Genomic DNA, 288358 nt, shown 5'->3' on the forward strand with positions numbered 1-288358 from the left:
GTGCAGAATGAGGCCATTCGGGCCATCGAGTCTGCACCAGCCCTTAGAAAGAACCCCCCAGTTAAGCCCACACCTCTACCCTATCCCCGTAACCCAGTAACCCCACCTAACCTTTATGGACACTAAGGGAAATTTATCATGGCCAATCCACCTAATCTGCACATCTTTGGACTGTGGGAGGAAACCGGAGCACCCGGAGGAAACCCACGCAGACACGGGGAGGGCGTGCAGACGCCGCACAGACAGTGACCCAGCGGGGAATAGAACCTGGGACCGTGGAGCTGTGAAACAACTGTGCTAACCACTGTGCTACCATTGCTCTACGATTCTCCCTCCTGGTTGCTACCTCTCTGAGTTTCAAATCAGCTGCCTGTTTTGACATTGTGTCCTCTATATCCCAGTGCAGGTCGTTAATATATATTGAAAAGAACAGTGGACTCGAGGGCGACGCAAACTTTTATTTTCCTCCTGTCGGCAATAAAGTGGGGATGTACAGATAAGGCTCAGGTTTGCGACTCCAAATCCTGCACATCATGCACCTTGTTCAGAGAGCACAGGTTTGGGATTTTAAAAATAAGATTTGAAGATTGAAACTGCACAGGGAGAGGATCAGAACCTAATTCCAGCAAGATTAGCAAAAGGTTTACCTCATTTGCTGGAGTGATAGCCTGTTGAGGTATTTCTTTACCACAGAGACTGGTTGAATGGTTGAGGAAAGGAGTAGCATATGGAAGTAAGCACCACTTGGAATATTACCAGCAATGGACCCTATTTGCTTCTTGTCTGCCTGCCTGGGTGTCAGTGCCTACACCTACAAGAAATTTGTTGTGTTAAATTGGTGCGCGCAGTCTTGTTTTCTGGAATCCCGAGGGAACAGGTGGTCACCATGGGAACGCAGAGCCTCGACTAAGTGAACCAGATGATGGAGAAGTGGTGAAAAATTAATTTAAGACGTATTCTCACCAAAATATATGAATAACCAAGAGGATTAACAGACAAGCAATCTGAAAAATATTACATTATTATCTTTTCTTCAGTTGTCTGTTTAGTTTACTTTAGCACAGCGTTAGGTTCCCAGCTTCGATTCCTGGCTTGGGTCACTGTCTGTGCGGAGTCTGCACGTTCTCCCCGTGTCTGTGTGGATTTCCTCCGGGTGCTCCGGCTTCCTTCCACAAGTCCCGAAATACATGCTGTTAGGTGAATTGGACATTCTAAATTCTCCCTCTGTGTACCCAACAGGCGTTGGTAGTATGGTGACTGGGGGCTTTTCACAGTAACTTTCATTGCAGTGTTAATGTAAGCCTTCTTGTGACACTAATAAAGATTATTATTACCTATATTGACTTCTGGTCTGGCAATGCCTCGATTTTAAAATCGGAAGGTTGTTGTACCAGCATCAGACCAAGAAAAACCTTGGTGACATTTTACCTCAGCGTTGACCTTCAAATCGCATCACCAGTTATTTATGCCTACAAAGTATAGGCAAATGTCTTTATGTTGTTAAAAGGTGGAGTGGGGGGGGGGGGGGGGGGGGGGGGGGGCGTCAGTACTGTATGAAAGTGAAACAGCAGAATGGGTTAACTGGATTGGATTTGATTTGTTTATTGTCACGTGTACCGAGGTACAGTGGAAGTATTTTTCTGCGAACAACTCAACAGATCATTAAGTACGCGGGAAGAAACATAATAGGGCAACACAAGGTATACGATGGAACTACATAAGCACCGGCATCGGACAAAGCATACAGGGTGTAGTGTTAATGAGGTCAGTCCATAAGAGGGTCATTTAGGAGTCTGGTGACAGTGGGGAAGAAGCTGTTTTTGAGTCTGTTCGTGCGTGTTCTCAGACTTCTGTATCTCCTGCCCGATGGAAGAAGTTGGAAGAGTGAGTAAGCCGGGTGGGAGGGGTCTTTGATTAAACTGCCCGCTTTCCCCAGGCAGCGGGAGGTGTAGATGGAGTCAATGGATGGAGGCAGGTTTGTGTGGTGGACTGGGCGGTGTTCACGACTCTCTGAAGTTTCTTGCGGTCCTGGGCCGAGCAGTTGCCATACCAGGCTGTGATGCAGCCCGATAGGATGCTTTCTATGGTGCATCTGTAAAAGTTGGTAAGGGTTAATGTGACATGCTGAATTTGCTTAGTTTCCTGAGGAAGTATAGGCGCTGTTGTGCTTTCTTGGTGGTAGCGTCAACATGGGTGGACCAGAACAGATTTTTGGTGATGTGCACCCCTAGGAATTTGAAACTGCTAACCATCTCCACCTTGGCCCCGTTGATGCTAACAGGGGTGTGTACAGTACTTTGCTTCCTGAAGTCAATGACCAGCTCTTTAGTTTTGCTGGCATTGAGGGAGCGATTGTTGCCGCTGCACCACTCCACTAGGTTCTCTATCTCCCTCCTGTAATCTGACTCGTCGTTATTCCAGATCCGGCCCACTATGATCGTATCGTCAGCAAACTTGTAGATGGAGTTGGAACCAAATTTTGCCACACAGTTGTGTGTAGACAGGGAGTAGAGTCGGGGGCTAAGTACGCAGCCTTGCTGGGCCCCGGTATTGAGGACTATTGTGGAGGAGGTGTTGTTTATTTTTACTGATTGTGGTCGGTGGGTCAGAAAGTCGAAGATCCAGTTACGGAGTGAGGAGCCAAGTCCTAGGTTTTGGAGCTTTGATATGTGCTTGGCTGGGATTATGGTGTTGAAGGCGGAGCTGTAGTCAATGAATTGGAGTCTGATGTAGGAGTCCTTGTAGTCGAGATGCTCTGGGGATGAGTGTAGGGCCAGGGAAATGGCATCTGCTGTGGACCATTGCGGCGGTATGCGAATTGCAGTGGATCAAGGCATTCTGGGAGTATGGAGGTGATGCGCTTCATGATCAACCTCTCGAAGCACTTCATTACGACTGAAGTCAGGGCCATTGGACAGTAGTCATTGAGGCACGTTGCCTGGTTCTTCTTTGGTACCGGTATGATGGTGGTCTTCTTGAAGCAGGTGGGGACCTCGGAGTGGAGTAGGGACAAGTTAAAGATGTCCGCGAATACCTCTGCCAGCTGGTCCGCGCAGGCTCTGAGTGCACGACCAGGGATCCCGTCCGGGCCCGTCGCCTTCTGAGGGTTCACTTTCAGGAAGGCCAATCTGACTTCGGAAGCTGTGATGGTGGGTATGGGTGAGTTTCTTTAAAAATATATATTTATTAAAGATTTTTAACACAATTTTTCTCCCTAACAATAACCCCCCCCCCTCGTAACAAAAAAAAACGAGAAATCGCGCAGAGCAAGATATTTTCATGGCAAAATGATATATTTACACAGCTTTTTACACTGGCCCTCTCCCGTACGTGCAAGTTTCCCCAACCCTTCACGTTATCTCTTGCTCATCCACCCTCCCAGGCAGTCCCCCCCCCCCCCCCCCCCCCCCCCCCCCCAGGACGTCCCCTCCACCCGCCCCCCCCCCCCAAGGTTGCTGCTGCTGCTGACCGACCTTCCTCTAACGCTCCGCGAGATAGTCTAGGATCGGTTGCCACCGCCTGTAGAACCCCTGCGCAGACCCTCTCAAGGCGAACTTAATCCTCTCCAACTTTATGAACCCAGCCATATCATTTATCCAGGCCTCCAGGCTGGGGGGCTTCGCCTCCTTCCACATTAGCAAGATCCTTCGCCGGACGCAAAGGCCAGAATGCCGGCCTCTTTCGCCTCCTGCACTCCCGGTTCGTCCACTACTCCAAATATTGCTAGCCCCCAGCTTGGCTTGACCCGGACTTTCACCACCTGAGATATTGCTCCCGCCACTCCTCTCCAGAACCCCTCCAGTGCCGGGCATGACCAAAACATATGGACATGGTTCGCCGGGCTCCCTGAGCACCTTCCACATCTGTCCTCTACCCCAAAGAACCTACTCAACCTCGCCCCCGTCAAGTGCGCTCTGTGGACCACCTTAAATTGTATCAGGCTGAGCCTGGCACACGAGGAGGAGGAATTAACCCTACCTAGGGCATCAGCCCACAGACCTTCCTCGATCTCCTCCTCCAGCTCCTCCTCCCATTTACCCTTCAACTCTTCTACCAGCGCTTCCCCCTCTTCTTTCAACTCCTGGTGTATTTCCAACACCTTGCCCTCCCCGATCCATACACCCGAGATCACCCTATGGCACCCAGCCCCCCACTCTCCACCCCACCACCCCACCCCCACTCTCCATCCCACTCTCCACCCCACCCCCCACTCTCCACCCCCGCACCCCCACTCCCCACTCTCCACCTCACCACCCCCGCACCCCCACCCCCACTCTCCACCTCACCCTCACCCCTCACTTTCCACCCCACCCCCCCACTCTCCACCCCCGCACCCCCACCCCCCCACTCTCCACCTCACCACCCCCGCACCCCCACCCCCCACTCTCCACCTCACCACCCCCGCACCCCCACCCCACACTCTCCACCCACCACCCCTACCCCCCACTCTCCACCTCACCACCCCCCACACCCCACTCTCCACCTCACCCCCCCCACCCCCCACTCTCCACCCCACCACCCCTGCACCCCAGCCCCTGCTGTCCACCCCACCAGCCCCCACGTCAGCCCCCTCCCCACTCTACATCCCACCCCACTCCAGCCTCCAACCCGCCGCAATCCATCTGCGGGGCATCACCCGGCCCACTCAAGGGCAACGCCCACAGTAGTCTCTACATGCCGGATGGGGGCTGTGGAGCATGCCGCAGGCGTGGGCCAGGCCGGTCAAGTATATCCCTGGCAGCAGGCCCCCACGGTGCCGGGCACCGGGTGCAAACTGCCCGGGTATCGACGCAGACATGGGAGAGAAAGCGGGGGGTGGACATGCGGGGGCAGAGTCCACCATGTAGCCTAGTGGACCTGGTTGGACACGGGGGTACGCACCATGCTAAAATGTCTGCCTTTCACCTCCTGCAGACAATGGATATTGGAATTCAACCAGAAATGGTGGCCTTCCTGCTCGTCGCCGATGCCCAGGGGGTGCCCTGCGGTTGCACGAGTTGGAGCTGCTCGAGGAGGAGAAGTAAGCTGCAGCAGTGGAGCCTGCCCCAGAGAAACAGGAGGCAGCCGGTGAGCTTGGCTGGTGAACAGGCTAAGAAGGTGCCAAGGAGGTGCCGCATGAGGTCTCGTGTGTACTGGCAGCGCCTGTCATTTGAGGACCTGCTGGACCGGGCATGTTGTCGAAGACTTCGGCTGAGCAGTGGGACAGTGCAAAATATCTACCGGATCATGGCACACCTGGTCCCGTGAGAGAATGGGGAGGACACCTGGTCCCGTGAGAGAATGGGGGAGGACACCTGGTCCCAGTGGCTGTCAAGGTTACAGTCATCCTGGACCTTTAGCCATGGTGTCCTTCAAGGCGCAGGTTGGGGACCTGTCTGGAACCTCACAGAGCTTGGTGCACAAGTGTATCTGCGCTGTCACGGATCGATACATCCACTTCAATGTGGACTGAGCCTACCAGGATGCCCGGGTAGCGGGGTTTTCTGCCATCGCCTTGGTGCCACGGGTCCGGAGATGATTGACAGGACTGGGACTGTACTCATTGGAGTTTAGAAGGATGCGGGGGGATCTTATTGAAACATATAAAATTCTGAAGGGAATAGATAGGATAGATGCGGGCAGGTTGTTTCCACTGGTCGGGGAAAGCAGAACTAGGGGGCATAGCCTCAAAATAAGGTGAGGTAGATTTAGGACTGAGTTTAGGAGGAACTTCTTCACCCAAAGGGTTGTGAATCTCTGGAATTCCTTGCCCAGTGAAGCAGTTGAGGCTCCTTCTTTACACGTTTTTAAGAAAAAGATAGATACCTTTCTAAAGAATAGAGGGATTCGGGGATATGGTGTACGGGCTGGAAAGTGGAGCTGAGTCCACAAAAGATCAGCCATGATCTCATTGAATGGCGGAGCAGGCTCGAGGGGCCAGATGGCCTACTCCTGTTCCTAGTTCTTGTGTTCTTGTGATTCATGTCGACCTAGGAGCACCAGCAGATGACAGGTCGCTCTACACAAACTGAAAGAGGTTCCACTCGATGAACGTACAGCTGGTGTGTGACCATTAAATGGGCATTGTGCATGTCTGCACTGATACCCGGGACATTTGCACGGCGCCTTCATCATGGCTTCCACCCCTCATCCACCCCCCTCCCCCCCCGGCTGCAGGGGATGACTCCTGGGCGACAGGGGTTATCCGCTGCGGTTGTGTCTGATGACGCCTATCAGGAGGCCACAGACCGAAACGGAGAACCGTTACAATGACGCGCCCATGCAGTGATCAGGAGCCTGAGTGAGTGAAGTTTCAGCATCCTGAAGATGTGGTTCAGGTGTCTGGATCCTCTGGAAGGGCCCACCAATATGGTGCTGGGACCCTCCGAAAGACCTCACATCAGTGGAGGTCTGCTGCGTCCTCCACAACATCGCAAAGCAAAGAGGTGAAGTGCTGGAGGATGAGGATGAATGCCAGTCCTCGTCTGACAAGGGGGATGTGGGAGAGGGTGAAGATGGACAGGACATGGGGCCGGGAAGGCAAGGTAGGCCACACAACGTGTACGCCAGGGCCAATGTCCGGGGGACACGGACATCTCATCCCACCTCCACATTCCCCCCCCCCACCAACTTTCAATACCCTCTGTGATTCCTACCTGCCTCACTGCAGGGTGTGGGTCCAGGGTTGGCTGTAAGAGTGGGTCGGGTCCATGGGATGGAGGATGATCACAACCCACTTTGGGATGAGCTCTAATTGTTCGCATCATTCAACAATGTCTAACTCCTGCCCACGGTAGCACTTCGCACAGTCCACCTGGGTGATCCCTGCATGCTCATTCCTTTCTGCTCATCCAGGCTGAATACACAGAGGAGCATCTCAATCCAACTGGGTGCAGCTAATACCACTCATCAGGGATCACATTTGAGGCAGCGTACTTTAGCATGGATATACTTGCCTCGGTGATAGCACAGCACAGATTCTCTGGAAAGACAGCGGGTCTTAACTGTTTTATTATGAGGCTATGTTTCAAAAGGTTGCTTTGCATTGATCAAATTGAGTTGTTTCCACAGAGCAGCTATTTCCTCTGGTGGAGGGATTCCAGAACAAAGTTGCACAATCTTGAAGTTAAAGCACAGCCAGTTAGGAGTTAAAATCACGCTTCTTTATTGGGTAAGGGGTTTCGAAGGATTTGGATGAAGGGGTGGGTAAATCACTACTACAGTACAGTGCAGAAGGAGGTCATTCGGCCCATCAAGTCTGTACCGACCCTCCGAAAGAGCACCCAACCTAGGCCCACTCCCCCACCATATCCTTGTAACCCCAGTAACCCCATCTAACCTTTTTGGACACCGAGGGGCAATTTATCACGGCCAATCCAGCTGACCTGCACATCTTTGGACTGTGGGAGGAAACCGGAGCACCCGGAGGAAACCCACGCACACACGGGGAGAAAATGCAAACACCACACAGGCACTCACCCAAGGTTGGCACTAAACTCGGGGACCTGGCACTAACCATTGTGCCACCGTGCCATCCCAAATGGAGTTAAGATACAGGTCAGCTCTCATCTAAGTGCATGGGGAACAGGCTCGAATGGTGGAATTGACTACTCCTGTTGGTTTTGAACCCTGCCAGGTACATATCAATCCTGCATCGAGCTAGTCCATTTACCCACTTGCTAAGGGTGGAATGATGGGAGGGCCGACAGACTCTGTTGGTTACTGATAGGCAGCTTAGAACATGCCTTCGATTTTCAGTTGGGGGGAATGGAAAGCTGTCTTGCAAATGCTGTCTTGCTAATTGCTGTTGAGGTTGAATAACATTTATTATTTATGCTAATACTTCAATTGTAATAATAATCTTTATTGTCACAAGTACACTGCAATGAAGTTACTGTGAAAAGCCCCTAGTCGCCACACTCCGGCGCCTGTTCGGGTACCCAGAGGGAGAATTCAGAATGTCCAAATTACCCAACAGCACGTCTTTCGGGACTTGTGGGAGGAAACCGGAGCACCCGGAGGAAACCCACGCAGACACGGGGAGAACATGCAGACTCCGCACAGACAGTGACCCAAGCCGGGAATCGAACCTGGGACCCTGTGCTGTGAAGCAACAGTGCTAACCACTTAATAGTAAACAATAAACACAATTAATCCACGGGTGATTTACAAGATGTCTCCCCTTGTCAGAGCAAGGGCAGAGCAGGGTCGCTGCCCTGTCACGGGAGGGGGTGCTGCCATGTCGCAGGAGGGGTACTGCCTTGTCACGGGAGGGGGTGCTGCCCTGTCGCAGGAGGGGGTGCTGGCCTGTCATGGGAGGGGGTGCTGCCCTGTCATGGGAGGGGGTGCTGTCCTGTCACAGGAGGGGATGCTGTCCTGTCATGGGAGGGGGTGCTGTCCTGTCACGGGAGGGGATGCTGCCCTGTCATGGGAGGGGGTGCTGCCCTGTTACGGGAGGGGGTGCTGCCCTGTCATGGGAGGGGATGCTGCCCTGTCACGGGAGGGGATGCTGCCCTGTCATGGGAGGGGGTGCTGCCCTGTCACGGGAGGGGGTGCTGCCCTGTCACGGGAGGGGGTGCTGCCCTGTCACGGGAGGGGGTGCTGCCCTGTCACAGGAGGGGGTGCTGCCCTGTCATGGGAGGGGGTGCTACCCTGTCATGTGAGGGGGTGCTGCCCTGTCACGGGAGGGGATGCTGTCCTGTCACAGGAGGGGGTGCTGCCCTGTCATGGGAGGGGTTGCTGCCTTGTCATGGGAGGGGGTGCTGCCCTGTCACGGGAGGGGGTGCTGCCCTGTCACGGGAGGGGGTGCTGCCCTGTCACAGGAGGGGTTGCTGCCTTGTCATGGGAGGGGGTGCTGTCCTGTCATGGGAGGGGATGCTGTCCTGTCACGGGAGGGGGTGCTGCCCTGTCATGGGAGGGGTTGCTGCCTTGTCATGGGAGGGGGTGCTGCCCTGTCACGGGAGGGGGTGCTGCCCTGTCACAGGAGGGGGTGCTGCCCTGTCATGGGAGGGGGTGCTACCCTGTCATGGGAGGGGATGCTACCCTGTCATGGGAGGGGGTGCTGCCCTGTCACAGGAGGGGATGCTGCCCTGTCACGGGAGGGGGTGCTGCCCTGTCATGGGAGGGGGTGCTGTCCTGTCACGGGAGGGGTTGCTACCCTGTCACAGGAGGGGGTGCTGCCCTGTCACAGGAGGGGGTGCTGCCCTGTCACAGGAGGGGGTGCTGCCCTGTCACGGGAGGGGGTGCTGCCCTGTCACGGGAGGGGGTGCTGTCCTGTCACGGGAGGGGGTGCTGTCCTGTCACAGGAGGGGGTGCTACCCTGTCATGGGAGGGGATGCTGCCCTGTCATGGGAGGGGATGCTGCCCTGTCACGGGAGGGGGTGCTACCCTGTCATGGGAGGGTCTGCTGCCCTGTCATGGGAGGGGGTGCTGTGCTGTCATGGGAGGGTCTGCTGCCCTGTCATGGGAGGGGGTGCTGCGCTGTCATGGGAGGGGATGCTACCCTGTCATGGGAGGGTCTGCTGCCCTGTCATGGGAGGGGGTGCTGCGCTGTCATGGGAGGGGGTGCTGCCCTGTCATGGGAGGGGGTGCTGCCCTGTCACAGGAGGGGGTGCTGCCCTGTCATGGGAGGGGGTGCAGCCCTGTCATGGGAGGGGATGCTGTCCTGTCACGGGAGGGGGTGCTGTCCTGTAACGGGAGGGGGTGCTGCCCTGTCACGGGAGGGGGTGCTGCCCTGTCACGGGAGGGGGTGCTGCCCTGTCATGGGAGGGGGTGCAGCCCTGTCATGGGAGGGGGTGCTGCCCTGTCATGGGAGGGGATGCTGCCCTGTCACAGGAGGGGGTGCTGCCCTGTCACAGGAGGGGGTGCTACCCTGTCATGGGAGGGGATGCTGCCCTGTCATGGGAGGGGATGCTGCCCTGTCATGGGAGGGGATGCTGCCCTGTCACGGGAGGGGGTGCTGCCCTGTCATGGGAGGGGATGCTGCCCTGTCACAGGAGGGGGTGCTGCCCTGTCACAGGAGGGGGTGCTACCCTGTCATGGGAGGGGATGCTGCCCTGTCATGGGAGGGGATGCTGCCCTGTCACGGGAGGGGGTGCTACCCTGTCATGGGAGGGTCTGCTGCCCTGTCATGGGAGGGGGTGCTGCCCTGTCATGGGAGGGGGTGCTGCGCTGTCATGGGAGGGGGTGCTGCCCTGTCATGGGAGGGGGTGCTGCCCTGTCATGGGAGGGGTTGCTGTCCTGTCATGGGAGGGGATGCTGCCCTGTCACGGGAGGGGGTGCAGCCCTGTCATGGGAGGGGATGCTGTCCTGTCATGGGAGGGGGTGCTGTCCTGTCACGGGAGGGGGTGCTGTCCTGTCATGGGAGGGGGTGCTGCCCTGTCACAGGAGGGGATGCTGTCCTGTCACAGGAGGGGATGCTGCCCTGTCACGGAGGGGGTGCTGTCCTGTCATGGGAGGGGGTGCTGTCCTGTCATGTGAGGGGATGCTGCCCTGTCATGGGAGGGGGTGCTGTCCTGTCATGGGAGGGGGTGCTGTCCTGTCACGGAGGGGGTGCTGCCCTGTCACAGGAGGGGATGCTGCCCTGTCATGAGAGGGGGTGCTGCCCTGTCATGGGAGGGGGTGCTACCCTGTCATGGGAGGGGATGCTGCCCTGTCATGGGAGGGGGTGCTGTCCTGTCATGTGAGGGGATGCTGCCCTGTCATGGGAGGGGGTGCTGTCCTGTCATGGGAGGGGGTGCTGTCCTGTCATGTGAGGGGATGCTGCCCTGTCATGTGAGGGGGTGCTGCCCTGTCATGGGAGGGGGTGATGTCCTGTCACGGGAGGGGGTGCTGTCCTGTCACGGGAGGGGATGCTGCCCTGTCATGTGAGGGGGTGCTGTCCTGTCACAGGAGGGGGTGCTGCCCTGTCACAGGAGGGGGTGCTGCCCTGTCACAGGAGGGGGTGCTGCCCTGTCACGGGAGGGGGTGCTGCCCTGTCACAGGAGGGGGTGCTGCCCTGTCACGGGAGGGGGTGCTACCCTGTCACGGGAGGGGGTGCTGCCCTGTCATGGGAGGGGGTGCTACCCTGTCATGGGAGGGGGTGCTACCCTGTCATGGGAGGGGGTGCTGCCCTGTCATGGGAGGGGATGCTGCCCTGTCACGGGAGGGGGTGCTACCCTGTCATGGGAGGGGATGCTGCCCTGTCATGGGAGGGGATGCTGCCCTGTCACGGGAGGGGGTGCTGTCCTGTCACGGGAGGGGGTGCTGCCCTGTCACAGGAGGGGATGCTGTCCTGTCACAGGAGGGGATGCTGCCCTGTCATGGGAGGGGATGCTGCCCTGTCATGGGAGGGGGTGCTGCCCTGTCATGGGAGGGGGTGCTGTCCTGTCATGGGAGGGGGTGCTGTCCTGTCACGGAGGGGGTGCTGCCCTGTCATGGGAGGGGGTGCTGCCCTGTCACAGGAGGGGGTGCTGCCCTGTCATGGGAGGGGGTGCTGCCCTGTCATGGGAGGGGGTGCTGCCCTGTCACAGGAGGGGTTGCTGCCCTGTCATGGGAGGGGGTGCTGCCCTGTCACAGGAGGGGATGCTGTCCTGTCATGGGAGGGGATGCTGCCCTGTCATGGGAGGGGGTGCTGCCCTGTCATGGGAGGGGGTGCTGCCCTGTCACAGGAGGGGTTGCTGCCCTGTCATGGGAGGGGGTGCTGCCCTGTCACAGGAGGGGATGCTGTCCTGTCATGGGAGGGGATGCTGCCCTGTCATGGGAGGGGGTGCTGCCCTGTCATGTGAGGGGTTGCTGCCCTGTCATGGGAGGGGGTGCTGCCCTGTCACAGGAGGGGTTGCTGCCCTGTCACGGGAGGGGGTGCTGTCCTGTCATGGGAGGGGGTGCTGCCCTGTCACAGGAGGGGGTGCTGCCCTGTCACGGGAGGGGGTGCTGTCCTGTCACGGAGGGGGTGCTGTCCTGTCATGGGAGGGGGTGCTGTCCTGTCATGGGAGGGGGTGCTGCCCTGTCACGGGAGGGGGTGCTGTCCTGTCACAGGAGGGGATGCTGCCCTGTCACAGGAGGGGGTGCTGTCCTGTCACAGGAGGGGATGCTGCCCTGTCACAGGAGGGGATGCTGTCCTGTCATGGGAGGGGGTGCTACCCTGTCATGGGAGGGGGTGCTGTCCTGTCACAGGAGGGGATGCTGCCCTGTCACAGGAGGGGGTGCTGTCCTGTCACAGGAGGGGGTGCTGTCCTGTCATGGGAGGGGGTGCTGTCCTGTCATGGGAGGGGGTGCTGTCCTGTCATGGGAGGGGGTGCTACCCTGTCATGGGAGGGGGTGCTGTCCTGTCACAGGAGGGGATGCTGCCCTGTCACAGGAGGGGGTGCTGTCCTGTCACAGGAGGGGATGCTGCCCTGTCACAGGAGGGGATGCTGCCCTGTCACGGGAGGGGGTGCTGTCCTGTCACAGGAGGGGATGCTGTCCTGTCATGAGAGGGGGTGCTGTCCTGTCATGGGAGGGGGTGCTGTCCTGTCACAGGAGGGGATGCTGCCCTGTCACAGGAGGGGGTGCTGTCCTGTCACAGGAGGGGGTGCTGTCCTGTCACAGGAGGGGATGCTGCCCTGTCACAGGAGGGGATGCTGCCCTGTCATGGGAGGGGGTGCTGCCCTGTCACGGGAGGGGGTGCTGCCCTGTCATGGGAGGGGATGCTGCCCTGTCATGGGAGGGGGTGCTGTCCTGTCATGGGAGGGGGTGCTGCCCTGTCACGGGAGGGGGTGCTGCCCTGTCATGGGAGGGGATGCTGCCCTGTCATGGGAGGGGATGCTGTCCTGTCATGGGAGGGGATGCTGCCCTGTCACAGGAGGGGGTGCTGCCCCGTCATGGGAGGGGGTGCTGCCCTGTCATGGGAGGGGGTGCTGCCCTGTCACGGGAGGGGGTGCTGCCCTGTCATGGGAGGGGGTGCTGTCCTGTCATGGGAGGGGGTGCTGCCCTGTCATGGGAGGGGGTGCTGCCCTGTCATGGGAGGGGGTGCTGTCCTGTCATGGGAGGGGATGCTGCCCTGTCATGGGACGGGGTGCTGCCCTGTCATGGGAGGGGGTGCTGTCCTGTCATGGGAGGGGGTGCTGCCCTGTCATGGGAGGGGGTGCTGTCCTGTCATGGGAGGGGATGCTGCCCTGTCATGGGAGGGGGTGCTGCCCTGTCACGGAGGGGGTGCTGTCCTGTCATGGGAGGGGGTGCTGCCCTGTCACGGAGGGGGTGCTGTCCTGTCATGGGAGGGGGTGCTGCCCTGTCATGGGAGGGGATGCTGCCCTGTCACGGGAGGGGGTGCTGTCCCTGTCACGGGAGGGGATGCTGCCCTGTCACGGGAGGGGGTGCTGTCCCTGTCACGGGAGGGGGTGCTGCCCTGTCACAGGAGGGGGTGCTGTCCTGTCACGGGAGGGGGTGCTGCCCTGTCATGTGAGGGGATGCTGCCCTGTCATGGGAGGGGATGCTGCCCTGTCACAGGAGGGGATGCTGTCCTGTCACGGGAGGGGGTGCTGCCCTGTCATGGGAGGGGATGCTACCCTGTCACGGGAGGGGGTGCTGCCCTGTCATGTGAGGGGATGCTGCCCTGTCATGGGAGGGGATGCTGCCCTGTCATGGGAGGGGATGCTGCCCTGTCACAGGAGGGGATGCTGCCCTGTCACGGGAGGGGGTGCAACCCTGTCATGGGAGGGGATGCTACCCTGTCATGGGAGGGGATGCTGCCCTGTCATGTGAGGGGGTGCAACCCTGTCATGGGAGGGGATGCTACCCTGTCATGGGAGGGGATGCTGCCCTGTCATGGGAGGGGGTGCTGTCCTGTCATGGGAGGGGGTGCTGCCCTGTCATGGGAGGGGATGCTGCCCTGTCACAGGAGGGGGTGCTGTCCTGTCATGGGAGGGGGTGCTGTCCTGTCATGGGAGGGGGTGCTACCCTGTCATGGGAGGGGGTGCTGCCCTGTCACAGGAGGGGATGCTGCCCTGTCATGGGAGGGGGTGCTGTCCTGTCATGGGAGGGGGTGCTGCCCTGTCATGTGAGGGGATGCTGCCCTGTCACGGGAGGGGGTGCTGCCCTGTCATGGGAGGGGGTGCAACCCTGTCATGGGAGGGGGTGCTGTCCTGTCATGGGAGGGGGTGCTGCCCTGTCATGTGAGGGGGTGCTGTCCTGTCATGGGAGGGGTTGCTGTCCTGTCATGGGAGGGGGTGCTGTCCTGTCATGGGAGGGGATGCTGCCCTGTCATGGGAGGGGGTGCTGTCCTGTCATGGGAGGGGATGCTGTCCTGTCACAGGAGGGGGTGCTGTCCTGTCATGGGAGGGGGTGCTGCCCTGTCACAGGAGGGGGTGCTGCCCTGTCATGGGAGGGGATGCTGCCCTGTCATGGGAGGGGGTGCTGTCCTGTCATGGGAGGGGGTGCTGCCCTGTCATGTGAGGGGGTGCTGCCCTGTCATGTGAGGGGATGCTGCCCTGTCACGGGAGGGGGTGCTGCCCTGTCATGGGAGGGGGTGCAACCCTGTCATGGGAGGGGGTGCTGTCCTGTCATGGGAGGGGGTGCTGCCCTGTCATGTGAGGGGGTGCTGCCCTGTCATGGGAGGGGATGCTGCCCTGTCATGGGAGGGGGTGCTGTCCTGTCATGGGAGGGGGTGCTGCCCTGTCATGTGAGGGGGTGCTGCCCTGTCATGTGAGGGGATGCTGCCCTGTCACGGGAGGGGATGCTGCCCTGTCATGGGAGGGGATGCTGTCCTGTCACGGGAGGGGGTGCTGCCCTGTCACGGGAGGGGGTGCTGCCCTGTCATGGGAGGGGATGCTACCCTGTCACGGGAGGGGGTGCTGCCCTGTCACAGGAGGGGATGCTGTCCTGTCATGGGAGGGGGTGCTGCCCTGTCATGTGAGGGGGTGCTGTCCTGTCATGGGAGGGGGTGCTGCCCTGTCACAGGAGGGGGTGCTGCCCTGTCATGGGAGGGGGTGCTGCCCTGTCATGGGAGGGGGTGCAACCCTGTCATGGGAGGGGATGCTGCCCTGTCATGGGAGGGGATGCTGCCCTGTCATGGGAGGGGATGCTGCCCTGTCACGGGAGGGGGTGCTGCCCTGTCATGGGAGGGGGTGCTGTCCTGTCATGGGAGGGGATGCTGCCCTGTCATGTGAGGGGGTGCTGCCCTGTCACGGGAGGGGGTGCTGCCCTGTCACGGGAGGGGGTGCTGCCTTCATGGGAGGGGGTGCTGTCCTGTCATGGGAGAGGGTGCTGCCCTGTCATGGGAGGGGGTGCTGCCCTGTCATGGGAGAGGGTGCTGCCCTGTCACGGGAGGGGATGCTGTCCTGTCATGTGAGGGGGTGCTGCCCTGTCATGGGAGGGGGTGCTGCCCTGTCATGGGAGGGGGTGCTGTCCTGTCACGGGAGGGGATGCTGTCCTGTCATGGGAGGGGGTGCTGCCCTGTCATGGGAGGGGGTGCTGCCCTGTCATGGGAGGGGGTGCTGCCCTGTCACGGGAGGGGATGCTGTCCTGTCATGGGAGGGGATGCTACCCTGTCATGGGAGGGGATGCTACCCTGTCATGGGAGGGGGTGCTGCCCTGTCACGGGAGGGGGTGCTGCCCTGTCACGGGAGGGGATGCTACCCTGTCATGGGAGGGGATGCTGCCCTGTCACGGGAGGGGATGCTGCCCTGTCACGGGAGGGGGTGCTGCCCTGTCACGGGAGGGGGTGCTGCCCTGTCATGGGAGGGGGTGCTGCCCTGTCATGGGAGGGGGTGCTGCCCTGTCATGGGAGGGGTTGCTGCCCTGTCACGGGAGGGGGTGCTGCCCTGTCATGGGAGGGGGTGCTGTCCTGTCATGGGAGGGGGTGCTGTCCTGTCATGGGAGGGGGTGCTGCCCTGTCATGGGAGGGGGTGCTGCCCTGTCATGGGAGGGGTTGCTGCCCTGTCACGGGAGGGGGTGCTGCCCTGTCATGGGAGGGGGTGCTACCCTGTCATGGGAGGGGTTGCTGCCCTGTCATGGGAGGGGGTGCTGTCCTGTCACGGGAGGGGATGCTGCCCTGTCACAGGAGGGGGTGCTGCCCTGTCATGGGAGGGGGTGCTGCCCTGTCACTGGAGGGGATGCTACCCTGTCATGGGAGGGGTTGCTGCCCTGTCATGGGAGGGGTTGCTGCCCTGTCATGGGAGGGGGTGCTGTCCTGTCACGGGAGGGGATGCTGCCCTGTCACAGGAGGGGGTGCTGTCCTGTCATGGGAGGGGTTGCTGCCCTGTCACGGGAGGGGGTGCTGCCCTGTCATGGGAGGGGGTGCTACCCTGTCATGGGAGGGGGTGCTGCCCTGTCATGGGAGGGGGTGCTGCCCTGTCACGGGAGGGGGTGCTGCCCTGTCATGGGAGGGGGTGCTGCCCTGTCATGGGAGGGGATGCTGCCCTGTCACGGGAGGGGGTGCTGCCCTGTCACGGGAGGGGGTGCTGCCCTGTCATGGGAGGGGGTGCTGCCCTGTCACGGGAGGGGGTGCTGTCCTGTCATGGGAGGGGATGCTGCCCTGTCATGGGAGGGGATGCTGCCCTGTCATGGGAGGGGTTGCTGCCCTGTCATGGGAGGGGGTGCTGCCCTGTCATGGGAGGGGGTGCTGTCCTGTCATGGGAGGGGTTGCTGCCCTGTCATGGGAGGGGGTGCTGCCCTGTCATGGGAGGGGTTGCTGCCCTGTCATGGGAGGGGGTGCTGTCCCTGTCATGGGAGGGGGTGCGGCCCTGTCATGGGAGGGGGTGCTGCCCCCATTGGAAGAGACATTTAAACACCTACTCTTGCGGATGGGTGTAAACAATGTGACCACTATCCGCACTCTCCTGGGCTATATTTATCCTTCAGCCAACATCCTGTAAAAATAAGATTATCTGGTGGCTGTAGTATGCAGGAGCGAGCTCTGTGCAATTCCTAAATCACCACAGCGACTACACTTCAAACTTCCTTCCCCGACTGTGTGAAGCTGTGACAGACTGGGACTCAGTGAGCTGCATAAAGTTCCCTTTCCCACTGAAGCCCCGCCACGGCTGGAGGATCCACTTCGGCTACTTGACCTCACTTTGCGCAATCGCCCGGGCTTAGGAGGGCACTGACCCTCTACATAATGACACCGAGATCCTCTTAAGGAGCACCTGACTGCTTCCGATATCGACAGAGTGTTGGCGCCCTCCAGGCCGGCGTGGGCCCCCTGACCCTGCACGGTGTGTCTCTCTCCTCGCAGCTCCCTCCCTCCGGCAGTCACACTGCACCCTCGCCTGCCACCTACAGCCCGGGCAGGCAGCCGGCTGCAGTGCTGTTTCCCTGCCTGCCCGTGGCTCCCATACCCTCGCCACTTCCTGCACTGCCTGCTTCCAAGAGGTGGAATTTAAAGAACGGGAGAGATCGAGAGGGGTGAAGGAGGGAGGACGGGAAGGGGAAAAAGAGAGGGTCTCCCTTGCCCAGCATTCATTTTCCTGCACTGCGTCCCTTCGGAGCTGCAGTTGGAGAGAGAGAGAAGGTGAGAGAAAGAGAGAACGAGGAGGCGGGGGCTGAACTGTGGAAGAGGCTGGAAGGCAGAGGGTGTGAGGGAAAGGTTGAGATAGAGAGGGAGAGGGGCTGAAAGAGAGAGGGAAAGTAGGACTGAGAGGGAAGCGAGAAGGCGAGGAAGAGAGAGGGGGAAGAGAGGTAAAGTAAGAGAGAGGAAGGAGGGAGTGAGAGAGAGGGTGAAGGAAAGAGGTACAGTGACAGGAGAGGGAGTGAATGAGGGTGACGGAGAGAGGTAAAATGAGAGAGAGGGAGTGAGGGAGGGTGAAGGAGAGAGAGTGGGTGCGTGAGAGTGAAGGAGAGCGGTAGAGAGAGTGAGAGGAGAAGGGGTGGGAAAGGGTGGAGAGAGGAGAGTGAGGGATGGAAGAGGGTGCAGGAGGGAGGTGGAGAGTGAGAGGAGCGAGGGAGTGAGAGAGGGTGAAGGAAAAAGGGAGAGTGAAAGAGGGAAGAGAGGGAGCGAGAGAGGGTGAAGGAAAGAGGTAGAGTGAAAGGAGAGAGGGAGTGAATGAGGGTGAAGGAGAAAGGGAGCGTGAAAGAGGGAAGAGAGGGAGTGAGAGAGGGTGAAGGAAAGAGGTAGAGTGAACGGAGAGAGTGGGTGCGTGAGAGTGAAGGGGAGCGGTAGCGAGAGTGAGAGAAGGGGTGGGAAAGGGTGGAGAGAGAGTGAGGGATGGAAGAGGGTGCAGGAGGGAGGTGGAGAGTAAGAGGAGAGAGGGAGTGAGAGAGGGGTGGAGGAGGAGGGTGTGTGTTTGTTTCTCCGGGATTTGGGAGGAGAGAGGGGAGGGTGGGTTAGCCAGTCTGCTCAACATGTCAGAATGAGGAAAAGAATTCTTCACAATCTTCCAGGTGCTGATTTGAGTTCCTCCCAGCTTTTTTGACAATAAAAAAAGAGGAGGAAGAGAGAGGGAGGGAGAGGAGTGGGAAGCAAGCCCCATTCACAGACAAACTAACCCAGGATATAAATGGGAGCTCAGTGGTGGGATCGAGCCCGAATCTTCCTGTGAAGCTCAGTGTTGGGGGAAATGACCCAGTCAGCTCTCCCAGCGACACTTCCCAAGGACTGCACATGATGGGGCGCCGTCAACAGCAACTTGCGTCCTGCCTTCGCTCCTAGCTGCCAACCAAGGCTAAATGCTCCTCTCTAAAGGTAAGGCTCAGCTCCAAGCGAAAAATGCAGTTTGCAAGCGAGTGTATTGTGTGGTGTGTTTATTTTAAATAATAATATGAACCCTCTCTGCATCGACCAGCTCGGGATGTCCCTTGCACGAGGCAGTTTGATACTTTCCAGGGTTTTGTGTCACACGCCAAGTGCCCCAGTTCTGTGAGTGAAGGATTGCCTCAGTCTTCCCGGGATCCAGTTTTCAGCCTGTTCCCTCCAGGAATACTGCAATCCCAACTGCAAGGAAACAGCTCCCGGCTGCCTTTCTGAAGTTTGCCAGCTGTAAACTTCAAGCAGCCGGCGTGCCCGAGCAACAGTGTGTCTTGTGTGAACCTAGGGTTGTGCATTTCCTCTCTGTCTCTGTCGTTGTACTGAAATACTACTGAAGCACCAGCAATATGAGGGCAGCGTGAACAGCGGCTCAAGCTAGCTGCTCCAGGAGCTGCCCTGTGTGTGTGTGTGTGGGTGCACGGTGCAAATTTTCAACATGCCCCTCCTCACCTGTGAGGCAGCACTCGTCGTTTTCTTTTGCAAATTATTCACAGCAGGCCATTCGGCCCAACTGGACCCTGCTGGCGCCTTGTGCCCCCACCCCTTCCCTCCCTCCCAGCCTGGTCCTGCTGTCTGAAGCCATTTATCTCTCCGCCTCAGCCAGCCTCCCGCTCAGATGCATCTGACCCCAATCGCCTCATTGTGCCTCGTGGTCCTGAGATGCGCATCCTCACCATTCCCCGGGCAGGGGGGGACATGCCTCCTGCTGAATTTATGAAGTGGAATCGACCCTCTCTCAAACCCCTCCATCATCTCGAAAATCCGGATGGGGATCTGTCACCCACTCAACGCTACTTTCTCTTTTCCAAGGACAAGAGCCCCAACCTATTCAATTATTATTATTTTCCCCCCTGAGAGGATCGACCCCTCTGTTCTGGTATTGTTCCAGTGCATCTATTAGTTTTTCTATTCTTGCACTTTTAGCCTTAAGGAAAGATTTCCAACGACGATTGTCTTTAATCAGCTGAGAATCAGGAAGAGGGCACAGTCAGGGATCCTTCCTGATAAAAACATTTTGCCTTGTGTCTGCATGGACTTTTAATGGTTTCAGTGCTTCTGTGAAATGAGCCTTTTTGCTTGTCTCTCTCTCTCTCTCACACTCACTCTCACACACACACAGATGTTGTTTTGGACTTGAAATTAATCTCCTGTGGCCTTTGGAAGAATTGACCGGAACTGCTAGTATTTTTTAAACTCTGTCGTGGGGTGTGGGCATCGTTGGCAAGGCTGGCATTTATTGCCATTCCCTAAGAAGCCGGTGGTGGTGGTAACTGATAACGTTTTTATGGGGGAATCGTCTCCCTGGTCGCAGTGTGCTGCAGCATGTTCGGCCCATCCTGTCTGTGCAAGCCACTTTGATCAACCTGCCTTCCTCAGTCTTGCTGTGGTGGCTCTGCCACTTGTTATATTCAGTTTAATTCCACGCCCCGGGTTTCTTTTTTTAATGAACAGTTTGAGCGAGTTGTTTTCACATCAGACCGGGTGGGAAATAATGCCCGCCTAACCATGATGCCCATCTTGGCAGCACTATACACCTTCGTACCTGAGCAGGGACATAAAACACTGCACAGTTTTGGGCTCTTACAGAAACAATGCAGTTGTATGCACGTGTGCAAATGCTATTCTGGTCCCATGCCCTGGTTGACTGGGAATTAAACATTTGCCATTATCAGTTCACTTCTGCTGAGCACAAATCCGCCTCATTTAGCTGCACGAGAATTCAAAATGACAGCTGAGGAACATTTGTTGCATAAGAACTGTCTATCGAGTATTTTTACATAACGGAGACATAGAGGCTTACAGCACAGAATGAGGCCATTCAGTCCATTCTTCCAGATGCTGGTTCTTTGAATGGGCCGCCCAATTGGTCCCACTTTACATGCAGCCCTGAAAATCCGAGTTTATGACTGTGCTTGCTTCCACCAGCAGTTTAGGCTGTGCTGTCCAGATTGGGATGATTCATGGGTTAAATGGAAGCTCCTCCACCCCTCCTCATTCTTGCCTCTGGTTCTTATTTGCCAATCACCTCTGTTCTCCAGGTGCTGACCTCTCTGCCACTGAAGGCAGATTCTCCTTAATTTACCTCATGAAAATCCCGATGATTTTCAATCAGGAGACGTAACCATGTTGCAGGTGTCTCAATCGTCCACTGCAGAAACTCTCTGGAAATGGCAGCATTGTAGTCACAGAAACATCGGTGGAGAAGGGAGGAGGGGGGGGGTATAGGTGCATTCAAATACCACCACGGGATATAAACATCATTTGTTTCAATAACCGTTGTTGGGGTGTGAGCGTCACTGGCCAGGCTGGCATTTATTGCCCATCCCGAATTGCCCTTGAGCAGGTGGTGGTGAGCCACCTCCGACTACCTGGCTTGCGAGGCTGTTTCTAAGGATGGTTTTGAGTCAATGACATTGCTGTGGATTTGGAGTGACATGTCGGCCAGACTGGGTAAGGACAGTAGATTTCCCTCCCCAAAGGGCATTTGTAAACTAGATGTGTTTTTACGACAATTTGTCGAATTACATATGTGGGGTTGGTGTGTGTGTGTGTGTGGGGGGGGGGGGGGGGGGGGCGGGGCAGGAGGAGGGGGGCACATTGCCTGTGGAACCCCAGGACTACAGAGCTGGGACGGAGAACCAAATACAGACATCGATTCTCAGTCTTCATTAAGAGTCTGCCTCCTCACTAGCAAGTGGGCCATGCATGAAGGCATGCCATGTGCTCAAGCGGGACTTTTCCCACAGGTCCTGAGGGTCCAGGTTTACATGTAAGTGCTTGGGTGAGGTGACAAATGGTGTCCCAGTACGTAGAATTATAGAATTGCTACAGTGCAGGAGGAAGCCATTTGGCCCATCGGTCTGCACCGACCCTCCGAAAGAGCCCTTTCTAGGCCCACAGGCCCACACCGCCACCCTATCCCCGTAACCCCACCTAATCTTATGGACACTACGGGGCAATTTAGCCTGGCCAATCCATCTAACCTGCACATTTTTGGACTGTAGGAATGGCACGGTAGCACAGTGGTTAGCACTGTTGCTACACAGCGCCAGGGTCCCAGGTTCGATTCCCAGCTTGGGTCACTGTCTGTGCGGAGTCTGCACGTTCTCCCCGTGTCTGCATTGGTTTCCTCCCACGAGTCCCGAAAGACGTGCATGTTAGGTGAGTTGGACATTCTGAATTCTCCCTCAGTGTACCCGAACAGGTGCCGGAGAGTGGCGACCAGGGACTTTTCACAGTAACCTCATTGCAGAGTTAATGTAAGCCTACTTGTGACAAAGATTATTATTGTTATTAAAGAAAACACGCAGGCAGGGGGAGAACATTAAAACTCCAAACACCTGTGGAATTGTAATGCCTTCCTGACCCCTCACCTATCCACCATCACCACCTTCTGCTCCTCGATCACCCCCAGTGCCCCCTCTCCCTCATCAACTCCCTTTGGTCCTCTATCACCCCCAGTCTCCCCTCATCTCTCTTCACCTTCACTGCCCCTCACCCAACACCACCTCTTCTCCTCTGCTATTTCCCTGACCCCTCTCATCTCTCCACCACCTCCCACTGCCTCTCCAACTCCTCATCTCTTGTTCTTCCACCACCCCTGCCCTTCTGCTAGCCCCAGTTCCCCACCTGCCCTAAAACATGATTGCCCCTCCCCTATCACCAGTTCCTGCTCCTCTGTCACTTCCCCGACCACTCGCCTTTCCCCCACCACCTCCCGCTGCCACTTCGACCCCGCACTCTTACACTTCCATCTCCCCAGTCCCTCTGCCCTCTCAATGCCGTGCATATTCCCCACTGCCTGCATCCCTGCCAGCCCTTAATGCTGCCGAGTCCCCGCCTATCACCCAACCCCCACCATCACCTCTGCCCCTTGCCATAATGAGATGGGGCTTGGGCAGCATGGTGGCCCAGTGATTAGCACTGCAGCCACACGGCGCCTAGGTCCCAGGTTCGATCTCGGCTCCGGGTCACTGTCCGTGTGGAGTTTGCACATTCGCCCCGTGTCTGCGTGGGTTTCGACCCACAACCCAAAGATGTGCAGGGTAGGTGGATTGGCCACGCTAAATTACCCCTTAATTGGAAAAAATGAATTGGGCACTCTAAATTTATTTTTAAAAAACCAAATAATAAGATGGGGGCTAAAAGCATTAAATTATGAGTCCAGTTTGCATGGGATTAGGCTCCTATTCCATTGACCATGGAAAATTGAAGTGCGATCCAAAATGCGCTCATGGGATGTGGGCATTGCTGGCTGCGCCACCATTTATTGCCCATCCCTAATTGCCCTTGAGGGGGCAAGTAAGAGTTAACCACATGGCTGTGGGCCAGGAGTCACCTGTGAACCAGACCAGGTTAGGGACAGCAGATTTCCTTCCCTGAAAGGACATTAGTGAACCAGATGGGTTTTTACAACAATCGGCAATGGTTTCTTGGTCATCTGTAGACTTTCTAGATTTTTAGTCAATTCAAATTTCACCATCTGCAGTGGCGAGGATTTGAACCCAGCATTACTCTGGGTCTACTGGTTTACTAATACCACGGCGCCACCACCTCCCCACGTGTGTCCAAGGATTAACAAAGCTGGTGGTATCGGTAGAGGAACAATTTATTCCGATGGGAGGGTTGAGAACAAGGCAGACTGGGTACAGAGGTACAGAACCAAGGCAAGCAGATGGTGCGAAGATACAGAACAGCCATGGCCTGAATGGTGGAGTAGCCACAAAGTACTGAATAGTCTACTCCTGCTCCTTGGAAAGAATGTCTTACATTAACCGCATCCACCATTAATTCAGCGCAACTCCTTTTTTTGTTTGAGTTCTCACTTTCCTTGACAGTTGTTGCCTTCGGGAACTGCACGAGATACTTAACTAATTTTGTTTCCTGCCAGCAACCCAATAGGATTAATTTTGTATATTTAAATATTCATTAAGATTTCCAGGAGGAACCTTGAGAGAGAAAGAGAGAGGGAGAGAGAGCGAGAGAGGGGCAAAGAAAGCATTGTCAAACAGCATTAGATCACCTTCATTGTTCTGTGACATTTATATAGAATCTTAATGCATTTAATATTGAAAGGGGACAAGGGATCGCTGCAGAATAACTTGCTGTCTTAATCCTTTGAGGAGCATGTCCTTATTTATGCAGGAAAGATTCACATCAAATCCAAAATCATGGCATGAGTTCATTTCTTTAAAGTTATTACTTTTTCACTTGCGTATTGCTCTGGGATTGTTCTCGTGCTGTTCCATGCTTGTGATATATATCTTGTCAATGCCATCTTCTAGCTCTCTTGCCCTCCATCTTGCAGCCTGTGATTCTCTCACTCTGTTTAACTCTGAGCTGGTATCGGGCCTACCCCAAACCCGTGCCCATTTGAAGCCTGGGCTATTTTAACTCCCAGGTCTCATTCACATCCCACTGCCCTGACGTCTTCCCAAAATGGGCGATCAGGGTCAAAATCTGTCCACTGACACCCTCCCCTTCGGAGAGCCAGCATAGAAACGATGGGCCACTCAACCTCCTCATGTGCTGCGGCCATTCTAGGATCCCGTGGTATGATTTGAGGGTGGGGTGGGCATTTGGCAGCAATTGTGGCGAGGGAAACAGAGTTAACGTTTTGAGTCCATTAGGACTCTTCTTCGTAACTATTACGAGTAAATCGCTGCTTCATCCGGAATGTACCATTTGAGCCTTGGCCAGTGAGGAGGGAGGAAGTAAAAGGACAGGGTTTACACCTCCTGTGATTGCATGGGAAGGTGCATGGGAAGGCGATGAGATGTTGGGGGTGTTAGCGGAGTGGACCAGGGCTTCGTGGAGGGAACGGTTCCATCAGAATGTTGACAGGGGAGGGTATGTTGTATTTGGTGACGGCAACGTGTTGTAGTTGGCGGAAATGGCGGGAGATGGTTTTTTGGAATGGCGGAGGATGGTGGAGTGGATAGTGAGGACAAGGGGAAGCCTTGGTCTTGGGAAGGTTGGGAAGGAGTGTGAGCGGAAGTGCAGGACACGATTGAGTGTTCTATCAACACTTTGGCTAGCGCAGGGGTACTAGAATCCTCACTTGAGGAAAAAGGAAGACATTTCGGAAGTATTGACCTGGAAGATATCATCAGAACAGATGTGATGGTGACAGAGAAGCTGGGAGAATGGGTGGAATCCTGACAAGAAGCAGGGTGTGACAAGGTTTTGTTGAGGTAGCAGTGGGAGTCCGTGGGTTTCTAATGAATATTAGTCGACACTCTATTCGCAGAAATAAGAGACAGAGAAGTCAGGGAAGGGAAGTGTTGGAGGTGGACCATGTGAAGTTGAGAGAAGGGTGGAAATTGGAAGTAAAACTGATTAATTTTTCCAGTTCTGGACAGGAGCGGGAAGCAGCACCGACACAGACATCGATGTAATCGAAAAGAGTTGTGGGAGGGAGCCTGAGTAGAAATAAAATAAGAAATGTTTCCCATACCCCACCAAAAAAACAGGCATAACTGGGGCCCATACGGGGTCCCCATAGCCACACCTTTTATATGGAGCAAGTGAGACAAGTTAAAGTAGAAATTGTTCAACGTGGGAACAAGTTCAGCCGGATGGAGGAGGATGAGGGTGGACAAGGTTTATTCGGACTACTGTACAAGGGAGGAGTGGAGAGCCCTGAGACCCTCCTGGTGGGGCAATGGAGTTGCAGAGGGATTGGACTGCCATAGCGAAGAGGAAGCCGTTAGGGTCAGAAAATTGATCATTGTTGAGATGATGCAGGGCGTTCGAAGAACCATGAATATAGGTGGGAAGAGACTGGACACGGGGAGAAAAAATAGGACATTTTCAGAGGCAATTCCACCATGTGGGTCACATTACTTGCTCTGAGTTTGGAGGAGATTTAGCACATCATTAAGAGGCTGGTTTAGCACATTGGGCTAAATAGCTGGCTTGCAATGCAGAACAATGCCAGCAGCGCGGGTTCAATTCCCGGCCTTCCCGAACAGGGGCCGGAATGTGGCGACTAGGGATTTTTCACAGTAACTTCATTGAAGCCTACTTGTGACAATAAGCGATTATCATTATTATAATTATAGATAAAACTGGAGCCTTTAAACCCAGTCTCTTATCTGTCACTCATGTTTCTTGGTGCTTTGTGTCTGAATTTTCTGCCTGCCTCTCTCCATCTGTCTCTCTCTCTCGCTCTCCATTTATTGGTGTCTCTCTCTCTCTTTCCGTCATCTCCATCTGTCTCCATCTGTCTGTCTTTGCCCCTCTATGTATCTAGGCATATGTATATATATTATATATCTCGCTCTCTCTGTCTCAATCCAAATAATTTTTCGCCCACCAGTTTTGTCAGAGGTGTTAACACAATCCTTACTGTATTGGTTCAGTACCAAGGAAACACATGAAGATTTCAGCTACGCCTTTGGCAGTGTGAAGACTTGCTGACTGCTCTGTACAGCAACAGTTAAACATTCCTAATCAAGGAAATGAAAAATGGATTAATTAAGTCTCCTGCGAGTGTAAAGATCTCACTCTGTTTTAGTGGTCCTCACATATTTGTGGGTTATGTTTTTATTTTCCTTGTTTGCAGGCAGTTAACCTGGTGCACATCATATTGTTTTGTATGAAGCACTGGTATGTTTACTATGTTAAGGCACTCCATAACTGTAGAATTCTGGCGTCGATAAAGTCTGTGAATTCTTTTGCTCCCCTAACTTTTCTCTCCGCCACTTCTCAAGAGAAATTGGCTGTGAAATTTGTTGAAGCCATACCAATTTTTCAGGCATTAAACGTAGTCACCTAAACTTTTGATATGCTCGGTGGCATCTAGGCCCTGAGCCTGAAACAGGCATGAATCTTTTCGTACTTAAACAGAGCAGGCGAATGTCTGCCCCCGGACCGCGCCCTGAAATGGTGCAGTAGTTTCTCAGCCTGCACAATTCACGAAGGCCATGTCTGCAGGTGACTTTAAAAAAAAAAATTTAGAGTACCCAATTCATTTTTACCAATTAAGGGGCAATTTAGCATGGCCAATATACCTACCCTGCACATCTTTGTGTTGTTTGACGGGGAGAATGAGCAAACTCCCGTCTGCAGGTGACTTAACCCTTTGTCCTCAAAGAGAGCGCTGGAGATCATCACAAACTACACCTGACTGTGGAGAAGAAAGAAGCAGGTTCAGATAACACCCTCAATCAATGACCTTCTGATTGTCGTGTTATTCACCCTGGGGTAACACGGACTGCAACTGGATGCAGTTGTACTGTAAAGTAGGCACCAAACTTAGACGTTAGTTCAATACGTTTTATTGAACTTCTGGAGCAGTGCACACAGCTTGCTGTGGGTTGACATTCTACTAATCTAAATATGCTAACTATAACTAACTAGACCAGACTAGCTCTGAGCCACGTGTAGAAGGTGCTAACTGATATATACACCCTGACTGTCACTACAGTTGTCATCAGTGGAAAGAGGCAGAGTGCTGATGCCTCGTGTGTTTTATAGTGGGAAACCCCCCCTCTAGTGTTCTGCCTGGTGATTGGTTGTGTTCTGTCCTGTGTGTTAATTGGCTGTACTTGGAGTCCATCACTGCTTGTCTGTATCTCATTATGTGCAAGAGTGCATATCATGACATTCTCCTTTTTAAAAAAAAAATTTGTCGGTTGCTTAGAGCATATGCGAATGTATGTACATGTATAACTATTTACATTAAATGGCGAGTGAATGAATATGTACATGAGAGGTGTCTAGCGTACAGATGCAAACAATATTTACAAGATAAATGTCTATAAGTCCAATCGTCAGGGCTGGCGTCGGATCCTTGTCAACCGCCTGAGAGGTGGAGGTGGGGCCGACGGCGTCTTGACAGGTGGGATTGCTGCCAGATTGGTGGTGCAGACCTGCACAAGGCTGCATAATGTCCAGGCTTCCCACAATTTAAACATCGCCTGCCTTTTACAGGGCATTGCCACTTTAAGTGGGCGGTGCCGCAGTTCGGGCACGTCATGACGTTGACATCGTTACGCTCCGTGTGTCATCGCACATGCGCAGTGCGGTCAGCCGACGTTCGCACCTGCGCAGTTTGGTCTTCGGCCGCTTTGTTCTCCCGTTCGTGGTGCGCATGCGTGAGACCCCGGGAAAAGCGCGCAAAATGGCCACCTTCATCGATACTGAGGCGCCGCATCTGGGCGATGGCCTGTACACTCTCTGACTCGTAGGAGGCAAGTTGTTCCTGTTCTGCCAATTTGAAATGGGAGTACCGATTCCTCGCCTGTTCATGCACTTTACATGTCTTGATTGCGACTGGCAGGGTCATGTTTTTAATTTTGAGGAGCTGCTCCCGCAAAGAGTCGGAGTGGACCCCAAACACAATCTGATCCCTGATGATGGAATCAGCGGTGTCACCATAGTTGCAGGATTGGGGTAATATACGGAGATGAGTTATAAAGGATTGGAAAGGTTCATCCTTACCATGAAGGCGTTGCTGGAAGACATTGTGCTCAAAGCTCTCGTTCGTTTCGACTTCACAGTGACTGTCGAATTTAGCTAAAACAGTATTGAATTTGGTCTTGTCCTCGTTGTCGGTAAAATTAAGCGAGTTGAAAATTTGGATGGCTCGGTCCCCCGCAGTTGATAGGAACAGCGCGATTTTTCTGTCATCGGACGCATTCTCGAGGCTCGAGGCCTCAATGTACAGAAGGAACCTCTGCTTGAAGACCCGCCAGTTGGCACCGAGATTGCCGAAGATCCGTAGCTGTGGAGGGGCCTGGATCCTCTCCATGCCGCTGGAAGGCACTTGCTGGTCGTCACTGAATCACTCGAGGTAAACCACTTCGATAAAATAGACTACAGCACCAGGTCGTGTTATTCACCCTGGGGTAACACGGACTGCAACTGGATGCAGTTGTACTGTAAAGTAGACTCCAAACTTAGACGTTAGTTCAATACGTTATATTGAACTTCTGGAGCAGTGCACACACCTTGCTGTGGGTTTGACACTCTACTAATCTAAGCATGCTTACTATAACTAACTAGACCAGACTAGCTCTGAGCCACGTGTAGAAGGTGCTAACTGATATATACACCCTGCCTGTCACTCCAGTTGTCACCAGTGGAAAGAGGCAGAGTGCTGATGCATCGTGTGTTTTGTAATGGGAAACCCCCCTCTAGTTTTCTGCCTGGTGATTGGTTGTGTTCTGTCCTGTGTATTGATTGGCTGTACTGGGTGTCTGTCACTACCTGTCACTGTCATTATGTGCATGAGTGCATATCATGACACTGATCACCTAACTCGCATCTCCCCCACCCCGATCACCTCTCCCCCCGATCACCTCTTCCCCACCCTGATCACCCCATCCCAGATCACCTCGCCCCCTCCTGATAACCTCCCCCCCCCCTCCTGATCACCCCCCTCCTGATCACCTCCCCCCCACCTGATCACCTCCCCCTCCTGATCACCTCCCCCCATCCTAATCACCTCCCCCCCCTCCTGATCACCTCCCCCCCCTCCTGATCACCTCCCCCCCTCCTGATCACCTCCCCCCCCTCCTGATCTCCCCTCCTCCTGATCACCCTCTCCCCCTGATCACCTCCCCCCCCTGATCACCTCACCCTGTCTGTGTTCTGTGCCCAGTCTGCACATGGACCCACATAAGTACAGGTAGGTTCCCCACGAGAACAGGAGTAGGCTGTCTAGCGTATTGAAGAGGAATCACATTGGAACTGAAATGTTGGGCTGGGACCTTCCAGTCCCATCCACCCTGGGAATTGTCACTGGCGAGACTGGAAAATTTGACAGACCAGCAAATGGTCCGTTGGTTTTGGGTGGGAATTTCCTGCCCCACGTTGAGCCACCACAGAAAATCCTGCCTGTGAACTCTTTTTATCTCCCCAAAAATCCTGGGGGACCTGATGGGTTTTCCAGGATTTTCAGATTATTTCGCTCCTTTAGCCTGTTGCACCATTCAGCGAGATCATGGAACATTTGCAGCCGAGCTCGAGCTGCCTGCCTTTGTCCCGTATTCCTGAACACCTTGAGCTAACAAGAATCAGTCAACCTCAGATTTCAAAGTAACAATTGTTTGGGCATTAATTGCCTCTTGTGGAAGGCAGTTCCACACTTTGCCCACCCTTTGAGTGTAGAAGCCTTTCCCAGCTTCACTCCTGAAAGGTCTGGTTCCAATTTTTTGACTGTGCCTCCCCAGCCCTAGACTCCCAAGACCAGCAGGAATCGTTTAGCACAGGGCTAAATCGTTGGCTTTTAAAGCAGACCAAGGCAGGCCAGCAGCACGGTTCAATTCCCGTACCAGCCTCCCCGGACAGGTTCCGGAATGTGGCGACTAGGGGCTTTTCACAGTAACTTCATTTGAAGCCTACTTGTGACAAGAAGTGATTTTCATTTCATTCTCAAATTGTTTCCATCTACTCTTTCGCCTTGCTTTAGTATCTGAGAACCCTCAATCAAATCACTATTTAACCATTTACATTCCGGTGAATCATCCATAGTTTGTGTTATCTCTGCTCGTTATTTAACCGAGAAAACCTTCTGCTAAATGTGTGCTGGCAAGGCCAATAGATCCTTCCTAAGATGTAGTGCCCATAACTGTTCACAGTACTCCAGGGTAGGGCTTTCTAAAACTGAAACATGACTTCTACCCCTTCATATTCCACTTCTCTTGATAAAAAGGCCAGCATTCTAGTAAACTTTAATTGTTTATTTTGAACCTGTTCATGACATTTCAATAACCAAAAATCTGGATACCCAAGTCTCTTTGAACCTCCATTGTTTCAAGCATTTTGACAGTTAGCAAGCATTCGCAAAGCATTTTGGCTTCTCGTTTGATTTTAGCTGTCCATTTTGGATGTGCCTCATGTTTGTGTGTGGGCCCGATTTTACCTCATACCGCTGAGACTCCTGTTGGCCCTCCCTCGTCTCATTTACAATTGTTAAACTTTTACCTCCCTCCTCCTGACCTCACGGGCCTCCACCCTGCTTCTGCTGAATTTTACTCCCAGGCAATAGATGCTCCCACACGGTCATGATCTGGAAAATTGAGTCTCAGGTTTCTTAATTGCACAGGCCTTTGGTGTTAAGGCTCACAGTTCTGAAAGTGAATTAAGTAGCTGCTACTTTGCGACTGCTGTTCGTGTATATATAGCTACTGTTATAATCGCCCTGCATAATGAATGTTTAAACACTTAGATGAAGTAGCTTTGTAACCAAACATTAGACCTGCTTTTATTTTAATCAGTCGATTAGCTCTGTAAAATAGCAATTATTGTTAATATCGTACAAAGCAAACTTTACTGTGTCTGGGCCTAGCGTCGAAATCTATCCTTGGGCACAGCCCAGAGATCACGCAGACAAAGAACAGCCCGAAACGAGGGCTGATACCCATAATCTCATGAAATATCTGGTGCTGTTTTCCACTTCTCTCTTTTAATAATAGACTCTTTTAGTAATGAGAGAACTAATTTGGTATGAGGCCAAGCTGATAGTTGGAGAATATCATAACATAGCAAAGTCTGTCCCAAAGGAACTGGAAAGCAACAAAATATAGGAAGAAGAGCCATCTATATTTAAGACATTGACTGGAATTCTCTGGTGGTTGTGACTCAATATTCCTGCTGTCTGGGTGCGGTGGTTACGATGGGAAATCCCATTCACAACCGGCGGGAAGATAGAATTCCGCCACCAGCAAATGGCGCGCGGCCGAGAAACATGGCGGACCGGAAAACCCCGCCCATCATTGTATTCAGAACCATGCGGCTTTCATCACCGAGGTTCTGTCCCTTTAAAGTACGGCGTATTTGGATATAAGTGTCCCTTTTATCTATGCTTCCTTCATATCCGAGTGTCACTTCCTTTTAAACATGGTGGCTGGAATTCTCCGGGCGTTGCGGTTCGATTTTCCCGCCGGCAGTGCAGCTCGGCAGCAGTTTTTGCGACGGGTGGCTACAATGGGAAATCCCATTGACAAGCGGCGGGATTTGAATGGCGCACAGCGGAGAACCGCACGGCTGGGGAACGAGAATCCCGCCCTCTGCCTTCAGAGTTCAAACTCTGTCACATTTCACCATCGGATATTCTCAGAATCAGTCCGATCTAACCATGCAGTATTCATAGCTGAAGGACTGTCACTTCAATCACAGTGTTCCGATTTCAGTAACGGTACATTCAACTGTGTTATATTCTCAGTGTCCCATTTAACACTCATACAGAAACATTTTTAAAATGCATTCGTCTATGGGATGTGGTGTCGCAGGCTGGGCAGCATTTATTACTCATTCCTGCAGGCATTTAAGAGTCTACCACATTGCTGTGGATCTGGAGTCACATGTACGGACCAGGTAAGGACGGCAGATTTCCTTCCCTAAAGAGCATTAAGTGAACCAGATGAATTTTCACAACAATTGATAATGATTTTTAATTCCAGTTTAAAAAATTTTAAATTCAAATTCCACCATCTGCCCTGGTGGGATTCGAACCCAGGTCTCCAGAGCATTACCCTGGGTTTCTGGATTACTAGTTCAGCAACAATACCACTTCATCGCTTCGCCACTACCATTCCTAGACGTATTCTCAGTGTCCTATTTAACTGTGGTTATATTCTTAGTGTTTGTCCCATTTAACCGTGATATACTCTCACTGTCTATATCATTTTACTGTGTTATATACTTTGTATCCTATTTAACCGCATTATATATTGAATGTCTCATTTAACCATGTTATATTCTCAGTGTCCATCCCATTTAACTGTGGTATAATCTCAGTGTCCCACTTAAACGTGTTATATACTGATTGTTCCATTTAACTGTGGTATAATCGCAGTGTCCCATTTAACCATGTTAAATTCTCAGATTCTGTCCCATTTAACCCTGTTATATTTTCAGTGTCTGTCCCATTTAACCATGTTAGATTCCCAGTGTCCCATTTAACCCTGTTATATTTTCAGTGTCTGTCCCATTTAACCATGTTAAATTCTCAGTGTCCTATTTAACCATGATAGATTCTCAGTGTCTCATTTAACCAAGCTATATTCTCAGTGTCCCCTTGAACTGTGTTAGACTAGGAGCGTTTGTCCCACAAGTGAGGTGAGAATGACTTCCCTTGACATCAAGGCCCCATTTGAATGGGTGTGATATTAAAGTGCCTTGGCAAAATGTAGCCAATGGGAATCAGGGAAAAATCTCACCACTGATGGAAGTCATACCTGGCACAAAGGACGATGGCTTTGGTGAATGGAGGTCAATCATTTCAGGTCCATGACATTACTGCCGGAATGCTTCAGGGTAGTGTCCTAGGCCGAACCATTTTCAGCTGCTTCATCAATGACCTACCTTCCATCATAAGGTCAGAATTGGGATGTTCGCAGATGACTGGACAACATTTGTGACTACAGGTACTGAAGCTGTCCATGTCCAAATGCAGCAAGACCTGGACAATATCCAGGCTTGGGCTGACAAGTGGCAAGTTACATTCATGCCACACAGGTGCGAGGTAATGCTCACCCAGATAGAATCTAGAATCTCATCATTGTCCTTGACATTCAATGGCATAACCGACACTGAATCCCCCACTATCAACATCCTGGGGGGTTACCATTGACAAGAAACTGAACTGGACTATCCATATAAATACTGTGGCTACCAGAACAGGTCAAAGGCCAAGAATCCTGCGTCAAGTAACTCACCTGCTGACCCCCCAAAGTCTGTCCACCATTTACAAGAAACAAGTCAGGAGTGTAATGGAATACTCTCCACTTGCTTGGATGAGTGCAGCTCCAACAGCACTCATGAATCTCAACAGCATCCAGGACAACAAAGTCTGCTTAATTTCTACCCCTTCTGCAAACATTCACTTCCTCTACCACCGAAGAACAGTGTCAGCCGTGTGCACCATCTACAAGATGCACTGCAGGAACTCACCAAGGTTCCTTAGACAGCACCTTCTCAAACCCTGACCGCTACCATCTAGAAGGACAAGGGCAGCAGGTACCTAGGAACACCACTGCCTGCAGGTTCCCCTCTAAGCCACACACCATTCAGACTTGCAAATATATCGCTCCCACTGTTGCTGGGTCAAAATCGTGCATTTCTCTCCCTAACGGTACTGTGGGTGGGCCTACACCTCAGGGAATGCAACGGTTCAAGAAGGCAGCTCACTGTCACCTCCTCAAGGTCAACTAGGGATGAGCAATAAAGGTTGATCTCTGCAGCAAAACCTACATTTTGTAAAAGGAATTAAAGCATTTAACTGTGTTAAATTTTCAGTGTCTGTCTCATTTAACAATGTCATATTCTCAAAACAAATCCTCAACGGTGGATCAGGCCAAAGATACTCCTATGGTATCAACAGCTGCAATGGCGGATGAAGGCTGCAGCAGGAGGGAGATCACAGTCATTGAGGTTTTCCTTGCCACTGGAACTGGACCTGTTCTCAGTCAAGGACCGTGTGTCTTCCGATGTGCAACGGTGTACCCATGTTAAAAGATGTACCACACCCAGGCGCCTACCTAGAGGAAAGTAGCATGCTTTACCAACCCGCCTCAGGACAAGATCTGGTCTCTCCTTCCATCAAGATCAATGGAGTAACCCCACCAAACGTGGAACGTTTCCCACAGCTGCGGAGTCACATCTCTTCGAAGGCTGACATCGATGCGGAGATCCGACATCGTATCCAATCCGCGAGTGCCTCCTTTGGATTCCTAAAGATGAGAGTCTTTGACAGCCACGACTTCTGTGCTGCCACCAAGGTGCTCGTGCACAAGGCGGTCGTCCTCCCAACACTTCTGTATGGCTCAGAAGCTTGGACTGTATGCAGGCGCCACCTCAATGTCCTGGTGAGGTACCATCAACGCTGTCTGAGAGGGATCCTCCTCATAAGCTGGGAGGACAGGCGTACTCACATCAGCGTCCTTGAAGGAGTCAAGGGCACGAGCATCGAGACCATGATCATCAAAAACAAACTCTACTGGCTGACCATGTGCTTGGCATGTCAGCATGCCAACTACCAAAGCAAATTGGCTTTGAACTGTTCAAGGAAGGCTTCTGAACAAGAGGAGGACAAAGGAATCTCTTTAAAGACACCCTGAAGTCTTACCTCAAGAAATGCAACATAGACATCAAGGCCTGGGAGGTCCTTGCTCAGAAGACACCTACTTGGAGGAACCTCCCGATTGAAGGGATACAATTCTTCGAGGACACCCGACAGCAAGAGGAGGCCCCAAAAGGAAGCCTGAGAAAGGAATACCAGTGATCTAGAGTCCAAGGAGCAATCCTACCTCCCGGAAAAACCTGGCAAGTGTGCGGTTGCAGATGTGGCTCCAGGATCGGGCACATCAGCTGCGCAAGGACCCACAGAACCCATAACCAGTAACATGGGGTTTCTTGGCTAGACAACCATACTCGTTAGCGAGTGATCGCTGAAGAAGGAGATTCGCAGCACCTGTACCATTTAACTGTGTTATATTCTGAGGGTGTGATCTACCCTATTGGGAGCAGAATTCCATAGCATGCGGGATTAGCCAGATGTTTAGGGGCTGTTTAGCACAGGGCTAAATCGCTGGCTTTGAAAGCAGACCAAGGCAGGCCAGCAGCGCGGGTTCAATTCCCGTACCAGCCTCCCCGAACAGGCGCCGGAATGTGGCGACTAGGGGATTTTCACAGTAACTTCATTTGAAGCCGACTTGTGACAATAAGCGATTTTCATTTCATTTCATTTCATTTCATGTTTTCCGTAGTTCGGAGCGCCGAGAAACACTACGCTACCGAACGGCCATTCGGGTCGATCGGGAGCCTCAGCGGAGAATGTGCGGCCGAGGCCGCACTTCGTCCCATTTCCTGCACCGAATGGGTCCCAGCGAGCGGAACCATTGGCGTCCCGATCCCTCAACATCCAGACATGACCCCCGAACCTCCCTCCCACTGATGAGTGGGTCCTCCCCCCTCCCGACCAACGCAGGACACCCCAGACCCAATCCCTGACGCACAAAAATGGCAGCTGGCAGTGCCAGGCTGGCATCCAAGGGCATTGCCAGGGTGCCAGGCAGTCAGTGCCAGGGCGCCACCTTGCCACCAAGCACCTTGGGGCCTATAATCCCCTGAGAGAACCCCCACAAGTGCCTTTCCGTCAGGTCTCCGATTGAGGGAGCAGCACTGAACAGCACTCATCCGAGGTCTCCAAGGCGAGAGGGTTAGATACTATGCTTTGGTGAGATCTCAGGAATGCATGTTCGAGTGAGACTAGCTGTCTCACCTTAATATGTAGATTTACCAGAAAGGGATCCAGCCCACAGTGAGCAGGATTCACTTTGCGACGTCTCGCGAGATGGCCTTAGGTCTTGCTAGACGTGACAAGCCAGGTTGATCCCAGAAGAAGGATCTCCCGGCATCTACCCGCCGTGCCGAGCTGCTTTTCGGGCGCAATGCAGCTGGTAGATCTCGCCCACAGTGTCTGTTACATTTAACTGTGGTATAATATCAGTGTCCGTCCCATTTAACCATATTATATTCTCAGTGTCCCATTTAACCGTGTTATACCCTCAGTGCCACATTTATCTGTGTTATCATCCCAGTATCTGCCCCATTTAACTTGTGAAATATTCTCAGTTGGCATAAATGAGTCTTTTTCTGGTTGGCAGGAAGTGACGAGTGCCACAGGGATCAATGCTGGGGCATCAATCTTTCCCAATTCATCTAAATGTTTTATACGAAGGGACCATTGGTTGCTAAAATTGTTGATGGCACAAAGATGGGTAGGAACATAAATTGTGAAGGGAACGTATGGGGGCTACAAAAGGACATAGATTAGTTCAGTGAGTGGATAAATATCTGGCAAATGGAGTATAATGTGGGCAAATGTGAAATTGTCCATTTTGGCAGGAAGAATAAAAAGGAAGCATATTACCGAAGTGGCGCGAGATTGCAGAGCTCTGAGATACAGAGGGACGTGGGGGTCCTAGTGCCTGAATCTCAAAAGGCTAATACTAATTTGGAAAATTAATAGAATGTTCTTCTTTATTGTGAGGGAAATTCGTCACAAAAGTCGGGTGGTTACTTTCGAGTTGTTCAGGGCACTGGTGACACCACAGATGGAATTATTTCAAAGTGTTGTTTCGGGCGGGAAACGCAGAGGGCAGCCTGCCAGCTGCCTAGCCAGCTTTCCCCACCAAATTTTGAAGCATTTGAAAAATAAAATGGGAGGGTCGAGACCCGCAAGCAACTTCGGCCCCTGACAAATCAGGACATTCTTTTTGAAGGGTGCCCTGATCTGAAAGAAATAAAAATTTTAAAAAGGATCCCCCACTGAAACGGAAAAGGAAATGGCAGTGCGTGGCAGTACACTGCCAGTGAGTAGTCCCCGGGCACTCTCAGGTAGCAGTGCGTCTTGCCCAGACAAGACCCCCCCCTCCCCTACTGGGGGCTGTACTTAACTCTGCCTCCTTGTTTGGGACCGTTCGTCAGTGGCTGTAGGTCCCGATGGCGTGGGGGTGCCCACAATGGGAAACCCCATTGGCTGGCTGGCGGGATGGAGGATCCCGCTGCCGGGGGAGGGGGGGTTGACGTTGCGCCAGATGTGAGGGTGATGCACGATCAATGACCACTAAAATGAGGTTGTAGTCCAACTGAAGGCTTTAAAAGCTATATGTTTCCCCCAGCAGCTCAGGTACAGAATGAGGGCTGCTGGGACGGCACAGGTTCTTATATCCCGCCTATCAGGGCGGAGCTATTATACACTCTAGCCAATAGCAAGCATATAGGTTCCACCAATTGCACTTCAGCCTCTCGGGTACCGTAATACCTATAATACCACATTCTCCCCCTGTTAAAAAAAAGTTCGGCGGGGGTGGTGGGCAGCAACTACAAAACATAACAACATGGTATAATTAGTTATGGAGGGACCGTAATACCTCCGTACAGTGTTGAGTAACTATTTACAAGTCTGGTAGCTATGTACATTTGATGGTTTATATTTACAGATTACAGTTAAAATGAAGCAATCAGTCGATCGGGGGCTCTGGTCGTCTTCTGTGATTGTCGGAGCCTCGGTGGTGACTCCGGTGGAGGCTCGGGCGTCTGTGACTCTGGCTTCGATTTCCATGGCAGCTTCGTCACCCCCAGACGGCGCTGATGGGGAAAATGGCTGACCTGGGGAGGGAGCACCTGCGGGGGGCGTCGGTGGGTGGGGGGGCCTAGGCAGGGGCGGCGGAAGGACCGATCCTCCTGTAAGGTGCTGCGGTGGAGGGGAGGGTGGGACTGGTGGCTGAAATGTGCTTGGAGTTCTGGCGGGCGCCAGGTCCCGTAGGGTGACCGTATCTTGTCGGCCGTCGGGGTACGCCATGTGGCATACTGGGGGTTAGCATGGAGCAGATGGACCCTCTCGACCAACGGGTCCGACTTGTGCCCCCGCACGTGTTTTCGGAGCAGGAGGTGTCCGGGTGCTGCCAGCCAGGTCGGGAGCGAGGTCCCAGAGGAGGACTTCCTAGGGAAGACAAGGAGACGTTCGTGAGGTGTCTGATTGGTGGTTGTACAAAGTAGTGACCGGATGGAGTGGAGGGCATCCGGGAGGACTTCCTGCCAGCGGGAGACTGGGAGGTTCCTGGACCGTAGGGCCAGTAGGACGGTTTTCCAGACCGTTCCGTTCTCCCTCTCTACCTGTCCGTTACCCCGGTGGTTGTAACTGGTCGTCCTGCTCGAGGCGATGCCCTTGCTGAGCAGGAATTGACGCATTTCGTTGCTCATAAAGGAGGACCCCCTATCGCTGTGCATGTAAGTGGGGAACCCGAACAGTGCAAAGATGCTATGGAGGACCTTGATGACGGTGGAGGAAGTCATGTCGGGGCAGGGGATGGCGAATGGGAACCGGGAGTACTCATCAATCACGTTCAGGAAGTACGTGTTGCGGTTGGTGGAGGGTAGGGGGCCTTTGAAGTCCAGGCTGAGGCATTCAAAAGGACGGGAAGCTTTTATCAGATGTGCTCTCTCTGGCCGGTAGAAGTGCGGTTTGCACTCCGCGCAGATTTGGCAGTCCCTGGTGGCTGTCCTCACCTCCTCGAAGGAGTAGGGCAGGTTGCGAGTCTTGACGAAATGGAAAAAGCGAGTGACCCCCGGGTGGCAGAGGTCCTCGTGGAGGGCTCGGAGGCGGTCCACTTGTGCGGTGGCACATGTGACGCGGGACAGGGCATCAGGAGGCTCGTTCAGCTTCCCGGGACGATACAAGATCTCGTAGTTGTAGGTGGAGAGTTCTATCCTCCACCGCAAGATCTTGTCGTTTTTTATCTTGCCCCGCTGTGCATTATCGAACATGAACGCCACCGACTGTTGGTCCGTGAGGAGAGTGAATCTCCTGCCGTCCAGGTAATGCCTCCAATGTCACACAGCTTCTACTATGGCCTGGGCCTCCTTTTCGACTGAGGAGTGGCGGATTTCGGAAGCATGGCGGGTATGTGAGAAGAAGGCCACGGGCCTGCCCGCTTGGTTGAGGATGGCCGCCAGAGCTACGTCAGACGCGTCGCTCTCGACCTGGAAGGGGAGGGACTCGTCGATGGCGCGCATCGTGGCTTTTGCAATGTCTGTTTTGATGCGGCTGAAGGCCTGCCGGGTCTCTATCGCCAGGGGAAAAACTGTGGATTGGATCAGGGGACGGGCCTTGTCCGCGTAGTTGGGGACCCACTGGGCGTCGTAGCTAGAAAACTATAGGCAGCGTTTTAGGGCCTTAGAGCAGTGAGGGAGGGGGAACTCCATAAGGGGGAACATGCGTTCAAGGTCGGGGCCTATAACTCCATTTGAAATGAAAATGAAAATCGCTCATTGTCACAAGTCGGCTTCAAATAAAGTTACTGTGAAAAGCCCCTAGTTGCCACATTCCAGCGCCTGTTCGGGGAGGCTGGTACGGGAATTGAACCGTGCTCCTGGCTTGCCTTGGTCTGCTTTCAAAGCCAGCGATTTTAAGGTCGGTGCGAAACATGCATTTATCCTTATTGTATGTTAGGTCAAGGACTTTAGCGGCCTGGACAAATTTTCGGAGGTTGGTGTCGTGGTCCTGCTGGTCATGGCCGCAGATGGTGACATTATCGAGATACGGGAATGTTGCCCGTAAACCGTACCGGTCAACCATTCGGTCCATCTCGCGCTGGAAGACCGAGACCCCGTTAGTGACACCGAAGGGAACCCTTAAGAAGTGATAGAGCCGCCCGTTTGCCTCGAAGGCAGTGTATTTGCAGTCACTAGTGTGGATGGGGAGCTGGTGGTAGGTGGACTTGAGATCCACCGTGGAGATGACCTTATAATGCGCGATCCTGTTTACCAGGTCGGATATGCGGGAGAGAGGGTACGCGTCCAGCTGCGTAAACCTGTTGATGGTCTGACTGTAGTCGATGACCATCCTATGCTTCTGCCCGGTCTTTACCACCACTACTTGAGCTCTCCAGGGACTGTTACTGGTTTCAATGACCCCCTTCCTTCAGTAGCCTTTGGACCTCTGACCTAATAAAGATCCGGTCCTGGGCACTGTAGCGTCTGCTCTTGGTGGCGATGGGTTTGCAATCCGGGGTGAGGTTCGCAAACAGGGAAGGTGGGTCAACCTTAAGGGTCGCAAGGCCGCAGACAGTAAGGGGTATAGGACGCCGAATTGGAAGGTCAGACTTTGAAGGTTACACTGGAAGTCTAAACCCAGGAGTGCAGCCGCGCAGAGGTGGGGAAGGACGTAGAGACGGAAATTTTTGAACTCCCTTCCCTGGACTGTGAGGTTTGCTAATCAAAACCCCTTTATCTCCACTGAGTGGGAACCGGAGGCCAGTGAGATTTTTTGATTAACAGGGTGGATGAGGAGGGAACAGCGCCTTACCGTGTTGGGGTGTATGAAGCTCTCGGTGCTCCCAGAGTCAATTAAGCAGGACGTCTCGTGCCCGTTGATGAAAACGGTCGTCGTAGCGGTTGAGAGTGTTCGAGGTCGAGATTGATCCAGCGTCACCAAGGCCAATCGCAGTAGTTGGGAATTCTGTTCAGGCAGTGTGTGGTCGGCCGAGCTGGGGTCCTGGGGGTTCATCCAAGATGGCGCCTCCCATTGGTCGCACATGGCCGGGAGTGGACAAGATGGCGGCGCCCATCCCTCAAGCGTGGCGTCCGTGGAACACGATGGCGGCACCCGGGGTCCGCACGTGGCCCTGGGATATGGGGGTGGCGGCAACCGCTGGCCACACTGGGCCCGTGGAGAAGTTTGTGGTGGCGGTCCGGATTCGCCGCTGGAGACCGCGGCCACCGCTCGGGCCTGGCATAACCCCACGAAATACCCCTTTTTGCCACATCCCCTGCAGGTGGATGCGCGGGCCGGGCATCGCTGGCGGGGGTGCTTGGCCTGCCCACAAAAGTAGCAGCGGGGCCCCTCGGGGTCGGCAGGCTGCCTTGCAGCGCAGGCCTGTGGGGGAATGGGGAAAGTCTCGGGGTCGGCCGCTGCAGGGTTCCACGCTGCCCAAGGGGCTGCCGCGCGGTCGGGAACGTAGGTGCGGGCATTCCTGGAGGCCACGTCCAGAGAGCCTGCAAGGGCCCGTGCCTCCCTAAGACCCAGGGTGTCCTTCTCTAACAGGCGCTGGCGGATTTGTGATGAAAACATAACTGCCACGAAAGCGTCCCGGTCTAAGAGTTCCGTGTGTTCGCTCGCCGAAACTTCAGCCATTTTCCCCAACAGCCGCAGCTTCTGCCCAGCACCAGGAGTGCGCGGTAGAATTCCTCCAACGATTCCCCAGGGGTTTGTCGCCTTGTTGCAAGCAGGTGCCGGGCATAGACCTGGTTTACCGGGCAAATATAGTGTCCTTTTAGCAGCTCGATTGCTGCATCAAAATCTTCCGCTTCCTCGATGAGGGTGTAGATCTCCGGGCTCACCGTTGAGTGCAGGACGTGCAGTTTCTGCTCTCCCGTGGGTGCGTTTTTGGCCATCTCGAGATACCCTTTAAAACACGCCAGCCAGTGCTTAAAGAACGCCACTGAGTTCGCCGCGTGGGGGCTGAGTTGCAGACAGTCCGGCTTGATTCGGAGCTCCATCCTTTCTTCTTACACTCTAGCTTATTAAATTGATGCACGGTCAATGACCACTAAAGCGAGAGTGTAGTCCAACTGAAGGCTTTAATAAGCTTGGTGTTTCCCCCAGCAGCTCAGGTACAGAATGAGGGCTGCTGAGACGGCACAGGTTCTTATACCCCACCTATCAGGGCGGAGCTATTATACACGCTAGCCAATAGCAAGTATACAGGTTCTACCAATGGTACTTCAGCCTCTCAGATACCGTAATACCTATAATACCACAGAGGGGAAGGAGAATCCCGCCCCTAATGTGTGGGGTTAGTACAGTTGGGAAACTCGCTAATGATATTTAAATGTATGGTGATGGAGTTTCCCATTATGAGAATCCCATTATGTAATTGACAGGGCGCGGGGACATCCCACCAGTATTAAAACTACTTGGGGAATTCCCATTGGCTTTCCTGCCTGCTATAAACGTGGGTGGAACGTCCCCCTTAACATGTGGGATATTGTGCACACTATTGGTCCCATTATTTAAAGAAAGATGAAAATGATGCAGTTCAGAGAATGTTCACTCGATGAATACAAGGTGGACGGGTTGTCTTATGAGGGAAGGTTTGAGAGGTTAGGTTTGTATCAAATAGAGTTTAGAAGATTAAGAGGTGATTTGATCAAAAACTTTAAGATCCTGAGGGGTATTGACAGAGTGGATGTAGAGAGGATGCTTCCCCTTGTTGGAGAATCTAGGGGTCACTGTTTAAAAATAAGATGTCGCTCGTTTACGACAGGGATGAGGAGAATTTCTTTCCCTCAGAGGATCGCGAGTCTCTGGAACTCTCTCCCAAAAAGAGCAGTGGAAGCAGAACCTCTGAATATTTTTAAGGCAGAGCCAGGTAGATTCTTGATTAACAAAGGGGTGAAAGGTTATCAGGGGTGGGCAGGAATGTGGGGTTGAGGTTCCAATCAGAGCAGCCAGGATAGTATTGAATGGCAGGACAGGTTCGGGGGGCCTGTTCTTGCTCCTAATTCATATGCGTGTATGTTTATACTCTCAGTGCCTGTCCCATTTAACCGTGCTATATTCTCAGTGTCCCATTTAACCGTGTTATATTCCCAGTGTCTGTCCCATTTAACCATGCTATATTCTCAGTGTCCCATTTAACTGTATTATATTCCCAGTGTCTGTCCCAGTTAATCGTGCTATATTCTCAGTGTCCCATTTAACTGTATTATATTCCCAGTGTCTGTCCCATTTACCCATGTTATATTCTCAGTGTCCCATTTAACCGTGTTATATTCCCAGTGTCTGTCCCATTTAACCGTGCTATATTCTCAGTGCCCCATTTAACTGTGTTATATTCCCAGTGTCTGTCCCATTTAACCATGCTATATTCTCAGTGTCCCATTTAACTGTGTTTTATTCCCAGTGTCTGTCCCATTTAACTGTGTTATATTCCCAGTGTCTGTCCCATTTAACTGTGTTATATTCCCAGTGTCTCTCCCATTTAACCGTGTTATGTTCTCAGTGTCTCTCCCATTTAACCATGTTATATTCTCAGTGTCCCATTTAACTGTTATATTCCCAGTGTCTGTCCCATTTAACTGTATTATATTCCCAGTGTCTGTCCCATTTAACTGTGTTATATTCCCAGTGTCTGTCCCATTTAACTGTGTTATATTCTCAGTGTCTCTCCCATTTAACCGTGTTATGTTCTCAGTGTCTCTCCCATTTAACCATGTTATATTCTCAGTGTCCCATTTAACTGTTATATTCCCAGTGTCTGTCCCATTTAACTGTATTATATTCCCAATGGCTGTCCCATGTAACCGTGCTATATTCTCAGTGTCCCATTTAACCATGTTATAGTCTCAGTATCTGTCCCATTTAACCGTGCTATATTCTCCGTGTCCCATTTAACCGTGTTATATTCACAGTGTCTGTCCCATTTAACCGTGCTATATTCTCAGAGTCCCATTTAACCGTGTTATATTCCCAGTGTCTGTCCCATTTAACCATGTTATATACTCAGTGTCCCATTTAACTGTGTTATATTCCCAGTGTATGTCCCATTTATCCCTGTTATATGCTCAGTGTCCCATTTAACCGTGTTATATTCTCAGTGTCCCACTTAACCATGTTATATTCTCAGTGTCTGTCCCATTTAACCGTGTTATATTCTCAGTGTCTGTCCCATTTAACCATGTTATATTCCCAGTGTCTGTCCCATTTAACCGTGCTATATTCTCAGTGTCCCATTTAACCGTGTGATATTCCCAGTGTCTGTCCCATTTAACCGTGTTATATTCTCAGTGTCCCACTTAACCGTGTTATATTCTCAGTGCCTGTCCCATTTAACTGTATTATATTCCCAGTGTCTGCCCCATTTAACTGTGTTATATTCACAGTGTCTCTCCCATTTAACCATGTTATATTCCCAGTGTCTGTCCCATTTAACCGTGCTATATTCTCAGTGTCCCATTTAACCGTGTTATATTCCCAATGTCTGTCCCATTTAACCGTGCTATATTCTCAGTGTCCCATTTAACCGTGTTATATTCTCAGTGTCCCATTTAACTGTATTATATTCCCAATGTCTGTCCCATTTAATCGTGCTATATTCTCAGTGTCCCATTTAACGGTGTTATATTCCCAGTGTCTGTCCCATTTAGCCATGTTATATTCTCAGTGTCCCATTTAACTGTATTATATTCCCAGTGACTTTCCCATTTAACCATGTTATATTCTCAGTGTCCCATTTAACTGTATTATATTCCCAGTGTCTGTCCCATTTACCCATGTTATATTCTCAGTGTCCCATTTAACCATGTTATAATCCCAGTGTCTGTCCCATTTAACCGTGCTGTATTCTCAGTGTCCCATTTAACGGTGTTATATTCCCAGTGTCTGCCCCATTTAACCATGTTATATTCTCAGTGTCCCATTTAACTGTATTATATCCCCAGTGTCTGTCCCATTTAACCGTGCTATATTCTCAGTGTCCCATTTAACCGTGTTATATTCTCAGTATCTGTCCCATTTAACCCTGTTATATGCTCAGTGTCCCACTTAACCGTGTTATATTCTCAGTGTCCCACTTAACCATGTTATATTCCCAGAGTCTGTCCCATTTAACCGTGTTATATTCCCAGTGTCTGTCCCATTTAACCATGTGATTTTCCCAGTGTCTGTCCCATTTAAATGTGTTATATTCTCAGTGTCTCGTTTAACCATGTTATATTCCCAGTGTCTGTCCCATTTAACCGTGCTATATTCTCAGTGTCCCATTTAACTGTTATATTCCCAGTGTCTGTCCCATTTAACTGTGCTATATTCTCAGTGTCCCATTTAACCGTGTTATAGTCTCAGTGTCTGACTCATTTAACTGTGTATATTCTCAGTGTCTGTCCCATTTAACCGTGTTATAGTCTCAGTGTCTGACCCATTTAACCGTGTTATATTCTCAGTGTCTGTCCCATTTAACCGTGTTATAGTCTCAGTGTCTGACCCATTTAACTGTGTATATCCTCAGTGTCTGACCCATTTAACTGTGTATATTCTCAATGTCTATGCCTTTTAACCAAACCCAACATTAATGTATCAATTTGCATTGTGACAAGACCATCCCAAAGTGCCTGATAGCTACTGCTGACACTGAGCATGTTTTTAAGCTTTTGTTCTCGAGCAGTTTGACTTCTTGTGTGCACATGGATGGAGGGAATTAGGTTGAACATTTTGTGTAATGATCTGCTTGAACGATGCACCAGAAACAGGTCATTTCCACAAACTATATATTACAGCTATGGTGAGGCATATCAGTGAATTTCCAGTGTGGGGGCTGATACACCACCTCTATATTATTGTTGCTGTACCACCCATTATTAAATCATCATTTGTAGGCAAACTAAAGAGCTGGTAATTGCCTTCAGGAAGCCAAGTATTGTACACATCCCTGTCTGCTGAGGTGGAGATGGTTGACTGCTTCAGATTCCGAGGTGTGCACATCACCAACAATCTGTCCTGGTCCACCCACAACAACGCTGAGACCAAGAAAGCACAACAGCGCCTATACTTCCTCAGGACACAAAGGAAATTCGGCATGTCCACATTGACTCTGACCAACTTTTACAGATCCACCGTAGAAAGCATCCTATCTGGCTGCATCACAGCCTGGTATGGCAACTGCTCAGCCCAAGATGGTAAGAAACTTCAGAGAGTCGTGAACGCAGCCCAGTCCATCACGTGGACCTGCCTCCCATCCATTGACTCCATCTACACCTCCCGCTGCCTGGGGAAAGCGGGCAGCATAATCAAAGAACCCTCCCACCCGGCTTACTCACTCTTCCAACTTCTTCGCGGTCTATGTTCGACCATGCGTTCAGTTCCTCTTCTACTTTTGGTTTCTGGCCATCGCTGACGAGGTCAGCATTTTGCCCATCCATAGTTGCCCTTGAGAAGGTTGTGGTTCCATAATTGCCCTTGAGAAGGAGGTGGTTAGCCGCCTTCTTGAACTGCTACAGTCCACGAGGTGTAGGTACACCCACAGGAGGAAGTTGTGTCCCACCTCCGATTCATTGGCTGACGCAGTGGAGTCAGTCCACAGGCTCAGTTGTTCCTTAAACTTAATGATTTTGATGGTGAGAATGCTTTGTTAAATGGGTGGCATGGCAGCACGGTGGTTAGCACTGTTGCTTCACAGCTCCAGGATCCCAGGTTCGATTCCCGCTTGGGTCATTGTCTGTGCGGAGTCAGCACGTTCTCCCCGTGTCTGCGTGGGTTTCCTCCGGGTGCTCCGGTTTCCTCCCAAAAGCCCCGAAAGACGTGCTGTTAGGCAATTTGGACATTCTGAATCTCCCTCCGTGTACCCGAACAGGCGCCGGAATGTGGCGACTAGGGGCTTTTCACAGTAACTTCACTGCAATATAAGCCTACTTGGGCCAATAAAGATTACTTTTTAAAAAATTAAATGGTGGGATTGTAACCTAACTCCAAAGTTAGGGAATCCCGCAATTCTCTTCTACAAGCTGGAACGAAGGAAGAGTTCCAGGATTTTCACCCGGTGACGGTGAAGGAACAGCGATATAATTCCGAGTCAGCATGATGTGTGACTTGGAGGGGAACCTGCAGATGGTGGTGTTCCCAAGTGCCCGCTGCCCTCACCCTTGAAGGTGGCAGAGGTTGTGAGTTTGGGAGATGTGTTGAAGGATCTTCTTCTGATCGCCTTCAAGAAGCAAGCTGAGGTCTTCCTCATCATGGTGGCTGCTGTAAAATGCAAATTGCTTCATTCGACTATTACCCCTCAACTTACTCTTCCTTGGTTCTAGTTTACAGAAGAGAATTGCAAGATTCACTAACTTTGAAGTTTAGGTACGATCCCACCATTTTACAAAGCATTTTCACCATCAAAATCATTTTGTTTAAGGGAAAGCCGAGCGTTTGGCTGTGTCCACTGTGTCTGCCATTGAATTGGAGATGGGGTGGAACTCACTGCAAGCAGTGGGCTGGATTCTCTGCCCCGCGGCACCAGCAACACGGATCGTGATCGGGCGGAGAATTGGGCGTCTGTCAGAAATCGAGCCGGTTGTGGAGCCGACTGCTATGCTCCGCCACCCCTCACCCACTGGCAGCAGGAGCAGGGTTCGACCCGCACACCAGCAGGAAGATGCTGATGGATGCAAATGGTTCCTAATGACTTAGCGGGCCCGTCACCAGAGCCTCCGGGGCCTCGTAACTCTCCGGTTCTTCTGGCTGGGAATCACTAAAGGGACCGCCCACCGAAACCCTCTAACTAACCCCCCCCAGAGACCCCCTAACTAAAGGAACCCCTCCCCTACTGAGACCCTCTAACTTAATGAATCCCCCCACAGAGACCCCCTAATGAAACAAAAGCGCCCCACCCCCCCCCTCCACACACACTCCCCAGAAAAGAGAACCTGTCTGGAAGACAGAGAGCAGTCCAAAATGGGGCAGTGCAGTAACACTCACCTGGGCATACACCTGCTGGCTCAGATACCGGAGACACCACGTGTCCTTTCCTGGAAAGATAAAGTCATCTTCCTTCATGGATGTGTAACTCTAAGTGCTGCAACCACAATGTTTACAACATCAACCGCATCTCTTTCCAGGAATGGACATGTGGAGGGGAGGAGGGGGGGGTTGGTGGGTGCTGTTTTGTAATGCGGTGGAGGGGGTGGGGGGGAATGGGGGCTGATTTGCAATGCGGGGCTTTGGGGGGCTGCTTTGCGATCCTGGCGGGAGATGGCCAGCCGCGGGACATCGCTACTGGGTCACCCGCTCAAAATGGCAGCACAATAATGTGATTCTCTCAGGAATCACGCGGATTCCCCGCCATGCATAAATTTGCATGGCGAGGAATATTGAATCGCTTGCTGGGAGCGCAAATCAAATCCAATTCACCTCCGGCGGGAGAACATTGGGCTGGAATCTCTGTAGCCCGTGTTCGGCGACGGGGGGGGGAGAATGGATTACCACGCCGCAATTGGGGCCGGATATGGTTTGACACAGGTCCGCCATGCTCCGCCCCGTCCAAACTGGCGCCATCATGACGCGCCGGCCAGCCCACCCACGATGCTCCACTCCCAATGGGCCGAGTTTCCGGTGGCGCAGGTCACGTGCGGTCCAAACTGCTCCGGAACCTGACTTGACGGCTACGGACTGTGCCCAGCACCGCCACACTCTGCCGGGATCCGTGCCGCTGGCCGGGAGGGGCTTCTGCTAGGGCTGGGGGGGGGGGGGGGGGCGCTGGTGAGGGGGTGGCCAGGGGGTGGGGCTGTGGTCTCACGGTTAGCGGGTTGGGGCCGCACATGGCTGGTGCCATGTTGTCGTGAGGTTGTCAGGTCGTAAGGCGAGCGCATGCGCGACCCGGGACTCAGCCGTTCGCCGGCCATTTTCGGCAAGATCCGTAGGCGTTTCACGCATGCCGGAATCGGTGAGGGGTTTGCATCGATTTGCAAGTCGTGAAACACCACGGGTCCCACACCGGCATTGGCACTTAGTCGCAGAAATGGAGAATTCCGCCCATCGTCTCCCAAACGGAAAATCCCGGCTAGTGTGTTTTAATCTATTTACTCAGTAAAGGTCTGTTTGATGAGCAAAACACAACACAGTGAACCCATGACTGAAACTGTGGCACAGGCCCCCGATGTTATTAATCCAAACAATGCGGAGGTGAGGCTAGTGATTTAATGCAAATTTATTTTAAAATTGCAGCGCTGATTAACAGGGGAGTTAGCCAAGTCCACTCCATTTTGACTGGGACACAAGGGAATGCTAGATGCAGCCTTTAAAAATGCGACAAATAAGCTATAAATGCTTATTGTTAACAAACCTTTGCAGGCTTGCCTTGGCCGAATCTTTCAACACTTTTAAGTGAAGATGTTGTCAGGAGTGGTGGTGGGGAATTAATAGCCTGAAGGAATTATGGAGGCCGGCAGTGAGATGGAGGTGGATTAACCTGCACACACAGTCAGTAATGACGTGAATGGCAGAACAACCTGGGTTAATGACTGCCTTTCTGATGTTGCTCTGGCTCACTTTCTGCTGTCAGGCTCAATAGCCTCCTGCAATGACTTCCTCCAGCACTTTCTGTTCGAACAAAATGAAAACAATGTTGACAAAATAATCGGGCTGGGAAGGTTAATCAGATTTATTTTGTGATTTTCTTTTGTGTGCGGGTGTGAGGGATCCTGGGTTTGGGGATTGGAACGTTTCACTTATTCAAGCAGTTGTTGTCGACATCAGATGAAGTAGCCCAGATGCGGAAGAAAGCTCTGTCTCATTCAATAATAATGCCAAGGTCTACGATGAACGCTCCCTACTGCAATAGTCAAGGTTCGAGGTAGAATGGGCACAGGTGGGCGGCACGGTAGCACAGTGGTTAGCACCGTTGCCTCATAGTGCTAGGGACCCGGGTTCGATTCCTGCCTTGGGTGACTGTCTGTGTGGAGTTTGCGCGTTCTCCCCGTGGCTGCGTAGGTTTCCTCCGGGTGCTCTGGTTTCCTCCCGCAGTCCAAAGATGCGAAAATTAGGTGGATTGGCCATGCTAAATTGCCCATTAGTGTCCAAAGATGTGTGTAGATTAGGTAGGGGGTAGGGTGGGGCTGTGGGCCCCAGTAGGGCATTCTTTCAGAGGGGCGGTGCAGACTCGATAGGCTGAACGGCCTCTCTCTGTAGGTATTTTATGGTTCTATGTGGGTTTCAACAGGTAGAGTGATGGATGAACATGAAATGGAATGTAAATCGCTTATTGTCACAAGTAGGCTTCAAATGAAGTTACTGTGAAAAGCCCCTAGTCGCCACATTCCGGCGCCTGTTCGGGGAGGCTGTTACGGGAATCGAACCGTGCTGCTGGCCTGCCTTGGTCTGCTTTCAAAGCCAGCGATTTAGCCCTGTGCTAAACAGCCCCATTTATAATAATTTTTTATTGTCACAAGTATGAAGTTACAGTGAAAATCCCCTAGTCGCCACATCCCGGCGCCTCGTCGGCTAAGCTGGTACAGGAATTGAACCCGCGCTACTGGCCTTGTTCTGCATTACAAACCAGCTGTCCAGCCCACTGAGCTAAACCAGCCCTATAAAATTGCTTATTGTCACAAGTGAGCTTCAAATGAAGTTACTGTGAAAAGCCCCTAGTCGCCACATTCCGGCGCCTGTTCACGGAGGCTGGTATGGGAATTGAACCGTGCTGCTGGCCTGCCTTCGTCTGCTTTCAAAGCCAGCGATTTAGCCCAGTGTGCTAAACCAGCCCCATAGGTGGTGTTCTTAATGACAGACAGGGTCAAATACAACACAAGGTTTGTTGAGATTCTGGATCAGCCTCACCAAGAGTTGCCAAGGTGTGGGGGTGGAGTCAGGGGTGAGGAAAGAGAGGTGGAGGCCGAAGGCAATGGCTTTGATTTTCCCACTACACAGTCAGAAGAAATTTTTGCTCATCAAGGACTAGATGTCGGGCAAACAGTCTAATAATTTAGAGACAGCGGCAGACTGTGGTGGTGTTGAGAGAGGTGCCTTCAACGGACATGTGCCAACTAATGTTGTGTGAGACAGAAGGTCCATTATGCTGTGCTGACTCCTTGAACGAGCGATCTAAAGAGCTCCAGCGCAAAGCCTTGGCAGGCGGGAATCACGATCATACAATAGTGATCAGGGGCCGTACGTTCCTCCGTCAATGAATGGAGCACATGTCCGCAGCAATGAGAAATTTCCTTCAGTGGGGACACTTACCTGGCAAAGAGATCAGACAAAATGGGACTGCCCTTCCGTTTCTGAAGCTAGCTTTGAATCTCCGCCCACCTTCCCGGAATGTCAGCACATAATCTGGATCAGACGAGAATAGTCTATAATACTGATGCTCAACTTGCTGTTGTTACTGCTCTGCTAATGCCAGAGAATTGGAGCAATTACTCAACACCTTACTGGCAATTAGCACACACTGCCCACAGCTGTGGGATATGGATGGAATCCCATTGGACATGACGACTGAATCTGCTTCCGCCATCTTTACAGGCAATTAAGTCCAATTCAGAACAGCAACCTTTGAAGGCTGCAGGCCGAGCTAAAATAAGGCTGCTAAAAAGGCAAATGAGGCCCTTTGCTAAATAAACATGGGCACACACTACAAATGCTAGGAAATTGCTCTAAACCTTTATTAAACACTGGTATTTTATCCAGTTCTGAACACCTTTGAAAAGGTGTCAAGGCTCTGGAGAGGGTGCAGTGCAGAGGAGATTTATTAGAATAGTACCATGGATGTGAGACTTCAGTTATGGGGCCCCACCATCTCTACACGTGATATTAAGAAATGGCTGAAGGCATTGGATACGCAAAGGCCATGGGGCCTGACAACATGATGGCTCTAGGACCTGTGCTTCAGAACTAGGCGCTCCACTAGCCAGCTATTCCAGGACAGTGACAACAGTGGCATCTCCCCGACAATTGGCAAATTTGACCAGGCATGTCCTGTCCACAAATGTAGGACGAATCTAATCCGTCCAAATACCGCCCCATCAGTTTACTCTCAATCATCAGCAAAATGATACAATGTTTCAGCAACACTGCTATCGAGTGGCACTTACTTGTTAATAACCTGCTTCTCAATGCTCAGTTTAGGCCCCTCCAGGCCCATACAGCTCCTGATCTCATTAGAGCCTTGGTCCAAACATGTCCAAAAGAGCTGAATTTCAGTGATGAGGTGAGAGTGGCCTATGACATTATCAAAAATGTAAAGAACTGTAAGGGTTAGTGTAATGTAATGTACAACTATATAAGGCATTGATGTCAAGCCTTGTGGAGGTGGGGTTGAGGAGAAAGCTAGAGTACAGACTGAAGGAAAGATAGTGTGAGTGAGAGTAGATCATGGTTAATGTAATAGTGTAGAGATTAGTAGTAGTTCGGGGCTGTTTTAGCACAGTGGACTAAACAGCTGGCTTGTAATGCAGAACAATGCCAGGAGCGCTGGTTCAATTCTTGTACCGGCCTCCCCAAACAGGCGCCGGAACGTGGCGACGAGGGGCTTTTCACAGTAACTTCATTGAAGCCTACTTGTGACAATAAGCTATTATTATTATTAGATGAGTGTAGATTATACGTGAATTATCAACTGTATTATATAGGAGTAAGTGTCGAATCCAATTAAGTAGTGTTAATAAATTTATAGCTTTGTTCAAGTTAAAAGCTATTTGTGAACACTACGCCAACCATCTTGTATTTAGAAATACAAAGAACACCACATGGCCCACTGTCCTTGACAAGATGGCAGCCTTTGACTGAGTGTGGCTTCGAGGAGCCCTGGCACAGCTGAAGAGAATAGGAATCAGGGAAAAACTCTACGCTGTTTGTAGCACAAGGCACGATGATTTTGACTGTTGGAGGTCAGTCATCTCAGGTTCAGGCATCGCTGCAGGAGTTCCTCTGAATAGTTTTTTCGGTCTAACCATCTTCAGCTGCTTCATCAATGACCTTACTTTCAGAAGTGGGGATGTTCGCTGATGATTGCACAATGTTCAGTATTTTTTGCAACCGTTCAGATACTGAAGCAGCCCATGCCCACATGCAGAAGGATCTGGACAACATTCAGGCTTGGGCTGATAGGTAGCACACAGCATTCACACCACACAAGTACGAGGCAAAAACCATCTCTGACAACAGTGAATCTATTTCCCCTGGACATTCAATGGCAATACCAGCACTGAATCACCCTGAATCAAAATCCTGGGAGTTACCATTGACTAGAAACTGAACTGGATTAACCATATAAATACTGTGGCAACAAGAAGAGATCAGAGGCTGAGAGAATCGCAGCAAGTAACTCACCTGCCGACTCCCAAAACCTGTCCACCATCTACAATGAAATGAAATGAAAAAATGAAAATCGCTTATTGTCACAAGTAGGCTTCAAATGAAGTTACTGTGAAAAGCCCCTAGTCGCCACATTCCGGCGCCTGTTCGGGGAGGCTGTTACGGGAAGGCACAAGGCAGGAGTGTGATGGAATACTCCCCACTTGCCTGGATGAGTGCAACTCAAGAACACTCCAGAAGCTCGACACCATCCAGGACAAAGCAGCCCGCTTGATTGGCACCCATCTACTACTGACAACATTCACTCCCTCCACCACCAACACGCTGGAGCAGCAGTGTGTACCATGTACAAGATGCACAGCAGCAACTCACCAAGGCTCCTTAGGCACCTTCCAAATCTGCGACCATTATCCACCTCTAGGAATAAGGGCAGCAGATACAAGGGAACATCATTAATTGTAAGTCCTCCCCTAAGCCGCTTGCCATTCTGACTTGGAAAACTATATCACCATTCCTTCACTGTCGTTGGGTCAAAATCGTGGAACTCACTCCCTAACTGCACTGTGGGTGTACCTACACCTCAGGGACTGCAGCTGTTCAAGAAGACGGCTCACCACCACCGTCTCAAGGGCAATTAGAAATGGGAAATTCCTAAAGGACACTCAGATCCTAAGAATCAATTTTAAAAATAGTTGGGAATGTTTCCCTGGGAGCAGAGAAAATTCAGGGGTTAATGGAGGCGTTCAAAATCAAGAGGGCTTTTGATAAGTCGGAGGAAACCTGTTTCCACTGCCAGGAGGGCTGGGAGCAGAGGACACATGTTTAAAGTAATCGGAAAAAGAACGAAAGAAACCATGAGAACATTTTGATTGACACAGCAAGTTGTTCTGATCTGGAATGCACTGGCTGAGAATGTGGAGGAATCAGATTCAATAATAACTTTTGAAAGGGAATTGAGTAAATATTGAAAACACTGTAACTCCTGCCACCCAAACTACCCCCAGTTGGCATCCACCACTTGGGCGATGGCACTCCATTACTTGACATGTAGACATCTCCTTGTCCAATGAGAATTGGAGGGTGGGCCCTTGAAGTTGGAGGGCCAATCGGAGGGCTTCCAGCTTAAGAAGAGCACCTGGTTGTAGTACAAGATAAATAACTGAGGAGGCAGTTCAATGGGAAACTCCCCTCTGAGCCACTTGTAAAAAAAAAGGTGTAGAGAATGGAGAGAGAAGCCTGTGCACCACTGGGGAGGCGTGGGGAATCTCTCCACAAGGCAGCCATTTGATGCACCTTCACAGAGTCATAGATGTCTAGAGCACAGAAAAGGCCCTTCAGCCTTTTGTGGCAGGCAGTTAAACTGCACCCCCCCCCGCCCCCACCTGCGGCACCAGTCACGCCTCCTTTAGCCAGGTTGTTGATGAGGGCATGTTGCAGCCCTCGGGACTCAATGCTGAGGTTTGGCAACTTTCGAGTTTGACTTTTCTCCTCTATCTTAAACCCTCCCTTCTCGTCCTTTTTAATATTCCCCGCACTGCCTCAATGCAACACACCCCTCACTCCCCCTCACACCAGGCCATCTGTAGTTAGCTCTAACAGTTGCGACTTCTTGTTGCAGTTTTGTGTGGTCCAACACACTCTCCCCCCCTTTCAGTTCTGACCAAAGGGGTCTATGGACTCGAAACGTGAACCCCGATTCTCTGCTGCTGGATACTGCCGGACCTGCTGGGTTTTTCCAGCGTCCTCTGTGCTCGCTCACATTGAGCTGAACTCGCTGTTTGTTTTCCGAGGGCAGGGAAGCCTACTGGGCTCCGAAGCTGCCTCAGCAAAAGGTTGCCGACAGGGTCGAGAAACTGGCACACCGGCTGGTTCTGGTATTTTCGGGGCCCATCTCTCAGCTGTCTTGCCCTGGGCATCGCAAGAAAATACCCTTTTCATAGAATTTACAGTGCAGAATGTCCCTCCGATTTTTCTCCTGGTATTACCCCCAGCAGTGTGTCGGTGATTAGGGTTGTTAACCTTAACTCACAGCTTGAAGGATTGAGGGAATAATCTGAAATGCTGGCACCAAGGCTCCTGTCTAGAGCTCAATGAGGACCTCTATTGGCAGACATCTCATACTACAACATGAGAGGGTGATCCTGATGGAAGCTTTGGCCGGTATTTTCCGAAAAATGACAGAGGCCGCGATTCACCGGCCTTGCCGCGCTCTCGCATGAGCGAAACGAGGCCGGTGAATAGCGGGCGAGGCCGAAAAGCGGGACAGGCCACCGGAATAACTTCATTTGTGACAATAAGCGATGTTCATTTCATTTCAAAATGAGAACTGTGCCAGGTGCCAAACAGTCTGCAATGCAGCCAGCCTTCTCCTGGAGGCGAATTCAGGATCTTGCTGTAGCGTGGCGAGAAACAAATTATCACCAGTTAAGCCGTATTTCCATACAATTCGCGGGCCGTGCGGCTGAAGGCTATTGCTAATAGGGAATTGGCAATCGTGGTTAAGTGAGCACTTTGCACTTCCCAAGTGGATTCCCGTGGGCAGGTGGGCCATGTACCATGTGGGAGTCATTGTCAAGCATCCCAATCAGACCATGATAGACATAGACATAGAACATACAGTGCAGAATGAGGCCATGAGGCCCAACGAGACTGCACCGACCCACTTAAGCCCTCACTTCCACCCTATCCCCCTAACCCAGTAACCCCTCTTAACCTTCTTGGTCACTAAGGCCAATTTAGCATGGCCAATCCATCTAACCTGCACGTCTTTGGATCGTGGGAGGAAACCGGAGCACCCGGAGGAAACCCACGCAGACACGGGGAGAACGTGCAGATTCCGCACAGACAGTGACCCAGCAGGGAATCGAACTTGGGACCCTGGCGCTGTGAACAGTGCTAACCATTATGCTACCGTGCCGTATCGTATTCAGGAACCCAACCTCTGCAAACAGAAGGGACATGTTCAAGCCTTGCACCCTCTTTTTAAAAAAAAACCGAAGGAACTTGTGAAACCTACAGCTCCCTGTTGCTTTCTCCATAGCAATGCCTCAGCCAATCAACATGACCTGCCAACCAATCAGCGTCCTGTAGCGTGAACGGTAATCGTTTGAACTTTGGCCTTCCTGCGCCTGCCGTGATGAGTGCAAGGTGAAAAACTTCAATGGCATGTCTCTTTTTGCAGCACAGAGCTTTGCAATATCTCCAGCATCCCACAATGCAGAGGGAGAAAATTGTTCGCTGGTATCCCACAATGCAGTGGGGGGGAGGTGCAGAAGGGCAGCCGGTTACATCTGGTTGGACGAGCACGATCCGGCTGTTCAGAAAAACTTGGCACCGATCCGCAAATGAGGCTTGCTGACGTCGTCCTGGTGGAGGAAGTCCGAGATGGACTTGCCCTGGATCTCCGCCACCAGCTGCTGGAGCTTGCGGGCCAGGCTGTTGTCCTGCCGGCCGGCGCTGGCCAGCACCCGGTCGGACTGAGAGGAGGCCAGGCCTCGCGGCCTGCCTGGACACTGCGCCTGAACACTGCGGCAGGCAACACCACACACGCAGCAGCCAATCCCCGAACACTCAGGCTCTGTGCTACATCACTCCAGGTTGCTGGGACTGTGTCGTCACTGTCCGCGGGGGGGTTGGGGAGGGGTGGTGATGATAACCCGCAGAGAGCTGAGCACTGCTGCACCCCAATCTATGCCATAATCTGACGCCTGCCTGTCTGCTGAGTCCTCGCTCACACCCACCACCTGCACGCGGTGTGCCCGGGGGGAGGAGGTGGAGATGCCTGGAGAGATGAGCCGAGGGCTCGGACGTCAGCCGGCATTGTGGAAGAAAGTGACAGAGGCACCATACTGGTTGTGCTCAAGGGTGTTTAATGTATTTTATAATTCCTCACTCTCCAAATGGTGCCTCCCCTCACCTCCCAACAGCTCCCAACAGCTCCATCACCCCCCCAATGTCCCCTTTCACCCTCACCCCCTACCTATACCCTGCCCTCTCCCCCTCCTCTCCCTGTGCCCTCAGTGATCCTCAATGTGCTTGGCCCACCTCGCACTACTCCTTTGTCTCGGTGTCCCCCCCAGAATGTACATCCGAGGTGGAGGCAGCCAGCTGCTTACCTCATCCGTGGCCCTCGATGCTCCTTGTGGGCGTCCTCTGGGGCCGGGTGGTCCCGATGCAGTTGTTGGCATCACATTCACAGCTGTGCCACCCTGTCCCGTGTGCTGACTGTGATACGCTGCCTCATCAGAGGGGTGGAACGTGGGGTGGGGGGAGTGGGGGGGGTTGGTGCCTACTCCACGGGACGGGTCCGAGTTGGCACCGAGTGTCTCTCCTCCCGATCTGTGCCCATTGAGCCCTGAGGTTCACCTTGGGGCAGAGGAGCAGCTGGTTCGAACCCCGGCCGCCCCTGCATCATCTGGCTCTGCCAGCCCTGGCAGCTCCCCGATGCCCACACCACCGTGACAGCGCCCTCGGCGATGCTCGTCAGTGTTTGGGCCATGCTCTGCAGTGCCTTGGCAATGCCCACCTGCGACTGGGGCAAGCTCCGCAGAGCCTCGGCCATGCCCATCTGAGGGCTGGACATGTCCCGCAGAACCTCATCAAGGTCAGCCTGGTACTGGGTCACATCCCCCAGCGAGTCGGACATTCTGCCGAGACCCTCAGCCATGGCCGCCACCGACTGAGTGGCGCCTTGGGCACCTTCACTAATGGCGCCGACGTCATGCACCAGGCTTTCCACTGCAGTCGCCACCAACCAGTGTTGGCCTCGGTGCCAAGAATTGCTGGCGACCTCTCCTGTGCCCATAGCCTGTGGGCTTCCTCCAATCGGCTATAGATCTGCTGGAGTGTTGCTGACATCTCCCTCTGAATGTCCTGACCGCTCCCTGTTCATAGTATATATAAATGATTTGGCGGAAAAATGTAACTGGTCTGATTAGTAAGTTTGCAGACGACACAAAGGTTGGTGGAATTGCGGATAGCGATGAGGACTGTCAGAGGATACAGCAGGATTTAGATTGTTTGGAGACTTGGGCGGAGAGATGGCAGATGGAGTTTAATCCAGACAAATGTGCGGTAATGCATTTTGGAAGGTCTAATGCAGTTAGGAAATATACAGTGAATGCGAGAACCCTCAAGAGTATTGAAAGTCAGAGAGATCTAGGAGTACAGGTCCACAGGTCACTGAAAGGGGCAACACAGGTGGAGAAGGTAGTCAAGAAGGCATACGGCATGCTTGCCTTCATTGGCTGGGGCACTGAGTATAAGAATTGGCAAGTCATGTTGCAGCTGTATAGAACCTTAGTTAGGCCACACTTGGGGTATAGTGTTCAATTCTGGTCGCCACACTACCAGAAGGATGTGGAGGCTTTAGAGAGGGTGCAGAAGAGATTTACCAGGATGTTGCCTGGTATGGAGGGCATTAGCTATGAGGAGCGGTTGAATAAACTCGGTTTGTTCTCACTGGAACAACGGAGGTTGAGGGGCGACCTGATAGAGGTCTACAAAATTATGAGGGGCATAGACAGAGTGGATAGTCAGGCTTTTTCCCAGGGTAGAGGGGTCAATTACTAGGGGGTATAGGTTTAAGGTGCGAGGGGCAAGGTTTAGAGGAGATGTACAAGGCAGGTTTTGTACACAGAGGGTAGTGGGTGCCTGGAACTCGCTACCGGAGGAGGTGGTGGAAGCAGGGACGATAGTGACATTTAAGGGGCATCTTGACAAATATATGAATAGGATGGGAATAGAGGGATACGGACCCAGGAAGTGTAGAAGATTGTAGTTTAGTCGGGCAGCATGGTCGGCGCAGGCTTGGAGGGCCGAAAGGCCTGTTCCTGTGCTGTACATTTCTTTGTTCTTTGTTCTAACATCCATCAGCTCCAGGTAACCCTGTACCAGAGGATCAGCACCAGGCTGGGATCCAGCTGGTTCTGGATCTAGCAGACCTCCGACTGCTGTCTCATTCCTGCCTCCACCTGATGTGCATCAGCAGCTGTGTGGTGCTCACCAGATTGTGCCCCAGAGGCCTGACCAGTAATGCTTCCCACCGAGGTGCGTGGAGGGTGGGATGACAGCTGTGATGCCACGGTTGTACCTCCCTCGGCGCTCCACTCTGAGGCGTCCTCCTGGGAGGCTGGAGAGGGGGCGCCCGGGATGGGCCGTCGCCATTGGCTGGAGCACCTGCGGGAGAATGGACATGTGGTCAGTGGGAGGGATGGGTCAGCCAGTAAGGCAATAATAACTCACGTGCAACACGGGTGGAGCCCGGTGGTTCCTAACCTCTGCGGCCTCTGCCAACTTCCGTGTGGGTGACTGCCCTGTCCTCTGCCACCTCATCCACCTCCAGGGCCCGCTCCTTGAAGGAGGGGGGGATTCTTATTTCCAGCACACCTCCGCCAGTCTTGGCCATCTCCCAACGATTGAAGGGGACCTTTTCCTGAGAAGACACAGAGAGGGCATCATTAGCCACAGGCATGGTTCATAGTGTGTGAGGGTGGGGTTGTGAAGGAAAGGTTGAAGGGATAGGGGGCTGAAGGCAGGGTTGGGGGTCCACATGGGGAGTTAGGGGGTGGATGGTCACGTGGGGGCGGAAAGATCTCGGTTGGGGGGGGGTATTGGTATTGACTCACTCGTGCCGCCCGCTGTAAGTCTTTGATCTTTCTCCGGCACAGGAGGTCAGTCTTCCTGGTCACGCTCCCGGAGTTTACAGTCGCCACCACCTTGTCCCAGGCAGCACTGGCTGTCTTATGGTTAACCGTCCGCGACCCCCGGGGGGACAGAACATCTCTTCTGGCATCTACAGCATCCAGGAGCCTTGCCCAGGTCTGCATCCTGAATCTTGGGGCCTGTCCCCTTGGCATGCGAACTCATGTTCACTGTGTATCTGTATATCTGTGTATAATTAATGAGATCGAGGCCAGAAAATTGTGCATCTTTTCCTGCTGGTCTCCTCAATGGGAAACACTCTTGCTCCCCCCCGCCCCAACAGGATTTAATTCCTAGATTAATTTTTTTTTTTTAAGTGAAAATAACAATTTTGAAACTAAATGTGATTACACATGCATAATTAGTTTCCGACATTACAACAGTAAATATATTTGAAAGTACTCAATTGGCTTTGAAACACTTTAGGAGGTCCAGTGGTAGTGAGAGGTTTTATAGAAATGTACATTTGTACTAATTGTCTTCAAACTAGGATATATTACACTTGGTGTCCTCACCAAAATCATTGATAAAGGTTGAGTCTTAATTTTGTGTAATAACCACGTCATTGACACCATTTTGAATACTCTGTGAAACTCCAGACACACAATACGTACAATTATTTGTTGTAAAACACAGCGAGTTGTGACACATTTGTCCCTCAGCTGCAGGAGAAGCAAAGGCAGAGCCAGGAATACCAGGAGGAGGTGCCAGTGACACTCCTGTGATGACAAGACTGAATGGAGGAGTCCCAAAGTCTTCTGTCACAGGAATGCGTGGCACCCAGGCGGACACTGCGAGGGTGGCGACCTCAGTGGAAAGCCTGGTGCATGACGTCGGCAAGAGGCCGGATCCACGATGGGGGATCTCTGAACCACGGCTCAGTCCCTGAGGACAATGGCCGAGGGCTTCAACTGCATGGTGCAGACAATGACGGGCCTCCAGGTCTGGTAGCACCAGATGGAGCTCACTCCATCTGACACTCTGTCCCCCATGGAGTAACCCAGGGGCCCATGAGCACCCGGAGGGAGGAGGACATCTTGGCCCTTTACCCAGGAGACCCAGGATGTGACCAGACAATCTGAATTCCCCCTTCCCGTGACCAGTACAATTCAGGCATAGCAGGCAGGTCAAGATGACGTGGCAACACCGGGGCCACCCGAAGGTAGGTTGGGACTCTCCGATCCTGGGCCTCCAGAAGGCGCCCGCAAAGACATATCAGGCAGCAGAGCGTAGAAGGCAGCAGGGCACCTCCGCCCCTGATGTACGTCCTGGAAACGCACACAGACTTAGTGGACAGGCTTGCAAGTGTAATGAATTGTAGGGGCACAGAGTGGGCACGGGTGAAGTTAGGCACTGGTAGTTGGGGGGCAGTGTGACTTGTAACATCTGCACGTGTCACTGAATTAAATATTATTGTTGTTCACCATCCTAAACGCCTCACATTCTTTAACCCTCCTCCCATCGGACACAGTTATCTCACTGGCCTTCAATGTCAGGCAGACGGTTAGGCCCATTCATTGTGAATGTTTCATGCACAGTGCCAGGACTCAGGCATGATTCAGTGAACCTTAGACCCTCGCCCCTAATCCCCCCGAGAGCTGAGGGACATAGGAATGTCGGGCTGAACCTCACTCACAGGTGAGCTGGGGTGCCAGAGTGCTGACAGCAGACAGACAGGAGTCAGACAGAAACATCACAGGGGCATCACCTTCCTGATGAGTCCTGATGAGTAGGATCTCTGCAACCTTCAATCACAATGTCACGGGGGGATGTTCGGCGGGGGGGGGGGGGGGGGGGGGGGGGGGGAGCCACCGGACAACGTGCCGGTCCCACTCCATGAAGCGACAGGCGTCCTTAGCCCTCTTGCCTCGCCGAGCCTTCGTGCTGCGGATTTTCATTAGCCTCTTCCTCAACCCCCCTGCTGAACGTACTCCACTTCCAAGGACACATGCCGCTCCTCCAGGGCTTCCTCAGGCATGTCGTTGCTCCGTTACAGAGCCAGGTTATGTCAGGCACAGCAGACCACCACAGTGTGAGAGGCCCTCTGAACTGGAAGGCCCCCACCACTGGACCTGTCGAGGCAGCGGAAGCGCTTCTTCAGGAGGCCAATGCAGCAGTGAATCAGAAATCGGGTGGCACTCTGAGCCCTGTCGTACCGGAGCTCTGCTGCAGCCTCCAGCCTCCGCATCACCAGCCAAGAGCTCAGGGCATATCACTTGTCCTCTACAAGCTACCCCTGCAGCCTGGGGTGACCCTCAAAAATGCCAAGGACCTGTGATTGCCCGAGGATGTAACTCAGGCATGTTTGCTGGAAAATATGCACACACGTGCATGAATCGCATCTGGTGGTCACACACCAGCTGCACATTGAGGGAGTGCAACGCCTTTCTGTTTCTCTAGGGGACTCCCTGATGCCATGGGACACGACGAGTGACATAAGTGCAGTTGTTTGCCCCCTGAACCTGTGGCAAACCAGCAATTGTGCCAAATCCCCTGGACATCTCATCTTGCAGGGCCTGCTCCAGGTCGAAATGAACAAAGTTCAAAGTCCTTGGATAGCGTGCGTCCATAACTTCACAGATTCTCTTATGGACAGGTGCCTATGATTTGCCACAAAGATGTGGCACAGGTACCGCATAGCCTCCCTGGTGAAGCAGAGTCTCGTATGGCACATGTTATCAAACAGCTCCATGAAGGACACTCAGACCCTGTACACCCTCCGTCTCCATCTGCACCTTTGTGACCCCTCTACGGCTTGTGTGGCTTCAGGCTCCTGAACCCGCCCTGCAGCCACCGTGTCTCCTGTCGCTAGGCCTTCCCTGCGTCCCACCGCATGCAGCTGCTAAAATCTGTGCTCCTCCACACTGGAATAAGTAGAACAGCTAGCTCCACTGGCTCGAGACCAATATCGCTCGGTGATCTGCTGAATGTCAGAGGTGAGGTGAGAGAGACTGCCCTTGACATCAAGGCAGCATTTGACCGAGTGTGGCATCAAGGAGCCCGAGCAAAACTGGAGTCAATGGGAATCAGGGGGAAGCTCTCCACTGGTTGGAGTCAAACCTGGCACAAAGGAAGATGGTTGTGGTGGTTGGAGGTCAGTCATCTCAGCGACAGCACATCACTGCAGGTGTTCCTCAGGGTAGTGTCCGAGGCCCAGCCACCTTCAACTGCTTCATCAATGACCTGCCTTCCATCTTAAGGTCAAGCACGGTAGCACAGTGGTTAGCACTGTTGCTTCACAGCGCCAGGGATCGCAGGTTCGATATCCCGGCTTGGATCACTCTCTGTGCGGAGCCTGCACGTTCTCCCCGTGTCTGCGTGGGTTTCCTCCGGGTGCTCCGATTTCCTCCCACAAGTCCCAAAAGACGTGCTGTTAGGTAATTAGGACATTCTGAATTCTCCCTCTGTGTACCCGAACAGGCGCCGGAATATGGCGACGAGGGGATTTTCACAGTAACTTCATTGCAGTGTTAATGTAAGCCTACTTGTGACAATAAAGATTATATTAAAAAGAAGAAATGCGGATGTTTGTGGATGACTGGACAATGTTCAGCACCATTCGCGACTCCTCAGATACTGAAGCAGTCCATGTCCAAACACAGCAAGACCTGGACAATATCCAGGCTTGGGCTGACAAGTGGCAAGAAACATTTACGCCACACAAATGCCAGGCAATGACCATCTCCTACAAGAAAGGATCTAACTACTGTGCCTTGACATTCAATGGCACTACCATCGCTGAATCCCCACAAACAACATCTTGGGGGTCACCATTGATCAGAAATTGAGCTGGCCTAGTCATATTAATACAGTGGCTACCAGGGCAGGTCAAAGGCTAGGAATCCTACGGCGACTAACTCACCTCATGACCCCCCAAAGCCTGTCCACCATCTACAAGGCACAAGTCAGGAGTGTAATGGAATACTCTCCACTTAACTGGATGAGTGCATCTCCAACAACACTCAAGAAGCTCGACACCATCCAGTACAAAGCAGCCCGCTTGATTGCTCCCCCTTCCGCAAACATTCACTCCCTCCACCACCGACGACCAATGGCAGCCGTGTGTACCATCTACAAGATGCACTGCAGTAACTTGCCAAGGTTCCTTCGACAGCACCTTCCAAACCCACGGCCACTACCATCTAGAAGGACAAGAGCAGCAGATGCCTGGGAACCCCACCACTTGGAGGTTCCTCCCCAAGTCATTCACCACCCTGACTTAGAAATATATCGCCGTTCCTTCACTGGGGCAACATCCTGGAACTCCTTCCCTAACAGCACAGCGGGTATACCTACACCTCAGGGACTGCAGCGGTTCAAGAAAGCAACTCACCATCACCTTCTGAAGATAAAGTAGGGATGGGCAATAAATGCTGGCCTAACCAGCGACACCCTCATCCCGTAAATGACAAAAAAGTATGAAAGAGAGAGAGAGCGCGAGAGAGAGAGAGAGAGAGAGAGAGACAGCAGTCAGGTTGGTATTGCAGCCTGATAACATCAATGCCTCAGGCCTCACCCAGTCAGAGTCACCTTTGGCTTCCCATCTGGTTCTCTCCTCCCTTGTTCTCTATATCATTGTGTTCTGACAGGAGGTTTATATACTCACACATCCCTAATGCGCAGTGTCAACTGGATGGTGATGTCCGCTTGGTGGCTGATGTGTCCTCACTGGCTGGCTTATCCAGCACATAAGCAAGCGCAGTGCTTCTTGATCTCCAGTACACAAGCGTTTAACTTCAAATTTATTCCATTCCTTTGAATTGCATTCATCCCATTCCTTGACTTTCAACTCTTTTGAGGTTCCTTGACTTTGGGACTGTGGGCAGCTGACAGTGTTAAGGTTAACTTTTGTTGGCCAATTAGTTTGATGAACATAAATCTCAGGAATGTTAGAGGGCACAATTGCTTTTTACTTCAGGGACAGGGAAAGATAATAGGCAACGAGGACTGAAGGTGCAACGTTAACCATGCCAAGTACATGAGAATGGACCTGAATTCATGCAAATCAGCTTCGCGCCCTTCCTGGGTATGAAGCTGATTGCATCATCGGGGAGGGCCTGGGAAGATGGCGTTCTGAAGTCTATTCAGTGCAAATCCCGTTTCTGACCTCTTGCGAGTTTTAATGCCCATTTAGGATTTGTGCCTGTGGCTAACACAGCCGCTAAATCCCACCAAGTGCCTTGCAATTAATCATCAGCATCGGTCTAAGGTTAATATAAATTTCCTATGTCGGCTCTTTTCACAGCAGGCTGAACTTCTGCTCAAAAAGCAGATACAAAAACTTGAAACAATAATGCAAGGTAAATCTGCTCCAGTTTTGCGTGCATTTCCTGTGGGGAAGGGGAGATTACATCGAATTATTATTCTGAGTCTTTTTTTTATTCATTCCTGGGATGTGGACATCATTGGCTCGGCCAACATTTATTGTCCATCCCTAATTGCCCTTGAGAAGGTGGTGTGAGCTGTCATCTTGAACCATTGCAGTCCGTGTGGTGTAGATACACTCACTGTGCGGTTAGGGAGGTTCCAGGATTTTGACCCAACCACAGTGAAAGAACGGAGAAATATTTCCAAGGCAGGATGGTGGGTAACTTGGAGGGGAACATCAAGGTGGTGATGTTCCCATGTATCTGCCGCCCTTGTCCTTCTAGATAGTAGTGGTCGTGGTTTGGAAGAAGCCTTGGTAAGTTGCTGCAGTGCATCTTGTAGATGGTACACACGGCTGCTACTGTGCATCGATTGTGGAGGGAGTGAATATTTAAGAATCTTACTAATTCAAACCAAAGTGTCATTTCCAGAGATGATGATGCACCCTAACCCCTGCGGGCACGGAGGGTTTGAAGAGTGCTGGCGGATCCTGCCTGCCCCATCTCCAAGACTACCATAAATACACCGAGTAGAGGGGAAGACAATCGTGTCAGACAACCCTCTCAAATGTCCGCTGCCTGGACCTGTTAATTGCCAAATTGGCCAGGCCCAGGGGCAGGCTTATGAGGAGGTCCTCCTCCCTCCTCACCCCCCTTCTGCACCGGGCAACTGAAGATTAGGAGCATGGGGCTGATGTGTAACCAAAAGTTGAGGAGCAGCCCTTTCACATTGGTCTTTCTGTGTATTGTCACAGACTGCTTGAGTGTCTGATGAGCCATGATCTTTTGCAATCATCAGCAAACATTCCCACTTCTAACATTACGATCAAGGGAAGGTCATTGATGAAGGAGCTGCAGGACTGCAGAGCTTAGATCTGATCCATTGGTTTTGGAATCACTTAGCGCTGTCTACTACTTACTGCTTATGTTGCTTGGCACGCAGGTAGTCTTGTGTTGTAGATTCACAGGTTGACACCTCATTTTTAGGTGTGCCTCATGCTGCTCCTGGAAGGCCTTCTACACTCTTCATTGAACCAGAGTTGATCCACCAGTTAGGCAATAGTGATAGGATGGGGGCCAGCCCATGAGGTTACAGATTGTGGTTGGATATAGTTATGCTGCTGCTATTGGCCGGCAGAGCTTCATGGATACCCAGTCCTGAGTTCTTGGATCAGTCCAGAATCTTATCCCATTTAGCAGTGTCGTCGAGCCACACAACACGATGCAGGGTACCCTCAATGTGAAGATGGGACTCCGACTCCACAAGGAATCTGGTTGCCGCTCCTACCAATACTGTCATGGACAGATACAGCACTGCAAGTACAGCAAAGAATTAGGACGTTCCATTTATATCGATGTTTATACTCCAGTGTGCCTCCTCCCAACCCCTGTTGTTATCACCATTGTGGGTCTTGGCTTTGGTTGTTATTGGCCAGGATCAATAGAGACTGCTGGAAGCAAGGCTGTTAACTTTTATTGAACATTCTTCGAACAATATACTTGTTATGGCTCAGCACGAGGCTTCACATAGAACGACCTCTCAGCAGGCCTTGTTATCATATGACCTTGCACCACAGATGCTGTAGACTGTCTATTTATATACTTACCATTAACCCTTTTACACAACATCACCCCCATCCCCCATGTCTCTGACTATATTGAATACAAAATTCTCCATTTATCCCTGAAGTTTCTGCCTTCATCCCTCGTCCACAGAAATAACCATTGTGGTGCTTTCACCAGACTCCACGACCTTGTTTACAGCTCCCTCAGAGGATTTTAGTTCTCCACATTCTCCTTGAAGTAGGTCATGTTTTTGTGAATCCTCAGAGAATATCAGCCCGCTATTCAGATCATCTTCCGAGTCTTCTGGGAAACTGGTCGAGTGCGACAGCATCTTCACCATTAGAGGTTCAGACAGGGCCAGACCATTGAGGGGAGGGGGTGGTGTGGAAGAGCAGCTCAGCAGTCCAGAGAAGGTTCATGAGATTGATCCTGGGGATGGAGGGATTTTCTTTTGAGGAGAGGTGGAGTAGCTTGGGCCTGTACTCGTTGGAGTTTAGAAGAATGAGAGTCAGCCTTATTGAGACATACAGGATTCTCAGGGGGCTGGACACGTAGATACTCCCTCGTGGGAGAGTCTAGGACCGGGTGGCAGTATCTCCGAGTAAGGTGTCACCCATTTAAGAGAGATGAGGAGGAATTTCTTCTCTCAGAGGGTAGAGAATCTGTGGAGTTCTTTACCACAGAGAGCTGTAGAGGCTGGGCCATTAAGAATGTTCCAGGATGGGAATAGAGGGATAAGGACCCCGGAAGTGTAGAAGATTTTAGTTTAGACAGGCAGCATGGTCGGCGCAGGCTTGGAGGGCCGAAGGGCCTGTTCCTGTGCTGTACCTTTCTTTGTTCTTTGTTCTTAAAGTCTTATTGATGTTGTATTTTTTAATCAACAAAGGCTTTACCAACCTTACTCCTATTTCATCCTCCCCATTAGCTTGTAGTATCTGGGTGAGCGAGTTATGTGGAGAAATCCATAGGCTTCTGCAAACTACTCAGAATATTGGTTGCCAAGCTGTGGGCCATTGTCAGAAATTACTCCGTTTGGAATCCCATGTAAGGGAAAAGTTTCTTTCCATAACTTAATGATAGCTTCTGACGTGGGACCATGAAGCAACTTAACCTCCATCCATCCACAGTAATAGTCCAAAGCTATCAGGCATATCTTCCTTTCGAGCTCAAGGAAATCCGTTAACACATACATGGAACACATAGAACATACAGTGCAGAAGGAGGCCATTCGGCCCATCGAGTCTGCACCGACCCACTTAAGCCCTCACTTCCACCCTATACCCCAACCCAATAACCCCTCCGAACCTTTTTGGCCACTAAGGGCAATTTAACATGGCCAATCCACCTAACCTGCACATCTTTGGACTGTGGGAGGAAACCGGAGCACCCGGAGGAAACCCACGCAGACACGGGGAGAACGTGCAGACGCCGCACACACAGTGACCCACAGGGAATCGAACCTGGGACACTGGCGCTGTGAAGCCACAGTGCTAACTGTGGTGGTATGTATTAGGGGTATTAAGGTACCCTGGGATGCCGAGAGGCTATTGGTAGATAGACACTGGATCCCGATTGGATCAGCCGCCTGCTGGCTCCACCCAGCAAGGCGGAGTATAAGAGCCCGGGTTCTCCCAGCAGCCGCATTCTGTAACTGTGCTGCTGGGGAACAAGTCTGCGCAATAAAGCCATCGTTCGACTCCTTCTCATCTCGTCTCGTGAGTGATTGATTGTGGTACACTAACCACTTGTGCTACCGTGCATTCCGAGATATTCCCACAGTATGGACGGAAATTAGGATACCACTGGTGGTTCTCGTTGCTCCTGGAGATGAATTGCTCAGGTGATGCGGGTCAAGCTCATTCCCTCCACTGGTTTGGAGATCCCTCGTCATCAAACTGAATTTCACGGCATGACACTCTGTAATCCTTAGGTACCCCTGGTAGACTCTCGGAAGGATCTCAAATCTGAGGTCTCCGGGTATAACCAACCTCAGCATTGGGATCACAACTGTTTCAACTTTATATTAATGACTTGGAGGAAGGAAGCGGATGTACTGCAGCCACATATACAGACGGCACAAAAATAGGGGGAAAGGCAAGCTGCGAGAGGGATACAAACAGTTTGCAAAGAGATATTGATGGGTTACGTAGGTGAGCAAAAAGTTGCCAAATGAAGTATAATGTGTGGGAAAATGTGAAGTTGTTCATTTTGGAAGAGAGAACAAAAGAACAGAGTATTACTTAAATGGAGAAAAACTGCAGAAAGCTGCAACGCAAAGGGATTTGGGGGTTCTTGTGCATCAAACACAGAAAGCTCGCACACAGATTCTATAGATTCTGGAAAGGTTCCAGCAGGCTAGAAAATTGCAAATGTTACTGTTTTAGTAGGGAGGGAGAAAGAAAACAGAGAACTACAGACATGATAGCCTGACGTCAGTTGCAGAGAAAATGTCAGCATCAGCAAAAAGGATCTGATGACTAGACGCTTGGAAAATAATATAATTGTGCAGAGTCAACATGGGTTCGTGAAGGGAAAATAATGTTTGACAAACCTTTTGGACTTTTCTGAGGATGTTACTTGCAGCAGAGATAATGGAGATGTGTGGATGTGGTATACGTGGGTTTTTTGATATGGTCCCATATAGGAGATTAGAAAACTATATTAGAGCACATAGGAGAGGGGGTAATGTACTAGTAGGGATGGAGAATTGGTTAACAGACAGAAAACAGAGTAGGAATACACAGTCATTCTCAGGAAGGCAGGCTGTGATGAGTGATGTACCAGAAGGATCAGTGTTGAGGGCCATAATCTATATTAATGGTTTGGATGCAGGTGCCAAATGTTATGTTTCCAAATTTGTTCCTCACTCAAAACTAGGTGAGACTGTACGTTGTGAGGATAATGCAAGGAGGCACCAAGGGGACTTGGACAGGCTAAGTGAATGGACAAGAACATGGCAGATAGAATGTAATGTGAATGAGTGTGAAGTTATCCACTTTGATGGAAAAACAGAAAGACAGAGGGCGCGATCCAAAAACAAAAGAGCCTGCTCTGGGCAGGATTAGAGGGGTCTTTCCTGGCACTTGTAGCGCCGGCAGCGACCCTGCTATCTAATGGCACTCTGTTATGTTTTCGGGGCCTGGCTGGAATGAACGCCCCCAAGGCTGCACTTAGCATCATTTCCTGTACTGAGAGTAGCTCTTCAGTGCAGGAAAAGGTTGGATCATTCAAAAATGGCCGTCGATGTCTTGACCCCCCCCGAAGCAACCCCCGGGCCCCCACAATGTCCCAACTCACATAAACAGTGATCCTTGAACTCCTCTGCATCCCACCTCATAAGGGTAGGGGCCCCCAGAGTCCGACCCCCGGCATGGGTGGAATGTGACCTGGGCACCTTGGCACTGCCAACTTGGCACACTGGCAGTGCCACCTGGGCACCCTAATAGTGCCGGAGTGGCAGCCATGTGGCACTGCAGAGGTACCAATCTGGCAGTGCCAAGATGCCCAGCTGGCATCAACAGTGCCAGGGTGCCACCCTGCCCATGTATCGGCCACCCAGGGGCCTCCAATTGCCTGGTAGACTCCTCCAAGTGCCATTCCCCCTGTCCCCGTTTGAGTGGACCAGTGCTAAATGGCGCCCGGCTGGGGTCTCCTCGGCGAGGCCGGTAGACTCCAGGAGTCGGTTCTATCTGGCATTGGCAGAGTTAATTGAGCTTTTAAACTCAGTTAACTCTACATGTCTGGGTCCAACCCATTGTGGCAGGATCCAGATTGTGACGTCTCGCGACATCTCGTTAGATCTCGCGAGTCGTAACGACCATTGGGGATCCTGGAAGACGCCTCTCCTGGGATCTACTGGCCCATCCCAATTCAAGTGGTATGCAGCTGATAGATTGCACCCAGAGTATTTCTTAAAAGGTGAGTGGTTGGGAAGTGTACAAAGGGACCTGGGTGTCCTTGTTCATGAGTTACTAAAAGCTAGCATACAGATGCAGCAAGCGATTAGGAAGACAAATGGAGTGTTGGCCTTCATTGCAAAGGGGATTGGAATACAGGAGTAAAGATGTCTTGCTGCAGTTGTATAGAGCCTCGGTGAAACATCACCTGGAGTATTATGTACAGTTTGGATTTCCTTGTGAAACAAAGGATATACTTGTTTTGGAGCGAGTCCAATAGTGGTGTTCTTTATGATTCTTGTTCTCAGGATGGATGTTGTAGTGTTCACAAAGACCACAGAGTTCACAAAGCTAAGTTCATCAACAAAGCTAACATTTATTTACACTGCTTAATTAAAGCTTCACCATTTACTCCTATAGTAAATAATAAGGGGGGACAGTAGCACAGTGGTTAGCACAGTTGCTGGTCTAGTTAGTTACAGTTAGCACACTTAGATTAGGAGAGTGTGGGTTGACACTCTCCTAATCTAAGTGTGCTAACTATAACTAACTAGACCAGACTAGCTCTGAGCCATGTACAGAAGGTGCTAACTGATAAATACACCGTGACTGTCACTACAATTATCACCAGTGGAAAGAGGCAGAGTGCCGATGCCTCATGTGTTTTATAGTGGGAAACCCCTCTCTAGTGTTCTGTCTGGAGATTGGTTCTGTTCTGTCCTGTGTGTTGATTGGCTGTACTGAGTGTCTGTCACTGCCTGCCTGTATCTCATTGTGTGCATGAGTGCATATCATGGCATTTCGTGTTATTCACCCTGGGGTAACACGGACTGCAACTGGATGTAGTTGTACTTGAAAACAGACACCAAACTTTGATGTTAGTTCAATACGTTTTCTTGAACTTGCTGAGCAGTTTGCTATGGGTTGACACTCTACTAATCTAAGCGTGCTAACTATAACTAACTAGACCAGACTGGCTCTGAGCCACGTGTAGAAGGTGCTGACTGATATATACACCCTGACTGTCACTACAGTTGTCACCAGTGGAAAGAGGCAGAGTGCTGATGCCTCGTGTGTTTTAAAGTGGGAGACCACCCTCTGGTGTTCTGCCTGGTGATTGGTTGTGTTCTGTCCTGTGTGTTGATTGGCTGTACTGGGTGTCTTGTCACTGCCTGTCTGTATCTCATTATGTGCATGAGTGCATATCATGACAGGGGGCACGGTAGCACAGTGGTTAGCACAGTTGCTCTCCAGGATCCCAGGTTCGATTCCCGGCTTGGGTTACTGTCTGTACGGAGTCTGTACGTTCTCCCCGTGACTGCGTGGGTTTCCTCCGGTTTCCTCCCACAGTCCAAAGATGTGCGGGATAGGTGGATTGGCCATGCTAAAGTTGCCCTTAGTGTCCAAAAAGTTGGATTGGGTTATGGGAATAGGGTGGGGGTGTGGGCTTAGGCAGGGTGCACTTTGCAAGGGCCGAAGGGCCGATGCAGACTCGATGGGCCGAATGGCCTCCTTCTGCACTGTAAATTCTATGATTATGTGAATCGTCCAGTAATCTACAATCTACACTCAACTGACACTAGTCTTTACACTCTATCTATAACTGCACTGTCCTCTCTATCACTGCTCTCTCCAGCTCTCCTCCAGCCCTCTCTCAGAAGTTTTTGAATCAGTGCTTTATATAGTTCTGCATCCAACTCCATCTAGTGATTAATTATGATAGGACATTAACCCTTTGTATTCTGAACACTCCTATAATGTCACAGAACAGAGGTTCACCCCTAATCAGACTAATCCCTGGGCTGGCGGGATTGTCTTATGAAGAGAGTATGAGAAAACTGGGCTCGTATTCTCCAGAATTTCCCAGAATGAGAGACGACCTAATTGAAACTTACAAAATGCTTGCAGTGTGACAGGGTGGATGTGGATCGGACGTTTCCCCTGGCTGGTGCGTCTGGAGCCAGGGGACACCGTCTCTGAATAAGGGCATGCCATTTAGGACTGAGTTGAGGAAGAATTTATTCACTCAAAGGGTGGCGAATCTTTGGAATTCTCTACCCCAGAGGGTGGTGGAAGCTGTCTTTGAGTATGTTCAAGATAGAAATCACTAGATTCTGGATTACAATTACATCAAAAGGCACGGGGATAGCGTTTTGAGGTAGATGAGCTGCTATAATCCATTTGAATGGCGGAGCAGATTCATTGGGCCGAATGGCTGACTCCTATGTTCCTATGAAAGTAGAATTGAGCTCAAAGATCGGCCATTGTTTTGAATGGCAGATGCGGCTCGAGGCGCCAGATGACCTATTCCTGCTCCTATTCCTTAAGGCGTTATCATTTTCAGCTTGGTAAACGCTACAACTACTAATGTCATTCCTGTGCCCGGTACTCTGATAGATGGAAAATTACTGTCATGTTTGTCAAGACAACAACAATCCTCACGCTTCAAAGTAACTTGTCATTTGAAGCACGACTGAGAGTTAAGGCGCTTCTTTGTAAATAGTGTTGGGCATGACATGGCTATGGGCAGCACGGTAGCATTGTGGATAGCCCAATTGCTTCACAGCTCCAGGGTCCCAGGTTCGATTCTGGCTGGGGTCACTGTCTGTGCGGAGTTTGCACATCCTCCCCGTGTCTGCGTGGGTTTCCCTCCGGGTGCTCCGGTTTCCTCCCACAGTCCAAAGATGTGCAGGTGAGGTGGATTGGCCATGATAAATTGCCCTTAGTGTCCAAAATTGCCCTTAGTGTTGGGTGGAGTTACTGGGTTATGGGGATAGGGTGTGGAGGTGTTGACCTTGGGTAGGGTGCTCTTTCCAAGAGCTGGTGCAGACTCGATGGGCCGAATGGCCTCCTTCTGCACTGTAAATTCTATTCTATGTCTCAGTTTAAGGAAACAGTGATCAAATTCTATTTGGCTTGGTGAATGGGGGCTTGAGTGGTTTGTGCTTGTGATCTGTAACTGATTATTGGCTGTACTGAATTAACTGATTATTGAGTGTGTTACAAAACTATACTTAATTGGTTGCAAAGCATTTTGCGATATCCTGAAGTTCTGAAAGTGCAAGTCCTTCTTTTAATTTTAATTTTATTATTGGTGATTATTTATTACATCCTCCAACAAGAGAGTTAGATTTTCCCTCACCAGATATATCTTTTGCAGGTGAATTCTGCAAAGCTGGTCACAATGATAGGTCACATGGTTTTAAAAGCCTGAAGGGACTGGAAGTTTTTCTATTTTGGACACATTTTCACTTGGTTATATAACTCAGCAACATTTTGCCAGCGGGCATTGAAAAGCAGTTTTCATATCTGTAAGGGAGCGTTACCGTGTTAAACTCAGAGCCCCGTCTCCCTCAAATGTTGGTCCATGAATAATTCAACTTTGAAATTAATAATTCAACTTTAAACTAGTTCAAGCCATGTTCTCTATATCTGGTCTCACTGACTAGTCTCTTGGTGGGTCCATAAGACCATAGAACATAGGAGCAAAATTGGGCCACTCGGCCCATCAGGTCTGTTCCGCCATTCAATCATGGCTGATATTTTTCTCATCCCCATTCTCCTGCCTTCTCCCTGTGACCCCTGATCCCCTTATTAATCAAGAACCTATCGATCTCTGTCTTAAAGACACTCAGTGATTTGGTCTCCACAGCCTTCTGCGGCAAACAGTTCCACAGATTCACCACCCTCAGGCTGAAGAAATTCCTCCTTATCTCTGCTTTAAAGGATCGTCAGCTTCGAATCACCAGGAAGCACTCTTACCTCAGAGTCAGAAGGCTTATCTCACTCCACCATTGTTTATTTCTCAACTAATAGTGCCAAGAAGCAGATTATCCGGTCGTTATATCATCACTACTTGTGAGGATTTTCTGCGGGGCAAATTGGTTGCCGCATTTCTTACATTACAATGGTCGCTAAACTTCAAGTTTTTAAATTGGCACCTTGGGATGTGTCGAGGTAAAATTTTACCATAATAGATTCTTGTTTTTGCCTTTATAACTGAAACTATCGATGTAAACTTGCCACGCTGTAATTTACTCCTCCCTCCCTGTGGTGGTGCTGTGGTGCCTCAGCTTTGCCGTTCCCGGAACTTCGTGCCTGTCCTGTAGAAAAACCCCTTGGCTGCAACAAACCTGACGTCGCCGCTCTCCAAATTGCCACGTGGGTGCCGATTTTGGTCTGGGCCTATTTAGACTTGGCCGCTCACGCAGCGACAGAACTCTGGATGCAACAGGTGCTCCAACTAAGAGTTGGAGGAATGACAGGAGTGGGTCCTTCGGCCTCATTAGTATTCTTTGCGCAGGGTTTTTGGAAAAATCTTTTTGTCACCACAGTCGTTGGAGACAACTGCCCTTTTCATCTTTGAGATATGTTGATGGAATCCTTCAGCAGGCATTCGTCGCCTCATTTTTCATATTTATGGAGTCTTCCACACGGGATGCCTAAAAAAAGGACCCCACATTTTTGAAGTGGTATCATCAATGCCTTAATAATAATAATCTTTATTGTCACAAGTAGGCTTACATTAACACTGCAATGAAGTTACTGTGAAAATCCCCTCGTCGCCACACTCCGACGCCTGTTCGGGTCACAGAGGGAGAATTCAGAATGTCCAATTCACCTAACAAGCACGTCTTTCAGGACTTGTGGGAGAAACCGGAGCACCCGGAGGAAACCCCCGCAGACACGGGGAGAACGTACAGACTCCACACAGGCAGTGACCCAAGCCGGGAATCGAACCTGGAACCCTAGCGCTGTGAAGCAACAGTGCTAACCACTGCACTACTGTGCCACACATATTGGACATGGTTTGACTCACTGTGTGCTTTGTGCCTGTTTTATGCTTGAGAAGAGAATTCAACTGTACAAATTTCTATCTGAATACAATTTATCCAAGTAATTTTGTCCTGTTTTGAGTACTATGTGACTTTCGAAGGAATCACTCATTAAACACATATTCTGGCACTTACTCTGCAGATTGGGCTGACTGGAAAAGGGATGGCAGGTTCCTTTTCCTGGAGAGCTTTATGAACCCGCTGGGCTTTCTTAACAATTCAGCAGCTTCTGTGGTCAGTTTTTCTGACTATGGCCCAGAAATGGCCAGTTCCGTTGACTTTAATTTCACAATCAGAGGACAGGGATTTAAAATGATTGATAAAAGGACCAAATGGAAGACGGGATGGTGGGGTGGGATGGGCAACGAGGGGGAGGGGAGGGGGGAGGTTAGTATTACTGTTCAGTTCGTTGTTCTGATCTGGTGGAAAAAGATTTACTAGTAATATGGAAAATATAATCGCACTGCCTTGAAGGGTGAGGGGGATAAATGGAATTGTTCCTTCAAAGAGTCAGCACAATGGAGAGAGTGGCCTAGTTGTATGCTAGATGATCCTGCGGATCTGCCATGGAGGGAATTTAATCCACTGGACGGGGTTTACCGGCTGTTCACGCCGGTGGGAAATTCTGGTCCCACGCTGGGGCACGGGTTCCCCGGCGACGCGCTGTCAATGGGAAATTCCATTGTCAATGGGAACAAAGTAGAAAGGGTCGAGAGCTTCAAGTTTTTAGATATACAGATCACCAACAACTTGTCCTGGTCCCCCCATGCCGACACTATAGTTAAGAAAGCCCACCAACGACTCTACTTTCTCAGAAGACTAAGGAAATTTGGCATGTCACCTACGACTCTCACCAACTTCTACACATGCACCATAGAAAGCATTCTTTCTGGTTGGATCACAGCTTGGTATGGAGCCTGCTCTGCCCAGGACCGCAGGAAACTACAAAAGGTTGTGAATGTAGCCCAGTCCATCCCGCAAACCAGCCTCCCATCCATTGATTCTGTCTACAATTCCTGCTGTATAATTAAGGACCACACGCACCCCGGACATACTCTCTTCCACCTTCTTCCGTCAGGAAAAAGATACAAACGTTTGAGGTCACGTACCAGCTGACTTAAGAACAGCTTCTTCCCTACTGCCGTCAGACTTTCGAATAGACCTAACTCGTATTAAGTTGATCTTTTCTTTACACCCTAGCTATGACTGTAAGATTATATTCTGCAGTCTCTCCTATCTTCCCCATGTACGGCACACGTTGTCTGCAAAGCATGCAAGAAACAATACTTTTCACTGTATTCTGATATATGTGACAATAATAAATCAAATCAAATCAAATCAATGGTGGGACCAGTCCTGTTCCACCGCTGAAAAACACATCTTGGGTTGGTGGGAAAATACCGCCCTCATTTTCTTTAGGTTGCTAGTCTGTTACTATAATCACTCAGCTGCCAAGCTTATCCGATGACATCTATCTTCCTTTCTCCTCAAAGCAGCACACTTCAGCTTCCTATCGGTAATGCCTTAGGCAATCGGCTAGTATTACTAACAATTGGAATAGGAAGAGAGATGGACTGATCTATTCTCTGTCAGAATGGCGTAAGATTGATGGAAACCATACCGCCTGCCAAATTTACATCGGGCGAACAGGGAAACTCAAACAGAATTTCTACACCGTCGGGGAAAATATCCGTCCTGAAACTGAGCTGACCTTCTGCATAAAAAATCCAGAGCAAGTGATCAGGAAGGCAAATGGAATGTTGGAGTTTATTGCAAGGGGAATGGAACATAGAAGTCACAAGGTTTTTCTACAGTTGTATAGGGTATTGGTGAGACCACATCTAAAGTACTGTGTACAGTTTTGGTCTCCTTATTTAAGAAAGGATATCGTTGCATTAAAAGTTGTTCAGAGAAGATTCACTGGGCTGATTCCTGGAATGAGGAGGTTATCCTATGAGGACAGGTTGGATAGGTTGGGACTTTAAACATGACAGGGTGGATGCTGGAAAGGTGCCTTATGGGAGAGAACAGGGGCGGGATTCTCCGAACCCCCGCTGGGTCGGAGAATCTCCGGGGATGGCGGCGTGAATCCCGCCCCAACGCCGGCTGCCGAATTCTCCAGCGCAGGGGTTTTGGCGGGGTCGGGAATCGTGCCGCACCGGTCGGTGGCCGCTGGCAGCGCCCCCCCCCCCCGCAACTATTCTCCGGCCCACGATGGGCTGAGCGGCCACCCCTTTTCGGCCGGTCCCGCCGGCGTAAATCAAACCAGGTCCGTACCAGAGGGACCTGGCTCTACAGGCGGCCTGCAGAGTCCTCGGAGGGGGGGGGGGGGGCGTGCGGGGAGCTGGCACCGGGGGGTGCGCCCACGGTGGCCTGGCCCGCGATCGGGGCCCACCGATCCGCGGGCGGGCCTGTGCCATGGGGGCACTCTTTCCCTCCGCGCCGGCTGCTGTCAACCCTTGCCATGGCCGTTGCGGAGGAGAACACCCCTGCACATGCGTTGGGATGGCGCCAGCACACGGTAGCGCTCCCGCACATGTGCCAACTCGCGTCGGCCGGCGGAGGCCCTTCGACGCCGGTTGGCGCGCCGCCAAGCCCTTCCGCGACGGCTGGCACGGCGCAAACCCCGCTAGCCTAGCCCCTGAAGGTGCGGAGGATTCCGCACCTTCCGGGCGGCCCGACGCCGGAGTGTTTCACGCCACTCCTCGGCGCCGGTACGGACTGCCTCGCCGGGTAGGGGAGAATCCCACCCCAGATCTGGGAGACGCAGTTTAAAATAAAGGAGGTTTAAAACGGAGGTAAGAAGATATATTTTCTCACAGAGGATCATTCGCCTGAGGAATTATCTTCCTCAGAGAGCGGTGGGGGCCCGGTCTTTGAATGTTTTTAAGGTTGAGTTAGATAGATACATTTTGGAGATAGTGACCACAATTCTGTGACTTTCACTTTAGTAATGGAGAGGGATAGGTGCGTGCAACAGGGCAAGGTTTACAATTGGGGGAAGGGTAAATACGATGTTGTCAGACAAGAATTGAAGTGCATTAGTTGGGAACATAGGCTGTCAGGGAAGGGCACAAGTGAAATGTGGAACTTGTTCAAGGAACCGGTACTACGTGTCCTTGATATGTATGTCCCTGTCAGGCAGGGAAGAGATGGTCGAGTGAGGGAACCATGGTTGACAAGAGAGGTTGAATGTCTTGTTAAGAGGATAAAGGAGACTTATGTAAGGCTGAGGAAACAAGGTTCAGACAGGGCATTGGAGGGATACAAGATAGCCAGGGGGGAACTGAAGAAAGGGATTAGGAGAGCTAAGAGAGGGCATGAACAATCTTTGGCGGGTAGGATCAAGGAAAACCCCAAGGCCTTTTACACATATGTGAGAAATATGAGAATGACTAGAGCGAGGGTAGGTCCGATCAAGGACAGTAGCGGGAGATTGTGTATTGAGTCTGAAGAGATTGGAGAGGTCTTGAACGAGTACTTTTCTTCTGTATTTACAAATGAGAGGGGCCATATTGTTGGAGAGGACAGTGTGAAACAGATTGGTAAGCTCGAGGAAATACTTGTTAGGAAGGAAGATGTGTTGGGCATTTTGAAAAACTTGAGGATAGACAAGTCCCCCGGGCCTGACGGGATATATCCAAGGATTCTATGGGAAGCAAGAGATGAAATTGCAGAGCCGTTGGCAATGATCTTTTCGTCCTCACTGTCAACAGGGGTGGTACCAGGGGATTGGAGAGTGGGTAATGTCGTGCCCCTGTTCAAAAAAGGGACTAGGGTTAACCCTGGGAATTACAGGCCAGTTAGTCTTACTTCGGTGGTAGGCAAAGTAATGGAAAGGGTACTGAAGGATAGGATTTCTGAGCATCTGGAAAGACACTGCTTGATTAGGGATAGTCAGCACGGATTTGTGAGGGGTAGGTCTTGCCTGACAAATCTTATTGAATTCTTTGAGGAGGTGACCAAGCATGTGGATGAAGGTAAAGCAGTGGATGTAGTGTACATGGATTTTAGTAAGGCATTTGATAAGGTTCCCCATGGTAGGCTTATGCAGAAAGTAAGGAGGCATGGGATAGTGGGAAATTTGGCCAGTTGGATAACGAACTGGCTAACCGAAAGAAGTCAGAGAGTGGTGGTGGATGGCAAATATTCAGCCTGGATCCCAGTTACCAGTGGTGTACCGCAGGGATCAGTTCTGGGTCCTCTGATGTTTGTGATTTTCATTAATGACTTGGATGAGGGAGTTGAAGGGTGGGTCAGTAAATTTGCAGACGATACGAAGATTGGTGGAGTTGTGGATAGTGAGGAGGGCTGTTGTTGGCTGCAAAGAGACATAGATAGGATGCAGAGCTGGGCTGAGAAGTGGCAGGTGGAGTTTAACCCTGAAAAGTGTGAGGTTGTCCATTTTGGAAGGACAAATATGAATGCGGAATACAGGGTTAACGGTAGAGTTCTTGGCAATGTGGAGGAGCAGAGAGATCTTGGGGTCTATGTTCATACATCTTTGAAAGTTGCCACTCAAGTGGATAGAGCTGTGAAGAAGGCCTATGGTGTGCTCGCGTTCATTAACAGAGGGATTGAATTTAAGAGCCGTGAGGTGATGATGCAGCTGTACAAAACTTTGGTAAGGCCACATTTGGAGTACTGTGTACAGTTCTGGTCACCTCATTTTAGGAAGGATGTGGAAGCTTTGGAAAAGGTGCAAAGAAGATTTACCAGGATGTTACCTGGAATGGAGAGTAGGTCTTACGAGGAAAGGTTGAGGGTGCTAGGCCTTTTCTCATGAGAACGGAGAAGGACGAGGTGCGACTTGATAGAGGTTTATAAGATGATCAGGGGAATAGATAGAGTAGACAGTCAGAGACTTTTTTCCCGGGTGGAACAAACCATTACAAGGGGACATAAATTTAAGGTGAAAGGTGGAAGATATAGGAGGGATATCAGAGGTAGGTTCTTTACCCAGAGAGTAGTGGGGGCATGGAATGCACTGCCTGTGGAAGTAGTTGAATCGGAAACATTAGGGATCTTCAAGCAGCTATTGGATAGGTACATGGATTACGGTAAAATGATATAGTGTAGATTTATTTGTTTTTAAGGGCAGCACGGTAGCATTGTGGATAGCACAATTGCTTCACAGCTCCAGGGTCCCAGGTTCGATTCCGGCTTGGGTCACTGTCTGTGCGGAGTCTGCACGTCCTCCCCGTGTCTGCGTGGGTTTCCTCCGGGTGCTCCGGTTTCCTCCCACAGTCCAAAGATGTGCAGGGTAGGCAGATTGGCCATGATAAATTGTCCTTAGTGTCCAAAATTGCCCTTGGTGTTGGGTGGAGGTGTTGAGTTTGGGTGGGGTGCTCTTTCCAAGAGCCGGTGCAGACTCAAAGGGCCGAATGGCCTCCTTCTGCACTGTAGATTCAATGATAATCTATGATTAATCTAGGACAAAGGTTCGGCACAACATCGTGGGCCGAATGGCCTGTTCTGTGCTGTATTTTCTATGTTCTATGTTCTATGTTTGACTGACAAGGGAGTCAAAGGTATTGGGGACAGATGGAAAAGTAGAGGCCACAATCAGATCAATCAAAATCTTATAAATATCGAGGGGTCAAACGACCTTCTGATCTTCATTCATTTAAAAAAAAATTTTTTTTTTTAAATTTAGAGTACCCAATTCATTTTTTCCAATTAAGGGGCAATTTAGCGTGGCCAATCCACCTACCCTGCACATCTTTGGGTTGTGGGGGTGAAAGCCACGCAAACACGGGGAGAATGTGCAAACTCCACAGGGACAGTGACCCAGAGCCGGGATGGAACCTGGGACCTCTGCGCCATGAGGCAGCTGTGCTATCCACTGTGCTACCATGCTGCCCCTGACCCTGATTCATAAGTACAAATGTAAATATAAATCCACAAAGTATATTTTAAAGCGAAATAGAGAAGTAGAGGTTGGAGAAAGTTAGGAAAGTTCTCCTTGTGATGCATAATTCAATAAAACACTAAAATCTGACATAGATTTTAAAGAACATTGCATTTTGATTTTTTTTAAAAACATCCAACAAAATTACATTCTGAAGAAATGAAGCTCCACACTTTTAAAGTTTAGTTTTCCATCCCACAGAGGTTGTTTGGCAGCAATTAAGATTTATCATGTCATTAACAATTAAATTATACTCAAAAGCACTGACTCTAACTTCTAATCTGTTCAGTACGAAGTCTTACAACACCAGGTTAAAGTCCAACAGGTTTGTTTTGATGTCACTAGCTTTCGGAGCGCTGCTCCTTCCTCAGGATTCACCTGAGGAAGGAGCAGCGCTCCGAAAGCTAGTGACATCGAAACAAACCTGTTGGACTTTAACCTGGTGTTGTAAGACTTCGTACTGTGCTCACCCCAGTCCAACGCCGGCTTCTAATCTGTTAACAGATAAGTGGGTAAGTACAGCAACTTCAAACCGCTATATGGATTTTAACATTCTATCGGTGTAGCATTGTAGCAAAGCTTGGGGAGGAACAGATCGACCCAGACAGCAACCTTCAGATTTCTGCACCCATTTGGATTTTGGACGTTGTTGTCCAATTTATTTGAGAATAATGGTGAGTGCACTTAGCCTCACCATTTTTCTTTATGTACAATCTGGGCCAATGTTAGATACTGGTTATTAAGAGAACATCTCGAATTGACATGACCATTCTGGGGTGTAACATTGGCACCCACTGAAGAATGTCATGCGATGCTGCAGGAAACGTAGAAACACTGACACAGCGACTCTGACCTACTGCCCACATCTGCCAAAAAGAAAGACTTGCCGTAATAGAGTGCCTCAGCAAATTTGTGCACAGCAAGCTCCCACAATCTGCAATGTGATAATGACCAGATAATCTATTTTGAGGGATAACTATTAATCAAGAAACCGGGGAGGACTTTCCGGCTTCCTCGTGAGTGAACCATTCGCACCAACCTTTTCAATCCCCACCATCAGTAATTTCTATCCCTGTAACATCCTGCAGCTCTGCAATTCTGCTCTCTTGCGCATGCCAAATTTGCATTGTTCCACCACTGCAATTACCCACCTAAGCCTCTCTAATTCATTCTCCTCCGCTAAGATGCTTCATAAAGCCTATCTCTTTGACTAACATTTTGACCACCTACATGACCACCTCTTTATGCGACTCAATGTAATACTTTGTTCCATAGCATTGCTGTGAAGCATCCCGGGATGTTTACCAAACGGCCCTATGGAAATGCAAGCTGTTGTTGTATTTTGTCGCCCAATTTTACTCACCATTAAAGTCAAAATGCAGTGTTCAAAACTGCTGTTCCACAAGAACCAACTCAAGAAGGCAGCTCACCACCACCACCTTCTCAAGGGCAATGAGGGATGGAGAATAAATGCTGGCCTAGCCAGCGAAGCCCACATCCCATGAATAAATTTTAAAAATGGGTTTCCCAACCAACAATTTAGGTTAAAATTCTACTCCGCATCACCCCCAACCCCATCTCTCCCTGCACCCCCACCTCCTCCAACTGTCCTACGCCACCTTCCGTGACAATGATTTGGGACTGCGGAGTAACCCCTGATAGGATCCTCCCACCACCAGTGGCCTTTGCACAGAGTTTTTTTTTAAATTTAGAGTACCCAATTATTTTCTTCCAATTAAGGGTCAATTTAGCATGGCCAATCCAACTACCCTGCACATTTGTGGGGGTGAGACCCACGCAGACAAGGGGAGAATGTGCAAACTTCACATGGGCAGTGACCCGGGGCCGGGATCGAACCCGGGTCCTCGGCCACAAGGTAGCAGTGCTAACCACTGTGCCACCGTGCCGCCCACAGGCTTTGCACAGAGTTAAATCTTTCATCGATGGTAACATCTTGCTGTTGGAACCCCCTATTTGGTGTTATTTTAGATTAGTCTGCTCCTGGAACCAGGCTTTCAGGGAGACCCTTAAGTAGCTCTGTTTTTGAATGGGCTGAGTTGTCCAAACTCAATCTTGGTCACCAGGTGGGTAAAGTGCGCCAATTCTGATGGTTCTGCCTCTGGGCCCAGCCATTCACTACTCCAGATACCTGCCACCACTGGCCAGCATATCTCAGATGGATTGGGTTACGTTTGGAGATTCGGCGCCTGCCTCTGATTGGGAGTTTCTGGGTGATACTGCTCCTGTGAAGCACCTTGGAACGGTTTGCGACATTAAAGATGCAACATCAAAACAAGTTGCTGTTGTTGCCTGGGCAACGTTGGCGAACAGACACGCAATAGCAAGTCGCTGATGACAACCAGTCAGTGATTGATGGGCACTGGGTGTGAATAACAGCTTCCTTCAGCTGATCAAACTATAGTACTTCACGTCAACATTTCTCTATTTTCGGAGGTGAGTTTGGATGCACTAGCTGTTGCTATTAGTGGCACCATCCTTATTGAATCAAAGGTGGAAGATTGGCAGAACCTGGGATGGTGTTTGGCTTTGTTGTTCAATGAGGTGGTATTTCCGGATCACCCAGCACTCCACGTCTTTCTAACCTCGCAAAAACATTTACTTTTAAACACGTCACCAGTCCCCTTGTGATAAGAATTAGCCTGAGCTGTTCCTTGCTGTTCTTTCTTTCCTCTTCTCACTTTGTTTAGCCCTATCAAATGTCGGTTCACTGTGTCCCCCCCGTCCCCCCCCCGACCGCCACTGCTGACTAAAGATATGACACAGTGACCCCTCCTGCTTGCGAGTCACAATGGCACAGGTGGAGACTGTTCACCCATTGCCTCCATGCTGGCTCTCTGTAAAGCAACCCAGTCAGTCCAATTCTCCGCCTCTATGTAGTTTGCTGACAGTTGCGCCGCTGGCCAGAGGGCTTCAGCCAGGGCTGGGGGGAGTAGCGGGGGGTGGGGGGGGGGGGGTAGCCAGAAGGTGGGCTGTGGGGTCGGGGTGGACTGATGGGCTCTGATAAACAGCTAGCTCTCGGCTGCTATGGGCCTGAGAATGTTCACATTCTCATCATATTTCTTTTTGAAATCATGAATCACGAATTCATTTCTACACCGTGTCCTCTCCAGTCCAGAAAATGTATTGTTCAGGAACATCAGCTGTCCAGAAAATACTTGAGCAGACTCAAGCGTCTCACGGATTAACCGGACCCGACTATTTGGCATCATTTCAGTACAGAATTTTAGGACCGGAAACATGGAAAATATTCGGATAGATTGAAAAAATTATTGCTTTATAATGTTTTATGCTTCAGGCAAATATTTGTATCTGTGGTGTTTTCCGGTTCACGCATCTGTGGTTCGACATTCCAACGTCGTCCTACAATGCAGAAGTTCCAAAATTCAGAAGTGGGCCCAACAGTTCCTACCTTGTGCCACCATCATAGGCAGCGAGTTGCAGGCCATTATCACAGGCTGCATAAAAGAATGTTCTTTCTCACATCTCTCACATTTCTTGCGCAAAAGACCTTTAATCATTGTCGCCTCATCCTTGAACTATAAACTAATGGGATTAGTGCTTCTTTATCCACCTTATCTGATCTTATGTACTTCTGTCCAGTGTTATTTTTTGAGCATATCTTCACACACACTTTTTCCCTTTGGCGATTGGCCTCCTGAACTGATTATCAGCCCGTTGAACCTCGTTGCAAATGCTCCTTCCATGGCCAACAAGCCCTGCCATTGGACTTGAACCCAGCGCGTCTGGTTCAGAGGTAAGGATGTTTTCACTGTGCAGCAAGTCCTCCCTCCACCGAGTTGATGATGGAACCAATGTGGTTCTATTCTTATCGTAGGGTTTCAACATTTGTGGATTTTGTGTTTCTCTTTCCCTTTTACCTCAACCATTTCTCTTCACTCTCCTGGTTTCCCAGCCCAAAAGGATTATCTGTGGCGAAGAAGGAAGACAGGCTGCTCCTGCTGGGCTGATCTCAAATGTGCCAACAGGATTCTCTTCACAGTTTCTCCTCCCTTCCTGGCTTGACGCCCCCTGGCCTCTGAGCATGGCTTTGTCATAGTGCCATGACTGGGATTATACTCACAGCTCAGCAAGTGGGGAGGATTGCAGCTGAGAGCTAGCTTATCAGAGCCCATCAGTTGACTAATGTATTGCACCAACACATGTGGCCCATTAAGATGCCAGTATCTGATCCTCTCATTTCCCTTCAGCATTGTTCCTGCACGTTGTCAGCCTCATCTTTCATCCCTGTAATATCTCGCTGGAACCTGTCCAATAACACTTTAAGAAATACCGTAAGCATATAAGCACAGTGGCACCATGTGAATGACACTGATTTTCTTTGCCATGTTTTATTTTGATTTGGCCCACACACCTACCTCCAAGTCCCTGTGAGTTGTAGATTGACATTCCTCGCTAGGGAATTCCAGAATTTTTCCAAGCAAATGACGATTATTTGTCCAAGTTGGGATAACGTGCACTTGTGCGACACGGTATCACAGTGGTTAGCACTGTTTCCTCACAGCGCCAGGGTCTCGTGTTCGATTCCTGCTTGGGTCACTGCCTGTACGGAGTCTGCACGTTCTCCCCGTGTCTGCGTGGGTTTCCCCCGGGTGCTCCGGTTTCCTCCGACAAGTCCCGAAAGACGTGCTATTAGGTGAATTGGACATTCTGAATTCTCCCTCTGTGCACCCGAACAGGCGCCGGAATGTGGCGACTAGTGGCTTTTCACAGTAACTTAATTGCAGTATTAATGTAAGCCTACTGGTGACAATAAAGATTACTAAAAAAAACAAAATTTGGAGAGGAACTGGGAGGGGATCTTATTCCTATGCAGTTGCTGCTCCTGTCCTTCTTGAGGATAGAGGAAGGCAGTAGTTGCTAATGTAACCTCGGTGAGTTACTGCAATACATCCTATAAATAGTAGGTACTGCAACCACAGTTCATGGCAGGAATGAGCATTAAGTCCAGTGGCAAGGACACACGTCAAGATAAATGCTCTGTTGTGGATGACGTTGATCTTCTTGAATGTTGCTGCAGCTACACCCATCTTTTTGCTGGTGAATATTCCATCTCGCCTCTGCCATGGGGAGATGGCGGAGAGGCTCTGAGGGGTCAACAGGGGGGGCAATCATTGGAGAATACCCAGACTTTGCTGTGGGCCTGTTGCCATGGTATTGATGTGGTTAAGCTGACAGTGATCCTCAGATGTGGACGGCACTGGACTTGACATCAAAGTAAAATGATTGTGCCATGGCTTGTTTAAGTAGTCGTTGCCTGGTGCCTGTCAGCCTGAGCAAGGGTGTTATTTTATATGCTGTAAGTGGGCATGGCTCCCTTCATTATCAGAGAAATGTTGAGTGGATTTGAACCCTATGTGATTATCCTGAAAGCAGTGAACAAGTAGTGCAAGGATTGAGCTTGCTTCCCGTGGAAGTTTGGCCGAGATGCCGTCAGGCGATGATGATTTGCCTCAAACATGAAAAGAAATGAAAATCGCTTATTGTCACAAGTAGGCTTCAAATGAAGTTACTGTGAAAAGCCCCTAGTCACCACATTCTGCCGCCTGTTCGGGGAGGCTGTTACGGGAATCGAACCGTGCTGCTGGCCTGCCTTGGTCTGCTTTTAAAGCCAGCGATTTAGCCCTGTGCTAAACAGCCCCTATTATCATATCTGTAAGAACTGCAAAGGTTAATGAAGTGTCCAGAGTAGCCACTAGAGGGAGCTACAGTTACAACTATATAAGGTAGTGATGCTAAGCCTTGTGGGAGAGTGTGTGCAGGAGTTAGCTCAAGAGAGAGAGTCAGAAGTACAATTAGTGTGAGCGAGAGCAGATCATAGTTTATATCAGTATTGGTTTCACTGGAAATTCTGATTGGGCACACTCGCTATTGGATATGATAGCATCGTGGTTACGTTACTCAACTGGTTATTCCAATGACCTGTACACATGAGTTCAGATAAATTCAGTTAGCTAGCTCAATCTGGAATAAAAAGCTAGTCTCAGTATTGGTGACCATGAAACTACTGGTTTGCCCTAAAAAAAAACATCTGGTTCACTAACACCCTTTAGGGAGAGAAATCTGTCGTCCTTATCTGGTCTGGCTGATATGCAACCCTGTACCCACATGGTTGACCTTTGACTGTCCAGTGAAATGGCTCAGATAGCCACTCAGTTCTATTAAACCACTATATAGCATTCTAACAAGACAAAAGTCAGGCACTGATGTGTACCATGGACATGACCAGCACAGCCGACGCTGAAAACATCCCCTCATTACTATCTGGCGGGCGTGTGCCCAAATCGGGAGAGCTGTGCCACAGCAACAGCCTAACATCGTCATATTCTATTGGGTCCTCAGCCCCCTTTTCTCAAGAGAGCAGAGACCCAGCCCGTCAATCCTCTCCTGATATGTACACGCACGCATTTCTGCTGTCATACTTGCACATCTTCTCTGCACTCTCTCCAGTGCTTCTATATTATATTTATAATACAGTGACCAGAACTGCATGTGGCATTCTTCACAGAATCACTGAATCTTTGCAGTGCAGAAAGAGGCCAGTCGGTCCATCGGGTCCATACTGACTCTCTGAAAAAGCATTCGACCAAGTCCCAACCCGTGCCTTATCCCCGTAACGTTGCACCTTATTTCTTTTCAGGTGGGAACCCAATTCCATTTTGACTACCTCGATCGAACATGCCTCCACCACCCTCACAGGAAGTTGGCTCCAGACTCCAGCCACCCTCCTGGGTGAAAACACTATTCCTCACATCACCTTTACATGTAGCCTAACCAAGGTTTGATATAGGTTCAGCTTGCCGAATTTTCAATTCCAGCCCTCTTAGCTATCAAGCCTAGTGCTCGGTTTGCTAACTTATGGCCTTGCTGACCTGTGAAGCAACTTTTAGTGTTTAATGTATTTTTGGTCTGAGATCCCTTTGTCCCTCTATCCCACATGGACTTGCACATTCCATGTAGTAAGTAACCTCCCTATTATCCCCACCAAAATGTACAAGCTCACTGTGTTCATTTGCCCATTATTTGTCCATTCTGCAAGTTTATAAATACCCTCCTGTAATTTGCCTCAGCCCTCCTTGACCTTTGACCAAATTTAGATTCGGAATCTAAATTTGGAAGTCCAAATCATTGATGTAAAATTTGAACATCAGTGAGCTCAGCACTGATTCCTGTGGAACAGCACTTTCCACCTACCCTTTCGACCTCCCGTCTCGAAGCCAGCTAACAATTCATTCTGCCACTTGACCCCTGACTCCGTGCTGACTGACCTTCTTTGTGAGTCTTTTAAGTTAGAAATCTCGCTCCAGTATTAGAGAGCTTACACACTGGACAGAATGTTGTGATGGTGGGTAAGTCTGTATTTACAATGAGAATTTAAACACTTACCTACGGCTGCTTGTTTAGGGGGGCCTATTTCTCCCTCAACTAATGCCACCAAAAACAGATTAAGTAGTGATCTTCTGTCTGTGGGACCTACCGAGCTGCAGGTTTGTTGTTCCATTTGCCCTCAGAGGAACAGTGACTGCACGTTAAAAGTTATTCATTGCCCAGCAAGGAGCGCTTTGGGGGATTCTGGGGGGAATGATAAGGCATTTGACTCTTTCCTCGGCCACTGACCACACATTGGCCGGGATCTTATGGAGGTGTCGGGGGTCCTTGCCGCCGACCAGTGAGAGCCCCGTGTTACCTCTTTCCAGGAAGGCTCACCGTGCCTTGTTCGGCAAAGGCACTTAATTGGCAGGCCAGCAGTGGAAGGACCTCAGGGACTGGAGTCCCGCCCGTGAAGGGCTGCCTACCAATCAGAGACTGGCAGCTCTGTGGAACGGCAGCGCCACCGGGGAGTCGATGGCTGCTGCCGGTATGACACCTGCCCGAAGCCCAGGGTTGTTACTGGAATCCAGGCTAGAGATGAGGGATGGGGGTCATGGGGGAAGGGCTCGGCAGCAAGGGTGTCTCTCAACGGCCCCATTTTCTGATGTCGGTCTTGTGGCGCAGTGGGTGACGTCCCTCCCTCTGAGCCAAAAGTTCCGGGTGGTTCGAGTCCCACTCGATGGCCACGGAAGGTGTGTTCATTATGCAGCCAAACAGGTTGAGTATCAACCTATAAATCCTCCCAAAATGGCAGGCAGTAAGCATGGGAGAGACTCCTGGTCAGCCATGCTTGATGGGGCATGGCTGCACCTCAAGCTGTAAGCCCCCGGAGACAGGCTAGAGACGTTTCCCAGGAAAAACTAGAGATGGAAACAAACATAAGTCTGCCTTATGTACCATTTGGTACAGGAAGAGAAAGGAAAGCAACACTCCTGTGGTGTGATTCAGGACCATTTTTATCATGTGGAAGACGCTACAAAATGAAAGGAGATGTTTTATGAAGTTCCCTTTTGGCAATGTAACCCATAAATGCACCTGCACTGCTTATCTGAAACTGGAAGAAAAGGAGAGCAGAAAATGTGACGAAATGAGACCGGAGCAGATCATAGAATTTACAGTGCAGAAGGAGGCCATTCAGCCCATCGAGTCTGCACCGGCCCCTTGGAAAGAGCACCATACTTAAGCCCACGCTTTCATCCTATCCCCATAACCCCACCTAACATTTTGTACACTAAGGGGCAATTTAGCATGGCCATTCCACCTAACCCGCACATCTCTGGACTGTGGGAGGAAACTGGAGCACCCGGAGGAAACCCACGCAGACACGGGGAGAAGGTGCAAACTCCACACAGTCACCCGCTGCCAGAACTCAATTTGGGATCCTGGAGATGTGAGGCAGCAGTGCTAACCACTGTGCCACCATGCCACCCCAAATCTACAATCAAAAGCTTTGATAACAATGGAGACTTTGACCTAATTAAAACTTATTCGACGAGTTGAATTAATGGCGTGTCTGCCCTTTGTATTTTCCCTCAACAACTTGATAAATGACGGTGAGAGTCTACCAGAAGAATAATGTAATTTACCACAACTCCAGCCCAAGTGTTGTACTGCGAGAGATTAACTGTTTAAAATCCGAGGGATCAGGTAGATGAGGTTTTGTGAGATGCGGGGGAGAGTAATCTCCTACCCTTCCTTAGTAACGATGCTCATGAATTCATCTAGAACCACCTCACTAATAATATTTAATAGGCTAGCGAATTCCCAGAGCAGTTTCATTGCTCTGTAATCGCTGCAGAAGAACATACATTAACCTTATATACTGTTCATTTCTCAACCACTTAGCAAATTCTCATCGGTTCTTATATATAATTAGATTCTCATATCCTGGTCAGTGCTTGGAGGCTGATTATTGCCAAAATATATTGCTGGTGCTTATGTGTTATAACGCAGCCATCACAGCACAGAAGAAGGCCATCCGGCCCATCGAGTCAATGCCAGCTCCCCGTAGACCTATCCAGTCCCATTGCCTCCCACTCTATTCTCATATCCTCGCAGTATATTTCTCTCAAGTGCCCATTTAATTTCCATTTAAAATCACTGGTGCTGGAATAGGTATTGATAAACTAGTATGTGCGCATTTTCCCGTGTGTGCTAATGTATTGTTTGAATATCGCTGCACTGGCAGGACTTCATGTAATGGGAGATGTCAATAATAATAACAATACTCTTTATTAGTGTCACAAGAAGGCTTACATCAACACTGTAATGAAGATACTGTGGAAATCACCTCTTTGCCACACTCCGGCGCCTGTTCGGGTACACTGAGGGAGAATTCAGAATGTTCAATTCACCTAACAAGCACGCCTTTCGGGACTTGTGGGAGGAAACCGGAGCACCCGGAGGAAACCCACGGAGACACAGGGAGAATGTACAGACTCCGCACAGACAGCGACCCAAGCCGGGAATCGAACCTGGGACCCTGGCGCTGTGAGGCAATGTGCTGTAATTATTCATCTGTGCAGCCCTTGGGGCTGGACTTTCATGGCCCTTCTGACGAATCTGCACCCTAACCCTAGTGAGAGGTTGGAAGGTTAGATGGAAACTCGGCTGGGACCCAGTTACTACACAACCCAACTTTGTACCAATGTTTCTGGGATAGTGTCGTCAAGAGGAGAGCAGAGCCTCTATCCATCCTTTACCAGGCAACTGAAATAAAGATCAAATGAGCCCCGGGCCTTTTGTTGGGGCACAGGGACATTGCAGTATTGGGACACTGTTGATCACGGGAGCAACCTGAGGGGCCAGTGCAGGACTGTGGCCCATCGATCCAGGCTGCTATGCTGTCACTTGACCATGACAGTCCGTTTGATAAGAGAGATGTAGTGGCAACCACATGTCCTGGCTGGGGTCCTGCACACCAGCCAGCCGAACAAGGCCATGATAACAGACCAGCATTGAGATCTCCTCCTGACCGCATGAAGTTTCATGGAGGTCAGGACCAGGTGAGCTGCAGCACCCTGCGGATCCTTGGGACAGTATTCATTCCAAAAATACTTTATTCACTGAATTCCAGGGACACCTTAAGTGTAAAATTTACCACACATTGAGCGAAAGCATTTTATAGCAATGAAATCGGGTCTGCTCCAACTCCAATAATTGGCTCAGTTGTATTTTGTTTTTAATTTTTGGTTTACGGGCAGTAAGCTTTTACCACTGACAGAAAAGTCCATTTGAAAACTGGCATTTACATTTCCGAAGGTAAGGAATCCCCAAGTGACTCGGTGGAAGCAGGGGGTGCGCTGGTGAGAATTGTGTAGAATCACAGAATGGTTACAACAGAGGAGGAGGCCATTCGGACCATCGTGTTTGTACTAGCTCTCTGCAAGAGCCACGTCTATGCCAATGTTAGATACTCAACCTGATTTGGATTAATGTATCTCATCTGGAAGAAATAATGCTGCAGTGGCTCTCAGTCGTGGTTGGTCTCGTCTCTGAGTCAGAAGGCTGGGAGCACTGCACACACTTTTGGTCTCCTTACTTGAGGAAGGACGTAAATGCATCAGAGGTGGTTCAGAGAAGGTTCACCAGATTGATTCCAGGGACACGTTTGCTTCCTCAGTCTAACGAAGAGAGATTGAGCAGTGTAGGCCCATACCCGCTGGAGTTTAGAAGAATCACAGGAGATCTAATTGACGTATATAAGATGCTAAAGGGGAACGGCCAGGGCGGCAGGATTCTCTGCTCTCGCCACTGTCAATGGGAATTCCCATTGAATCCTCCCCACGCCGCCGGGAAACCCGTGGGACCAGAGGATCCCGCCGCCGTGAACGGCCGGAAAAGTCTGGCTGCTACGCTGCTATTTTAATGAAGAGGAGAGGCATTTCTCCGTTCTCCCTGATATCCAACATTCAAACAACATCAGAAAAGAAACCCAAAATGATCTATTATATCTTCTCAGTATGTGTGGAGGGCGATATGCTCATATTGGTTGCCGCATTTCCTAATTTGTAGCATTGACTATTCTGTAAAGTGTGCTTTATTGGGTGAAGAGCTCTTTGAGCACACCGAGACCATGAAAGATGTGAGGTGAGTGTAAGTCTTCTCTGGGTAAAATCTGAAATCGTCAAAGTTCCAGGTGACCACCGGCTGCTTTTCTCCTTCGAGGGTGAGATAGGGTAATTTAACCTGAGGATCGCCATGCCTCAGGCGAGAGGCAGGGTTGGGATGGTGGGGCCTTCATGAATAATCTCAGCCGGTACGGGAATTGAACCCACGCTGCTGACCTCGCTCTGCATCACAAACCAGCTGTTCAGCCAACTGAGCTAAACCGGCCACTGCTCTGGGTAAAAGATGGAGGGCAAAAGATTTTCGAGGGCTGGCAGTGATTACTGCTGAGAAGCTCCATTGTCAGACTGTTGGCATTCAATTGTCACCTCCCCAACAATGTTGCATCAAACACATTTGGGTGAGTCAAGCCAAGTATGGGGCTTTCACCTTCAGGACAGGAATTTAAACAAAATAAACAAATAAAAAAATCACCTAAGTTGTTGCCAGTGGCAAGGTACTCACTTCCCAACACCCAAGATGGCGGTAGGCCATCACGACACGTTTGTTTTGGGTCATCGAAGCTGTTGCTTGTAGATTAAGACATTCTAGTGCCTGCAAAGCAGCTCTGGGGGAGAAGCCTTGGGTTACCTTGGCAACAGTTCTTGAGCTCTTGCAGGGCCCTGCCAGGCACACACCACCAATGAGACCTTCCGCCTCAAACAATTTAGCAGTGATCACAGCCAAGCTCCACCGAGGTAGTCAGGTTCTACCTTGCTTCCTGTGGGTTTTTTAAAGTAAAATTAACATTAACAAAAATAGTCACCGCTGAATAATTAATCACAGCAGCTGGTAACCCCCTCTGTTAACACTTGGTGTCTCACTGCAGTGCTAGGCCCGGCAAACAAAACTAAGCCGCAATTCTCACTGCGGTTAATTTCCAGCTGCCTTAGAATTACAGCACAGAGGGAGGCTATTCAACCCATTGCGTCTGTGCCAGCATTTCGGTAGAGCTACTCAATTAATCCCACTTCCCATTCCCCATTGCCCTGCAACCTCTTCCACTGCAAGTATTCATCGAATTCCCATATTGAAGTTGGGTTTTGCTCAAAGAAAGAGACACGCTGTCGAAGAACCATAGAATCCCGACAGTGTAGAAGGAGGCCATTCAGCCCATCGAGTCTGCACCGACCCACTGAAAGAGCGCCCTACCTAGGCCCACTCCCTAGCAATCCTGTATCCCCACCTAACTTTTTGGACTCTAAGGGGCAATTTGGCGTGGCCAATCCACCTAACCCGCACATCTTTGGACTGTGGGAGGAAAGCGAAGCACCCGGAGGAAACCCACGCAGACACGGGGAGAAAGTGCAAACTCCACATAGACAGTCACCCAAGGTCAGAATCAGACCCGGGTCCCTGGCGCTGTGAGGCAGCAGTGCTAAACACTGTGCCGCCGTGCCACCATTGCACTCATCAGGGCAGAATTGCAAATACAAATCTCAGAGGGAACACCAATTTTTCTGCACGGGAAGAACGTACTAGCAGGTGAACTCTGATTGGTAGAGGCGTGCCACGGACAATGCATCAGCGTACTGCTAGCTGCCAAGATTTTATTTCATTTCAAGCCAGGCAAGTTGATTTGAAATGGTAGCATTGCCATGAGGAACAGACAAGAAATGGCTGTGCCAGCTTTTATTTGGATTTCTTTATATCATGTGATTCTGTCCTGATGAGTGCAAGATGAGAAGCTTCGACAGCATGTCCCTTTTTTTAAGCAATATTCAGATTCTGTACTACAAGGCGACATTTGAAAGTTATTGGACTGAATCTTCCATGGAGTGGCAATCCCCGTCAGACTGCTCTTGCACTCCTTCATTTCTCGCCCGGAATTCCGACCTGTACCTGATGAGAACTGTGGAGCATTGCCACTCCTGGAATCCTTCAGTGCAGAGGGTCGAGGAGATCGAACCCACACCCGCTTTTTAGGATACCAGTTGCGGTATTCCAGTAAGTTTAACTATTCAGCCAGTTTGACAAACTAGGTGAGAAAGTAAGTAATGTAAGTGTAAGATTATGGTGTGATGGGGTAGGATGTGTCTGCGGGGCTGGTGGTTGGTCATGTGGTTGGGGTCGGGTCAGGTGGTGGGAGTGGGTGGGTGGGTAGTCGGAGGGGTAGGGGGAAGTAGGGGAGTTGGGGGCAGGGGATGGTCAGGGGGTGGGGTGTCCTTGGGTTTTCCAGGGGGTTGGAGGCAATCGGATGGTCAGCAGGAAATTAGATGCTGGGGGCTAGTGGGAGAATGTAGTCACATGGGAAACTCGGGTTGGGGTGGTAGTCAGGGTTGGAAGCGTAGTCAGGGGAATAGACATAGATGCTCGAGAGGTGAGTCAGGAGAATGGCAGGAGAATAGGGATGAGAAAATATCAGCCATGATTGAATGGCGAAGCAGACTAAATCTGCTCCTATGTCTTATGGTCTTATGGTCGTATAGACAGAGAGTGGGGGATAGTCAAATGGTTAGGTGGTGTAGTCGGGGGTTGGGGTGGTAGTCAGGGGGTGGGGGTATTAGTTGGGGGAATGGGGGGAATTGAATGGTTGGGCGGTAAGTCGGGGGAGAGCACAGTAGTCAAGGAAATGTGGGTAGTTGGGTGGTAATGGGGCTAATCACAGGATGGGGGTTAGTTGAGTGGTTAGATGGGATAATCGGGGGTCCAGTGAGGAGTCGGGCATGCCAGTATGATAGTTATACAGGAGTCAGAACTAGTTTTAGTCCTTCCAACTTTTTCTTGGTCACTATTTTGCTGAATGAGTTAGAACCAACTCTAGTCTCCGACTTTAAATTGGACAGGGGAGTTGCCCACTGGAATGTGAAACTTCCCAGGCAATTCCCATGCAGTCCTTCCCTGGGATCTTCGGAAGGGTCTCCTAGTGCATCCTCTGGTGTACAACCATCCTGACACTGGAAGAACTGGGCCATTAGGGGCTGTTTAGAACAGGGATAAATCGCTGGCTTTGAAAGCAGACCAAGGCAGGCCAGCAGCACGGTTCAATTCCCATACCAGCCTCCCTGAACAGGTGCCGGAATGTGGCAACCAGGGGATTTTCCAGTAACTTTATTTGAAGCCTACTTGTGACAATAAGTGATTTTCATTTAATTTCATTTCATTATCGAATCTGTTTCCACCATTCTTTCAAACAGTGCATTCCAGATCATGATATTTTTTTCTCTCATGTTGGCTCCGACTCTTTTGCCAATTACTGTAAATCTGTGACCCCTGATTACAAACCCTTTGCCACTGCAACAGTTTCCCCTTATTTATTCTATCAAAACCATGTCAGATTAGGCTGTGAATTCTGTGGTCCAGTAGGTTTATATTTTAAATGGTTGGGGATCTACGCATGGATGGATGGATTGGATTGGATTTGTTTATCGTCACATGTACCGAGGTACAGTGAAAAGTATTTTTCCACGAGAAGCTCAAACAGATCATTAAGTACATGAAAATAAAATAAAAATAAAATACATAATAGGGCAACACAAGGTACACAATGTAACTACATAGACACCGGCATCGGGTGAAGCATACAGGAGTGTAGTATTAATCAGGACAGTCCGTAAGAGGGTCGGTTAGGAGTCTAGTAACAGCGGGGATGGAGCTGTTTTTGAGTCTGTTCATGCGTGTTCTCAGACGTTTGTATCTCCTGCCCGATAGAAGTAGTTGGAAGAATGAGTAAGCCGGGTGGAAGGGGTCTTTGATTATGCTGCCCGCTTTCCCCAGGCAGCGGGAGGTGTAGACAGAGTTAATGGATGGGAGGCTGGTTTGTGTGATGGACTGGGCTGTGCTCACGATTCTCTGAAGTTTCTTGCGGTCCTGGGGCGAGCAGTTGCCATACCAGGCTGTGATGCAGCCAGATAGGATGCTTTCTATGGTGCATCTGTAAAAAGTTGGTAAGAGTTCATGTGGATATGCCGAATTTCCTTCGAAAGGAAGGAAGTGTAGATGCTGTTGTGCTTTCTTGGTGGTAGTGTCAACGTGGGTGGACCAGGACAGGTTTTTGGAGATGTGCAGCCCTAGGAATTTGAAGCTGTCAACCATCTCCACCTCGGCCCAGTTGATGCTGACAGGGGTGTGTACAGTACTGTCATGGGAGTGTCCCTTTAAGAAATGTTTTGTCTTATCAAATGGCTTCAGTGATGTCATAGTGTGGGTGGAGCTGGGCTGTGGCTCTGAGTTTTACTTTGGCTTTGGTTTGGGGCTGTTGTGTGACTCAGAGTTTTTTGCTTTCGTTTTCACATGTGGCTGCTGGATTCAGACAGAGAAGTCTTGTCTTGTCTCTCTGCATTTTAAAAGTTGTATCCAGATTGTTTGATAACTTGAAAATAATTAATTGTTTTCTGGAAGAAACTCAAACCTGCTGTTTTGGAGAGGACATAAGAGCATCTAAATCAGGCCTTGGGTGCTGCGTGCTGAGCCACACCTTTGAAAAGGGTTTTCTGGTTTATGGGATCTTGTTATTAAATTGGAACAGTTAAGGGGGAAATCTATTAAGGGTTATACATAGAGTACTGTAGCTGTGTGGGGTATTTATGTTGGTAGTTGATAAAAATGCTTACTGTATATGTTTATAAAAATGTTAACTAAATTCGTAGAATAAACGTTTTTGATTAAAAGTGCTAAAGGCCTCTGTTGAATAACACCTGAAAAGTAGGCCCTTGTGCTCATCATAACCAAAATTAATAAACAGTTGTAGGTCAGGTGAACTCCATGATATACTTTGGAGTTTTCTAAACTCTGGCCCACAACAGTACTTTACTTCCTGAAGTCAATGACCAGCTCTATCGTTTTGCTGGATTGAGGGATAGATTGTTGTCGCTGCACCACTCCACTAGGTTCTCTATCTTCCCTCCTGTATTCATGGCTCCAGGATTGGCTTTGCGTCTCTCAAGCCAAAAGGTTAATCAACAACACTGAAGAAAAATCATTGGGCATTAAATGAAGATGATGCATTCCTGTTCATGGTCTTTGAACGCTTTAGATGCAAAAAGGATATTGGAAGGTGGGAAAATTGCTGTTTGACTGTCCGGAATCACTTAATTGGGTATTGGAGAATCTGTCTGATTCTAATTGGTGTGGAAAGACGGTGTGCGGTTGACGATAATTGTCAAGTGACCAATGATGAAGCTTTGGGTGATGGGATGTTTGGAAGTGGGAGAGTTGTGTGGTGACTCCTCCAAGAACATATCAGACCATCATCCCTCGTTCAGCTGTTGGTAACCCCTGGGGGAGGTTCAGTCCCCATCCATTCCACGTCATGAATTCCATTACTTTAGGAGGAGCGAGTGGTTTTTGTTTTGCGGACATTTTCTCCAGGTTCAGTTGGGTTAGGGATGTGAGCATCAGGGATCCAAGACCACCATCAAATACTCGCAGGTAAGGCACTGGTGTCTGCATGTATTTCATGCAGGGTTGCTATCTCCGGCTGGAGATATTCCTGGGAGTTTGATCACATGATATGTTGACCACATAACGTCTGACCATGTGACATTTGATCACATGATGCCTGGTTCCATCCATGCCCACTACTGATCATAGAGTCACAAGGGTGAATTCTCCACCTCCCCGGCTGCATGTTCCTCAGCGGCGTGCCGTCGCTGGGAGTGGGATTCTCCATTCCCGCGGCCGGCCAGTGGAATTTCCCATCGTAGCCACTCCATGCCGCCAGGAAACCCGTGGGCTTGCGGTGCGCTGCTGACCGAACGGGGAATCCTGCCAGTGGAGAATTCACCTCCCAGGGTTTTATGCACGGAAAGAGGCCCTCCGGCCCAATACTGTCCACGCTGAGCATCACGTACCTAACTATTCTAATCCCATTCTCCAGCATTTGGTCCGTAGCCTTGTGTGCAATTGAATTTAAAGTGCTCAAATAATTACGTCTTAACAGTTGTGAGGGTTCTCGCCTTTACCACCCTTTTAGGCAGCGAGTTCCAGATTCCAACCACCCTCTGGGTGAAAAGGTTTTTCCTCACATCCCCTCGAAACCTCCTGCCCATTGCCTTCATATTGTCCCTCATAATTTTAAACACTTCAATCAGGTTTCCCCTCAGCCTTTTCTGCTCCAGGGAACACAACCCCAGCCTATGCAGTCTCTCGATAGCTGATACACTCCAGCCCAAGCAGCATCCTGGTGACTCTCCTGTGCAGCCTTGTCAGTGCAATCACTTCCTTCCTATGGTGGGATGACCAGAACGGCAGCTGTGACTGACAGCTCCAGCATAACCCCCCTGCTCTTATATTCAATACCTCGGTTAATAAAGGCAAGAATCCCACAGGTCTTCCTAATCACCTTATCTACTGTTCTGCTGTCTTCAGTGATCTTCACACCAAGGTCCCTTTGATCCATTCACTGAAAGGGCTGAGTTAACTTACTTTCTTTCAGTGAAAACCAATTTTACTTTCAAAGGTTATTTGGATCGACTGACCTGATGAAATGGCAGCCGGATGCTTAGAGGGAGAAAGACATTTGAACGAGATATGAAGGCAACCATCGTACAGCAACACATGACCAGAAGGCTACACTCTGCAGAGGTAAAACGGATAAACAAATTCGGAAAATGGAAATAGAACAGACGATGTCATCCTTCCCAGAGTGCATTGCAGCAACGAGACGCAACAGCATCCTCCCACTGCAAGAAAGTGACAAAATGAAACGGTATAACACATCCAGCACGTTGTGGCATGTGGCTGTAAACATTTGTCGGAGGATTATAGCACTTGGCAGAAGATTTCATCAGTGAGCAAGCGATTGAGATTTACAGCTTTCCTTTTGTTGCAATGTCTTTGGCTCCAGTTCCTTCGAAACTGAATTGATTTTTGTCACCGCAGAAAATGTGAAGGATTAATGTTAGGCCAGACATTTTCAAGAGTTCCTTTCTCTTTCAACTTAATGCCATGGAGCGGTGAGGCAACATCTCAGCAACATTTCAATTCCCCCTCTGTGTGGTTTTCGTTTCCGGATAGCATCCCTTCATGGCACGTGAGAGCCGCTGACCAAGCCACCCTTCATTGCCCATCGCTAATTGCCCTTGAGAAAGTAGTGGTGAGTCGCTTTCTTTAACCGCTGCAGTCCACGTGGTGTATGCCACTGTGCTGTTAGAGAGGGAGTTCCAGGACTTAGACCCAGCGACAGTGAAGGAACGGCAAATAGTTCCAAGTCAGGTTTATTATGTGCTGGGAGGCCTTGTCCAACTTGAGGAATTGGCCTCATTAACATCAGACTGACATTCCTTGGGGAGTCCCAGACAGTACAGGTCATTCAGATCAGATAATTGTAACTTTACTGTTGCCCGAGCAACTTCCACTTTACTGCCCTTTAATTGCTCCTGGCTGCGGTTTAGCTCAGTTGTACAGCTGGTTTGTGATGCAGGGTAAGGCCAGCAGTATGGGTTCAATTCCAGTGCCGGCTGAAGTTATTCATGAAGGCCCCGCCTTCCCAACCTTGGGCATGCAAGGGAGCACAGTGGTTAGCACTGTTGCTTCACAGCGCCAGAGTCCCAGGTTCGATTCCTGGCTTAGGTCACTGTCTGTGTGGAGTCTGCACGTTCTCCCTGTGCCTGTGTGGGTTTCCTCCGGGTGCTCCGGTTTCCTCCCACAAGCCCCTAAAGACGTGCTGTTAGGTAATTTGGACAATTTGAATTCTCCCTCTGACCCGAACAGGCGCCGGAATGTGGCGACTCGGGGCTTTGCACAGAAATTTCATTGCAATGTTAATGTCAGCCTACCTGTGAAAATAAAGATTATTATTACTATTATTGCCTGAGGTGTGGTGATCCTCAGGTTAAATTGCCACCAATCAGCTCCCCCTCATAGGGAAAAAGCAGCTTATGTTCATCTGGGGCCATGGCCACTTGTCTCATAGGATTTGAACAATTTCTCAAGGGCAATTAAGGATGGGCAATAAATGCTGGCTTAGCCAACGATGCCCACATCCTGTGGCGGAATAAGCAAATAAAAAGCTCCATCGAATTATGCTGCAGGCTAAGCTCTTCCTTGTTCAAGTATCGGATGATTCTTTTCAGAGAGATAAACTGGGAAATTATAGGAGCAGATGAAATTGTCGGAATTACAGCTCAGCATGGATACGATTCCACTGTTCTTTGTGGGATTGTTTTGTTTCCATTCTCCGCTTGGTTCAATCAAGAAGGATGGTAGCACAAGTGGATAGCACTGTGGCTTCACAGCGCCAGGGTCCCAGGTTCGATTCCCAGCTTGGGTCACTGTCTGTGTGGAGTCTGCACGTTCTCCCTGTGTCTGCATGGGTTTCCTCCGGGTGCTCCGGTTTCCTCCCACAGTCCAAAGACATGTCGGTTAGGTGGATTGGCAATGCTAAATTGCCCTTAGTGTCCAAAAAGGTTAGGAGGGCGGTTAGGAGGTATTGGGTACGGGGGTAGTTAGGGCTTAAGTGGTTCGGTGCAGACTCGATGGGCCGAATGGCCTCCTTCTGCACTGTATATTCTATGTTCAAAGAATGTCCGTCCAGATCCTTAGTTGGAGAAGCCTTATTCTGAGGCTGACGTGGCTTCATTTTCAGAGAGGTGGCTTAATACTTCCTTGCTTAAAAAAAATGACACGTCTGCAATCTGTCTGACTGTCTACCCTTTCCCTTTTCAGCTGAGGGTTACTGAGCCTGGGGAGAAAGAAACTTATACGGCCCAAAATCTAAGCTGGAGTGCTGTACCGTCTTTCAGATGAGGCATTTAGCTAAGGTCCTGTCTGCTCTCGGTCAGCTGCATGTGAAATGTGCATGTGAAAGATCTCTTGACACCAATTGAAGAAGTATCGGACTGTTCTCCCAGTGCTCTGGTTGATATGTACCCTGAGCTAACATCAGGCAAGAAAGAAGGTTTTCTGGTCATTCTTACTTGTGTAATCTTGCCGTACTTACACAAATCGCTGCTGATTTCCTCTCATTACAGAGGGACTGCATTGGGGGGGGGGCGCATTGGGTGTGGCACAGTGGTTAGCACAGTTGCCTCACAGCACCAGGGACCCGGGTTCAATTCCGGCCTCGGGTCACTGTGCGGAGTCTGCACTTTCTCCCCTTATCGGCGTGGGTTTCCTCCGGATGCTCCGGTTTCCTCCAGCAGTCCAAAGATTTGCGGGTTAGGTGGAATGCCCATGCTAAATTGCTCCTTTCAGAGGGCCGGTGCAGGCTCGATGGGCCGAATGGCCTCCTTCTGTTTTGTTGGTATTCCACGAAAAGAATGAAACCTTCTCCGAAAGGAGTTACCCTTAAAAAGCACTTCATTGGCTGTGAAGCATTTTGGTTCCAAGGCCATGGAAAGCACTTTCAAAATGAAAGTCTTTATTTTACTATTGACTATCAATTGCATGTCCAATTCATCTCTCTCACACTATTGGGTGAGATGCTCGGCGTCTGACCTGCTGTCAGACCTCGGCCAGTCCTGTTGACCTGTCTCTTGGTGGGCACATGGGGGCAGCCACAGATGCCGTTGTTTCTCAATTTCCTCTCGTCCTCTGCCAAACTGGACTTCTAATCCAGAGACCCAGGGGAATACTCTGGGAACCTGAGTTCGAATCCCACCACGGAAGATGTGGAAATTTGAATTCAATAACAATCTATAATTAAAAGTCTTATGATGACCATGAAACCATTGTCGATTGTCGTAAAACCCCACCTAGAATCGTAGAATCATAGAAAAGTTGGGCGGCACGGTAGCACAGTGGTTAGCATTGTTGCTTCACAGCGGCAGTTTCCTCCCACAAGTCACGAAAGACGTGCTGTTAGGCAATTTTGACATTCTGAATTCTCCCTCTGTGTATCCAAACAGGCGCCGGAATGTGGCGATTAGGGGCTTTTCACAGTAACTTCATTGCAGTATTAATGTAAGCCTATTTGTGATAATAAAGATTATTAAGATTCAGTTACAGCACTGAAAGTGTCCATTCAGCCCATCTTGTCCACGCCAGCCCGAGGACACACAGGTGCCCTTTCTTACTCCACCTTTCTACACCCGGTCCATTGTCTTGTAGCTTACAGCACTTAAGGCGTAGATCCAGGTATTTTAAAAAAGAGTTCAGGGTCTTTGTCTCCACCGCCAACTCAGGCGGCAAATTCCAAACTCCCAATACCCTCTGAGTAAAAAGATTATTCCTCCTGTCCCCTCTACATCTTCTGCCTCTTATCTTGAATCTATGTGCCCTGATTCTACAATTCTACACCCAAGGGAAACAATCTTATCCTGTCCACTCTACCTCTTCTCATTAATATCCTTTAGGGAAGGAAATCTGCAGCCCTTAGCTGGTCTGGCCTACTTGTGCCTCCAGATCCACAGCAATATGGTTGACCCTCAAATGCCCTCTGAAATAGCCCAGCAAGGCACTCAGGTCAAAGGCAATTAGGGATGGATAAACAATGCTGGTATTGCCAGCGATGCCCGTATCCCATGAGTGAATTTTTAAAAAGCAGCAACAACTTGCATTTATCCACAATCTTTAATGTTGTAAAACAGCCCAGGGGCCTTCACAGGAACATTGTCAGACTGAAAACGACACCGCTTCAAAGAAGGAGACATGGAATCATAGAATGGCGAGATTGCAGAAGGCCATTCACCCCATTGTGTCAGTGACAGCTCTCTGCAACAGCAACTCATCTGCTCCCACTCTTCCCCCTTTTCCCCATAGCCCTGCAAGCATTTTCTCTTCTGATAAGCATCCAATTCTCTTTTGAATTCCTCGATTGAACCTGCCTCCACCATAACCTCAAGAGAGTGTATTCCAGACCCTCACTGTTCGTTGTGCAAAATAGCTTTCCCACATGTCCCCATTGTTTGCTTTGCCATTCACTTTAAACCATTGTCCTCGAGTTCTCCACTCTCCTGCCAGCAAGAGCAGTTTGTTCCCTATCTACTCTCTCCAGTCTCCTCATGTTTTGAACACCTCAATCAGATTTCCTTTTCATCTTCCCTTCTTCAAGGGAAACGGCCTCGGTTTCTCCAATCTATCCATATAACTGAGGTTCCTCATTCTTGGAGCCACTCTTGTGAATCTTTTCTACACCCTCTCTAGTTCTTCTTCCTAAAGTATGGTGCCTGAAACTGGATGCAATACTTCAGTTATTATTGTTGCCGTATCTTCACACCCTTTATAATGTTCTTTACTCTTTGGGAGCAGTGGGGGGAAGTAGAGGAGGGATTTAAGAGCTGATCATCAGCCTGTTGAGCCGTGTTGAATGCTCCTCATTTGGCCAACAAGTCTTGGCATTGGACCCGAACCCGGAGCTTCTGATCCAGCGGTAGGGGAGTTACCATTGCACCACAATGTCTCCTTTATAATACTTCAGTGGAGGACAATACCCAAAAGCATTGTTCGAGAGATTAAGCCTTCAGGAGCACCTTCAAATGAGCAGAGAGAGGTGGGGAGGTTTAAGGGTAGAATTCCAGAACTTGGGGTCTAGCATGGCCGCCAATGATAGAGAGGAGGAACGATGGGATACATATGTGGTCACAGAGATCTTGGATGGTTCCAGGGCTGGAGAAGGTACAGCCTCAAATTTGTATCTCTCTGTTCCTGCAGAATATACCTTTTTTAAAATAAATTTAGAGTACCCAATTATTATTTTTTTCCAATTAAGGGGCAATTTAGCGAGGCCAATCCACCTAACCTGCACATCTTTGGGTTGTGGGGGTGAAACCCATGCAGACGCGGGGAGAACGTGCAAACTCCACACGGACAGTGACCCAGGGCCGGGATTCGAACCCGGGTCCTCAGCGCCGCAGTTCCAGTGCTAACCACTGCACCACATGCCGCTCTCGTGCAGAACATACCTGCAGCTCGAACTCTGCGGTGGCTTGTTGTCTGTGACCAAGTCTGTAAGATCAACGTATCTCCGCCAACACCTTAGCTCATGTTTACTTAACATGGTGCCGTCAAAACTTTATTTAAATTCAGAAGGTGAGATGAAGAGTGGCACAGTGGTTAGCACTCTGCCTCACAGCTCCAGGGTCCCGGGTTCAATTCCAACCTCGGGTGACTATCTGTGTGGAGTTTGCACTTTGCGTTGGTTTTCTCCGGGTGCTCCGGTTTCCTCCCACAGTCCAAAGATGTGCAGTGTAAGTGGATTGGCCATGATAAATTACCCCTTAGTGTCAAAAGGTGAGGTGGGGTTACTGGGTTACAAGGATAGGGTGGAGGCGTGGGCTTAAGTAGGGTGCTCTTTCCAAGAGTCAATCGAGGGCCGAATGACCTCCTTCTGCACTGTAAATTATATGATTCTATGATTTTGTTACAGTGCCCAATCAAGAGTAATCACCCGGTCACTTTTGTTTATTTTATTGGTTATTGTTTTATTAAAAGTGCACCATGCTTTTCATGAGCTGAGGATTGCTTCGGTCCATGAAATATATTTGGAACAATTAGCTAATGGTGCTAAAGGTAGACAAGTCTCCTGGCCATGATGGAATGCATCCCAGAGTGCTAAAAGAGATGGCTAGGGAAATTGCAAATGCACTAGTGATAATTTCCCAAAATTCACTGGACTCAGGGGTGGTCCAGGCGGTATGGAAATTAGCAAACGTGACACCACTGTTTAAAAAAGGAGGTAGGCAGAAAGTGGATAATTATAGGCCAGTGAGCTTAACTTCTGTAGTAGGGAAGATGCTGGAATCTATCATCAAGGAAGAAATAGTGAGGCATCTGGATGGAAATTGTCCCATTGGGCAGACGCAGCATGGGTTCATAAAGGGCAGGTCATGCCGAACTAATTGTAGAAGTCAGGCATTTCTAATACACCTAATATAGGTAAACGTTAGCTGTTTAAGCGTAAATATTAAGCCCAAGTTTTAAATTAAGGATTGAAGAGACACATATTCTGCAAATTCATTTTACATAGTTTTAAAGTAACACCGAAGTCTGATAAAATAAACACTTTTAACTACATTTCTTCAAGGACAAGGGCTGAATACCATGGCAACGAGGTGACAAGAGTCCAGTAACTTAAAGGCTCTATTGTTCTCATTTCAGGCCATTAGTAATTACAGCGTGAACCACATTCCATAACTTATAAGGCTGAAACATTTTAATGGACAGTTTATAAAACATCGAATCAAATATATATTTGATTCCAACTTTCTCAAAACATAACAATTTACATTTTGCAAATCATTGTCCAGCATTGCATGAAGACTCCATTGTTACAATAGCCAAGCCAGCATAAAACCAGTTTTTTGCTGGTAAAGATAAAGCAGAATATCGCATTCCTTAACATACACAAGTATGCAGATACGCAACAATTAGAAGTAATGTTACATATTGAAGATGGACGGCTTGCTGTCAAATCAATCAAATGTGTTTGAGTCTGACCCAAACCAATTAGGATTATATTGGGGTGTGATTCGATGACTTAAGACAGATATGAAAGGGTATAACTGAAGAGGTTTCGGCCCGCCATTTTGGGTTTAGTTTGAGTTTTAGTTTGGGATTTAGTTGTAGATTAGTTTTTTTAGGTAGATTTAGTGGTAGAATGTTAGTTTTTGTTTCAATGGTTTGAAGCTGAAGATTAGCTCTCTCTCTCTCTCTTTTACATATTTCATTTTCAGACTTTGACTTTTAAAAGTTATTGTTGAGCTGTTTGCCTAAGCAAGAAGATAATGTCTGTGATTCATTTAAAAGCTTCAAATTTTCTACGAATTGCCTTTGAAATGACTTTCAAATTGTAATCAATAGAAGACAAATAAAACAAATCCTATTGGCACCTGAGAAGTTTTAACTTAAATTTCCAGTAATCGCAAAGTGACTGCTGGTAACCGAATGGTAAAAATCCTTCACTAATTTAGTGGAATTTTTTCAGGACATTACCAGTGCGGTAGATAACGGGGAGCCAATGGATGTGGTATATCTGGATTTCCAGAAAGCCTTTGACAAGGTGCCACACAAAAGGTTGCTGCATAAGATAAAGATGCATGGCATTAAGGGTAAAGTAGTCGCATGGTTAGAGGATTGGTTAATTAATAGAAAGCAAAGGGTGGGGATTAATGGGTGTTTCTCTGGTTGGCAATCAGTAGCTAGTGGTGTCCCTCAGGGATCAGTATTGGGCCCACAATTGTTCACAATTTACATAGATGATTTGGAGTTGGGGACCAAGGGCAATGTGTCCACGTTTGCAGACGACACTAAGATGAGTGGTAAAGCAAAAAGTGCCGAGGATACTGGAAGTCTGCAGAAGGATTTGGAAAGGCTAAGTGAATGAGCTGGGGTCTGGCAGATGGAATACAATGTTGACAAATGTGAGGTTATCCATTTTGGTTGGAATAACAGCAAAAGGGATTATTATTTAAATGATAAAATATTAAAATATGCTGCTGTGCAGAGAGACCTGGGTGTGCTAGTGCAGGAGTCGCAAAACATTGGTTTACAGGTGCAACAGGTGATTAAGAAGGCGAATGGAATTTTGTCCTTCATTGCTAGAGGGATGGAGTTTAAGACTAGGGACGTTATGCTGCAATTGAATAAGGTGTTAGTGAGGCCACATCTGGAGTATTGTGTTCAGTTTTGGTCTCCTTACTTGAGAAAGGACGTACTGGCACTGGAGGGTGTGCAGAGGAGATTCACTCGGTTAATCCCAGAGCTGAAGGGGTTGGATTACGAGGTGAAGTTGAGTAGACTGGGACAGTACTCGTTGGAATTTAGAAGGATGAGGGGGGATCTTATAGAAACATATAAGATTATGAAGGGAATAGATAGGATAGATGCGGGCAGGGTGTTTCCACTGGCGGGTGAAAGCAGAACTAGGGGGCATAGCCTCAAAATAAGGGGAAGTAGATTTAGGACTGAGTTTAGGAGGAACTTCTTCACCCAAAGGGTTGTGAATCTATGGAATTCCCTGCCCAGTGAAGCAGTGGAGGCTCCTTCATTAGGTGTTTTTAAGATAAAGATCGATAGTTTTTTGAATAAAGGCATTAAGGTTTATGGTGTTTGGGCCGGAAAGTGGAGCTGAGTCCACAAAAGATCAGCCATGATCTCATTGAATGGTGGAGCAGGCTCGAGGGGCCAGATGGACTACTCCTGCTCCTAGTTCTTATGTTCTTCTTATGAAACATATTCAATATTATAATGTAAGGAAATGCAGAATAAGATTAGTGCACAACATAGCCCCACAAATGGCAAGACTGGTAACCAAATAATATTTTGGTGATGTTGGTTGCAGTAAGGCGAGAAGTTTGAATGCAGTGAGGAGTTGCACAGTTTTGAGGTCCTGGGTATGGTAGAGTTACAGTAGAAGGTGCTGTGACAAGGCTTTGATCTTCTCAGCCAGGTGCAGGAGAAGGGTGGAGCTGTTATGCTTTGCTTGTGGCCAAAGATATGATGGCCGGAATTCTCCAGCCGTTGGCGTTGTCTTTTCCCGCTGGCAGCACGCCCCCGCCTGCGGCCTTCCCAGCGAAAGGGGGTGGTTTCAATGGGAAATCCCATCGGCAAGTGGCGGGAAGAGAGAATCCCTCTGCCAGTGGATGATGCGCCTCTGAGAAACACGCGGCTGGGGGATCGGAGAATCCCGCCCACGGAGTAATGCCATTGGAGATAGCGCGGGGTCAGTGATTGTTCCAATCAAGGCCACTTCACTGAAGGTCTATTTAAAAGCTACCAATTGAAGCATTAAAGTTGGGTTGTGGAAGTTTGTGAGTTAACACAGCGAATCAGACAGAAAGCCACGGGCTGGGGGTGCCAGCTAAGGTGGTATTACAGTCTTACAGCTTGATTTTCGTTGTTAAAGTGTTCGTTCTAACAACAGTACGCCAGTGTAGGAGTTGGCTATATTCAGTGCGCTGACTCAGTGTTGCTGCTTTGCACCAAGTCACTGCTGAGGCAATCAAAAGAATGTAAATTGCTCGCTCGGTGCTACATCTGGCCAAGTACGTCATGTAAAAGAGTTGTTAATTGGTGCCTAAGGAAGTGACAGAATATTTATCCCAGCAAAGTCGACATTGTTTTTAATATCCCCACTGAGACAGGGAGAGTAGGAGACCCAATGAGGTAGTTAAACGCTGAGCATTGAGAGCCTGTAGAAGGGAAGATTCTATTATGTGGTATCATTGTTGCCCCTCCCCATCAAAGCAAATTGAAATGTGAGCAATCATTTCTAAGGTAGAGAACGCATTTTGCAAAAAATGTCAGTTTGAAACTTTGGCCTCTTGCTTTGGGCAGTAATATCTCAGCTAGACAGGTGGTTTTGCCTCCTAACTGCGTGTACTCGGCTCCAAGAAATGCACTTTAACCTCGATTGCAGAACTGTCATTCCTGAGATCCCTCTACTGGCTTAGCGCTTAAATAAATAAAGATTTGCACTTATAGAGGCCAAATTCTTCCATCCTCATTCACCGCTGGCACTTTCCGGTGCCACGGAAAGTGAATGGAGTTTTGGCTGGAACATCAAATTTTCTGTTCTCACTCGCAGCGGGTCCCACCATGGACGAGACGAGAGAATCACGCTCATAGTGTTTGGCAGGGTCTACTCTTGGGACCGGTACATACTTTTGGCACAGGGGTGCCTCGAAGGGAGGTACTGTCCCTATTGCCTGATAATAGCCCAGGTAGTGTAAGCTGCCTGGCTACCCAACCTGTTTCTGTCTTCCCCTACTGCACCTAAGAGAGCAGTAGAGGTGGAATTAGGTCCCTCTAACAGTCATTAAATGGCCACCTCAAGGCCTCAATAGTGGCCTTAAGGTAGGTGAGCAGTGTTTTACATGACAGGACAGCAGTCTTCATCAATGTGCCCTTCAGTGGGACTATTTATTAAACTGTTCTTAACATGTCTGCCTCCATAGGCAGCCTCATGGCATAGTGACTTCGGAAAGCCAGCTGTGTTAACCAGACTGGATACCTTTCAAACTCCAAAGCGCTTTCCCCACCCAGATCAAATGGAAGGCATGTCAGGGTTGGCAGGAAGGTGGTTGGAAGGCCGCAAGCTTTATTTTATGAGCCCTCCCTCACTGCTGCGCTTTCAAATATGCAGATTAGGCAGGAGTTATTGAGGGCTGTAAAATCCAGCCCTATATCTCTGGAGTAAGACTTGAATCGACAACCTTTTGCCTCAGAGGAGAAAGAGGTTTGTTTTATTTGTTTACAGGATGTGGGTGTCTATGGCTCAGCCAGCTTTTATTGCCCATCCCTAATTGCCCTTCAGAAGGTTGTGCTGAGTTGCCGTCTTGAACTGTTGCAGTTCATGTGGTGTAGGTGCACCCACAGTGCTGTTAGGGAGGGAGTTCCAAGATTAATGACCAGCGACAGTGAAGAACGGTGATATATTTCCAAATCTGGATTGTGTGTGGCTTGGAGGGGAACTTGCAGGTGGTGGTGTTCCCATGTATCTGCTGCCCTTGTCCTTCCAGATGGTAAAGATTACGGGTTTGGAAGGTGCTGTCGAAGGAGCGTTGGTGACTTGCCGCTGTGCATCTTGTTGATGATGTACACTGCTGCTACTGTGTGTTGGTGATGCAGGGAGTGAATGTTTAAAGTTATGGATGGGGTGACACAGGGTGGGCTGCTTTGTCCTGGATGAAATCGAGCATGAGTGTTGTTGGAGCTGCACTCATCCTGCCAGGTGTGACCCACCGAGACAACATGACTGATTAATGACTGCTGTTAACTTGTAACTTAATGTGGGAGAGTCACCTCTTGGACTTTCCTGTTCTATACGATTCAGCCCCATTCCTGATGCTGCATTCAGCTACTCAGAACCAGCCCAATGTGTCTGGAATCCATTCTGTTGAATGAGAGCTGGGAAATGCACACTGAGCATCGAGTTGTTGCAGGCAGATGTCCAGTTAGATAAGTGTTTGTTCAAGGGGGGAGGATTAACCTATATACGCTAAATCCTTGTTAATAAGTACAACCGTAGATTGAAGTCGAAGTTAATCCAAACTTGCTCGATTCAACTGGCCTGCTCCTCCTCTTGGTCTTATTCAGCCTTTCTGATTCCAGAATCTGCCACTTGCCTCTCGAGCTTTCTGCGACGGTTCAGAACAGATAGATGTGTAGACGGTCCGATACAGGCAGTCATATATTACCTTATCAATAAAGAGAGGCAGTCAAAAGTAAATAGTTGGCAATAGGCATATAGATGACAGACGGACAATCAGATAGATAGACAGTCTAAACTGCCATGTTTTAGGTGCTTGATCATGTTACACAGACAGAAACAAATCGATAGGCGAAGGCAGACGGAGAATGTTAAATTCATACATCGCTGTTGTGCAGTGATTGCCCCTTATGCCATAACTGTCTGAAAAAATTAATAAAGCTCAGGTTTTAACAGGTTAACCTGTTGGTAAATTCTTTCACATGTGGATTATTTTGTGCACGTAAGTGTCTGTGTGTGCTCCTGTGTATGGCCGAGTCTGTACATGCATGCATGCATGAGCAGAAGCATATGTCATCAATGTGTGCGCCTGCAAGCACACATACACACACACCTCTTGATTCGTGTGTGTGCATATATGTTTGTGTATGAGTGCTTCTGTGTGTTTGCGTGTGCATGTGTGTTCGTGCATGTGTAGTATATATGAGCTGGAGTCTGAGCTTCAAACACTGAGGCACATCCGGGAGGGGGAGACTTACCTGGACACTGTGTTTCAGGAGGCAGTCACACCTGTCAGAGTAAGTAGTTTAAATCCTGCCAGTGGCCAGGGACAGCAGGGTGTGACTGCAAGTCAGGCAGGTAAAGGGAACCAGCAGTCAGGAACTCAGGAGCCTCAGCCCTTGACTCTGTCCAACAGGTATGAGGCACTTGCTCCCTGTGTGGATGGCGAACAGGGCTGCAGGAAGGATGAGTCAGCTGACCAAGGCACCATGGTTCAGCAGGCCATTCAAGGGGAGGGAGTAAATAGGCAAGTTGTAGTTGTAGGGGATTCTATTATCAGGGGGATAGATAGTATCCTTTGTGAGCAGGATAAAGAGTCCCGCATGGTATGTTGCCTGCCCGGTGCTAGGGTGCGGGACATCTCTGACCGGCTTGAAAGGATACTGGAGAGGGAGGAGGAGGATCCAGTTGTTGTGGTCCATGTCGGTACCAACAACATAGGCAAGTCTAGGAAAGAGGACCTGTTTAGAGATTATAAAGAGCTAGGATTCAAATTAAAAAACAGGTCCTCAAGGGTCATAATCTCCGGATTACTGCCCGAGCCACGTGCAAATTGGCATAGGTAGGCAAGAATAAGGGAAGTTAACACGTGGCTGAAAGAGTGGTGTGGGAAAGAGGCGTTCCTTTTCATGGGACACTGGCATCAGTTTTGGGACAGGGGGGACCTATACCGTTGGGATGGTCTCCACCTGAACCGAGCTGGGACCAGTGTTCTGGCGAAAAGAATAAATAGGGTGGTCAATAGGACTTTAAACTAAAGATTGGGGGGGAAGGGAAAGTCAGGGACCAAGAGGTGAAGTAATCAGTGGGAAGCGTAGCTGCTTAGGAATACAAAAAAGCACGAAAAGACAAAACTCAGGAGAGGTTACGATAGCCCCCATCCCACAAAATATGACACAGTGTATGGAAAGGCTCAGTAAACCAAGGTCCACCACACTAAGAAAACAAAAAAGGACGGTCAATAGAGAATTAAAGGTGCTATATTTAAATGCGTGCAGTGTACGGAACAAGGTAGATGAGCTTGTGGCCCAGATTGTGACTGGCAGGTATGATGTGGTAGGCATCACAGAGACATGGTTGCAGGGGGTTCAGGACTGGCATTTAAACATCCAGGGATTCACAACCTATCGAAAAGACAGGGAGGTGGGCAGAGGGGGCGGGGTTGCCTTGTTAATTAGGAATGAAATTAAATCAATAGCACTAAATGACATAGGGTCAGATGATGTGGAGTCTGTGTGGGTAGAGTTGAGGAACCACAAAGGCAAAAAAACCATAATGGGAGTTATGTACAGGCCTCCTAACAGTGGTCAGGACCAGGGGCACAAAATGCACCACAAAATAGAAAGTGCATGTCAGAAAGGCAAGGTCACAGTGATCATGGGGGACTTCAATATGCAGGTGGACTGGGTAAATAATGCTGCCAGTGGACCCAAGGAAAGGGAATTCATTGAATGTTTACAGGAGGGCTTTTTGGAACAGCTTGTGATGGAGCCCACGAGGGAACAGGCCATTCTGGACTTAGTGTTATGTAATGAGCCAGACTTGATTAAAGATCTTAAAGTAAGGGAGCACTTAGGAGGCAGTGATCATAATACGGTCAAATTCAATCTCCAATTTGAAAGAAAGAAGGTAGAATCAGATGTAAAGGTGTTACAGTTAAATAAAGGTAACTACAGGGGCATGAGGGAGGAACTGACGAAAATCGACTGGGAGCAGAGCCTAGTGGGAAAGACAGTAGAACAGCAATGGCAGGAGTTTCTGGGAGTAATTGAGGACACAGTCCAGAGGTTCATCCCAAAGAAAAGAAAGGTTATCAGAGGGGGGATTAGGCAGCCATGGCTGACAAAGGAAGTTAGGGAATGCATCAAAGCAAAAGAGAAAGCCTGTAATGTGGCAAAGAGTAGTGGGAAGTCAGAAGATTGGGAAGGCTACAAAAACAAACAGAGGATAACAAAGAGAGAAATAAGGAAAGAGAGGATCAAATATGAAGGTAGGCTAGCCAGTAACATTAGGAATGATAGTAAAAGTTTCTTTAAATACATTAAAAACAAACGGGAGGCAAAAGTTGACATTGGGCCGCTCCAAAATGACTCTGGTAATTTTGTGATGGGAGACAAGGAAATAGCTGAGGAACTAAATGAGTACTTTGCGTCAGTCTTCACAGTAGAAGACATGAGTAATATCCCAACAATTCCGGAGAGTCAGGGGGCAGAGTTGAATATGGTAGCCATCACAAAGGAGAAAGTGCTAGAGAAAATAAGAGGTCTAAAAATTGATAAATCTCCGGGCCCAGATGGACTACATCCTAGAGTTCTAAAGGAGATAGCTGAAGAAATAGCAGAGGCTTTAGTTATGATCTTTCAAAAGTCACTGGAGTCAGGGAAAGTCCCAGAGGATTGGAAAATCGCTGTTGTAACCCCCTGTTCAAGAAGGGAACAAGGAAAAAGATGGAAAATTATAGGCCAATTAGCCTAACCTCGGTTGTTGGCAAGATTCTAGAATCCATTGTTAAGGATGAGATTTCTAAATTCTTGGAAGTGCAGGGTCAGATTAGGACAAGTCAGCATGGATTTAGTAAGGGGAGGTCGTGCCTGACAAACCTGTTAGAGTTCTTTGAAGAGATTACAAATAGGTTAGACCAAGGAGAGTCAATGGATGTTATCTATCTTGACTTCCAAAAGGCCTTTGATAAGGTGCCTCACGGGAGACTACTGAGTAAAATAAGGGCCCATGGTATTCGAGGCAAGGTACTAACATGGATTGACGATTGGCTGTCAGGCAGAAGGCAGAGAGTTGGGATAAAAGGTTCTTTTTCGGAATGGCAACCGGTGACGAGTGGTGTCCCGCACGGTTCAGTATTGGGGCCACAGCTGTTCTCTTTATATATTAACGATCTAGATGACGGGACTGGGGGCATTCTGGCTAAGTTTGCCAATGATACAAAGAGAGGTGGAGAGGCAGGTAGTATGGAGGAGGTGGGGAATCTGCAGAAAGATTTAGACAGTTTAGGAGAGTGGTCCAAGAAATGGCTGATGAAATTCAACGTGGGCAAGTGCGAGGTCTTGCACTTTGGAAAAAAGAATAGAGGCATGGACTATTTTCTAAACGGTGACAAAATTCATAATGCTGAAGTGCAAAGGGACTTGGGAGTCCTAGTCCAGGATTCTCTCAAGGTAAACTTGCAGGTTGAGTCCGTAATTAAGAAAGCAAATGCAATGTTGTCATTCATCTCAAGAGGCTTGGAATATAAAAGCAGGGATGTACTTCTGAAGCTTTATAAAGCATTAGTTAGGCCCCATTTAGAATACTGTGAGCAATTTTGGGCCCCACACCTCAGGAAGGACATACTGGCACTGGAGCGGGTCCAGCGGAGATTCACACGGATGATCCCAGGAATGGTAGGCCTAACATACGATGAACGTCTGAGGATCCTGGGATTATATTCATTGGAGTTTAGGAGGTTGAGGGGAGATCTAATAGAAACTTACAAGATAATGAATGGCTTAGATAGGGTGGATGTAGGGAAGTTGTTTCCATTAGCAGGGGAGACTAGGACCCGGGGGCACAGCCTTAGAATAAAAGGGAGTCACTTTAGAACAGAAATTAGGAGAAATTTCTTCAGCCAGAGAGTGGTGGGTCTGTGGAATTCATTGCCACAGAGGGCGGTGGAGGCCGGGACGTTGAGTGACTTTAAGACAGAAGTTGATAAATTCTTGATTCCTCGAGGAATTAAGGGCTATGGAGAGAGAGTGGGTAAATGGAGTTGAAATCAGTCATGATTGAATGGTTGAGTGGACTCGATGGGCCGAATGGCCTTACTTCCGCTCCTATGTCTTATGGTCTTATGGTCTTATATATGCAGGGGGAGTGTGTCGACTGGAATCTGTGTTCACGTGTCAACACAGGTGTGAATTTAGGGGGATTTGCTGTGAATGGCAGATTAAATAACAGGAAGAATTCGTGTTTGTTCTCGTGGAGTCTATGAATCGCAGTTTATTGGTATTTTGACTGCTGAGATCCAATATGATCACATGCTCCAATCACTAGTTTTATAGATATTTCCCGTAAAGAGTAAGTCTGACTGACTGTGAAGTAAAATAAATACTTAAAAGCTATTTAGCATCAAAGTAAACATGGTTAACCTGTGCCGTACCTTCTGTCTTCCTTTCTTACTTCTGCTTCCCGCTTTGGTGGTACCACACAAAAGGCTACTTAATAAGATAAGAGCCCATGGTGTTAGGGGTCGTATATTAGCATGGATAGGGGATTGGCTAAGTGATAGAAGGCAGAGAATTGGGACAAGAGGGTCTTTTTCAGGATGGCAACCTGTAATGAGTAGAGTGCCACAGGGATCTGTGCTGGGGCCACAATTATTCACAATATGAATTAATGCCTTGGAGAAGGGAAGTGAATGCACTGTTGCCAAGTTTGCAAATGACACAAAAATAAGGTAGTGAGGGTAGTAGTGAGGGTGACACAAAGAGTCTACAGAGGGACATAGTCATAGGTGAGTGGGCATAAATTGACAGATAGAATATACTGGGGGCGATCCTCCGAGCCCCTCGCCGGGCCGGAGAATCGCCGCAACCGCGCCACGACCCCCCGACGCCAGCGCGCGATTCTCCGAGGTGCGGAGAAACGGCACGTTTGACGCACCACTGGCTGCGGGCCGCTGGAATCTCCGGCCCGAATGGGCCGAGCGGCCGCTCCGATACGACAGAGTCCCGCCAGCGCCGTTCACCGCTGGTCGCTGCCGGCGGGAACTCTGCGAGAATGATCGGGGGGTGGCGGATGGTGGGGGAGGGGGGCTCCTTCACCGGGGGGGGGGGGGGGGGGGGTCCTCCGATGGGGTCTGGCCCGCGATTGGGGCCCACCGATCGGCGGGGCGGCCTCTCCCCTCCCGGGCCTACTTTCTGGCACGGCCGGCCCGTGAACACCAACCCCATGTTGGGTTGGGGCCGGCGCGCGTAAGAAGTCCCCCGCGCATGCGCAGGTTGGCGCGGCGCCAAATAGGTGCCGCGTAAGGAGGCTGGAGCGACGTGAACTGCACCAGCACCATGCTGGCCCCCTGTGGGCCAGAATCCGTCGTACCTAGGCCCAGTTCGCACCGTTCACGACGGCGCAAACACTTGGGCTCAATATTGGAGAATCGCCCCCACTGTAGGAAAATGTGAAGCTATGCACTTTGGTAGGAAGAATAAAGGAGCTGAATATTATTTAAATGGAGAAAGACGGCAGGAAGCTGCAGCACAGAGGGACTTGGGGGTACTCATGCATAAATCACAAAAAGCTTGTCCGCAATTCAGCAGGTAATTGGGAAGGCAAATGGAATGTTGGCCTTTATTTCAAAGGGAATGAAGCATAAAAATAGAGAAGTCTTGCTAAAACTATACAAGGCACTAACTAGTTAGACCACACCTAGAATATTGTGAACAGTTTTGCTCCCCTTATCTAAGGAAAGATAGACTGGCATTGGAGGCAGTGCAGAGAAGATTCACTAGATTGATCCTTGGTGTTAAGGGATGATCTTATGAGGAGAGAATGAGTAGGTTGAGCCTATATTCATTGGAGTTTAGAAGAATGAGAGGTCACCTTATTGAGACATATAGGATTCTCAGGGGGTTTGACAGGGTAGATGCTGAGAGGATGTTTCCCCTTGTGAGGGAGTCTAGGACCAGAGGGCATCACCTCAGAGTAAGGGGTCGGCCATTGAAGACAAAGATGAGGAGGAACTTCTCTCAGAGGGTAGTGAATCTGTGGAATTCTTTAGCGCAGAGGGCTGTAGAGGCTGGGTCGTCAAGTATGTTCAAGGCTGAGACAGACAGATTTTTATTCAGCAAGGCAACCAAGGGTTAAAGAACAAAGAACAAAGAAAAGTACAGCACAGGAACAGACCCTTCGGCCCTCCAAGCCTGCGCCGACCATGCTGCCCGTCTAAACTACAATCTTCTACACTTCCTGGGTCCGTATCCCTCTATTCCCATCCTATTCATGTATTTGTCAAGATGCCCCTTAAACGTTACTATCGTCCCTGCTTCCGCCACCGCCTCCGGCAGCGAGTTCCAGGCACCCACTACCCTCTGTGTAAAAAACTTGCCTCGTACATCTCCTCTAAACCTTGCCCCTCGCACCTTAAACCTATGCCCCCTAGTAATTGACCCCTCTACCCTGGGAAAAAGCCTCTGACTGATGGGACGACAAGGTAACACAGTGGTTAGCACTTTGCTTCACAGCACCAGGGACCCAGGTTCGATTCACGGCTTGGGTAACTGTCTGTGTGGTGTCTGCACCTTCTCCCGGTGTCTGCGTGGGTTTCCACCGGGTGCTCCGGTGACCTCCCACGGGAAAGACGCGCTTGTTAGGTGAATTGGACATTCTGAATTCTCCCTCTGTGTACCCGAACAGGTGCCGGAATGTGACGACTAGGGGCTTTTCGCAGTAACTTCATTGCTGTGTTAATGTAAGCCTATTTGTGGCACTAATGAAGATTATTATGATACAGGCAGTGAGATAGAGAGCGAGAGAAAGAGCGATCGAGACACAGTCAGAACTCGATTGTCCCACATTTGCTCCATTTCCATTGACTCCTTTATGGAACAAAAACCCACCAGTTTCAGACGTTTTAATTCTTACAGGATCCGTGGACTTAGCTTAGAGTGAAGTACTGGGGAAGAGCATGTTTCTGCTGCCCCTTGTGTGAAAAATCACTTCTTCATCTTGTTCTTGGGTGATCTGAATTTAAAATTAGACTTTGATGTAAGATATTGTGGAAAACTCAAATAAAAACAAAAAGAAATGCTGGAAATACTCAGCAGATCAGGCAAGGCCTGAGGACGGAAACAGGGCCAACATTTCGGGTTGTTGACCTTCCATCAGAGTTAATCGGTTTTATCCATTTCTCTTCCTTCTGGTCATGCCCCCGCCTCAGAACCATGAGAAAGGACAGTGAGGGTGGCACAGTGGTTAGCACTGCTGCACCACAGCTCCAGGGTCCCGGGTTCAGTTCTGGCCTTGGGTGGCTATTTGTGTGGAGTTTTCACTTTCTCCCCGTGTCTGCGTGGGTTTCCTCCGGGTGCTCCGGTTTCCTCCCTGTTGTGATACACCACTGTACTTCCCCAGCATTGTACATAGTTATATAATAGTTGTGTGTAACGTGGCCCTGTAATCCTGTGTATTGTACTGTGTATTGTACTGTAGCTCTGTAGAGGTTCGGTCACCTGTATGTAACCTGACCTGGCCACGGAGAGCTCCGCCTTGGCCACTCCCCCGGGAGTTAGGTATAAGACCCAGCTTCTGAGACCTGACCCATTTTGTCTGGGGTCGTCTGTGTCGGGTAAGCTTCCTATGTAGTGTATTAAAGCCTTGGTTAAAGTCTCACATGTCTTTGTGGTTCTTGACGCTTAGTGCATCACTCCCACAGTCCGAAGATGTGCAGGTTGGGTGGATTGGCCAGGCTAAATTGTCCCTGAGTGTCCAAAAGGTGAGTTTGGGTTACAGGGATAAGGAGGAGACATGCTCTGTCCAAGAGCCGGTGCAGACTTGATGGGCCGAATGGCCTCCTTCTACACTGTAAATTCTATGATTCATTGTTAGACTGTGCGCCAGCAGAAGATATTCCTCATATTATACACCTTTGCCAGGTCACATTCAGTAGCTTCGTCATAACCCTCCTTCACCTTTGTATCTCTTTTGCTCCCTTTCACCTCTCTTGCCTCTTAAGGTCTGCAGTGACGCTCCTGCCAGGGGCTGACCTCTGAACACTGACCTGAATAGTTAGGGGGGTTGGAGGCGTGACAACAAGGATCAGAGGTGGCAAACAGATGCCCCAATCTGACCCACCCAGGGAAGGAGGAGTAACACCCAAGCCTGTCACCGGGGGCCACATGGGAAGGTTTAGTCTGTATCCTGTATCAGTGCCCGATCCCCGGAAAGACTGCTGCTTCACAGCACAGAAAGGGTTAAGATGAATGTTTCTGCCTGGAAGGACTTGTCCAAAGGTTTACTGCACAGATTTGAATATTGGTGTTTTATTTTAAGGGCGGTTTTAGGCTTCAGCAGGCATGATGAGAACATGTCTGCACAATCGTACAGCGCCCAGTCGCTGATTTTCTCATCCATCCGTCACAAAGGATAGAAATCACAGACAGACAATGTGCAATTTCCTGATGTGCTCACTGAGCCTGTGCAAGATGCACAAAAGCTCAACATTTACCCTTTACATCTTATTGCTTATTGTCTGCTGCACTCAGCCGGGAAATGGTTCCTCTTCATCACAATCAGAAACATGGTGACAAGCCTTATGGCACATGGGGAGGAGATCCCTCCTGTTATTTGTATTATTCTCTCTTCTCTTCATTCGCTCACCGTTTTGCTGTTGGTCGACTGGATCGAGAGCTCAAATAAGCAAAGTAAAGCAGTATCAGGGCTTTGCTGAATGTTCTGTGCCATCGTTGCGTCTAGAGTCAGACAGATGGTACAGAAGGAGGCCATTCAGCCCAAAATGGTTGTGCCAGCTCTTTGGAAAAAACACCCAAATTAGTTCAACTCAACCTCTGCACCACTGCCAGCACCTCCTCTGCTCTCCCCACCCAACCAAACCCCTTCCGCCACGTTCTTTCCCATAGCCCTGCAAAATGTCCAGTCTGAGTATTTAACCAATTTCCCTTTGAGGTTACAATTGATTCTACTTCCAACACCCTTTTCAGGCAAGGCACTCATCATTACCATTCACTACACAAAATGAAATCTCCCCATCTCCCACTTGGACCTTTTCATAGAATCCCTACAGTGCAGAAGGAGGCCATTCGGCCCATTGAGTCTGCACTGACCCTCCCAAAGGGCACTCCACCTAGGCTCACACCCTCACCCTATCCCCGAATCCCGTGACCTAACCGACACATCTTTGAACACTAAGGAGCAATTTAGCATGGCCAATTCACCTAACCTGCGCATCTTTGCACTGTGAGGGGAAATCGGAGCTTTCTCCAGAAACCCACGCAGACGCGGGGAGAACGTACAAACTCCACACAGTCACCCAAGGCCGGAATCGAACCCAGGTCCCTGATGCTGTGAGGCAGCAGTGCTAATCACTGCGCTGCCCATTTGCAGGGTAAAAATTGTAATTCAGGTTATTTTGCTATTTGCACAGGGTCCCCCACACCTTGGAAATCTTTGATGGGCCACGGTTTGGGGCAGATGTAACAGCTGACTGCCCTTTTTCACCCCATGGTATCCAATGTCTTTCCAATGAATATTGGCATCAAACCATTTCTCTGCCCTCTCCTAGAAAGGATAAGAGAGACAGAGGTCCAGGATTCCTATGGGGGTTACCCAAATCTCTTGATGGGGCTTGGGCAGAAGGTTGGTGAAACAGCACCGTCACACCCTCCCATCCTTATGGGCAATGAGATAAAGAACCACATGTCCAGGTATTCATTCTATTGACATCCCACTGAACATATGGAAAGAGATTTGGAAAACCCTCAGGGCCAGGGTATTGTGGGGATGGGGGGAGGGGAGGTCTCTCAGAGCATCCTCACTGCCTGAGGTTCTTCCATATTCTGTGGCCTAATGCACCAGACACAGGAGCGGGGTGTGCCCATTCTATCTGCGATGTGTCAACTTGTCATTAGCATGTTATAGTCCAGCCCTTGTGCTTATTCTGAGGTCTCGTCTTTCTCGAGTTGCCAACCAGAGGAGAACATTATCTCAGAATCTACCCCGTCAAACCCTTTTAGAATTTCATGTTTCAGTGAAATCACCTCTCATTCTTCCATGATCCGGGCATTATAGGCCTAGTCCATTCAATTATCCCACATAGGACAATCCCCGATCCCAGAAATCAGTGCAGTGAAACATTTGTTCCACTTTCATAGAATCATAGAATCCCTACAGTGCAGAAGGAGGCCATTTGGCCCATCGAGTCTGCACCCACCCTCTGAAAGAGCACCCTAACCCAGGCCCAAACCCCCACACTATCCCTGCGACCGCACCTAGGGGCAATTTAGCATGGCCGATCCAACTAATCTGCACATATTTGGTCTGTGGGAGGAAACCAGAGCACCCGGAGAAACCCAGGCAGACAAGGGGAGAATGTGCAGACTCCGCACACACAGTATGAAGGTCGGAATTAAATCCAGGTCTCTGGTGCTGTGAGCCAGCAGTGCTAACCACTGTGCCACCATGGCCACATTTGTTGCTATTTGTGCGACAAGTTCATTTACTTTATTCCGGATGATGCACGCATTCATATAAAATTACTTCAATTTTTCTCCTACAACTCCCTCCATGGACTTTATTCTCCGTTGCACCATTACCGCGAAACTTTCTATCCCTTTCTGTCCCACTCAACTTGTCTTTCCCCACATTCATATACTTTACTATTGTCTCAACGTTTATAGTTGGATCAGTTTATCCTCCTCCACCTATGCTCGTTTAAAACTATTTTTCCCTCTCCGACCACATTTCCTGGTGCAATTCGATGTTCTGTCCTTCCTTACTACACTCTGGTTGCTATTCCGTGTAACGCTATCCTGAACTATTACTCTGTCCTTACTCTTTAACTTTCCAAATCTTCCTTCACGTGAACCCTCCCTTCTCACTATTTAATTTAAAGCTCTCTCGACTGCCTTGGTTATGGACACCGGCCCCAGCCGTCCTGAGTGAAAGCATCAGAGGACGAGGCTTGATGCTCAATTCATAAAACCATCGCCATGGGTTTCCTGTGTTATGTTCCATTGCAGTCCACTTTCAGTCTGAACAGTTGGGATTCCCATTTCTCCCATCAAATATGCTGCAGTGGCTGGACGACAAACCCCAGTGTGACTGCAAGGTAAAGCAGGTATCACCTGTCGAACATCAGCTGACTTCGTCTTTATTCTTCATTAGCTTCGAATGGCCATTATTTTCTCTTGCAGTGTGGCCGGTGCCTGTGGCCAGGAGGACCCTGATCAACAACACACACACACATTGAGAAAAAGGACTGACTGAAATTTCTTGGTTGTGTGCTGTTCGCTGGCAGCCACGGCCTACTATCTTCCCGCCGCTTGTCAATGGGACTTCCCATTGTAACCACGCATCACTGCAACGAAACCCGCTGGCACTGCCCGCAGGGAAATTGAATTGCAATGACCGGAGAATTCCGGCCAGAGTCTTTCGTGGCCTCAGAAAATCCCGAAGAACTTTGCAGCCAATGAAGTACTTCTATATATTTTTTAAAATGTTTCCAATTAAGGGGCAATTTAGCGTGGCCAATCCAACTACCCTGCATATCTTTTTGGGTTGCGGGGGTGAGACCCACGCAGACATGGGGAGAGTGTGCAATCTCCACACAGACAGTGACCCGGGGCCGGGATCGAGCGTCGTGAGGCGGCAGTGCTAACTACAGCGCCACCGTGCCGCCCTCAAGGAAGTACTTATGAAGTACAGTCCCGGTTGTACTGTAGGAAATGCAGCAGCCAATTTGCACACATCAAGCTCCCTCAGAAAACAATAAGATAATTCCAGTTTGTTGAGAGGTGAATATTAGCCAAGATGGATAAATGCCCTGCATGACTTCAAAATGATGTATTGGGAGCTTTTACATCCACCTGAATGGACAGACAGGGCCTCGGTTTAATTGTTCATCTCAAAGATGCCACCTCCACCTCTCACTCAATAATGCACTGGATGGTCAGCCTACGGTTTGGGCTCAGGTCTCTGGAGAAGGGCTGAAGCCACACTGCCCCGGAGGCATGGCTGTTACCCAGTGACACATGTATAGTGAGGATTGTTAAAATCAAAGGCAGTCGACAGACTGACACCACGGGATCTGACGGTTCAGAGTAGCCTCCTGCTAAAAGGATGGCAATTCCGCATTAATATTCTGTGAAAAGTCGGACAGAGTGTGTGGCGCACAAAGACTCCGTGAGACAAACAGAGTGAAGTCGATGAGGCTTTATTAAGCGTGTCTGTTCCCCAGCAGCCCGATAGTAAACTGGCATGCGGGGGAAGGCACCGGCTTCTTATACTTCGCCTTCAGGGCGGAGTATGAGGTCAACGGCCAACCAGGACCCGGGATCTGTCAGCCAATGACATTAGGGCTTCCAGTCCCACATGACCCCCAATACATACTACCACAGAGTGCAAGCAGGGGGCTAAGGGATCTGAAAATGAAGAGCACAAGCCAGGAAAATGATATGGTGGCCTGTGCCCAGCAAGCAGCTGAAGTAAATTGCCGGCAGCTTCCCTGAATAACCGGCCGAGTGGGGGAAAGGAAATGTTTTGTCTGGAGTTAGGATTTCTTCTGTTCTGTCAAAGTGTCTGACAGAAGGTGGAAACTGAGCTGATCACACTGAGAGGTTGAACTTGTCAGAATATAAAGCCTTGGTCACAGAAACATTTGCTAGTCAGCCCATTCAACGGACATTAAAGCACCGGATGTAGGAGGGAGGATAGGAGCACAAACAGGCCATTCAGCCCCTCGAGCTCAAAGACCATGCAGCCTATAAAGTCTGTACTAACTCTTTGCAACCTGAAACTAATTGTGCTGCCCTGGTCTCTCTCTATAGTCACATTTCTTCCTTTGCTGCATATAGTTAGCCAATTTTCCATCAAAAGATGCAACAGTGTCTGTCTCAGCCATACCCAGTGTCGAATCACTCTCTGCCTCAGCAATTCTCCAGGTAAATAAATCTCTCCTCACTTTTCTCCTCAGTCTTGTAAATCAGTGTCCTCACAACGGGCAGAGGAAAATGTCCTTCCCTATTCGCTGTTTAAAAACATTCTCTGTTAAATCTGGTTTTCACCATCGTGTCATCTGTGAAAATAACCCCAGTATCTCAAATCGCCTTTTTTAAAACCACTATTTCCCATCCAAAACATTATTCTCTCTTTGGCATTAATATCCCTCCACAGAACTGCAATCTAAACCGTGCTCCATATGAATTCATCGTTAAGCTCTTTATATTCCTATTTATAAAATCCACAACTCTGCTAGCCCTTTTTCGGGTTACTCACACTCTCCATTGATGCCTGCAAATAGGCCACAATTCTTGGTGGCAGCTCTAACGAAAACCACCACAGAATAATGAGGGAGAGCAGAGTGGTGTAAATGGTATAGGCGTTCCTTGAGCAAACTTAAAAGCAGTGTTTTACACTCTAAATGAGTCATGTTACACCTCTGACAACTTGTTACAGAGCAGCAGACTCCTTACAGGGGAGACAATTGCAAACACCCCTGTGAGAGTTGCCAGTAAATCACGGTTAAGGTAACTCACTATATTTAGTTATTCAACGAAACAGAGAAAGTCATCCCCTTTGAGATAATCTGTGTGTCTCTGTGGGTGTGTCAACAAAGTGTTGTGATTTTTTTTTTCTCTATGGGTGGCAGGGTAGCACAGTGGTTAGCATTGTTGCTTCACAGCGCCAGGGTCTCAGGCTCGATTCCCAGCTTGGGTCACTGTCTGTGCGGAGTCTGCACGTTCTCCCCATGTCTGCGTATGTTTCCTCCGGGTGCTCCGGTTTCCTCCCACAATTCCCGAAAGACATGACATTAGGTGAATTGGACATTCTGAATTTGCCTTCTGCACCCGAACAGGCGCCGGAGTGTGGTAACTGGGGGCTTTTCAGAGAAATCTCATTTCAGAATTACTGTAAGCTTACTTGTAATAATAATAATAATAATAATAGGGCTGGTTTAGCACAGTGGGCTAAACTGCTGGCTTTTAATGCAGAGCAAGGCAGCAGCGCGGGTTCAATTCCCGTACCGGCCTCCCCAAACAGGCGGCGGAATGTGTCTGGCCAGGAATCTCTTCTGTTCTTACCACCTGCCATTGGTGTGTGTTGGAAGGACTTGCAACTTGACATTGTGAAAGTCCTGGAGTGGGGCTTGAACCCAGCCCTTCTGGCTCAGAGGCACAGACCGACCCCAATGCGTTAATCAATCTCCCTAAATGAAAACAGAAACTGATGTGCAAATTCAGCAAGTCAGACAGAATTGTTACCATCCCTGTTGATGTTACAACTGGATGGGAAGATCCCAGAATGGAAATCTGATTCAAAAGACCTGCAGTGGGAGTCTCCATTGGCAGGATCCTCCGCCGCACCGGCAGCGCACCCACCACCCAGCGTTTTCCAACCCACAATGTGGGCTACACTGGGAGGCCGGCTGCAGGAACAAAGAATCCCTCTGCCGGTGGGGTCGTGCCATACCGGAAAATGGGGCCGGCGGGACAGAGAATCCTGCCCCATAACTTTTACTTTTTAAATTAAATCTGGAGGAACAGTCACAGAACCGCTAATTAGTTTTAACAAAATGAAAAAAAAGCATCATTAAGCATGAATAAATTGGATTATGATAAAATACTCCTTTATTCCCCCCTTAGCTTCACAATTACACAAATATTTTAAGATTAACGCAGATTATAAAGTACATCTTAAGCTACAATGGTCACAAAAGTCCCTTTTAAGCACACAAGATTGGATTGGATTGGATTGGATTTGTTTATTGTCACGTGTACCGAGGTACAGTGAAAAGTATTTTTCTGCGAGCAGCTCAACAGATCATTAAATACATGGGAAGAAAAGGAAATAAATGAAAATACATAATAGGGCAACACAACATATACAATGTAACTACAGAAGCACCGGCATCGGATGAAGCATACAGGGGTGTAGTGTTAATGAGGTCAGTGAGTCAAGATGGTCATTTAGGAGTCTGGTAACAGCGGGGATGACTGTGGAAAGACGCACTCCTCTCTGAACCCAAGTGAATGTCTGAATTTCGCCTCAAAATCCCCCCCAGATGGTTCTTATACCGTGAGCCACCTTGTCTCACTGAACTCCGGCTTCCACACGAGTGATTAGAGATTCCGCTTTCAAAAGTCACACTTTCAAATCTTCTTTTAAATTATGCTGTTTCCACCAATGTTTCACTTTCAGGTTTCACACCTCTCCCTTCAGGTTTCCTTTGTTTTGAAGGCTTTTACACAAACTCCGAGATCCAGCCACCAATTTCCACACTTGTTTCAAATAATGGGTAGGATTCTCCGTTGCCCGACATCGATATCGTAATCGGCGGTCGGGCAGAGAATGGACTCTGACACCCAAATCGGGGCTGGCGCCAGTCAGCCTTGCTCCGCCCCCAAGGAAGTGGCATAATCGCGCCATGTGCTGCACGCTGTTGCAACGCCGTTGGCGCGTCATCGGTATGCCCTCCCACGATGCTCCACCCCCGATGAGCCGAGTCCCGATTTCGCCATTGGCGTGTGGTCTCAGCGGTCGTGAACCTGTCGTGGTGGCTGCGTCTGTGTCCACATTTGGCCGGGGTTTGTGCTGCTGGGGATGGGGGGGGGGGGGCTTCTGCGAGGGCTGGAGGGACTGGTGCGGGGTAGCCAGGGGTTGGCCAGGTAGTGGCCTGTTGCGTCACGGATGACGGGTCGGGTCCGCACATGGCTGGCGCCATTTTGTACGGCACGACCGCTGCAGGTCGGCACTGTGCGCACGCGCGGCCAAGGACCCGGCCATTCTCTGGCCATTTTCGGGGTGGGAGCCGGGAGTTTCACCCAGCGCTGCTGCTCGCCCCTCACCGGTCCCAGAATTGGTGAGGGTTCGGCACCAATTATGTCGTCATAAAACGCCCGCGAATTCTCCATTTGAAACGGCACTTAGCCGCTGAAACGGAGAATCCAGCCCAATATCTCCCAAACTGTCGTAATTTCTCACAAACCTTAGCGCCACTGCAGAAACCTTTCCGGTCTCTCACGAGCCAATGCCTTTTCAATACTCTGTGACTTTACTGAACAGTAATCTGTTTTGGTTCCCAGTTTACTCTGTTGTGTTAACACAAGACATTTTGGAAATTCCTCTTCATTTCTCTAGTTTCCTTAAGTAGCTGGACTTTAGATTTCCAGCATCGTTTTCTTAACTATGACTCCATCGTATGGCTTTTCTTCTCGCAAGACTTAGAGGGATGGTCCTTCTTAAGCTTTTCAAAACCAATTGCTTCCAGCAGAGCTAACTTCTCTCTCACTACCTATCTCCAGTAGCAATCAAATTCACTAGATCTAAACTTAAAATCTTCTCTACCTGTCCTAGTTGCTGAGCAACCACTGCTGCTTTATTTACTCTTCATATCATAGACCTAAGCGCAATAGAAACACCGTTGGAATTGAACCAACTCACGCAGATATAAACATCTTTGTCCAGCGAGTATCTAATTGTAGGTTTGTCCCCTCCAGGCACTGAAACATTCAATTAAACCACTTAAAACTATATTTTATTTCCAATATTTATCCAAGCAAATATAAGTACCTTAAAATTACCTTAGTTTTCCCAACAGCATGGTTTAGCTGGTTTACCACAGTGGGCTAAACAGCTGGCTTATAATGCAGAACAAGGCCAGCAGCGCGGGTTCAATTCCCGTACCGGCATCCCCAAACAGGTGCCGAAATGTGGCGACTAGGGGCTTTTCACAGTAACTTAATTGAAGCCTACTTGTGACAATAAGCGATTCTGCTTATTATTATTATTAGCATCCCCCGTGGCGAGAGAAACAGAGTTAATGTCTCAATGTTGACGAGCTTTCCTCAGAACTACTTAAAGCTAGAGATGTCGTAGGCTTTGAGCATAGGGTGGGTGGAAGACAGGAGGGGTTGAATGACCGACGCATTGGCCATCTAGGGTCAAAGAGAATGGTGAAGGGCAAAGGGAAAAAAAAGAAGCAGTAGATGGACCGAGAGCAGGTGCGCTGATGGCTGAAAGCTAAATAAGAGGAAACCGGAAAGTAAACAAAATGGGCTACAGACTTTGCGATCTGAAGTTATTGAACTCAATGTTGAGCCCAGAAGGCTGTGAGGTGCCTCATTGAAAGATGAGATACTGTTCCTGACGTTTACGTCGAGCCTCTCCTGGACTAGTGCAGCACGCCGAGGGCAGAGATGCCGGCATGAGAACAAGATGGAGATTTAAAGTGACAGGCCACCAGAAGCTCGGGGTCAGGCTTGCAGCCTGAACGAGGCCGTTTCGTAAATGGTAACCCAGTCTGCGTTTGATTCCCCCCATTCTGTAGTAGAGCACACCGTGAGCAGAAATTACAATCGACTGAATTGAAAGAAGTACGCATAAATAGTAGCTGTCTCAACCTGGAAGGAATATTTGGGGGGGCCTTGAATGGTGAGGAGAGTGGAGGTAAAAGGGTGTTGCATCATTGTTTTTATTAATTCAGGGGATGTGAGTGTTACTGACTGGCCAGCATTTATTGCCCATGCCTAATTGCCCTTGAACTGAGTTGCTGATTTAGCCATTTTTAGTCAGCCACATTGCTGTGAGTCTGGAGTCACATGTCGGCCAGACCTGATAAGGATGACAGATTTCCTCCCCTAATGGACATTAGTGAACCAGATGGTTGTTTTTTATGACAATCGACAATGGTTTCATGGTTGTCATTAGAGTTTTGATTCCAGATTTTTATTGAATTCAAATTTCACTATCCGTCATGGTGTGATTCAAACCTGGGTCTCTATAATACCACTCTGCTACCACCTGCTCCTGCATTTGGATGGCAAGCTGCCACAAGAAGGGGTCAGACATGGCCCAGGCCCTGTCAAACAGCGTTGGAGGGCCGTGGGGGGAGGGAGGGAGGGGGGGATCCTTGTTTGAGGAAAAAAGAAGGCATCTCAGAAGCTCTGGTGTGGGTTACATCATCTGAACTAGCATTTCCCACTACTGCTCTCAACCCCTTCCCCTCCCTTCCAGAAGCCCTTGTCTTCCCCTTCTACCTCACCAGCCACCATGTTCAACAGAGCATTTCCATCAATTTTTGCCACCCCTAACGTGGTGCCACATTGGAAAGTAGGCGCAGCGAGTACTCTTCAATCAAACATTATTGGTTTGTGCACAAGGAGAACAAATCAGTGGGATTCACTGCGATGTTCTGCCTGAATCCAGCGCAGCAGGAATACTTATAACATTAGGCTTACAGTCGCAGCCTAATCCCTTCGTTTGCATGTCAACACAGCAATAATATCACAGTTAAATCTTTATTTTAAACCAATGAAAGGACAGCATTTCTAGCCAATAGAAAACAGGGTATGTGGACCAATAGAAAACGAGTATTTCCAATCCTTTGTTTGCATAACCGCTCCTGTCCTTTGGTGGTTACTACAGTTTACAGAGAGTACATTTTTGTTTCGGCTACATTCGTCATACTGCCTCTGCAGGCCCACATTCCTCACTAAGGAACAGCTTATTACGGATTCCATACCACCACCAAACACTTGTTCCCCTCCCCTTTCAGCATTCGGAAGGGACCATTCCCTCCGTGATACCTTGGTCCACTCCTCAATCACCCTGAAAACTCAATCCTCACAAAAAGAATGGACAGAGCACCTAGAAGAACATTTCCGTGAGAGTGGGATGTAACGTTAAGATATCGGCTTATGGATAACAATTGAGTAATTTAGGACAACGTCAGGAAAGAGAATGCTGAACCAAGTATGGGTCGCTGGCTTCAGCCAGTGGGGACAGGTCACAGCAAGAATGCGGCAGGCTATGAGACGGACTGCGGGAACATCACCTGGGAACGAATTACTCTTGTTGCCCTCCTGCGTTTGAGTCTATCCTCGTGGAATCTCAGCTGAACTCACTCATCACCTGGGTACCAGCAATGTGCGCCTCTGCCCGATGGTACGGTGGCCCAGAATGACTCAGGAATAAGGGGAGAACATCAAGGGGTGGAGGGAAAACAGAAGGAAAAGTGGGACAATAAGGTGAACTTTGAGTTAATTGTGTGCAGCTACATGGGCTTGGCTCCAACCTTCAGCTCTACAGGAAGACTTGTTAACAGTTGTCAAGTCAGGCACTAAAATAGCAGGTTGGCTGAGCCTCCTATGACAACTATTATTATCAGCCTCTGCTTTCCTGTTTAACAAGAGCAATGGGAATTGTGATCCTACAACACACTTCTCTCTGTAATAATAGAAGGATATATGTGTAACATCGACACTGAATTGCCAACATAGCAGAACACAGGTATATGTAGATATTGCCTCATGCAAATGGACATTTCTGGAGTTTCTATTTTGTTTTGAAGTCCAGGATGATTTTTTAAAAGGTAGCCTTGGCAGAATTTCCCGTTCTTAACCATGGAATAGTGATCATTTTATAAATATTCCCTTACTTCGATTGCATATTTCAAATTCGAATGTGCAATTTAGAGGCAGGAGGGGAGGATTTTCCAGCCTCTCCGAGGCGTGTTTTCCGATGGTGGAGGTGGTTCACCCATTGGCCGCTGGCAGGAACATCAGGTCCCACCGATGTCTACATGGCTTGCTCGTCTTGCCACCAGGGTAGCCACCGCAGGCAGTCACTATCAACATGACTGGAAAATCCTGTCCATTGGAACAGAATCATAGAATTTACAGTACAGAAGGAGGCCATTCGGCCCATTGAGTCTGCATCGGCTCTTGGAAAGAGTACCCTACTTAAGCCCATGCCTCCACCCTATCCCTGTAACCCAGGAACTCCATCTGACCTTTTTGGACACTAAGGGCAATTTAGCTTGGCCAATCCATCTAACCTGCACATCTTTAGACTGTGGGAAGAAACCGGAGCACCCAGAGGAAGTTGGCTCTCGTGCTTGCCCAGTTACTTGGACTGTTTCCTGCATCCTTCAGCTTAAAAGATTTTTGCCCCAGATTTGCTGTGAGTGGGAGCTAATAATGGCGCAATGAGGTGAAGGCAATTGGGCATCTGGGATCTTGATGAACGATTATACCAAAAGCGTATTTCTTTAATGAATGAAATTTAGCATTGAAAAATATGGTGATGGAGGACTTTGGGGTATGAATTAGAATGGGTGAATTCAATGCCACATCAGGTAAAGAAAGAAAAATAAAACTAGGGAACACAAGATTGAATTCAGAGAGAAGAAAATAAAGATGAAGAAAGGAATTTAAGATTTAAAAAAATCAAAATTTGCATTTTTTAAATTTGCAACTATTCACCACCTGATGGAATGAGACTCCACACTTTTAATTGTTAACTTTCTGGGTTAGAAAGAGTGATTGGCAGTAATTATTGTTAAAAGGCACTTACTCAATTATTCATTAGACTTCACTTGCTGTGCCAAGATTGAAGGGCAATTAATGTGCAAATATAGGAACTCACGGTGAGGTTAACTCTGAGATGTTGGACGGCACAGTTGCACAATGGTTAGCACTGCTGCCTCACAGCACCAGGGATCCGGGTTCAATTCCGGCCTCGGACGACTGTCTGTGTTGAACCTGCATGTTCACCCGTGTCTGCCTGGGTTTCCTCCGCATGCTCCGGTTTCCTCCCACAAGTCCAAAGACGTGCAGGTTAAATGGATTGGCCATGCTAAAATTGCACCTTAGAGTCCAAAGATGTGCAAGTTAGGTCGGTTGGCCATGATCAATGCCCCCTAGTTTTCAAAGGATAGGTGGGGTTGCGGGGATAGGGTGGGTTTGTGGGCCTAGGTAGAGTGCTCTTTTGTAGGGTCGATGCAGGCTCGATGGGCTGAATGGCCTTCTTCTGCATTGTCAGAATTTTATGGTTCCATGTCACCTTTACGAAACTAATGGTACAGCAGCACACAGCAGCCAGAAACTTGCATCGAATCATAATTCTCTTCTTCAACGCAAGTTGGTGGCATGTTATCAGCTGTTACATCCCTTAATCTCCCCCATACAGAGGGAGTGCAGCACAGTCATAGAATCATATATCATAGAATCTCTACAGTGCAGAAGGAAGCCATTCAGCCCATCGAGTTGGCATCGACCCTCTGAAAGAGCACCCTAAACAGACCCATTCCCTTCCCTATCCCTTCACCCCACTTAACCTGTACGACCCAGGACACTATGGGGAAATTTAGCACAGCCAATCCACCTAACCTGCACACCTTTGGGCTGTAGGAGGAAACCGGATCACCCGGAGCAAACCCACGCAGACACGGGGAGAAAGTGCAAACTCCACACAAACAGTCACCCGAGGTCGGAATTGAACCCGTGTCCCTGGCGCTGTGAGGCAGCAGTGCTAACCACTATCCTACCATGCCATCAGAGGTGACACCTTTTAAATGAAATATTAAACAAAGTCCAATCTTTGTCGGATAAAGGGAAAAGATCACAATTCACTGTTCAAAGAAGCACACAGGATGGATCCTGGATTTCTGTCACTGAAGGTACGAAAGGTGCTTTATAAAGGTGCTTTGATTGTGTCTTTGTGAAGGCGGAAGGTTTCAAAAAAATTGGCTGATTTTCACCCCCCACTCCAACCGGCCTTTGCCTCCCTTCCTCCCCACTCCCGCTGATGTGTGGATGACAGAGATAGCGACAATCTCTGGTGCCTCCATGTCTTTCTCTATGTGTGCAGCATGAGGTCAGGAACAAGCCATCCTGCTTGAGTTTGTTCCTCGGCCACTATCAGCCGCAAGCGGAACGTCTGACAGCGATCGGGAACACAAGTCCAGGGAATTCCATCTCTTTCCCACACAGTGTGGCGAAATGACGACACTGCACAAAGTACCTCATTGGGTGAGGAACAGTTTGAGGTGTGCTGGTGTGACGATATAAACCTGTCCAGTGGTTGTACCATTCTGCAGTGTCTTGATGCCGAAGGGCATCAGCTCAACACAAGGAGCCTCCTAGTTCCCATATATTGCACCATTTTGGATTTAGAGGTTGATTTAATGCTCTTTTTTATTAACAGCAGTGTGCATTGACTGTACAATGTTAGAAATGGTCAGTTGTGTTACAATAGCCTGTTTCAGGCTGAGATTATAAAGGATAGATGACACCGCCGCAATCCATTCAGCTCCTCCTGAGCTTCCTCCTATTTTTCCTCATCTAAACTTAGGCATGTAACCCTTTTTTCCCGATGATAAACTAGCTTCCCCTTAAAGGCATCTACTCTGTTCACTTGAAGCACTCCCTGTGGTGGCAAGGTCTACTTTCTAATTACTTTGGCTGGTGGTGGTGGGGTGGGTGGGGGGGGAGAGGGGGTGATGAGGCCTCAGGAGGGGAGAGTCAGGCCAAGGGGAGGGGTCGGACATCGGTCGGGGTGAGTGGGGAGGGGTCGCACCTCGGGAGGGGAGGTGACAGGTGGTTCAAACCTGGAAGGAGAGGGTGGGAGTGGTGGTGTGGCAGGCTGTGGAGGGGGAGGGTCGGATATCAGGAGGGTGCATCATGTTGGGCCTACGAGAGTGGATGGCGGGGGGGGGGGGGAGAGGTCGAGTAGGGTCGTGCTTGGTGGGGTGGTCATGTCAGGTCTACGGGGGAGGTGAGAGATGTCAGGGCGGGCAGGGTCAGGTCTCGGGCAGCTTTGGGAGGGTGGTAATCGAGTCCACCCAATGGTGGTGGAGTGGGGGTGGAGTAGTTTGGAACTCACTGCCTGAAAGAGTTGTAGAGGCAGGAGCCCTCACAACATTCAAGACATATTTAGATGAACATTTGAAATGCTCATAACATTCCAAGTGCTGGAAAATGAGATTAGAATAAATAGGTGTTTGATGGCTGGTGCGACCACGATGGCCCGCACGGCTTCCTCCTGCACCGTAAAACTACTATGACTTTATAAAAACAAGAGCTGACAATGTATTGAGTCACATTCAAGACAAAACGTAAGTCTTAGTCAAATGCTTGTTTGTGCAGTAAAGGAAGGTTTCCATTTCAGGCAACCAGTGCCAGTATGAAACACTCCCACAAAGAGCAGCATCAAAGCTGAATACTGAGTGAAGTTCTCTCTATCTCTAAACTCAGCTCTACTCTTGTGCGCAGCCTCAGCAGCTCTCGTTCTCCCTCCTGGGCTGGAGTAAGCTCGATTCCACATCAGCCATCGCACGACTGTCTGGTCAAGACTGGCTCACAATGGTTGACAACTGAGAGCCAATTTCTGCTCTGCTCCCACCGCAGCCAGGAGCGAATGCTCTGCAAAATCGTACCGTTGAATGCCACTCAGTGTGGTTGGCTCTTCATGTACTCAGGGCAACTAGGGGATGGGCAACCTTGCCAATGTCACCGTATGTTGAGACGACTAAATCGCGAAACAAAACTACTTACTGAATAAAGAAATCTTAAACCCTTCCATCACTGTCATTTTTCCAAGCTCCATGTACATTAAAGGACATCGTGAGAGAATTTGAATAATATGACCCATTTACTGAATATTTACGAAGTGTTCCACTGAGAGCTCTTCGAGATGAGCTCCATCCATATCTTGTGCCTGTCCCATTGTCTGGTGAGATGGCAGCACTGAGCTGTTATTTGTTTTGGAAAATGAATAGGTAAATTACCATCCATGATAGCTAATTAATGACGATTGATGGTGACTCTGAACTCTCTCTTAAAAGTGCACTGCCTTTCTTGGCTGTTATTCCACCGGTTTTCATGGTGTGTGCAAATTCCCCATGTTGACGAGTTCCTCACGAAACAGTGTGACCGGATTAACGTTTGTCCGTATAATATGGGAATGTTTCAAAAGGATGAGGAGTTTTGATCGAGTACATGGGGAAGCAACTATTCCCAGAGGCAGCCGAGTCACTAATCAGAGGACACAGACGGAAGGCAAAAATTTGAGTGGGAAACGAGACAACATTCCTTCCTACACAATGGGATATTATGATTCAAAATACACTGCTTGAACTGAAATAGTAAGAAATCTTACAACACCAGGTTAAAGTCCAACAGGTTTGTTTCAAATCACTAGCTTTCGGAGCACTGCTCCTTCCTCAGGTGATTCCTTCATTCATTCTTCCTCCTTCATTCACCTGAGGAAGGAGCAGTGCTCCGAAAGCTAGTGATTTGGAACAAACCTGTTGGACTTTAATCTGGTGTTGTAAGACTTCTTACTGTGCTCACCCCAGTCCAACGCCAGCATCTCCTCATCATGAACTTCAATAGATTTGTTAGTGACTCATTATCTATACTTGCAAAGGAAAGGTGTACATGATTAGGAGGAATGAGCAGGGAAATTGGATTAATTGAATATCTTTCTTAGAGTGGCATTAGTGCACTTTAAGGAATAATTGAGGGATCCCACACCGCCTGTCAGCATTCCGTCCTTGGAGATTGTCCCAGAGGCACCATGTAAGAAGGAAGGTGGTGGTGGTATTGTCAGTGGGCTAGTAATCTGGAGACCCAGGATTCTTCTCTGGGGGCCTGGGTTTGAATCCCTGACAAGGCAGATGGCAAAATTTGAATCCAATTTTTTTAAAATCTGGAATTAAAAGTCTGGAATTAATGACCATGAAACCATTGTTCTTAAAAGCCATCTGGTCCATTAATGGAAGGAAATCTGCCATCCTTACCTGGTCTGGCCTACATGTGACTCCGGGCCTACATGTGACTCCGGGCCTACATGAGACTCCGGGCCTACATGTGACTCCAGACCTACAGCAATGTGGGCTGTTAACTGCAAGGGAAATTAGGGATGGGCAACAAATGCTGGCATTGCTAGCGATCTCATGAAATAATTTAAAAGAAACAATTAAGCGATAACCTTCAGGCCTACCATCTAATTAAGGGGGCCTGCAACTTCTGAAGGATGTCAGCCTCACTGCCACAAATGGGTGCTGCCACTGTGGGAGGAGGAACACGCCTCCTGCTTGAGGAACTCACTGAGGAGGTTGGGATTGTTTAAATCAAAATTCTGCTCACAGTTGTGAGGCCGCACTGTGGAGGGGAGGGGAAATTCCTGACAGGATGGTTGGCAGTGTGAGCTGTGCCCCACTGATGGCTGTGGTGCCATAGGAGAGGGGAGGGGTTATTTTAGGAGGCCTTGAGGGCCCTCGCAGGCCAGCATCGGCACGTCACTTCCGGGAGCCTGCTGGAAAAATAAAAACCAAGCAAATTAAACATCAGTGCTGAGGGACAGTTAGAGGCTGTAGACCAGTTAAGAGTTCGATATACTAATGCACGAAGAAATGTGGAACTTGAAGAGTACAATGCAGGAGCTTTTACGGAGACATGCCTGCAGGATGGTCGGGACTGGGAACTAAATATACCCAGTTATAAAGTTAACAGAAAGGACAGGGTAGATGGTAGAGGGGGTGGAGTAGCTTTACTGATATAGAAATACTGTCACTTCAATGGTGAGGGAGGATATAATGAGAGTAAAGCACCCAGTGGAGACCATATGGGTGCACCTGAGTAACAAAAAAGGATCTAAAACTGTAATGGGTGTTTGGATTGGATTTGAATTTAATTTATTATCATATGTATTGTGGTACAGTGAAAAGTATTGTTCTGCGTACAGTCCAGCCAGATCGTTCCATTAATGAAAAAACATATATAAATACACAATGTAATACATAGACACAGGCATCGGGTCAACATATGGAGTGTAGTATTACTCAGTAGAGAAGATGTGTCAAGAGATCAGTTCAGTCCATAAGAGGGTCATTTAGGAGTCTGGTAACAGCGGGGAAGATGCTGTTTTTGAATCTGTTTGTGCGTGTTCTCAGACTTTTGTATCTCCTTCCCAATGGAAAAAGTTGGAAGAGAGAATAACCCGGGTGAGAGGGGTCTTTGATTATGCTGTCCGCTTTCCCCAGGCAGCGGGAGGTGGACAGAGTTGATGGATGGGAGGCGGGTTTGTGTGATGGACTGGGCAGAGTTCGCAACTCTCTGTAGTTTCTTGCGGTCTTGGGCTAAGCAGTTCCCATACCAGCTGTGATGCAGCCAGATAGGATGCTTTCTATGGTGCATCTGTAAAGGTTAGTAATAGTCAATGTGGACATGCCGAATTTCCTTCGTTTCCTGAGGAGGTATAGGCGCTGTTGTGCTTTCTTGGTCATAGCGTTGACGTGGGTGGACCAGGACAGATTGTTGGTGATGTGCACACCTCGGAATTTGAAGCTGTCAACCATCTCCACCTCAGCCCTGTTGATGCAGACAGGGGTGTGCTCAGTGCTTTGCTTCCTGAAGTCAATTACCAGCTCTTTAGTTTTGCTCACGTTGATGGAGAGATTGTGTCATTACACCACGCCACTAGGTTCTCTATCTCCCGCCTGTATTCTGACACATCGGTGTTCGAGATCCGGCCCACTATGTCGTGTCGTCAGCAAACTTGTAGATGGAGTTGGAGCCAAATTCTGCCACACAGTCGTGTGCATTTAAGGAGTATAGTAGGGGGCTAAGTACGCAGCCTTGCGGGGCTCCGGTGTTGAGGACTATTGTGGAGAAGGTGTTGTTGTTTATCCTCACTGATTGTGGTCTGTGGGCAGGAAGTCGAGGATCCAGTTGCAAGGATCCAGGAGTCAAGTCCTAGGTTTTGGAGCTTTGCTATGAGCTTGGCTGGAATTATGGTGTTGACGGAGGAGCTGTAGTCAATGAATAGGAGTCTGACGTAGGAGTCCTTATTGCCGAGATGCTCCAGGGATAAGTGTAGGGCCAGGCAAATGGCGTCTGCTGTGGACCGGATGTGGCAGTCTGCGAATTGCAGTGGATCAAGGCATTCTGGGAGTGTGGAGCTGATGTGTCTCATGACCAACCTATTGAAGCATCTGATAATGATCGAAGTCAAGGCCACCGGAAGGTAGTCATTGAGGCACGGTGCCTCGTTCTTCTTTGGCATTGGTACGATGGTGGTCTTCTTGAAGCAGGTGGAAACCTCGGAACAGAGTAGGGACAGGTTGAAGATGTCCCCGAACACACCCACCAGTTGGTCCGTTGGATCTGAGTGCATGATCAGGGACTCTGTTAGGAACCGTCGCCTTCCGAGGGTTCACTTTCAAGAAGACCGATCTGACTTTGGAAGCTGTGACATAGGTGTGGGTGTGTCCGAGGCTGTTGGGACAGTTGACAATAGTTTGATGGTTTCCTGCTTGAACCAAGATCCGTGTTGTGTATCGACCCACTGGTAGCAGTTAATAGAATCCCGACAATGCAGAAGGATGCCATTCGGCCCATCGAGCCGTCACCGACCCTCAAAAGAGTATGCTACCTACACTTCATCCGATGCCTGTGTCTAGATATTTACATTGTGCATTTATGTCTGTCCTATGTTTTTTTCATGTATGGAACGATCTGGACTGTACACAGAACAATACTTTTCACTGTACCTCGGTACTCGGGACAATATATCAAATCCTACAAAAATCCTATCCTCCCTATCCCAACTCTGCAATCCTGTAATCACACCTTTAGACATGAAAGGGCAATTTTAGCACGGCCAATCCACCTAACCTGCGTCCCTTTGGACTGTGGTAGGAAACCGGAGCACCCAGAGGAAACCTAGTCTGACAAGGGGAGAACGTGCAAACTCCACACCAACAGTCACTCAAGGTTGGAATTAAACCTGGGCCTGGCACTGTGAGGCAGCGGTGCTAACCACTATGTCATCGTGCCGCCTGAGGTGTTAGATTTTATAAATGCAGAAATTAAACAAGTGTGTAGCAAGAACATAGTAGCATTGATGGGGGTTTTAAAATTACCCACAGATTGGTAGAGGTGGGTAAGCACCTGTCAGAAAGGTAGTGAATTTCTGGAATGTGTCCAGGATAGTTTCCTGCAGCAATATGTTCTGGAAGCCACAAGGGAACAGGCAATATTAGATCTAGTTATGAGTAATGAGACATTTATCAAATAGTGATCACAACATGTTGGAATTCAGTGTAGCGTTCGAAAGTGAAAAGCACGTTTCAGACACGAGGGCACCTGACGGGATGGCCTGACGGCGGTGCCAAGAACGGCGCGAACCACTCCGGCGTCAGGCCAATCGGAAGTTGCGGAATCCTCCGCACTTCCGGGGGCGAGGCCGGCGCCAGAGGGGTTGGCGCCACGCCAACCGGCGGCGAATGGCCGGCGCAAGTTGGCGGATGCTCAGACCGGCCGGCATGTTTTCTGCGCATGCGCAGGGGGGGTCCTCTCCCCGCCGGCCAGGAGTGCCCACATGGCACAGGCCCGCCCGCAGATCAGTAGGCCCCGATCGCGGGCCGGGCCACCGTTGGGGCCCTCCCCCCTGGGGTCGGATCTTCCCGTGCCCCCCGAGGATTCCAGTCAACGGCCTACCAGCCAGGTCCCACCGTGTGCGTCCTTGTCCATTTAACGCCAGAGGGACTGGCTGAAAACGGGTCTGGTTCCGTGGGGGCCTTCTTTCCTCCATGCCAGGCCCCTGTAGGGCTCCGCCACATTGCCCGGGGGCTGGTGTGGACAAGGGAACCCCCGCACATGCGCGGAAATACGCCGGCCGGTCCGCACATGCGCAAGATCACGCCGGCCATTCCGCACATGCGTGAACTCGCGCTGACCCTTCGGCGCCGGCTGGAGCTGGGGGAACCACTCCGGCGTCAACCTAGCCCCCGAGAAATGTGAGAATTCCTCACTTTTGTGGGCCGTTGACGCCGGAGTGGTTGGCACCGGTTTTCACGCCGACGTGGGGACGTAGCCCCATTATTGAAGAATCCCGCCCTAGAATTTTAGACTTGGGTAAGGCTGACTTTAACGGGATGAGACTGAGACTGTCCACAGTAAACTGGGAAGATCTGTTAATAGATCAAACAACTGAAGATCTGTGGAGAATATTTAAAGAAACATTTAATGAGATACAGAACAAGTATATATACCCCGAAGAGGAAATGGCTCTGCTTCACAAAAACAGCAGCCATAGACAACTAAAGAGGTTAGGGCCAGCATAAAATTAAAAGAAAGGGCTTTCAAAAATGCAAGAAATAACACAGATCCAGATGAATAGGAGAGATACAAAGGGCCACAAAGCAGCTTATAAGAATGACGAAAAGGATTCTGAAAGGAAACTTACAAAGGACATCAAGATCAATAAGAAGAAATGTTATAAATATATAAAGGGTGTAGCACCGTCAATATGACGCGAGGCAGGTTGAGGTAATGTCAATCAGGGAGAGCCAGCATGGAATTGTGAAGGGAAGGTCATGCCTGACTAATCTTATTGAATTTTTTGAAGAGATGACTAAGGTAGTGGACAGGGGAATGTCTATGGATGCTATTTATATGGACTTCCAGAAGACATTTGATAAACTCCCACATAAGAAACTGTTAACTAAGGTAGAAGCCCATGGAGTTGAGGGCAAATCATTGACATGGTTAGGAAATTGGCAGTAAACAGAGAGTGGGGATAATGTGTAATTACTCTAATTGACAAGAGGTGACTGGTGGTGTACCACTGGGATCTATGTTGGGGCCACAATTATTCACACTATTCATTAATGCCTTAGATGATGGCGTAACTGTATAAGGTATTAGTGAGGCCACACCTGGAGTATTGTGTTCAGTTTTGGTCTCCTTAACTGAGAAAGGACGTACTGGCGCTGGAGGGTGCGCAGATGTGATTCACTAGGTTAATCCCAGAGTTGAGGAGGTTGAATTGCGAGGAGAGGTTGAGTAGACTGGGACTGTACTCGGAATTTAGAAGGGTGCGGTGGAGATCTTATAGAAACATATAAAATTATGAAGGGAATAGATAGGATAGATGCGGGCAGGTTTGTCCACTGGTGGGTGAAAGCAGAACTAGGGGGCATAGCCTCAAAATAAGGGGAAGTAGGTTTAGGGCTGATAGGGGGAACTTCTTCACCCAAAGGGTTGTGAATCTATGGAATTCCCTGCCCAGTGAAGCAGTTGAGGCTCCTTCATCAAATGTTTTTAAGATAAAGATAGATAGTTTTTTGAAGAATAAAGGGATTAAGGGTTATGGTGTTCGGGCCGGAAAATGGAGCTGAGTCCACAAAAGATCAGCCATGATCTCATTGAATGGTGGAGCAGGCTGGAGGGGCCAGGTGGCCTACTCCTGCTCCTAGTTGTTATGTTCTTATAGCAAGTCATATATCCAAATGCACCGGTGATACTGAGTTAGATGGCATTGCCTAGATGACAGCATAAGATTACAAGGAGAAATTGCCAGATTAGGTGAATGGGCAAAATTGTGGCAGATGGAATTCAATGTACGCAAGTGTGAGGTTATCCATTTTGGGCCAAAAAAGGATAGAGCAGAGTACTTTCTAAATGGAAAGAGGTTAGGTACAGTGGATGTCCAAAGACATTTGGGGGTTCAGATTCATAGATCCTTAAAATGCCACGGGCAAGAGCAGAAAATAATCAAAACGTCTAATGGAATGCTGGCCTTTATAGCTGGAGGATTGGAGTATAAAGACACAGAAGTTATGCTGCATCTTAAAAAGAAAGCATTTGATTGGTTGAAAAGTTCTTTGGGATGCTGTGAGGGTGAGAAAGGAATTAGATCAATGCCTGTTCTTTGATTCTTCGTTCCATACTGATGCAGCAATGGTTAGATCCCACTTGGAGTCACGGTGAGTACTTCTGGACACCACGCCTCAGGAAGGATATTATGGCCTTGGAGGGAGTGCAATGTAGGTTTACAAAAATGATACCTGGACTACAGGGGTCATGTTCCAAGGAGAGATTACACAAATTAGAGCAGTTTTTGCTAGAATTTAGAAGGTTAATGGGTGATCTGATCAAAGTATTCAAGATATTAACAGGGAAAGACAGGGTAGATAAAGAGATGTTTGGAAGAACTTCTTCACTCAAGGGGTGATAGAGGTTTGGAACTCTGTCCCACAAAGAGCAATTGAAGCTCGAACGGTTGTAAATTTTAAATATGAGGTAGATAGATTTTTGTTCAGTAAAGATAGAGAGATATGGGCCAAAGGCAGGTATATGGAATTAGGCCACCGTTCAGCCATGGACACATTAAATGGCAGGACTGGCTCAAGGGGCAGATTTGGCCTACTCCTGTTCCTATGAGGAACTGAGGAAACTCCCAGCCTTAATATTCCATGATTCTAACAGGGCGAATTTGTACTGCAGCTTACTACGGGTGGAAACTTGATGTAGTGCAATTTAATCACTGCCTTTCCCAGCATTTCAGCAAATCAGGACTCTCACTTTCCCAACAGTTAAATAGGGAAATGTGCCTTTAAAAAAAAGCATTTCATTGGTTGAAAAGTGCTTTGGGATGGCTCTGGGGATGAAAAGGGAATTATATCAACACATGTTCTTTGCTCCTTCTCTCCATCCTGATGCAGTTGTTTTTTGTAACACCTTTGACGCAGGGATGAGACACCTCTCTCTGGATGTGCAAATGGACACACAAGCCCCAATGCTCATTTGGTATTATCCGAATGTCAATTTAACTTTAACATCAGCAGGGTGTCAATGGAGCCATTGGATTCCAGTTGACTTATAAACAGTAGGAGTCAAACCTCTGAAATTGCCAAGTGAAAGCCAATACATGACGGTCTTATTGTGTAAGGGTCCTTGATAAACTTGGTGAAGTTTCTGCTGGTGTTTTGCGGCATCTACAAATTTCATGGTTTGGATGATAGGGACTGAAAGATTCTCCTTTCATTTGTGGGAGTCCAGAATTGAAAGCAGCCTCATTGAATAAGAAGGAGCTGCATTCAATAGTAACATCGCCATCTGATTATGGCCTTAGCTCCACTTTCCTATCCTACCTCCACCCCACCCCTATAACCCTAGATTCAATTGTGGGTTAGAAATCTGACTAACTCAGCCTTGAATATATTCAATGACCCAGCCTCCACTTCTCTCTGGGGAAGGGGTTTCCAAAGACTAACAGTGGTTAGCACTGCTACCTTTGAGCACTGTGTGGAGTTTGCACGTTCATAGAATCATAGAATCCCTTAATGTGCAGAAGGGGGCCATTCAGCCCATTGAGTCAGCAGCGACCCTCTGAAAGAGCACCCTACCTAGTCCCCCACCCTACCCCCGCAACTCCACCTAAGTCGCACGTTTTCTGACGCCAAGGGACAATTTAGCATGGTCAATTCACCTAACCTGCACATTTTTGGGCTGTGGGAGGAAACCGGAGCATCCGGAGGAAATCCACGCACACACGGGGAGAACGTGCAAACTCCACACAGAGGGTGACCCAAGGCTGGAATCGAACCCAGGTCCCTGGCCCTGTGAGGCAGCAGTGCTAACCACTGTGTACCATGCCACTGTCCTCCCCATATCTCCATGGGTTTCCTCCAGGTACTCCGATTTCCTCCCAAAGTCCAAAGATTTGCCGTGCTAAATTGTCCCTTAGTGCCCAAAGATGTTCAGGCTATGTTATGGATATACGGCGGGTGGGCGAGGGTAGAGGGCTCATTCGAAGGGTCGGTAGTCTCAATGAACTCAATGGTCTCCTTCTGCACTGTAGACATTCTCTGAGAGAGAAATTCCTTCTTGTCTCTGTCTTAAATGGGAGATGGTACTAGATTCCCGAACGAGGGGACACATTCTCTCTGCATCTACCCTGTCAAGCCCCCTTAGAATCGTACATGTTTCAACATGATCACCTCTCATTCTTCTCAACTCCAATGTGTGCAGGCCTAACCTACTCAGCCTTTCCTCAGTAGATAACTCTCCATCCCAGGAATCTGCCGAGTGAATCTTCTCTGAACTGCTTTCAATGCAAGTACCTCCTTCCTTCAAGTAAGGAGAACAAATGTGCAGTACTCGAGATGCTGTCTCACCAATGCCCTGTACAGTGGCACACATTCCACATATTTTCAGTCCTGACTCAGCCAGAAGAGCTCTTGTCAAGTAAAATAACACCCGGGAAGTCTCAATTTTGCTGCGATGTGAAGCCAGTGTTGACTTCTAAGCTCGACAAGCATTTGCACAAGTGGTTTAATGCAATGCACCCACGCCAACCACGAACCCAGCCCCTCAGACCTTTCACGAAGAGTAGATTTTAAAAAGTCAGGAACGAAAACAAGGATTTAATTTTTATCGAGGTCCAACGCAGCTGTGCTTTTTTCCCTCCAATGATGTGCTTTTAGGGAGTAATGTAAGTACCATTTAACCAACTGTCACTGTCACTTATCTACTCCAGGAAATCTATCTGAGAGACACATGAACCTTCATAATTGAATTATCTGACCACTATTGTGAAATGAAAAGGTCACTGTACCAACAGCGCATTAAAGTTCTTGGAATTACGTCAATGAGTGCATTTGCTCGAGTGCTTTCCAAGGCCCAGGTTCCAGCAAAGCACAGAATGCTGTCCGTAAAGCACTAGCAAACAAATACGCATTTCTCACAGTCCAGAAGTGAAAGTTGACTTCAATGGTCAATGTAAAACAGTGGAACAAAGAAGCAAACATTTCATAACAATGTGGAAACAAGACTGGAGTAGGCCGTGAGGCCTGTCAAGCCTGGTCCGCTGGTCAGGAAAATCATGGCTGAGTTTTTACATCCACAGATTCACTACCCTCTGGCTGAAGAAATTCTCCCTCATCTCAGCTTTGAAGGATCGGCCCTTCAGTCTGAGGCTGTGCCCTCAGGTTCTAGTTTCCCCTCTCCACATCCACTCTATCTAGGCCTCTCAGTATTCTGGAAGTTTCAATGAGATCCCCCCTTCATCCTTCTGAACTCCATTGAGTACAGATCCAGAGTCCTCAATCGCTCCTCATATCACCAGTCTACCCAGTCAAAAGAGCAACTTTTAATTATTTGCAAAATTAAAGAAAAATCTCGACTTTAGTTTGAAATAAGTGCTTAACTTAAATGATTCCTTAAAATTTACCTGTTGAGATTCCCTTTTCCAATGGAAGCATTGGAAAGGGTGCAAAGGAGATTTACCAGGATGCTGCCTGGTTTGCAGGATAGGTCTTATGAGGAAAGGTTGAGGGAGCTAGGGCTTTTCTCTTTGGAGCGGAGGAGGAAGAGAGGCGGCTTAATAGAGGTTTATAAGGTGATGAGGGGGATAGATAGAGTGGATGTTCAGAGGCTATTTCCTCGGGTGGATGTAGCTGTTACAAGGGGGCATAACTGCAAGGATCAGGGTGGGAGGTATAGGAGGGATGTCCAAGGTAGGTTCTTTACTCAGAGAGTAGTTAGGGTGTGGAATGGACTGCCTGCTGTGATACTGGAGTCGGACACTTTAGGAACTTTCAAGCGGTTATTGGATAGGCACATGGAGCACACCAGAATGACAGGGAGTGGGATAGCTTGATCTTGGTTTCGGACAAAGCTCTGCACAACATCGAGGGTCGAAGGGCCTGTTCTGTGCTGTACTGTTCTATGTTCTATGTTCTAAGTCATTAATTCCAGGGATCATTCTTGTGAACCTCCTCTGGACCCTTTCCAAGGCCAGCACATCCTTCCTTAGATATTGGGCCCAAATCTGCTCAAATGAGATCTGACCAGAGCCTTACAGAGCCTCAGCAGTACATCCCTGCTCTTGTATTCTAGCCCTCTTGACATGAATGCTAACATTGTATTTGCCTTCCTAACTGCCAACTGGACCTGCACGTTAACTTCAAGAGAATCATGAACCAGGACTCCTAAGTCCCTTTGTGCTTCAGATTTCTGAGCCTTTTCTCATTTCAAAAACAATCGATCCCTCTATTCTTATGCACCAAACTGCACAACTTCACACTTTTCTACATTGTATTCCATCTGCCACTTCTTTGTCCACCTTCCTAGCCTGTCCAAGTCCTTCTGCAGCCTCTCTGCTTCCTCAACACAACATTTCCCTCTTCATGGGCGGGGTTCTCCGATCCCCTGCCGGGCCAGAGAATCGCTGGGGGGTGGCGTAAATCCCGCCCCCGCCGGCTGCCGAATTCTCTGGCACCGGGGTTTTGGCGGGGGTGGGAATCGCGCCACACCAGCCCCCCTGGCGATTCTCTGGCCCGCAATGGGACGAGCGGCCGCCCGTTTTCGGCCGGTCCCGCCGGCGTAAATTAGACCTGGTACTTACCGGCAGGACCTGGCTCTGCGGGCGGCCTCCGGGGTTCCCTTGGGGGGGGTGGTGCGGGGGGATCTGGCCCCGGGGGATGCCCCCACGGTTGCCTTGCCCACGATCGGGGCCCAGCAATCCGCGGGCGGGCCTGTGCCGTGGGGGCACACTTACCCTCCACACTGGCTGCTGTCAACCTCCGCCATGGCCGGTGCGAAGGAGAACCCCCCTGCATATGTGCTGAGATGACGCCAGCATAAGCTGGCGCTCCCGTGCATGCGCCAACTCACGCCGGCCGGCGGAGGCACTTCGGTGCTGGTTGGCGTGGCGCCAAGCCCCTTCCGTGCCGGTTGTCGTGGCGCCAACCTCACCGGCGCTGGTCTAGCCCCTGAAGGTGCGGAGGATTCCGTAACTTCCGGGCGGCCCCTCACCGGAGTGGTTCACGCCACTCCTCGGCACCAGGACCGTCCGCCCTGCAGGTTCGCGGAGAATCCCGCCCCATATCTTTGTGTGTCATTAGCAACCTCAGTTCCTTCTTCCAGCTGTGTAAATATTGTGGCTAAATGAGCAGGTCAGAGGCTGTTAATTCGAAAGACTCTAACTCACCTCCTGACCTCCAGAGCATGTCCACCAAAAACCAGCAGTGTAATGGGTGGCACGGTAGCACAGTGATTAGCATTGCTGGCTTACACAACAGCGATCCATGTTTAATTCCTGCCTTGAGTGACAGTCCAAAAGTAATAATATAATAACAATCTTTATTAGTGTCACAAATAGGTTTTCATTAACACTGCACTGAAGTTCATGTGAAAATCCCCTAGTTGCCACACTACAGCACCTGTTCGGGTTCATTGAGGGGGAATTCAGAATGTCCAATTCACCTGACAAGTACATCTTTGGGAGAAAACCGGAGCACCCGGAGGAAACCCACGCAGACACGGGGAGAACGTTCATACTCCGCACAGACAGTGCCCCAAGCCAGGAATCGAACCTGGGACCCTGGCGCTGTGAAGTAACAGTGCTAACCACTGTGCTACAGTGCCGCTCATGTAGGTTATATGCAGGTGAGTTGGATTGCCAAAGCTAAATTGTCCTATCGTATCCAGGAATGTACAGGTTAGGTGGGTTATGGGGTTACAGGGATCGGGGAGGAGAGGTGGTCCTCGGAAGGCTGCTCTTTCAGAGGGTGGATGCAGAATCGATGGGCCGAATGGCTGCCTTCTGCACTATAAATTCTGTGGTTCTGTGGAATACTGTCCACTTGCCTGGATGAGTGCAGCTCCAACAACACACAAGCAGCTCAATACCATCCGGGACAAAGCAACCCACTTGATTGGCACTCCGATCAACCACCTTAAACATTCACTCCCTCCACCACCACAGATGCACAGTGGCAGCAGCATTTACCATCTTCAAGGTGCACTGCAGCAACTTGCCAAGGCTCCTTCAGCAGCATCTTCCAAATCTGCGACCTCTACCGCCAAGAAGCCCAAAGGTAGACAAATGCAAGTACCACCACCTACCATTCCTCTCCAAGCCACACACTATCCTGACTTGGCAATATATCACCGTTCCTTCATTCACTGCTGCTGGGTAAAAATCATAGAATTCAATTCTTAACAGCACTCTGGGTATTTCTGTACCCCATGGACTGCAGCACTTCAAGAAGTGTCTCACCCCCACCTCCAAGTGTGGATGTACAAAGGAATCTGGGTGTCCTTGTACACCAGTCAATTATTGGAGGCATAAACAGGGTGGTTGGTCAGAGGCTTTTTCCAAGCGTTGAAGTGTCAATTACAAGGGGCACAGGTTCAAGGCGAGAGGCGGAAACTTTAAGGGAGATGTGCGGGATACATTATTCACGCAGAGTGGTGGGTGCCTGGAACGTGCTGCCAGAGGATGAGGTGGAAGCGGGCACTTCAACATTTAAGAGGCATCTGGATGGATACATGAATAGGGAGGAATTAGAGAGATACGGACCGAGTAAGGGCAGAAGGTACCTTTCTTTTTGGTTAGGGCACCATGATCGACACAGGCTTGGAGGGCCGAAGGGCCTGTTCCTGTGCTGTACTTTTCTTTGTTCATTCTCCTTAGGACCTCGATGAGACCACACCTGGAGTATTGTGTATAGTTTTGATCTCTCTACATAAGAAAGGCTATATATACTTGCCATAGAGGGAGTGCAGCAAAGTTTCTCTAGGATGATACCAGGGTTGGTGGAACAGTCCGATGAAGAGAGATCAGTTCAACTGGGCCTGAATTCACTGGAATTTAGAAGGAGAAGAGGAGATGATTGAAACATATAAAATTCTAACAGGGCTGGACAGGCTCACTACAGGGAGGCTGTTTTGCCTGTTGGGGAATCTAGAACCAGAGGTTGCAGTCATGGGGTAGACCATTCAGGACTGAGATGAGGAAAGATTTCTTCACTCATAGGGTAGTGAATCTGTGGAATTCTCTCCCACAGAGGGTGCGGAGGCCAAGTCACTGAGCATATTCAAGAAAGAGAGGTTATGTCTTGGGTTTTAATGACATCAAAGGGCACAGCGAGAAAACAGGAATATGACATTGAGATAGAGGATCAACCATGATCACATTGAATGGCAGGGCAGGCTCGAAGGGCCGAATAGCCTACTCTTTCTCCTAGTTTCTATATTTTTCCTCAAGGACAATTAGGGATGGCCAACAAATGGCTGATCTAGCGATGTCTGCGTCCTGTGAAAGAACACATTCACATAAAAAACAGTCCCTCAGCATCCGCCCTGAAGAGCTCTCTGAGACTTTAAAAATTCCAAGTCCCAGTCAGAGAATTGAACATGAGATCTTGACTGACACTCCAATGAAGTATCGAGGCAGCGGTGCACCTTTGGAGGTGTTATAGTTCGCAGGACACTGCACACAGCGATTGGGAAAAAAGGTGACAGCTGGGAGCGTAATTTGGGAAGTGTGGAAGGAAGGCAAGTAGACCTTTTTGAAAAGTTGAAGAAGGGAGGGAGGCAGAAGACGGGATATTATAGGCCGGTTAGCCTGACTTTGGTCATTGGTAAGATTTTAGAGTCTGTTATTTAAGATGAGATCGCGAAGTACTTCGAAGTGCATAATAAAATAGGACTTAGTCAGCACGGCTTTTTCAAAGGGAGGTCATGTCTGACACATTAATGATCCGGAAGAAGGAACTGAAGTAACTGTTGCTACGTTTACAGATGATACAAAGATCTGTAGAGGGACAGGTACAATTGAGGAAGCAAGGGGGCTGCAGCAGGATTTGGACAAGCTAGGAGAGTGGGCAATGAAGTGGCAGATGGAATACAATGTGGAAAGTGTGAGGTTATGCACTTTGGATGGACAAATTTAGGCATAGGCTATTTTCTAAATGGGGAAATGCTTAGGAAATCAGAAACACAAAGAGACTTGGGTGTCCTTGTTCACGATTCTCTGAAGGTTGACGTGCAGGTTCAGTCGGCAGTTCGGAAGGCAAATGCAATGTGAGCATTCATATCAAGAGGGCTAGAATACAAGACCAGGGATGTACTTCTGAGGTTGTATAAGGCTCTGGTCAGACCCCATTTGGAGTATTGTGAGCAGTTTTGGGCCCCGTATCTAAGGAAGGATGTGCTGGCCTTGGAAAGGGTCCAGAGGAGGGTCACAAGAATGATCCCTGGAATGAAGAGCTTGTCATATGAGGAACGGTTGAGAACTCTGAGTCTGTACTCGTTGGAGTTCAGAAGGATGAGGTGGGATTTTATTGAAACTTACAGAATACTGCGAGGCCTGGATAGAATGGACGTGGAGAGGATGTTTCCACTTGTAGGAAAAACTGGAACCAGAGGACACCATCTCAGACTAAAAGGACGTTCCTTTAAAACTGAGATGAGGAGGAATTTCTTCAGCCAGAGGAAGTGAATCTGTGGAACTCTTTGCCGCAGAAGGCTGTGGAGGCCAAATCGCTGAATGTCTTTACGACAGAGATAGATAGGTTCTTGATTAATAAGGGGATCAGGGGTTATGGGGAGAAGGCAGGAGAATAGGGATAAGAAAATAGCAGCCATGATTGAATGGCGGAGCAGACTCAATGGGCCGAGTGGCCTAATTCTACTCCAATGTCTCATGGTCTTATGGTCTTATAAAAGGTTAGAGACTCCAGCGGTTTCTAATCTCCAGAGAACATGGGTCCAAAAAGAGAGCACAATCTCTCCCCACAGGACATCCCTTTCATCCCAGGAATCAATGCAGTGAACCTTTATTCCACTTTCTCTAAGACAAGGATATTCTTCCTCAGGTAAGGAGGCCAAATGTGTACACAGCGCACCAGCTGTGTTCTGACCAAAGCCCTATATAATTGAAGTATTATGTTCTTACTCCTACTCAATCCCCCTTGGAAAAAGGGTTGACATATCATTTGCCATGCCAATTTCTTTACTGTGTATGCCTGTTAACTTTCAGTGATTTTATGCATAAGGACAGCGGCATCTTTCTGAACATTAACATTTACCCAGTCTCTCACCTTTTCAAAACGTTCTACTTGTCTATCCTTTCACACTTCCCACATTATGCTCCCAGCTGTCACCTTCTTGGCCAACCATTTAACTGTTTACTCTCCTCCAATTTACAGCACCTCCAATGGTTGCATTACTCTCCCGGCACTTCGTTGGAGAGTCAATCTAGATCTCGCGCCCAATTCTTTGCGGTAAATGTCCCGGTCCCGCCCGTTGCGGGACCCGTCATGGGCGGGATGGAAAATTTGACGGACCATTTGAAGGTTCGTTAACCTCCCGCGGGAATTTCTGTCTCAAATGGGTCAGACAATCACGAAACGAGACTGCAGCTTTCAGTCTTAATTTCTTCTGGTCAATCTGTTGCAAGCAGTTTTAGGTCAGATTAACAAACAAGATCTGTTTTATATGACCAGAAAGTCTCCACCCCCATAGTGGGACTTGAACTCAGCAAAGCAGAAAACAAAAGGCAAGGAATGCAAGGGATACATAACCGGCCGTCAGTGTCAGGGGTTCGTCATTTGTGGTACAGGCTCTTTGCCAGCAGTGAAGGCTGATAGATCAGAGGGCCCCTTAATCAAAGGGAAGGGAGGAGAGGAAACCAGCAGTGTTGAATAGTCAGGAGTACAGCCTCTGTTCAGAGGGGGGTATTTTAAACTTGGGCGGGATTCTCCATCCCGGTTCGCTCGGATTGCATTCCCCAATGGGAATCAGGGGCGAAATTCTCCTACCCGCCCCGCCACATTTCTGCGCCGACCGGCCGGCGGGAGTCTCCGTAACACCGGCCGGTCAATGGGGTTTCCCATTGTGGGGCAGCCCCACGCCGTCGGGAAACCCCCGGGCGCCGGCAGAACGGAGACTCCCGCCGGCGGAGAATGACGCCCCAGGCATCGGGGCAAATTTGAGATTGATGCCGGGAGCCGACCCGATCACGATGCTCCAACCTCCTGCTGCCGGCGGGAGCGAGGTCCACGACCCCGGCGAGGTGATGTAAATGAATGTAAAGGGTGGTAAAGAGCTGCAGATGGTTTGTGGAAGCTGTCAATCACAGGAACACCACTGGAAGGCTATGAATGGCTTGTAGCTAAAGGATCTGTGTGAACCAGAGGCTAATCGCAGTTGTTCCCCTTCCAGGAATGGACATGTGGAGATTCAAGGTAAGTGTTACAGGTGCAATTGCCTCTGTCTGAACTGCTCTCTTGCTTTAAATAGGGGTCTCTTTTCTGAGGGAGGGGTCAATGTGTGTGTGTGTGGGGGGGGGGGGGAAGGATCTGCCGAATAAAGGGGTCCCTGTAGGGGGGGTCCCTTTAGTCAGGGAGTCTCTGGGGGATCTATTACAGGAATCCCTGGGGGATCTCAAGAACAAAGAAAATTGCAGCGCAGGAACAGGCCCTTCGGCCCTCCCAGCCTGCGCCGATCCAGATCCTTTATCTAAACCTGCCTTCTATTTTCCAAGGATCTACTTCCCTCTGTTCCCCACCCATTCATATATCTGTCTAGATGCATCTTAAATGACGCTATCGTGCCCGCCTCTACCACCTCCGCTGGCAAAGCGTTCCAGACACCCACCACTCTCTGCGCAAAAAACTTTCCACGCACATCTCCCTTAAACTTTCCCCCTCTCATCTTGAAATCGTGACCCCTTGTAATTGACACCCCCACTCTTGGAAAAAGCTTGTTGCTATCCACCCTGTCCATACCTCTCATAATTTTGTAAACCTCAATCAGGTCCCCCCTCAACCTCCGTCTTTCCAATGAAAACAATCCTAATCTACTCAACCTTTCTTCATAGCTAGCACCCTCCATACCAGGCAACATCCTGGTAAACCTCCTCTGCACCCTCTCAAAAGCATCCACATCCTTCTGGTAATGTGGCGACCAGAACTGCACGCAGCATTCCAAATGTGGCCTAACCAAAGTCCTATACAGCTGTAACATGACCTGCCGACTCTTGTACTCAATACCCCGTCCGATGAAGGCAAGCATGCTGTATGCCTTCTTGACCACTCTATCGACCTGCGTTGCCACCTTCAGGGTACAATGGACCTGAACTCCCAGATCTCTCTGTACATCAATATTCCCCAGGACTCTTCCATTGACCGTATAGTCCGCTTTTGAATTAGATCTTCCAAAATGCATCACCTCGCATTTGCCTGGATTGAACTCCATCTGCCATTTCTCTGCCCAACTTTCCAATCTGTCTATATTTTGCTGTATTCTCTGACAGTCCGCCTCGCTATCTGCAACTCCACCAATCTTAGTATTATCTGCAAACTTGCTAATCAGACCACCTATACCTTCGTCCAGATCATTTATGTTTCTCACAAACAACAGTGGTCCAAGCACAGATCCCTGTGGAACACCACTAGTCACCTTTCTCTATTTTGAGACACTCCCTTCCACCACTACTCTCTGTCTCCTGTTGCCCAGCCAGTTCTTTATCCATCTGGCTAGTATACCCTGAACCCCATACAACTTCACTTTTTCCACCAACCTGCCATGGAAAACTTTATCAAACACCTTACTGAAGTCCATGTATATGACATCTACAGCCCTTCCTTCATCAATTAACTTTGTCACTTCCTCAAAGAATTCTATTAGGTTTGTAAGACATGACCTTCCCTGCACAAAACCATGCTGCCTATCACTGATAAGTCTATTTTCTTCCAAATGGAATCGATCCTATCCCTCAGTATTTTCTCCAACAGTTTGCCTACCACTGACGTCAAGCTCACAGGTCTATAATTCCCTGGATTATCCCTGCTACCCTTCTTAAACAAAGGGACAACATTAGCAATTCTCCAGTCCTCCGGGACCTCACCCCTCACGCTCAAGGATGCTTCAAAGATATCTGTAAAGACCCCAGCTATTTTGTCCCTCGCTTCCCTCAGTAACCTGGGATAGATTCCATCTGGACCTGGGGACTTGTCCACCTTAATGCCTTTTAGAATACCCAAAACTTCCCCCTTCCTTATGCCGACTTGACCTAGAGTATTTAAACATCCATCCCTAGCCTCAACATCCGTTATGTCCCTCTCCTTGGTGAATTCCGATGCAAAGTACTCATTAAGAATCTCACCCATTTCCTCCGACTCCACGCATGAATTCCCTCTTTGGTCTTTGAGTGGGCCAATCCTTTCTCTAGTTACCCTCTTGCCCCTTATACACAAATAAAAGGTCATGATGTGGAGATGCCGGCGTTGGACTGGGGTGAGCACAGTACGAAGTCTTACAACACCAGGTTAAAGTCCAACAGGTTTGTTTCGATGTCACTAGCTTTAGGAGTGCTGCTCCTTCCTCAGGTGAATGAAGAGTTCTGTTCCAGAAACACATATATAGACAAATTCAAAGATGCCAAACAATGCTTGGAATGCGAGCATTAGCAGGTGATTAAATCTTTACAGATCCAGAGATGGGGTGACCCCAGGTTAAAGAGGTGTGAATTGTACCAAGCCAGGACAGTTGGTAGGATTTCGCAGGCCAGATGGTGAGGGATGAATGTAATGCAACATGAATCCCAGGTCCCGGTTGAGGCCGCACTCATGTGTGCGGAACTTGGCTATAAGTTTCTGCTCGGCGATTCTGCGTTGTCGCGGGTCCTGAAGGCCGCCTTGGAGAACGCTTACCCGGAGATCAGAGGCTGAATGCCCTTGACTGCTGAAGTGTTCCCCGACTGGAAGGGAACATTCCTGCCTGGTGATTGTTGCGCGATGTCTGTTCATTCGTTGTCGCAGCGTCTGCATGGTCTCGCCAATGTACCACGCTTCGGGACATCCTTTCCTGCAGCGTATGAGGTAGACAACGTTGGCCGAGTCGCACGAGTATGTACCGCGTACCTGGTGGGTGGTGTTCTCACGTGTAATAGTGGTATCCATGTCGATGATCTGGCACGTCTTGCAGAGATTGCCATGACAGGGTTGTGTGGTGTCGTGGTCACTGTTCTGAAGACTGGGTAGTTTGCTGCAAACAATGGTTCGTTTGAGGTTGCGCGGTTGTTTGAAGGCAAGTAGTGGGGGTGTGGGGATGACCTTGGCAAGATGTTCATCGTCATCAATGACGTGTTGAAGGCTGTGAAGAAGATGACGTAGTTTCTCCGCTCCGGGGAAGTACTGGACGACGAAGGGTATTCTGTCGGTTGTGTCCCATGTTTGTCTTCTGAGGAGGTCGGTCCGGTTTTTCGCTGTGGCGCGTTGGAACTTTTTCCTTTGGACCCACGGCGAAGAATCACTGAAACGACTACACGATGACATTAGTAAGTTCCATCCAACCATCAGACTCACCATGGACGACTACTCCAAAATCAGTTGCATTCTTGGACACACTCGTCTCCATCAAGGACGGTCACCTCAGCACTTCGCTTTACCGCAAACCTACGGATAACCTCATGATGCTCCACTTCTCCAACTTCCACCCTAAACACATTAAAGAAGCCATCCCCTATGGACAAGCGCTCCGTATACACAGGGTCTGCTCAGACGAGGAGGAGGGTAACAGACATCTACAGACGTTGAAAGATGCCCTCGTATGAACGGGATATGGCATTCGACTCATCGATCGACAGTTCCAACGCGCCACAGCGAAAAACCGGACCGACCTCCTCAGAAGACAAACATGGGACACAACCGACAGAATACCCTTCGTCGTCCAGTACTTCCCCGGAGCGGAGAAACTACGTCATCTTCTTCACAGCCTTCAACACGTCATCGATGACGATGAACATCTTGCCAAGGTCATCCCCACACCCCCAGTACTTGCCTTCAAACAACCGCGCAACCTCAAACGAACCATTGTTTGCAGCAAACTACCCAGTCTTCAGAACAGCGACCACGACACCACACAACCCTGTCATGGCAATCTCTGCAAGACGTGCCAGATCATCGACATGGATACCACTATTACACGTGAGAACACCACCCACCAGGTACGCGGTACATACTCGTGCGACTCGGCCAACGTTGTCTACCTCATACGCTGCAGGAAAGGATGTCCCGAAGCGTGGTGCATTGGCGAGACCATGCAGACGCTGCGACAACGAATGAACGGACATCGCGCAACAATCACCAGGCAGGAATGTTCCCTTCCAGTCGGGGAACACTTCAGCAGTCAAGGGCATTCAGCCTCTGATCTCCGGGTAAGCGTTCTCCAAGGCGGCCTTCAGGACCCGCGACAACGCAGAATCGCCGAGCAGAAACTTATAGCCAAGTTCCGCACACATGAGTGCGGCCTCAACCGGGACCTGGGATTCATGTCGCATTACATTCATCCCCCACCATCTGGCCTGCGAAATCCTACCAACTGTCCCGGCTTGGTACAATTCACACCTCTTTAACCTGGGGTCACCCCATCTCTGGATCTGTAAAGATTTAATCACCTGCTAATGCTCGCATTCCAAGCATTGTTTGGCATCTTTGAATTTGTTTATATATGTGTTTCTGGAACAGACCTCTTCATTCACCTGAGGAAGGAGCAGCGCTCCGAAAGCTAGTGACATCAAAACAAACCTGTTGGACTTTAACCTGGTGTTGTAAGACTTCGTACAAATAAAAGGGTTTGGGATTTTCCTTAACCCTGTTAGCCAAAGATATTTCATGACCCCTTTTAGCCCTCTTTATTGCGTGTTTGAGATTTGTCCTACTTTCCCGATATTTTTCCAAAGTTTCATCAGTTTTAAGTCGCCTAGATCTTATGTATGCTTCCTTTTTCATCTTATCTAGTCTCACAATTCCACCCTTCATCCATGGTTCCCTAATCTTGCCATTTCTATCCCTTATTTTCACAGGGACATGTCTGTCCTGCACTCTAATCAACCTTTCCTTAAATGACTCCCACATTTCAAATGTGGATTTACCCTTAAACAGCTGCTCCCAATCCACATTCCCTAGCTCCTGCCGAATTTTGTTCTTCTTGGCCTTTCCCCAATTTAGCACTCTTCCTTTAGGACCACTCCCGTCTTTGTCCATGAGTATTCTAAAACTTACGGAATTGTGATCGCTATTCCCATAGTAATCACCGACTGAAATTTCAACCACCTGGCCGGGATCATTCCCCAATACCAGGTCCAGTATGGTCCCTTCCCGAGTTGGACTATTTACATACTGTTCTAAAAAACTCTACTGGATGTTCCTTAGAAATTCTTCTCCATCTACACCTCCAACACTAGGGGCAGCACGGTAGCATTGTGGATAGCACAATTGCTTCACAGCTCCAGGGTCCCAGGTTCGATTCCGGCTTGGGTCACTGTCTGTGCGGAGTCTGCACATCCTCCCCGTGTGTGCGTGGGTTTCCTCCGGGTGCTCCGGTTTCCTCCCACAGTCCAAAGATGTGCAGGTTAGGTGGATTGGCCATGATAAATTGCCCTTCGTGTCCAAAATTGCCCTTAGTGTTGGGTGAGGTTACTGGGTTATGGGGATAGGGTGGAGGTGTTGACCTTGGGTAGGGTGTTCTTTCCAAGAGCCGATGCAGACTCGATGGGCCGAATGGCCTCCTACTGCACTGTAAATTCTATGATAATCTATGACTACATGAGTCCCATTCAATGTTGGGGGAAGTTAAAATCTCCCATCACGACCATCCTATTGCTCCTACATTTTTCTATAATCTGTCTACATATTTGTACCTCTACTTCATGCTTGCTTTTGGGAGGCCTGTAGTAAAGTCCCAACAATGTTACTGCACCCTTCCTATTTCTTAGCTCTACCCATATTGCCTCAGTGCTCGAACCCTCCATCGTGGCCTCCTTAATCACAGCTATGATATCATCTCTGACTAGTAATCCAATTCCTCCACCCCTTTTACCTCCCTCTCTATCACTCCTGAAGCATCTATACCCTTGGATATTTAATTGCCAGTCTTGCCCTTCCCTCAACTAAGTCTCAGTAATACCAATAACATCATATTCCCAGGTACTAATCCAAGCCCTAAGTTCATCTGCCTTACCTGCTACACTTCTCGCATTGAAACAAATGCACCTCAGACCACCTGACCCTTTGCATTCATCATCTCTTCCCTGTCTACTCTTCCCCTTAGCCACATTGAGTTTATTATCTAATACCTTACTGGCTTTAGTTGCTGCCTCTTTACCAACCTCTACTTCCTAATCTGGTTCCCACCCCCTGCCACATTAGTTTAAAACCTCCCCAACAGTGTTAGCAAAAGCACCCCCTAGGACATCCGTTCCAGTCCTGCTCAGGTGTAGACCATCTGATTTGTAATGGTCCCACCACCCCCAGAACCGGTTCCAATGTCCCAAAAATCTGGACCCCTCCCTCCTGCACCATCTCTCAAGTCACGTATTCATTCTGACTATTCTTGAATTTCTACTCTGGCTGTCTCGTGGCACTGGTAGCAATCCTGAGATTACTACCTTTGAGGTCCTACTTTTTAACTTATCTTCTAACTCCCTAAATTCTGATTGTAGGACCTCATCCCGTTTTTTACCTATATCATCGGTGCCTATATGCATCACGACAACTGGCTGTTCAACCTCCCCCTTCAGTGTGTCCTGCAGCTGATCTGAGACATCCCTGACCCGTGCGCCCGGGAGGCAACAGACCATTCGGGAGTCTCGTTTTTGACCACAGAAATGCCTGTCTACTCCCCTTACGATTGAATCCCCTATGACTATAGCCCTGCCAGTCTTTTTCCCGCCCTTCTGTACAGCAGAGCCAGCCACGGTGCTATCAACCTGGCTACTACTGCCTTCCCCTGGTGAGTCATCTCCCCCAACAGTATCCAAAACGGTATACCTGTTTTGGAGGGAGATGACCGCAGGGGACACCTGCACTGCCTTCCTGATCTGTCTCTGCCTTTTGGTCACCCATTCCCTGTCTCCCTCACCAACCCTAATCTGCGGTGTGACCAACTCACTGAACGTGCTATCCACGACCTCCTCAGCATCGCGGATGCTCCAAAGTGAGTCCATCCGCAGCTCCAGAGCCGTCATTCGGTCTAACAGGAGCTGCAGCTGGACACACGTCCCACACATGAAGGAGTCAGGGGCATCGGCCGCGTCCCTGAACTCCCACATTGAGCACGAGGAGCATAACATGGGTCTGGGATCTCCTGCCATTTTTACACTTTACCTTAACTGATTACAAATATATCAAATAATGAATAAGTGAAAGGAATAAAGGTTTTACTTACCAAGCACAATACTTACCAACACACGAAGAGTTAAATTTCTCCCAGCTACTGCTAATTGGAGCACTTTCCTTACCAGCCAATCAGGTCACTGCTTTGCTGTGATGTCACTCTTCAAGGTAAGTTTTTAAAGAGGAAAACCTACCTTCCCGACAGATCCCTGGCCACTGCTCCCGCCGAAAATCTGAAGGCCGCTTCTCCGGCAGCTGTGTCCCCGGCGCTCTCCTCGCGCTCTTTTATCCTGTGTCCCCGCCGCTTTCCTCGCGCTCTTTCACTGAGTCTCCGCCGCTCTCCTCGCGCTCTTTCACTGCAGGCTGTGACATCACGGCTCAACTTCTTTCTACTTCTACCTGACCTCGAGCCACCCTCTTGATCTATACTCGGCTGGGATCCTTACAGTGATTGTGTTTTTTTTTTGGTTAGAGGAGGAGGTAGAGAGGGAAACACCGAAGAAGTGTTTTGGGTTTAATTGTCACTTGACAACAGCTCCTCCACAAACCACCTTCAAGATACGGTGACTGCAATGCACTGATGCAAACATTCCCCGGTGCAGACTCAAAGGGCCGAATGGCCTCCTTCTGCACTGTAAATTCAATGATAATCTATGATTAATCTAGGACAAAGGTTCGGCACAACATCGTGGGCCGAAGGGCCTGTTCTGTGCTGTATTTTCTATGTTCTATAACAGCAAATCAGCAGCTCCGTTCTACTGCCCTCTGCTGGATCTCCCTATTATAGGGGTCCCAGGAGGGGAGGGGTGGGTTGGGTCACCCCCATACTTGAGCATAGGGGGATAGGGTCTGGTAGAAGAGGTGTGGGCAGGCAGTTCATTGTTGGCGGGGTGGGTTTGGCTGGTCTTTACCAGCATGGCCCTGGCACGGTGGACCTGGTGGTGGGCCAAGGGCCTTGACCCACCATGAGTTCCACTACGCCAGAGCCATGCTGTTTAAAAACCACAAGTGATCCACGCTGACGTGATTCCTTCTCATGGGGACTGTAGAATCGTGGGAGGCCAGAGCATAGTGTACCGGGCCTGCTAAATAGATGTGACTGGGTCGTTAAGACCCATTTGCATTATTTCCATACTCCCGCTGCTGTGCGATGTGAACCTTGTTCCCGCTGCCAGAAAGGGGTCAGAGCATCGCGTTCAGGTGCCAATTTTGATTTTGGCCCGACGATCCAGTCATCCCAGACAGATAATCCTGCCCATCGCCTCCCAAATGGAGAATTCCACCCTTTATCTTTCTCTAACGCAAATGCGTTTTGCAGTCAGTGAAGTACTTTTGAAATTGAGTAGTAAATTGTATCTTCCAGCTCTTTAAAAGAGTTATGCTGCTAATTTATCCCAATGCGACAGCACATTGAGGATTGAAAGATCGAACCAACATAGTTCCATCATCTAAAGTACTAGAATACAAACAGACAGAAGTCATGTTTCAGCTGTACAAAGCCCTGGCCATTCCACACCTGGAGCACTTCGAGCAGTTCCGGGCATCACATCTCAGGAAGGGTATAATGGGTGTGATTTTACGGGACAATTAATGGGACGAGTCCCATTTCGGACGCGGTAACTAGGGTGTTTCATGGCACCTGCAGTGCCGAGAAAGACCCCGCTATTTAACGGCACTTTGCCTCGCGAGAAACTGAGGCTGCATTTGCCACAGTGCGCCAGTGCAGAAAGATGACTTGCGGATCGGGGTGCCATTTTTAAATGCCATGCCAATCTTTGGCACCCTCAGCCACCACACCACCACCCAATGTACCTCTTAGGGAGTCCTCGTGCCCCCCCCCCCTCAATCCACCTCCGGGCCTGATCCCTGGCACGGCAACCTGGCACCCATGCACCTTTGCACGAGCACCCTGGTGATGCCACGGTGCCAGCGGGAGTGCCAGGGTATCACCTGGGGGTCTCTAAAGGCCTGGGAGACCCCCCCAGATGTCATTATGCCGGGTCCACATTCGTCGAATCCAGTGCTCAATGGCCCCCCGACAAGATCTCCCAGGCACCGGCTTTAGTTCCCGGGGTCCGGGTGGAATACGGCGCAGATATGCTTAGATGAGCCGAAAGGTTCATCCAGATCCAGATCACGGCGTCTCGCGAGATTCAACGGCGTCGTCGCATCACCAAGTCGGGCGCGGCGAGGCCACTAAATCTCGCCCAGTGCCGTGGAAGGGAGTGCAGTGGAGGTTTCCCAAATGATACCTGAACTCCAAAGATTAAATTACGCGAATGGATTACGCAAATTAGCGTCGTCTTCTCTGGAATTTGGTCGGCTAAAGGGTGATTTTGAAGACAAAGGTGGAGAGGCAGAAATTATTTGCCCAATTGTCGAGTCCAGGACAAAAAGAGCCAGTTTAAAACTCTGAGCTGCATCTGTCAGGGGTGAGGCGAAGAAACTCTCCTCCACCCAAAGTACAAAGTTTACAACCCTCTTTCACTTACACCAATTAATGTTCCATCATTGCCAATTCTAAATTCGACGTTGATAGACGTTTTGTTATTCAAAGAGCTATGGGGAAAAGCCGGGGATATGGAATTGGGGGTGGAGGGAAGGGGAAGTGATGGGGAAGTGGTATTGTCGCTGGACTAGTAATCCCAATACACAAGATAATACTCTGGGGAATCCAGGTTCAAATCCCACCACGACAGATGGTGAAACTTAAATTCACAAAAAAAACGATTGGGAATGAAAAGTCTCATGATAACCATGAAACCATTGCGATTGTTGTAAAAAAAAAAACCATCTGGTTCACTGATGTCCTTTAGGGAAGGAAATCTGCCATCCTTACCTGGTCTGTCCGACATCTGACCCCAGACCCACAGCAGTGTGATTGACTCTGAAATAGCCCAGCAAGCGAATCCGTTTCAGGAGTGGGTAACATGGTGACACAGTGGTCAGCACTGCTTCTTCACTGCGTCAGGGACTCGGGTTTGATTGGGTGACTGCGTGGAGTTTGCAAGTTCTCCCTGTGTCTGCGTGGGTTTCCTCCGGGTGTTCCGTTTTCCTCCCACAGTCCAAAGATGCGCAGGTTAGGTGGATTGGCCATGATAAATTGCCCCATAGTGTCCAAAAAGATCGATGGGATTCCTGGGTTAAGGGGATAGGGCGCATGGGCCTAGGTAAGGTGGCCTTTCAGAGGTTCGGGGCAGTCTTGATGGACTAAATGACCTCCTTCTGCACTGTAGGTCCTCTGCGAAGTGCAGTTAGAGATGGGCATGTAAATGCTAGCCCAACCAGCAACGCCCTCATGCCCTGAAAGAATAAAAATTGACTGGTGAAAACAGTCTGAAGAGGCTCAATGACCTACTCCTATTCCTATATTCAGGAACTCAGCACAGTGGGGCTCTTTTTGCTTACATGCTCCATACATAAGGTATTCAAATGCCATAGTCTCCTCAGCTAAAAACAAACAGGCCTGTGTTACCACAGCAACAGACAAGCTTCATCGAAAGCTGCCAGATATGATGGATAGATGCTGGCGGTTCCTCCTGAAGTGCTATCTGAAGCCATGTGCTGCGCTGATTTATAAATGAGACCACCATGCCCACTTTAATTGCATTTTTCTTTGTTGTTCCAAGATATCATTTACTTGCACACACATTAATGTCTCCTGAATGATGGACTTATTACAGGGAACGGACAACTAAGGATGCCGGAGTAAAGAGAAATCAGCTTAAGATATATGGCTTCATGGATTCCATTCATCATCACAAAAATGGACTTAATCTTTAAGCCGTGGCAACCATGTTTTAGATGGGATGGATGAGGAAATGAGCAATGGGATGGGTTTCTTTCCATTCCGCAGTTCGGATATGCAGCATTGGGATCATGGGGTTGCGTAAAACTGAACTGCCGTCAAAGAGATTGGCACAAAGTCATAATGCTCAGCCGGAGAGCCAGGGCGAACACAATGGGCCGAATGGCCTCCACCTGCGCCATAAGGTTTTTGCGATTCTGTTAGGCCAAACCATCGCAGGCAGCCTGGTTCATGTGGTAGTTTTCACCTAGTTACAGCAACAACGAGAAGCATATATCATTGTTACAACCTCGCGTATTCACTTGTGTAAATGTGCAGGACAATGCACACCAAGGGGGTTAACCCTGTCTTCGAGTCAGCTTCACACATACCATACCTGCCTCACCGGCTTCAGTGATAAGGCCATTTAGGCTGGAATATTCTGCCATTGTAGTACCTCTCTGTTATTTATGGACAAATCCATAGAACTCCTACAGTGCAGAATGAGGCCATTCTACCCATCGAGTCTGCACTGAAACTCCAGAAGAGCACCCTACTTAGGCCCATTCTCCTGCCCCATCCCCATGACCCCACTTAACCTATGCACCTTTGGACACTAAGGGGCAATTTAGCATGGCCAATCCACCTAACCTGCACATCTTCCGACTGTGGGAGAAAACCGGAGCATCCGGAGGAAACCCATGCAGACATGGGGAGAAAGTGCAAACTTGACACAGTCCCCCGGACTTGAACCAGGGTCCCTGGAGGCGTGAGGCAGCAGTGCGAAACAGTGTTCCGCCATGCCACCCACTCTAATTCATAAATAGTATGGTGACCTGAGTAGGGGGGGTGGGGGCAGACACATTGTTGAATATTGGTGCCTGAAGGAATAAAAGGGATATAGTCGTGGTAGGGGGCAGTATTGTCAGGGGGAGAGACACTGGGCTGGATTCTCCGTTTCTGCACTAAGTTCAGGCTCGAACAGAGAATTTGAGGGTGGTTTACGATTCTGGGACCAGTGAGGGGCTAGCAGCGCCGTTGGGTGAAAGTCCCGTCTTCTGCGCCGAAAACAGCTGGAGAATGGCCGGGTACCTGGGCGCAAATGCGCACGGCAGACGACCTGCAGCGGGCGCACCATATAACATGGCGCCGGCTGTGCGCAGACCTGACCCGCCATCCCCGACCCCACAGGCCATACCCTGGCCACCTCCCACCTGCCCTCCCAGCCCTCGCAGAGGCACCCCAGGCCAGCGGCACGGATCCCGGCTGAGTGTGGCGGTGCTGGACACAGTCCAGGTTCCTGACCGCCATGCCGGGTTCCTGACCGCTGAGACCACACGTGTCTCGCGCCGTCGAGAACTCGGCCCGTCGGGTGTGGAGCATCGTGGGAGGGCCGGCAGATGACACGCCAGTGACATTGCAGCGGCGCGCGATGGCGCCATTTCTGAGGGAGCGGAGCATTGCTGACCGGCGCCGGCCCCAATTTGGGCGCAGAATCGATTCTCCGCCGATCGGCGATTACAATATCGGCGCGAGCAACGGAGAATCACGCCCATTGTTCTTAGCAGCTGAGTCTCGGTGCAGATACGTAGTGCTCAGATAACCTTGTAAGTTTCAATCAGATCCCCCCTCATCCTTCTAAACTACAACGAGTACAGACCCAGAGTCCTCAACCATTCCTCATACGACAAGTTCTTCATTCCAAGGGTCATTCTTGTGAACCTCCTCTGGACTCTTTCCAAGGCCAGCACATCCTTCCTTAGATACGGGCTCAAAACTGCTCACAATACTCCAAATGGGGTCTGACCAGAGCCTTTTACAGCATCAGAAGTACATCCCTGGTCCTGTATTCTAGCCCTCTTAACATGAATGCTCACATTGCATTTGCCTTCTTAACTGCTGACTGAACCTGCACATTAACCTTAAGAGAATCATGAACAAGGACTCCCAAGTCCCTTTGCGCTTCTGATTTCTTAAGCATTTCCCCATTTAGAAAATAGTCTATACCTAAATTCGTCCTTCCAAAGTGCATAACCTCACACTTTTCCACATTGTATTTCATTTGCCACTTCATTGCCCAAATCTTGTCCAAATCCTTCTGCAGCCCGCCTGCTTCCTCAATACTACCTGCCCCTCTACAGATCTTTGTATCATCTGCAAATCTAGCAACAGTAACAGTGCCTTCAGTACCTTCTTCCAGATCATTAATGTACATTGTGAAAAGCTGTGGTCCCAGCACAGACCCCTGAGGCACACTGCTAGTCGCCGGCTGCCATCCTGAAAAAGACCCCTTTATTCCCACTCTGTCTTCTTCCAGTCAGCCAATCCTCTATCCATACCAGGATCTTACCCTTAACATCATGGGCTTTTAACGTATTCAACAGTCTCCTATGCGGCACCTTGTCAAAGGCCTTCTGGAAATCTAAATAAATCACGTCCACTGGTTCTCCTTTGTCTAACTTCCTCATTATCTACTCAAAGAACTCTAACAGATTTGACATACACAACCTCCCTTTGACAAAGCCGTGCTGACTCAGTCCTATTTTACCATGCACTTCCAAGTACCTCGAGATCTCATCTTTAATAATGGACTCTAAAATCTTACCAATGACCAAAGTCAAGCTAACTGTCCTACAATTTCCCACATTCTGCCTCCCTCCCTTCTTAAACAGTGGTGTTACATTAGCCACTTTCCAGTCCTCTGGAACCCTTCCTGCCTCCAATGATTCCTGAAAGAAAATCACCAATGCCTCCACAATTTCCTCAGCTATCTCTTTTAGAACCCTGGGGTGTAGTCCATCTGGTCCAAGTGACTTATCCACCTTCAAACCTTTCAGTTTCCCCAGAACCTTCTTCTTAGTAATGATCATTGCACTCACCTCTGCCCCCTGGTACTCCTGGAGCTCTGGCATCCCACTGGTATCTTCCACCGTGAAGACTGATGCAAAGTAACTATTCAGTTCATCTATGCAAAAAAGGTATGATGGTAGACAGGCATTGGCTAACATTTGGCACTGCCCCTAACACCTGAGCACACTGGCAGTGTCTACCTGGAACACTGGCAGATTGGCACTGGCAGGGTACCAGAGGCAGTTTCCAGGTGCCAGGTTGGCCTGAGATGGGCCATGTCCATGAAATGGGCAGCACAGTAGCACAGTGGTTAGTACTGTGGCTTCACAGCGCCAGGGTCCCAGGTCCGATTCCCAGCTGGGTCACTATCTGTGTGGAGTCTGCATATTCTCCCCGTGTCTGCGTGGGTTTGTTTTGGGTGCTCCGTTTTCCTCCCACTAGTCCCGAAGACGTGCTTGTTAGGTAATTTGGACATCTGAATTCTCCCTCTGTGTACCCAAACAGGGGCTGGAACATTGCGACTGCGGGGATTTTCACAGTAACTTCTACTTGTGACAATAAAGATTATTATAAAGGAGGATGAAGGTCGGTGTGTGGTTATGAAGGGTGGGAGCGTGAGGGGGTGAATGGGGAGGCCCTGAAAGTGGGGAGCCCAAAAGGTTGGGGGGGGGGGGAGACCTTCAGCATCCCCGATGCTCACTTTGGGAGGGGGGGTGCAATGACCCAATTCCCACAAGGATGGATGGCTGTGGGGCAGGGTCATCCTCATGCCTCTGCGATGACGGGGTCTCATGATAATTTTTAGTGATGTTGGGGAAGGTCCCCCTTGGAGATCGAGGGTTGTGGGTGTTCCCCACGTCTGAAGGGGGGGTCACGTTGTCCGAAGGTGGGGGCATGGGGGATCCTCACCTTCACTTTGTGAGTGGGGCGCCCTTTCGAAAGAGTGCCCCGATCTCTGAGGAGCCGGTCTGGTCGGCGAGTTTAGTTCCCCACTGCAAAAAAACTGTGGTATTGACAGGTGAGAAACTCCCCAAACTCCAAAGTAATGGGTGAATACCAATCTGCATCTCAACCAAAAAAGCCGGCAGGAAGCAGCCTGCCACATTCGCCCAAAATGAAAGTTAGTAATTTTTTGGGTGAATCGCTTCCTTTGTTTCTACTTCATGAAAGAAAATACTGAGAAAAAACAAACAGAGATGATGGAGCAGCAAGGGAACAGTGTAAATGAGGAACTAGAAGATATTAATATTCGCAAAACAATATTATGAGAGGAATTAATGGGAATTAAAGAAGATAAATCCATTGGGCTTTTTGTTCAAGACCCCAGAGTCTTGGAAGGTGTGGCTTTGGAAACAGTAGGTGCATTGATGATCAGCTTTCAAAATTCTATGGACTCTGGGATGGTTCCTGCAGAATGGAAGTGGGCAAATGCATTCCACTATCTAAGAAAGGGGGGAAGAGAGGAAAGTGGGTACTATAAACCTGTTAACCTGACATCAGTAGTAAGGAAAATGGTAGATTCTATGAATAAAGAAGTTGATTACAGGACGCTTAGAAAATAATGGTAGGGTTGAAGGTTGTGAAGTAAATAGGGGAGGAGAGGGCAAGTGATCAAGTTTGGGAAGATGTGATGAATTAAAGAGTAGAGACAAGACCAGGGAGAAAAGTATTAATGTGATAAATAACAAACCAACCATGACAGGAAGGTACATAGAGTACAGGGAGTGCGAATCTAACAGTAAATCAGCAGATAAGGCTGGAGGTTGCAAAAATAATAAAAAGACAAATCTCAAGATTCTGCATCTGAATGCACACAGCATTTGAAATAAAACAGATGACTGAGAGCTCAAGTAGAAATAAGAATGTGCGATCGGATAACCATGACAGATGTATGGCTGCAGAATGACATTGATTGGGACCAGAATACTGAAGGGTGCATCGCATATATGAAAGATAGGAAGCTAGGGAAAGGTAGAGGGGCAACTCTGTTAATCAGTGATGATATCAGCACAAGAGTGAGGGATGACCTAAGGTATGGAAATGAGGATGTAGAAGCGGTTTAGGTAGAGATGAGAAATGATAAAGGCAAGAAGTCACTTGTGGGAGTGATGTACAGACCCCCTAACAGTCACCATACGGTTGGACAAGGTATAAAGAAAGAGATAATGGGAACTTGTCAGAAAGGTACAGAGATAATCATGGGGGATTTTACTCTGCATATGGACTGGAAAAATCAAATGGGTAAAGGTAGCCTTAATGGGGAATTCACAGAATGTTTTGGGGATCATTTTTTAGAACAAATAGTTTTGATGCCAACCAGAGAGAAGGCTACACTGGACCTGGTATTGCCAACGAGATCGGAATAATTAATTACCTCATAGGTAGCAGTGATCATAATATGATTGAATTTAACATTCAGTTTGAGGGAGAGAAGAGTGGGTCTAAGATGAGTATTTTAAACCAATTCTGGCCAAGGCCAATTCTGAGGGCATGAAAGCAGGGCTAGCTAAAGTGAACTGGAAAATTAGATTAAGAGATAGGTCAATGGAATCGCAGTCATGGACACTTAAGGGGATATTTCAGAATACCTCGAAGAGATACATTCCAACGAGAAAGAAAAATTCGAAGGGGGAGGACCCACTATCCATGGTTAACTAAAAAAGTTAAAAATAGTATCAAACTGAAAGACGAAGCATATAATTGTGCAAAGATAGGCAGCAGGTTAAAAGATTGGACTGACTATTTAAATAAAGCAAATGATAAGCAAAAAATTGATAAGGGTGTAAAAATTAGAGTATGAGCGAAAGCTAGCTAGAAATAATAATAATAATCTTTTTTGACACAAGTAGACTTACATTACCACTGCAATGAAGTTACTGTGAAACGCCCCTAGTCCCCACATTCCAGCACCTGTTCAGGTCCACTGACGGAGAATTCAGAATGTCCAAATTACCTAACAGCACGTCTTTCGCGACTTGTGGGTGGAAACCGGAGCACCCGCAGGAAACCCACGCAGACTCAAGGAGACGCGGAGACTCCGCACAGTGACCCAAGCCATAAAGCGAATCTGGGACCCTGGTGCTGTGAAGCAACAGTGATAACCACTGTGCTACCGTACCGCCCATAAAATAGCTAGTAGGAGTTTCTATAGTTATTTAAAAAAATAAAAGAGAGCATGGTTCATATAGAACATGAGACTGAGGAACTATTAAGGGAAAATAAGGAGATGGCAGATAAATTGAACAGATATTTTGCATTGGTCTTCAGTCTCGCAGATACAAGTAACAATAGATTTAAATCAGGAAATGGAAGGGAGGGAAAAACTCAAGGAAAATTACAATCACCAGGGAAGTGGTATTGAGCAAATTGCTGGAAGAGGTAGCTGGTGAGATAGTGGATGCATTCATTTTCCACAATTGCCTAGATTTGGGGAAGGTTCCATTAGATTGGAAAATAGTGAATGTAACTCCTTAAAGTGAAGGGAGACAACAAGCAGGAAAACACAGGAAAATTGGTTTAACATCTGTGATAGGGAAAAGACATTATGGTTCAGCTATCCAGGTAAGGCCACATCTAGGGTGCTGTGTACAGTATTGGTCTCCTTATTTAAGGACAGATGTAAATTCATTGGAAGCAGTTCGGAGAAGGTTTGCAAGCCTGGATTGGATGAGTTGTCTTATGAGGAAAGGTTGAACAGAATAAGTTTGTATTCGCTGGAGTTTAGAGGAGTAAGAAGTGATTTGAGTAATGTATGTAAGATCCTGAGGGGCCTTGACGGGGATGATTGTGGAGAGAATTTCCCTCTTGTGGGAGAATCTAACATTCGGGGTTGCTGTTTAACAATAGGTGGTGGTCTAGTTGGGACGGAGATGGGAGAAATTATTTCTTTCAGAGAGTCATGAGCCTTTGGAGTCCTGTTCCTCTACAGGCGGTGGAAGCAGAATCCTTGAATATTGTTAAGGCAGAGACAGATAACTTCTTGATAAGCAAGGAGGTGAAAGGTTATCAGGTGTGGGCAGGATTGTGGAGTTATGGTTGAAATCAAATAACCTATGATCTTATTGAATGGCAGAGCAATGTCGAGTGGCCTACTCCTGCTGCTAATAATGCTGGCACGGGGGCACAGTGCTGAGCACTGCTGCCTCACAGTGTAAGGGACCTGGGTTCAATTGCGGCCTTGGGTAACCATGTGGAGTCTGCACATTCTCGCCGTGCCTACGTGGGTTTTCTCCGGGTGCTCCGGTTTCCTCCCACAGACCAAAGAACTGCAGATTAAGTGGATTGGCCAGGCTACATTGCCTTTACATAGAAACATTGAAATAGAAGCGGGAGTAGACCATTCGGCCCTTCAAGCCTGTTCCTGCCATTCATTATGATCATGGCTGATCATCAAGTTCAATACCCTGATCCTGCCTTCCCCACATATCCCTTGATCCCTTTAACCCCAAGAGCTATATCTAATTCCTCTTGAAATTACACAACGTTTTGGCCTCAACTACTTTTTGTAGATTACCACTCTCTGGGTGAAGAAATGTCTCCACCCCTCAGTCCTAAATGGTTCACCCCTTATCCTCAAACTGTGACCCCTGGTTCTGGACTCCCTCATCATCGGGAACATTCTTTCTGAATCTATCCTGTGTAATCTGTTAGATTTTTATAAGTTTCTAAGAGATCCCCTCTCACTCCTCCGAACTCAATTAATATAATCCTAACCGATTTAGTCTCTCTTCATATGATAGGGCAGGGGACTGGGCCTAGGAAGGGTGCTCTTTCAGAGGGTCAGTGCTTGATGTGCCAAATGGCCTCCTTCTGCACTCTATGGATTCTATGAATTCATATGTATGTTCGTAATGGTAGGATTGAGCAGAGTCAACATTGATTTATGAGGAGCAGCGCGGTGCCGCAGTGGGTTAGCGCGGCAGCCTCATGGCGCCGAGGTCCCAGGTTCGATCCCGGCTCTGGGTCACTGTCCGTGTGGAGTTTGCACATTCTCCCCGTGTTTGCGTGGGTTTCGTCCTCACAGCCCAAAGATGTGCAGGGTAGGTGGATTGAACACACTAAATTGTCCCTTAATTGGAAAAAATGAATTGGGTACTCTAAATTTATTTTTAAAAACATTGATTTATGAAAAGGGCAGCACGGTGGCGCAGTGGTTCGCACTGCTGCCTCACGGCGCCGAGGACCCAGGTTCGATCCTGGTCCCGAGTCACAGTCCATGTGGAGTTTTCACATTCTCCCCGTGTCTGCATGGGTCTCACCCCCACAACCCCAAAGATATGCAGGGTAAGTGGATTGACCACGCTAAATTGCCCCTTCATTGGAAAAATGTTTTTTAAATATTGATTTATGAATGGGAAATCATGTTTAGCAAGCCTGTTGGAGTTCTTTGAGGATATTACTGCGAGAAACGATAAGGGGGAACCAGTCTATGTGGTAAGGTTAGAATTTCAGAAAACATTAGAAAAGGCAAGAGGTTACTCAACAAATTTAGAGAAGGTGAGATTGGAGGCAATACACTAATGGATTTAGAACTGGTTAATGGCCGAAGTCAGATAGTAGGAATAAATGGATCTTTTCAGGTTGTCAGGCTGTGACTAGTGAGGTGCCACAAGGATCAGTGCTTGTGCCCCAGCTGTTAGCAAGCCATGAGATCTTTGGTTTGGATGTGGGAATTAAATATAATATTTCCAAGTTTGCAGATGACACAGAACTGGAGGCTTGAGCTGTGAGGAAGTTGCAAAGACACTTCAAAGAGATTAGGCGAATTTTGAGATTGGGGAAAGTTCTGGCGGAAGGAATACAATATGGAGAAATGTGAGGTTATCCACTTTGGTAAGAAACACAAAAATACAGAGTATTTCTGAAATGGTGAGAGGCCAGGTTGAACTCCAAACGGACTTGGGAGTCTTGTTCATGGGTCACTGAAAGTTAACATGTACGTACAGAAAGCAACTGAGAGAGACTTTATTGCAAGTGGATTTGAGTATATGAGAAAGGATATCTTATTTTTAAAAATTCATTTATGTGATGGGGAGCTGCTGGTTAGGCCAGCATTTAGTGCTCATCCATAGTTGCCCTTCAGAAGGCGGTGTTGAGTTGCCTTCTTGAACCGTTGAAGTCCCTGAGGTGTAGGTGCACCCACTGTGCCGTTTGGGAGGGGTTCCAGGATTTTCACCAAGCGACAGTGCAGAAATGGTAATATATTTCCATGACGGGTGATGAGTGACTTGGAGGGGAACATCCAGGTGGTGCTGTTCCCAGGTATTTGCTGCTCTTGTCCTTCTAGATGGTAATGGTCGTGGGTTTGGAAGGTGCTGGCAAAGGGACGTTGGTGAGTTACTGCAGTGCATCTTGTAGATGGTACACACGGCTGCCACTGTTCATGGTGGTGGAGGGAAGTGGATTGTATTCCATTACACTCCTGACTCGTGCCTTGTAGATAGTGGACAGGTTTTCTTTTGGGAGGGGGGGGGGATCAGGAGGTGAATTCCTCGCTGTAGTAGTCTTTGACCTGCTCTGGTAGCCACAATATAAATATAGCTAGCCCAGTTCAGTTTCTGATCAAGTTGAGTTCAGTTTCTGATAAGACCATAAGATGGGAGCAGAATGAGGCCACTCGGCCCATTGACTCTGCTCCGCAATTCAATCATGGCTGATATTTTTCTCACCCCCATTCTCCTGCCTTCTCCCCATAACCCCGATCCCCTTATTAACCAAGAACCTACCTATCTCTGTCTTAAAGACACTCAGTGATTTGGAGTCCACAGCCTTCCATGGCAAAGAGTTCCACAGATTCACCACCCTCTGGCTGAAGAAATTACTCCTCATCTCTGTTTTAAAGAATCGTCTTTTTAGTCTGAGATGGTGTCCTCGGGTTCTAGTTTTTCCTACAAGTGGAACCATCCTCTCCACGTCCACTCTATCCAGGCCTTGCAGTTTCCTGTAAGTTTCAATGAGATCCCCACTCATCCTTCTAACAGGTACAGACCTAGAGTTCTCAACCGTTCCTCATACGATGAGCTCTTCATTCCCGGGATCATTCTTGTGAACCTCCTCTGGACCCTTTCCAAGGCCAGCACATCCTTCCGTAGATACGTGGGCCAAAATTGCTCACAATACTCCAAATGGGGTCTGACCAGAGCCGAATGCAGCCTCAGAAGTACATCCCTGCTCTTGTATTCTAGCCCTCTCGGCATGAACGCTAACATTGCATTTGCCTTCCTAACTGCCGACTGAACCTGCACATTAACCCAAAGAGAATCTTGAACAAGGACTCCCAAGTCCCATTGCGCTTCTAATTTCCGAATCATTTCTCCATTTAGAAAATAGTCTATGCCTCCATTCCTTTTTCCAAAGTGCATAACCTCACAATTTTCCACATTGTATTCCATCTGCCACTTCTTTGCCCACTCTCCTAGTTTGTCTAAGTCCTTCTGCAGCCCCCTTGCTTCTTCAATACTACCTGTCCCTCTACAGATCTTTGTATCATCTGCAAACTTAGCAATAGTGCCTTCAGTTCCTTCTTCCAGATCATTAATGTATATTGTGAAAAGTTGTGGTCCCAGCACAGACCCCTGAGGTACACTGCTAGTCGCCGGCTGCCATCCTGAAAAAGACCCCTTTTATCCCCATTCTCTGTCAACCAATCATCTGTCCATACCAGGATCTTACCCTTAACACCATGAGCTCTTAAACTTATTTGACCGTCTCCTATGCGGCACCTTGTCAATGGCCTTCTGGAAATCTAAATAGATCGTGTCCACTGGTTCTCCTTTGTCTAATTTCCTTGTTACCTCCTCAGAGTACTCTAACAGATTTGTCAGACATGACCTCCCCTTGACGATGCCGTGCTGACTCAGTCCTATTTTATCATGCACTTCCAAGTATTCCGTGATCTCATCTTTAATAATGGACTCTAAAATCTTACCAATGAACAAAGTCAGGCTAACCGGCCTATAATTTCCCGTCTTCTGTCTCACTCCCTTCTTAAACAGCAGTGTTTCATTAGCCACTTTCCAGGCCTCTGGGACTCTCCCTGCCTCCAGTGATTCCTGAAAGATCAACACCAATGCCTCCACAATCTCCTCAGCTATCTCTTTTAGAACCCTGGGGTGTAGTCCATCCGGTCCAGGTGACTTATCCACCTTCAGACCTTTCAGTTTCCCAGACCCTTCTCCTTAGTAATGGTCACTGCACTCACCTCTGCCACCTGATTCTCCTGGAGCTCTGGCATCCCACTGGTGTCTTCCACGTGAAGACTAATGTAAAGTAACTATTCAGTTCCTCTGCCATTTCTTTGTTTCCTATTATTACTTCTCCAGCCACATTTTCCAGTGGTCCAATGTCTATTTTTGCATTTCTCTTAACTTTTATAGATTGAAAAAATCTCTTCCTGTCTTCCTTTATATTACTAGCTAGCTTGCACTCATATTTCATCTCCCCCCCCCCCCCCACCCCTTATTGCTTTTTTAGTAGTCCAGTGCTTGCTTTTAAAGGCTTCCCAATCCTCTGGTTTCCCACTAACTCTCGCCACTTTGTATGCTTTTTCTTTAGCTTTTATGCTGTCCTTGACTTCCCTCGTCAGCCGTGGATGCCTTGTCCTCCCCTTAGCATGTTTCCTCCTCTTTGGGATTAATAATTGTTGTGTCTCCCAAATAACCGGCCAAAACTCCTGCCATTGCTGTTCCACTATCTTTCCTGCTAGGCTCCTTTTCCAATCAACTCTGGCCAGCTCCTCCTTCATGTCTTTGTAGTTACCCTTATTTAATTGTAATACTGTTACATCTGATTGCAGCTTCTCCCTCTCAAACTGCAGGGTAAATTCTATCATATTGTGGTCACTGCTCCCTCAGGAATCCTTCACCTTAAGTTCCCTAATCAAATCTGCCTCATTACACATCACCAAATCCAGAATTGTCTGTCCCTTAATAGGCTCTGTCACAAGCTGCTCCAAAAACCATCTCTTAGACATTCCACAAATTATTTTTCTTGAGATCCACTACCAACCTGATTTTCCCAGTCTACCTGCATATTGAAGTTACCCATGATTAAAGTGATATTTCCTTTTTTACATGCCTTTTCAATCTCCTGATTTATTTTCTGCCCCACATCCTGGGCGGGATTCTCCGAATGCCCGCCGCCCCGACGCCGGCTGCCGAATTCTCCGGCGCCGATTTTTTGACGGGGGCAGGAATCGCGGGCGTCATTCTCCGCCAGCAGGAGTCTCCGTTTTGCCGGCGCCCGGGGGTTTCCCGACAGCGTGGGGCTGCCCCACAATGGGAAACCCCATTGACCGGCCGGTGTTACGGAGACTCCCGCCGGCCGGTCGGGGCAGAAATGTGGCGGGGCGGGTAGGAGAATTTCGCCCCGCGGCACGCCGGTCGGGGGCCGTTGGCAGCGGCACCGCCGGCGATTCTCCGCTCCGCGATGGGCCGAGCGGCTGCCTGTTCTCAGCCAGTCCCGCCGGCGTAAATTACACAAGGTTCTTACCGGCGGGACCTGGCTCTGTGGGTCGCCTGCGGAGTCCTCGGGGGGACGCGGGGGGATCTGGCCCCGGGGGGGCGCCCATGGTGGCCTGGCCCGCGGTCGAGGCCCACCGATCTCCGGGGGGGCCTGTGCCGTGGGGGCACCCTTTCCCTCCGCGCTGGCCGCTGTAAAGCTCTGCCATGGCCGGCACGGAGAAGAAACCCCCTGTGCTTGCGCAGGAATCATGCCAGTGGACCTGGGAACACGTTGGCGCTCCTGCGCATGCGCCAACTCTCGCCGCCAACCACTCCAGCGCCGGCCTAGCCCCGAAGGTGCGGAGGATTCCGCACCTTCTGGGCGGCCCGACGCCGGAGTGGTTCACGCCACTCTTTGGCGCCTGTACCACCCGCCCACCGGATACCGGAGAATCCCGCCCCTTGACTACTGCTAGGGGGCCTGTACATAACTCCCATCAGGGTCTTTTTACCTTTTTGATTCCTGAACTCTACCCACAGAGATTCTATGCCTTCTGATCCTATATCACTCCTTGCTATCAGTTTAACTTCATTCCTTATTAACAATGCAACCTCGTTCCCTTTTTATAAGACCATGAGACCATAAGACATAGGAGCAGAATTAGGCTACTCGGCCAATCGAGTCTGCTCCACCTTTGCCCATCTGCCTGTCCTTTTCGTAGGACCCATGTCCTTGTATATTTAGATCCCAGCCAAGATCCCTTCCAGCCATGTCTCTGTGATGCCCACACCATCGTACAGGCCAATTTTAATGTGCGCAACAAGCTCATTTACCTTGTTCCGTATACTGCGCAAATTTAGGTACAACACCCTCAATCCTGCATTGACCACCTCGCTTTTCACACCTGTCACCTTTTTTGCTCTGCCTGAGGGTGATGTTGTTTTCTTATTTTTGTTCTCTATTTCCTCTTCAGTTATTATACCTTCGAAGCTAGTGCTCTGGTTCCCACTCCCCTGCCATACTAATTTAAATCCTCCCGATGACTCTAGGAAACCTCCCAGCCAGGGTATTTGTGCCCCTTCAGTTGAGATATAACCTGTCCTTCTTGTACAGGTGCCACCTGCTCCGGAAGAAATCCCAATGGTCCAGAAATCTGAAACCCTTTATCCTACGCCACTGGTTTAGCCACGGGTTTAGCTGCACTATCCTCCTATTTCTAGCCTCACTAGTACGTGGCGCCGGGATTAATCCTGAGATTACAACCCGAGAGGTCCTGCTTTTTACCTTACTACCTAACTCCCTGAACTCCTTCTGCAGGATCTCGTCACTCTTCCTGCCTCTGTCATTAGTACCTATGTTTACTACAACTTCTGGCTGTTCACCCTGCCCCTTCAGGATGTCCTGTGTTCGTTCAGAGACATCCTTGACCCTGGCACTATACCATCCTGGAGTCTCTTTCACATCCACAGAAGCATCTATCTGTGCCCCTTACTATAGAGGCCCCTATAATTATCACTCCTGCACTTTGCCCTCCCCTGCTGAGCAACAGAGGCAGTTGTGGTGCCTCTGTTCTGGCTGCTGTTGTTTTCTCTTGATAGGCTATCCCCCCCAACAGTATCCAAAAAGGTATACCTGTTAAGTTAACCCCAGGATGTTTACTGAACTACGGTTACATAGAGGTTTGATGAGTATTAGATGCAGTTTTGGTCTTCTTACTCAAGGAAAATTCTACTTGCCATGGAGGGAGTGCAATGAAGGTTCATTAAATTAATTTCTGGGATGGAGCGATAGTGCTATGAGGAAGGATTAAATAGACTGTACCTTTATCCTCTGAAGTTTAGAAGAATGAGAGGTGATCTCATTCAAACATTCAAAATTCTTACAGGGTGTAAAAGGGTAGATGCAGGAAAGAGTGTTTCCCTTGCTGGAGGGGATCTAGAACCAGATTCTCACCCCCCCCCACGCCGGGTGGAAGATTCGCCGGGGCGCCACGCGAGTCACGCCACGCCGCCCCGACACCCGCACGCGATTCTCCCACCCCACCCCCCCCCCCGAAACCAGCACCGCGAGAATCGCGCCGGGCCGCTCGGAGAATCGCCGCAAAAGCGGCCCGGTCAGTCCCGCTGGCGCCGTTCACCCCTGGTCGCTGCCGGCAGGAACTGTGCGGGAACACTGGGGGGAGGGCAGTCTGTGGGGGGAGGCTCCTTCACCGGGGGGGGGGGCCTCCGATGGGGTCTTGCCCACGATCGGGGCCCACCGATCGGCGGGCCGGAGTACCTCCTTCCGCGGCCAGCCCCAGAACCCCGGCGCCGTGTTGGTGAGGGGCCGGCGCGCGTAAGACGTTCCCCGCGCTTGCGCAGGATTGGCGCAGCCCCCACTGCGCATCCGCAGGTTGGCACGGCGCCCATTTGGCAGCACGTAAGGAGGCTGGAGCGTTGTGAACTGCTCCAGCGCCGTGCTGGCCTCCTGTGGGGGCCAGAATAGCTCGTGCCCGGGCCCTGTCTGTGCCGTCGTGAAACGTGACGGCATTCACGACGGCGCGGGCACTTAGTCCCGGGAACAGAGAATCCCGCCCACTGTCTCAGAGTGAAGGGCAGGCCATTTAGGACAGAAATGAGGATGAATTTCTTCATTCAGAGGGTGGTGAATCTTCTCGACCCAGAGGGTGGTGGAAGCTCAATCATTGAGCACGTTCAAGACTGAGATCGATAGGTTTCTGCATATTAAAAACATCGAGATATATGGGATAGTGCAGGAAAATGGTGTTGAAGTAGAAAATCAACCAGGATCTGATTGAATGGTGAAGCAGGCTCGAAGAGCTGAAATCTCTACTCCGCTTCCCTTTTCTTACCTTCTTATCTTCTGTTTTTATGAGCAAGGATGAATTTGGTTCAGTGTTGCACCTTTGTGCGTAATTCATTGGACCTTCGTCCCGATCACATCTTTGTCCTACATGGGTTCGCTGCACTGTAAATAGGGAGTGGGAACCCTGGCTGGAATTTTCTCCTCCTAATCCAAGGACATGGTGCTCAGTTGTAACAAGCTCCAGTTGGGGTCCAAGTCAAGAAGGGTTAACTGAGTACTGGCCAGAGATTAAGCCTGGATATTGCCTGGTTCCCCCATTACTCTGTTCTACACTGGACCATTCACCCTGCACCAAATGTGTGTCCTATTCTTTAAGAATTCATAACGAACTGACCTCCTAGGAATGGGAATACGACGAATAGCATTGCTGTGAAAACATAATTAAATCATCAGAAGTAGGAGCAGGGATACGCTGTGCCCCTGATATCCAGCGTCCTCCACCACTCAGTCAGACCATGGTCGACCAAATTGTGGCCTTGGCAGCACTTTCTGCCGACCCCAAAACTCTCTTGTCAGTTCAAACTCTTGTCTAACTCTGTCTTGAGTTGAGTGGATGCTTTACAAAGGAACGTTTTGCACACACATCCAGAGTTGTCCCGCACGGTGGCACAGTGGTTAGCACTGCTGCCTCACCGATCTGGGCCCGGGTTCAATTCTGACCTTGGGTGACTGTGTGGAGTTTCCACATTCTCACCTTGTTTGCGTAGGTTCCTTCTGGGTGCTTTGGTTTCCTCTTACAGTCCCAACGATGTTGGACGGGTTGGCCGTGCTAAATTGCCCCTTAGTGTCCAAAAAGGGGTTACAGGGATAGGGCGAAGGATTGGGCCAAGGTTGGGGTGCTCTTTCAGATGACCTGTGCAGATTCAATGGGCCGAATGGTCTCCTTCTGCACTGCAGGGATAATATGATTCTATAACAGCATCTTGACTGGTTGCCATGTATCTCTGTGGGATCCTCGATGTAAACTGATTCTCCCAACTGTAATCTTAGCAATACTGTATCTGTATTTTTGTTGCGCACATTGGTCATCTTCTGCAGTTTTAAAAGCTGCTGTCTCATGTCGGAGAGAGCAGAATGAGTAAGAGTATATAAATCGGTACACACTGGCCTGCCAGGCATGAGCTCTGCTGGTGATGGAATAGTTGCACTTAAAGGTGTCGTTCTCAGATGTCAGATTGAAGTATGCAGATCTTGCTTGGTCTGCCTGTATTTGAGAATGCGAGATTTCACCACGTGAATCATTCGCTGAACCAGGCTGTGAGCTAGAGGGTCATGAGGAGCAAACATTGTGTGATTGATCTTCCACTTCACCCACACATCCTGAAATGGCTTGCCAATAAATTGCACACTGGTTTTCGGAATGATCAGTCTGGGCACACCAAATAAGCTGGAAGCAGAGTGTGTGCATGACAGTGGCGGTAGACGTATTTAGCAGTTGTCAAATAACGGGGCACTTGGTAAATTGGTCGACAATGATGCTGAAGTCAGTGCCTTGAGCATGAAAGACGTCGGCTGTGATTTTTGACCAAGGATGGATAGGAATTTCACATGAAATCAATGGTTCTTTTTGCTGACTTGAGATATGTTCTCGCCATGCCTCACACATCTTGACCACGGCTTCAACATCATTGTTCATACCTAGCTAATAGACTGTCTGTCTTAAGACCATAAGACATAGGAGCAGAATTAGGCCATTCAACCCATCGAGTCTGCTCCGCCATTCAATCATGGCTGATATTTTCTCATCCCTATTTTCCTGTCTTCTCCCCATAACCCCTGATCCCCTTATTAATCAAGAACCTATCTATCTCTGTCTTAAAGACACTCAGTGATTTGGCCTCCACAGCCTTCTGCGGCAAAGAGTTCCACAGATTCACCACCCTCTGGCTGAAGAAATTCCTCCTCATCTCTGTTTTAAAGGATCATCCCTTCAGCCTGAGGCTGTTCCCTCAGGTTTTAGTTTCTCCGACGAGTGGAAACATCCTCTCCACATCCACTCTATCCAGGCCAATCAGTATTCTGTAAGTTTCAATCAGATCCCTCCTCACCGTTCTAAACTCCAGCGAGTACAACCCAGAGTCCTCAACTGCTTCTCATATGAGTCTGCTCACCTGAACTATGTCCATGCGTGATTGATGAAGTTGTTGAAGAATATCGGCTGCGATTCTCTGGTCCGGCGCCAGAGTGGGAGTACTTTACTCCGATGCCGGCACCGGTTCCGAGACCCGATTCTCGGGTCCTGGGGGGAGCCAGCACGGCGCTGTATCGGCCCACGCCGCTCCAGCTGCCGGTCCCGGCGTCGGCCCGGCGCCACGGGGACCGCGCATGCACAGTTGGGCCGGCGGCAAGTGGCGCAGCGATCCAGGTGCCGGCGTGGAAGAAAAGAGGTCCGCAGCCAGAGAGGCCGGCCTGCCGATCAGTAGGGGGGGCCTGCCCGGGGTTGGACCCCCCTCCCCCCCCCCCCCCCACAGGCCGCCCCCGGACCCTTCAACCCCAAGGTCCCTCCGGCCCAGAGCATGTTAGAACGGCGGCGGTGGGACTCGGATTTTTTTTGGACGGCCGCTCGGCCCATCCGAGCCGGAGAATCCTGGCGCCGCCGGAGGATCGCCGCTACGGCGATTCTCCGTGCGGCCCGGCGCCATTCGCGCACGGCCATTTTCACAGAGGTGGGAGAATCGCGTCTGGGCGGCGTGGCGCGATTCGCGCGGCGCCGCGGCGGTTCTCCCACCCGGCGGGGGGGGGTCGGAGAACCCCGCCCATCATGTTACAAAGATTCCAGTGAAACAGCCTGCCTGTCCTTAAGCATGAGTCTCCGGGAGATGCCAAACTCGTCCCATTAAGGCCAAAATTGTCCTAGGCATTTGCATTGCGCAAAAGATACCAGATCAACCTGGAGAGCATCTTAAAATACAATGTGAATGAAATCAACTTGCCGATCTAAGGATATATCTTAGCAACCTTCTAAGGGAATCCAATGTGACCACCTAGTCTCCTGGCTTGTACCTAACCTCACAGTCGCAACCTTGAATATTTGTTGATTGTTCAGTGGTTTTCATCAAATCGTCTCCAGCGGCCTCTGGTCACTCTGTGGTGTTCCCCAGGGGTCAGTGTCGGGACCACAACTATTCACGATATAAATTTATGTTCTGGAAGAAGGAACTCCGGGTACTGTTGCTAAGTTTGCAGAAGATACAAAATCGGTAGAGGGAAAGGTTGTGTTGAGGAAGCAGACGACCTGATAGAGGTCTACAAAATTATGAGGGGCATAGACAGAGTGGATAGTCAGAGACATTTTCCCAAGGTAGAGGGGTCAATTACTAAGGGGCATAGGTTTAAGGTGCGAGGCGCAAGGTTAGAGGAGATTTACGAGGCAAGTTTTTTACACAGAGGGTAGTGGGTACCTGGAACTCGCTACCGGAGGAGGTGGTGGAAGCAGGAACGATAGTGACATTTAAGGGGCATCTTGACAAATACATGAATAGGATGGGAATAGAGGGATACGGACCCCGGAAGTGTAGAAGATTTTAGTTTAGAAGATCAGCATGGTCGGCACGGGCTTGGAGGGCCGAAGGGCCTGTTCCTGCGCTGTACATTTCTTTGTTCTTTGTTCAGAGAGGCTGCAGAAGGATTTGGACAGGCTAGGAGAGTGTATTAAAATGTGGCAGATGGAATACTATGTAAAAAAGTGTGAGGTTATGCACTTTGGTAGGAAGAATAGAGGCACAGACTATTTTCTAAATGGAAAAAAGCTTCAGAAATCAGAAGCACAAAGGGACTTAGGAGTCCGAGTTTAGGATTCTCTTAACGTTAGCATTCAGGGTCAGTTGGCAGCTGGGAAGGCAAATGCAATGTTCACACTCGTGTCGAGAGGGCTAGAATACAAGAGCAGGGATGTATTGTTGAGGCTTTAGAAGGTTCTGGTCAGACCCCATTTGGAGTATTGTGAGCAATTTTGGGCCCCGTATCTAAGGAAGGATGTGCTGGCCTTGGAAAGGGTCCAGAGGAGGTTCACAAGAATGATCCTGGGAATGAAGAGCTTGTCGTATGAGGACTCTGGGTCTGTACTCGATGGAGTTTAGAAGGATAAGGGGAGCTCTTATTGAAACTTACAGAATACTGAAAGGCCTGGATAGAGTGGATGGGGAGAGGATGTTTCCACTAGTAGGAGAAATTAGACCCCGAGGGCACAGCCTCAGACTGAAGGGACGATCCTTTAAAACTAAGATGAGTAATTTCTGCAGCCAGAGGGTAGTGAATCTGTGGAACGCTTTGCCGCAGAAGGCTGTGGGGGTTACGTCACTGAGTGTGTTTAAGACAGAGATAGATAGGTTCTTGATTTATAAGGGGATCAGGGGTAGAAGGCAGGAGAATGATTGAATGGCAAAGCAGACTCAATGGGCTGAGTGGCCTAATTCTGCTCCTATATTTTACGGTCTTATGGTCTACTATAAATCTTTTGCAAAATGATAGGTATGAAAACTCGTGATTCCAAAGCTGATTTTTCTCACTCAATGTTGGAGTAGTTGGAATGCGTTACGGAGAGAGATTGTGAAACAAATGCAAACAGTTTGCATTTTTGTAGTCTGCATTCTCCCAGGTATCTCTGTGAGATATATATCAAGGTAGTTTTCTGCCGAGATTGTAAAATTGAAGTGTCAATACTTCAAAGAAGTGCCACTGGTCTTCGTGCCCCAGGAACGGCACATCCGTTCTCAATAATTCTGAGAGAGGCAGATTTGTTTGAGTGAAATTGGGAATTTATGGAGACAAGAAATTAAAGACTCCTAGACATTTTTGAAGTTTGTCCTTAACTTGAGGAGTTGTTCTGGCAACTCCTCTATGTATCCTCCATTGTGCGTGCATTTGAACAAATGCCAGCACTGGAATAAACAGAACCAAAGAAATTGATCTGCTACACGCTGATAGCACATTTCGGACTGCTGAGCACATATCTTCATTATGTGCCACTTGCATCAATACGTGTAGATTGAAGTCATGCTCTTGCTTCCTTCTTCCCACAACGACAATGCGTTGGTGATGCAGATACATCCCAGCACAGTGCACGTAATAATGTCCATGTAATCTTGAAAGAGACCCTGGCTAACAGCTCACCTAGAAGGATGTTGAAAACAGCATCGAACAAATGGGGTATGAAATGTAGCTGGCTCTTGGAACATCATCGCAAGATGGACTGAGCAGAATCCATGCCTGGAATTAAGCTTCAAGAAGAATATTTCAAACCTTGGCTCAGACTCTTCTGATATGGGCTCTTTGTAAGGTCAACGTTTTTTAAACCTCTGTTTAAACACGTGGATCATGGCATACTCTCAATAATCCATCTTTTTTTAAATTTTCCCAGTTAAGGGGCAACTTTGCGTGGCCAATCCACATACTCTGCACACCTTTGGGTTGTGGTGGTGAGACCCACGCAGACACGGGAGAATGTGCAAACTCCATACGGACAGTGACCTGGGTCCGGGGTTGAACCCGGGTCCTCGACACCATGAGGCAGCGGTGCTAACCACTGCACCACGTGCTTCCCTAGATCTGTCCTTCTTTATGACACACGTAATTGAGCTGCACCAGTCCGTCTGCTGTTGTACTCTTCCAACCATTCCATCTTTCTCCATTGTTCTGAGCTTGACATTTAATTTGCCTTGTGAGTGGATGCTGCACTTATGTAATGGATCAATTGACAGACCCTCATTCTCTTGCAGTTGTAAAGTTGCCGCTTCCTTGAAACTGCCAATTTTGTTGAAACATTTTGGAAATTTCAATGTTAGGTTGTGAGCTGACATGATCAGATTAGTTTCCGAGGTTAATCTGCCATATGAGGTCTGGCTGACTCCATGGATTGTCACAAGCGTGAGGTCAAAACATACTGGTGGACCTGCAATCGCTGGGCCTTTAGTCTCCACAAAGTGGAACGTCTGTGAGACCCAGGAGGATTGATAATGTTGGCACTCCAGGACAATGGAACCTAAACATGGAATGAGTGAACGTCTGTACATTGCAGTAGTAGGTTTCACCATGACCTTCCAAGAATGTGGTTACATGTCTTTTAGACACCGGAGAGGTAGTATGCTGACATTTGCCCCTGTGTCAATCTTGGCCAATGACAAACAGTTACCAACTTTCTCAGGGGACGCAATTCAAATCTCAGAAAGAACTTCAGATGGTGAGATGGAACCTACATTTTCCATGTGATTGACAGTGTGGAACATGTGTTCTACCCTCTTCGTCTCATTGTGCACATCATTGTCACTTTCTGCTTTGTCAGTCACCTCATGTACATGTTTCTGACAGGATTTCACACAGTCATTCTTATTGCCTGAAGGATGCTGTGTACGGTTTATTTCGATCAGTGCATGGTTCTTTACCACTCCATCAGCCTTTTCTCTAGTAGAGGGTCACTGGCACTGGCCCTTCCTGCCACATGCCTTGCAGAGCTGATTAAAAGCTGGGGATTTCCTTGGTTCATGAAGAAAGCCACGCCTTCCACATGTCTTGCTGGATGTGGGTGTTCTAAATGAGGGCATCAATAATGGGGTGGGCAGTTTAGGACATGTAAGCTTGGTCGACCTGCAAGGATCGCTTTATACTGGCATCCATCCTTGAGTCGCTCTTCGATGCTCTATGTTTTGGGCTTGGCTGGCAGATTTGGCTGGAATGCTTCCATGGGAGCAGGTGCGATCACCAACTCAACAATTCTGTCTGCTAGCTCTGCATTTGAAAAATCATAGTACCTATCCTTTACACTGAGTCTGCTAATGAGCTGGTCTGTGGAGTTTATTGGCTGTTGTCGAAATGACAAACACTCGTCAATGAATATGGAAGTTTAAGATGATTCTGAATGGGTGTTCCAAAATGGTTGTATCTTTTGGGGATCTTTTAGCTCTTCTGTTGTTAATTCCGAGGCGTTCAGCCTGTGTAGACCTTCATCCCCAATTGGCGGGTGAATCTTTACTGCTTGCATTGCTCTGCATTGTTTAAACATTTCGATTTCGGACCATAGATCAGCTGCATCCCAACTCAAACTGGGGAATTTTGTGGACCACATCCCTTTGTCCTTGTTCCTTGTTTTAATCAATTTGTTGTTCAGCAACTGCCAGAGCCACCCGTTATAATCACAACCTACTCTGACCCAGTTTTCTGGTATTCTTTCATTTTGGCCATTCCCTCACTCACTAGCGATCCGACCCACGCGCTGGTCACTCGTCTTTCCCGACTGAGCTAATCCGGTTCTAGTCCTCTCTCCCTGCTATCCCACTCACTGAACAGACAGGCTGTGTTCTACAATCTCACCGCAGGGGATCCATCTGCTTCCCAGCTCTTGACTTGGGCACTGTACCTTCAAATCCTTTCCTGTGTCGACACCACACTGCGATTTCAACGCTCTCTGACGCCCGTCTTCTTTGTGGTCTGACCAACTTGCCAAGGGCCCTCTGATGCCATGTGGCACGACCTAACCTTCGCCAGGTCGCACCAGTGCTACATTTTGCTGCTGCGCTGATTGGCCACTGCTGATCGTCATGTTCTGTTTTGATAATGGAGTAAAGGCACCAATCACTCGCAAGGGATCAGGTAAACACACTGGGAAAATGTATACAAAGATCGAAAACGCGAAGGCATCAGCATCAGAATTGACTGTGCTCAAGGCCAAAGCAAAACCAGGAGAATCACATCACACACTTCCCCCCCCAGTGATGAGAGAGAGGCCTAACAGTGAGCAAATATGAATGAACTTTGGAGAGATCATTGAAGCTAACTCTGCAGATCTGTAACATTAACTTCCCTTTTCGCGCTGCACACATGCTACCAGATCTGCTGTGCATTTCCAGCATTTTCCTTTCTTCTTTCAGATTTCAAACATGCACAGTATTTTGAAATAACTCTTTGTTGAGCGACGGTGTGTTCTGTAGCTTGATGAGGCACAATGACCGCGAGGTGACTGTTCACAGAAACATTAAGAAATAGGAGCAGGAGTAGGCCATTCGTCCCTTCGAACCTGCTCCACCATTCATTATGATCATGGTTGACCATCCAACTCAATAACGGCGGCACAGTGGCACAATAGTTAGCAGTGCTGCCTCAGAGTGCCAGGGTCCCGGATTCAATTCCTGCCTTGGGTCACTGTCTGTGCGGAGTCTGCACGTTCTCCCCGTGTCTGCGTGGGTTCCCTCCGGGAGCTGCAGTTTCCTCCCACAGTCCAAAGATGTGCAGGTTAGGTGGACTGGCCATGCCAAAATTGCCCCTTCATGTCTAAAAGGTGGGGTTGGAAGGATGGAGTGGGACTGGGTGGGGTGCTGTTTGGAGGGTCAGTACAGACACAGTGGGCCGAATGGCCTCCTTCCGATTTTTCCTCATATCCTTTGATCCCTTTAGCCCCAAGAGCTATATTTAACTGCTTTTTGAAAACATACAATGGCCACAAATTAGAAGTGGGGACTGTGCAATGAGACCTGGGTGACCTTGTGCACCATTCGCTGAAGGTAAGCATGCAGGTGCAGCAGGCGGTAAAGAAGGCTAATGGTATGTTGGCCTTAATAGCGAGAGGATTTGAGTACAGAAACAGGGATGTCCTGCTGCACTTATACAGGGGCTTTGTGAGGCCACACCCGGAATATCGTGTGCAGTTTTGGTCTCCTTATCTGAAGAAGGATCTTTTTGCTACAGAGGGAGTGCAGTGAAGTTTTACTAGACTGATTCCTGGAATGGCAGGGCTGAACCTGGAGGAGTGATTGGGCTGGTTTCCATTGTATTCACTGGAGTTCAGAAGAATGAGGGGGGGATCTCATAGAGACCTATAAAATGCGAACAGGACTGGACAGGGTAGACGCAGGAAGGATGTTCCCAGTGGTGGGTGCGTCCAGAACCAGAGGTGACAGTCTGAGGCTATGTGGTAAACCATTTAGGACACAGATGAGGAGAAATGTCTTCACCCAGAGAAGGGTGAGCCTCTGGAATTCATTACCACAGGAATAGTTGAGGCCAAAATATGTTTTCAAGAACCAGTTAGATACTTGGGGAGAATGGGATCAAAGGATATGGGGGGAAAGCTGGATTAGGCTATTGAGTTGGATGATCAGCCATGATCATAATGAATCTCATAGAGTCCTATAAAATCTCATAAGATTTCATAGAGACCTATAAAATGCGAACAGGACTGGACAGGGTAGACGCAGGAAGGATGTTCCCAGTGGTGGGTGCGTCCAGAACCAGAGGTGACAGTCTGAGGCTATGTGGTAAACCATTTAGGACACAGATGAGGAGAAATGTCTTCACCCAGAGAAGGGTGAGCCTCTGGAATTCATTACCACAGGAATAGTTGAGGCCAAAATATGTTTTCAAGAACCAGTTAGATACTTGGGGAGAATGGGATCAAAGGATATGGGGGGAAAGCTGGATTAGGCTATTGAGTTGGATGATCAGCCATGATCATAATGAATAGCGAAGTAGGCTTGAAGGGTCGAACGGCCTCCTCCGACTCCTATTTTCTATCTCCTAAAGCCACCAATAATTACAGATGTTCCTTTATCACATGCGTCTCCAATTTCCTGTTTAATGTCATTCCCAGCATCACCCCTACAGTTTGGGGGTAGTATACGGGTAGTATTCAATCCCCATTAACATATTTTTGCCCCTTGATGCTTCTCAGCTCTACCCATACAGCTTCCACATCGTCTCAACTGAGACCTTTCCTCACGATGACATTAATTTCCTTTTATACCAGCATTGCAACTCCACTGACTTCTCCTTTTTGTCTGTCCTTCCTGAATACTGAATCGTTCAGTTCCCATCCCTGGTAAGCCGGCAGCCATGTCTCTGAAGCCGTGTGAAGCTGATTTCGAAAACACAAGGATATAGAGAATCAGAAAAGTTAATTTGTGTCCAAATCCAACCAGTCCTCGACTTCAAACACAGAATGGATAGTTTACTGCCTTTGTCTCTCAATCAATGGTGCAGATAGCATCAGCAACCCTCTAAGATTGTCCTCGAATTTCAGGAAGTTAAAGATTAATCTGCAAAGGAGGAGATAATCACATGGGCATAAAACAACCATTTTATTCGTATTTTATTCATAGTTGTTGCTTGGTACAGAACTTGAGCATTGCTGAAAAAAGAGACATGCTGTTGAAGCTTTTTGTCTTCACTCATCAGGTCAGGCACAAGAATGCCACATTTCAAAGGAGGAAACTGAATGAGAAAAGGGGAGCAGATTGCTTGGCAAGTTGGCTCAAATTAGTCAAGACTTTGGGTTGGAGGATGCACCAAAAAACTCTTGTCCCCCAAGCTTTAGTTTACTTCAAATACCTAGACAATACCTGGACATGTTCCTTTTGCCTGCAGAGGTCAGGTCCCTGCATATGAATACAGGCAGCATCTAGCATGTGTAGGTGAGCCATTTGGCAGCTGAAGCGATAATCTTTTCTTTTAACATTTACTGGAGATGGGTGTGGGGGTCGGTGGGTGGGGGAGAGGGGGGATGCTGTTTGTCAGGACTCACTGGTTGGAGGTGGGAGAACATGTGGTGAAAGCTCCAAGGGAACATCTGAAACCAGAGTTGGTTAATCTAGAGGTTCATAAGGAGCAGGTGTTAGCAATTCTGGAAAGTGTGAAAACAGATTAGTCCCCTGGGCCGGAAGCTAGGGAGGAGATTGCTGAGCCTTTGATCTTTAAGTCATCTTTGTCTACAGGAACAGTGCCAGAAGACTGGAGGATAGCAAATGTTGTCCAAATTGCTGGCTTTGAAAGCAGACCAAGGCAGGCCAGCAGCACGGTTCAATTCCCGTAACAGCCCCCCCCGAACAGGCGCCGGAATGTGGCGACTAGGGGCTTTTCACAGTAACTTCATTTGAAGCCTACTTGTGACAATAAGCGATTTTCATTTCATTTTCATAGAGCAGTGAGCCTTACTTCTGTTGTGGGCAAAGTCTTGGAAAGGTTTATAAGAGATAGGATGTATAATCATCTGGAAAGGAATAATTTGATTAGAGATAGTCAACACGGTTTTGTGAAGGGTAGGTCGTGCCTCACAAACCTTATTGAGTTCTTTGAGAAGGTGACCAAACAGGTGGATGAGGGTAAAGCAGTTGATGTGGTGTACATGGATTTCAGTAAAGCGTTTGATAAGGTTCCCCACGGTAGGCTACTGCAGAAAATACGGCGGCATGGGATTCAGGGTGATTTAGCAGTTTGGATCAGAAATTGGCTAGCTGGAAGAAGACAAAGGGTGGTGGTTGATGGGAAATGTTCAGACTGGAGTCCAGTTACTAGTGGTGTACCACAAGGATCTGTTTTGGGGCCACAGCTGTTTGTCATTTTTATAAATGACCTAGAGGAGGGCGTAGAAAGATGGGTGAGTGAATTTGCAGATGACACTAAAGTCGGTGGAGTTGTGGACAGTGCGGAAGGATGTTACAAGTTACAGAGAGACATAGATAAGCTGCAGCACTGGACTGAGAGGTGGCAAATGGAGTTTAATGCAGAAAAGTGTGAGGTGATTCATTTTGGAAGGAATAACAGGAAGACAGAGTACTGGGCTAATGGTAGGATTCTTGGTAGTGTGGATGAGCAGAGAGATCTCGGTGTCCATGTACATAGATCCCTGAAAGTTGCCACCCAGGTTGAGAGGGTTGTTAAGAAGGCGTACATTGTGTTAGCTTCTATTGGTAGAGGGATTGAGTTTTGGAGCCATGAGGTCATATTGCAGCTGTACAAAACTCTGGTGCGGCCGCATTTGGAGTATTGCGTGCAATTCTGGTCGCCGCATTATAGGAAGGATGTGGAAGCATTGGAAAGGGTGCAGAGGAGATTTACCAGAATGTTGCCTGGTATGGAGGGAAGATCTTATGAGGAAAGGCTGAGGGACTTGAGGCTGTTTTCGTTAGAGAGAAGAAGGTTAAGAGGTGACTTAATTGAGGCATACAAGATGATCAGAGGATGCTGTGTCCTTTCAGCAGAATGCTCACACTGTTTTGCCTCTGTTTCAGGTACCTCTGCATGATCGACAATGGAAAAACTGCTCTGCAGCTTGCTGCTGATTGGAATGGCAATGGCAGCCTCTGCTTGTCCCAAATACTGCGTGTGTCAAAACCTGTCCGAGTCACTGGGAACTCTGTGCCCCTCCAAGGGCCTTCTGTTTGTCCCACCAAACATTGATCGACGAACAGTTGAACTACGGCTGGGGGGCAATTTCATATTTGCCATCAACCGGCACGACTTTGCCAATATGAGTGGCCTTGTTGATCTAACTTTATCCAGGAATACCATTGACTACATCCAGCCCTTTTCGTTCATAGATTTAGAAAGCCTTCGGTCGTTGCATCTGGATGCCAACAGATTGACGGAGATCGGCAGCAATGTCTTTCGGGGCCTGTTAAACTTACAGCACTTGAGCTTAAACAACAACCAGCTGAAGAGAGTGGCAGAAGGAGCGCTGGACGATTTCCTGCTCACTTTAGAAGACTTGGACTTTTCCTATAACAACCTGGTGAGTTTTCCGTGGGAAGCGCTCAGCAAGATGAGTAACCTGCACACACTCAGCTTGGATCACAATCTCATCGACTACATACCCGAGGGCACCTTTGTCGACCTGCAGAAGTTGGCCAGGTTGGACCTCATCTCCAACAGGCTGCAGAAGCTTCCTCCTGACCCCATCTTTGCCCGGTCTGAGATGCTGCTCATGTCCACAACTCCTTACTTCCCGCCGCTGACGCTGAGTCTGGGGGGCAACCCGCTCCATTGTAACTGCGAGCTGCTCTGGCTTCGCCGACTGAGCCGGGAGGACGACATGGAAACCTGCGCCTCGCCATCCCACCTCAAAGGAAGGTACTTCTGGTACATCTCGGAGGAAGAGTTTGTGTGCGAGCAGCCGCTGATCACTCAGCACAGCCTCAAGGTCCTCGTGCTGGAAGGGCAAACGGCCACCCTGCGGTGTAAAGCCATCGGGGATCCGAGGCCCGTCATCCACTGGGTGGCCCCCGACGACAAGATCCTCGCCAATTCCTCGAGGACCATCATCTATGACAACGGCACTTTGGAGATCCTCATCACCACCTCGAAGGACTATGGCACCTTCACCTGCATCGCGGCCAACGCAGCCGGCGAGTCGACAGCTTCGGTTGAGCTTTCCATCGTCCAGCTCCCTCACCTCAGTAACGGCACAGGCCGGGCCCTGCAGCCCGACTCCCGGCTCTCCGACATCACCAGCTCCACCAAGTCGCACCGGGGAGAAACCAAGACCGCACTGGAGAAGAAGGTCACCGTATCCCAGGTGACAGCCAGCACTGCCTTGGTCAAGTGGTCAGTGGGCAGGTCTGCGCCGAAGGTTAAAATGTATCAGCTTCAGTACAACAGCTCGTCTGACGAAGTATTAGTTTACAGGTAATTATGCAGCAAGCATTCATAGTCACCAAACTTAGGGTAAATGTGTGGAGAGGTCAAAGTGGAAGTTGGAAGAGTTCATGAGGGAGGAATAATAATAATAATTATGATAATCTTGATTATTGTCACAAGCAGGCTTACATTAACACTGCAATGATGTTACTGTGAAAATCCCTGAGTCGCCTCACTCCGGCACCTGGTCGGGTACACGGAGGGAGAATTCAGAATGTCCAATTCCCCTAACAAGCACGTCTTTCGGGACTTGTGGGAGAAAACCGGAGCACCTGGAAGGAAACCCACGCAGACACGGGGAGAACGTGCAGACTCCGCGCAGACAGTGACCCAAGCCGGGAATCAAACCCGGATCCCTGGAGATGCAAATCAACAGTGCTAACCGCTGTGCTGACTGGGTTAGAGGCCTCAAAGTGGGAGGAGGCTAACATGGAGCTAGTGTGAATCAGTTGGACAAAATAGCCTATTTGCATGTAAAAGAACAACATTCACATCTTATACTTATATATAGCACCTTTATAGGCGAGAACCCGGACCAGGCAGGATTTGCATGAGAACAAATAGTGGGGACCAAGGCCCAGTTGTAAACAAAGTCACAAGTCAGACTTTTACATCACTTCATTTCCTTCTTGGGTCGGTGCAGTCTTGAAGGATGTTTGGGAATGGTAGCAACGTGGGAATGACATTGAACTAGTAATCCAGAGACCGGGACTAATGCTCCGGAGATGAGAATTCAAATCCCAGCAGGTCGGCTGAGGGAATTTCTATTCAATTAATGAATAAATCTGGAATAAAAGCTAGACTCAGGAATAACGATTGTAAAATGACCCGATTGTAGTGAATACCAGTCAGGTTCGCTAATCACCTTCAGGGGAGGCAATCTGCCTGCTTACCAGTCTGGCCAACCTGTGACTGCAGATCCACAGCAAATTAGCTGCCCTCAGAAATGGCCTAGCAAGACATTCAGTTGTATCAGACCACTGCAGAAAAGCATTGCGGGTCTACTATTGGATTTATTGCCACGTGTACCGAGCTACAGTGAAAAGTATTTTTCTGCGTGCAGCTCAAACAGATCATTCAGTACATGAAAGAAAAGAAAATACATAATAGGGCAACACAAGGTACACAATGTAAATGCCTAGACACCAGCATCGGGTGGAGAATGCAGGAGTGTAGTATTAATCAGGTCAGTCCATAAGAGGGTCAACCTCTACCTACACCATATGGACTACAGTGGTTCAGGAAGGCAGCTCACTACCACCTGTGGGCAGCACAATGGCACAGTGCTAAGCATTGTTGCCTCACGGGTTCAATTTTGGCTTTGGGTGACTGTGTGGAGTTTGTACATTCTCCCAATGTCTATGTGGGCTTCCTCCGGGTGCTCCGGTTTCCTCCCAACGTCCAAATATGTGCAGGTTAAGTGGATTGGTCATGGTGTCCCAAGATGGCAGGTTAGGTGGGGTTATGGGGATAGGGCTGAGGAGTGGGCTCAGGTAGGATGCTCTTAGAGGGTCGGTGCAGACTCGATGGGTCGAATGGCCTCCGTCTGTACTGTCGAGATTCGATGTTTCAAAGTACATCTTCTCAAGGTCAAGTAGGAATCAGTGATAAATACTAGTTTTGCCAGTGATTCTTTCCGAGAACGGATTAACAACAAACTTCAATTTATCTAGCAACTCTAAAGTGCTTCATCGGAGCGATTATGAAACAAAATTTAAAATAAGAGGCTATTGGGACAAGTGTCCAGGAGATTCATGAATTAGGTAGACTTGAAGGACCAAACCAGGGAGTAAGCCCGGTTGTGTCCGATATATTTCCTTTACTCTCTGCTAGCCTTCCAGGTAAAGAATTGGTACTATGTCAGAGGGTAAAACTGACCAAATCCAGTATGTTTGGCACTGACCTGAGTCACAGAGAAAGGTTCCGTTGCTTACTCACTACACGCCTGAAGGACCTTGTGCTAAACAATGATATTCCTGACCACCGATGAAAGGCCAGCCTATGGAATGATTCTCCTATCTTGGGTGGTTACACAGCTGGTTAAAGTTGCACTGTTTGAGGAGGAACCTCTGAGTTGCTTCCTGTGTTTGGTGCTATAAGAACGTCCGAGGAACTAAAAGAACAAACTGTCAATGATACCAGGCGGGATTTTCCCGTTCAGACGGTGTGGTTTTTGGCGGAAGCCTGCTATTGCCCGGCGACAAGATCTTTCGGCCCCACTGCTGTCAACGGGGTTTTCCAAAGTTCACACCCTCTGCCGTCATGGGACCCCGCCAGCAGGAAGGGCTGAAAAATCACACCGGTTGATTCTGTCATCTCGTCAGATATCAGAAGTACTTTTCTTTTTAAATGTGGCTTCTGTTTTAGAAGCAATCCCGGCTTCAAATTGCAGACAGCAAGGCCCCACAAACAGCAATGAGGTAAATGACAGGTGATGCTGGTTTTGAGTGCTGGCCAGCGGGTAAATGGTTGTCGGGGCACTGGGAAAACTCTCCTGTCTTCTTTGGATATTGCTGGGGGATCTTTTAGATCCACCTGAATGGTAGACAAGTTGTCTTGGGTTACCCTTTCATCCAAAAGTCATCACCTCTGCTCACTCATGGTGGCGCAGGAATAGAAAGAGGAATATTACTCCCTGATGGGAGCTCACTGGACAACCCATCCAGGGTGTACTGTGAGGCCTCACTAACAGCTGGTCGGCCAGTTGCTCACCCAAAGCTCACCACCTTTGAGCACAGGAAGATTGAGTCCAGTCCATATGCTGGTCATCACGAGGAGGAACGTGTAGCGGGGCTGTTGGGGAGTTGAGGGTGAGTTGAGCTGGACAGATTTTGCAGATGGGAAGCAGAAAGCTGAGGTGGCAGCAGATCCAACTTTCTTCATAAACCAGAAAGGCCTCGAATTCCTCTCGAAGCGTTCCTGCTGGGTGATTGCCAGCTTTCACGCAGTGGTGTGTTCATAGCGGGCAGCCTGCTCAGTGGGCAAATAATTAGCATTGGGTTCCCATATAACTCGGGAGAATTTCCCCACAGAAAGGCCCCAAAGAAAGCTGTTGAGATTAGAAGAACTGGAGTCTTCCTCAAGGAAATAGCAAATTCCTCATGAAAAGCAACTGTACAAAGGGGGCTGAACCTGAGATAAAACTTAGAGTCAATTTGAAAGATAGACACAGCAGGGAATGCTGCTGCTAGTCAGAGGAATACTTTGCAGCTAATTCTAAAGGGACTGAGATGAAGGGACAAAGGAATTATCGAAGGACCCAAGCATGTGGGGAAAAACACGGCTCGGTGATATTCAGCAGAAAGAAGAGCAAGATATTGCATATTGGAAGGGGTTGCACAGTGGTTAGCACTGCTGCCTCACAGCACCAGGGACCCGAGTTCGATTCTGACCTTGCGTGACTGCCTGTGTGGAGTTTGCACTTCGCCCCCGTGTCTGCGTGGGTTTCCTCCGGGTGCTCCTATTTACTCGCACAGTCCACAGCTGTGCAGGCTAGGTGGATTGGGCACGTTAAATTACCCCTTAGTGTCCAAAAAGGTTAGGTGGGGTTACGGGGGATAGGGCGGGCTATTGGGCCTAAGTAGAGTTCTCTTTCGGAGGATCAGTGCAGACTCGATAGACCAAATGGCCTCCTTTTGCACAGTAGGGATTCTATGAACATGGGGAGTGAAGGGACGCATAATGACCTATTTAGGAAAGAGGTTGAAAGAGACCTGGCTCTTTTAGTAGACTCAACATGGACCATTTTCAGTCATCACAGAGCAGCAGAAAGCACATCAGACTGAGTGTTCAGATATTGGCAGATAGCAGAGTACAATTCTGTGGCCAGCAACCTGAAGCTGCACAGTATTCTGGTCCGAGCACTCCTGAACACAACGTTCTTTTCTAATTCTCAAGGAATGAGGGAAGCAGTTGAGTCCTGGAGGCGGTGCAGAGTGTCAGAGGTTTGAGTTATAACAACGTGTAAGGCAGAGACCATTCAGCCCCTCAAGCCTGATCCACAACTCAATGAGTTTGTGGCTGATCCTTGACCTCACCTGCACCTTCCCGCACTATCCCACATTCCTTGACCTTGTCAGTATCTGTTAAGGAATTTATGATGAAAGATGAGAAAAGAAATTATCAGAGAATTCCGCCCCTCGACATTTCAACCTTGGGAAGTGGTGAGAAAGAGGAAGAGCGCAAATCAGAGGCGATTCCCTATCCTTTGCCTTGCAAATTTATGCATGGCGGGGCTTGCATGGGATTCTATCATGAAGCCTGTCATTGAGCCGCCATTTTGAGTGGACAGCCCGACAGCGAGGTCCAACGACTGGGCTCCTCCCCCACCCCACAATGCAATTCCGCCAACCTTCCCCACCCACCACCACCACGGGATTTTCTGGATCACCCCCACCCCCACACACAACAGTATCAGGGTGGTCCAACCTTCCCCCCCCCCCCAGTATAAGAAAGTTGCATGTTATTACAGAGACCCTCTGCCTGGAAGCTAGAAAGCAATCCAGGTAGACAGTGAACAAAAATCACTGTTTTAAAACTCACCTGTGCAATATACCTGTTGACTCAGGCAGAGGTAGCAAAGCAACACCTGCCAGTACCTAGAAAGGGAAAACCACATCAGCTGAGCAGTTAAGTGCTTTATGCAGTGAAAGGAGGAAATGAAAGCAATGAAGTGGTTTTGATGTGAACCTCCTGTGTATCATAGCTAGAGGTTGATAAGCATTGTGGTTAGTTTCACAGCTGGCGACATGAAATCCACTCAGGCATGAAGAGAAATTAAATTAAATAATCCAGACAGCTGGCTATGTGTGCAAGCTGTCAATCACAGTATACTCAAATTTCCCATTCACGTGAACTAAAGTTGTGCAGATCAAAGATCTGAGGGTGTTTAGACCCAGCTGATGTGGTTTTCCCTTTTTAGGAACTGGCAGGTGTTGCGACCTCTGCCTGAGTCAGCAGGTGTACTGCACAGGGGAGTTTTAAAGCAGTGATTTTTTTTTTCCACTGTCTCTGCCTGGACTGCTCTTTCGCTTCCAGGCAGGGGTCTCTGTAATGGTGGGGTTGCAGACAGGAATCTCTGTAATAGTGGGATTGCAGGCAGGAATCTCTGTAATGGTGGGATTGCAGGCAGGGGTCTCTGTAACGGTGGGGTTGCAGACAGGAATCTTTGTAATAGTGGGATTGCAGGCAGGGGCCTCTGTAATGGTGGGGTTGCAGATATGAATCTCTGTAATAGTGGGATTGCAGACAGCAATATCTGTAATGGTGGGATTGCAGGCAGGGTCTCTGTAATGGGAGGCTTCCAGGCATGGGGCTCTATAATGTTGGGATTGCAGGCAGGGGCCTCTGTGAGGGGGGTCTTCCAGGCATGGGTCTCTGTAATGTTGGGATTGCAGGCAGGGGTCTCTGTAATGGTGGGAGTGCAGGCAGGGGTCTCTGAAGTGGTGGGATTGCAGGCAGGGGTCTCTGTAATGGTGGGAGTGCAGGCAGGGGTCTCTGAAGTGGTGGGATTGCAGGCAGGGATCTCTGTAATGGGGGTCTTCCAGGCAGGGGTCTCTGTAATGGTGGGATTGCAGCAGGGATCTCTGTAATGGTGGGATTCCAGCAGGGGTCTCTGTAATGGTGGGATTGCAGGCAGGGTCTCTTTAATGGTGGGATTGCAGGCTGGGTCTCTGTAATGGGGGTCTTCCAGGCAGGAGTCTCTGTAATGGTGGGATTGCAAGCAGGGGTCTCTGTAATGGGGTCTTCCAGGCAGGGCTTGGAGAATCTGGTGGCCAGACCATTAAAAAGATGCATATGGTTCAATTTGACCCATTTTCATCCTCCTGCTGACGCAGGGCACCCCAGGAGCATAGGAATGGGCGGCAATCCCGTTTTAGCCGACGCTGGATTCTCCGCCATTTCGGGAACTCCGCTATCGGTGGCGATCGGCAGAGAATCTAGCCCAAGTTCAAGACCGGTGTGAGGCATTACGTCACTCGAAGTCATCCAAATTTGCAATGATTCCACGGTAATCTAACGGACGCAAATACCCTGGAATCACTCAATGAACCAGCCACGGATGATTGAATTCAGGGGCGTCATTCTCCGACCCCCCAGAGGGTCGGAGAATGGCCGTTGGCCGCCGTGAATCCCGCCCCCGCCGGTTGCCGAAGTCTCCGAAGGGAGAAAAGTCGGCGGGGCGTTAATGTCGCCGCTGCCGTCGGAGAATGGCACGGGTCTGCGCAAGGCAGCCAATTTTCGGCCTGCCGATATTCTCCCTTCCGGATGGGCCGAAGTCCCATCGACGTGATGACCGTTCACGTCGACGTAAATTAAACCTCCTTTTCATCGGCGTGACCCTGTGCTCCAGGTTCACACCGACCAGCGTGGTGGTGGGTGACGGCCTGGGGGGTTGGCTCTGGGCAGGAAATGGCGTGGCCGCAGTCTGAATGTGTGAGGACAGGTGTGTCTCGGGTTGTGTGTGTGTGCGGCGGGGGGCGGGGGAGGGGGGGGGTGGGTGGTTAGAGTGGGCTGGGCTCCGGGGGAGTGCCGGGAGGGGGGTCCGTGCCGGGGAGGGGGATGGGGGGTCCGTGCCGGGCAGGAGGTTGGGGTCCGTGCCGGGGAGGAGGTTGGGGGGGTCCGTGCCGGGGAGGGGGATGGGTGGTCCGTACCGGGGAGGAGGTTGGGATCCGTGCCGGGGAGGAGGTTGGGGTCCGTGCTGGGGAGAAGGTTGGGGTCCGTGCCGGGGAGGAGGTTGGGGGGGGGTCCGTGCCGGGGAGGGGGATGGGGGGTCCGTGCCGGGGAGGAGGTTGTGGTCCGTGCCGGGGAGGAGGTTGGGGGGGTCCGTGCCGGGGAGGGGGAGGGGGGGTCCGTGCCGGGGAGGAGGTTGGGGGGGGGGGTCCGTGCTGGGGAGGGGGATGGGGGTCCGTGCCGGGGAGAAGGTTGGGGTCCGTGCCGGGGAGGAGGTTGGGGGGGGGTCCGTGCCGGGGAGGGGGATGGGGGGTCCGTGCCGGGGAGGAGGTTGTGGTCCGTGCCGGGGAGGAGGTTGGGGGGGTCCGTGCTGGGGAGGGGGATGGGGGGTCCGTGCCGGGGAGGAGGTTGGGGTCCGTGCCGGGGAGGAGGTTGGGGGGGGGTCCTTGCCGGGGAGGAGGTTGGGGTCCGTGCCGGGGAGGAGGTTGGGGGAGTCCGTGCCGGGGAGGGGGATGGGGTTCCGTGCCGGGGAGGAGGTTGGTGGGGGATCCGTGCCGGGGAGGGGGATGGGGGGTCCGTGCCGGGGAGGAGGTTGGGGTCCGTGCCGGGGAGGAGGTTGGGGAGGTCCGTGACGGGGAGGGGGATGGGGGTCCGTGCCGGGGAAGAGGTTGGGGGGGGGGTCCGTGCCGGGGAGGGGGATGCGAGGGCAAGTGAGTTGGTCCACCTGGCCAGGTGCCAGCCTCCAACAGTTGGACCCATGCGGTCCATGCCACCTGGCTGGGGGGAGGAGGGGATATGGGCAATGATGACATGTCGTTGTTCCCCTCCCCCCCACCAGGCCGTCATGTTTTCCGATCATCCAGCGATGTTGGCCGCCGTGGCGGCAGCCGCTAATGTCTATGTTGCCCTGGATGAGGAGGAGGAGGAGGAGCGTGCCAGAGAGGCGGCGCAGGCTGCCGCAGAGGGACAGGCGGCAGCCGCCCAGGCTGGAGGGACACCTGACCGACAGGACGAGGAGGGGGAGGAGGACGTCGCGGCCCCACGGCAACGGAGGCACCCGAGGGGGCCCCGTGTGTACCGGCCCCGGCAGTCATACCAGGATCTCACGGACTGGGAATGCAGGAGGAGACTCCGGATGAGGCGGGAAACCGTGGCACACATCTGCCACCTGCTGGCACACCTGTCACCGCGTGGCACTGGCGGGGGACACCCTCTCCCCGTGTCCGTCAAGGTTACGGTGGCCCTGAAATTTTATGCAACGGGGGCATTCCAGGCACCGAGTGGGAACCTGTCCGGCATATCGCAGACATCGGTGCATCGGTGCATCCGGGCAGTGACAGATGCCCTATATGCCATGGCGCACCGCTACATCCGCTTCCCTGTGGACCGGGCCAAGATGCCCAGGCCGTGGGCTTCTCTGCCGTGGTCGGGTTCCCCATGGTCCAGGGCGTGATTGATGGGATGCATGTCGCCGTGCGGCCACCTGCAGATAACAGGGCCGTGTTCACCAATAGGAAGGGGACCTATTCGATGAACATACAGGTGGTCTGCGACCACCGCATGATGATCCTGCACGTCTGCGCCCGTTACCCAGGCAGTGTACACGACTCATACATGTTGTCGCGGTCATCCATCCCCGGCATGTACGAGGGATGCCATCCCCGGCTGAGGGGCTGGTTGCTGGGCGACAGGGGCTACCCATTGCGATCGTGGCTGATGACGCCTATACGGAGGCCATGCAATGAGGCGGAGAACCGCTACAATGATGCCCATGTAGCGACAAGGGGAGTGATAGAGAGGTGCTTTGGCGTGCTGAAGATGCGTTTCAGGTGCCTGGACCTCTCTGGGGGCGCCCTCCAGTATCGGTCAGATAGGGTCGGCCGCATCATTGTGGTGTGCTGCGTCCTGCACAACATAGCCCAGCAGAGGGGCGATGTGCCGCAGGCAGAGGAGGGCGGAGTGGAGGAGCAGCAGGAAGAGGCGCAGTCCTGCCCAGATGAGGGGGATGGGGGTAATGGTCAGGGCAGACGGGGTAGACACAGGCGGGTGGCTGTCCACCGTTACCGGCTGGCCCAGCGGGCACGGGACAGACTGATAGCCGCCCGCTTCACTGACTAGATGGGCTTGGGAATCGGGTAGCATGGCCACAGACCGCACACCATGGCAACAGCCGACTACCCACACCCCCCACCCATCCACCCACCCAGCACCCTCACACCCCTCCCCAACCCCACCCACCCCACCCGCATGCACACCACCCCCCCCCCCATTGCCGATCCACCTGCGGCAGAACGGGCCGGGCTCACACAGTTGCGGGTGGACGCGTGTCTATTGCAGGCCATGGAGGATGATGACAACCCGCCCTGCGGTGAGCTCCTGGCTCCACATCGTTGGACTGTGTCTGACCCATGGCCACAGTACCACCATCCACCCGGACCATCCCTGCATGCGGCTGTGACACTGCAGCGCACGGTCCCGTCCTCTGCCCGGGGGATGTTGATGGCGGCCCAGGCGGGAAGGGGGCAGACTCACCTGGGGCTGAGGTAAGACTACCCCTCACACACACACGAGCGCTCAACGTACATGACACCCCCGCACGCTTTGGACAGAGCACAAAGGCAGCTTCTGTAGGTGTAACATTGACTTTAATAACCAAACGAGTTCATGCACGTGCCCTAGCCCCTAAAAGTCATCTGTGCCCTGCACCCGTGCCAACTTACTCAGTGTCTAATTATTTGGCCTTACGGGCCCTTTGACTACGTCTACGTGGGTCCCCAGACGGTACAGCAGAACTGGAGGTGGACTCCTGTGATTCCTGCCCTCTGACACTGGATCCCTTTGGCGGCCGTTTCCTGGGGCGTCCTGGCCTAGATGGGCCAGGCTGCGGCCCGGGCGACTGGGATGGCGAGCTGCCAGCCTGTCCTGCCCGTTGCCCACCCGATGCACCTGGGACGGAAGGGGGGGAGTCCGAGGTGTCGCGGTGTACCGGGACCTCCCCTACAGGGGGAGCCGGGACGGACCACACCACCTCCTCCTCCCTCGGGGTGCCCGATGGCCCCCAGGCCTCTACATGGGTGGGGGATGCGAACGGACTGGCCATCCGACGCCCCCCCGACATCTGGCGCTGCCAGTCCTGGAGGCCCGTGCTGGTATCGACAGGGGTCTGCAGGTTTGCAGCCATGGAGCCCAGGGGGTTGGCAAACCCTGTCTGTGACAGTGCGACGTCGGCTCGCACATGGCCACTGGCGCCGATGCCCTCAGCGATGGCCTGCTGAGACTGGGCCATGGCCTGCAGAGACTGGGCCATGGCCTGCAGAGACTGGGCCATGGCCTGCTGAGACTGGGCCATGGCCTGCAGAGACTGGGCCATGGCCTGCAGAGACTGGGCCATGGCCTGCTGAGACTGGGCCATGGCCTGCAGAGACTGGGCTATGGCGTTGAGCGCCTCTGCCATCTGGCGCTGGCACTGGCTCATGGCCTCCTGTGAGAGGGCAGCCATGTCCTGGGCCACAGACGCCGCCTGCACGGAAAGCCCCAGGCCTCGCAAACCGTTCCCCATGTCTGACACCGTCGCACCCATTGCCTCCACCGCGGACGCCACCCGTGCGGTGTCAGCCTGGGTGGCACGTATGACCGGGACCACTCCCAGCTCCTGGACGCGGGTGGACTCCTCCACCTGCGACTGCAGCCGCCGCAAGCCGGCCGTCACCCTCCTCGCTCGTCTCCGGGTCGGTGGTTGCATCGGATCTATGGTTGGGTGTGGTAACTCCAGGAACCCGGGATCCATCTGGGCGGCAGATGTTCGCTTGGGCTGGGCTGCCCTCCGACCGCCCGGCCCCTCTGCTGCTCCTACCTCCACCTGCTGTACCGGGCTGTGTTGTGCGCACCAGTGAGTGTAGCAGACGCCTCATCACTAAAGTGCCCAACTGAGGTGAGTGTTTCTGCGATGGTGGAGGGTGTTGGTGACAGCAGTGGCGTTGTGTCATGCTTTTCCTCCCACTCTGAGTCCATGGCACTTTGGGGTGGGGGTTCGTCTCCACCCATCCACTCTGAGTCACTCTCCGGTATTTCGTCTTCCTGGGTAGTGCTGTCCCGGGTAGGGGTGTCCTGGGCAGTGCTGTCCCGGGTAGTGGTGTCCTGGGTAGTGGTGTCCTGGGTAGTGGTGTCCTGGGTAGTGGTGTCCTGGCTCGGATGTGACGGGGGCCTGTGGCTGCCCCCCTCGTCGCTGGGTGGTCGCTCCCGCACGTGACGGGGGTGTCGTCTCCCTGTTGCTCCAGGTCTCTCCGTCTCCCGTGGTGTGCGAGGGGCATCCTGCGGGCGTCGCATGCTGGAGGGTCCGGGTCTCTCCGTCTCCCATGGCCTCCGAGGAGCATCCTGCGGGCGTCGCATGCTGGAGGGTCCGGGTCTCTCCGTCTCCCGTGGCCTCCGAGGGGCATCCTGCGGGCGGTCTGCATCTGCGGGGATGGGTGCCTGGACGTTTGGTCCTGCGATACACAATGAAGCATGCATGGTTAGACATCAGGCAGTGATCAGGTGATATGGGGAGGGGATATAGGGGAGGGGGGATATGGGGACGGGCTGTCGGTGGCTCACTTGCTAGTACGCCCCCGACCTCTGCATCAGCAACCTCCCGGTCCTCAGGTCCGCCAGCCAGTTCCAGGGCCCTTTCCTCGTGTTCGGTCAGTGGCCTCTCATCAGCGGGGCCTCCTCCAGTCCTCACATGCTCCCTATTGTTGTGTGCGCGCTTCTCCTGTGGGGGGGGGCGGGTGGCAGGGGTAAAAGGCAACAGTGTTAGGCAGGTATATGAATGCACGCCATCGGTTGCGCGTGCATTGCAGAGGTTAAGGTTAGGGCTGGATTCACTTGGGGATATGGGGGACGGGGGATATGGGGGACGGGGGATATGGGGGATATGGGGGAGGGGATATGGGGGAGGGGGGGATATGGGGGGGGGATATGGGGGAGGGGGATATGGGGGAGGGGGGGATATGGGGAGGGGGATATGGGGAGGCTCACCCTGCCTGCTCTGACGAGGTCGTTCACCTTCTTTTGGCACTGGGTGCCTGTCCGTGGTGTCAGGGCCGCAGCGGTGACGGCCTCTGCCACTTCCCTCCACAGACGCCGGCTGTGGCGTGGGGCAACTCTGCGGCCGTGCCCGGGATACAGGGCGTCCCTCCTCTGCTCCACCGCGTCCAGGAGCGCCTCCACATCCTGTGACTCGAACCTCGGGGCTGAGCGGCGGCCAGCCATCCAGTCCGGTGTTCCGGTCGGGTGTTCCGGTCGGGTGGGGGGGAGCAGCGTGGCCTTAAGAGCCGTCACGCCTTGCGGCGCGTATGACGCTGCACGGCGTGAACCACTGCGCAAGCGCGGATCCCGTTACGTCGCTGCTAGCCCATTTCGGGCCGGAGACTTTTGACCCATTTTTACAACGTGACGCAAGTCGGATTTGCGCCGTTTTTTGCGCCGTTCGGCGGACTTTCCGCCGATAATGGAGAATTTTGCCCCTGATCTCAGGTTGCTATGGGAAGATTGTTGGCCGGAGAAGGTCACAGGGATAGGGCGGAGCAAGGTCATGAAGGGATTTGAAAACAAAGATGAGAATTTGTTTAGTGTGTCATTGCGCAAAATGAAATGAACAAAACAAGCGTGCCACAGCTCATTCTGGGAATGTGAAGCTTGTTCGTGCCAAGTACCTTTCAGGAGCTTTCACCTTGATGGAGTGCTGTTGACTGTAGATGTCCCTGTTCACTTGTCAGGTCACCGAAGGCAGCACATAAACATAAATGGCCAGGACTCTGAAGAGCTGAGGCAGCAGCTCCTTGTCAGATACAATTCACATTCTGATTCTTCCACTTTAAGAGGTCGACCACCCCTATTCCACACATAACTTTGACCTTTGTGCTCTACTCTTGAAGCAAAATTCCAGAATATACAACCAGTTCCACTATTATACCTCAGGCTCTTGCCTTTACAGAAAAGATTTTTTTTTTTTCCTTAATGCATTTGCTTTTTCCATTCTTATGTTTTTAGGTGTTTTACAAGTGAGTTGACGAAGGCTATTTGCCTCATCTTTGCTCTTCCATCAAAGGGAATCATCATCACCCCCTCCTCAGCACACCACCTTCCGCTCGGATTGTAGCGTTAGACTGAGGCCAGAATTCTCCGGTTGTTGCGACTTAATGTTCCCGCCGCGACCGCGCCCCCGCCAGCAGATTTCACAGCAATGTGGGGCAGTTACAATGGGAAATCCCATGGACAATCGGCAGGAAGATAGAATCCCGCCGCCAGTGAACGGCACGCGGCCGGGAAACACGCGACTGGCGGACCGGAGATTCCCGCCCTCAAGGACTCCAAAGACGGGATTACACCCCCACCCCCCGTGGTGTGTTACCGATGCCTTCTGCGTTTTGCATGGCTCGCCTGCCCGCCATCAGGGAACCCGCCACGGTGAGGTGGGGGGGTTTGCTGTTGCCCCCGGCGGAACCAGGAGTTCCCGCCGTCGGAAAGTTTGGAAAATCCAGCCTCAGTCTCCCTAACTGGGAACTTGTTTTCTAAATTCCCGCTGGCAGTATACGACATGCTTCGCGAATGGCCCCACAATACTTCTCATGCAAGCGCCATTCCCAGTCCGTGACAGACATTTCTCTACGACCGCCCCCCTCAGGTTGGCAGTTGCTTCAGCGAGAAATCCATTTCACACACTCACTGCCCTGAGCAAATGTACCATTTCCCCATTTCCCATCCGGACTCTCAGGTAGGTTTATGAGGAGAAACTCCTATTACTGGGGGTAGGGGTGGAAGGTGGAGGTTTGGGAGCGCGGGGGGGGTGCGGTTATATTGCGATACTCAAGTGACATAATAACTGCACCTTTGCCGGGACTGTGTGACTTAAATGTGTAAGAGTATGTTTCACCTGAACTATTTGCGAACTGTTTACAAAATGCCCTCGCTATTTCCTGACATTTTGAATCTTTTTCTTTTCCTCACAGCCGATTTGCCCAACAGGGAGGGAGGAGGATGGGGGTGGGAGCCTGGGAGCAGAAACCCCTGCCCCAGTTGGAATTGCTCAATAAGCGATTTTCATTTCGTTTTAATAGGCACTTACAATCTTGGCATCAGGCTGGCAAACCAGTCCTGAGCCCCAGAGGCTTGCATAAAAGAGAAATTCTACCTCCTGGGTGCTGTTGGAAAAAAATACCAGTCGGCAAAAGTCAGTGAAACCTCGCACTACAAAATCTGAAATGAATGACTCATTGCTGAAAAAAGAGACACATCGCCGAACATTTCCGCCTTGCACTGATCAGGACAAACACAAGAATGTCAAATTTCAAACAATCACAACAATTTATACTACAGTAGAAAAAGCTGATGATTGGTTGGCAAGTCAGCTCTGATCGGCCAAAATGTTGCCATGCAGAAAGCAAGGGGGAGCGTTAGGCTCCCCAATTCCTGGGTAATTAAAAGACAGACACCAGGCTTGAACATATTCCCTTTGTCTGCACAGGGCAGGTCCCTGTGATTGAATATATATCGCTTCTAGCAAGCATAAATGGTAATGATGTCCCAAAATTCCCTACATTCTAGATCAATCCCATTGGATTGGAAGTTAGCAAATGTAACACCACTATTCCAGAAAGGAGGGAGAGCAAAGTGACTAAACTACATGTCAGTTAACCTGGCATCAGTCATCAGCAAAACGCTGAAATTTATTATTGTGGAAGTCTTAACAATGCTCTTAGAAAATTGCCAACCGACCAAACCCGTGAACTTAACCACCCAGAGGGTAGCACATGCATGGGAGCATTATCACCTGCAAGTTTCTCTCAAGCCACACTCCTGACTTGGAAATATATCATCATTCCTTCGCTGGCACTGAGTCAAAATCCTGGGGCTCCCAATCTAATAGCACTGTGGGTGTACCTACACCAGCATGGACTGCAGCGATTCAAGAAGGAGGCTCACCACCTCCTTCCCAAGGGCAATAGGGGATGAGCAATCAAACTGTTGGCCTTAGCCAGCAAAGTCCATGTCCCATGAAAATGGGTTTTGAAAAAAAAAAAAGGTTTACGAAAAGGAAATCCCGTTTGGCAAATGTATTTGAGTTTTTTGAGGTTGCAATAATTAGGGTAGATAAAGGGGAACCAGGAGGTGTAAACAAATTGTCATTTGGTCGTGCAGAATTTGAGCATTGTGAAAGAAAAGATTATTTTTGCCGAAGCTTTTTGCCTTGCACTCATCAAGACATTTGCTGGGATACAGTGTAAGGGAAATCAACACTGTATGAGAAGAGAGTGTTGATTGATTGGTAAATGGACTCTGATTGGTGGAGACATTGCCATGGAGAGTGAACCAGTTAATGGTGACTGACGGTTAACTGCCAAGCATTTTTTTAAAATGTAATTTATTTGAAATTTAAACTCACAGCTTGACTTTGATTGGTCTGAGGAATGACCCAGAAAATGGTTGCCACTTACTTTGTTTAGCTAAAACAGATGCAATGTGTCTACATGTTCTTTCTGTCTGCAAAAAAGAGGGCCCTGTGTGTTAATATATGTAGCTTCCAGTACATGCAAGTACGCCACACTGTGAGCCCGACTAACAATCTTAAATTAGTTGTCACCATAATTCTTAGCACATTGAGGATTATTTAGCAAATATCCAAATGCACAATCACATTAAATTTTGGACTCTTGTGTTTTGAGTTTTGCAAGCATGGGACGGTTGGGTAAGGTCTGTGGCTTGCCTGTGGCAGGGACATGCTGTTTGATGTGATCTTCCAGTCTTTGAGGCTTACAGCTCACATACCTAGCAGCACACTGACACTGAAATGCCTATACCACATTATTCATTTGTGTGATAGGCAGAAAATCTTCTTGGCTTAATGGCAGCACCTTGTTAGTGGCCAGTACCACTTGTGCTGCTGTTGCATAGTAGCAGTGTGAAACACGTAGCTTCACCTGTTGCTCAAACTGTTGAGGCACCTTGACCTTCCAGTGTAATCTGAGGTAGACAGGACATTTTTCAAGGCCGAAAATGAAGGCCTTAGTTCCCCCTTCATGAGTTTGCACGACATACCCTGCAAAATGACCTGGTCAGGGTCGCGGTTGTCCCACAGGCCAACTCCCCTGCCCTTTTACCACAGTTCTTAAAGATAGCATCACGCAACCTTTTACATTCACCCAAGCAAGCAGCAGGGCCTCGATTTGACATCTCAGCAAAATAACAGCACCTCGGATTCTGCAGCACTCCCTCAGGGCTGCACTGGAATATCAGCTTTAAATTTGTACCCTGGCGTTCGTGAGAGTTGAATCCAGAACCTTATGACTTCAAGGTACAAGTGCTACCAACTGCGGGAGAAACTGTCTCCACATGTTTGCAAGATCAGAAGAGGCTATAAGATGGACTTGAAACATTTTGAAACGCACGCAAAAAAAAAAAGAAACCGGAGAGATTTCTTTCCACAAGGAGGGATGGAGATGTGCCGCTTATTGCTGCATGGAGTGATTGAGGCATTTAAGGGAAGGGTTGATGCATTCATGAGGGAGAAGGCAATAGAAAGAAATAGGGTCAGGCTGAGAGAAAGAGATAATTAGTGTGGGAAGCGGTTCACGTGAAGCATGAACATTGGCATAAATCAGTAAGGCTGAATGGCCATGTGCTGTACATTGAGTGTAATGCAGTTCTATGTAATGTAAACTCTTCAAATTAACTGCAGACTTTCCCCTTCACTGCTCGCGAGGAACAATATCTCATGTGAGGCTAGTCATTTGCATTTTTAATTTTTCTGAATAAATGAATGGAAGCATAATCAAGTTAAACCTTAATGAGATGGCATGTACTGTACATTTAGTGTGACAAGATTAATTCCTTTTGGAATGAGGAAGCCGTGGGCTACTGCCAAATTTCAATGTGTTTTTTTCCAATTGAGTGGCTCGAACAATAAATCACGTGCATTTTCTGTGCGTTTTATCCAAAAGAAAAATTCAGACCAGCATTTGCCAATTGTAAAGAGAAATCTATCTAAAAAAGGGAGTAGAAGACAAGAATAAGGGCCTGCAAATTGAATTTGCCTTTCTCAGTTGCAAGGGTTATATACTGCAGCCACTGTGTGTCTGGAAATGCCACAATACTTCATTTAGTTTCAATGTTGCAGCTTAAGGTTGGCTCAAATTGGGTCTGATTCTCAATCCCAAATGTTTGACATGGTTTTTCATTCTGAAAGAGCCGTTTATTGTTCAAAGTACTAAAGGATCATCCACTTGCTCACTGTAAGACAGACTCTGCTGCCCCTATCCTAACCCACACCAGGTTTTGTTCATCTCCCTCACCCATGTGCCTGCAGGTTCACCCACAGTGACTTCTGCTCTCAACCCACTGGCACTCCTCCAATTCTGACCTCTTACCCTTGCACAGCTTCCACTGCCCTTTCATTGATGCCTCCAGCTGTAGAGGGCTGATGTTTTGGGGTTCACCTCTCACCTCTAAATTAAGATTACCCTTAAAAACTACTTCTTTGACCTGGCCTAATATGTGTGTGGTGTCAAAGTTTGTTTTATAATGCTCCTGCAAATATTTGGCTTTTACTGTTTTATTACAATAACTATTCACAATACATGATTCTGATTAGTTACCAATAAGTAGGTTTATTGAACTGATGCACCTATCAGTCTCTAAAGCATAGAAGCAATCTGATCGAGCCTTGTAATAGTAACCTTGTCTGAAGGTGTCTTTCGTTGCAAACAGTGCATGGTGCGATTGTTATCCTTAGATGAGGTTCCTGGTTGCATTTTGGATCTTGTCGTCGATGCAGACACTTATCTTTTGGTTGAGCAACTGGAATGGGTCGGAATTATCCTCGGTTACACCCATTGTTACGTAGAAACATACATAGAAAATAGAAGCAGGAGGAGGCCCTTCGGCCCTTTGAGCCTGTTCTACCATTCATTATGATCGTGACTGATCATCAAGTTCAATGCCCAAATTGCACTCCCCCATATCCCTTGAAACGTTTAGCCCCAAGAGCGATATTTAATTCCTTCTTGAAATTATTAGAAACATGCATAGAAAATAGTTGTGCCTTTCTGTGCAGTAACTTCACAGTACCTTGGTTCTGAACAAATACTTATCACCACAGCTGGGTGCCATATTCCTTCTATGTGATCTTGAATGTGTACTTGTCCCAACTACAAACATGACAATTCTGTACTGCATTTTTATTGCGCATGTTGGTCATCTCCTCTTGAGGTTTTCAAAGTTGCTGTCCAGGAGTAGATCAGGTAAGAGTAGATGGATTGGTAAGCAATGGTCTGCCAAACATCAGCTCTGTCAGTGATGGAATAGCTGCACTTAAAGGTGGCAGGGTGAGCTGTGAGGAGGAGGCAGGGATGCTTGAGTGTGATTTGGACAAGTTGAGTGAGTGAGCATGGCAGAGGCAGTGTAATGTGGATAAGTGTGAGGTTATCGATTTTGGTTGAAAAAACGGAAAGGCTGATTATTACCTGAATGGCTACAGATTGAGCGAGGGGGATGCGCAGCGTGACTTTCCTTATGCACCAGCTGCTGAAGGGAAGCATGCAGATGCAGCAGACGGTAAAGAAGGCAAATGGTATGCTGGCCTTCAAAGCGAAAGGATTCGAGTAGAGGAGCAGGTATGTCTTGCTGCAGTTATACAGCGCTTTGGTGAAACCACACCTGGAATATTGTGCGCAGATTTGGTCTCTTTATCTGAGGAAGGATGTTCCTGCTATAGAGGGAGTGCAGTGAAGGTCCCAGGTCCAATTCCTGGCTGGGTCACTCCCTGTGCGGAATCTGAACCCCCTCCCCGTGTCTGCACGGGTTTCCTCCGGGTGCTCCGGTTTCCTCCCACTAGCCCCGAAAGACGTGATGTTAGGTGAATTGGACATTCTGAATTCTCCCTCTGTGTACCCGAACAGATGCCAAAATGTGGTACCTGGGGGCTTTTCAAAGTAACTTCATTGCAGTGTTAATGTAAGCCTACTTGAGACAATAAGACTTGTGACTATCATAATGGCTGGTGTAGCTCAGTGGGCTAGACAGCTGGTTTATGATGCAGAACAAGGCCAGCAGCGCGGGTTCAATTCCCGTACCAGCTTACCCGAACAGGTGCCGGAATGTGGCGACTCGGGGCTTTTCACAGTAACTTCACACTTGTGACAATAAAAGCTTATTATTATTATTAAACCAGACTGAATCATGAGAAGGCGGAACTGACGTCTGAGGCGAGACTTTTTAAAACTAATTTTTACAGTCTTCGCTGGTTAGGCCAGTATTTTTTCCCCATCTTAAATTGCCCTTGTGAAGATGATGGTGAGTTTTTTTAGTGAACCGCTGAGGTCCCTGAGGTGTAGGTACATCCACTGTGCTGTTAGGAAGGGAATTCCAAGATTTTCACCCAGCGACATTGAAGGAGCATTGATATATTTCCAAGTCAGGATGTTGAGTATCTTGGAGGGGAACTTCCAAGTAGTGGTGTTCCCATGTGTCTGCTGCCTCTGTCTTCCAGATGGTAGTGGTCATGGGTTTGGAAGGTGCTGCCTGAGGAGCCTTGGTGAGTTCCTGCAGTGCATCTTGTTGCTGGTCCACACTGCTGCTACTGTGTGTCGATGGTGGAGGGAGTGAATGTTGGATGGGGTGCTAATCAAGTGGGCAGCTTTGTCCTGGATAGTGTCGAACTTCTTAAGTGTTGTTGGAGCTGCACTCATCCAGGCAAGTGGAGGGTATTCCATCACACTCCTGACTTGTGCCTTGTAGGTGGTGTGCAGGTTTTGGGAAATCAGGAGGTGAGTGTTCAATGGCTTACCACAGGATTCCTAGCCTCTGACCTTCTCTTGCAGCCACAGTAATTATATTGCTATTCCAGTTCAGTTTCAAGTCAATGGTAACCCCCAGGATGCTGATGGTGGGGGATTTAATGATGGGAATGCCATTGTGTTTCATGGGACAAAGGTATGATTCTCCCTTATTGGAGATGATCTTTGCCTGGCGCTTGTGTGGCACGAATGCAACTTGCCACTTGTCAGCCCAAGCCTGGATATTGTCCAGGTCTTGCTGCATTTGGACATGGACTGCTTCATTATCTGAGGAGTCACGAATGGTGCTGAACATTGTGCAGTCATCCGCAAACATCCCCACTTCTAACCTTATGATGGAAGGAAGGTCATTGATGAAGCAGCTGAAGATGGTTGGGCCGAGGACACTACCCTGAGGAGCTCCTGCAGTGATGCCCTGTAGCTGAGATGATTGACCTCCAACCACCACAACCGTCTTCCTTCATGCCAGGTATGACTCCAACCAGCGGAGAGTTTTCCCCCTGATTCCCAGTTTTACTACAGCTCTTTGATGCCATACTCTGTCAAATGCTACCTGATGTCAGTGCTGCCTTGTTGCATCAGTGTGCATCTGGAGTTTGATGAAAAAGGGAATCTCAACGGGTAAATTTTAAGGAATAATTTAATTTAAGCGCTAATTTCAAACTAAAGTCTAGATTGTTCTTTCATTTCGCAAATAATTAAAAGTTGCTCTTTTGACTGGGTAGAGTTTAGTTGCAACTTTAAAAATGGAGGTTACAGGCTCTCGGCTGAAGCGAGCTTATTAGACAAATGATTTAATCCAATTTGAAGAGCCTTGAATTAGGGGCCAGAAAATGAAAATGAAGGCGGGCTCCTTCATTGCTGACTTGTATCAGAGTGCATCTGGAGTTCAGTGAAAATGGGATTTAGTGGAACAAGGAGAGTCTAGACAGCCAGGCTGGCGAGGAACACCTCTACTTGGGCAACCAGATGAGTTTCATGGTCATCATTAGACTTTTATTGGATTCAATTTCCACCATCTGCCAGGGTGGGATTCGAACCTGGGTCCCCACAGTATTACATTAAGTTTCAAAAATAAAAGTTAACTTCCTCTCACAAAATCAAAGATGGTGTTGGCGAAATGTGGGTGGAGTGCCCAGTGTGTCCAAGTTCAATATCAGAGGCTCTCTGTCTGGCAGGATTCCATTCTTTGTCCTAGAGACTTTCTGAAGGCCAGTATTGAGAGCGATGGTGGTTCGAACTCCAGCATGTGACCTACTGCAGCCACAGGCAACGTGCCTCAACGACTACCGACCGGTGACCCTGACATCTATCAGTGTGAAGTGTTTCGAGAAGTTAGTCATGAGGCACATCAACTCCAACCTTCCAGACTGCCTTGATCCACTGCAATTCGCATATCGCCACAACCAGACCACAGCACATGCTATATTCCTGGGCCTACACTCATCCCTAGAGCATCTCGACAACAAGGACTCCTACGTCAGACTCCTAATCATTGACTACAAGTCCGCCTTCAACACCACAATCCCAGCCAAGCTCAATTCAAGACTCCAAACCTAGGACTTGGCTCCTCACTCAGCAACTGGATCCTCGACTCGGATCACAATCCATAAAGATAAACAACAACACCTCCTCCACAATAGTCCTCAATACTGGGGCCCCACAAGGCTGCATACTTAGTCCCCTACTGTACTCCCTATACACAGATACAGACTGTGGGGCAAAATTCAGCTCCAATTCCATCTACAAGTTTTCTGATGACATGACCGTAGTGGGTCGGGTCAAACAATGCTGAGTCAGAATACAGGAGGGAGATAGAGAGCCAAGTGGCATAGTGCAATGACAACAATCTCTCCCTCAATATCAGCAAAGCTAAAGAGCTGGTCATTGACTTCAGGAAGTGAAGTATTGTACACATCCCTATCTGCATCAGCGGGGTCGAGGTGGAGATGGTTTACATTTTCAAATTCCTAGGTGTAAATATCACCAACAAACTGTCCTGGTCCACCCACATCGACACTAGAACCAATAAAGCACAACAGCGCCTATACTTCATCAGGAAACTAAGGAAATTTGGTATGTCCACATTGACTCTTCCCAATATCTACAGATGCATATAGAAAGCATTCTATCTGGTTGCATCACAGCCTGGTATGGCAACTGCTCGGCCCAAGACTGAAAGAAACTACAGAATGTAGCAAACACCGCCCAGTCCATCACAGCCCATCCATTGGCAGGGGCTTGCATTGTTCAGTCTTGCTTGTGACCTGAATGTTTTCCTGCCATATAGGCGACATTATCGAAGTGCTGCTGACGGCAATCTTTGATGTCTGATCCTAAATTCCCCTACATGATTTCCAAAACAGTTGGCTCCAGATACTCAGAAGTGTGGGATTGTAGATAAACAAAACAGAGAAATCACTCTATAGCCTAACCATTGCTAGTCATGCATCTTAAAATTAATGTTAATTGGCCTACAATACACACTTCTGGTGTTGAATCAACTACTATGGAATAGTATTTGGCATCTTTTACTTCATTTGGTGAATTGGTTTCCGAGCCATTCTGCCATGACAGTGATGAAGTCATCGTAGGTTTTGTGCGTTAAAATGTTGCTGCGGGATTCCACGTCGGCGGGATCCTCCGCTTTGCCGGCAGCGCACTCACACCAACGGGTTTCCCGACGGTGTGGAGGTGGCCATGATGGGAACCCCACTAGCCGTCTGCAAGAATGAATGATTCCCCCCTGCTGCCTCACGGCGCCGAGGTCCCAGGTTCGATCCCCGCTCTGGGTCACTGTTCGTGTGGAGTTTGCACATTCTCCCCGTGTTTACGTAGATTTCGCCCCCACAAACCAAAAAGATTTGCAGGCTAGGTGGATTGGCCACACTAAATTGCTCCTTAATTAGAAAAAATTAATTGGGTACTCTAAATTTATTTTTAAAAAACGAATGATCCCGCTGCTGGCGGGGACGCGCCGTGCCGGAAAACAGGATTGGTGGTTCGGAGAATCCCACCCTTGGTCTTCCCTGAGCCACAATATTGATAACTTTTCAAATGCTCTTTGAGAAGCTCATGAAATTCAGTGAGATATTCAAGGCAGGCTAAAGAGTGACCTCTCGATTTGACAATGATGGCTCATCCTGTCCTCTCAGAGGTAGTCCCAAGGAAGATAGCAGTTTGACTGTGCCAACAACACGTCTCAGCACTTCTCTCCAATAAGAACACTCCTTTTCAAACTGAGCCGATAATGTAGGACCAGTCCTTCAGCTTATTTAAATCTTTGAACAAACGCACGCATAGCTTCAATATAAGCTTTCGTAGTTTCATGATCAGCAATATCTCTTCCAACATTTTTCCAGTTAGAGAACCCCTAGACAAATGCTCGTTTCCATTTACTAGGACCAGGGAATAATTTGCAAACGTAACAGTCGACAGCCTTAGAGTTTTCCGAAAAAAATGCACCGATTTCTAATTTACTGCACCCCATTTCTCTTACCCAGTGAAAGGTATTTTGGTCATAAGGCAATGTTTCCAGTACAGGTTTCGTCCCTCACTTCAACAGAATCAGCAATCTCTTATTATTCCATTGTCATTTCAGAGTCCACTTCTTGTTCAACGTGTTTAGGCGATGTAGCATTTCCGGAAATTGGAAAGTCTAAGTCATCAGGTAGTTCGCCCTTACATTTGGAAGACGATGAATGTGCGCTGTTCAATATATCGAACTTTTAAAAGTAAAATGACAAGCTACCTAGCTTCATCTTCTCGCTTTGCCTTCAGTTTTCTGAGTTTTTGACTTCCAGATTGATGGTGTCACTTTATATTGGGTTTGTTGCCCGTTACACTGGCGCCGACCTCTATTTCTCTGATCGTGAAAAAGGACAAGGACCCTGAGGAATATGGGTCATTTTGATCCATTTAGCTTTTGAATACAACGGCAAATTACATGCAAAGGTGCTGGGACTGCGGTTGGAGCCCTGCCTTCCAGAGGTGATTGTGGGAGACCAGACAAGTTACTGTATCCGGCTCCCACTATCGTATCCACACTAATGCGTTGAGGTTGGAGTATTTTCCATTAAATAGGGGTACAAAGCAGAGATGTCCATTGTCTCCGCTTCTGATTGCTTTGCCAATTGGACCACTGGCCATAGCGTTAAGATCCTCCAGTAAGTGGAAAGGGAGGGAGGGACCATAGGGTGTCCTTGTCTGTAGATAATCTGCTTCTTTATATTACAGATACAGTTTCCACTATGGATGAGATAATGAAGCTACTGAGGAGTTTTGACTTATTCTTTGGGTATAAGTTGAATTTGGACATGCGCGAATACTTTACGGTTAACCCCCTGGGAGGGCAGCCAGTCTGGGGATATTGCCTTTTCACCTTGCCAGATCCAGCTTTCATTATCTGGGAATCTGGGTGGCCCACCATTGGACCTCGCTCCATCAATTAAGTTATGCCAGTTTGGTGCGTGGTGTCACGTTTGACTTACAGAAGTCGGATCATTTCCCCTGGACCTTGGCGGGCAGGGTTCAGACTATTAAAATGAATGTCCTCCCGAGGTTTTCATTTCATTTTCAGTGTCTCCCCACTTTCCTCCCTAAATCCTTTCCTGTAAGAGTTAACAAGTCAGTGTCCTTGTTTATTTGAGCGGGCAAGATCCCAAGGATCTGTAGGACATTTCTCGAGAGGGATAGACAGTCAGGTGCTTTAGCTTGACCCAATTTGTTATTTTATTATTGGGCTGCCGATATTGAGGAAATGCTGGGGTGGCTTAGTGATCCACGCTCTATATGGAGGCAGATTTTTGTAGGGGCTCTAGTTAGGGTGCTTTAGTGACTGCCTGACTTCCATTCTCTCCTGCACAATTTTCCTCGAATACGGTGGTGGGGTCCTCCCTGAGAATCTGGAAGCCGTTCAGGCCGCATTTCAAATTGAGCTCCATGTCGTTGTTGGCCCCTATCTGTGGTGATCATCTCTTTGTGCCGCGGGCTTGGATATTTAGTACATGGGAGGGGAAGGTCTGCAAAGGTTTGGGGTTTGTTCGTGGAGGGAAGGTTTGCCAGTTTTGAGGAGCTGTCGGGACAATTTCAACTTCTTGCGATCAGTTTGTTCAGATGCTTGCAGTTTATGATTTTTTTGCGAAAGACTATTCCTTCTTTCCCATGGCACCACCGTCCTCCCTGTTGAAGAGGATTTTATCTTTGGCCGGGTCTTGTGGCAGGAGTATTTTATGGGTATTTATGGTCAGGTCATATAAGTGGAGTCGGCTCAGTTGGATGAGGTGGAGGTGAAATGGGAGGGTCAATTGGGTCCTATTGTACTTGGCTTAGATTGATCGAATGCAAGATGGTGCACAGGGCTCATCTGACAAAGGCAAGGATGAGTGTTTTTTTTCAGAGGTGGACGACAGGTGTGCGTGGTGTTCCCGGGGATGGCTAATGAATACGCCTATGTTCTGGTGGTCGTGCCCCAAGTTGTTAAACTTTGGATCTCTTTCTTTAACACCATGTCAGAGATCCTTAATGTTGAATTGGAGCCTTGGCCGCTGGTGGCCATTTTCAGGGGTTTTGGACTCGCCAGTGCTGCAGATGGGGTTACGGCGGATGTCCTCGCCTTTGACTCGTTAATAGCGCAGAGGCGAGTTCTGCTTGAGTGGAGGTCTCCTACCCTTTGTCCTGGTTTGGTTGGATGACTTCATGGATTTTCTACAGTTGTACACCATTAGGGGTTGGTAGAAGGTTATACCTAAGATAGCAGCCATTTATTTTCGTATTTAAGGAGTTAGTTGTTGAAGATATTTTTCAGTTAAATGGCGGGGGGTAGTATTGGATGCATTCTTGGTTACTGATTGTGTTCTTTTTACATCGTTACTTGAAGCATTATTTTGCTATACTATTTTGTTCTCAATAAAAAGTTGTCAATACAAAAATATATATTTTTTAATTCTTTCATATGATGTGGGTGTCGCTGGCAAGGCCAACATTTGTTACCATCCCTAATTTCCTTTGATAAGGGACAGTGAGCTGCCTTCTTGAACCGCTGCAGTCCATGTGATGTAGGCACACCCACTATGCTGTTGGAGAGGGGGTACCAGGATTTTGATCCAGCAACAGGAATGGCGATGTATTTCCAAGTCAGGTTGGTGAGTGACTTGGAGGGGACTTGCAGCTGGTGGTGTCCCCATGCATTTGCTGCCCTTGTCCTTCTCGGTGATAGATGGGCTTAACTGGTTTTGTCACAAGAGCCATTGATGGGTGGCTGCAGTGCAACTGGTAAATGGTACCCACACTGCTGTTACTGTGCGCCGGTGGTGAAGGAAGTGGACTTGATGAAATGGGTTCCAATCAAGAGGGCTGATTTGTCCTGAAAGATTCACCAGGCTGATTCCTGGGATGGCAGGATTGTCGTATGAGGAGAGAATGGGTCAACTGGGCTTGTAGTCACTGGAATTTTGAAGAATGAGAGGGCATCTCATTGAAATGGATAAAATTCTGAGAGGGCTGAATAGACTTGATTCAGGGATGCTGTTCCCTCTGGCTGGCTGGTCAGCCTCAGGATACAGAGTAGTCCATTTAGAACTGGGATGAAGAGAAACCTCATCGCTTAGAGGGTGGTGAATCTGTGGAATTCTCTATATGGGAACACTGTGCAGACAAACCACTGGATTATTGAAGAAGGAAATAGGTAGATTTCGAGGCTCTAAAGGTATCAAGGGGTATGCGGAGAGAATGGGAATGAGGGGTTGAGATAGAGGATCAGCCATGATCATGTTGAATGGAGAAGCAGACTTGGTGCGCTCAATGGCCTACTTCTGCTCCTATTTTCTGTTTGTATGAAAGGGGTCGAGCTACTTGAGTGTTGTTGGAGCTGAGCTCATTGAGACAAGAGGAGAGTATTCCATTACACTCCTGACTTGCAGATGGTGGACAGGCTCCGGGGAGTCACAAAGTGAGTTACAACCTATTAGTAGGAACAGTGGAACTTAGAAACAGGAGTAAGTCATTCAGCGCCCCGAGCCTCTTCCACCATTCAATTTGGCCATGATTAATCTTCATGTTAGTTCCAACTGCAGGTGGAGTGCCTTTTGTCTGAAACACTCGGGCCTGATTACATTTTGGATTGCAGGTAGTTTGGGTTTTCAGATACCACATATAAACTTACATTGCGTATGCCTAAGCCCATGCTAGTTATATTCCAAAGTGAATAAAATGGGTTAGAAAGTCAGATGTATCACTGAATAATAAATAATAAGTTTAGTTTTGACATGTTCATCATATCAAATCGCACCCAAGGTCAATGAGGTTCAGAAAAAGTGGTTTTTGGAAGTGTTCGGTTTTCGGATAAAGGATAAGCGACCCGTATCTACCTTGGTTTCATAACCTTTAAAACATTAGCCGAACAGAAATATGTCAATCTCCGCTTTGAAATTTTTAGTTGACCTCCTAGCCTCAGCAGCTGGTTGGAGAAGGAAATTTCTGGCTTGCCGATCCACTCTGTGTGGTGACGCGATTAATGACAGCATGCCTACATCTCGAGTACTGTGCACAGTTTCACTCTCCTTATTTACGGAAGGACATAATTGCATTCAAAGTAGACAAGGTTTACTCGAAGGATCCCCTGGAATGAGGGAGTTATTTTAGGAGGAAAGATTGGATAGATTAGGACAGTTTCCATTGGAATTTAGAGAAAATGAGAAGAGACCTTATTGGAACATATGGGGCTGGATCCTCCGTTTGGGAGACGATGTGCTGATGCTGGCATGAGAATAGTGGCGTTTTACGTCCGAAACAATGGCGCAAAACCTCCACCAATCCTCCGTCTGGTGGGGGGGCGAGCAGGCACGCAGCGTAGAGCCCCCGGCTCCAGCTGCGGATACGGCCGGAGAATAGCACACGCGCCCCACGCCGTCAGGAACCCGGCCCATCGGGGCGGAGCAGAGGGGGAGAACCTCAGGTAACGTCCTGAGGCCGTCCCGACTGCGTGCGGCGTACTCGCGCGCCATTTTGGAGGGAGCGGAGCATCGCAAAAGTGGCGCCGCCCCCGATTTTGGCGCCAACTGGGATTCTCCCGCCGAACGCGATTTCGGCATCGGAAACCGAACAATCCCTAGTTCCTATGTTCCTCACTACAGGAAAACGTCCCTACTTTCCTATCCCCTTCCCCTTGTAATCAGGACCAGCATTGCATTGCCTGCTGAATTTCTGCACCTGCTTTCTAACCTTTTATGATTCATGTACCAGGACACCCAGATCCCTCTGTCTGGCTGCATTCTGCAGTTTTTCTCTATTTAAATAACATGCTGCTTTTCTATTCTTCCTGCTGAAGTGGAAAACCCCACATTATAGTCCACCCACCAAAATTATGCCCACTCACTTGACTTATCAATATAGCCCTTTGCTGAATCTTTGAGGCCTCCTTAGAATTGGCTTTCCCACCTATCCTTACATTGTCAATGATTGGTGGTCATTGAACAAAGAACAAAGAAAAATACAACACAGGAACAGGCCCTTCGGCCCTCCAAACCTGTGCCGACCATGACGCCCTAACAAAAACCTTCTGGCCTTACTCGGTCCATAACCCTCTATTTCCTCCCTATTCATGTACCCGTCCAGATGCCTCTTAAATGTTGCTAATATGCCTGGTTCCACCACATCCTCTGGCAGCGCATTCCAGGCACCCACCAATCTCTGTGTGAAAAACCTACCCTGCATTTCTCCCTTAAACTTTTCCCTTCTCACCTTGAACCTGTGCTCCCTTGTAAATGACACTTCCACCCTTGGAAAAAGCCTCTGACTATCATAGATTCATAGAATTTACAGTGCAGAAGGAGGCCATTCGGCCATCCAGTCTGCACCGGCCCTTGGAAAGAACGCCCTACCCAAGCCCACACCTCCATCCTGTCTCAGTAACCCAGTACCCCCACCTAACCTTATGTTTTTGGACACTAAGGGCAATTTAATATGGCCAATCTACCAAACCTGCACATCTTTGGACTGTGAGAGGAAACCGGAGCACCCGTACGAAACCCACGTAGACATGGGGAGAATGTGCAGACTCCACACAGACAGTGACCCAAGCCGGGAATCGAACTTTGGACCCTGGAGCTGCGAAGCAACCGTGCTAACCACTGTGCTACTGTGCATGCCCAGCCTGTCTATGCCTCTCATAATTTTGTAGATCTCTATCATGTCTATCCTCGGCCTCTGTCTTCCCAGTGAAAGGACATCCAGGTCTCGTTGCACACTTCCTTCTTCTAATTTATGGTCATTCAGATAATAGTCGGCCTTCTCGTTTTTGATACCAAAGTGGATAATCGTACATTTACCCAAGTTACACTGCATCAGCCATTCATTTACCTCACGCAACTTGTCCAAATCGCACTGAAAGATCAATCATCTTCCAGAATTCTATTGGTGGTCATCTCGAGAATTCTATAGTCTCTGGAACAGTTCCTGCAGATTGGAAGGTAGCTAACGTAACTCCACTATTTAAAAAGGGAGGTAGAGAGAAAACAGGGAATTATAGACCAGTAAGCCTGACATCAGTAGTGGGGAAAATTCTAGACTCCATTAGCAAACATTTAATAGCAGAGCACTTAGAAAACAATGGCAGGATCGGACAGAGTCAGCATGGATTAATGAAGGGGAAACCATGCTTGACAAATCTGCTGGAATTCTTCCAGGATGTAACAATTGAGGTGATGAGGGGGAACCAGTGAATGAGGTTTATTTGAACTTTCAGAAGGCTTATGACAAAGTACCGCATAAGAGGTTAACGTGTAAAATTAAAGCACATGAGATTGGGAATAGTTTTGAGAAGGATAGAAAACTGGTTGGTAGATGGTAGACAAATAGCAGGAATTAATGGGTCATTTTCAAATCAGCAGTGAATAGTGGGGTGTGACAGGGATTGGTGCTGGACCCCAGCTATTCACAATATATATTAATTATTTAGATGAGGGAACAAAATGTAATCTCTCCAAGTTTGCAGATGTTACAAAGTTGGGTGGGAGGGTGAGCTGTGAGGAGGATGCAGAGATCCTTCAGTGTGATTTGGACAAGTTGAGTGAGTGGACAAATGAATGGCAGATGCCGTATAATTTGGATAAATGTGAGGTTATCCACTTTGGGAGCAAAAACAAGAAGGTAGATTATCTGAATGGCCATAAGTTAGGAGAGGTGAATGTGCAACGAGAGCTGGTTGTCCTCGTATACCAGTCATTGAAGGTAAGCATGCAGGTACAGCAGGCGGTAAAGAAGGCAAATGGTATGCAGGCCTTCATTGCAAGAGGATTCAGGTGCAGGTGCAGGGATGCCTTGCTGCAATGTCTTGGTGAAGCCACACCTGGAATATTGTGTGCAGCTTTGGTCTCCTTATCAGAGGAATGATGTTCTTGCTACAGAGGGAGTGCAATGACAGTTTGCCAGACTGACTCCTGGGATGGCGGGACTGATGTATGAGGAGGGATTGAGTCGGTTAGGCTTGGAGAAGAATGAGAGGAGACCTCATAGAAACCTATAAAATTCTGACAGGACTAGACAGGGTAGATGCAGGAAGGATGTTCCTGATGGTGGGGGTGCCCAGAACCTGGGGTCACAGTCTGAGGTAGACCATTTAGGACAGAGATGGTGAGAAATGTCTTCACCCAGAGAGTGATGAGCCGGTGGAATTTGTTACTGCAGGAAGTAATTGAGGCCAAAACATTGTATGTTTTCAAGAAGGAGTTGGAGATAGCACTTTGGGTGAAGGGGATCAAAGGATATGGGGGGTAAAGAGAGATCTGGATATTGAACTTGATGATAAGCCATGATGATAATGAATGGTGAAACAGGCTCGAAGGGCAAATGGCCTCCTCTTGCTCCTGTTTGCTATGTTTCCATATTTCAATGGGGCATTATGAATACAATTTTCACAAGGTTAATCATGTTGTTGTTATTTTTTTTAGGATGATCCCGGCCTCGAATAAAGCCTTCATTGTGAAGAATTTGGTGTCCGGATCTCGCTACGACCTTTGTGTCCTGGCGATATGGGATGATACGGCCACCACCCTCACCGCCACTAACGTGGTAGGATGCATCAAGTTCATGACCAGAGAGGATTATAATCAGTGTAAATCCTTCCACAGCCACTTCCTCGGTGGGACCATGATCCTGGTCATCGGGGGAATTATTGTCGCCTCACTGCTGGTCTTCATCATAACTCTGATGCTCAAGTACAAGTTCTGCAATGGCCAGGAGAAGATGGCCACTGTCAGTGATGAGTGCTCGCAGACGACGGCAGCTTTCCCCATACACAATGGCATTCTGCCGCAGTTCAACCCCAAGATGGTGGGCCAGGACGAACTGCTGGAGTTCAACTGTGGCTCCCTCCACAGCAGCCTGTCCTCGTCCACGGGCTCGAGCCAAGACTGCTACAGCCTCCACAGTGACAGCAGCACCCTCTCCCGGAAGTGGCGGTCCACATCCAGGTCCAGGCACAACATCGACCGCCTAATGGGAGCCTTTGCCTCCCTTGACCTGAGGTGCCAGCGCAAGGAGGAGGATTACAACTCCAAGGCATCCACCCTGGCCCACTACTCGGACAAGGAGCCTCTGCTGGGCCGCAGCGAGTCCCGGCTCAATAAGCTCCTCACGCTGCCCATGGAAGGGAAGACTCGGCGCAGTCACTCATTCGACATGGGCGACTTCGCCTCCACCCAATGCTACAGCTACCCCAAAAAGATCACCAACATTTGGACTAAGAGGAGCCTGTCGGTCAACGGCGTGCTCGTGCAGTACGACGAGGACGACCTCGAGATCACCAAAGGGGTGTACTCCAGCTCAGACTGGGTGATGGAGAGTACGGTTTAAAGGAGGACTTGGTCAGGACTGACGTGAAACCTACTGTGAGAGGAAAAGCTGTTGTGGGGGTTGCGGGTGTGGGGGGGGGAAGACGGACGAGGAGAGCAGGTGGAGGTGGGCTTTGAGTGGTTCGAGGAATGACGGGTGACTTGGCAGGAAACAAAATGCCAGGAGATTCGATGAATGCAAAGTGATGCTCATGGCTTCAGGAACGGAAGCAGTACCATTTTTTTGTCCATGATCCTTTCATAATGCACGTTGCGTCAACCGACAACCCGTAACAAAACAAATCGGTGCCAGATCTTAACTGTGCAACCTTAACCGGACTCATTCTGAGTGTAACACATAATGGACCCGTTAGTGCGTCATGGCCAGTATCACAATTAGCTGCAGCTCCCGGACTGAGACCGAAGTAAAGGAAGGGATGTTGTAATGTGAGCACAATGTCAGTTTTCAATGGCACTGCAGTGCCAAAAACAAATGAGATGTTCAGCCCGCACCCCCCCACCTCCCACCTCCCCCTCGCCACCCCATCCTTACTTTTGTTTCCCTCTTTCCTCTCCTGAAGACATTGACTCTTGCTGGGGTCGGGGGTTCCACGGGTGCTGGCTGCCCACTGGGTACCTCCTCAACGAGGCTATTCAGTGCATGACTCCGGTCAGTCGACCGGCCACTGAAGACCGGAGGGTGCGTCACGCCCAAAAGGCTCCAAGGGGTAAACGGGATTGTGCGTTTTTGCAAGGGGAGACTCCAAATGTAAAAAGAAGGAAGCCACGGTTAGTTTGTACAAGATGTTGAGCAGGCCACAAGTGAGGGCAGCCATACCAAAACAGAGGGCCCATCCAAGGAGCGGTCGATATCAGAAATGCAAGGTCACAGTTACCAAGAAATGCTCATCTGTGTTCACTGGAAAGGAAAGGTGGTCTACTTTATGAAATAGTGAAAGATTTTGAGAGGATTAATTACACAGGACCTCCAGCACAGACATTCAACCCAACTGGCCTTTGCCCATGTTTATGTTGCACACAAGCACCCTCCCAATCCTCTTCACCGAACTCTATCGGTATGTCATTCTATTCCTTTTTCCCTCACGTAGTTATCTATCTTCCCCTGAAGTGTATCTGTCCTATTTGCCTTAACTACTCTCTGTGGTAGTGGTTTCCACATTCTAACCACTCTCTGGGTGAAGAAAGCTCTCCAGCATTCATTTTTTGGGGGGATTTATTGCTGACTAAGATCACATTTGCAGCCCGTGGTTTTGATCTACCGCAAAGGTACAAACATCTTCCGTCCGTCCATCCGATCAGACTCCTGGATAATTTGATAGCACTCTGTTATGGGGACCCGTCCTTGGCCTTTTTTTCCGGAAAATGAAAAGTTGTTGTCACCGATTGAAAAATCAGACTCAGAACGACGAGCCGGAATTAAAAGGAATGCTTCACACTGAGGGTCCTTGGATGGTGGAGAATGTTTCACCCTAAGTGGAAATTGATGCCGAGATTTACAAGTATTATAGGGAACCAAATAAGTATTTCAAAAGGAGGAGAATGAAAGGACTATATAACGGTCCACACAAAAGCAATGGCCAATGGACACAATGGCTAGCTGCCAGGAGCAGGGGGGCTGATTTATTTCCCCCCCCCCCACCCTCCAGCTGTTACACCCACTCCAGGTGCGGTAGTTAAAGCTGGGTCTTGGCAGTTGTTTATGACTCAGTACCACACTGCCTTATCAGTTAAGCCTTTAATTGTATCAAAGAGTTACTCTGATCGCCCCTGAGAAACAAATGATCAAATATAGTCAAATCAGAGAGGGGTTGGGGGGGAGGGGGGGTAGCAGATAATATGAGTGGAGGCAGCCATTTTGAATTTGGGCCTACTCCTTCATTCATGGCTTAACTGCACCTCAGCTCCATTCATCCACTTTTCTCCCTCACCTTTCACAATCTTACCTAACATATATCTCATGACCAACCTTGAAGCTTCAGAGACCTTTTGGGGGGGGGTACGAGGGGTGGCAGGGGAGACCGCAGAAAATGAGGTGTTTAAGCCGAGTCAAGTATCCTACAGGGGAGATTGGCGGATGTCCCAGAGTAAGGAGGTAAAACCCTAAAATTAGACATAGACTATTCAGAGATGACATCAGGAAGCTCTTCGCAGTGGGTCGGTCCTCCCTAATCATGCTGCACCTTTGCTTGCTTCAGCCATTTTTCTGGAATTCTCCAAAGCAGGCATGCGGGAGAACATGTTTAACAGATGCTCATTCCCTTTCATTCCACCTGCCTTTGGTAGGTTGCCTGCATCCTGATGGAATGTCTTCTATGTCAGTATTAATCTGAGGGGAGTTTTTACTACGTTCTTCTCTTATTATGGTTGTATAATGGTTATGTCACTGGACTGGATATATGGAGACTTTGGGTGGGATTTACTGGCCCTTTCCACCAGAGGCATTTTCCTGTCTTGCTGAAGGCACCCCCCCCCCCCCCCCTCCCCCCCCCCCCCCCTCCCCCCCCCCGCCTCTGGCGGCTTCCCTAGCGGTGGGATGGACAAGCCATGCAAAACCCCACAGACATCGTCGTGACCGGAAAATCCCACCAGCAGCCAATGGCTAGCCGCCTCTACTGCGGGAAAACATGCCTTGGGGTGGGCTGGGAGGGAGGGGGAGGGGGGGGGAATCCCACCCGTTCACTAATGCCCTTCAGCGAGGGAAACCGCCACCCTCGCCCAGTCTGATCCGCATGCGACTCCAGACACACAGCAAATGTGGTTGACCCTTAATTGCCCTCTGAGATGGTCAAGCAAAGCCACTCAGTTGTATAAAACGCTGCAGAAAAATGTAATTGTCGCATGGGCCTAGGCAGGTTTAGAAAACGTCTCACCCCCACTTCATCAAGGGTAATTCAGGGTGGGGACTAAGTGCTACCCTTATTCGTGAGACCCAGTCACAATGAATAAATTAATACATTTCCACACCCGCCCCAACACAACTTTCTTTCCTCCTCCTTTATTTCCAGTCACTTACTCTGCTGTGCCCTCACAGCAGCCCCGGCCACAGTCACCCTGCAGGTTCATCAATGGTCTTACAATCATCAACCAATTCTGCCTGGTTCCTCATATAATGTACACACTTGTGCATTTCCCATTCAGACAGACCAGCAATAGAAGCTCTGGTCCCTCCCCGAACCCTCCCCCCTCCTGGCCACTCCGGCCCCCCCAACCCCACCCATCCCTCTAATGTGTGTGGGTACTGAGGCCAATCCTTTGACCACCCTCACTGAGAACCTATCCCAGAAAAGAATGCAAACCCTGGACCCTCCTGGGGCATCGGTACCATAATGGAGCACTGGTGGGTTAAAGAAGAGCTAACAAGCAGATAGACATGAAGGAAGGCTGAGAGACACAGAAAGTAATCTGAGTGAAACCTCCCATTAGAACATGTCGGGTGATTGAAGAATTTAAATGAATGAGTTTCCTCCTTAAAGAATTAAGATGCGCAACTAAAAGCAGGCATAGCCACATGACCCATGTACATACACATGTACCAGACACATACCCACAATCACACAGAAAAACATACATATACACACATGTACCAGACAAATACCCACAATCACATCGAAACACACACATGTACCAGACACATACTGCCCAATGACATTGAGGCACACACACATATAGAATCATAGACAATGAAATCGTAGAATTACTGCAGTGCAGAAGGAGGCCATTCAGCCCATCAAGTCTACACCGACCCTCCGAAAGAGCACCCTACCGAGGCCCACTCCAGCGCCATATCCCCATAACCCCGGTTAACATGCATATGTTTGGACTCTAAGGGACAATTTATCATGGCCAATCCAGCTAACCTGCACATCTTTGGACTGTGGGAGGAAACCGGAGCACTCAGAGGAAACCCACGTACACACGGGGAGAACGTTCAGACTCCACATAGACAGTCACCCAATGCCGGAATTGAACCCGGATCCCTGGTGCTGTGAGGCAGAAGTGCTAGCCACTGTGCTACCGTGCCACCCCGAACACACATGTACCAGATGCATACCGCCAATCACATATGAACACACACATTGACCACACACACACATCAAACACCTGCACACACCCATTGCATGCCATTCGGGCACACATGATCTACACCTTCCACCAGAGCACATACTTCACCCATAAAAGCATGCTTGTCGAATTGCTATGGGAGCTACATCTGTTCACATTGAGTGTTTTACAATCGTACAATGCCACTTGAGTATATTGATCAAACAAAAGCAAGCACTGGCACTGTAAAACGAAAAGTGAAGTTAATCCTGCCTTGCAGTCACTGTTGTCAAACACACGTGTGGTTGATGCTGAGTGAAGGGCTTTCCACTTGTACAGAAGCAAAATCTCACACAGAGCCAACAACACAGGCATCATCCCACTGAAGTGATGTCTCACTTGTCGCTCAGATCTAGGCCACATGGTCAGGCCTGAGCCTGTGATGCTGAGTATGTACTGCTTGAAAACAATTGAATTTGCGGACGTTTGAACCTCCCCCACCCAAGTGATGACTGCTTTCATTCCAGACAAAAAGCTGCCTCCCTTTTTGCAGAATGTTGCAAAGCAGCCCTGGGGATTTTATGTATGGGCTTTGATCTTTGTTTTGCTGAGTAAGCAATCATTCGAGTGTTAACCTAAAATCTTTTGTTTCCACGTACACTCTTGTTTCAAAAATCTATGGAATGCCGCATCAATAAGAGGCTTTTAAGAGCTACAAAGGCAAAGGAAGTAGCAAAATTGAGACTCTTCCGATCTGTGCATCTATTCATTTGGCTCCGGGTCATATCAACACACATGAGGATAAATAGTAAAGGAAGTCAAACATGAGGGGAGTCGTGAGGCGAAAAGGGAGGGTGGATAGGTGTCCAAGAATCACTTGACCTCACAATCTTCTCCCTCTGCTGTGTACTTGTACGCGCAGAAACTCCTTCTGATCAAGCAACACTGTTGTGAAGGAAATATAAGTGCCCCTTGCAGGCTGCTTCAATCCAAGGGGCGCCATTACCAGCTAATAAGACGGCCATTTTGTCTGAGGCTACGGCCGAAACCTTTCCCTTGTCCCTTGATGACATTCATTCGAGAAAGAGAGGAAGTAGTAGTGCTGGGCCGCAGTTGACTGGCTATGAAGACAACATGTATAAATATCTCTGAAAATGTTGTTGAATAATCATTAAACTCTAGTGTATATATCTATATATAAAATATATATAAATATATATATTATATATATACTTATTTTTTTCCTTTTCCTCCAGCCCCAAACTGAAAGGCAAAATAACCCTGCGCTGTGCTCAATAACTGTTCGTGAAACTTTCTTTCGCGGGTCACCGCCTTCACTGCTTCATGACGTCAATGTTCTTTGGTCATCCCCCAGACCCTCCATTTGCGATTGCTGCTTACTCATGGACACAGTTCCTTTATCGGGGTCCAAAGGGGGGTGCCTCACACAGATTCTGTTTTGTTCTCTGACTGTCCGATGGTTTGGTTGGAAAATCGTGCTTTAATTTATTTTATACCAGGAGAGAAAAAGAATTGTATCGCGAGACTTTGTCGTAATGTAGTTTTTTTTTTAAATTTGAAAAAAATAAGAGCATTAAAGCTGCTGTGAGTGACGAACCAGCGTACTCCATCTTTTGTGTTGTCGTTGTTACTCGACGTGGGATCAAAATCGGTTTTGGATGTCAGCACTGTGGTGATATGAATCAATGTAAACACACTACAACTAAGTAAACACTAAAGGGAACACCGGAGATGTCATGACATGCAGCTAAGGAACACATAGAATAGGACACAACCAATGAGCAGTCAAGACACCCAGAGGTGACACTACCACAAGGGGGCATTACACAACCCATAGAAAAGGATAGGGCACACATGCTCTGTCTCTTTCCACAGGCGATACTTGGAGAGTAGGACAGGGGCAGATCAGAAGCATCACACCCATCGCGTGGCTTAGAGCAGACTGGTTAGTTAGCCTGAGTTACTATAACAAGATTAGCAGGAGAGTCGAACTCATAGAGAACTGTGCTAATGGTTCAATAAATCACATTGAACTTACTTCAAAGTCTGGAGTATCTTTTGGTCAAAGCTGCATCGAGTTGCAGCCTGTGTTATCCCAGACTACAGAACACATCAAGCACATGGCAGGCGACTGCAGAGGGCCTGCCTGTTTGTCTCCGCTCCATTTTCTTTCTCAATACAAAAGCAGTAAATAGTTATAGAGAGCGTTTAACATAACAAAACATTCCACACTCCCCTTAGTCAAAGAGGTAGGTTTGAAGGAGTGTCTCAAAGGGGGAAGGGAGGTAGCGAGAGCAGAGAGGTATAAGGAGTGAATTTGATAGCTTGGGCACTAAGCCACTGAAGGCATGGCTGCCAATGGTGGAGTAATTAAAATTGGAGATACTCAAGAGTCCAGACTGAGAGAAACACAGATATCTGGCTTCAATGGTAAGTGTCTGAATCAGTACTCCAGTTGGTGGGATAGTAATAGCAAGCTGCTTTTTTACAGACTGTTTAAAATTCTCCATTCAGAAACAGCAGCACGGTGACACAGTGGTTAGCATTGCTGCCTCGCCGTGCCAGGGACCCAGGTTTGATTCTGACCTCAGGTGACTGTGTGGAGTTTGCACTTTCTCCCTGTGCCTGCGTGGGGTTTCCTCCGGGTGCTCTGGTTTCCTCCCACAGTCCAAAGATGTGCAGGTTAAGTGGATTGGCATGGTAAATTACCCGTAAGAGTCCAAAGGTTGGGTGGGGTCACGGGGATAGAGCAGGAGATTGGGCCTAGGTAGGGTGCTCTTTCAAAGGGTCGGTGCAGACTTGATGGGCCGAATGGGGGGATTCTATGAAATAGTAGAAGCCAATAGCAGCTATCCCTCCTGTTGTCTGAGCCTGCGACATCTTGCTGGGCACTCCACTGACCTACATAATGACGGGCAGGGCTGCTCAATGTTATTCAATGCTCTTCAAAGGACCAAATTCCATGGGGGTTCGCACACCAACTCTAGCAGGAGGTCTGAGAAATCCCAGGGAAAGTAGTGGTTAAGTTTCCCCTGGGCTGCTGTGCCAGGGAGTTTACACTGGGAGGAGACTGAACAGAGCGTGGCACCAGCACAATTTCAGTCCCATTGCGCTCCACGGTGTTTCCAAGGGAATGGAGAAGCACTCAGATGTAACAAAAAGCACGTATTGCATGGGATGCAATGAAAAAGAACAATTAAAGTGGATGAAGGAACCTCTACAAGAATGGAAATTCTCTCCTCATTCCGTGGCCAGAGTATTATTCTGTTCTTTAAAGTGCCGGGAATATCAGTAGATCTTTATCTCCATGCTATTAAATTAAAATTAGGGAAGCCCAGCACAGTTTAACACAAGCAGATTTGCCCATTTAGATGGTGCAGGTGAGCGCAGATTAATACAGTTGTTAAGTGGAACCAATTGATTGAACCTTTGAGGCAGAGAGTGTGGTGTTCCCAGACTAATTTTCATTATGAATTACAAGAAAAGAAAACATAGGCTGAGCTGTACAATCCTAACTGGCTTAAACCAGTAAATCCAATAAACAAGCAATTGTCAACTGTGACTCAATTGGTCGCACATTCACCCTGATTCTGAGGGTGATGATTTCAGGACTACGCCTGGCACTTCTTTCTTACGTTGGCAATGTTGGCAAGGTCAGTATTTGTTGCCCATCATCCTTAGAGTCAAACGCATTGCTGTGGGTCAGCAGTCACATGTAGGCCAGACCAGGTACAGATGGCTGAGTCCCTTTCCCAGAGGACATTAGTGAACCAGATGGGTTTTTAACAACAATCAGTGATTGTTGCATGGTTGCCATTACTGAATCTAGCTCCATAATTCCAGTTTTATTCATTCAAATTTAAGTTGCGCCAGCTGCCCTGGTGCGTTTGGAACCATGTCCCCGGAATATTCACCTTGGCTTCCAGATTACAAGTCCAGTTACTTCACCATTTTGCTCCCTCAAATGGTCATAAAGGTTTCTCTGAGAGCTGTCCTAGAGAGTTAAAAGAGTGAGTGGGGGCAAGACTAAGGGGGGGGACGGGGACGGTAGCACAGTGGTTAGCAGTGTTGCTTCACAGCTCCAGGGTCCCAGATTCGATACCCGGCTTGGGTCACTGTCTGTGCGGAGTCTGCGTGGGTTTCCTCCGGGCACTCCAGTTTCCTTCCAGAAGTCCCGAAAGACGTGCTGTTAGGTAATTCGGACATTCTGAATTGTCCCTCGGTGTACCCGAACAGGTGCCGGAATGTGGCGACTAGGGAATTTTCACAGTAACTTCATTGCAGTGTTAATGTAAGCCTCATTGTGACAATGACGATTATTATTATTATAGGGATTCTATGATCCATTACCTTCTCTCAGCCTGGTCCGGGTGCTCCGGTTTCTTCCCACAGTCCAAGGATGTGCGGGTTAGATGGATTGGCCATGCTAAATTGTCCTTAGTGTCCAAAAAGGTTAGGTGGAGTTACTGGATTACAGGGATAGGGCGGAGGTGTGGGCTTATGTCAGGTGCTCTTTCCAAGGGCCGGTGCAGACTCTGCACTGTAAATTCTATGATTCTATGACCTGGGGACTTAATGGAGCGCAAGAGGGGACGAATCAGAGGGCGGACACAGAGGCTTAAAGGAGCATGAGACGGGGTGAGATAGAGAGTCGGCCAAGAATCTTCAAAGAGTCCGATTGGGTAGAGATTGAGAGTGGACCCAGTACATTCAAAGAGCAGCAGAGAGAGCAACACTGAAAGTGGACCCAGGGCTGCGACTGCTGATCGGGGGACTCAGTCTGAGGACTGTCCGCATTCTGAGAAAATCAAGTGTAATGTCACAGGGAACCAAGGGAAGTGATGTGTTGGTGGGTGTTCTGCTCATTTTGCTCATTTATCTATTACAAATCATTGGTAATTATAAGGCTTTATTACTGGTAAGGTTTCGTAGTAGCAGTAGTGAAGCTCATTTAGATGGTGGCCTTGGCTCACCATTGACCCTTATTAACACATCGCAACAATGGCTTGAGGTGTTTTGGCTTGGAGTCAGTGAGCTGGAAGCCAGGCTGCAGACACAACGATGTATCAGGGAGTGGGCAGGTTACCTGGGCACAACATCTCCTCATGGCTAGAGAGGAACCTGAATGGATGGGGTGGGGGGGGGGGCTGAGAATCCAATTGTTGTGCTCCATGTTGCAAACAACGACAGAGATCTAGAAATGATGTTCTGTGAAGAGAATTTGAGGAGTTAAGGTCCACGTTAAAATGCAGAACATCAAAGGGAACAACCTCTGGATTTTTACCTGAGCCATGCACCGATTGGCACAGGGTCAAGCAGATTAGACAATTAAACTTGGGACTCAGAGAATGGTGTGAGACAAAGGAGTTTCAATTCATGGGGCACTGTCTTCAGTATTCAGGAAAGAATGAATGATTACATTGGGATGGGAACTATTTGAAGTGGGTTGGGAACCATAGAATCATAGAATTTACAGTGTAGTAGGAGGCTATTCCGCCCATCAAGTCTGCACCAGCCTTTCGAAAAAGCAAGCTACTTAAGCCCACGCCTCCCACCCTAACCCAGTAACCCCACCTTTTGTTTTTATAAATTTAGAGTACCCAATTATTTTTTTCCAATTGATGGGCAATTTTGTGTGGCCAATCCACCTAACCTGCACATCTTTGGGTTGTGGGGGTGAAATCCACGCAGACACAGGGAGAATGTGCAAACTCCACACGGACAGTGACCCGGGGCCAGGCTCGAATTCGGGTCTTCAGCGCCATAGTCCATCCAGTGACCCCACCTAACCTTTCGGACACTAAGGGGCAATTTAGCATGGCCAATACACCTAACCTCCACATCTTTCAACTGAGGGAGGAAACCGGAGCACCTGGAGGAAACCAAGCAGACACGGGGAGAATGTGCAAACTCCACACAGAGAGATAGCTGAGGCCGGAATTGAACCTGGGTCCCTGGAGTTGTAAGGCAGCAGTGCTAACCACTCTGCCACTGTGACGCCAGGGAGTAGGGCCTGGGTGAAGGGAGGTCTTGAAAGAGTAAGGTTGAGGCATCGGAGGAGTGTAGCAATGTGGGTAAAAACAAGCAGAACGGGACAGGGAAGGACAGAGAAATTATCAAAAAGATCAATGAATAAGGTCATTGCAGGGAAAAGAAGTTAAAAAATGAAATTAAGCCCACTCTTTCTGAATGCACAAAGCATCTGCAATAGGATAGATGGATGAGTGCCCAAATAGAAGTAGATGATTTAAATTTAATCGCCATTACAGGGGCATGGTTGCAATGTAATGAATGTTGGAAAATTAATATTCCAGAGCACACAATATTTCAGAAAGACAGACAAAATGGGAAAGGGGAAGGCGCCAGGGTCCCAGGTTCGATTCCTGGCTTGGGTCACTGTTTGTGCGGAGTCTGCGCATTCTCCCTGTGCTCCGGTTTCCCACAAGTCCCGAAAGACATGCTGTCATGTGAATTGGACATTCTGAATTCTCCCTCAGTGTACCCGAACAGGCGCCGGAATGTGGCGGCAAGGGACTTTTCACAGTAACTTCATTGCAGTGTTAATGTAAGCCTTCTTGTGATAGTAAAGATTATTATAAGGAGAGGTAGCACTGATAGTAAAGGATGACATGAGGACATTAATGAAAAGGAATTTGGCCTCGGAAGACCATGAAGTAGTATCAGTATGGATGGAAATTAAAAACTGTGCTAGTGAGAATAGCTTAGAGGCCCCCAAACAGTCGTTATACTGTGGGGAAGAGCATTAAACAAGAAATAATTAGAGCTTGCAATAATTGTGGCGGACTTTAAATCTTCATGGTGACTGAAACAATCAGATGGGCAAGGGTGATCTTGATGATGAGATCATGCAATATTTTTAGAGCAGTTTCTTGAACCAATATGATTCGGAACTAACGAGGGAAGAAGCTATCTTAGGTCTTGTATTGTGTCCCAAAGCAGGATTAATTGGTAACAGATCTGCAGGGAAATAGTAATCACATTACCATTAAATTCCAGGTTAAATTTGACAGTAACATACTCCAATAACATACAAGGATCCTGAACATGAACAAAGCCAATTTAAAAGGCATGAGGGGAGAACTGTCCAAGGTAAATTGGATAAATAGACTAAAAGATATGTCTGTAAATGAACAGTAGGAAACATTTTTAAAAAACAATTAAAAATGTATGACAAAAATACATTCCATGGAAAATCAAAAATTCAGCAAGAAAGACCCATCCATGGGTCACTCAGGAAATTAGGGATAGTATTAGTTTGAATGAAGAGGCTTACAATATCACAAAAAAGCAGTAAAAAGTTTGAGGAGAGGAAATGTTTTCGAAACCAGCAAAGGGCAAGCAAAAATGTTGATAAAAAGGGGGAAAATATGAGAGTAACCTGGCCAGGAATACAAAAACAGAGCTTTTGTAAGTATATTAAAAGGAAGAGAGTAGCTAAAGTTACTGTTGGTCCATTAGAATCAGAGACAGGAGAAATTATCATGGGGGATGAAGAAATAGCAGAGGAGTTGAACAAAGGTTCTTTGGATCTGCCTTCACAGTAAATCACACAAGTTGCATTCCAAATATAGACAGGAAACGGGAGACTAAAAAGTGTAAGAAAGCCAGGGAAATGAAAGTATTGAAGAAACTCAAAAGTACAGCTCCTGGGCCTTATGGTCTATACCCTAGAGTTCTAAACAAGATACCTGCAGTGATGGTGGATACACTGGCTGTGATTTTCCAGAATTTATTAAATTTGAGAATGGTCCCATCAGTTTGGAAGTTAGCAAATGTTACTCTACTTTTCAAAAAAGGAGGGAGAGAGAAAACAGTGAATGACTGGCCAGTTTACCGAACATCAGTTGTCGTGAAAATGGTGGAATCTATTATTAAGGAGTGTTTGACAATGGGCTTACAAAAGCATAGCATGATTAGAAGACTCAACATGGTTTTACGAAAGGGAAATCCTATTTGACAAATTTTTTGAGAATGTGAGTAGTAAGATAGATGAAGGAAAGCAGTAGATGTGTGCCTGGATTACCAAAATTGCTTTCAATTATGTGCCACACAAAAAATTAATAGACAAGATAAGTCTTCATGGATTTGGGGTTAATATATTAGCATGAATGGAGGAATTGTTAACATATAGAAAGCAGAGAGTTGGCAAATAGTAAATAGTGGAGTTCCACAAGGATTAGTGCTGATTTCAACCCTATATGAATTACTTAGACGAAGAGACGGAGAGTAAGGTATAGAAGTTTGCTAATGATACAAAGTTAGGTAGAAAGGTAAGCTGTGGGGAGAACACAGAGAGGCTGCAAAGAGTTTAGGTGAGTGGGTAATAAGATGGCAGATGGATTACCTTTATTGGCAGAGGGATTGAGTTCCAGAGTCAGGAGGTCATGTTGCAGCTGTACAAAACTCTGGTACGGCCGCATTTGGAGTATTGCGTACAGTTCTGGTCACCGCATTATAGGAAGGACGTGGAGGCTTTGGAGCGGGTGCAGAGGAGATTTACCAGGATGTTGCCTGGTATGGAGGGAAAATCTTATGAGGAAAGGCTGATGGACTTGAGGTTGTTTTCGTTAGAGAGAAGAAGGTTAAGAGGAGACTTAATAGAGGCAAACAAAATGATCAGAGGGTTAGATAGGGTGGACAGTGAGAGCCTTCTCCCGTGGATGGAAATGGCTGGCACGAGGGGACATAGCTTTAAACTGAGGGGTAATAGATATAGGACAGAGGTCAGAGGTAGGTTCTTTACGCAAAGAGTAGTGAGGCCGTGGAATGCCGTACCTGCAACAGTAGTGAACTCGCCAACATTGAGGGCATTTAAAAGTTTATTGGATAAACATATGGATGATAATGGCATAGTGTAGGTTAGATGGCTTTTGTTTCGGTGCAACATCGTGGGCCGAAGGGCCTGTACTGCGCTGTATCGTTCTATGTTCTATGTTCTATGTTCTACAATGTAGGGAAGTGTGAAGGCATTCACTTTGGTTGAAAGAAGAGCTGAATATTTTGAAAGAGTGATCAATTTGTAAGTGTTGCTGTTTCAAAGAGACTTGGGTGTGCGAGTACAAGGATCGTAAAAGAAAGTTAACATACAGATGTAGCAAGCAGTTAAGAAGGCAAATGGCATGTCGGCCTTTATTGCGAGGGAATTGAAAATGGAAAATGGAATGAAAATCGCTGATTGTCACAAGTAGGCTTCAATTAAGTTACTGTGAAAAGCCGCTAGTCACCACATTCCGGCGCCGGTTCGGGGAGGCTGTTACGGCAGAACAAGAATAAAGAAGTCTTCCCATAGTTGTGTAGGGTTTGTTCAGACCACATCTGGAGCACTGTGTGCAGTTTTGGTCACCTCACTTCAGAAACGGTGTACTTGCATTGCAGGCGGTACAGCAAAAGTTCACTAAATTGCTTCCGGGGATGAGGGGGTTGATCTATGATGAGAGGCTGAGCAGATTGGGCTTATATTCTTTGGAGTTTAGGAAAATGAGAGGTGATCTCATTGTAATGTACAAGATTTTGAAGGTGTTTAATAGGGTGGGCGCTGAGAGTTTATTTTCACTGGTCGGGGAATGTAAAACGCGGGGGTGGGGGGGGGGGGGGGTGGCGCCATGCACAGTCTCAGTGTTAGGGACCAATCATTTAAGACCATAAGACATAGGAGTGGGAGTAAGGCCATTCGGCCCATCGAGTCTACTCCACCATTCAATCATGGCTGATTTCAACTCCATTTACCCGCTCTCTCTCCATAGCCCTTAATTCCTTCAGAAATCAAGAATTTATCAACTTCTGTCTTAGAGACACTCAACGTCCTGGCCTCCACCGCCCTCTGTGGCAATGAATTCCACAGACCCACCACTCTTTGGCTGAAGAAATTTCTCCTCATCTCTGTTCTAAAGTGACTCCCTTTTATTCTAAGGCTGCGCCCCCGGGTCCTAGTCTCCCCTACTAATGGAAACAACTTCCCTACATCCACCCTATCTAAGCCATTCATTGTCTTGTAAGTTTCTATTAGATCTCCCCTCAACCTCCTAAACTCCAATGAATATAATCCCAGGATCCTCAGACGTTCATCGTATGTTAGGCCTACCATTCCTGGGATCATCCGTGTGAATCTCCGCTGGACCCGCTCCAGTGCCAGTATGTCCTTCCTGAGGTGTGGGGCCCAAAATTCCTCACAGTATTCTAAATGGGGCCTAACTAATGCTTTATAAAGCTTCAGAAGTACATCCCTGCTTTTATATTCCAAGCCTCTTGAGATGAATGACAACATTGCATTTGCTTTCTTAATTACGGACTCAACCTGCAAGTTTACCTTGAGAGAATCCTGGACTAGGACTCCCAAGTCCCTTTGCACTTCAGCATTATGAATTTTGTCACCGTTTAGAAAATAGTCCACTCCTCTATTCTTTTTTCCAAAGTGCAAGACCTCGCACTTGCCCACGTTGAATTTCATCAGCCATTTCTTGGACCACTCTCCTAAACTGTCTAAATCTTTCTGCAGCCTCCCCACCTCCTCCATACTACCTGCCCCTCCACCTATCTTTGTATCATCGGCAAACCTAGCCAGAATGCCCCCAGTCCCATCATCTAGATCGTTAATATATAAAGAGAACAGCTGTGGCCCCAACACTGAACCCTGCGGGACACCACTCGTCACCGGTTGCCATTCCGAAAAAGAACCTTTTATCCCAACTCTCTGCCTTCTGCCTGACAGCCAGTCGTCAATCCATGTTAGTACCTTGCCTCGAATACCATGGGCCCTTATTTTACTCAGCAGTCTCCCGTGAGGCACCTTATCAAAGGCCTTTTGGAAGTCAAGATAGATAACATCCATTGGCTCTCCTTGGTCTAACCTATTTGTTATCTCTTCAAAGAACTCTAACAGGTTTGTCAGGCACGACCTCCCCTTACTACATCCATGCTGACTTGTCCTCATCCGACCCTGCACTTCCAAGAATTTAGAAATCTCATCCTTAACAATGGATTCTAGAATCTTGCCAACAACCGAGGTTAGGCTAATTGGCCTATAATTTTCCATCTTTTTCCTTGTTCCCTTCTTGAACAGGGGGGTTACAACAGCGATTTTCCAATCCTATGGTACTTTCCCTGACTCCAGTGGCTTTTGAAACATCATCACCAACGCCTCCACTATTTCTTCAGCTATCTCCTTTAGAACTCTAGGATGTAGCCCATCTGGGCCCGGAGATTTATCAATTTTTAGACTTCTTATTTTCTCTGGCACTTTCTCCTTTATGATGGCTACCATATTCAACTCTGCCCCTGACTCTCCGGAATTGTTGGGATATTACTCATGTCTTCTACTCTGAAGACTGACGCAAAGTACTTATTCAGTTCCTCGGCTATTTCCTTGTCTCCCATCACAAAATTACCAGCGTCATTTTGGAGCGGCCCAATGTCAACTTTTGCCTCCCGTTTGTTTTTAATGTATTTAAAGAAACTTTTACTATCATTCCTAATGTTACTGGCTAGCCTACCTTCAAATTTGATCCTCTCTTTCCTTATCTCTCTCTTTGTTATCCTTTGTTTGTTTTTGTAGCCTTCCCAATATTCTGACTTCCCACTACTCTTTGCCACATTATAGGCTTTCTCTTTTGCTTTGATGCATTCCCTAACTTCCTTTGTCAGCCATGGCTGCCTAATCCCCCCTCTGATAACCTTTCTTTTCTTTGGGATGAACCTCTGTACTGTGTCCTCAATTACTCCCAGAAACTCCTGCCATTGCTGTTCTACTGCCTTTCCCACTAGGCTCTGCTCCCAGTCGATTTTCGTCAGTTCCTCCCTCATGCCCCTGTAGTTACCTTTATTTAACTGTAACACCTTTACATCTGATTCTACCTTCTTTCTTTCAAATTGGAGATTGAATCTGACCATATTATGATCACTGCCTCCTAAGTGCTCCCTTACTTTAAGATCTTTAATCAAGTCTGGCGCATTACATAACACTAAGTCCAGAATGGCCTGTCCCCTCGTGGGCTCCATCACAAGCTGTTCCAAAAAGCCCTCCTGTAAACATTCAATGAATTCCCTTTCCTTGGGTCCACTGGCAGTATTATTTACCCAGTCCACCTGCATATTAAAGTCCCCCATGATCACTGTGACCTTGCCTTTCTGACATGCACTTTCTATTTCGTGGAGCATCTTGTGCCCCTGGTCATGACCACTGTTAGGAGGCCTGTACATAACTCCCATTATGGTTTTTTTGCCTTTGTGGTTCCTCAACTCTACCCACACAGACTCCACATCAAAGAACAAAGAACAAAGAAATGTACAGCACAGGAACAGGCCCTTCGGCCCTCCAAGCCCGTGCCGACCATACTGCCCGACTAAACTACAATCTTCTACACTTCCTGGGTCCGTATCCTTCTATTCCCATCCTATTCATATATTTGTCAAGATGCCCCTTAAATGTCCCTATCGTCCCTGCTTCCACTACCTCCTCCGGTAGTGAGTTCCAGGCACCCACTACCCTCTGCGTAAAAAACTTGCCTCGTACATCTACTCTAAACTTTGCCCCTCTCACCTTAAACCTCTGCCCCCTAGTAATTGACCCCTCTACCCTGGGGAAAAGCCTCTGACTATCCACTCTGTCTATGCCCCTCATAATTTTGTATACCTCTATCAGGTCGCCCCTCAACCTCCTTCGTTCCAGTGAGAACAAACCGAGTTTATTCAATCGCTCCTCATAGCTTATGCCCTCCATACCAGGCAACATTCTGGTAAATCTCTTCTGCACCCTCTCTAAAGCCTCCACATCCTTCTGGTAGTGTGGCGACCAGAATTGAACACTATACTCCAAGTGTGGCCTAACTAAGGTTCTATACAGCTGCAACATGACTTGCCAATTCTTATACTCAATGCCCCGGCCAATGAAGGCAAGCATGCCGTATGCCTTCTTGACTACCTTCTCCACCTGTGTTGCCCCTTTCAATGACCTGTGGACCTGTACTCCTAGATCTCTTTGACTTTCAATACTCTTGAGGGTTCTACCATTCACTGTATATTCCCTACCTGCATTAGCCCTTCCAAAATGCATTAACTCACATTTGTCCGGATTAAACTCCATCTGCCATCTCTCCGCCCAAGTCTCCAGACAATCTAAATCCTGCTGTATCCTCAGACAGTCCTCATCGCTATCCGCAATTCCACCAACCTTTGTGTCGTCTGCAAACTTACTAATCAGACCAGTTACATTTTCCTCCAAATCATTTATATATACTACAAAGAGCAAAGGTCCCAGCACTGATCCCTGTGGAACACCACTGGTCACAACCCTCCAATGAGAAAAGCATCCCTCCATTGCTACCCTCTGCCTTCTATGGCCTAGCCAGTTCTGTATCCACCTTGCCAGTTCACCCCTGATCCCGTGTGACTTCACCTTTTGTACTAGTCTACCATGAGGGACCTTGTCAAAGGCCTTACTGAAGTCCATATAGACAACATCTACTGCCCTACCTGCATCAATCATCTTAGTGACCTCCTCGAAAAACTCTATCAAGTTAGTGAGACACGACCTTCCCTTCACAAAACCGTGCTGCCTCTCACTAATACGTCCATTTGCTTCCAAATGGGAGTAGATCCTGTCTCGAAGAATTCTCTCCAGTAATTTCCCTACCACTGAAGTAAGGCTCACCGGCCTGTAGTTCCCGGGATTATCCTTGCTACCCTTCTTAAACAGAGGAACAACATTGGCTATTCTCCAGTCCTCCGGGACATCCCCTGAAGACAGCGAGGATCCAAAGATTTCTGTCAAGGAATCATCATCCGACCCCATGTCGTTTAGTGCTATTGATTTAATTTCATTCCTAATTAACAAGGCAACCCCGCCCCCTCTGTCCACCTCTCTGTCTTTTCGATAGGTTGTGAATCCCTGGATGTTTAAATGCCAGTCCTGTACCCCCTGCAACCATGTCTCTGTGATGCCTACCACATCATACCTGCCAGTCACAATCTGGGCCACAAGCTCATCTACCTTGTTCCGTACACTGCGCGCATTTAAATATAGCACCTTTAATTCTCTATTCTCCGTCCCTTTTTGTTTTCTTAGTGTGGTGGACCTTGGTTTACTGAGCCTTTCCATACACTGTGTCATATTTTGTGGGATGGGGACTATCGTAACCTCTCCTGAGTTCTGTCTCTTCGTGCTTTTTTGTATTCCTAAGCAGCTACGCTTCCCACTGATTACTTCACCTCTTGGTTCCCTGACTTTCCCTTCCCCTTAGGACTAATATGATGGGAAATGACTTCACCCAAAGGATTGTGAATCTTTGGACAGCTGTACCACAGAGGGTTTTGGATGCTCCCATCATTAAATCAATTGAAGATTGAGAGTGACAGATTTTTGAGGGAACCAAGTGATTATGTGGGGAACGACTTTGACCGGGCTGCCAATTGACTCAGCTCAAGGCTTCTGACTCCATCTGGGAGGACGTCCTGCCTCCTAGAGCTGTCAGTTGATCAAATAACCAGCAGCTCTCCGGTCCGAGCAGTGGTTACCACGAGCAGTGGCCGTTCTGGGACTGCAACCAATCCCCACAGGCCGGTGACTGAGCTAAGTGTGGAGGCTTCGCCGGGGCCAGTCAGGTGAGCTCTGGGTAGGGAGGTAGGGGGGGGTGCAGGTAGGTGGTCAGGTGGGGGAGTACAAGCGGTTGGGGGTATCATCATTGATGGAGAGGGACGGGAGCCTAAATTGATTAGAATGGCCCCTACCCGAGTTCGGGGCATGGGCTGCCATTGGACAAATATCGGTGGCAGCGGGATGAGAGCAGCTTTCCTTCCATCTAAACCTGTCACTATCTTGGACACGTTCTAGGTAAATCCACATTTGAAATGTGGGAGGCCTTTAAGGAAAGGTTGATTAGAGTGCAGGACAGACATGTCCCTGCGAAAATGAGGGATAGAAATGGCAAGATTAGGGAACCATGGATGACGGGTGGAATTGTGAGACTAGTAAAGATGAAAAAGGAAGCATACATAAGATCTAGGCGACTTAAAACTGATGAAGCTTTGGAGGAATATCGGGAAAGTAGGATAAATCTCAAACGCGCAATAAAGAGGGCTAAAAGGGGTCATGAAATATCTTTGGCTAACAGGGTTAAGGAAAATCCCAAAGCCTTTTATCCATATATAAGGAGCAAGAGGGTAACTAGAGAAAGGATTGGCCCACTCAAAGACAAAAGAGGGAATTTATGCGTGGAGTCAGAGGAAATGGGTGAGATTCTTAATGAGTACTTTGCATCACCAAGGAGAGGGACATGACGGATGTTGAGGCGAAGGATGGATGTTTAAATACTCTAGGTCAAGTCGGCATAAGGAAGGGGGAAGTTTTGGGTATTCTAAAAGGTATTAAGGTGGACAAATCCCCAGGTCTGGATGGGATCTATCCCAGGTTACTGAGGGAAGTGAGGGACAAAGTAGCTGGGGCCTTAACAGATATCTTTGCAGCATCCTTGAGCACGGGTGAGGTCGCGGAGGACTAGAGAATTGCTAATGTTGTCTCTCTGTTTAAGAAGGGTAGCAGGGATAATCCAGGGAATTATAGACCTGTGAGCTTAATGTCAGTGGTAGGCAAACTGTTGGAGAAAATACTGAGGGATAGGATCTATTCACATTTGGAAGAAAATAGACTTATCAGTGATAGGCAGCATGGTTTTGTGCAGGGAAGGTCATGTCTTACAAACCTAATAGAATTCTTTGAGGAAGTGACAAAGTTAATTGAAGAGGGAAGGGTTGTAGATGTCATATACATGGACTTCAGTAAGGGTTTGATAAAGTTTCCCATGGCAGGTTAACGGAAAAAGTGAAGTTGTATGGGGCTCAGGGTGTACTAGCTAGATGGATAAAGAACTGGCTGGGCAACAGGAGACAGAGAGTAGTGGTGGAAGGGAGTGTCTCAAAATGGAGAAAGGTGACTAGTGGTGTTCCACAAGGATACGTGCTCGGACCACTGTTGTTTGTTTGTTATTAAAATAATTTTTATTGAGGTTTTCACAAAATATCAACAACAAAATGAAAAAGGAACCCAATAGAATTAAATACAAAACAAAATAGAACAACCCCCGTGCCCCCCTCCCCTCCTATACATAAAAAGTAAATTAACACCCCAAATTAACACATAGCAAGCACAGCAAATATATACACCCCCTCAGATCCCCCAGTGTAAACAAACAACAATAAAATAGAACTCCCAACCCGGGTTGCTGCTGCTGCTGACCAATGTCTACCGTTCTGCCAGGAAGTCCAAGAACGGTTGCCACCGCCTGAAAAACCCTTGCACCGATCCCCTTAAGGCAAATTTCACCCTCTCCAACTTAATAAACCCCACCATATCATTGATCCAGGATTCCACGCTTGGGGGCCTCGCATCCTTTCACTGAAGAAGAATCCTTCGCCAGGCTACCAGGGACACAAAGGCCAGAATTCCGGCCTCTTTCGCCTCCTGCACTCCCGGCTCCCCTGCAACCCCAAATATTGCGATTCCCCCAGCCCGGTTTTACCCTGGATCCTACCGCCCTCGACACCGTCCTCGCTACGCCCTTCCAAAATTCCTCCAGCGCTGGGCATGCCGAGAACATATGGGTGTGGTTTGCTGGGCTCCCTGAGCACCTAACACACCTGTCCTCACCCCCAAAAAAGCAGCTCATCCTTGTCCCAGTCATGTGTACCCTGTGCAGCACCTTAAACTGTATGAGGCTGAGCCTCGCGCACGAAGAGAAAGAGTTCACCCTCCCGAGGGCATCTGCCCACGTCCCTTCCTCGATCTCCTCCCCCAACTCCTCCTCCCACTTACATTTCAGCACCTCCACCGAGGCCTCCTCCTCCTCCTGCATCAACTGGTTAGTTTCCGAGATCTTCCCCACTCCCACCCACCCCCCTGAGAGCACCCTGTCCTGTACTGTGCGTGGCAGCAGCTGCGGGAATTCCACCACCTGCCGCCTGGCAAACGCCCTTACCTGTAAGTACCTGAAGGTGTTTCCCGGGGGGAGCCTGTACTTCTCCTCCAGCTCACCCAGGCTCGCGAACTTCCCATCCACAAACAGGTCCCCCAACCTTCTTATCCCTGCCCTGTGCCACCCCGAAAATCCTCCATCTATTCTCCCTGGGACAAACCAGTGGTTCCCCCGTATCGGGGTCCACACCGAGGCCCCCACTTCCCCCCTGTGCCGCCTCCACTGCCCCCAGATTTTGAGGGCAGACTCCACTACCGGGCGCGTGGTATACCTCATTGGAGGCAGCGGCAGCGGCGCCGTTGCCAGCGCCTCCAGACTCGTACCCTCACAGGACGCCATCTCCAGCCTCTTCCATGCAGCCCCCTCCCCTCCATCACCCACTTGCGCACCATCGCCGCGGTGGCCCAGTAGTACCCACAGAGGTTGGGCAGTGCCAGCCCCCCCCCATCCCTTCTCCACTCTAGGAACACCCTTCTCACCCTCGGAGTCCCTCGCGCCCACACAAACCCCGTTATGCTCCTGTTGACCCGCCTAAAGAAGGCCTTTGGGATAAGAATGGGGAGGCACTGGAACAGGAACAAAAACCTTGGGGGCACTGTCATCTTAACTGACTGCACCCTACCTGCCAGGGACAGCGGCAACGCGTCCCACCTCTTAAACTCCTCCTCCATTTGCTCCACTAGCCTCGTGAAATTAAGTCTATTCAGGGCCCCCCAGCTCCTGGCCACCTGGACCCCCAAATACCTGAAGCTCCTCTCTGCCCTTTTTAGTGGGAGCTAGCCAATCCCCCTCTCCTGGTCCCCTGGGTGAATCACGAACAACTCGCTCTTCCCCATGTTGAGCTTGTACCCTGAGAAATCCCCAAACTCCCTGAGGATCCTCATTACCTCCGGCATTCCCCCCACCGGATCCACCACATATAGCAGCACATAGAGCGACACCCTATGCTCCTCCCCACCCCGCACCAGCCCCCTCCAGTTCCTCGACTCCCTCAGTGCCATAGCCAGGGGTTCAATCGCCAGTGCGAAGAGCAGGGGGGACAGGGGGCACCTCTGCCTTGTCCCTCAATGCAACCAAAAGTACTCAGACCTCCTCTTGTTCGTGGCCACACTCGCCATCGGGACCTCGTACAACAGCCTAACCCACCTGATGAACCCCTCCCCAAACCCGAACCTCTTCAGCACCTCCCACAAGTACCCCCACTCTACCCTATCGAAGGCCTTCTAGGCATCCATCGCCACCACTATCTCCGCCTCCCCCTCCCTCGCCGGCATCATAACAACGTTCAGGAGCCTCTGCACATTCGCTTACAACTGCCTCCCCTTCACGAACCCCGTCTGGTCTTCGTGGATCACCTGCGGCACCCAATCCTCAATCCTCGTGTCTAAGACCTTTGCCAGCACCTTGGCATCTACGTTTAACAACAAAATTGGCCTGTAAGACCCACACTGCAGGGGATCCTTGTCTCGCTTCAGGATCAAAGAGATCAGTGCCTGGGACATCGTCGGGGGCAAAGCCCCCCCCCCCCCCTCGCTTCATTGAAGGTCCTAACCAGCAAATAGCCCAACAGGTCCACATATTTTTTGTAGAATTCGACCGGGAAACCATCCGGCCATGGTGCCTTCCCCGCCTGCATGCTCCCTATCCCTTTGGCCAGCTCCTCCAGCCAAATCGGGGCCCCTAATCCCGCCACCAGTCTCTCCTCCCCCTTCGGAAACCTCAACTGGTCCAGAAAGCGGCCCATCCCTCCCTCCTCCAGTGGGGGCTCAGGCCGATACAGTTCCTCATAATAGTCCCTGAAGACCCCACTGATGCCAACCCCACTCCACACCACACTCCCTCCCCTATCCTTAACTCCCCCAATCTCCCTAGCTGCGTCCCGCTTCCGAAGCTGATGCACCAGCATCCGACTTGCCTTCTCCCCATATTCATAAATCATCCCCTGGGCCTTCCTCCACTGCCTCTGCCTTCCTGGTGGTCAACAGGTCAAATTCGGCCTGGAGGCTACGCCTCTCCCTCAACAGTCCCTCCTCCGGCACCTCCGCATACCTCCTGTCTACCCTCACCATCTCCCCACCAGCCTATCCCTCTCCCTCTGCTCTCTCCTCTCCTTGTAGGCCCTAATGGAGATCAGCTCGCCCCTAACCACCGCCTTCAGTGCCTCCCAGACCATCCCCACTCGGACCTCCCCGCTATCGTTGGCCTCCAGGTATCTCTCTGTGCTTCCTCGGACCCGCTCGCTCACCTCCTCGTCCGCCAACAGCCCCACCTCCAAGCGCCACAACGGGCGCTGGTCCCTCTCCTCCCCCAGCTCTAGGTCTATCCAATGCGGGTCGTGATCCGAAATGGCTATCGCTGAGTACTCGGCATCCTCTACTCTCGCTATCAGCGCCCTACTCATAATAAAACAGTCGATCCGGGAGTAAGCCTTATGAACATGCGAGAAGAATGAAAATTCCCTAGCCCCCGGCCTTGCAAATCTCCAAGGGTCCACCCCTCCCATCTGGGCCATAAACCTCCTCAGCACCTTAGCCGCTGCCGGCTTCCTACCCGTCCTAGACCTGGAGCGATCCAGTGCCGGATCCAACACCACGTTAAAGGCCCCCCCCATTATCAGGTCCCCCACTTCGAAGTCCGGGATCCAACCCAACATGCGCCGCATAAAACCCGCATCGTCCCAGTTCGGAGCATACACGTTGACCAGCACCACCTCTCCCCTTGCAGCTTACCACTTACCATTACGTACCTGCCACCATTGTCTGCCACAATGCTCGACGCCTCGAACGACACCCTCTTTCCCACCAAGATCGCCACCCCCCCCGATTTTTGGCAGCCCTGAATGAAACACCTGACCTACCCACCCCTTCCTTAATCTTACCTGGTCTGCCACCTTCAGGTGTGTCTCCTGGAGCATGACCACATCCGCCTTCAGCCCCTTCAGGTGCACGAACACCCGGGCCCGCTGGACCGGCCCGTTCGGTCCCCTTACATTCCAGGTTATCAGCCGGATCAGGGGGCTACCCGCCCCCCATCCCCGCCGACTAGCCATAACACCTCCTCGGCCAGCCACGCGTCCGCACCCCATGCCCGGCCCGTTCCCCACGGCAGCAGACCCCCGTCCCAACCCCCTCTACTCACTCCAGCTCCCCCTTGACCATACCAGCAGCAACCCCTCCAGCCTTCAGCGCGGGAAAAAGCCCGTGCTTTCCACCTGTCCGGCCCCGCCACCTCTGACGCATCTCCTTTTACAGGCCCAGTCCCCTCACCCCCGACTCGGGCCTCACCCTCCCCCGCGGGGCCCCATCCCCCCTACCGGCCATCCACCCCTACTGCATTTACTTACCCCCCTCCAAGATCCCACCCGACAGACCCAACCAAAACAGTGCCCAACCCACCCTAACCACCCACACCGAACCAAAAAGAAACAAGAGCAAAGAACCCCCCCCTCAAAATGTAACACACCAACAGCAATCCCCGACCACCCATCCCGACCCTCAGTTTGTGTCCAGCTTCTCGGCCTGAACAAAGGCCCACGCCTCCTCCGGGGACTCAAAATAATGGTACCGGTCCTTGTAGGTGACCGACAGACGCGCCGGCTGCAACATGCCAAACTTCACCCCCTTCCTGTGCAGCACCGCCTTCGCCTGGTTGTACCCGGCCCTCTTCTTCGCCACCTCCGCACTCCAGTCCTGATAGAGTTGAACCTCCGCGTTCTCCCACCTGCTGCTCCTCTCTTTCTTGGCCCACCTGAGCACGCACTCCCGATCAGCGAACCGATGAAACCGCACCAGCACCGCCCGCGGCAGCTCGTTAGCCTTGGGCCTCCTCGCCAGCACTCTATGGGCCCCTTCCAACCCCAGGGGCCCTTGGAAGGACCCCGCTCCCATCAGCGAGTTTAACATGGTGAACACATAGGCCCCCATGTCCGTCCTCTCCAGCCCCTCCGGGAGGCCCAGGATCCGCAGATTCTTCCACCACGACCGATTCTCCATCTCCTCGAACCGTTCCTGCCATTTCTTGTGGAGCGCCTCGTGCGCAAGGCGTAAGATCTCATCCTCATTGTCGGAGATCTTTTGTCGGACCTCGCGGATCCGCCACACCCTGGGCCGTCTGGGTCTCCAGCAGCTTATCGATAGAAGCCTTCATCGGCTCTAGCAGGTCCGCTTTATTCTCTCTGATGCAGCGCTGGATACCCTCCTGTTGCTCCTGCACCCACTGCATCCACACTGCCTTGTCCCCGCCCGCCGCCATCTTGCTCTTCTTCCCTCGCACTTTCTTTGGGTTCACCACCACTTTTCTAGTCGCCCCGCTCCTGGTCCAAGCCATACACTGTCGGGGGAATGTTGCAATCTTCTTCCCACACCAGTAAATGCTGAAAAAATCCCGTTGGGGGCCCTGAAAAGAGCCCAAAAGTCCGTTCCAAGCGGGAACTGACGAATGTGCGACTTAGCTCTGCATAGCCGTAACCGGAAACCGTGGACCACTGTAAATGATCTGGACGAAGGTATAGGTGGTCTGATTAGCAAGTTTGCAGATGCTACTAAGATTGGTGGAGTTGCAGATAGTGAGGAGGACTGTCAGAGAATACAGCAAAATATAGATAGATTGGAGAGTTGGGCAGAGAAATGGTAGATGGAGTTCAATCCAGGCAAATGCGAGGTGATGCATTTTGGAAGATCTAATTCAAGATCGGACTATACGGACAATGGAAGAGTCCTGGGGAAAATTGATGTACAGAGAGATCTAGGAGTTCAGGTCCATTGTACCCTGAAAGTGGCAGGTCGATAGAGTGGTCAAGCAGGCATACAGCATGCTTGCCTTCACCATAGATTATCATAGAATTTACAGTACAGAAGGAGGCCATTCGGCCCATCGAGTCTGCACCGGCTCTTGGAAAGAGCACCCTACCCAAGATCCACACCTCCGCCCTATCCCCATAACCCAGTAACCCCAGCCTACACTAAGGGCAATTTTGGACACTATGGGCAATTTAGCATGGCCAATCCACCTAACCCGCACATCTTTGGACTGTGGGAGGAAACCGGAGCACCCGGAGGAAACCCACGCACACACGGGGAGGATGTGCAGACTCCGCACAGACAGTGACCCAAGCCGGAATCGAACCTGGGACCCTGGAGCTGTGAAGCATTTGTGCTATCCACAATGCTACCGTGCTGCCCACTCGGACGGGGCATTGAGTACAAGAGTCGGCAGGTCATGTTACAGTTGTGTAGGACTTTGGTTAGGCCACATTTGGAATGCTGCGTGCAGTTCTGGTCGCCACATTACCAGAAGGATGTGGATGCTTTAGAGAGGGTGCAGAGGAGGTTCACCAGGATGTTGCCTGGTATGGAGGGTGCTAGCTATGAAGAAAGGTTGAGTAGATTAGGATTGTTTTTGTTGGAAAGACGGAGGTTGAGGGGGGACCTGATTGAGGTCTACAAAATTATGAGAGGTATGGACAGGGTGGGTAGCAACAAGCTTTTTCCAAGAGTGGGGGTGTCAATTACAAGGGGTCACGATTTCAAGGTGAGAGGGGGAAAGTTTAAGGGAGATGTGCGTGGAAAGTTTTTTTACGCAGAGGGTGGTGGGTGTCTGGAACGCTTTGCCAGCGGAGGTGGTAGAGGCGGGCACGATAGCATCATTTAAGGTGCAGCTAGACAGAATGGGCGGGGAACAGAGGGAAGTAGATCCTTGGAAAATAGGTGACAGGTTTAGATAAAGGATCTGGATCGGCGCAGGCTGGGAGGGCCGAAGGGCCTGTTCCTGTGCTGTAATTTTCTTTGTTCTTTATTCTATCGATTCTCCCCTCAGTCTCCTTTGCTCGAATGAGAACAGCCCCTGCTTCTCCACCGTTTCGTTAACATCCCTCTGCCCCTGGAACCATACTGGGATATTCCCTCTGCATTCTTTGAAGGATATTCACATTCTTCCTCAAGTGTGTGGTGGCCGGAATGGAACACAGCATTCTAGTTGTGGCTGACCCAGAGCTTTGTAAACGTTCAGCCTAAATTCCCTGTTCATGCACTTTATGAAACGAGTATCCAATATGCTTTGCAATCTCTCAATTTATGCTTCCACCTCCAAAGATCAATGCATATAAACCCCCAAGTCCCTCTGTGCGGCATGGTAGCACAGTGGGACGTCACAGTAGCACAGTGGTTAGCACTGTTGTTTCACAGGTTCAGGGTCCCAGGTTTGATTCCCGGCTTGGGTCACTGTCTGTGCGGAGTCTGCACGTTCTCCCCGTGTCTGCGTGGGTTTCCTCCGGGTGCTCCGGTTTCCTCCCACCATCCAAAGGTGTGCAGGTTAGGTGGATTGGCCACGCTAAATTGCTCTTAGTGTCCAAAAAAGGTTAGGTGGGGTTACTGGGTTGCAGGGATAGGGTGGAGGTGTGGGCCTAAGTAGGGTGCTCTATCCAAGGGCCGGTGTAGACTTGATGGGATGAATGGCCTCCGTCTGCAGTGTAAATTCCCTCTCCATTCTCTCCCCCGCATCCACTAGTCTCACTCCTCTCTTTCTCTTGCTGCTACGATATGAAGGCAAGTTAAGGGCAGTGTTCGGTCTCGAGCCACTGCAATTCGATGTGAGCAATTGATCCATGCTCTTGTTCTCGGTGCTGAATTAATTACCTCTATTGTTTTCTAGCCCACGCACACACCCCATGGAGCTAAAGCCTTTCACACTTTTCTTTTGTTAAATAAACAAGAGTCGGGTTTTCACTTCCCTCACTAATTATGAGACTTCTTGCCGAAAAATGCAGGACAGAAACTGCACATTGAATTCTGTCTCCAAAATAACGGCTCATTTATGCGCATGAATTATGTTTCTAAAATTGATGTGCCGGAGCAGAGTATACAAGTGCCAAATGGAAAATACAATGAGAAACCTGATCCTCGGATGCCTGGATTTCAAGTAACAAACCTTTCTCTCTCTATCTCTCCCATTGCAGACTTTCCTGTCTTACTAATAATAAATAATTATAATCTTTATTGTCACAAGTAGGCTTACATTAACAGTGCAGTGAAGTTACTGTGAAAAGCCCCGAGTGGCCAACCCAGGACTCAGACAGATACAGAGCTTCTGTGTATTTGAAACACAGATAGCTAGACCTTAGCGAAACCCCCGCTCGTTTGCATTCTAATGGCCCGTTCCCCAGAACAATAGGACTCCAATCAAGAAACCGGGACAGCCACGGACTGATCGGCGCCACTCCCTTTACTCAGAGAGCCCAACTGCCAAGGCCAATGACCGCTAAGGACCCGCCCAGCCACCAAGGCACCCGCCCTTTACTGGCCAAAATCGAAGGCAGTGATCGAAGCCTGTCGAATTATTGGGTCCAAGATTAAGGACCGCCCCAAAGAGCGCGAAACCCTAGAGAGATAAAAAGAGACACAGTCATGTGTTCAGTCTCTTTTGGATCCAGCCTGTGCCAACCCAACTGCAGCATAACGACCAGACAGCCAAGTTCAAGACCAATGATGGCTACCTGACGGATGAGCCCAGCAGAGACGGAGCCACTTCTTCAAACCAGCCTAGTGAGATCAAGATAAAGGCCTTAGCCACTTGCACAGTGCCGGTTGCCTGAAGTTAAGTATAGGTTATTGTAGTTGATAGGTGTAGTTTAGCTTGTAGTGTTTTGTGCTTGTTTGTCGAAGTAACCTTTGTGTGTAAATAAACCAGCTTTGAACTTGAACTGACTAACTGGTTGTGTGATCATTTGACTGATATACGGGAAAGCCATGTGGTTCAGTAAGAGAAATAGAAACACCCACAGTATTGGCGACGCTGTTGGGACATAACATCATATCATAAGTGAAGCCTCATTATTAAAAGAACAACACTTCCATGCCCTAATTGCACCCTGACACACTTGCTTCCCAACCAACAGAAAGCCGTGCGTTGATGGATTTGACTGGGAAAATATTTTTCTTCACAAGTGCCTGTTCCTAAAAGACTCTTCACTTACTTGTCTGAATGAATACTCAGTAACAGCATGCCCTGAAATCCCTGGGAGAAGAATCTGACATTGTTAACTTGTTTTTTGCTTTGCATCTTGCAGGGACATGGATAGGGTGGATAGGGAGCAGCTGTTCCCCTTAGCTGAAGATCAGTCATGGGAGGGGACACATGTTCAAGGTGAGGGGCAGGAGGTTTCGGGGGATTGAGGAAAAGCTTTTTAAACATAGAAACATAGAAAACAGGTGCAGGAGCAGTCCATTCGGCCCTTTGAGCCTGCACCACCATTCAATATGATCATGGCTGTTCATGCAAATTCAGTATCCCACTCCCGCTTTCTCTCCATACCCCTTGGTCCCTTGAGCTGTAAGGGCCACGTCCACTTTTGCATATGTCCAATGAACTGGCCCCAACATCTTTCTGTTGTCGAGAATTCCAGAACTCTGAGAGAAGAGGTTCTTCCTCATCTCAGTCCTGAATGGCTTACCCCTTATTCTTAGGCCATGACCCCTAGTTCTGGACATCCCCAACATCGGGAACATTCCTGCGTCTAGCCTGTCCAGTCCCATCAGGATTTTATATGTTTTACCCAGAGGATGGTGACTGTCTGGAATGCACTGCCTTGGAGGGTGGTAGAGGCGGGTTGCCTCATATCCTTTTAAAAAGTACCTGGACGAGCACTTGGCACATCGTAACATTCGAGTGGGCAGCACAATGGTTGGCACTACAGCCTCACTGCGCCAGAACCCGGGTTTAATTCCGACCTCGGGTACTGTCTCTGTGGAGTTTGCACTTTCTCCCCGTGTCTGCGTGGGTTTCCGTCGGGTGCTCCAGTTTCCTCCCACAGACTAAAGATGTGCAGGTTAGGTGGATTGGCCATGCTAAATTGCCTCATTGTGTGTCCAAAAGGTGAGGTGGTGTTATGGGGACAGGGCGCAGTGTCGGCCTAGGGTACTGTTTTGGAGAGTCCGTTGCAGACTCGATGGGCTGAATGGCCTCCTTCTGCACTGTAGGCATTCTATCCTTGTATGATTCTAAGTGCTCGTAAATTGGATTAGGTAGAGAGGTCAGGTGTTTTTTATGTTTCGGTGCAGGCATGATGGGCCGAAGGCCTCTTTTGCACTGTATTATTCTGTGATTCTGAATTGATAGATAGTGAGGCTGGAGCCGGGATTCTCCAGCCGTTGCGATTCACTTTTCGCCCTGGAGCGCATCCACGATGCTCTCAGTGGCATCGGGTGGTTACAATGGGCAATTCCATTGACAATCTGCAGGAAGATTGTTATGGGCCAGGGTTTAAAGAACCCCAAAGTGTATCATGGAGTTCACCTGACCCACAACTTTTAATAGATTGTGGTATGGGGAGCACACGGCCCACTCTACAGGTGTGGTAGAGCACAAATGGAAAAGTATTTTTTAAAGCAAAACAATGTTTATTCTATGAACTCAAGTTAACCTTTTTAAAACATACAGTGAACATCTTAGCAACCATCAATTCAAATACAACCCCCAAAGAATACAACACTAAATAATGCTTAATAACTTCCCAAACAACATCCAGAAGACTTAAAAAGCCTTTAAACAGAAGCACATTAGGTTTCCATTCACTACTGAGAACATTTATAATTCTGAATTCACCAAATGATCAAGAGATAGTCTTTTGATGACAGAGAGAACAGCAGTACACCTGCTCGGTCTGGCTTCAGCTCCAACACTGAAAATGAAACTAAAACACAACCTGCAGCAAACAGCCTAAAACAAAAGTAAAAAGCTGACAGACAGCCCAGCTCCACCCACACTCTGACATCACTGATAGACACCCATTTTTTAAAGGTACTGTCACATGACATCATCAATCCAGACCCCTTGAATTCCCGACATAATCAGGATTATTTTGCACACATCGTCATGGAAACGTTTCACCAGACCACTTGTTGGGAATGTGGATGTGTGTTGCCCATCATTGTCCATCTGTCGTACTGAACGGGAGATCAGGGAATGTGTTCAGCTCCTTTTGAGCAGCAGAGTCCCATAAAGGGGACGGGATGAGGAAAATCCTCTGTGACCAAGTGAGTTGTTGTACCCTGATGGTAAAATGCCAGAGCCTTTCGGGGATTCCTGAGGTGAGCATGGAGAGTTTTCAGGAGGGAATTCCAGAAGCTGGGACTGAGGCAGTTGAAGACTCTGCCAATGGTGGAAGGCTGAAGACAGGGGAGGAAGATCTTGGCCGGAAGAACAGAGCTTTTCGGAGAGGTTATGGGGCTGGTCAGACTGAAAACAGAGGCTGAACCAGGCTTCAGGGGTATTTATAGAAAGAACAGTGAAGTCATTGAATGATAGAGCACAGAACGAGGCCATTCAGCCCATCATGCCTCTTTGCAGAAACTATGCAATCAGTCCCACTCATTGGCTCTTTCCACACAGCACTACAAGTTGTTTCCCTTTTGCATTCTGAATTCTCCCTTTGTGTACCTGAACAGGTGCCAGAATGTGGCGACTAGGGGCTTTTCGCAGTAACTTCATTGCAGTGTTAATGTGAGCCTACTGTGACAATAAAGATTATTATTATTGAAGCTGCTTTCAAGCAGCAAATTCCATACCTTATAAATTTTTGCAGAGGACAAAAGAAACACCTTTTAACAGAAGCACATCAGGTTTACATTCACTACTGAGAACATTTATAATTCTGAATTCACCAAATGATCAAGAGATAGTCTTTTTATGGCAGAGAGATCAACAGTACACCTGCTTTGTCTGGCTTCAGCCCCAACACTGAAAATGAAACCAAAAAGACACAGACACACCCAAGCTTTTCTCAAAGTGAAACTAAAAAGCAGAGCCAGAGCTCAGCTCCACCCACACTCTGACATCACTGCAGTAACATGAGCAGCCAAACATTTCTTAAAGCGACATTCTCATGACAAGATAGAATCCCACCACCAGCGAACAGCGCGCTGCCGAGGAACAAGGAGGCCAGGAAACTAGTAACACCACTGGAAGGTCTCTCCTGTAAACGGATGTGAATTTTCTGCAATAATTTGTGGGATTTATATATTTATGGAGCATTGCCAAGACATCTTGGGGGAAAAAATGTGTCTTGGCCGGCAGCACAGAACAGCCCGTGTACCTCATCAGCCCGTCGATTACTTGTTCCAGCTACGTCAATGGGCCTGAATGCCAGATGGAGCCTCTCATGTTCTGCCTGATTGAATAACACTCCTTTGCATGACTGTCCAAGACCCAAGTTCGATCTCTTTGAATTGTTCCATGCAACAAATCATCCTGAAATGCATAAAGTGCTGTTCTAGAGCCTGAATTTTAACAGAGAACATTTGCAAGGCCCTTTTTGATTGGGCTGCCAGTGCACAAGTCACGAAAAGCATGCGCCTCATCATGTGATCTGAACAAGGATAGACAACGATCGGGGGCCCTCATTATCATTAAACAGGAAATAGCCCACTGTCGATTGGCACCCCACCTCGGGTCAGAGAGGTCTACAGCATCGAAACGCCCCTTTGGTCCATTACATCTGCACCAGTCAAAAACAACCACCTAACTATTCTAATCCAGCACTTTGCCCATAGTCTTGTATTCTTTTGCATCGCAAGGGCACATCAATATAGGCTTTCAATGTTAGGAGGGTCTCTGCTTCCACCACCCTTCCAGGCAGCGAGTTCCAGACTCCCCGCACCCTCTGGGTTAAAAGGTTTTTCCTCACATCCCCTCTAAACTTCCTGCCCCTTACCTTAAATCTATTACCCCCGGTCATTGATCCCTCTACCACGGAGAAAGGTTTCGTCCTGTCTGCTCTATCTATGTCTCTCATAATTCTATACATCACAATCATGACCCCCCGCTGTCTCTTCTGCTCCAAGAAAAACAGCCCTAAACTCCCTTCATAACTAACACTCTCCAGCCCAGGCACTATCTTGGTAAATATCCTCAACACCCTTTCCAGTGCTATCACATCCCTCCTAAAATATGGATTCCAGAATTTCACATAATACTCTAGCTGAGGCCCAACCAACATTTTATACAGTTTCAGCATAACCTCCCTGCTACTAAACTCTCAGGGTGCGATTCTCCGCCGGCGGGATTCTCCGTTTTGCCTGCGCCCGTGGTGGGGCTGCCGCATAATGGGAAACCCCATTGACCGGCCAGCATAACGGAGAATCCCGCCGGCGGGTCGAGGCTGAAAATTGGCATGGCGGGGCAGAGAATCCAGCCCTATGCCTCAGCTAATAAAGGCAAGTATACCATATGCCTTCTTAACCACTTTATCCACCTGCTCTGCTACCTAAAGGGATGGGTGTACATTCACACCTCTGATCCTTGTGGCTTCCCAGGGCCCTGCCGTTCATCCTGTATTCCCTTGCCTTGTTTGTCCTGCCCAAGTGCATCACCTCACACTTATCCGGATTGAGTTCTGTTTGTCACTGATCAGCCCATCTGACCAGCCTGTCTATATCCTCCTGTAATCTAAGGCTATCCTCCTCACTATTTACCACCCCACCAATTTTCGTGTCATCTGCAAATTTACTGATCAACCCTCCTACATTCAAGTCAAAATCACCGATATAAACCTAAAACATCAAGGGCCCCAACACCGATCCCTGCGGAACCCCACTGGACATAGGCCTCCATTCAGAAAAACACCCCTCGACCATTGGAACATAGGAACATAGGAATTAGGAGCAGAAGTAGGCAATTCAGCCTCTCGAGTTTGCTCCACCATTCAATCAGGTCGTGGCTGATCACTTCCTGGTCTCAAAGCCACCTCCCCACCCATAATCTGATTTATTAATCCAGTAGCACAGTTAGCACAGTTCTCTATGAGTTTGACTCACTGCTAACCTAAGTGTGGCTACTCTGTCTGACTGAACCAGACTAGCTCTTAGCCACGTGGTGGAGGTGTGATATATGTACATACACCCTGACACACTCTGTAGATGTTCATCAGTGGAAAGAGGCGGAGTGTGAGTGCCTCATGCCTTTTATAGTGGGATACCACCCCTGAGTGTCCTGCCTGCTCATTTGTTATGTCCTGTTCTCTGTGTTCGTTTGCTGCCTGTCTGTGCCTGCTGTTATTGAAAATATGGAAAGATGTGTCATTTGAAACATGGAAGTCTGGCAATATCTGGTCTGAGAGAAACATGAGAGACTACAGGGCAAGATCCCACAAAGGGTTAACAGCAGCTGCCAGGGAAGGATTGTAAAATGCAGATATCCTTGGTCAAGCAGGCTTAGCAAACAAGACAAACAGGATTTTGAATGAAGCCAAAAACAATGGCTCACACCTTCATTGAAAGTAACTATCTTAGTAAACATCTGGAAAAGCATGGCTGAGGTTCAGTTGAATTTGGTGATAATTCTAGGTGTGGAAATTTGCTAATACCAGGTAAATTAAAGAAAACTGGAGGCTATCAGTCTACGAGAAACATAATTCAAAGCCAAAATCAAAGTCACAATTATGAGCTGAGGACACAATTGGAAAATAAAACTATAGAAATGACAGGAATTAAAAGTAACACCTCTTGAAATCAAAGCATTTTGAACATCACAAAGGAAACAATGTAATCAGATCTATGAGATGAAGTCATGTCAAAATGAGTACTTAGTTGGATTAGAATGTTTAGATCAAAGATACTCTTTACAATCAAAGAAAATCAAGAGTTACTTTACAATAAAGTCATAAAAACTAGATAACTGTTAGAAATATATAAAAACCCGAAGAAAGGGGACAGCCAGCAAAGCCAGCCCTCATAGCTTGGTACATGGGAAAGATAGGACACAGCAACCGAGCTCATCAGCGAATACATCCATAGAAGACCAGATTTTAAAAAGAAGATTGATTGTCAAGTTGGGCCTGAAGGTCCCTTCAACCAACCAGAAGGATCCAGAAGCAAGATCTTTTTACTTTTCTGTAAAGACAGTGATTGCATCTTTTAAAAAGAAAAAAAATGTATAATAATAAAATAACGTAAAAGTTTTAACCTGAAACAGTGGTTATTAGTCTACTTTACTTACTTAGCAACGCAGGACCCAGGATATCAATGCTACTGAGGGGTAAGTAGGTAGAATTCTTTGGTGAAGGTATGGGTTACACCGGGGGATAACTTGAAAATATAGTTTGACCTGAATAGCACCCACTGAAGCCTGCATCGGAGTCGGGGACTGAGAATCCCTGTTCACCATTTAGAATATCAACCCTTTTTTGGTATAGGGGGAATTCTAAGAATAGTGGTGAGTTTTTAACTTCATGGCGCCCAGCGTGGAGGCCTAGAATATTAGAAGTTTCTCGGTAAAGCGAGGCTAGAATATTAGAAGTTTCTAGTTAAGCAAAGTGGGGGATAGAATATTAGAAGTTTCTAGTTCCCAAACAACGGTTAAGAATATTAGAAGTTTCTAACCGGCACAAAGGCTAGAATATGAGAAGTTTCTAGTCTATGTGTGAGTCAAACTTTACCTGCCGAGTTTAGTCTGGAAAGTCATGTGTGATTGACTTTTGTAAGGATATTCTGTGGATTGAGGGGACAGAAAACTCAGGTTGGGTGTAAAAATCAGTAGACTAGAAGATACTGACCCTGAGAAAAAGCCTGCAAGACATCTTGGTGACAGCACTAAAAATCTTGCATCCATTACTGGTAAAAGGAGGCCAAAAAATAAATCATCCTTAGAGTGAAGCAGATTGTGAGGAATCCTGGAGAAATAGGGCGCACCTAGAAACTGTCATAACATACACCAGTATATTATGGTGCAGACACACACACACACAGATGGACATGAAGTGGGACCAATCAGCATACACAACACCGCAGCCAATCACCAGTGAGAGCACACGCACTATAAAGACAGGGAATAGGAGAGTTCCTGTTCATTCGGAGCACAGAGCTCACAGCCTGCAACACAGACATTCACCATGTGCTGAGTGCATCACCTGGTTAGGACTAGGCAAGGGTCAACAGTTAAAGCTGGTATAGCATTTACCCACAGTTCAAGTATGTTAATATAGTTTACCTTATAATAAAATAGAGTTGCACCACTTCCAGTGTTGGTGACCTGTTTGTGATCCAGAACACACAACACATCATGGTACAAGGAGTTGTTGCATACTAGCACTTCTGAGACCCACCTGCAACTAATCAGCATGCCAGCATCCTGAAGTATGGAGAACATCAACCTGCCGCCGCCGCTCCGCATCGCCGGCAATCTCGGGGTCAATTGGAAAATTTTTAAACAGCGCTTCCAGTTCTTCATCAAAGCCACTGACAGGGAGAATGCCTCGGATACCAGGAAGATAGCTCTGCTCCTCTCCACGGCCGGGCAACACGCCATCCACATCTTCAACTCCCTCACATTCGCAGACGACGAGGACAAGACAAAGTACAAGACGGTTCTCCTCAAATTCGATAACCACTTCAGCATAGAGGTCAATGAAAGCTTCGAAAGATCCCTGTTCCAGCAGCGCTTGCAGGGTAAGGACGAGCCTTTCCAATCCTTTTTAACACACCTCCGCATCCTTGCGCAGTCCTGCGGTTACGGGCCCACCTCCGACTCCATGATACGCGACCAGATCGTATTTGGTGTTCTGTCGGACCTCCTGCGTCAGCAGCTCCTCAAAGTTAAGCAACTCACCCTAGCGACTGCCATCGAGACCTGTGTCCTACATGAAAATGCCACCAGCCGGTACTCCCACATACAGGCGGCTGAAACGGCACGGCAAGGTCTCCACGAGGCGGAACGGGTCCAAACAATTGAACACCTCCAAGGCTGCAGCCTGGATGAGGGCGGCCATTTTGTGCACTTTTCGCGGCCTCCCGCACCTGTACGCGCCAAACGAGGGGACGGTGACGTGGAGGAACATGCGCACCACGCAGGACCGCACCATGCAGGACCGCACCGCGCATGCCCAGTAGCGCAACGAGCGTACTGACGTCACGAAGTGCGGCAACTGTGGCTCCGCCCATTTAAAGCGGCAATGTCCTACAAAATCGCGACAATGCCTACGATGTGGCAGACTTCGCCACTATGCTGCCTGCTGTCGAGCATCTCAGCCTGCCAATTCGCATTGCTTCAGCCAGCCTCGCAGGAACGTTCGGGCAATTCAACCCATGTTCACCGAGTCCGATTCCGACTTCCCGCAGACCAGTGACACCGAGGACCTGAGGGAGCCTTTTTGAGTCGCTGTTATAACAAAGAACAGGCTGTTCCCGAATCAAAACCATCAGCCGCTGTCGGTGCACAGCATTGATCCAGACGACGAGTGATGTGCCACCCTGACGGTCAACCAGAATTCGTCGCCCACCTCAGAGACTTGACTTATGAGTTTTATAATGTTGGACTCTTTGATCTGTTCTGTTATCCTGGTTCATCGTTCCAGTAGTTTGTAGAAAATGTTCATTTCGTTGTTGGTGTGACACCCTATTTCTCTGCACCTTCCTGAGTAAATAGATTAGCGTCATGTAAATAACATGCACACACATAGTCGGGTACATTCACTACACGATATTTATTGTCACGCAGGCACATGTTCTTTATATAAAAGGGGGGATGTCATAACATACACCAGTATATTATGGTGCAGACACACACACACACACTGATGGACATGCAGTGGGACCAATCAGCATACACAACACCGCAGCCAATCACCAGTGAGAGCACACGCATTATAAAGACAGGGGACAGGAGCGCTCCCGCTCATTCTAGTAGCAGCCAGCTCGGAGCACAGAGTTCACAGCCTGCAACACAGACATTCACCATGTGCTGAGTGCATCACCTGGTTAGGACTAGACAAGGGTCAACAGTTAAAGCTGGTATAGCATTTACCCACAGTTCAAGTATGTTAAGATAGTTAACCTTATAATAAAATAGAGTTGCACCACTTCCAGTGTTAGAACAAAGAAAACAAAGAACAAAGAAATGTACAGCACAGGAACAGGCCCTTCGGCCCTCCAAGCCCGTGCCGACCATACTGCCCGACTAAACTACAATCTTCTACACTTCCTGGGTCCGTATCCTTCTATTCCCATCCTATTCATATATTTGTCAAGATGCCCCTTAAATGTCCCTATCGTCCCTGCCTCCACTACCTCCTCCGGTAGTGAGTTCCAGGCACCCACTACCCTCTGCGTAAAAAACTTGCCTCGTACATCTACTCTAAACTTTGCCCCTCTCACCTTAAACCTATGCCCCCTAGTAATTGACCCCTCTACCCTGGGGAAAAGCCTCTGACTATCCACTCTGTCTATGCCCCTCATAATTTTGTATACCTCTATCAGGTCGCCCCTCAACCTCCTTCGTTCCAGTGAGAACAAACCGAGTTTATTCAATCGCTCCTCATAGCTTATGCCCTCCATACCAGGCAACATTCTGGTAAATCTCTTCTGCACCCTCTCTAAAGCCTCCACATCCTTCTGGTAGTGTGGCGACCAGAATTGAACACTATACTCCAAGTGTGGCCTAACTAAGGTTCTATACAGCTGCAACATGACTTGCCAATTCTTATACTCAATGCCCCGGCCAATGAAGGCAAGCATGCCGTATGCCTTCTTGACTACCTTCTCCACCTGTGTAGCCCCTTTCAGTGATCTGTGGACCTGTACTCCTAGATCTCTTTGACTTTCAATACTCTTGAGGGTTCTACCATTCACCGTATATTCCCTACCTGCATTAGCCCTTCCAAAATGCATTACCTCACATTTGTCCAGGTTAAACTCCATCTGCCATATCTCCGCCCAAGTCTCCAGACAATCTAAATCCTGCTGTATCCTCAGACAGTCCTCATCGCTATCCGCAATTCCACCAACCTTTGTGTCGTCTGCAAACTTACTAATCAGACCAGTTACATTTTCCTCCAAATCATTTATATATACTACAAAGAGCAAAGGTCCCAGCACTGATCCCTGTGGAACACCACTGGTCACAGCCCTCCAATTAGAAAAGCATCCCTCCATTGCTACCCTCTGCCTTTTATGGCCTAGCCAGTTCTGTATCCACCTTGCCAGTTCACCCCTGATCCCGTGTGACTTCACCTTTTGTACTAGTCTACCATGAGGGACCTTGTCAAAGGCCTTACTGAAGTCCATATAGACAACATCTACTGCCCTACCTGCATCAATCATCTTAGTGACCTCCTCGAAAAACTCTATCAAGTTAGTGAGACACGACCTCCCCTTCACAAAACCGTGCTGCCTCTCACTAATACGTCCATTTGCTTCCAAATGGGAGTAGATCCTGTCTCGAAGAATTCTCTCCAGTAATTTCCCTACCACTGAAGTAAGGCTCACCGGCCTGTAGTTCCCGGGATTATCCCTGCCACCCTTCTTAAACAGAGGAACAACATTGGCTATTCTCCAGTCCTCCGGGACATCCCCTGAAGACAGCGAGGATCCAAAGATTTCTGTCAAGGCCTCAGCAATTTCCTCTCCAGCCTCCTTCAGTATTCTGGGGTAGATCCCATCCGGCCCTGGGGACTTATCTACCTTAATATTTTTTAAGACACCCAACACCTCGTCTTTTTGGATCACAATGTGACCCAGGCTATCTACACCCCCTTCTCCAGACTCAACATCTACCAGGTTGGTGACCTGTTTGTGATCCAGAACACCCAACACATCAGAAACCTTTAGAGACCAATAACCAATCGACCCTTAACTAAAACAGGAAGATAGTGCCTTAGTTAGCCTTGGATAGGGCACAGAAAGGGGACGTATCCTTAATTTCAGAGTGCACCTGAAAAGGACAACCAGGAACAGAACTTTGAATTCTGAAAAATGGCAATTAGGGTAATTCTCTTGCCCTGGAATACAGTCAAGACAGATGAAGCAATGAAACAAGAATGGAAGAAATTAAAAGAGCTAAAACAATCCTGGAAGAAAGAGACGTATCAAGACGGAGACGTCTCCTTCTTTGTTAGAGTGCCTAAAGACCTGCAAAAGAGAGATCCAGTCGGGATTCTTAAAGCACTTTGTAAATTTGCATTTGAAAAGCAAGCTGAACCACTAATTTTGTTCGGACACAGACAGAAGCATGCAGCTGCTCAAGTGGGCAAAGAGTGCTCTAAACTGGTTAAAATCATTGACGAAGAAAACTTGAAAGAAATAATACAGGTCCCTCGTGAACACAAAAGTAAGTCTGAAGTGGCAAACGAATATAGTAAACAGCTGCAGAAAAATGAAGCTTTAGAAATGGAAAATGAGGAGGAATCAGTCCTAGAATCAGATAGCACAGTGAAACCAGTAGGGTTTCAAACAAATGCGGCAGGTAAAATCGAAGATGAATGGGAGCAGACAAGACTTATTAAAAAAATGTGCGTAGGAGGAAAGCAGATCCACTTAGTGGAAGGAGACTTTACAAATGCCCAAAAGGATGTACAAGTTAATCCTTCCAATAGAAAGGGGAAATTAGGGGCAGGAATTTCAGGGGTATTGGCTCAGAGATACAATTCGGAGTTACAGCTAAAAATGGATGAAGAGGTAGCTCTAAGAGGAGAATTTAAAGAAGGGATAGCTAGAGCCACAGCTCTGAGCCATGGGACAAAGATTATACATGTGGTATCACTAAAAAATTCCGGACAGCAGTATAATATGATGGATGAGACAGAAGTAATTCAAGCAAACATGGAAAGAATCCTGAGACATGGTGTAGGGAGAGATGTTGATATGACATTATTAGGAGATGGAATATTCGAAAATAGCTCAAGGGAATCTCTGAGAGCGATAATAAAGACATGTGCATTAACCCCTCCGGCTAAGGCAGGTCAGATAATAAGGATTTGGTGAGAGCAATGGCCACAATTCCTTTTAGACACAGCAGGAACGAGACAGCAATCTGAATTTCAATTCAACCAAGTGCAAGCACCCCTATCAGAGACAGAAAAAACACGTCCCCGAGCCTCAGATAACCAAGGGAATTCGGACCCCTTTGAAAATTTCCCAAAGGGATACCATTCTCAATACCCAGATTTAAGTCCGTTTCGGGAAGAAAATTGGCCGAGGCAATCTGCCACACATAAAGAAGGAGCTTTTATAGATTATTTTTTTGAAACACAAGAAAGTGAAGAGGAACAAAGCCTAGTTGGGATTATTGTGCCTCTTGCGCTGGGACAGGAAGAATCCTCACCCTCATCAGAGAATGAGGAAATATTAATACCAAGGAAAAGAAAAGGGAATAGAAAAAATTCTAAACCAGGGGATAGGGGATTATAGCGATTACTGGAAACAACAACAACCTTCCACTTATCAACCAATAAATAAGGATTTACCATATTATATGTATAATCCAAAGGCAAAAATGGTACACCACAGAGATCAGGAAGGATGGGAAAGAGAGGTTATATCTTGGGGACTTAAAATAGGAGAAAAATTAGGAGGAAGTCAACAAATTGATTCTAGAAAATTACTGGGATTACCAAACGTTACCCCCAAAGCTAAAATTTGTCAAATGAACAAAGGATATGATAGTTTTGGAAGAGCCATGAGTAGAGTAAGGAACAGCATAGAAACACAAGGCCAGAAAGTAGCAGCATTAAGGCCACAAGAAAGGATACAGAATCTCCCAAGACCCCGAATAACTGCACCTACTCCCATAGATAGGGTAAGTTTTGCTCCACGGGATAGCCAAGTACCAATTGCAATGTTCGATGAATATATAGAACCGGTGGAAGATTTTGTACAACAGGGTACCCCCTATCTTGAAGCAGAACCGGTACAAGGACAAATACATTTCTCAGAATATAGGGAACCAGATAAAAGTGCCCCTTTACGAACGGCGTGCCCCAGAAGTGAGAATGTAGTTCGGTCATTTACACCAAGACCAGAGGAAGGACAGGGAGGTATGGTACCGTATAAAATAGGAGCACCAGTAATGAAGACAGCAGGCCCAAAGAAAGATGGGGAGAGTAGAATTGAGTATTCACAGAGGGTAAAACAGTTAGCGAAGAAAATGGGGGCATCAGGAGAATCCACCAAATTGATTGATTTACATACAGTGGGAGAAATAGTCACAGGTGAAGTCTCAGATTTAATAAATGAGTTAGATTTGGGAAATGAGAGAGCTAAATTAATGAAAGAAATGACAGAGGCAGCATATGCAGGGGAACACCTCACAACATATGTCGACCGAATATATGAGGTTAATAAGGAAGAGGGGGCAGATGTAGTCAGGTTCCAGAGGGAATTAGGACCCAAGATTCCAGGAGGGAATAGCTTCTCAACAGTACTGCTAACAACCCCCAGAAAAGAAATAGGAAGAGAACTGGTCAAATTTAATTTGGCTGGCAAAGCAATTAAGGATAAACAAACAAAAGGGGAACAAAGAAGAGCAGAAGCTGCCCAAAATAATGTTTCAACACAAAATGCTCAGACCAGACCACCGAATCAACAGATACCCGACAAAACGGGACAAAATCTAGCCCAACCAGCAATGCCACAAAACGGGTATAATCGGCACTCACAAGGACCACCCCCACCACAAAGTCTAAATTACTTACCAAGGGAACAATTCCGAGCCCTCAGTCGGGAGGATAGGAGAAGAAGAGCAGCTGGTCAGGGGAGGATTGAGCAAGGTAGGTATCAACCACCAGAGTGGCACTCGGGACCCTCGCGAGGGGGATTCCGAGGAAGAGGCAGAGGAGGCCCCGGTATAAATTGAACAGATTCGGCTTCTCCCCTTAAACAGGCTATCCAAAATCAAACATTAGAAACAGAAAAAGGGGAATTAGTAGTAGAATACAAGGGAAAGAGATTTATTGTGGACACAGGGGCTGAGGTATCAATTATAAGGGAAGAAGCTGGAAATCTTACAGGAAAAGAATACATAGTAGAAGGATCATTAGGGAATAAGGATATTAGACCAGAAATTAGATTAGGAGAATTATTTGCAATATCAGGAAATGAGAATCTGATGGCAGGAAAAGATTTAATAAAAATAGATACAGGAAAAATAAGGATATTAAAACCAATTGATAACATGGAGGAAATAAGGAAACAGAAAGAAAAAAGTATTTTAAATGACGAGGCTTGGAAGAAGATGGAAGAAGTATTAATGGGAGCAAACCTAGTGGTAGGAAAGAATGACACAAGTTTAATTAGCAAGCGGTTCCAACACACAATACAAGGAGGACAACACAGATCACAAAAACAGTATCCTTTGACCCGAGGAGCTAAGAGCGAGCTGGAGATAATAGTCAAGGAATTAGAGCAGCAGGGGATTATTCAAGAGGTCACATATGCCTCGACAAATAGTCCAATTCAAGTAGTAAGTAAACCAGATGGTACACTTAGGATGGTAACAAATTACAAAGCTCTAAATAAAGTCACGAAAAAGGATAAGAGATATTTGATAAATCCACAAACTACCTTAGAGCAAGTCGCAGGAAAAACTTACTTAACTAATATAGATCTGGTGAATGGATTCTGGAGTGTTCCATTAGGCCCAGGCAGCAGGGAGAAAACAGCATTCACCTTCGGCACTAAGCATTACGTATATTGTAGACTGCCACAGGGATATGTTAATTCTCCAAATCATTTTCAGGCAATAGTCAGGGAACTGATTAAAGACGATTTGACTTTAGTATATATCGATGATGTATTAATTGGAGATGACGATCAGGATAAACATGTGGAAAGAGTGGCCAGGATTATTAAGACGCTTAGTGAAGCAGGCTTTAAAATAGGACTAAAGAAATGTCAAATTGGGAGAAGCGAAGTCAACTATTTAGGTTATTCAGTATCAAAGGATGGTAGGGAGGCCAGTATTGAAATGAGGAAGAAGGTAGCTGAAATTACTGCGCCCGTCTCGAGAAAAGGGGTTCAAAAAATAATGGGAATATTGGGATATTTAAGGCCAGTAGCGAAGGACTTTAGTCTTTATGCTAAACCCATTTATGAAACATTGAAAGGGGATTTTATTTGGACCAGCGAGGCCCAGAGGGGGTTAGATCAGTTAAAGACAGCAGTTGCAATATCGGGACCATTAGTTGGGAGGCAAGAAGAGGATGATTTAAGCATTAAATTAGACATATATAAAAATGGATATGGTATGGTGCTCGCTAATCATCGCAATCAGACACCTATCAAACATCTGACAGGTAACTGGTCGAGAGCTGAACAAACATTTTCAGACATCGAGAAATGTCTGGCAGCTATAACAAAAAGAATAGCAGAGATAGAAAACTTGTCGGTTGGTAAGAAAATTTATGTCACAACTGAGCTTTTGGAATTAAAAGAGCTCACTAAGAGACAGATTTGCCAGCAAGGTGCAAATACAGCTCGATGGGAAAGATGGGAAACCATTCTTCTAAACCCTGACTTAATGTTTATTCATAACATTAAAAAGGGACAGAAACTTGATGAACCAGTTAATAAAACGGAATTGGTGAATGCTTGGGTATTATATACTGATGGTAGTAAAGTCAAGGAGGACGAAGAACAAGCCAGATGGGCATTCATTTAAAAAAATTCAGGAAAGAAAGTAGTGGAGGAACAAGGAATAATCATTGGGTCAGCTCAGACAGCCGAGGTAGAGGGAGTATTGCAAGGGTTAAAGGAGTGTCAGCAGAGAAAGCTGCAGGAAGTAACCGTTGTCACCGATAGCTTTTTTGTGCAGCAAGGATTGGACAATGAATTGAAATTTTGGAAACTAAACGGTTGGACGAACAGTAGAAATAAACTACTGGAACAGAAAGAACAGTGGGAAGAGATAGATAAAATTTTAGCAGATATGGAAATCCAGACAATTCTTCAAAAAGCACACACAAAAGGAACTGGGGAGCTGTGTCAGGGGAATCAGGAAGTGGATGAATTAGCCAGACTTAGAACGATAATCTTGGGGACTCTTGGGAACACAGCGGCCGACCTTCAAATGGTAATTAAGCAAATACATGAAGGCACAGGGCATGGAGGTCATGTTGTAGTCGCAAGGAAGTTGAAAAAGTTAGGAATTAAAATAGCCTATTGGAGACAACACTTAACGGCAGTCAGGAGAAAATGTGAAAGATGTATGGCCTGTGGAGGACAGAGAGGGAATAAAACATATGGGAGCATAAAAACTGAAAAACCAATGCAAGAATGGTCATTAGATTATGCAGGACCGCTTTTTCCTAGAAGCAGCAAAGGTAATTTGTACTTTTTAGTCAAAACTGATAGCTGCACAGGAGAAATTGACCTCAGAGCAACCAGCAAAGCAAATGGAGCCACTACCAAAAAGGTATTGGCAGAAATGATGACCTCAAGAGGTAGACCAGAATCAATCCGGATGGACAATGCATTGCACTTTAGAAATAATACCGTTATTAACTTTTGTGCTGACAGAGGAATAGCAATCAATTGGGCCGTGAAATATGCGCCGGAGAGTAATGGAATGGCTGAGAGGTCTGTAAGAAAAGTAACGGATTGGATAATAAAGAATCAGAATGGTAAAGGCTGGGATAAAGACATTGAGAGAATAGTATTTGATCTTAATAGTAATCTCGGAGCCTCTGTCTCCCAAGGACAAGGGGACCCAAGTGAATCTGGAAATTATCAAGTAGGGGAGGAAGTGTGGGTGAAGCTACCAACTAGGACTGCAGGGAAAATAATCAGTGAAGCTGTGAAATGTAAAGACAAGATTGTTCAGAATCTGGGTAAACATACAGTTGAATTAGAGAAGCATGGCGTCTGGAGCAAAATAAATTGTATCACGATTAAAACACATGACCCAATTGGTGGGAAGACAGTGAATTAAACCCCGTGAGCAGCATTGATTGGACAGATGATAAAGTTAAAATGTCATGTTTGGAACTTATCTTCGTAAAAATCCGGTCGTAATCAAAATAAAGTAATTAAAGTAAATGCAGTAGCAATATCAGGAATGTATCAGGGTAAGGTTTTGACCAGATTGGGTCACTGAGCAAAAGAGGAGGAGTTTGAGATTCTTCGAATCTCACTCAGGGGTGCAATGACAGAAGGAGGAGTCTTAACAGGCTTTAATTGTATGATGTACATCAATGATAAGGAAAATAAACGAGTTTTAAAAAAAATTTTTAAAAAGAAGGAAAGAAATGATAGCAAAAGAAATCCAGAAGTCCTGGAGAGGGCACTTCTGGAGTGTTCAAATGAAGATAGAAAGTACAAATTAAAGAATAGGGCCCTCTCCACCCTTGACCTGTTCCTTTGATTTTTCAGATGGGAAAAATAAATAACAGACAAACCAGTTCACAAGAAGGAAGAGAACTACACTTCAGAGAAGAATGTTTTAGACAGGATTGGGGGGAAACTAATGATACAATTGGCTACATATTTGAGGGAATTAAATGACAAGTGCCCGTAGGCAACCTTTACGGGTTAGAAACAAATCAAAATATCAAATTATTACTGAGCAATGAAACCTCCGGACAGACATCTCTAACTGGACATCAGCTGATGGATGATCTGCGGTCTCCACGGGGTATGTACTACACGATGGAGTTATTAAGGGTCTCGGCAGACAGCAGCGACTGACGAGGAACCCCAATATGATAAATGACAAAAGTTTAAGAATTTTTGTAGCTTGATGCCACGGTGGGAAAATTGTTATCAATGCAGGAAACAATATTGCATTGACGAGCTGTAAACATTATTAAGGATGAAATGTCATGTAAATTGGTAGGCACTGTTATGTATGTATGATAATGGGGGTATGTGTGCCGTTCAGGACCTTGATCAGCATTTCTAAGATGTGTGAATGTTTTAATAGAGGGGGAATAGTGGTAGTTTAGTGTGTTTTCTTGATTTAACTACATAGAACATCACAAATAATATTGATGTTGTTTACATGCCATATTTAGTATATAGTGACTATTGGTCCCAAAGCCACGAAGGGATGTGTCGATATTGTACTTTATTTTTAGTATTGGAATTGTGATAACAGTTGCACATATGTAAAGTTGTAACACAGTTTATTTGTGTGGTTAGGTAATGAGTAATGTGTTAAGATAAGTTTTTTTTTAAACTGTGTATTTAACAATAGGGAGAATTTCTTTGGAAAAAGAAAAGTGACAGTTCGATGTGGTTTTGCGAATACTGCGGGCATATTACATTGCAAATGTTGTAATGGAAAATATGCACTTTCATGTTGTAAGGGAAATGATAGCAGATGAAAAGGATTGAAGGAAGTTGGTCAGAAAGATATTCTCTCATGTACACCAGGGGCTGGCAGACATACATGGTTTAGGACAATGTTAGACATTAATATGGAGAAGTCAGGGATAGAAGCAGGATCAATTGAACCTTTTAAATTAATGAAGCGAGGGAATCAGTGGGTGGTACATGATATCATAATTTACCATTCCAATGAGAAACGGTGAGCAATTTGGATGACAGAAAAATGGACACTTAACAGCCAGTGATGGACAAAAGACCTTTTTGGTTACTGATGGACTGAGTTCTGTGCTGTTTCTAAGGGGCATGAGGAAGCTTCTATGGTGCTGCTACCCCAAGGAAGTAAAATGCTTTGGGGGTAGTGCAACACACGGATATAGCTATTGTGTTACCTTCCTGAGCGGCTGCGGCTATGGTTCACGGTAATTGGACTTGAGGAAAGAACGAAAAAAGACACTTATCGACACTGGTCTGTGATCTGGATACATTTACCAATTGATTTTGGTGCACAATTTAAAATCACAAAACATGTACATAGAAAGATCGGGTATAAATGTTAGTCTATACAATTAGATGGAGGGATAATTGACCAAAATATATAGTTATGTTTCAAATGCCAAGATGGGGTGTTATTGAAAATGTGGAAAGATGTGTCATTTGAAACATGGAAGTCTGGCAATATCTGGTCTGAGAGAAACATGAGAGAATACAGGGCAAGATCCCACAAAGGGTTAACAGCAGCTGCCAGGGAAGGATTGTAAAATGCAGATATCCTTGGTCAAGCAGGCTTAGCAAACAAGGCAAACAGGATTTTGAATGAATCCAAAAACAATGGCTCACACCTTCATTGAAAGTAACTATCTTAGTAAACATCTGGAAAAGCATGGATGAGATTCAGTTGAATTTGGTGAGAATTCTAGGTGTGAAAATTTGCTAATACCAGTAAATAAAGAAAACTGGAGACTATCAGTCTACGAGAAACATAATTCAAAGCCAAAATCAAAGTCAAAATTATGAGCTGAGGACACAATTGGAAAATAAAACTATAGAAATGACAGGAATTAAAAGTAACACCCCTTGAAGTCAAAGCATTTTGAATATCACAAAGGACACAATGTAATCAGATCTATGAGATGAGGTTATGTCAAAATGAATACTTAGTTGGATTAGAATGTTTAGATCAAAGATACTTTTTACAATCAAAGGGAATCAAGAGTTACTTTACAATAAAGTCATAAAAACTAGATAACTGTTGGAAAAATATATAAACCCGAAGAAAGGGGACAGCCAGCAAAGCCAGCCCTCATAGCTTGGTACATGGGAAAGATAGGACACAGCAACCGAGCTCATCAGCGAATACATCTAAAGAAGACCAGATTTTAAAAAGAAGATTGATTGTCAAGTTGGGCCTAAAGGTCCCTTCAACCAACCAGAAGGATCGGGAAGCAAGATCTTTTTACTTTTCTGTAAAGACAGTGATTGCATCTTTTAAAAAGAAAAAATATATATAATAATAAAATAACTTAAAAGTTTTAACCTGAAACAGTGGTTATTAGTCTACTTTACTTACTTAGCAATGCAGGACCCAGGATATCAATGCTACTGAGGGGTAAGTAGGTAAAATTCTTTGGTGAAGTTATGGGTTATACCAGGGGATAACTTGAAAATATAGTTTGACCTGAATAGCACCCACTGAAGCCTGCATCGGAGTCGGGGAGTGAGAATCCCTGTTCACCAGTTAGAAAATCGACCTTTTTTTGGTATAGGCGGAATTCTAAGAATAGTGGTGAGTTTTTAACTTCACTGTCTGTATATCATTATCTGCATGTCTGCATATCATGACAGCCCATATCCCTTCAACCCTTTTTTAAAATCAGAAATATATCTATATCCTTCTTGAAACCATTTAATACTGAGATTCAACCGCACTACGGAGCAACGAGTTCTACAAACTCACCACCGTCTGCGAGAAGTAGCTCCTCCTCATGTATCACCCTCTTCTTCCTGCCACTCAGCCAATTCTGGAGCCAATTTGCCAAATTTCCTTGGATCCCATGGGCTTTTACCTTCGCTATCAGTCTCCCATATGGGACCTTATCAAAAGCCTGGCTGAAATCCAAGTAGACGATGTCAAGTACATTGCCCTCATATGCACACCTGGTCACCTCATTCGAAGATTCAATCAAGTTAGTCAAACATGATCTCCCCTAAACAAAACCAAGCTGACTAGATTTGATTAATCTCTGCCACTCCAAATGCAAATTAATTCTGTCTCTCAGAATTGCTTCCAATAGTTTCCCCCATGATTCAGAATGTCCAATTCACCGAACAAGCACGACTTTCGGGACTTTTGGGAGGAGCCCGGAGGAAACGCATGCAGACACGGGGCGAACGTGCAGACACTGCACAGACAGTGACCCAAGCTGGGAATCGAACATCCCTGGCTCTGTGAAGCAACAGTGCTAACCACTATGCTACCGTGCACATTAACAGTTGAATAGCCAACACTTTTGCCTGTGTTCGACGGGGGGGCCTCCTCAAGGAGTGATTCGCTTTGGCAGCAGTCAAGTTGGCGTGAACCCACCATTCGGCAGGGCCGACAGTTGCTTCTTTAACTTTTCTGATGCGCGGAAAGCTCTGGTGGAGGAATTTGGCAGGAGGTCCACATCCCATCAAGCAGCAGAAAGCTTTCCCGCTGAGCTACTTGGTGCTCTGTAAGTACAAGTTGCTGTCAGTATTTGAAGTACTTGCACACTTTGTGGTTTACAGATTTCACAGAGATTGTCTAATCACGCCAGCCTTCTCCGCGCCGATGTAGATCACTATTCCATTTCCCTAGCAAACGGCATTCCCAGCTTTTCCTCTTTCCCTCCCAAAACAACATTCCCAGTGCTCCCCAGCACAAGGGCGATGGCGGTGTCATGGTAATCTCACTGGACTCGAGGTCCCTGGGGATATACTGCCAAGCCCTACCATGGAAGCTGGTGGAATTTCAATGAATGAACTCTTTTTTTTTAATGAGGAATTGAAAGCTAGTCTCAGAAACAGTGACAATGAAATTACATAATTGTTGTAAAAACCCACCCGACCTCCTCTCGGGAACGAAATCTGCCATCCTTACCCAGTCTGACCGACATATGACTCCTGGAACCACAGCAATGTGATTGACATCTCAACCAGCCTCTTAAATGGCCCAGCAAACCACTCAGTACAAGGGCAATTAGGATAGGTACCAAGTTCTGGCCTTTCTCATGACACCCACGTGAAAGAATAATAAATAGTGCTTTCCCTCTTAAGCATGATTCATGTCTTCTGCCGATTCCGCCTTCCTTTCCACCTTCTTTCTCAAGGCTTGCCATTTGCCTCTCCCCCTTCATTATTCCACGATTTATCTTACTGCTTGTGCTCTCAGTGTTCGTCATAATAATTTTTAATGCATTTGGAACGTGTGTGCTTGTCGAGGCCAGTGTTTTTTAAACTTTTTGTCCAGGGACCCATTTTTACCAACCAGCCAACCTTCGCGATCCAACCCAGCCGTTCTTCACGGCCCACGCCGGCCGACCTTCGTGACCCACACTGGCCGACCTTCACGACGCATGACGGCCGACCTTCGCTGCCCACACCGGCCGACCTTCGCGACCCACGCCAGCCGACCTTCGCAGCCCACGCCAGCCGGCCTTTGCAGCCCAAGTTGGTTGACCTGCGCGATCCACCATTTTCTCTTGTAATGTTCAGATTAAATATGGTGAACCTCCAATTTCTAGAGGATTAGGGTATTTTTTTCCTGTAAAATGTTAGCAAATAAAAACTCCCCCAAACTTACAAAAAAAAAAGGCTGCGACCGTATAAAAAAAATGCGGCTGCACTGCGCATGCGAGCCCGCTTATCGGTGCGCAAGCGCAAATCTCTGCGTGGCCATTTTGAAGGCCGCTTGCAGCCGGCGTTATTAAAAGATTTGCGCAACCGGGAGCGCCGTGTCAGACGGTTCCACGATCCTCCCGACACCTGCCCGAGACCCACCCGCGGGTCGCGCCCCCAACTTTGATCTAGGCAATTGGAAAGACCTTCTATCCTGCATTTCCCAGCCAATTGTCCATTATTCTCCCATTTCATTCCATTCCAATTCACTTCCCACACTTAAGGCAGACTTTTGCCTCTTTCCATATCTAGTCAATCCTGGAATGGGTCACTATAGCTTGAGGGGCGCCACTCCACATCAAGTGTGGCTGACCAGGAGCCTCTCCAGCTCCTACCAGCAGCCATTGCCATGTATGGAAGGATTTTGTTTGACTGCATTGTGAACGCACCTTCCTTGGCCATCAGGTCCTGGGGTAGAACTCAAACCCAGAATATTTGGCACAGAGGCAGGAACGCTACCCACTGCCCCACTGGACCTGCGTGGTTGCGCTCTAAGTCCCAGTCAATCACACTGCCCAGTGGCCACAGGCTACACATATAATTGGATGGCTCTGTTGGGAAAGAAGTTAATTTTTAATTCCCTCTCAGTGTTGCACTGGATTGCGATTCTAAATGATGTGCTCAGTCCTCGAGAGCCAGGTTTGACGCCACAACTTTCTCATTTCACGGTAATATTTTGACTTTTGAGCCAGTGCTGACCGGACTCTGAAAATTGAGCTTGAGTCAGGTTATTAATCATTGGGAATTTCCACACACAGCTTAAAGGGATTCAGTTAGCATCAGGAATGGATGGGAGTGATAGTGGGAGGTGAGAAGGCCCAGTCCACTGGGGATTTTCAATTAGCCACTGAGGGCACATTGTTCAAAACATCGGCTATAACTGGATCAGTTGAATTGCCTGTGGTTTGGTTGACTGCACTCTTGTCTCTGAGTCTAAATGTTGTAGGCTTAGGTCCCACACCAGAGACTTAGGCCCCAAAATTTAGACTGACTTCCTATGCAGTACCGAGCGATGAAAGATTGAACAAAGATTTGGTCTGTCCTTTCGGGAAATTTTTCCAGATGATCTATATAAAGTACTGTTGTCACTCACCAATGCTTGCTTGGCGGCAGCTCCTAAATCCACATCTTGAAGGACAAGGGTGCGAAGCGATTGAGAACAGAAAACATTTTTGACTTACAGACCATTCCCACTTGTATCTATATTGCCATTCCTTCGATATTGCCATAGAATAGAAACGTAGAATTCCTACAGTGCCGAAGGAGACTATTTGGCCCATCGAGTCTGCACCTGCCCTCTGAAAGAGCACCCTACCTAGGCCCACTCCATGATCTTATCCCCATAACCCCACCTAACCTGCGCATCTTTGGGCACTGAGAGGCAATTTGGCATGGCCAATCCACCTAACCTGTGCATTTTTCAGACTGTGGGAGGAAACCGGAGCCCCCGGAGGAAACCCACACAGGCACAGGGAGAACGTGCAGAGTCCGCACAGACAGTCACTGAAAGGCTGGAATTGAATCTCAGTACCTCGTGCTGTGAGGCAGCAATGCTAACCTCTGTGCCACCGTGCTGCCCCTGTTGAGATCCCGGAACTGCCTACCGAACAGCATTTGGATAGCACGTTCAGCATACGGACTGCAGTTGGCTCACCAAGCAAAGCCAGGGATGGGCAATAAATGCTGACCTTGACAGCAATGCCCATACCCTGAGGGACGATAAAGACAAGGCAAAGAGGTTGAATTAAAGTTAGTTGTACGAAACCTTAGTCTGATGGACTATTGCACTCAGCTTTGGGAGGTGCAACTCTGGAGGAATCTATTGGTCCTGGAGTGTGTGCAAATTCAGCAGGCTGGTGCCAGAGCATAAAGGGTTAAATTATCATGACAATTTGCATAAACAGGGGCTTATATACATGTGAGTTTAGAATATTGAGGGTCTTAAAGCTGACTTCTTAGAGCAGATAGAGATGAACCATTTCTTCAGTGAGGGGATCTCACACAAAATGAGGCACCATCTTAACTTACAGCCCCATTATTCTGGTGCGAAATCGGGAAATGCTTTTTCACATCAAGGCTCGTGGAATTCTCAAATTCTCTCTCCCAATCGGCAGTGGGTCAACTGAAATTTTCACGACAGTGAATGATAGGAGTTTTGTTAGCTGAGGGCGTCAGGGGATATGGAACAGAGATAGGTAAGTGATGCTGTGATAGAGATCAGCTATGGGCTATTTGAAAGGCAGGTCACGCTCAAAGAGCTAAATGGCCTCTACTCCAGTTCGTATGTCCACAACTGTGATTCGGTTCTAAACAATCAGTTGACAAACTAAGCTATTTCCTTTAGTGGGGGAATTCAGAACAAGGGGAAAGGATCTTAAATTTAGAGTTAGGCCATTCGGGAGTGAAATTGGAAGGAATTTGATTAGAGTGAGGAAGCTTCTACCCGTCTCAAACCAGAACCACAGCCTTCTTCAAAACCACTGATGCAACATAAATGCAACCTTACTTAAAATCACATAATCTTATAGCACAGAAGGAGACTCTTTGATGGACTGTGACTGTACTGTCGCTTTGTCAGTGTTATTCAATTAGCCCCACTCACATTCTATTTCACTATAGTCCTACAATTTGCTTTCTTTTCAAATATATACCCAATTCTAATTTGAAAGCTTTTGCAAATCTCAATCACCAACTTGATTTAAAGTATGGTGAAGTGGTTGGAGACTCGCTCATCCAGGCAAGTGGAGATTATTCCATCACCCTCCTGATTTGTGCCTCGTAGATAGTGGCCAAGCTTTGGGGAGTCAGGAGGTGAGTTACCCTCTGCAGGTTTCTCACCTCCGGCCTGCTCTTGTGGCCACAGCATTTCTATAGGCCCGGTAAGAGCAAATGACTGCGGATGCTGGAATCTGAAACAAAAGCAGAAAACACTGGACAATCTCAGCAGGTCCGACAGCATCTGTGGGAGAGAGAAGGGAGCTAATGTTTTGCGTCTGGATGACAAAGAGTCTTGACAAATCCAGACTCGATGCGTTAAGCTCTGTTCTCTCTCTACAGATGCTGTCAGGCCTGCTGAGGGTGTCCAGCAGTTTCTGTTTTGTTCTACATGGCCAGTCCTGTGCAGTTTGTGGACAATGCTAACGCCTGGGTTGCTGAGGTTGGAGATAACCAGGAATGTGGGGTTGAGATTTCAATCAGGTCAACCACAATCATGTTGAATGGAGGAGAAAGCTCGAAGGGCTGAGAGGCCTAATCCTGCCCCAAATTTATATGTTCCGATGTAGATTCAGTGATGGTAACGCCGAGGAGCATCAAGGGAAGATGGTTAGGTTCTGTCATGTTGGAGATAGTCATTGGGCGCGATTCAACTAAATGCAAACAAAGTCCCATAGCGAGCGCGTTTAGCCGCGTGTTTCCCTGCGCTCGCAGCGCCGAGAAACACATGGCTTTGCAACGGCACTCGCGTTAAATAAGGGGCCTCAGCGGGAAATGCGCGGCTAAGGTCGCATATAGCCCCGTTTTCCACATGGAGGCCCCCGACTATTTAGTGGGGGCATTCAGAACAAGGGGACCGGATCGTAAGTTTAGAGTTAGGCCATTCGGGAGTGAAATTGGAAAGAATTTGATTTAAAGCATGATTAAGTGGTTGGAGCCTCGCTCATCCAGGCAAGTGGAGATTATTCCATTTGCTTCCTGATCTGTGCCTTGTAGATAGTGGCCAAGCTTTGGGGAGTCAGGAGGTGAGTTACCCTCTGCAGAATTCCCAAGCCTCAATGTATAATGGGAGGATCCCAGCCACCCCAACACACAGGGCACCCGGGCCCGATCGCCAGCACACAACAAACCAGTGCAAGCTGGCAGTGCCACCTGGGCACCTTGGCAGTGTCAAGCTGGCATACAGGTGGCACTGCTATGATGCTCAGGTGTCACTGCCAGGCTGTCAGTGCCAGGGTACCACCCTGCCCAAAGGGCATGCACCTGGGGGTGTCCGATCCCCTGGGAGACCGACACAAGTGCCGTTCCGTCTGGTTCTCGTTTGGGGGGGGGGGGGGGGGGGGGGGGGGCAGTGCCGAATGGCACTCACCCGAGGTCGCCAAGTCAGAGGGTAGATCCCAATGACTAGCTGTCTCGCTTTAATATGCGGATTTGCTAAAAAGTGATCCCGTCCACAATGGGAGGGAGTTACATTGCAACGTCTCACGAGATCGCGTTCGATCCCGGGAGGCATTGCGAGCTGGCTAAATCCCGGGAGCGGGGTCTGTGGCTTCTATCGGCCACGCTGCATCGTGGTGAGCTGCTTTTCGGGCGCAGCATGGCCGTTGGATCGTGCCAATTGTCTGGCATTTGTGTGGTGTTAATATGAAAATTATGTTTTCAGATGATGTTGCGGGGGCCGGGCTGGGGGTGTGGCTGGGGGGGGGGGGGGGGGGGGCGTGGGGTGAGCACAATGTAATGATAACCAAAGTAAAATGCCCCATTTTCCTATAAGAAATCTACATTTCCAAGAGGAACTCTCCCAAGCAATGTGTCACCAATATCTGTATTTTCTCTTCAGACTTTCATCCACTGAGATTATTTCCCCCTCCACGACAAGTGAGGGAATGCCTTGTGTCCCTATAGAATCAGTTAGAAAGCATATGCACCTAATTATCTTGCAATGCTTATAATCAGGGCTATTCCTTTGGTTAGTTTACTGAGTTCTGTGTCAGCCATTTTGAGTGACCGGTCAGGGATAAAGAAAAATAAAGACCTGGGGCGGGATTCCCCGAATCTGGGACTAAATGTTGACGCCGTCGTAAACGCCGGAATGTTTTACAACACCGTCATCTGGCCTCTCGGAGCAGCGATCATGCACTGCACAGGGGGCCAGCAAGGCACTGGAGCGCTTCACGCAGCTCCAGCTGCCGATACGGGCGATACGGGCGCCAGCATGGCCGGCGTCACGCATGCGCGCCACCGCGAGTTCACGCATGCGCATGGGTTGCCTTCTCCGTGCCGGCCCCCGGGCAACATGGCGGAGCCCTACAGGATCCCAGTGCAGAAGGACAGAGGCCCCCCCGGGATAAGCCCACCCGCTGATCGGTAGGCCTATCGCGGTCCTGGCCACCGTGGAGGGCCCCCCCCCCGGAGTCGGATACCCCCTCACCCACACCAGGACGGCCCCTGCAGCATGAACACCAAGGTCTCGCCGGGTAGGAGGACGCCGGCGGGACTCGGCCAAACTCGGCGGGCATTCGGCCCATCGAGGGTGGAGAATCTCCGGTCGCCGGAGAATCGGTGGACCGGCGTCGCATGATTCACGCCCCCACCGGCGATTCTCCGACCCGGCGCGGGGTCGAAGAATCCCGCTGCATAGTTCCATCACTTCCGGAGATCCCAAAAGCATTTTACAGCCAATTAAGTTTTTTTAAGTGCAGCCACTGCTCTAATGCAGGGAAATACCAATTTATACATTGATGAGGCAATGATCGGAGAATATATACTTCTTAATTCAAGTTTAAATACTGGCCTGTGTGATGTTCTTTGTTTGTTTAAATTAATATTCTTAAGGTGGTAGTGTTGCTGCAAAGAACATGCAGTCTTTGTACTAAATCAAAGTCAGTTTATTTACACTACACTATCAAGTACACTATTCTTAAGTATGCTGAAAAAGCTAAGTATTAGATCAAATAACTACTATACACAGAAAGATTGAAAAACACGATTGTCTCCAACCCTCTCTACTCACTCACTCCAAGATCACGTGGACCACCGTGTGGGTTGTGAGACTGGCTCTTCCTCCATCTAGTGGCTGGATGCTGTAATTATGCACTATTCTGCATGATCGTTCGACTTGGGGCTTTTCACAGTCACTTCATTTGAAGCCTACTTGTGACAATAAGCGATTTTCATTTCATTTCATATACAAAGATGATATACTATGTATAACCAAAGAAAAAATGCTGGTGCATTTTCCAGCATTTTCTCTTTGGTTTCAGATTCCAGCATCCGCAGTAATTTGCTTTGATATACTATATATATATATGTGTATACAAAGATGATAAACTCCATATCGTTACAGCGTGGACACCAGAGGGGGAACACCCCTGCTCTGCTTGGCAGAGCACCATGAGATATTTTATATCTACCTGAAACAGAATGTGGGACCACAGCTTAACAGTTGACCCAAAAGCTGATACCTGTGACAGCGCAGCACTCCCTCAGCTCTGCACTGGCATGGGGCATAAACCCAGAGGCTGCAGACTCAGAGGTGAAGGATTGGATTCTCCGGTCCCGTCGCTGTCAATGGGAGATTTGGCTGAGCACCAAGTTCTCCGTCCCCGCTCGCAGCGGCAGCTAGTCGGACTGGCAGCGGAGAATCCCGGACCAGAGTGCACCGTAACCGAGATACGTTTCACCCAGCCGGGGCAGATTAAGCTGCCAATGATTCTTTTCTTTTAAACCAGTCGCTTGAATGTGACGATCCTGGAAGACTGGAAAGCAGCTACTTTATTATCGGCTTGCTACAAATTCTGAAGAGACATGGCTCTTATGGGCCTCAATGACATCCATTGTGATTCAAAGATTGGAATCTCTGAAAAAGGGAGAAAGTGAAAAGAGCAAAAGCAATATTTCCGACTCGGGTTTCTGAGAGGTTGGTCAGGCCAAACATATTTATTGGAACTCTTCAAGGATACAACAGAACTGGTGGTTGCGAGCTTCAGCAACTGGGGCGATGATTCACCAATGACATTTAATACACAAGGATTTAAGATGAAATGTAACAGTGTTAAAGCTGGCAACTGGGACTATGGAATGAAGAATAAGCTGTTAAAGCACAGTCAGTGAGGAAAGGATTTCCTTAATCGACTATAAAATAGTTGACTAAATCTTAAGCATGCCTTTGCACTGTCCAACAAGAGCTATATTCTGTAAAGATATCAGGGACTTCGGATTTCCACAGCTTCTGGTCACATGGTTAAGCCAGGGTCATGCTCACAAGGTGCCCTCCAGCGCTGATGCCCACTAGGATTTGAGGGGGGGGGGGGGGGGGGTAAGTGGGCAGCTGTTTCATTTTCATGGGGGCACAGCCGCCTGTCCCTCATGCCTCCCTGCCAAGGGCCAGCAGAAACTTGCTCCATGAGCTGGGGGACACGGATTGCAGGGTTTGGCTTGGGGATATTAGGTTGAAACGAAATTCCTAATTGAGGCACGATCAATTTGGCTGGAGACGAAGTTGGATTCAAACTGAGGCTTTATTAGTATCTGATGTGTGGCCACCTACAGCAGCTGACAGAATGGCTGCGAGCTGAAGGCCACGCATATTTATAACCCGGCTCCTGGGTGGAGCTAGCATGCAGGGGCCCAGGTGAACCTGTACAACACTTAATATAAGAACACAGTGGTTTACCACATTCACCCCCTGTTAAAATTGAGTCCGGCGGGGGTGGTGGATAACTATGTACAATTTGCAATCTTTAATATTTACAGAACGGTAAAAATATGTCTCTGGTCATCCGGTGGGCCGGTCAGAGGTTCAGCCGGTCCGGCGCCTTGATCGTCCTCTGGGATCGACGAAGTGGAGCCGGCGATGTTGGTGCTCTCATGGTCGAAGTTGACTCCTGGAGCGTGCTGAAATCCTCTTCATCAATGGGGGTCGGCAGGGGAAGGACCGACAGTCCTGGGGGGGGGGGGGTGATGGGGGCAGCGGGGGAGGGGAGGGTGGCGTCGGGGGCGACGGGGTGGGGTGGGGGTGGAACCTGCTGGTGCCAGGTCCCTGAGGGAGACAGTATCCTGGCGGCCATTGGGGAACGCCACATAGGCGTACTGTGGGTTTGCGTGGAGCAGGTGCACCCTTTCCACCAACGGATCCGCCTTGTGCCGCTGCACATGTTTACGGAGAAGCACAGTTCCCGGAGCTGTAAGCCAAGTTGGGAGTGATACCCCGGATGTGGACTTCCTGGGGAAGGCAAAAAGGCGTTCAAGCGTTGTACTATCAGTAGCAGTGCAAAGTAATGAGCGAATGGAATGTAATGCATCAGGGAGGACCTCTTGCCAGCGGGAGGCCGGAGATTTCTGGACCGCAGGGCCAGCTGGACGGCCCTCCGAACCGTCCCATTCCCCCGTTCTACTTGCCCATTTCCCCGGGGGTTGTAGCTGGTCGTTCTGCTGGAGGCAATACCCCTGCTGAGCAGGAACTGGCGCAGCTCATCACTCATGAATGAGGATCCCCTGTCATTGTGGATGTAGGCGGGGAAGCCGAACAGAGTGAAGATAGAATTAAGGGCTTTAATGACGGTGGCAGACGTCATGTCGGGGCATGGGATGGCGAAGGGAAAATGGGAGTATTCATCGATCACACTGAGGAAATACGTGTGTCGGTCGGAGGAGGGGAGGGGGCCTTTGAAATCCACTCTTCGGCGTTCAAAGGGGCGGGAGGCCTTCACCAGGTGCGCGCGGTCCGGCCGGTAGAAGTGCGGTTTGCACTCCGCACAGACCTGGCAGTCCTTGCTGATTGTCCTTATTCCTCGACGGCGTAAGGCAAATTTCGTGCCTCAATAAAGTGGTACAACCGAGTGACCCCTGGGTGACAAAGGCTGTCGTGCAGGGTCCGGAGTCGGTCTACCTGTGCGCTGGCACATGTACCTCGGGATAGGGCGTCTGGGGGCTCGTTGAGTTTGCCAGGGTGACACTTAATTTCGTAGTTATAGGTGGAGAGCTCAATTCTCCACCGCAAGATTTTGTCATTTTTGATCTTGCCCCGCTGTGTTGTTGAACATGAAGGCAACCGACCGTTGGTCAGTGAGGAGAGTGAATCTCCTGCCGGCCAGGTAATGCCGCCAATGTTGCACAGCTTCAACGACAGCCTGGGCCTCCTATTCGACGGATGAGTGCTGAATTTTGGAGGCATGGAGGGTGCGGGAAAAGAATAGCACGGGCCTGCCTGCCTGGTTGAGGGTGGCGGCAAGGGCGACGTCCAATGCGTCGCTTTCTACTTGGAAGGGCAGTGTCTCATCTGCAGTGTGCATTGGGGCCTTGGCAATATCCATAAGACCAGAAGACCAGAAGACATAGGAGTGGAAGTAAGGCCATTCGGCCCATCGAGTCCACTCCACCATTCAATCATGGCTGATTTCAACTCCATTTACCCACTCTCTCTCCATAGCCCTTAATTCCTCGAGAAATCAAGAATTTATCAACTTCTGTCTTAAAGACACTCAACGTCCCGGCCTCCACCGCCCTCTGTGGCAATGAATTCCACAGACCCACCACTCTCTGGCTGAAGAAATGTCTCCTCATCTCTGTTCTAAAGTGACTCCCTTTTATTCTAAGGCTGTGCCCCCGGGTCCTAGTCTCCCCTGCTAATGGAAACAACTTCCCTACATCCACCCTATCTAAGCCATTCATTATCTTGTAAGTTTCTATTAGATCTCCCCTCAACCTCCTAAACTCCACTGAATATAATCCCAGGATCCTCAGACATTCATCGTATGTTAGGCCTACCATTCCTGGGATCATCCGTGTGAATCTCCGCTGGACCCGCTCCAGTGCCAGTATATCAGCTCTGATCCGGGTGAAAGCCTGTTGGGCCTCGGCTGTCAGGGGGAAATGAGTGGACAGTATGAGTGGCCGGGCCTTGTCCGCATAGTTTGGGACCCACTGAGCGTAATATGAGAAGAAACCATGCAGCGTTTGAGGGCCTTGGGGCAGTGGGGGAGGGGAAGCTCCATGAGGGGGTGCATGCGGTCGGGATCGGGCCCCAGAACTCTGTTCTGGACCACGTAGCCGAGGATGGCTAAGTGGTTTGTACGGAACACACACTTCTCTTTGTTATACGTGAGGTTGAGGAGAGTGGCGGTGCGGAGAAATTTAGCGAGGTTGGCGTTGTGGTCCTGCTAATCATGGCCGTAGATGGTCACATTGTCTAGGTACGGAAACGTGGCCCGCAAGCCGTACTGGTCGACCATTCGGTCCATCTCCTTTTGGAAGACCGAAACCCCATTGGTGACGGCGAAGGTGACTCTAAGGAAGTGATATAGCCGGCCGTCTGCCTCGAAGGCGGTGTATTGCCGGTCCGATTTAAGGATGGGGAGCTGGTGGTAAGCGGATTTCAGGTCCACCGTTGAGAAGACCCGGTACTGTGCAATCTGGTTAACCATGTCAGATATGTGTGGGAGGGGGTACGCATCGAGCTGCGTGTACCTGTTGATGGTCTGGCTGTAGTCCACAACCAGTCGGTTTGTCTCCCCAGACTTAACCACTACCACTTGAGCTCTCCAGGGGCTGTTGCTGGCCTCGATGACTCCCTCCCGAAGCAACCGCTGGACTTCGGACCTGATGAAGGCCTTATCCTGGGTGCTGTATCGTCTGCTCCTCGTGGCGATGGGTTTGCAATCTGGTGTTAGATTGGCAAAGAGGGAAGGAGGATCGACCTTTAGGGTCGCGAGGCCGCATACAGTGAGGGGTGGTAAGGGTCCCCCGAATTTAAGGGTCAGGCTCTGGAGGTTGCACTGAAAATCCACGCCAAGGATAAGTGCAGCGCAGAGGTTAGGGAGGACGTAGAGGCAAAAACCGTGGAACTCTGCGCCTTGGACTGTGAGCGTGACGGTGCAATACCCCGGATCGCTATGCGATGGGATCCGGAACCCTGGGAGATACTTTGATTGGAAGGGTGTACCGTAAGGGAGCAGCGCCTTACCGTATTTGGATGTATAAAGCTCTCGGTGCTCCCGAAGTCCAGTAGGCAGGAGGTCACGTGGCCGTTGACTTTCACGCTGGTCGATGCGTTGGTCAGTGTGTGGTCCGGACTGGTCGATTGCCATGGATGCGAGTCGTGGTTGATCGTCGGGTAGTGAGGTGGCCGCTGAGTCAGGGTCCTGAAACACTGTTGGTCTCCATGTGGTGTGGGGTGGACAAGATGGCGGCGCCCGGAGGTCCTGGGGGTCACAAAATGGCGGCGCCCATGGAACGCACGTTGCGGGGGTGGAGAAGGTGGCGGCGCCCATGAAACGCACGTGTTGTGCAGGGGAGATTATGGCGGCGCCCATTGCTCGCACATGGCCTGGGGAGGAGGGGAGGATAGCGGCGCCCATTTTCCGTGACCGGGGAGGGGTGGGGGCGACCGCTGCCGCCGAGCAGGCCTGGCACACCACTGCGTAGTGGCCCTTCTTCCCGCAGGCCTTACAAAGGGCAGCGCGGGCTGGGAAGCGTTGGCGGGGGTGCATTTGTTGGCCGCAAAGATAGCATCGGGGCCCCCCGGAGATCACTGGCGCGTAGCGCAGGCATATTGGGTGGGTGGCACCCCCGCTGGGGCGGCTGCCTGTGGGGCCCATGAAGCGTAGGAGGAGTGGGCTGCGCAGTTGGGGGCGTAGGACTGGACATTGCGCAGGGCAACCGTGATGGAAAGTGCTAGTGCTTTAGTCTCTGCGAGGTCGCATGTGGCCCCTTCTAGGAACCGCTGCCTGATAACATCGGACCCAATCCCAGTTACCAAAGTGTCCCTCATAAGGAGATCTGAGTGCTACTTAGCTGTAACGCCTGGCAGTCACAGTCCCAAACTAGTGGGATCAGGGCCCTCCAGAAGTCCTCGATTGACTCACCAGGTAGGTGAGTACGCGTTGCGAGCGTGTGTCTCGCGAAGAGCGTATTTATCTTCTGTTCATAAATTTCTTTGAGTCGAGTCATAGCATCAGCGTAATTGGGCGCATCCTGGATCAGCGGGAAGATTTTAGAGCTGAGTCTGGAGTACAAGATTTGAATCTTCTGAGCCTCTGGAACAGGGGTTGTTGCGTTGATATACGCTTCAAAACAAGCTAGCCAGTGCTGGAAGTCCTTTCTGGCATCGCTTGCATGTGGATCCAGCTGCAGTCGATCTGGTTTAATCCGGAGGTCCATCTTCTGAATCAGATACTAATAAATTGAGGCACGATCAATTTGGCTGGAGACGAAGTTGAATTCAAACTGAGGCTTTATTAGTATCTGAAGTGTGGCCTCCTACAGCAGCTGACGAAATGGCTGCGAGCTGGAGGCCACGCATATTTATAACCCGGCTCCTGGGCGGAGCTAGCATGCAGGGGCCCAGGTGAACCTGTAGTGCAGGTTCTACCGTACAACCCTTAATATAGGAAAACAGTCGTTTACCACACTAATTAAGAAGACTACTACTGCTCTGAACTGGAGTTCCATTTTAAGGTATGCAAGACCAGGCCAGACCAGTGCCAGTTATTTTCGGAGTTTTACTGGGTTTTCCTTCTGGGAGGAGGCCCAAGAGCTGCTCAATAGTGGGTCTCGAGTTTCACTCACATTTTGCACAAGAGTTGACTCTGCCTGTTCCGCCTCCTCAACACAGACGCTGCATTTGGATGTCATGAACATCACCCTGTCAATTCACTGGCAGCAGCCTGAATGTGAATCCTAAGAGGCTGGATGGGGCTGGTTAGAGAACAAAATTGGGGTGGGTGGGGACGGTTGCAATCAGAATCAAAGCAACACTTCACCTCCCCTTGGGTCCCCACCGGCTGTTTTTTTTGCGAGCCATTTTGATTCTGATTGACGCCTGAGGCCGTGGATACAGCGTGCATTCTCCTAGAGTACGCCACTTTTCAGGGTGCAGAGCATCACAAAAATGGCGGTGCCCCCGATTTTGCCATCCTCGGGGATTCTCCTCCCCGTTGCCGAACGCGATTTCGCCGTTGGAGATCGGAAAATCCAGCCCTCCATCTGTCGATCCAACTCCACAATTTATCCATATCCAAACCAAGGCTGTAATGAGATCAGGAGTAAGTGGCCCTGGTGGAACCCAAACTGAGCATCAATGAGCAGGTTTTTGCTTGAATAAGTGGTCAGAGATGATGACTTCTCGAAAGTTCTCGTGTTGGGTGGGGTTACTGGGTTATGGGGATAGGATGGAGGTGTGGGCTTGGGTGGGGTGCTCTTTCAAAGAGCCGTTACAGACTCAATGGGCCGAATGGCCTCCTTCTGCACTGTAAATTCTATGAAAGTAAATAAATTTGCCCCAGTTCCACATGACCATAGGCTACTTTCCCCTTTGAGATGGAGAGCTGACTGGTGGTGATTTAACCTGAAGATCACCGCACCTCAGGCGAATGGCAAGGCCGTCATGAATAACCTCAATCGGTGCAGGAATTGAACCCGAGCTGTAGCCTTACTTTGCATCACAAACCAGCTGTCTAGCCAAGTGAGCTAAACCAGCCCCAACTGAATTTAGATTTTGGGATTTGAATCCCTCTCCCCAGAGCCTGTGGCTCCCAGGCCAGTGACATGACCACACAGTTTAATTGAATTTTTTAGATTTTTGGATCACTTTGCTGATGATCGAGACTAGGCTGATGGAGCGGTAATTAGCCTGGTTGGACTTTGTGGACAGGACGTACCTGGGTATTGTCCACTTGCAGAATAGATGCCGGTGTTGTAGCTGTACTGGAACAGCTTGCTTGGATGTGTGGAAAGTTCTGGAGCTCAAATCTGCAGTACTATTGCCTGAATATTGTCAGGGTCCATAGCCTTGCAGTATCCAATGCCTTTTGCTACCACATAGTGTAGCCATCTGGGATGGCCACTTCCCGATTACAAAATGGACACTTTGCAAAGATTGCAGCGAAAATGGACAATGCTGAGAAAACAAGCAGGCTCAGAGCTTGTCTGTATATTGGAGCCGCAGCTCCCAGACAAGACCCAAACTGTAGGCCCATTAGCATAGTAATGGCTCCGGGAACAAAAGAGTAACATTTGAGTAACCGATACTAAGGCAGACACCCCGGCGCCAGAGGAGACCAAAACAAAGCAGGCCAACGGCCACCTAGGACACGCCCAGCCATCAGGGCACCCACCCCTTTTTTGGATGAAATCAACAGGAACGATCAAGAAATGTCCCAATTGATTGGGGCCAAGTTCAAGGCCCGCCCAAAAGAGCGCGAAGCCCCTTTGGGTATAAGAAGGAACCCCCAAGAGAGAATCGTTCTCTTGGACCCGGCTCTCACCGAGGAGAGACCTGTCCATCAGCTGCACCAGAAGCAAGTAAGTCCAAGGTCAACGCACGCTACCAGACAGACGACCTTAGCTGTTCCCCTTTACCAGTTCGACCCCAGCAGCCTCAGAACAAAACAATGGCCATTGTTCCTCTGACTGAGTGGGCGCCCAAAGCTAAGTATAGGCTTTAGCAGTAGTGATAGTTTAGTCTGTAGAGTTTTGTGCATGAGTATATTTAACTGTGTGTGTAAATAAATAAGCATTGACTTAGAACTAACTAACTGGTGTATCGAGTCTTTGATCAGTATTCGGGTTTGAACCTTGTGGTGGTATCGAAAGATACCTGGCGACTCTAGAGCAAACATAATTAGAATTAAGGAAGGCGACCATATTGACCGCCATATTCAGAGCCAACCAAAGAGAGCAACATTTACTGACGACTCCGGTGGGACTCGACCTAGAAGTGGCCTAGTCACTCCGAGAGAACGCAAATTTGAATTGGAATCCAATTGGAAACAGAAAAACCACAAGTGTGAGAACAGTACTGATCAAACCTCCGAGATTCGGAAGTGTGTTAATGAATGCGTACTAACAGGGATATAAGGTAAACCTGAGAGATTTTGTTGCGTAAAACTGTCGGGTGGTTTGTAGGCCGGAAATTAGAGTAAGCCGTACCCGTGTTTACATCACCACTTTATCACCCCCTGTTCCAAATTCAGTAGAGAACCCAGAGATAGAGAGAAAATGGCAATGAAGGCAATGGAAAGCCTTATGAACCCCTAAGAAGTCGAGGTCGCAGCGACCAGTAGAGTAGGACAGTGTCTCGTATGGGAAGAAGAGATCAGAAAATATCTCAAAGGGAAAGGATGGCCCCTTTGGAGTGAATTCTACACCAATGACGAAACAGGTCCTGGGAGTATAGGACATACTTGGTGGGAGAACCTGTCAGAGATTCATAAGAAGAGTTTGGGGAAAGCTCGTAAGCCGATGGCAATCGTGTCCTGTTTGGCACAATTGCGAGGCACAGA

At 48.9% G+C, this 288358-nt stretch overlaps 1 protein-coding gene across 1 annotated transcript; it reads left to right on the plus strand.

Moving 5' to 3' along the window:
- The first annotated feature begins 18197 nt into the window (after positions 1-18197).
- Positions 18198-227980, plus strand: LOC140411115 (leucine-rich repeat and fibronectin type-III domain-containing protein 2). The gene is made up of 3 exons (XM_072500168.1): positions 18198-18616; positions 189567-190959; positions 221420-227980. Exons 2-3 carry the CDS (start codon positions 189587-189589, stop codon positions 222321-222323), a joined length of 2277 nt encoding a protein of 758 aa, XP_072356269.1. The 5' UTR covers positions 18198-18616; positions 189567-189586; the 3' UTR covers positions 222324-227980.
- The last annotated feature ends 60378 nt before the right edge of the window (positions 227981-288358 follow it).

The sequence above is a fragment of the Scyliorhinus torazame genome, chromosome 4 (assembly GCF_047496885.1).
Source record: "Scyliorhinus torazame isolate Kashiwa2021f chromosome 4, sScyTor2.1, whole genome shotgun sequence".
Lineage (NCBI taxonomy): Eukaryota > Metazoa > Chordata > Chondrichthyes > Carcharhiniformes > Scyliorhinidae > Scyliorhinus > Scyliorhinus torazame.

Bases quoted from the DNA above. Each gene is read 5' to 3' on its own strand.
- LOC140411115 (XM_072500168.1), top strand. From the start codon at position 189,587: ATGGAAAAACTGCTCTGCAGCTTGCTGCTGATTGGAATGGCAATGGCA. The intron at 190,960-221,419 runs GTAATTATGCAG...TATTTTTTTTAG, and splicing joins GACGAAGTATTAGTTTACAG to GATGATCCCGGCCTCGAATA.